Genomic DNA, 221,331 nt, shown 5'->3' on the forward strand with positions numbered 1-221,331 from the left:
ACTATCTGCATAAATAATTTTTGTTTTATTTGGACCTGTAAATTGTTCAACATTATTGTAGAATTTGAGACTTGTTCCAGTGTGGCCTTCCATCTTAACTGTTCAAATTATTATTTATTTCAAATGGTTAAAGGACATGTGGACAAGGATACCACGTCTGGAGTAGGTGTGAGGATCAACAAAAGCAATCGGAGGTGCAGTAGAAGGTCCAACATTCTATTCTCTCGAGATTTTTGCTAGAAATTGAATGCCTTCCTCTATACAGAACAGGAACAGCTGAATGACAACACTCAGAATATTGTGTGTGTGTGAAACAGAATCTAATTGTTACTGAAATAAATGAGTGCAAGTTGTTTGCAGCAGAGAAAAGAACTATCCTGGTGGGTAGGAAGTTGCATTTGCTCCTGCTTGTTACTATAAAGAAAAGATTTGATATTCTTGGTGACTATAAAGATTAAACTAGAGATTTATGTTAATGCAAAGGATTAAAAGAATCTTATTAACATGCATAAAGATGTGAATGTTCGCCTGCATTTTATCTGCTTGCAGATGAATATGCCATAAGGGAGATACTAAATGGGGAGAACACATCCTCTCTCTGAATTACAGCATCTGGTTTAATACTGCACTCGCATGGTGACTGAGTATTAATTGTTTTCACCAATGTGTTTTTTGAACAGTGTGATGCTTTCCTTTTTTTAACTTACAAGGAAATGGAATATATGACCAACTTCAGTACCTAGTGCCTGTTTAGTGTGTGGTTTGGTACACTGCAGATTTTGATAAACTATACGTATTCCATCTTTTTTTCTTGTTACTTTATAATTTCCAAAGACTTAATTTTCTAACTAGTGAAAAACTTATAATATTGCCCTTGCTGTAGAGCTGTTGGCTGTGTTCCCCTAGTTACAAACTCTTTCCACTGTAAACACAAGCAACACCAGCATGGAAAATCATGTGCTTTATTTGGGAGCCCTGACATATAGTATTATTATACATGTATGTACATACACTTCATAAATGACTTGAAAAAGAGGAGGCATTTAAGGTGAAGGTGTAAACATCACTAACCACTTATGTTCTGTTTTGGGTTTGTTTTCCTGTTTTTTGACCAATTCTTTACTAACGGACAAGTGTGCATAAACAGAAGCCGCCTGGATTTGTAATGAAGTTCAACTGATTCAGGAAGTGTCCCAGCACTCAAATCAGTACAGATCTTCAAAAGGTTTTGAGTAGTTAAACATCAAATAATCCATGTAGTAAAAGTCATAACTTCGTTGCCTTTGAGAGGGAGAAAGCTGTGCAAAGTACTGTTGTGTGATTTTAGTGGTAGTTCTTTCTTCGTTTGAGTGTCTGTCTTTGAACTTAGGGAAAGTCAAATTTTGTGGAGCACCGATTAGGTGTAAGAAAAAGTTTGCATCTTCTTCCATGCTTTCAAATTTCCCAACAAAGTCGTAATCTATTAGACACGGGCTGCAAAGCCTATTGACGTGATCCCAGTGGATGTCCATGCCCACTGGCCTATGTACATCCAGGAGATACTGAATGAACTCTTTAAATTTGACTCCGGAGCCTGTCCTTAATGCTTCTTTGGTGGCATTGACGCGGTATCTGGAAATGATGGCTTTTCCAAATACAGGATGGTAGTAATTGTTGGGATGTTCAAACTTGTCCCGGAATGCAGATACCAGTTTTTCAAATGGTTCGCGAATAAAAAGCATCTTTGTGTAAGTGTTGAGCCTGTGATAGATTCCTTTGCGATCAAAGCCATCCAGCCTTTTCAGATAGTTTCCGTAGTGGACTGTGTTGTGTTGTATATCTTTTGTGGAAGATGCCAGCCCATTGAGAACCATGAGCACCCGTTTCCAGTTTGAGCAGCCAGCTTTTGGTACTTCGCAGTATAAAACTCTGTATTTGTCTTCTACAAATATTCTAGAAACATGGTAAGGAGTGATTATTCTTCTGTTGTTACTCTTGTACTTCGAACAAGTTTCTTTCATTATTTGCTTTCTTTTGCTTTGTATCTGGTATAGACTTTTCCATTTGTTATTTCTGTCCTCGGATTTAAGTGTGGGCAAGTTGAGAGTGGAACTGTTCATGGAAATCAGAATTGGGCTCTTCTTAATTACAAACCTCCTCCTCCGTTTATGGAGCCTCATTGAGTTAGTTTCCTCACCTTTCTCTTGATAATCTTTCATAAATGTTGTGCTGCTTTGCCTTCTGTCTGCGCTTTGAAGCTTGGAGGGGACGTTTTCAGATGGGTGTAATGAGCTGCTCAGCTTTACTGTTGCTACTCCATCTGCAGTATTTTTTCTTAATCCTTTCTCCTGGTTATTGCTGAAAACGCAGTCCTGATGGAAAAATAGATGAAAGATGTTACTAAATGAGAGACTCATTTGTCACTATTAGCAGCTTGTGCAACATAATGTAGATCTGTTTGTACAGCCCTGATCGCATTGCTGCAAGTCCTTGGTGCCTATGACTTTTCTCTATGCTTACAGCCCTTCTGAAGGCTGAGATGAGTCTGAACTGGTAAATTCTGGTTCAGATTTGGGTTTCACTATATCTTCTTTGGTGCCTGTACCCATATTTTTATAGACTTTTACCTCAGATATGCTGCTTTACATTCTTTCTGTGGAAATGTCAGCATATTTTGAGGACTTAATTTTTCCAGACTGCCTGTTGTCACACATCTATTTCATGTTTTGTCCTCCATCCCTTTCTTTCAGTATGTTCTCTTTGCACAGTGGACAGTTGTTCTCAGAATGAAGCCTTCCAGGGAAAGGAGAGTAATGGGGCTTAGTGGAGTGAGGATGTAGAGGGCAAAAGAGTGGGAAGAAGGAAACAGAAAGAACTGCAGTGTAAAAATGGAGGCTTTGCTGAGTGAAAAGGAACGTGGTGAATGAACAGGGACCCACAGGGAGCCTGGAGTGAGGTGTCAGGAGACCAGAGCAATTCTCACGTGATGAAAAGCAGCAAGTGATAAGGGTGACTGGGACTAGGGGAATAAGAACAGGGCAAGCAAAGTGGGTCTCTGGGTAAGGAGATTCTGGGACCTGCTCTCTTTTATTAGGTAAATCTCGCTGGTTTATACTCCTCTTGGTACAGAGCCTGGGTGTGTTGCACTATTTCTTGCTTCTCAAAGCAGCTGAATTAAATCCCTGCCTACAAGTCTTTGCCTCTGCAGCTGAAATTATGTTTTGGATATACTTGAACTCCTTGTCAGCCCTATTTTGAGAAGTCATCTGGGAGCTGAGTGGCATATAAACCACTAGGGAGTATTTTGACAAAGGAGGCACATATAGGTATGGAGTGAATATTGTTTATCAGAAGTATGTAATGTTAATTTTACAATTTATAAAACATCTAAATACAGATTTTTTCAGTCTTTATTTTCCCCATAATAGTATTTAAGTGACTCCAAAAATAAGATACTGGAGAGGAATAAGGTGTACGCATGAGACACAAAATTGGTGGAGTACTATGCAATTTGTTATGGCGCTTTGTGCTGTAAAACTTAGGCTTCTAAAAAGCTTTGACTGTACTCGTAGCAGTGGTATTGTGTGATGTGCAGACTGGGAAAGCAACTGATGATATGTTACACAAGATGCTATCTACTCAGCTGTTGAGAATGATAGTTCTCTCCTTATCTTGAGAGGCTGCTTATAGTGATCAAATGCGAATTGAAATTTTTGTCTAGGTAAAATACATGATGTGACACATTATTTCTAACTATTACCCATCACACAGTGGCAGAAATTTCATTTTATTTATTCGTGATATCACTGATATTTCATGTTGATCAGATTCAGACTTCCTAGATATTTACAGTGTGGTAACAAAGAGCCTCCAGGTTTTGAGAAACTGTCACGATTTGAATGTGTTCTGTCAACGTAATTCTTCCTCTGGAAGGCCAGGCTGGAGCTACAGAGACGCAGGGATGTCATTCAGCTCTCACTGATTTCACTAGGCAGTGGCTTTTGGGTAACAGCTGGCAGCAGCACAGTTGTTCCTTTGCATACTTTGCACTTGGGCTTGACCCGAAATTGAGTGGCTGCGGTGGGCAGTCATTGCTGCTGCGAGTGTGCTAGCAGCCACTAGATGGAGGAATTTCACCAGGATTTTTCTTTAGCTTATTTTTAAGTGCATCGTAAGACACTCCTTTGCTCAGTGCAATTTCACACAATATTAATCGAAGTTTACAGTATCTTTTAGCAACATCCAGTGTAGGAAAAAAGCTCATAAAGATAAAGTTGAGTAGGTTATAAAATTCATGTATTAAAAGGAAAATTTGCACATAATGGCAAAGCTTTGATGCATCTTTCTGTTTCAGTGCTTCATCTTTAGTCTAGTGGCTTTATCTGAGCCATCTCTATTCCTACTCCAAACTCAGAATAGGGATACAATTCTCCTTATGTACTTCTGGAAACTTACTTTTTTTGGTTGCTGGAATCCCATGTTATATTTTATCCCTAAACAAAGAAAGAAATTACAGTCATTATTTAGTAAAAATACATACACTTTAATTTTGCTTGTCTGATATCAGTGTGTGTCTACTCAGTACAACGGTGTATGGGTCTGTGATGAATTGAAATTAATGTGCATTTTGTAGTAACAATTCTCCTTTGAAGGATTCTTACTTCCTTTCACAATTGCTTTGACATATATAAAATGTCATTATCTCCTTTCTACAGATGGGGCAACTGAGATGGAGAAGTAATTGCTCAACCTCAGCTAGCAGGCCAACAGAAGAACAAGAAACTCCTGATTGCAGGTTAGAGCTTTTAGAAAATGCTGTTCTTTGTGTACTTACCTAAAGCTTCATTAGAATTCTTTTTCTAAATTTTCTCAAACTTTGGACACTAGGGTGCTTAATCACAGCAGTAGTCTGCATTGAGTACTATCCTTTGCTGTAAAACTAAAGCAGTGCACGGTGGAATTGTGTGTAAGAAGTAACTGTGTTTTGCTAAACCTTCTGACTTTTATAGTGAGGTCTGCCTGAAAGCGTAACGATAAAGATGTGAAAATCCTAGAAGACAGCTAAGATCTTTTCGTTGTTCTTAACTTCTGCTAGTATAATAATACAGGATGTATAGTGCAAAACGTTTCGTAATTACAAAATTAGTTCAGAGCTTTTTGTCTTAAACACAAACAACATTTGCTGTCAGAAGTTTCATTTAATAAATCTGCATTGCAAAGCCACAATGTTTCAACAAGGACAGTCATAGGTAAAGGTGTTACAAAACACTAAGTGAAAGCACTACTGGAATAGTCCAGATTAATTTTCATTATGCTGTGAAAGGCCTTGCCTGCCTTCTTATTCACGCTTCAGTTAATTGCAGTTACAGCAGTTAGTCCAACTTGGATAGTTAGTCCAACTTATAATCAGTCATAGCTTTTTTTCTCTTTGAAATCAAAACCACAAACTGGTGTCAATAGTAGTCTAAGTCAAATCACTAAAGTTATTCCTATGCTGTTAGAGCTCATCCTAGCAGTGCTTATCACTTCTTTGGTTCATGTTTGAGTTTTAATTCCGCTGCAGCAATCTGTTAGTTGTAGCAGAAATGCTGAGTCATGGCTTGAACTAGTGATTGAGCACCTGGTGGGACCAACCCAATGGAGCTCAGTGCATGCAATGCACCTGAGTGACTGGAATAGGTGGAGCCAGGATCCACCTCCTTCCCAGGCCTCATTTAAGGGTTGGCAGTGGAGGTGAGAGTATTTCTCTGGAGAGCCCTGCCTGTCTGAGGCCTTCTGAAGGTAAGCAGCTTCTTTCCTTTGTTTCTGTGCCTGTCGTGTTTGAGCAAGTCCTCACTTGCTGTGTCCTAGGGCTTTGCTGCTCTCTTGTCATTGCTGTGCTTTCCATTGTGCTACAGCACGATGTTAATGATAAACTCAAGGTGGGCTATTAAAAGCAAAGGGCATACTATTTTTACTTCACCAGAAGTAGGTTCCAGATGTCTTACATGAGTCTTAAGTTTTTTTTTCTAGCTTCTTTGCAAAAATGTTCAGTGAGAATATAAATTTAGGTGGTATATTCTAAGGAGAAAAAGAGCTAGTCTATAGCATCCTTATCTCGGTTATGAAAGTTCTAAACTGGTTGTCTTGCACTAGGCTTTATGTTAATGATTTGCTGTCCAGTTCTTGATGTGATCAGAGCAAGGGTCATCTATTTTCCATTCCTGTGTAGAGTTACAGAGCATTGAGGGTATGGAATCTGCTGTCCAACAAGAATTACAAAAATTGAGCACCAGTACCTCATACATATTCATACTTGAGCCTGGATGATTGGGTTAAACCATAAATCAGTTCTGTTTGTCAGCAGGTATAATCTCCTGCTTACTTTGTGACCCTAGAGGCATAACTTTAAGCCACTTGAGCTAAATTTGTGTTGGCTACTTGGCCTATAGCTGAAGGCGTTGTTAATAAGGCTAGTTGGAATAGCTGCCTGACTCTTACTCTGGACCTTCTTATAGGTAGAAATCTAATGTGCCAAGTACAGCTATGAAAAATTAACAAAGGGACAAAGTAGTTTGTAGGTTGGTTCTTTTTATTTCCAGAGTAAATCTAGTATAATGCACTTGGTAACAATGTTATTATGAGAATTACTCACAACAGCTACCAGTTTCTGTAACAGTTTTATTCCTCTAAGTATTTCATTTTAAAAATATTTCTTTAAACTGGTTTGAGTGCTGTTAAATCATGCCTCATTCTATGTCACAGAGGTTTGGAGATTTACTTTGGTGGTTGATAATGCCAAAATTCATAGGTGAAGGTTTACATATTTAAAATACTTATCCTACTGTGAACAAGCCCTACCAAGCATAAGACAGAGAAAATGGTTATGCAACCATCTCAAAAAAATGTGATTTTATACACGTTATATCTTATTTTTCCTCTCTATTTCAAGAAAGAAGCACTCTGAGATTTTTCCTAAATGAAAATATGTGTAGGCGAGAAAGATTTGGCCACTTATCAGAAAAGTAAGCCATTGTTTTGGACTGAATCAAATGCAAATATTTGAACTTCTACTCTGTCTAGGTTGTAATGTAAAAGTTGGGGTTAAATTCTTGACAGGTTTGTTTACTTATACTTTTTTGTCCTGGCATCAGTGGGAACAGTGATAGTTTATAGCAAAATCACATCCTCAGTGTAATTACCCATAGAATTCTGCATGTACTTGCTATGAATAATAATAAAAAAATGAGGTGCAAAGAGCAGCTATGGAACTTGTTTTGTTTTCCCTTGATTAATTATGAGTAATTATGTTTCTGTAGCATCATTTCATAAAGGTAGCTTGTTTTAGGGACAAATACCTTGCACTCACATGCTCTGCTTTGAAAAATTACAAATAAATGCTGGTAGGCGATGAGTAAGGGTTTTTTGAAAATGATACTTCACTTACTGCCATTAACGTGTAATCAGAGCAACAGTTCATGTAAATGTTTGGTGAAGCACTTGCCAATCTCTTAGATGTTTTCTGAATTTTGACTTCTGAGAGTTGGCTTCTTCTATCTTTCTCATGATACAGTCTGTCACTTCAAATTTAAAGGTATGTGGGGGGGGACGACCTCTTAAGTGCAGTGAATTTTAACAAGTCATATTGCACACATCTACTTTGCTGATCAGCTGTAAATTTAATGTTACGCTGCATCTTTGTGATCTTGGTAAAAATATCTGAGAGCTAGTAAGTAATATGATTATAATTTTTCTTTGCTGTAAGTAAAAGGTTGTTGTTTGCCATGCCCTGGTAGTTGGTGATCATTTAATGCGTGGTACCAGACATGACAATGACCAGCACCTCACTAGTGCTTGGACAGAGAAAGAAGAGCCAGGGGACAGAATCATTCTATCAGTTGTACGTTGTTAATGTCAGTTTTCAGGGTGTTTCTTCTCCTTGTACAATCATGGTTTTCCAGAGAGCTTGATCTGCTTCTATTCTCTTTTAAGAGATATGAGCCTTATGCTTCATCTAGTCCTACCATGTAGTCAATCCCGTTGTGAGCTTTTCTTTTTTTTAAATGCTACCAGCAACACAATAAAATGGCCTTCATCTTCCCTCTGTAAAATTATATAGCTTTGCCTCTCTGCCTTCTCCTCTATCTCTGCTTCAAGACCTAATTTTGCTTTGCCTCAAGTGCTGTTCTGCTCTGTTCTGAGACTGCGCTACAGCTGAATTATTTTTTAATAAAAATGATAACTTCAAGCCTGCTTCTGTGACTCCTTCCCTTTAGTGGGCTTCTGTGAGCAGCATATACTTGTTTGCTTCATCCTAACTGATTTTTGAAATAGATATTCTCTGGAGGGGCAGTTTACATCACTGCATGAACATCCATGTCAAGTGTCCTGTTCCCGTGTATTTCAGTTTTATGTGCTTACTCAGGGGAGATATCACATTCTTAATCACAGAATCAATAGTGGATCACTACTCAGAACTCTGATTAGTGTGAAAATTGTTTAGTTTCAAAAGGATTTTCTCCAGAATATTGGTCAGATGATTTTTAATTTCAGGGGAAAAAATCTGGAAAAAGAACTGTTAGTTTGAACTGTATTTATGAACAGCTTATTCCAATGTCTAATTATTTACATAATTTAGTTAAGTTACTTAATAGCAATTACATTTTTCTACTTTATGTACGTAAAACCAAGTAGTTCACGAAAGATATTTTGTGTATGGGTTTGGGGTACTTTTTAACTACAGGAACTTTGCTAGAAAATGATTCTATGTTAAAATTGAGACCTAATCAATCAGAAAATACATGTGTATGTTTTATTTACTATGAGTATACATTTTTATATTTAAAACTCAAGTTTTGTTTTTTTTCTAAAAAAAAAATTGCAAAACAAGATAAACAAAACCCACAAAACATAACAAGAGAACAAACCAACAACCCACCTTAGAGGTCACCATCTAAGCTGCATACTGAGCAGCTGATTTTAATAGAGGAAATTAATAAGGCAATGTAATATAAGACTAGCAAAACTACAGGATATTTCAGTTGTGTATCAAGAAAGAAGTGAGTCTGTATAGTGAAGCTACATAATGTAATGTTTTTATGTCACTGGTGAAGCTGGAGGTCTGCAGTGCCACACTGCACAGAGGAGATAAATTTTGAAGTGAACGTTTTGGTTAACTGATACAATGCTGAGCCACTGTCAAAGCTGAATGCTTAATGACATACAGGCATCGCTGTGTTTTACAGAGTTATGAAGTCATGTATTTCCAAGTCACTACAGCGTCTAACTTCAGCTCATGTTTAATTTTACATTAATTTTTGCAGTGTTGAAGACAAGGTGAGAGAGTTTCACTATATTCTCTATGAATAGTAAGGTGCATGCAAGAAGTCCTAAAGCCTCCTAATATTTGACCCAGTCTGTCACTTTTGAGATGAGAAAAGCTGTCTTCATAGCACCTTTTACTCTTCTAGAACTTATAATTGGTTTGCCAAACTGATCTGATTTTGTTGTCATGTTTTGAATTCAAATCCTGATTGTTGGAATCCCCCATATTAGCTGAAAAAAATTAATCCAAACACATTCAGTGGTTTTATTTATCTTGAATATCTTCAGTATGCTTAGCAGCAAGGATCATGATTCTTAAATCCATCCTTCTGACTTAAAGAAGCTGCAAACTTATTAAGCAGGTTTGGTTGTTGTTTTGTTTGCACAGAAAAATGATAGTCAGAATGTTTCCCTGGCTATTTCCAAGTCTCCAAAGCAGCCCTTTAGAAGCTCCAGGTAGGTAGGCCTAACTTGAGTGAGTAACTTCCTACTCTACCAGATACTGAGTTTTTTATGTTTTAATAAAAAAAAAAATTAAGGCCTTTCTTCATATGAAAGTTTCTTTGTAAATCAAAAGCCCATTCTTACTTAGCTCCCTGTTTTTTGTTTCAATTGGAACTTTGCCAAGCATGCTGTTTTTTGAAGTGCAAATGCAATGTGTTTTAGATACTTTGAATACTTTCTTAGTGACTTGTTCTTAAGCAGTCTTGGTGAAGTAGAATACTTCCAAAAAAAAAAAAAAAAGATAACCATCTTTTCCCTTGTTTTCCACTCTACTAATCTAGTACTGTGAATAAACTGAATTGCTTCATATTGATCTTGTGCTTTGTATTGATCAGAGGCAGATTCGAAGAGGTAGGCGTTGCACTGAAGTAGAACAGTTGCTTCATGTTGCTAGACCAGACAAATCTCGGGTTACTTCGTCCCATAGGCAACAAGCAGTGCAGTACCATGCTGCATTTGTATCACGGGGTGTTTCAGACCGTAGCAGTTTGTGTGCACTTTGATTGATTATAGCACAATTACTCTGGCTTTTTGTGACTGAAATGACTCCACCTTACTGAAATTAGGGAGTCTCAAGGCAGAAGTACTGTATTTGAGGGAAGTGGTGCAATTCTGAAAGGTGTACCCTGGAAATAATTAAAAGCATAGTTCATCCATCAGTTTCAACAAGAAAAAATTACTAACTGGGGAACCAAAGCAGGAGATCAACACACGCATTAAATGACTTAGTGTTTGTCACTTGAGGGCTTCTGTACTGTCAAAGAACGTGGTATTCTCAGTTCATTTGTGGTAGCAGTAACCAATCTGGTAAAAAAGAATTGAGCCAAACTGCACATAGTACTTCAGAATGGTAACTGTGCTTGCTGAGCTGTGGCTTCAACCAACTAATTGTTGCCTTCTTCTTGATTTCCTGATTAACTCCCTTTTAATTGATACTCCTGAAGTAATGTCCCTCTTTGACATTTTGACTTGGGTCATCCTTTGTACACAGCCTTCTCTGTTTTTTCTAATAAGGGATTATTGGGAGTAAAGGATCACTGTATGAGGCTGGTGACTATCATTTCTAAATATGACAACCTTCTGAGTAATGTTTATGCAGTGCTTTCTGGAGACTTGGAGGAGAACTTAGGCTACCTTCCTGCTTTTCTGCTGAAGTTATTCATTTGCATTCAGATTTTGTAATGAAGCTCTTTTACCTGTCTTCTACTCCAATGCTGAGTTCATGAGTTGGAGACTACAGTTGTTACTTAGAACTGGATAATCTGGATACCTCCTTGTCTTGCAAGAGAGCAATAGAACAGGCATAAGAACACTTAGAGACAAGCATACTGCTATTTTTTTTTCTCCAGATGATTCTTTTGTTCTAAAATACACTACTTCTATCTCCTTGACTACCAATTATGTAACCTGTGCTTGGTCTGTATCCTTGATGGCTAATAAAGCAAAGGAAAATATATGGTCCCTTAGTATTGCAAACTTAATCGAACAAATACAAGAAGCTCTTCCTTGTAAATTTATTATGAAGAAGGTACCACTACTTGTTTACTTTGTTCTTTTAACTATTTAACTATGATTATTAACAGATGAAATTTTCTGATTGTAATGGAAATGCTGTCATGGCTTGAAATGGTGATTGAGCACCTGGTGAGAAGGCAAGGGCAACCCAGGTGAGCTCAGGGGCATGCAGTACACCTGAGTGACTGGAATGGATGGAGCCAGGATCCACCTCCTTCTCAGGCATCATTTAAGGGTTAGCAGTGGAGGCAAGGGTATATCTCTGGAGATTCCTGCTTACCTGAGGTCTTCTGAATGTAAGCAGCTTTTAAAAATTTGTTTCTGTGCCCGTGTCTGTTGTGTTTGAGCTTTGCAACTCTGTCAGTATTGTTTGTGCTTTCAGTTGTTTTAGGATGCTGACTTAATTTGTATTTGATGAGAATTCTACAAAGAAGAAAAGTGAAACCTGTGCTATTACTTTTTCCATTCTTTTTATGGATCTATCACTGGGAATAGTATTAATTAGTATTGTTAGCTTTTAGGTACTATCAGCAGTTATTTGCAACTTCTAGTTAATACCAATACCATTCAGTTATTCTCACTTCTTGTATTTAACACTTGCATAATGATAGCCATCATAATGTGACTTTGACAAGGACTGTACTTCTTAAAAGGCTTATTAAAGAGTTATAAACTAAGGTTTAATGTGTAGCACTGTGTTTATGCTTAGTGTCCTATATAGAATGTTCAGGTAACTGGAGGAGTTTCAGTGAATCTCAAGCAGGCACTATGTGTAATTTGTGACTGTAGTGGAGAAAGGAGTTAATTGAACAAAATGGCTTACCAAGAATCACAGAAATGGCTCAAGAAAGTGTAAGTGGAACATCAAAGCTTCATTGGTCTTTCTAATGGAGGGACAAAAAAAGTGAGACAGGTAGAATTCTGGATTGCTTTCATTTTGCTTTGGAGAAGCATTTATTTGGGAGAGTAAGTGCAAATGGGAAGGCTGCACTCAGAGCTTAAAAGGTAGATCTAAAGAGACTGAATGACTAAATTCACTGATTAGATGGATTGACCAAGGATCAAATACCATGTATGTGAGTCAAAATGTTATACAGTATTGTGTTACAATCAATTCACTGAAACTGATGCTTTTCCCCCTTTTCCTGTTCTAACAGTTACTGACAAGTCTTTCCAATATGAGATCAATATGTGTGGGTTTTTTTTGAAGTTAACATCTGTGATTTAACGTGCCTCTTGCACCGTATTTTTACTTGTTTGGCTGGACTATGATTTGTGATGTGAGAAACAAGCATACAGACAGAAAATAGTTCTGGGAAAGCTGAGTAGGAGAGGTTGAGGTCTTTGTAGAGACTTCTGTTCCTGACTAACGAACAGCTAAGAGGTAGTGGTGTTAGTCACCTCTCATTGGTACTGTGTGGGAGAGTCCTACCGCTGTCCATATGGAAGATTTCCTTTATCTTATTAAGGAGCTCATTTGTACTCATTTCCCGTACAGGTTTAAGTGACTGATTTGTTGAACAATTTCATAGATGCATTTCCTCCTTACTTACACTAAAATTTATTTATTAACAACAACAAAAAAAAAAAACAACCAACAACAAAACACCACCAATCCATGTAAAGCTAGAATAAATGGCTATTACTTCCAAAGTTCATAATATTTTCTGGAGAACTGTTTGGCTCACTGCTATATTGGCTCATTTGGCTATATGCAGTCAAAGATACTAGCTAGGAAAAACAATTTGAGTACTCCTTGGTAATTCAAGGAAAGTGGCAAGAAGGGTATGCATATCCTGAAGTGACTTGAGAATGATACATCCTTCTCAACTTTGAAAGGATTATGTCTTGTTTCCATGCTTGGCGATCCAGATCTTTGCTTGTCTTTCTGAAGTTTTGCATAAGTGAATGGTTAACTGTGTTAGAAAACATCTTTCTCGTTGTTCTTAACAGTCTCTGATATGTTTAGTGGGTGTACAGACATCTTTAGGGACAAGTTTACTACCAAAAGCTAGGGGAAGACAGGCTTCAGTGGTACTTTGCTTTGGGAGTTGGTCTGTACTCATGATGTACTTCATGTGGCTAGTGAAGTTCATCTTCCAAAACATTATGCTTCTGTCTGCCCGCAGAGTTGTAATCTCTCCACCTATATTGATTGTGTTCTTCTACTTCAGGTACCATGCTGAGGGGTTTGTCTTTAGCTGTGTTTCACCAGAAGTGTTATGTGGCAGCAAGTCATGTTTCACGTTCTTGAAAATAACAACAGTGCTCTTACCGAGAAATCAAAGGTGCATGCTCAAAAGTAGCTGTAAGAAATGTATTTTAAACAAAGAAGTGGAAATAAACTTATTCCACCCAAAGCTTTCCAGTTTTAATACAGGGAAGCCTCTAGATGTTCTTTCAAGAAATTTAATAAACTGATGGTAACTAAGTTGAAGCACAAATGAAGTGAATTGTTCTCAAGTCCAATTAATATAGGAACAACCAACAGTGCTAATATCAAAGACCTTGGAGGATTTCAAGATTATAGTACAAGATAATATAAGATGTATCAAGTAACAGATGTGAAGTGTGGCACCTATATCTGACAAAACAATGTTAACAGGTCTAAGAGGCAGTCAGGTATTGTTGTTGTCTCTGGGGCCATCAGGCGTATCATCAGACACTTTTCCGTTAGTAAAGTGGCAGTTTGGTGTTCATGTGTTCTACTCAGCTACATAGAAGTCCGTGAAGAACAGTGGTTAGATACCTGGGAAGAAGGACCTCATGTCTGGACAGTTTGTCGAATGTCTTCATACCTTAGTGTAAGACAGTGCTTGAGGACAGGAGATTTCTTAAATAAGAGAGGAATTCTCTTGCTCTGACAAATGGGATAGAATACACAAGCACAACCAGGTACTACTTCTTGTTGCCTGGAATGTCCACGGCTTAACCCAATGAAACAGAATAAATTGATATCCTTTTCTCAAGTTACAATAAAACAAGGAAAGAGACTGAAAAGTCTCAGGTATTCCCAGTAAGATTTGAAATTCTTGGAAAAACTTATTCAAGAAAGAATGTGGAAAATCTCCACACAGATACATGCTATTGTATAAGGACTGGTGATTCTCAATAGGTTTCAACTCTTACTAGTCTGTGCTAAAAATGGGCATCTGTTGCTGAGTTTTTCTTAATGTTTCGTATGACCTGCTTGAGTTTTACAGGTTCGAGTGCTTTCAGAACATATGGTTTGAGCTTAATGAAGCATTATAACATGAGACCCCCTGGACCCATTTAGCAGCAGTAGGGTTTAGAGGACAATTGCTCTGTTAAGCACTGCTCACAACTCTTACAGTAAGGAACTGCTTAGCTCAAGATCTAATCTATTCTGCACTGGAGACCTTTGGTGCCTCTCTGCTGTGTATTTCCCAGCACATCTCTACATCTATGTTCGGGCCTTATTTTGCCTGTCCACATGACTGCAAACACTTTGGACAGGTTGCATAGCAAGCTGCTGCCAAGGAGAGTAACTTTCCCTATCCATGTGGTCTTCCTGTTAGCTTTGCTTGTCACTACCTCTGCTGGATTGCTGCTTTTGCCTTCCTTTCCCTAGCTGAAAGAGTAGTAAAAGGGAAGATGCAGCAGTGGTATGACAGTATGTGGATGGGCAGTAGCCTTCTGTGGGGACTAGTAATTGTTCTTTTTATCTCCACACTTGAATTGGTAAAGTTTATCTTTTAAAAGGAATCACATCCCCTGTGACAGGGGGAAAAAAGGAGAGGATTCTCTGTTTGGTCAACCTTTGACAAGTCCAATAGATGCTTTTTCTACCTGTTCAGCCCACTGGCTCCAGGACCTATAAGAACTTTGATATACTTGCCTCTCTTTGGCACTCTAAACCATCAGTAATGCCTGGAGTGAGAACTCCTGTCGCTGTAATATCTCTAACTGCATTTTCTGTTCATGTATAACTGAAGTTCATAATTTTTCTAATATCCCAACACAGGGTGGTTCATCAGCCCAACAAAAGCCATATGAGCTGGGAGATGGAGTTGTTTGCAACTACCTTTATAATCCAAGCTTGGGACATTCTTTAAGACAACTGATTTTTATGTAACTACCTAAACAGTTGTCAACTGGCTGCTGAATTCTGTTAGTGATGAACATAACTTGTGTTCTTGCACTTCCATCAGCAAAGTCTGACTTGATTGAAAGCTTTCCAACAATGATGGTTGTTTGGGGCATTTCAATATATTCATGGTTTGTTCATGCATTGCATACAGTATATAGGCTTCATTTCATTTTCTGCTATGTACTGGTGAACAGAAATGATGTGCCACTTTGTTTCAGTTTTCTGAGCGTAGACATATATGGAACTACTTTCTGATAATGAAGCACGTTGTGGACTGCATTCAGGTTACATAGTGCAGTTCAATATTGCAACTCTTTGAGGTACATTTGCTCCAGTACTGATTAAATCCCAAGATTGCAGCAGGAAGGTATGTTCATAAAGGACTTTGCTTATCTGATGGCTTCTTTAATCTGAAATGCAAGACTTTCATCCCTTCAGCTGTGGGTTTGTTTTTTTTTTTTGCTGATATTCTTACTATCTCGTGGAGTTTTCATTTAGACTGCAACAAATATGAAACATCATACAGGTTGTATTCTTAAGACACTTTTAGATCTTTGAAAGTAATCTATGAAACTCTACTAGGGTGCCTTAAAGTTTCAATCTTTTGTTTCTTCTCAATTGCTTATTAATGCTTTTCTTTGACAAGTTAATTCATTTCAGTCTTGATTTTCACTTTTGATCCAATGTTAAGCATAAATTTATATTCAAAGTTGTGACTTCGCTGTGATTGCAGGTGTCTATTGCATTCAAAATGAATGACATTCATCAGAAACAATCCTTTTGTTATCTGCAGTTCTGATTTGCTGGTGGTCTTATGTTCCTGTAGCTAATTTAGAGGAGTGGGAAAATAAAATAATGCATGTTTTTACTTCAGTTTGAGTCTCTTCATCCCTTCATATAACTGCTTGTTAATTTAGTTTGTTTGTACAAAAGTGAAATGAATCCAAAAGTAAGTATACTCGAGAGAGATTTTTCAAGCTGATTACACAGAAGAATTTGAGGAAAAAGAAGTCATGCCTTCACTGGTATGGTTTGTATGTGGTGCAGTATTGATGATCTTCTAGAATAAGAATGTATGTTACATGAACAAAATAAAATCATTAAAACTGTCTCCATTTGCCTCAGAAATTTGAATCCATAGCTCAGTTTTGCTTAAAAACAAATGGGATTTAAGATAATGCTTTTGCATCACTTCCCCTCTTCTCCCATTAAGGAAGGTAGTAATAGCCAAACTGTTGACAGCAAGTGCTGCAGGAAGCAATGTGTGATTTCCTTGGTGGCTGCCAGACTCTTCAGGCAAGGCTTTCAAACTATGTTTATAATAACAGAAATACGCTCTGGGGAAGATAAGCAACGTGGTCTTCAGCATGCTTGTTTCATACCAATATACTGAAATATTTTTCCATCTACCAGTTATCCCAGCTTCATACTGGTGCTTTAGCTTGGGGAACTCACTGAAAGTCTGAACAATCCATTGCATTCTTTATTTTTACAGAGAAGCAATATCCTTTGAAAAAGTTTAGAAACAGAACCTTTGTAATTCTGAATGTACTCTTGCAAATCTGGGCCCTTGGTTTCTTCTGTAGGGACTAATTTTGTATTTCATAGTGCTGTGTTTCTTAACAAAGAATTCTGTCCATTCACAAGGCAGAATATCAGGTAAATAATACACTAATTTGGAGTGAATTGGAGCATGGCACATGAAAACTGTGACTGATCGAGAAAGTGGTTCTCTGCAAATACCCTAGTGGTGGTGATCTACTTAATGCCATGTTATTGATGAACATGGGCAATGCTTTTGAATACAGAATGAATTTCTTTTCTAGCTTTTCCCCCAAAGATTTTTACCGGATATTTTGTACTACCTTCTTTGCCTTGGAATTTCTCAGAAGCTGTCTGTGTCTACACGTTAACACTGGCAGTCAGGCTCACTGGCACATGCATTTCCCCCCCCCAAAGTTTTTGAATATTTTTGTGTTCTTGTTGCATGTCCTTTTTTATGATAGAATTTTCAAGTATCATTGTCCAGTATTGACTTCACATCCACTCTTGCATAATGTCACAATGCACAATCAATGCAGAAAACAGCCAAAAGAATTACTTGCAAAAGCTAGTTTTTGTGTATGTATGATTCTTAGGGTGCCTGTTTATAAGTTTTATTTGGTTCTGTAGAATGCTTCCAGCTTATTCAGATGTAGATGCAACCTGTGTTAAGTCAGGAGGCTCTAACAGTTTTTAAAATACTAGCTTCTGTTATATCATGAAAACCTGCACAGCCAGAGTTGTTTAAAATGACCTGTTCCAGTTATCTTTAGTGACGATTTCACCTTTGTCAGTAAGATAATATTAAGTTCTCCTGGATCATTCAAGCTATAGAGATCTAAAGCTAGCTTCGGTTTCTTTGCTTAAACAGTACCCTGAGTCCTCCAAAAGGAACTAGTTGTTTTACTGCTGTGCATCTGTTTTCCCCACAGAACTGTCTATTCCTTGTTTATTGGGCTCACTTTCTTCTCTTTCAACACTCTAAAGGCATCACAATATCTAAAATGAATATACACAGGTGTCTCGAAGAAATTCCTATTAGGATTTCTAATGTTTTGAATATTTCTCACCTTCTTATTTTCACGTGACTTTGTGTAACTTCTAACTAAGTAGAAATCCAGATGGGAATTTCTCTAGTATTAAAACTACGTAGGGGTTGAGAACCTTAATTCACTTGTTATTGAATTAATTATTGAACACTGAACTAAAATTATACAAAACCCTGGGTCAAGAGAAGAATCTATTTTCTTACAACTGGTTTTAATTTTATTAACAGCTGAAGATTTTTTTTTTAGTGTATACAAAAGCACTTGTTTTTGGAGTATGATACTAAAAAGAATGTATTCTTCTAGAACTGTATGCAGTTCACGACTGAATAGTGTAATGAAGCTGATAACCTGCCTGGTTTATGCTTTTTCTGTGAAGAAGCTTGCCACAGTACTGTAGTGCTACCATTTCTCTTCCAATTATGGTGAGCCTATGTAGCAGCATGGGCATGAGGAAGTCGTGCTTATAGTACTCATGCTCAGTCTTCTATTTTTTTGATCTTTACAAGCCTATAACTCTTTTTAAAAGCATGACATTAGATAGATATTGAAAGAAAAATGCTTATGATGACTACCAAACCAATAAATCCATCTTTATTAGCTTTTATAAAAGTTCTTATTGGACATGGGGCCTTAGTCTCAGTAGTGTTAGTGAGCCATGTTTAGACACACAAAACTTGTTTCTCCCTGGCAACTCCAGAAGCCTTTAGCCCATGCACTTAGTTTGCTCCACCCCTGTGAATATGCTTTGGCAGGTGCACTTTCTTTTATGATTTTTCTGCACAGTCAAAATGCAAAACCTTAAGCATAGGTACCTGCTCTGAAGCAGTAACGAGTGGGAGAGGTGACTGGTGACTCCTGACAAAGGAACAGGTTCCTTTGTTTTCAGTGCAACAACAGCTTAGACATAAAACATTAATTTTCATCAAGCACTTTGCTATAAATCTCAGTTTAGTATCTGTTTCAGATATTCTAGATAAATTCTTAACCTTTAAGTTGTTCCCTCTTGTAATCTTATATCACTGATGAATCTTGGCAGTGACAAATGGCACCGCTAGACCCTGCGGATACTTGTGTTTGTGTTCTTCTCTATGCGCTTTCTTTAGAGGGAGGACATGGCAGGTTGGAGAGAGACAGTTTGAATACTAATGCCCATCATTAGTATGGCACCCTTCTTTACATTTTTTTCCTCCCCTTTCCCAAGTTCCAGGTGTCTATGAAAAGAAGCACCTTCTTAACAAAAAAATGAAACCTCTAAGCAACCGACCAAACGAAAAAACCCACCACAAAGCCACCCTCGCCTCTTGAAGTAGAAACTATGTGTCATGGTTTTATGATTTTTGCATTGGTATTCCATATCATAACATCATGTAGTGTATTAAGAGTTAGTTAATGCTCCAGCTCTGTGGATCATCGATACTTATGGGTATACCTGTCTCAGAAGAGAACAACAACTACTTTCCCCAGAGGACTGCGTGATGCTTTGCATTTTTACGTGGGGAAAGATAAAAGCTGTCTGTGGTCACGGGACACTCTTTCCTTTGGGATGGACTCAGCAGTGGGTGCTCGCTGCCGTCCGCCTTCTGCGTTAGCGTAAGGCCTTCGGTTTATCGGACACTCTCTCTTGCTCATCTTATTTGATTTATTAGCTTCAATTACAATTATATTGTATTACATTGTGTTACTTTGCTTTCCGATATCTATTTAGTAAATTAGCTTTCCTCCTCAGATCGTTACCTCTGCTTTGTTTCTAGGCCTATCTCCCTTTCCCCTTTTCCCCTTCCCCTTTCCTGGTGTGTGGGTCTGTGGGTCCCCCGCACAAATTGTAGCGGAACCAGGCCGAACCTGCCCAGTAACTGTTGACACTATGTTATATAATTGAGATCACTTGCAATCAATGTACTGCATTTTTGAATGCACGTACCAGCCAATATGAATGAAAAATAGTGACACATGCCTTTGTGTGTTTTGTGTTTTAAAGAAAACTGAGAGAAGTATTGCTTACTGACAATGATTTTCAAAAATGAAAGCAATAGAATGTTAGTTCCTATATAACATCACAATTTTGTAGTTAGTGCTTCTAGTTAAGCCATATTGAAATAGCTGAATACTATTGAAATAAAAACAAAATTCAGGAAATGAGACTCCGTAAAATTCCAGGTTTTATGTCTGTTATGGGGTAAGTGAAGATAAATTAAAAACCTGAATTTTGTGTGGAAAGCATCCTTTTTAGCCAGTCCTGTTCTGATGAGATCTGTTCTGACCAAGTGCAACCCAGCAGTTACATCATGCATGTGTTCAGTATGCAGTGTAGATCTGGGAGGGCTTAAGATTTTACGTAAAGCTGCCTTATGGTAGAGTGCAGGGACTCCCGGCTGTGATGCCTTTGACCCAGAGCAGATCAGCACAGTGACTTTTTGGAGATTGTATAGCACCAGTAAGCTTTAAAATGAACAGGAAAGCCTTTTGAGACAAAGGCTGTGGTCACACAGAACAGGAGGCAGAGCCTGTTCTCTGCCCTGAAGTGATACATGTCTACTGCTCTAGGCACGTTTAAGATCTGTGTGCATTCAGTACCTTCCAAGACCCGGCATAGACCCTAAATTTTCATGATACTTCCAGCTCAGTCTTGTTTCTAGTTATTGGCTTAGAGGGAATAATCTTTCTTAATGACCTCTCAAGGGTACTGCAAAACTTTATTAATATTAAGCAAAGAACTTGGAGATCCTCCACGATGATGTGGTTAAAACAATGCTTTAATGGTGTGGCTTTGTCACAAAAAAATTAATTCTGTCCTATTGCTTTGAATGACTGTAAACACTTTTTGTACTGTTTGTTAATATATTTAGATTAGATGCTAACGTGAAAGCCTAAACACCCTGTCATCTTCAGACACACTCAGGCAATTAGAGTGCAGCTTGTATTGTTTTATAATTCAAGCCTGCTGAAGTCATAAATTAAGAAGCTCATTAAATTTTCAATTGCATTAATAGGAAAATTCAACTTATTAATTTCTTTGATAAGGCATAATAGTGAAGTATTGGAAATGCATCTTTTTTCTCCCCCTCTGTTCTCTTTAGTACTTGTTGCCCAAATAGTGTTAATATAGCAAAAATAAAGTAATAGGAATATAAATTGAAGAAAACAGCAACTGCTACACAAAGCTTAACAGTAATCTTCCTTGTTAAGCAATTCTTTAAAATACACCAAGTTCTCCTGGCTGATAGCCTGCTCCATAAATAGCTGCAGGCACCTCAGCAGCATGGTGCCAGCATCTCTGCACTCTGCCTGGTGCTATGTTGTTTACAGCAGGCTATCAGATATAGACCAGTAACACTGTTCTTATTTGGCAGTACATGACACAATTTGATGCTATAGATGGAGCAGTTTAGAAAAGAAAATATTAGGGAAAAAATCTGTTTTCCGGTGATTGCAATGTGTAATTTTATGTATTTAGTGGAGCATGAAACTGCTGTGAGCACTATGTCCGTAGTGGTAGAAATGTCTTTGTGTCCGTTAGAAGCTGTTGTTGTGGTGGGCTTCGTTAACCCAGTGAAACTTCTAATACTAGCTAATTATTCAAGCACAAGTCAATTGAAAGTTAATTTTAGGCATTAATAGGCAGTTATGGCTGACTTCATCATGCTATGTTAGTATGCTTGTGTTTAACAGTACAATGCTTTACAGAAATTCCTCTTTCATCTTCAGAGGTGTTAGTGGTATGTAATTTCATTCACTACTTATCTTGCTTATCACCAAATTCTGGTGGGACAGAGGGATAACTGAGCATGAGGCATATGGAATCATTTGCAGGTAGTAATGTCATTCCAGGCAAGTACACACAGAAAAATGTTCGTCTTGATAATTAGAAGCATGAGTTTCTTTCCTGACAGTAGACTAATAACATTTCTGTTGCCTACTGCCATTAGATTATAAAGTTTGAATGAAAAAGCTTTTTATATCTAGTTATACCTACAAAAATGATAAATGATCCCAGTTAACTGTTTCCTCAGCTAACTACTCAATCTGGACAAACAAATGTCGGAGTTTCAGAAACGTCTCCATTTCTTCAAGCTATTTTTTGGCATCTGTTTTCAAACTGCTCCATGCATGCAAGAGTGTAACCTAGTGTTCTGTGAAGTCCATTAAACTTCCAGGGATTTCAGGACTGGTGACTGTTGACCCATTATATTCCTTAGCTATATCTCACAGCAGGGCATTAGGTAAATGGGCTTATTGTCACACAAGTATGTGATATTTGCAATGTTAACTCTTCTTTTTTTTTCTCTGAATACACTTTGGACATCTAATTGCAAGGTCAACTAGTTATTTTTTACAACCCCTCCTCCAGATTTTCCTTCTGTGAATGCTAGTACTTTTTCCTTCTAAAAATAAAGTGTCAGAAGTCTGTCTTGGAAGTTAGGGAACACGGAAGCAGCGCTGCAAATAATAAAACCTCCAAACGTGTTCAAATTTCTGTTGCTGCTGCTCTTATGAAATTTTTTCCAAAGAAATGACAACTATCAGTGCTTCTCAGGGAGGTTTAATAACAGTGTAGTGCCAAATCATAATCTGATGGGTTTGTGAGTAGGGGAGCCCAAGATATTGCAGGTCAGAGGGAAATGCAGTGCTTTTATTTGTGCTTTTGTGGGGGTGATTTTCATCTGTAGATACTGATCTGGTTTCCAGGAAAATGAGATCTAAAGATATGGCAGAATAACTACTTGGCATTTAACTACTTGCCACTTCAACCTTTACACTTAGGAAGCTAAAATGATAGTACTGTAGAATCTGGTTCATGATTTTCTTTCTCTAGATAGATAATGAGATGTTTCATACTGTTTTCATCATAATGAAGGTATTCACAGTAATGAAATACGATATATTTATCAATGAAACTTCAGTAGTTTACTCACTTCTTTCAGAGATATGAATGTTTACAGCTTTTCACATAAGGTGACGTTCTGTTGCGCAGATGATATCAGCGATGAAAGGACTTGTATTTGCTTTTGGACCTGTACAGACCAGTTGTTCTTCCTGGTGGCAGCTGCAATCCAGTTTACAGGTATCATTATCACTGGTTGTACTGGTAGATGTTAGTAAGGAGCTGAAGTACAGCATGGGCTGCATGTCTTGTGTTCCTCAGGAGTAGGATTTCATATACGAATGTGTGATTTCTTATAGAATTATGCTCTACCTTTAAGATATTCTTAAGCTTATTTTCCTAAGTCAGGGTCACGTACTAAACTATTTCCTTTGGTTTGGTTTAAGCAGTTAGCTTTAAAGTATATAGATAAAATTGAACAATTTGGTTTAAATGCTTTGTGGTTTTGTGCAATGGATTTTTAAAGACGGAACACAGCTTCTGGTTTTTCAGTTTTCCCCACTGTCAATCAAAAGAAGTTTTAATCTCCTTTTCCATGCATTTCTTTTAACAGCACTGATACAATAAAACATTAAATAATTTCATTACCCTTGTCCCAGACTTGCACTGAGAATCTCCTTAATTGGGTAAGCGTAGCACAGATGCGAGATCTACGATTACTGCAGCTATGCCAATCTACTGGCAGTGTGTCATTTTTAATGTGACAGCTGTATTCCAGCAATCAAGGGTTACAGCTTCTGGCAGCGTGAAGTTCTCATTATGCCATTTCTGCTCAGCAGTAAAATAATTATTTCAAAGCAAGCTGCTTCCTTCCCATCCCTAACCTGGGAAATCTTCCTGTTTATTGTTTTGTGTCTTTTTATCTCATTGTTATATGCAGCAGCTGGGTTTGTGTGTAAAAGCTAGCTTTCTAGGATTGACCAAAGATATATTACTGGTTTGTTACTTTTATATATCTATATAAATATAAAATAAAGGCACAATCACTTTCAAAGTATATTTATCCTTCAAGTAAATGAACTGGAAATAACTAAAAATTGGAGCATTTTATACTTGTTTAATTACGTCATACACACATCATTTTTATAATCTTGTCTTTCTGCCAATCTGTGAACTCTTAAAATCTTCTCTCTACAAAAATTTCACTGAAGGGATTAAAAAACAAGCAAAACCATGAAGGAGCTGTCTTGAGAAATTGATACAGCAGAAATCTGAATCTATTTGGCTCATTTCACTTGAGATACTTTTGAGGGGAATGTTTTTCTTGGTTTTTATTCTGAAACAGTTCATCTTCTTTTAAAGTCCAAGGAGCAAACAATGCATAACTGAACTGTGAAGAAATACTGCTTCACACAACAAAATATGCCCGCATTTGCAGAGGTTGATGTCTTTGGTCAACCCATCTTTTCCTTTCCCAATTGTGGAGTTGTGCTGGGCGTGTGAGTGACTCTGGGAGGGAGAGGGTTTTTCTGGTGTTGTAGACAAAAGAAATAAGTGCAATTGAAGGAGAAAGTAACAACAACAACAACAAAGCTCAGAGCAATTGTGTACCGCAACTACATGACCAAAAATAGAATTATGTTTGCTGGTATCTAATAACTGCGATAGTGGTAGCAAATGTGGTGGAAGTTAGCAAAACCCGTTGAAAAGACAATCACTTTTCATCAGTGCCTTATTTTTAGTAAATTGATGCTGAATTTTAATTTAAAAAGTTCAGTTTCCTTAATGCAGTCACCTTATGTAACTGAGAAATCAGTATCACTGGGTGGGTGTTTCAGTTTTGCTTCTCTACTTTAAAGGTCATGCTCTAATTTGAGCAACTACAAAAATTACCATTTTTTTCAGTAATTTTAGAATAGATAGGATCTCTCTGTAGCCTTAAGAATAGTTAAGAAAAGTATACTAATAAGCTTTTGGGAGCAAAATAGTTTGATACATTTCTGCTATGTGACAAAACCAATACTTTTACAATACTAATAAAGAATCTTTATTAATAATCCTATTAATGTTTCATTTAATGTGAAGGAAATAGTGACTAGATTGTGGCTTTAACCCACTGCTGAGCTTCCAATTACTATTTTTCTCCCTATCTGCTTGCATTATATCATTTTTTTTTTAATTTGACTGAAATGTTCTAACAATCAAGGGTTAGGATCCTAACAGCATGAAGTCCTCATTACATGATTTCTGCACTACAGCAAAATAATGATTGTAAAGCAAGCTGTTCTCCATGTAGCACTTACAGAATAACTCATAAGACTATGCATTTACCAGCTCCTGGTTATGGATTCAATTACTTCATGCCTCAGGTTTGTGGATGTTGGAATCGTGTCATGCATCTGTCTTGAGCTGTACCATAGAAAGTGTTCAAAATGAATAAATTACAGGTGATGTTCCCCAGAAGCACTCTGAGGTTTTTGCTTTTTCCCAAGCCACCCAAGGCTGCATCTTCTGAAAGTTTAATGAAGGTTTCATAAACCACGGAAAAGCCCGCTAGAATGTCGTGACCTTCTTTCAGTTTCTAATGCTGCCTCCAAATCTACACTTTTCACAATTAATAGAAAGTATGTTACATTTAAGACAGAAATTAAATATGTTATGGTCCCAAGTACATGTTAAACAGAACTGAAGAGGTAAACAAATAGCATTTGTTATGGCTGTGGGAGCCGGAGAGATACCATTTTCAAAACAATACGGCTTCATATCAGATATCAGATTTTAGTATGGTTTGCTTCCTTTAGTATGCAGTATAACATTGGCAAGGAGATGGAACTATAAATACTTCATAGTTTGAAACTGACTCTAGGTACAGACACTGTATGTCTTTTCTTTATTAGGGATAGAGCAGGGCAAAATCCAGGTTGCCTGACTGTACTTCATCTGACCTATAGTTTTTGTTGTTTTTTTTATTCCTTTCACTGTTGGATAAAATTAAAGCATGTCCGTAAGACCAAACGCTTTTTTGATATAAGCCTGTTTTTTCTTTTTATTTCTTCTTTTTTCAAGAGGAAGGAATCAGTTGACAGTGTAAAAAAAATTTTGCAAGTAGTGAGCAGTTGTTGATTGACAATCTAAAGTAATTACCAAGCTTGAAATTGGAAACCATATAAACTGTACCACAGTTATACTTCAATTATTGATCATGCTGTTATGAGAAACTTAGCATCAGCTACTGTTTGCTTGCTGTCTGGTGCCCTGGAGAATGCAGTAAGGTGCTTGCTTGAAAAGGGAAATAATGAACCCACTTGCAGCAGGGTCTTGCTCTTTTTCTTCCTTTTTTTACCTTATTTCTGAGCTTTACCCAGTGGAATTTCATGGAGAATGAGGTAGTAAGGCTATCAGTACAACCTGAACACTCCCTAACATCTGGTGAACTCTTACATTCTGTATAGCCATGCAGCGTGCTCTCAGCTTGTGCTCTGCCTTGCAGTTCCATGGAGCTGATTAGCTGTGCTGGGAGGAAACTGCAGAAGCAAATATTTCCGTGATACCTCAAGTACTGGGAAGCAACCTGAGGGAAAATTAAGATTTTTCTGACATGATGAGATGGATTGTGCATAATAATTTTCTGTCTCTGGAATTTGCTAGACTGAGGCTGACTGCCAAGTCTTGTGTCACAGGAAAGCTCTAGTGGAGTGTCAGGATTAGATCACTTACAGGGACAGTGCTGTCAAGCCTTTTCTTGATAAAATTAGACTTCTGTACCTCTGTAAATGATGACTGTTTCAACAGGGAATGGAAACTGGAGAATTATTTGATATACATGCATTGTTTCCACACTTGTTTGCTGCACGTGGAATTTGTGGCTGGTGAGTGTAAAGCAAGGATTACTAAATCATCTGGGAAACTTCTGACTGCTGTGCACAGCCCTCTTGCTTCTTGGGGTAGTTTAGCTATTGACAAGAAAAGAATTTATGAGAAGTTATGGCTTCCTTAGTTTAGAAAGCAAGCTACAGATCAAAGGAGACTGGTGCTCAGGTGTTGCACTTGTGTCTTTGTTAAAACCATGCACCTAAGCATCTAAAAGTCACAATAGTGACATTTTTATGACTCTCTTTTCTAACTGCTATATTTTTATTGCTTTCTAAGTCTTACTTTCCTGACCTTTGTTTGATATCTCTGATTTGCGGGGAGATTTGGAGAGCAAAGAGATGCAGTTTCATGTATCGTTAATTCCTTATAGCCTTGGTATTTATCTCTTGATGCTGTTACTTTCAGTGCTTAGTTTGGATTACAGGATTGTAAATGCCATTTCTCCTGCCCCTCCAAAACTTATGGGTGCTATAAACGTTTTTGTATCCATGTTGTTAACATCCATGCATCAGTTGCGACAGCGTTACTGAGGAATATAACGGTCACGTTCTCATTTGACTGTGTTTACATAATTAATGGAAAAACGCAAGTGTGTAATAATGGACAATCTACTCTTGAGTCGATGTCCACAAAATCATTGCCTTGCAACGGAGTGTAATTATGCCAGTTGTCCACCATTTATTGGTCTGGGGAGCATTTGTTATTAAATATGTTATGTATTCATCTTAATGTATAAACTGCTTAGGCCTATCGGTATCACAAGTATCCAGAAAAATGATGTTTAGTGGATAATAAGCAAAGAGAAGCAAGAACAAAAGGATCCAGAGGGTAAATGTTATACAGTGAGTAGGATGACATGGAAATAGAAAAGATTCCCCTTGTTTATGAGGTAACTGAATTTGTACTTGTAATTAAAGAAATCAGAAGATACCTGAGATTGGTGGGGCAAGAGCCAGGGGAAGTCTTTATCGTCTTTAACATTGTTTTTCATAAGAAAAAGGCTTTAGCATCATACTTACTCAGGCTTACGGTTATCACTGTTATAGACAAATGCAAGATAGATATTAAAGACAGGACCTCTGCACTCCCTTTGCTTCCTGCCAAGCCTATCAGTGTAATTCCGAGTGACTGCAGCTTATGTGCTGATTTTTTGGAAGCTCAGCAGTGATAGGAGACTGGGCTGCTCTTGAGCCAGTGAGGGATAATTTTCCAAGAAAGAAAATTCAGATGGTTTCACTGATCCAGCTCCCTGAAGTTGCAATGAGCACGTCAGCTGTCTGTGGATGCCTGGGGGACATTGCAGCAGGAGAGACTGAGATGTGTCTTCTGGCACAAGAAGGAGGAATACTGTGGATAGAGATATACAGACATGAAGGAAGTAGCAGAAGTGGAAATGCACTGAGCAAGTAGGTTGTGGCCTGAGGAGATTAATAGTATGTTATGTTCGTGGTGATCATGAAGAATTTTTAGCCAGAACCCATTTTGGAAGCAGAGATGTGCATGGGCTTGGTTACCTATATCTATCCCAAGGGACTAGCTTTCCTTGTTTTTCCTACACAGCTTTCTTGCCTCTGTTGTTTTATTTGTATAACTAAGAATTTGCTCCCCTTACAACCTTATTTTGCTTTACTGCTGTTTTCCTTTGTCCCCTAGATTATTTAAATTCATTTCTGAAAGGACTTAATCGTTTCCCTTCCTGTTTACCTGCCTGTGTACTTTCTTTTTCTAGGATCTGCATGATTTGCACTGCAGATCTGAATCCCTGGAAAAGGTGTAAGTTCAGTTACCTCTCTGAGGCTTCCTTGCAGTGGGCCTGCTGTTGTGCACAGCATGACAGGTTTCTGTTAGGAACTCAGGTTGGCATAGGGATTTCAGGTTTTGCATCCTTGAGCTTGGGTGTTAAGATGCCATCTTCCCCCCTGTTTTATGTAGGGCAGGGGATTTTCAAGCAGAGTTGCTTTTCAACTTGACTGTTAGAACTCATGGGAACTATGTGATGGATTTCTATGGCTTTTTTTAATACTTATTCCTAAGGTTACTAATTCTCATACTTTTTCTGTAGTAGTCTCACACCTAGAAAGTAAAAGCACAACTGACGAGATCTGTCTGGTAGTTGTGTGAATCAGTACAGATATTAATAAAGAAAAACCTCTACTTAGTCGTGGTCTTTAGTCTCTTTTGTATCCCAGTCAGTGATTTCCTGTACATTTTCTCAATCATTGTTCAAAGCTGTGAATGGGACAGGAATCACTGCTATAAAAACCTACAAGGTTGCAAAAAGATAGCATTCCCTTAAAACAGAGGCTAGAAGCTTCCTCTTTTACTTCACTGTAATCTTTGTTTCTTCTTCACTACAGGAGTATAATTATGTAATATATGATATAAAACCTGTTTTTGCTGAAGCCATTTCATTCGCTTCATTGGGAGTACATTTTTTTCTATAGTGCTTAAAAATGACACTCATAGGTACAGTTCTGCAGATGTACCTAAGAGTGAAGATGAGATAAACTTGGCCTCTGAATTACAGATCAAACTGTGTTGTACGCCTAACTAATGTGTCAAAAAGAAACTAAAATGTTGAAATAAGTGGTCCATTTCTTGGAACATGACCAAGAGACAGAATTGTGAAGCCTAGCCTTTACAAAAGCCCAGCTTGCTGTAACAGTTTTATACTTTTTTGAAATGAACCCATTCATGCACTTCACTAGATGCTGGCTCTTTTATAATCTTCCCCTTGTTCTTAAATAGAAACGGAATTGGTTAACTTCTGTGGATGCAGCCAAAAGAATGCATCCTGGAGTGACTGTGTTAAGGATTCAGGTGTCTGTTATACCCTTGAACTGTATTCTCACTGTCCATGTAAAGTAGCATTAACGTATAACGATATTGCAGTGGAAGCACGTTCAGTTTCAAAGTTGGTATTGCATTTGTATTGTCACGTGTTGCTGACATTTAAACAACCTGTCTGCATCTTGTAAATATTTGCAGCAGTTTTTTAAATTGCATAATGCTCAGAGTACTTTTCAGAGCCGTGATATGTAAGAACAATTTTGCATCAGTAAAGAAGTCCTGTGTTTGCATCTTGTGACAGCAGGCTGTATGCACATACCTGCAGAGTAGAAACAGACTAAGACTCTTGAACTTTTGCCCTTGCATGTTTTGTTCTACTGCTGAACGTGCTATTAAACTAATCCAGCGTACCAGCAAATGAGATGTGATGAGGCCTATTGAAAATAGAACTTTCACAATAAAACAGCACAAATTTCTTTGTTTCCGTCATCTCTTTAACTATCCAACTGTGATCAACTCTGACCTCTTCTGTAATGTTTGCAGCCATATGATGTGATTGACAAAATTGGGAATATTAACAGGAATACAAATTACAGTAAGAATGTCTGTATGTGAATCTGTTATTGACTTTGGGTTTTCCGAATGCTCTGTTGGCAACACGTGGTTAGTTGTATTTCAGTGCTATATGTGGAGTCCAGGGGGAGGCTGCAGTATTGAGTGTAAGCTGCCATAGTCACTTCACTGGTCTTAGCACTCACCACACAAAGTGGTATCGTTAAATAGAAAGGATGTCTTCATTTTTGCAGTATAGTAATGGCCAAATCATTTTCTATGGTTCAAAATGATGAGCAGAAAAAGATATATTTTTGATGTTCTTGTTATGATATTGGGAGGCTCTTTTGTGTGTCTGCTGTTCTGAATGGAAGTGGAGGGATGACCATTGTGCTGCTTTGAAGATATGTAAGCGATGTACAATTCAGTGGATAATCTGCATTGTGTAAAGAAATTTATATATCCATAAGTGAAGTTGATTTCATTTTTGATGAAAACAAAAACATCAAAGCCTGAGATGGGTAATGGGAAAGCTGCAGAAAGTTCTGTATGTCCAGAAGAACTCCCCAATCATCTCAGTCCTGACTGCTGGATATGTGCAGACAGCTACACACAGTCTCATTCAGATGTATTGCACAAAGCTAATTGCTAGTAGCTGTTATGCTCTGATATTAAAATTGCTTAGAAGGCTGGAAGGCATGCTGGTCCTTCTGCTAAGCCAGGCTCTTCCCTGGGGCAATCTGCCACAGCTCTGTCCTGCAGAGCAAGGTGAGGCCGGAGCAGTGAGAGGTGTGTAAGCCCTGGTGTTGGTGAGGCACTATGGCTGCACTGGGAGTTTTAGTTTTGTGGAGATGTGCTTGGTTTATAGCTTTGTTTCCCTTCAAAGTTGTTGCAGTTTTCCTCAGATTTATTTTCTATTTCCCCTGGCTTTGAAGATTTTTCACCACAGTATCTGTGTAAATTACTTTTCCTAAAACATCATTTTCAGAACACTTATCTTCTGATCTACAGCACTGGGAAATGCAGAGAAAACTACTAAACATGTATAAATAGGACTAAAGTCAAAATTAAAAAAAAAAAGAGGAAATTAAGTCTTCAGGTCTATGATAGATGTTCTTGGTCAAATCAAGCTTTACTGGATTTTTCATTGTCACTATTCTGTTTCTGGAAATGTAGAAAAAAGCCAGAAAGTCTTCCATATGGATGATGATTATGCTATTTCACTAATTGTAACAATCTTTTCTCTGTTGTGCCTTCCTGTAGGAAGCTGAAGCCGTTTAAATGATTTCTCTTAGGCCACTGAACCTCAATTTGATGGCAGTAACTTCTGGTTACTATAGCCCTGTACTGGAATTAGAGCAGTGACCTGGAGATGAAAGGCTGCATCCCATTCCAGGCCCCAGATTAGGTGGTCTTGGTCCATTTTAATTTTCCTCTGCAAGAACCACCTCTGCCTCTGGAATTTCTGACTGAAACAGGCAGCAAAGTAATGATTCTGTTGCTCATGTTTCTGCTTAGGTTCAGCAATCAGGATTGCAGCAGAAATGCGTGGTGAACTGAAAGGGTCCTTCTGTTTTTCTTAAATGTTCTCTGTGATATAAATGTTACAAAAGCGCTTTGTATTCCAATTAAATTTAAACAGTAGTTCTAGCAGGGAGCAACTGCTGTGCACTCACAGGATAAATCAGCTTTCCCACTGAGCTCCACAGTATATTTTAAATAAATAAAAAAATTCAGTAACCTCCATAAAAAGCATATGTACTTTTTTTCTGACTATCTTACTTAGTCCTTCTTGTTCTTTTGCCTCAAGGATAATGAATTCCTTTGACTCCATGTGAGATGAAATTCCTTTTAATTGCCAAGAGCCATAGCCCATTGCATCTTGTCTCCATCATTGTTCACAAGCAGACGATGGAACAAGATCAGCTTATCAGCACTGAACTCTACTTCTACAGACTCCTCATGTGATGTTGGGCAAGTGATTCCCCTCAGTAAGTGGGAATAATTATGCTTTTGTTCTTTGACCACCTCGGGTGGAAAACCTTTGGGCCAGACATTTTTTTTTTTAATTCACACTGATTGCAGAGAGCCTAGCACTGAATTCCATCTAGGGAGAATTATCATGGAGCAGAACCAAATCTGATTTATTATTTTTTGTTGCTATCTGAGTTACAACTGAGTGTGAACTCATGGAATTTGTCTTATTAGTGAGCAAAGAAAGATCCATTTTGAGTAAGTGAATTCAGCAGATAGCACATGTACACTTGCCACAAAATGTATATCTGTGTACATGCAAATATATCCCTTGTTACAAGACTATATGTATACATCTCTTCACAACAAGGAGGCTATGGGGTTTGCTCAAATGTGTGGAGAGAAGAGCAATGAAGCCAGTGAAGGGATTAGAAAATGAGACCTATGAGGAGCAGCTGAGTTTGTTTGCTTTGGAGAAGAGAAGGCCGAGGGGTGAGCTCAGTGCTCTCTTACAGCTACTTCCAAGGAGGTGTCTATCACTTCTTCTCAGGTGGCAAGTGATAGAATGCAAGGAAACGGTCACAAGTCTCCGCCACCAGAGGTGGTTTAGCTTGTGCATCAAGAAAAATTCCATCTTGGAGAGGGAGGTCAGCATTATTTCAGGCTGCCTGGGAAGTAGTTGAGTCCCCATCCCTGGAGGTATTTAAGAGATGCATGGACATTGCACTGAAGGATGTGGTTTAGTGGTGGAACTCAACAGGTCAGGCTGATGGCTGCACTTTGTGATGGTCCTTTCCAAACTAGATGATCCTATAATTCTGTGTATAGGCAGTGTGTATTACACTAAACACCGAGGTTGTACTGCGTATGTTTTCTCCCAGGATAGAAGTTGCCAGGGAAAGGCACTGCACATACAAGCTTGTGATTAGTAATATCACACTGTAAGACAAAAGGTGAACCATGTCTTAAAACAAATATTTTTCATGCTCAGCAGAACAATCCAGGGCTGCTGTTTCTCCTGTGGTACCTCAACAAAATGCACTTTTCAATTGGCTAGCTAGAAATACATATTTTTACATTGTTTATGTTTCTTTTTGTCTCTTGCCACTGTAAGGTGGGCAGAAATTACCTCAGAAAGGCATACTAAGACCTGACGCTTGTGCAATGCTTTGACCGATAATGCAGTCATAGCCAAAAGGGCCAGACAGCCAACTGTGCCTTTCTGTGGGCTCCAACCTGACCAAAAAGAGAACAGATTTAATTAAGGCTATTATCGATGTAGCACTGTATAATGATTTACCCCTAGCGAGAGCCAAAATCTCATTTATTGGAGGTTAATAAGACTTCATATGTTTGAAAGGCTATAGCTCTGTCTGTTAAATGTAATAACTGAAATTTTGTATCTGTGAGCCTAGTTGTTCCAGGCATAAAATGAAAACCAACTCTATATTTACTCAGACCATTTCTGTTGTTTGAATCCCTTTATGGGTACATGAAAGGAAGTCTGATGAAATGAATTATAGATATAAAAACCAGCAAGAGTAACATGCATTTCAGATTTTTATATTGTATAAAGGGAGTCTTGGGAGTTGAGGCTGACAAAATCTTTTTTTCACATTTTTTGCCTCTATTTTTAAAACAAGCACAAAACGTTTGCATATGAAATTAAGATCAGGATAAAGAATTATCTTTAACTATTTTTTTCAGACTCCAAATGGAAAGGAACATGAGGCAGCAGGATGCTCTGTGCACTGCAGAAAGTGGGTAGCAATCAGTAATGAAATTTAACAGGTACATCATTCTACAGAATTACACCAGTGGGACAGTAATCTGGAGGAAGTCTATGCAACTAACACTAGTTTGTCAGATTAGCATGTGAAGTGTATGAATATCATAGGAAAGGTAGTGTTGCAGTGAACTAAGAACCTTGTAAAATGCTACCAGTGACCAGGAAAACAGTAATGTGCTTTGGGAAATGGCCATCTAATACATATACATTTTTCACAAATATTTATGATCTTTAAAGATGACCTTAATTTCTGCACCAGAAGTAATGATGACTCTAAGTTTTTGCCTTCCCAAGAAGCACAGTGAAATAAATGGTTACAAAGGCTTACTGAAGTCCATTTAACAAAGACTTAATAGGACAGTTAAAAACATTTCAGCTTGCTATCATAAGTGAAGAAAGAAGCAATGTTATCTTTGAATTGTTAAGGTGGTGTTTTGTGCATCTGAAGGTGATTTTCGCTAGCTACTTTTTTCTCCAAGTTTCATACTGTCTTAATAAAACAGGTTTTGCTTCTCCAATGATAGATGATATCTGCCTTAAACAGGAGGGCAAGTACCTGAAAATTTTGTAATTACCCAGTTATCCTTAATGTAGAACTAACTTAATGTTATGCAGTTGTCTCTCTGTTCTGTTTTCTGGAAGTAACAGAGAATAAAGGAACAAAGTCAGCGCTAAATGAAAATGTGAAAGTAAACAAGCACCGTAGTGTGATTAATGTTTAAAGGACAACTGTTGGATAATGGAGTTGAGCTGATTATAAGCATGTCGAAGGAAGTAATTTTTCTCTTTAAAGTATGCATCACCTTGGATTTGCAATACTGTTTACATCTTGCTTTTTTAACTGAGTACTCTTTAGAAAGGAAGAAATGCTTGAAAAAACTCTTAAATTAAGAGTTGGTTTATTTAAATACTGTTGAAATATTTATTTATTTTACAAGTGTTTGAGATTCTGGACTAAATACTCAGACTACAGTTCAGGTTTACATTCTTAAATTAAACTCTTCCTGGTTTAACTGAAAAGCACAAACTGAAACCAGTTACTTCTGTCTCCGAGATGTGCTGATATTCCTTCTCGATCAGATGTGAAGATTTCCCTGCAGATTCTCTGGAGTTTGACACTGAGTCCTTCCATTCCTGAGGTCTTAGCAGAAGCTATTTAGGTGGTCGTGTTAGAGACCTGTGGGATATGGGTAGCTGCTGATATGCTTCGTTGTTCTGGTGAGGTGTGAAGGCAGTTCTGGTGCTCTTCAGTGTGCAGACAGACTAGTTAGGATCAAGGTAAAGGAGGCTAGGACTAGAAGGAAGGCTAGATGATGGCTTCCTTACCAGGTCACTCCTGACTGGTTTGAAGCTAGTTACTTTGGCCTATAAAATACAAACAGCTTAGATTGTCTGAGGGCTTTTAGTGATGTTTTGTAATGAGAAGAGCAGAGAAAGAAACTTTCTCTTGGCTTAGGAAGGCAAGTGAAGGAGAACAGTGAGGCTTCCTGGGCCAGAGAGGCTCATGACAGTCTGCTGATTTCAGTACCACGTATGTGGTATGAGGAATGACATTGGCCCTGCTTCAGGCAGGTGGTGGAGCTAGAAATTTATAGAGGGCACTTCTGACTCAAATTCGTGGTGGTTTTAAGAATAATTCAGGATGCTGGGTTTAAGAAGGAAGAGGAAATCTTTTAAACTGGTGGTGATGAAGTGTCAGAGATGGTGAACAGAACCTGTATTGGGGAGAATGAAAGAAACAAGAAGGAAATGAGGGAAGGGAAAGAGATTGTTGTCTGAGAGGATGTAGGAGGCTGCTGATGCCACATACCCAAATGGAAAGGAAAGCAGGCCAGTTCCAGCAATGAGCATGTCTCACATTCTCTGAGCAGGAAAAGCACGTTTGTGATTTCAGGCCTGTACACTAGCAGCATGAACAGGCCCCACAGCAAACCCACTGTAGGTGCCTCTGGCAGTCAGGGTGCAAGTCCTCATGCTGAGTAATCTGCTTCAGAGCATCATCCAGACATGCTGCTGGGTTAGCTTTGCTGTGTGATGGTGCTCTTCCTAGCAAGGGTAGTAAATTCCTGGTAGAATTAGATACTGTCAAATGTCATTATGCAATTTTCTTATTGTTTTTCATATGTCTGGAATATTATTCCAGATCAATCTGCCTATATTTACTCAACTTGAACGTTCTGAATGTTTTATTTCAGACATAAACGTTTTTGCCTTCTGAAGAGTTAAGCTTTTGTAGGGCTTTGTTATACTTGTGTTAAAGGTAGAAGCTTCTTTAAACACTGTTAGCTAGAGTTGTTATTTCAGGAGTACTAGCACATTCAGATACAGACAAAAGAGCCTGTAGACCTCAATATCTAAGAGGAAACTTGGAGACGATGAAAAAAATGATGGACTGGAAATGTTCGCTATTGCTTTTTCCCAAAACAAAAAAGAAATTTATCACAAAACTTGACAGTGTCTCTAAAGCTTGAGCTATCCTGTTTAAAGTATACATTTTCCACTCTTTCACCATTAAATCTCCAGAAATATTCTGTGAAATAGGAACAGTCAGCTTGCAAATACAGTGTCAGTCCAGTTTCATGGATAGCTATCTATCTAGCAGGAGGTCACAACAGCATGCAATCATAAAAGACATCCCAAGCTGTTATCCTGTTTCTTTTGAAGTGTAACACAGACTGCAGCTGTCAGAACTGCACAATGTATTCTTAGAGAGCAGATAAGTTATGATTAAAATGCTTCTTTTTTTCAAGAATTAAAATAATTAACTGTAGATATTTGATCATAGGCTGTGTTTCTGACTATCCATGCTTACTGGGTTCATGTAGGGAAAAACAGGTCCAAGCATTATAAATTGTTTTAATTTGAACGTTCTTTGATTCTAATCTCATTACAAATTGAAATGTGATGGATGTAAAAATAGGATAAAATTCTTTTTGCAAAAGTGATGTCAGTTTATTTTATTTCATCCAATTAGCACAAGGTCTTTTCAGGCATTCTTTTAAATAGTATGAATAACAACAGTTGGTTTTAAGTAGTAAGTACGAGTACTTCTGTAAGTTAGGCTTCTTTTAAAGAAATGTATTTCCTCATTTTAAGAATGTTTAGAAGGAGAAGGCTTGCAGAGTAAAGTAATCTAAGTGCCAAACCTGGGTTGTGCTTTACTTGTTTGAATGACGGAAGCTGCAGAGAAAGTTTCCTTCTCAGAACCTGGCGTTTTTACAAAATTATTTACAGAATCATTTATATTGTGGAAAAAAATCAAAGCATTTTCTTTAGGATTGTGAAGGATCTTTTTATTTTTACTGACTTTTTTTTAAACTCTATTTTACTGACTTCCAAGTATGGACATAATTTTGTAAAGAGTTTCATTTGACTTGGCATTATTTTTCCTGTGCTTTAGTGAATAATTTGCACTGAAGTAGGTGGGATCAGCTGTGCTAGAAGTTCATATGGCAGACCTTGTAGCTGTGGTAGTTATGACTGAATAATTGATAAGAATCATTTTAATTTCTTGCCCTGACTCTGTGGGTTGAAATTACTGTGAGATACACAGTACAATTATTCTTCCAAAATCACCACGTTCACGCTTTTTTAGACTAAGAGGCTAAGAGCTTTTGTTTTTAATCTCTTTTAGAATTCAAATACAAGATGTACCTCAGCATTTACCATTACATTAAATTAAAATGGTAACAGCGCAGCCTTATGATGAGCTGTATGATCTCAGCTCACTTGTGGGTCTCACAAGCCATTGGTATTCAGTATTCTGCCCATTGCTGGTGTGCAGTGTACAAATCTGTGTACTTTGCTGAATGGCTGAAGTCAGAATACCATCGAAGTTATGGTAATGTTTAGCATTTAGAAATCATGAACTGTGAATTACTTTTTGTAGCTGTAACACTATATGTCTTACCTATAAACTTGGTCAATTCTTGAGATTTAAAAACAAATACAAGGTTTTCTTAACCTTGTAGCAGATAGTGTGTATGTGTGTATTTCTAATTACTATTCACAGTACAAAATAGCTCTGTAAAAGATTCATTGCCTAGTGCTTTTTCTTGCCTAAAGCCTTTGCCCAAACGATATAACTGCATGAAATCACTTTTACAGGTGGACTGCAGCTTACCTGCTCTGGTTTTTGTTAGATTTATAGATGAATCTACTTAGATATGGACTTCTGTTAGTTTTCTCCTTTGAAATTAATAAGAATATTAGTTTGTAGATGATATTTAACCCCCTACTGAATAGGGGTAAATTTACTGCATAAAAAATGAAGTGCAGAATCAGTAAACCCTTCAAGTTAACTTCTCATCGGCCCTTGTTTACTATTATGTTCTTGGCTTTTGAAAGTTTAGGGAGCTCTGCCAACACAACAACCATGTTGGGCATCATAGAAGTGGTCAGAAGTAAAATAATAATAATAATAATAATAAAAAAAATATATGTAGGACTGTGTAATCTCAGACAAAGAGACAACTATAGAAATACAAGTACTGAGTAGCAGGGTGTATAAAACAAACAAGAAAAAAACAGAAAACTACTTATGCATACATAAATACATATATATATATACACACACACATTTAATTGAAAACTCTTCAGCATTAACTATAAAGCAGTATTTCTTTCTTACTAAGTTATTGTTTCTAAGGAATTTTTCATAGCTCTTTGCCATTCTAAGTCATTTATAATTACCCTATTTACCATGTCTATTAACATGTAGTCACTGCAAGACAACCTTACTGTACTAGATGTCAAAAAAATTGCCTGCTATTATATATCTATTACAAGGGTAAATGTTCTTTAATTAAAGCACAAAGGAAAAAGATGGTTGGCTGGCATTTAGTAAAATATGCATAACAGATTGTCACGCTCCAGTCAACAAGGAGTCAACAAGAAATGAAAAGAATCCTGTTTAACGCTGGGTCACAGAGGAGAGCTTATTTCTGGAGTGCAGTGCTGATCTATTTCTGCTTCCTATATGCACAAAATTTGAAAGGCAGAATGGTGTGATATATTTCTGCATTAATATGCATTATCAATGAAAAATACTTCAGCTTAACCAATGAAAAAAAGAAAAACTGAGGGGAGCCTTAGAAAGCTGCAAATATGAGTTCTGAAGGAAGCATTGCTGCTGGGTCTCTAGAGTCATTATGGGGACTTGGGCAGCATCAGGCACAGACAGGTCCCTTCTGGATACCACTGTTTCCTTGGAGTCGACAGGAGCACATCAAGCATATTGGTGCTAGGGCACTTGAGGGCACCAAAGGAAGTCTGCTGTGTCTATTTTTGTTTAACATTATTTCACACTACAGCCTTACTTTTACTTAAAATAGACAGTGAAAATTCAGGTAGTGTTGAGACAGGTTAGGTTTCCCAAGTAAACAAAATGAACATGTGTTTGATGTTTGTGTTCATTCTTTATCCTTCACACTGTTACTTTGTCACTTGAGATCACATGTTGAGTAAGGCTTTTACTTTGTCCTAGTTGAATTCTCATCAAAACTCCATTACACATTACTCCTGCTTACCTGTCCAGGAGTGAATACAGCTGCATCCTGATTAGGCCAATGTCATTCAGATTGTAGTGGAAAGTATAGATTTGAATGTTAGTGATGGAGATACTATTGATAACATGCAAGTCTGCTTGGAGATCTGAAATTATGTAATTTCAGCAGGATGGATTCATTTTAAAAACTTTGTTAGTGCATGAAAGTGCCGTTCTTCATATGATTTTGCAGATCTGTGTATGTTGCCAATAGAATTGTTTTGTATGGTAAGAATCAGTCACCAACTTTCAAAGCTGAAGGAGGTAAGGAGAATTAAGATTCTTCCTTTTGCATTAAGATGTGACCTACTTGTCCATTTCCAGTTGCATGTTAGTCTTGCTCTGGCTTAAAAAAAACAACACAAACAGTGCTGTTTTTCTTTGCCTACCCTTTTCTGTTTAAGCCTTCCTCTTATGATACATCCCTGTCAACTGTCCCCATTTCTCAAGCTTTGAAAAGAAGATGGTTATAGTTTCCCAACTGCAATCTGTGCAGTTTGAAAACAAAAGGATGCTGCTCTGTAAAAAGAAGTCTTCCTTTTTGAAAAGCAAAAGGAATTGTCTAGCTGGAATTTAAACAAGGGCAGGAAGTGAAGCATTTGTTTGCCATATGAAGTCTGGTGAGTTTTGATAATAAGTCCCTTAAAATGTATGATACTGAAGCTTTTCTAATTCCAGACAGATAAGAAATAATAGTTACATATTTCAGCTTCAAAGACAAAAGTAACCTTTTATCACCTACTATAAGAATCTTCTTAGTAAAATGTGTTAGAAGAATGTGGAATGATATTTAAATAATAAAAAACCATCATCTTTGAATTGCAGTTTTTTAAATTGCCATAATCAAAGTCCAAATACATTTCCCTTCATGCTTTAAATAGATTCTCTTAATGACAGGTTTTTCCTTAATGAGGAGTAGAACAAAGGGAACTTGAACGTGTTGGTGTGACTTCAGTGTAACAAAAGTTCTGTTTTTTTTTTTTTTTTTGACAGCCCCCTACTAGGAAAATACGAGAACTGGAGGTGGTTTAATTAATGAGTTATTATGAATTGCTAGTTTGCATTTTGAAATAAACATTTTTACATTAGCATCTGAATATATAATTTAAATAGGAAAAAAAACCACAGAAGTAGTCTTATGATGTGACCTACAGCACAATATATTAATTAAATATTTTTTTGATAATACAAATATCTTTTAAAATTGTCCATTCTGCTTGAATATACTAATCTTTGAATTTTGTGGGATTTTAGTAGTTCTGGTTAGTTACAAAATTCGTAGAGTATTTTGGAGATATATTCTTGCTCTAGTATTAAAAGCCGTGCTTTGAGGAGATAAGACCTCTAAAAACTTGGAAAGGAATTGTTTTCTTCAGAGCATCTAATGTGATGGTATATTTTGGTTTTAGGAGAACAATGTTTATGTTTGTAGCTGCTGCTAAGCAGTGTTGTACAGAGCCAAGGCCGTTCTCAGCAAAGAGCCCAGGGAGATGGGAGGCCACAGTTTACTTTAGCTGGACAAGAGAAAATTCTTACTGTATGACATCATGCAGAAGGAGTTTTGAAAGGGATGGGACTCCATCACTTTCTCTCTTCCACTGTTTGGAGGGCTACCTGGGCATTGGTTGAGGGGTGGTGAGCAGCCACTTGTGCATTACTTGTTACATACATATATAAATATGTGCATATATAATATATATATATTTGTCATTATTATTATCCTTTTCCTGCCCCCGGTCTCTGGTGGGGAAGTGTCTGAGGCCTTGTATTTAAGACAACACCTTGTGTTGTGGTTTGCCTAAAGCACCAGCCTGTAGAGCTTATCTCTGGCCCAGCTACTGAAGAAAACTTTGACAAAATATTGGTCTAAATATGGCAGCCTAGGGGGATGTAGTTAGCTTAGGTTTGTACAGACGCAAGGAAAAGGCAAGCTCTTCCCTAAATTCCCTGTAGTCCAAAAGTACCTGGCTACTGAGATGATGGGGGCAGCCCAGACATTTAGAAATGCCATGACCAGAAGGGCAGGTAAAGGGCCCTGAGTCTTTGAGACAGAAAGGAATGCTTGCACTCCTAAAAGCTTCTTGTTTTGCTGTCAGATTTACTTACTTTTTCAGCACCAAGAATAATTATAGTTTTTAAATAATTATTGTGGTTGCATACTAAGACTGATTGTTTGAACTCAGTTTAATTGAAGAGGAAATGGCCATCGGATATTGAGTGGTAGTAGTTAATTTTTTATTATGCTATACATAATGCTCTGAAACACAAAAACATATGGACAGAATCATGGCTGTTATCTGAAATGTAGATGAGGCAAGGGGCTAAGGAACATCTCCCTCCTGACCACCCCTCCAGTGGCATCTGCTGGAAAGGTTACTGCGTGGGAGCAGTTCTGTAAGGATTTCCTCCCTCCTGCTCCCTTGTCTCTCAGCAACATCTGGTGCAAGCAAACAAACTGCAATATTAATCTAGGTTCATTATTAAACTGAGATTATAATTTCCACGTCATTCTGTCCGTTTTCCCCCCTCCCTCTGTTTGATAATAATCTAGTCTCGTAATGAAATTCATGAGGCTGCAGCAACAAAGGAGCTCACAGAAGAGAACAGGAGCTTGTCAGATGGTATAGATTTGCATACTAATGAACATTATGATGTTATTAATATTACAAAAACTTGGTAGTATCCAAATGCCACTGAAATGGGGAATGATGGATCACGATGAGACTCCAAAATTAAATTAAAAAAATATGGTTCACAATATTGCTACACCTTGCAACTGCTGAAAATAGAAGTAAACTCTGTTCTTGTAACTGAATTATTTTGATTTGTGTGTCGCTTCAAGAAGGTTAATAAATGTAGATTTGCAATATGCATTATCGTTTGTACTGTATTGGAAAAAAGTACTTGAAGCTTCAATTTTCTTGCAAGTTATGAGAGCTTCTCTGAAAGCAGTGCCTCCTGTTTTGTTATGTTGGCCCATGATGTCAGAGGTGGATGGTGGTGGTATGGCAGTAGAAGTTGAACCTTCCCACCAGTATCCCATTACATGTTGCTGTGCAACAGACGGCAGCAAAGGGGCAGTTTGACAAAATGGCACCTGACATGGAAGTGTGTCATTTAATCCCCCATGTGGAAAAAATTACACTGACTGACATTCACTGATGCTTGCTAAATGTTTTCAGAGACCAAACAGTGGACATGAGCACAGTGAGATGGTGGGTAGTGCTTTTCAGTGGTGGTGACAGTGGGTCACCTCTTCTGGTGCAGATTGTTACAAGTGTGGCATGCAAGCTCTTGTTCAGTGCTGGCAACAGTGCATAGCTAATGGTGGTGACTATGCTGAAAAAGAGTGTTTTGTAGCTGAGAATTTGCTCTATCAAATTGTGTTATTGTTATGGAAATAAACGAGGCATTACTTTCAGAGTGGCCTGTCTACAAAGGCTGTTTTCAGAAAGTACAATAGATAGGAATTGATGGGATTGCAGTTCAGAAGGATACTGTGCTTCTGACTTCCAAGTGTGAACTTAAAGACAGGATGCTCACTCATTTTTTAGTCTTGTCTTTGTTATAGAACTCATCTTAACTTTGAACAAACTTTTTATATTTCCTTTCACTTTTTTTGGAGTAAAATATATTCGTATTTTGTACTGAGATGAGGACAAGAGAAACAGACCAAAACTTCAGCAGCTCACGTGGTAGGCTTTCCACCTTCCTCACCTTCTGGACATTATAGGTCTTGGTTTGCTTTGAAAAGAGCACTCGCCATGTGCCAAGTCTCATATCAAGTGACAGTTTGAGAAGCAATTTTCTGGGCTCAATTCCCTCTTCTTTCCACTTCGCCTGATGATGACAGCTGTGTGGACACAGAGCAATGTTTCAGAGCAAGATGATGGTGGCCTTCTATCTGATCTGCATGAACAGAAACAAATCCTAAGTTGCAGGACAGCAGAGAACTTGGCTTCCAGTACACATGCCTTTTAATTAAAATGTGGAATGTGGAGGGAATGTGCCTTCTTGGATACCCTTGTTATGCGCAGCACTGTGATTTTTTTTCAGGTGCTAAGCAAATTTAAAGTATTTGTTTCTGGGAAGGATGAGGAGGATCAGGCTTTGCAACATTTGGCTGCTCTGAGGGGCTTGTTCTGTAGCTCCGACAACACAAAGAATTGATTCAGAGTAAGAGAAGCCTCTGTCAGTTAACAGGAGAGTTATGAAAAAGCTGGAGTGTTTCATTGTGTGGGTGTGATTGAAAGTAGTGATGTGTTTGGGAAGAGTTCAGTGACGTAGAGACCATGATAGACTCAAGTAAAATTTAGTGGTTGTCAGTGTATGTGAGTCTAATAAAGCAATTTGTGCTTTTCTCTTGCACTGTGCAGCTTATCAGGGTCACTGTGCCCAAGTGAAAGTAGTCTTAAATCTAAGTCAAGAACAATCCTCCGGCAATGAAACTTTGCAGGGACAAAGGAACAAGCTGGGCAGTCAGGCTGCTGCGGCTTTGATGTGACTCGTGTGGGAGCAGGATGCAGGCAGTGTGCCCTCGGGAGTTCTGTGAGCCTCAGGTGCTGAAAAAACCCAGCGACACCTCTGCAGATATTTTTGTCACGTTGGGTTTTAAATAATGAGAAAGCATCGTGTAGTTGACATTAGAAATACCTTTGCCTTTCCAGGCATTGTAAAATGAGAATTTTTATAATATTGACCTATGTTTAGGAGCTGTCATAAGTACTTGAAAGATTTGCAGAATCCCTTTTCTTTCTCCCACCAAAACAAAAGGTTTTCACTTCACTGTTAATGTGGATTAATAAATCTGCATTAACTAAAACATGTAGGAAAGCGACAGTTCTGACAGCCTAAATTGTACTCATTTGTGATGCCTTCTCTCAAAGGGATTAATGAGCGAGCAACAGTTCTGCATAGCTCCGCTTTATCTGGTCAAAACCACTTTAAATTTGGAAGAACTGATAGAGCATGGTAGCGTGGGAGTCCTCCCTAGTGACTGCCAGCTGTGTTGGGTCTGTCAGACCACGAGACGGATGGCAGCACCTCTGCATGGTGCCTAGCACCTGGGTGCTTCTGCTGGGCATGTGCACGATGCATAGCAGAGCAGCTCTGCTCTCCTTGGCTGCAATGGACATGTCTCTTGTGTTCACTTCCCTCAGGCCCTGTTTGCACTTGTCCTTCACTGCAGCTTTCCAGTAGTGTTTTGGTGATGAGATGTACTCTTGTGAGGCTATCACAGCCTTCACCTTCTAGCTGCTTTGCATCTGAGCACTGCTGAGAGCTTTCTCCCTAACGCAGAGTTTTCTGGGGCCCAGACTGTCCTGATTCCAGGTGGTAGGAGTGGGCAGTTGCTTCTCTCCCAAGGCAGTCAGGCTGCTCAGCTGTGCTGCCCTTGGATAGATGTTGCTGAAAGGCTGAGTACAGCTCAGGTGACTTAAACTAGAAAGTTGAACTTGGGTGTCAAAGTGACCAATCCGTGCAAAAATGTTGTTGTAGATTTGAGACTAGTCTCTATTAAACAGTGCAAATCACTTACGTGAAGCACTCAGAAATCATCGAATCATTAAGGCTGGAAACTAAGATCAACTAGTCCAACCATCAACTTATCACCAACATACTTGCTAAACCATATCCCTAAGTGCCACATCTACATGTTTCTAATGTTAAGGTTGTCTGAGCAGCCCTTGTTTTCCAGTGCTGTTAATAACACTTCAGGTTGCTGGATCTGACTACAAGGTAGAAGTCACTCTGCGTTTCTGTCTTTTGCTGCTTAGAAGGATGATGGTAAATAGAAGTTAAAACAATTTTAACTAAGAATATACTTTCACTTTTGCCTTCCTCAGCACTAGCACTGATTCAGAGCCTACTTGCTAGTGTGTGCATTAATGACCTTTGGATAAAGCAGAGTGACTGTGGGACAGCACCAAGTCTTGGTAGGATGCAAGAGCTTTCTTTTACAGCTTTTATGGAGTTGAGAAAGACCTGCTCTTAAAATCTTTTCCAAGAAACTAGTGACTACTTTGGAGAAGTCGTACTTTGGCTTTATTTTTGTTTTGTTTTCTTCAGCATAGTTCACTGACTATTTTTTAAGTGAGGAGGTGGGCTGGAATACCTACCAAGCTGCAGTTCTTCTCAGGCCTACTAAAGCCAGTCTGTGCTGTTACTGTGTTCCTGGAAGTCTGGTGCTGAGCTATAACCTCTGAGCTGTGGTGTTGTTTTGTGGTGCATCTGTCAGTGCACTACTATGTTCAGATACTGAGGTTAACTTCAGTTGTGGTGTAAATGGCCCATTAACATCACTGGGATTCTGACTATATAGAGACTGAAGCTTCCTTGTCTTCTTCTTCCATCCTCACCACCACGTTGTGTTAGCTATGAGCTCAATGCTTCGTGCAGAAGAAATGAATCCATTATCTGTGAGAGATTCAGTTTCTATGAAGTGTAACTACTGGTGTCAGATGCAGTATTTTCCAAACGGTAATATCAATACAATGCAACTTTGATTTTTTTTTTTTCTTTTTTAATTGGTATATAATTTTAAATCAGATCATAGCTAGAGCCTCCATTCACTGTTGTGGCAAACCACGCTGTCTTCCTTTCAAGGAGCATAAATCATTGGACAGGGTGGTACTATCGCTTCATCAGTATGCAGCATTGTCAGCTTTGAATGAACATCTTTGCAGTTTCAGCAGTGAAGTCTGACTTTTCTTTGATGCGTCAAACTGTTTTACAGAAGTTAGACTTATTTCTTATTTCATAGAGACGATGGGAAGGAAATTGGTTCCTGGAAATACCTTCTCAAACTTAATCCTAGTGGTAATCTCCAGTGAAGATACAGTAGTCCAGGGCAACCTGATTAGACTTTGAAGTTTGCTCTGTTTGAATTAGGAGGTTGTGCTGGAGACCTGCAGAGGCTCCAATCAGCCTGAATTTTTCTGCAATTCTGTGGTACCCTGCCTGGGTGTTTAGCAGGTCATCTTGTTTTCTACTATGTTCATATTTTCTACTGTTCAATGCTACATTTCACAGCTCCACAGTAAAACACTTTACCTTTCTTTGGAAACATTGAGGTCTCAGTGGCACTTTCAGTGATTCCCAAAAGAATTAAAAAGGATTTTCATGACTTACTTTCAACAGTATTTTTGAGCAGAGCTATGATACCTTGCTGTGCTTAGTGAGTTGGTGGGTATTGATGTAAACGGATGAATGCAGGAGAGTATTCCAAAATATAAGTTAAATCCTAGTACATACCAATTGATTGCTCTGAGTCTTTGCTTCCTTACTCATTTTAGGGTGATCATGATTTAGACTAACTGTCTGCAGTTTCCTTTCTGCAAGAATTTTGCCTATAAGTGAAGCCTAAAGCCATGTTCTGCAGAGCCTAAATTTTGCTATTTGAGGTTCAATTGATTTCCCCTTCAGTTTAAAGAGAAAGCTCCAGGACACCAGACATCAATACTGTGACATTACAGATGCTGGGCAGCCAATGTTAAATGCACTGCACATTTTGATCTCTTTTCTGTGGCTTTCCCATTGTTCAGATACCTTTTTCAATTTTTGATATTTTTTCCCTTCTCAGTTTCATTTTCCTGTCCCCCTGCCCCATTAAAACAAACAAAAAACTGTAAAATGTCCTCTCCTAAAAAAAAAAAAAAATATATATATATATATACACACACGCATGCATATCTATATCTTTCTTCACAGAAATTGACATGCTTGGTATCATTATTATGTGAATATTCTTTTTGCTTCCTGAAACAATTAGCTCATGGTTTCAGTTCTGCTTGTATGTTAACAGCTAATCAGCTTTCTATCTTCTGGTCTCTATGCCTTTCTTCTCAGAGTTCCCAACCCCTTTATTAGCACACCTCCCTGTTTTGTTCACTATTTAGTTTTTGTTTCTTACTGTCCCTTCATCTCTTCATACCATGCATATTTCTGTCTGGATTCTCTTCTATCGGATTAAATTTGTTCTATATCCTTTGTCATTTGTAGAAAGCTTTACTAAGAAAATACTTCCCATAATATAATTCCCTTTTCTGGTGTTCAGGCTATTGCAGTATGTGGGCCTCATCACCCATGGAAGTCAGGTGTAACTTCTAACAGGCAGTAGTGCTGCAGAGAGTAGACCAAGATGAGGTATAGTGATGCTGTTTGTTGTAGGTTCCAGATGAGCTCTTTGGGGTAAGCAGGAATCATAGGATCATAGGCTGGAAATGACCACTAAGATCACATAGTCCAACCATCAAATTACCACCATGCCCACTAAACCATGTCCCTCAGTGCCACATCCACCCTTTTCTTGAGTACTTGCAGGGTCCAGCAGTAACCAGAGTTCTATCCCTAGTCAGAGTACCATTCACACAAAAAATCCTGATAGTGTTCCTTGCAATCAAAGGAGCTACAACTTGGCTAATTACTGCTGTGGCCATTTGTGTGAATTCAGGTTAGTGCCTACCAGTTCACGCTTTAGTGCTGGCAGTCTTCCAACACCTTCTGTAGTTTTTCATGTTAGCCTAGAGAGGACAGACAAATTCTGCTGTAATTTAACTACAAAGAGATTATAAAACAGAAAGGTCCTGAAGAAAGATGGTCTTTTAATGTCCAATACAGCTAAATCTTCCTTTTTAATCCTAACTAAAATTGTCTGTTAATTAAAATATGACAAGTTAAAATTGAGATTAGCATCTTCGCTGTTTGAGATCTAACTCAGCTTAAAAAAAACCAAACAAATCATGTAGGCAAGTGTGAAAGCCCTGTTTCTGATTGTATGATGCTGCATGGAAAATCAAAATAAGTGACAGCTGATTTTTTTCTGTTGAGCTTGATCAAAACCAGCTACCGATGACACTCATCTCAGTAAGTCAGGCATCATAATGAGATGTTACACATAACATTAATAAGTGTTATTCTAATGTATGTCCAGTACTGTAATTCCTGATTTACAGTAGCAGATATAGAATCAAAGAATCACTGAGGTTGGGAAGGACCATGAAGGTCATCAAGGCCAGCTGTCAACCCATCACTTGCATACCCCTCCACACCCCTCAGTTCCACATCTGCCCTTGAAAACCTCCAGGGATGGTGACTGCATCAGTTCTCCGTGCAGCCTTTTCCAATGCCTCACCACTCATTTAGAGAAGAAATTTTTCCCAATATCCAGGCATAACTCCAGGATGTTATTAGTCTGAAGGCATTTTCTAACCTATGTCATGTTGTGTATTGTTTGGTTCTTCTTTTTTTTCTTTCTGTATGAATTTAGACCTCTTCCACCTGAGAAATAATATTTGTCCATCTCTTGGTTAAGTATGTGTGATCTAGTGTGACAGTAAACAGAATATTTAACAAAGTGATACATTTCCCTCTGTAATGTACTAGACTTCTAAATGGACATAAAGGAAATTAAGGAGCTACAGAAATGAAATGACCATGTGGGATACTGTGTTGCATACAGATGATCTATGTACTTTTAAGTAACATTGAACTTGTTAATTAAGGTTGTTTTTTTCTTTTTGTGTGCAGTTTAAAAGAAAAAAAGGTCACCTATTTTGATGATTTGTAGTAAGATGATTTTTTGTGCCATCTGGATTATCAGATTTAATGTATGTATATTAGCAGTCAAAATGTTGAAATAAATTTTAAGTGCTGAAACAAAACTATGAAACATATGCCTTAATCTCCTCAGATCTGCAAAGCAACTGTGGAGCTTTATTTCTTTGGTTTGCAGAGCTGGAAGAACTCAGTAGATGCCTCCCAGCTGGGTTGGGAGGAGATACTTATCTGACAGTAATGCAGGAAAGTAAGCACATTGACAAAATTCCCTATGGTTTCCAAGAGAGCAGGATTCAGCTCTGAACTTTCCAATAATATCAGTGGATATGTGTGATTCGCTTTTTTTTCTTTTTATGAGCATTTGCTGAACATCTGGTTCTGTGTACAAGTTCCCTTTAAACCAAATCTACCATTTGATGCAACGGCAGCTTCTTTCTTCCTTGACAGGTTATGGGCTTCATGTGTCTCTACATCTTCTGGATGTCGCCAGTGCTCAAATTGAGAGCACATATATCATAGTGTCCATCTCTCTTCTTGCTCCATGAAAAATTTTTATTTTTATTGATATGAGAAAACAGGGAAGGCTGTGTAACAGGTGACTTTGGAATATATTTGTTTATTGCAAGCCTAACAAAATTGCACCATTAGGTGCCCTTTATTTCCTTGTACCATCTCCTTTTATGACACCCCAAGGTTTGAGCACAGATGATTTGTGGTTGTGACTCTAAGCATTCATCAAGTTCTGGATGTGCATAAGCCAATAAGAAACCAGGACTGAGAATTTGTACTCTCTAGCGACTGCTTGGGCTGACAGCTTTTCAGCTGAAGAGAAGTTCCATTCTCATTAGAACTTCCAATTCTAAATAGTAAAGAATTTTTCATATAAGAGCCCAGGCTTGTCAGTAGTGCAATTCCAGTTCTTTGAAGCATGAGTCTTAATTTCATCCTTATTTACTTCTTGTTTCCAAGTCTGCTCTTGATTGCACACAAATGTGTTTAGATGCTGCCTTCTGGCATTCTTGGAAGAATTTTTTTCATAGCAATTAAGAATGCACCATCTTCTTTGAAAGTTATTTAAAAGAATATCTAGAAAGCAATTCAGTCAAGGAATCTCTTGTGTGTATGTACATGACTTGTATGCACTGTGATGCTTGAAGTTCTGAGAAAGTAAATTTGAGTTTGAGTGTAAAAGTAGGCAACATAGGATTTTAATGTGATCTTAATTTAATATGTTATTCAGCAACAGGACCATAACTAAAGTCTTAGTTTGATATTTGGACTGGTGAACAACTGGAAACAGGAAGAAATATTCTGGGATATGGAAGAGTTGAAGTAAGAAAAACCACTTATTAAAATATCCCTTATTTGGTAGAATAGCAGTAAAGTTAACACTGAATATCTAGACTGAGTGCTTTCCACTTGCTTGAGGCAATAGGAAGATGCCTTCAAATGAAACGTTTGAATATTAAAACCAAACCAAAAACACACAAAAAAAGCCCAACTTATTTGTGTGAATGTGAAATGGGCTTTCTTAGTTTACAGAACAATATATTTCAGTGCAGCACTGGACAGACTTTTTTGTACTAGGAATATTTTCCATAGTGCCTGTGACCCTACAGACAGCTAAACTGGTTAGATGTCTTTGCCTTTATGTTTCCTGAAAAGCAGGTCTCTTCTGAAGCAAGCAGTCTGCACTAAGCCAGAAACTCATTTGAAATCCTGGACTGACCAGTTCAAGTATGTGCAAAGGAACAAAGCAATCATTTTTGTAAAGATAGATTGGTGCTTTGGAACCCTTGGGAATTATGCCCTTCAGTTCCTGATAGCACCTTGGTATTCAATTTTTAAAAGACACATATGAAATTGTACTTTGAAGTCAGCATTCTAACTGAATTGTTGTCCCAGTAATTAGTTTGGCTTGCATCTTTTTTTTTGAAAGCAAAAGTAAATCAAGTTGTTTTCTTTTCAGTTCAGATGAAACACAATTTGTAATGGTGCTGGGATACTGAAGACAGTAGGGAAGGGTAATACTATTAAATGAGAAGGATGTGTAGGCTACTCTGTAGGCAAAGGCAAGAGCGTGTCCGTCAGCTGAGGCACAATAAAAGAGATCAGAGTGAAAACCAAAATCTATGTATAAAAGCCTCTCCCCCTCTCCCACGCACACACACACAAATTAGATCAAAGACCACTATAAGCATGAGCTTGATTAAATTTAAAGTTGGCATTACTACCTATTTGGGTAATGAGGTGTTGCTAGAGTGAAGATCACAAAATGTAACTACAAAAGAAAGAAGCCTGCCAGGCATTGTTAAACCTTTGCTTTGACTGCAATCTGAACATTCTCTTGACTCCTTTATGCAATGGAAATTTTAAACAGTGTGATTAACCTTAACTATATCATTAATAGAATACTGGATTTGAAACATGCTGTGCAATTTCAGTTGCGTCCTATCTGTTAATCTGATATTTGTAATTGATTAGCATGCATAATTATAGGCAAGAAGATACCCTTTAATTAACTGAATGCTGCTTGCACACATGTAGGGGCATGGGAGACTCCTGCTAGAGAAGCATTCACAACTGAAGCACACAAAGAAGATGTGAATAGATACAGGTTGTAGTTGCTACTTATCACACTAAAATTTAAGATTCTGAATTTTTAAGTTTTCAGTAGATCACAATTCAAATGCTGTGTATATGTAAGCATCGATGCTGGTATGATGAGAGACAAAATCAATGTAACTATCTGTAGAACTCAAGCAAATGAACCATATATTAATTGTACCAAAGCAAACGACAAATAACAGCTTTTCTGTTGATTTGTTTTGAAGCAGCACTGGATAGAAAAGTTGCTTTAATTTTATGACAACTCACTGAAACAGTCTAAGTACTCTTATTCCTCCTTCCACTGTAGAAATGCCCAAACCATTCTGGCTCAGCAAGACTCTCTCCTACTTCATTTCATTTTGGATGCTTGCTTAAAGCTACTGAGCATGGAACACCTCAAAGCATTTCCTTGATTGCAGCTTTCCACAGTTCTTATCTGTTGCTTCTACTTATTTGCATTTCTTCCACATATTTATGCTGGCGCTGACAATAGAAGCTCTGGGAAGTTGCTAATGTATTCATATGGTACACACCACTGACTGAGAAATCTTAGTGTCTTAAAAAGAGGAGGAGGTTTTTCCCAACTGCATGGTTGGAGAACAGGCACTAAGATGTGTTTCACCTGCAATCACCGGTTTGTGGTTATGTTTGACCAAGGTTGAACCTGATGGCCTTATCCCCTGCTTCTGCAATACACCTCCTAGACAATCCCATTCCCATCTTATTTTGCTATTTTATTGCCATTCAATAGCCAACATTCCTCAGATTTTTAAGTAAATAGAGTATTATGTATGCTGTGCAATATGCCAGTTTTTACAGAATTGAATTATTTCACTAGTAACATATGAGGATTTGATTAGAGGCTGAGATTTTTATTTTTAGTTTCTGCAGCAAAGTGTTAGGACTTCAGGTAGCAGCACCATGTTGCTGACTGAAGTGTTAAAAAAGGTGAAGCTGTGAAAGTTGGGCAAAGCTTGCAACTCAGATGTTTTCCCTCCACAAAGTAAATGACTGTTCTGAGGTTAGCTGATGGAAAAGTTGGACTTGTATTTGTTACCATCCCATCTGCCAGTAAGTGCTATTCAAGCAAGATGTTGAAGATCCTTATTTTTATTAGCCAAATTTTGCCTCTTTCTTAAGAACTACTTTTGAAAATACCCTTCATCATCTTTCACTGAGGGTTTGATTAAATGGTGACTGGTTTATCTGAAGTATTGCCCTTCACATCAATCTCTGTGCATCTGTATGATGACTACAACTTTGTTTCACTAATATTTTTCTCTGAGATTACTATGAAATGTATTTACTTTATCATCTTCCTGTTCATAGGAAGAATTTTGTATAATTCCCAACAGTGCCACAGGTTTATATAAACCTCACAATCCTACGTATAAGCATAAAATTAAATTCATCCTCTGATACTATAAGGTTTGTGTTTTAAAGTAGATAATTATCCGTTGTCAAATAAGACTTATAGAGTCATAAATGACTCATAGAAAGGTTTACTTAAGTATTGAACTTCCCTTGGAGTCATGGATTAGTCCTCAATGTTACAGCTTCTTTTGCCTTACGGAAGTTTTATCAGTAACCTAATCACTTTTTCTTTGTTGTCTCTTTTTATTTCCTTTCAGTTATTTCCATATTTTATGGGAACTACCAAAGTAATGAGAATGGAGTTTCTTCATTTACCTCCAGCCAGATTTCTATTTTGTCCTATGACCACTGTATCTGAGTGCCTGTTGGAAAAAAATTAACTGATGACAAGTCAGGCAGAGAGAGTAGTGGCAAAACCCAATTTACAGACACATTTGTTTTTAATTTAAAGAATCACTTTGCTTCAATGGCCACATTGATCTGCTACCTAAAGTACAACAAAATACAAACTCAATTATTACATTGCAGAATGTTTTAATATCTAGAAAATACAATACCTCATAGCAAACATGGAACAAGAAAATATGAAATCCCCTGATATTAATGGTCTTTAAAATATGTCTGGAAAGAAATTAATTATCTACTTCAGTGTACTAGCTAGTGTTTCTGTTCAGTTACGCTTGGCCTCTGATAAACATTGCATTTCAGTGAAGGATGCTCCCGTTGAAGTTTATTTGACGTTGATTGCACAAGATCCTTATTTTCTTGTACAGCCTCTATCTGCTAGTTAACTAGATGAACTAATGTTTGAATTATTCTGTTTACACTTATCCACATATTCTGATTACACACATGGTAGAAAACCTGCCAATACCAAATATGCAACCATACGTTTTATGACAATGTGCTTTCAAAGACATACAAAACTCACTGGTAGTGCAAACTGCTGAAGAGTTTTGTTCAATTAACAGTGAGGAAATAAAAGTGGTAATCTGTGTAGAACAAATAGATTCCTAGAGAAATTAAACACTGTCTGCAATGCTTTGTTTCTTGGCAGTTTTGGTGTGGCACTGCTTGGGGAAGAAGTGTGGCTGGCATATGGGTGACTTGCTGGGCTGGGCTTGTTCAGCCTGGAGAAGAGAAGGCTTTGTGGAAACCTCACTGTGCTCTTCCAGTACTTAAAGAGAGCTTATAAGGAAGATGGAGACTGACTTTTTAAGCAATCTGATAGTGGTATGACAAGAGGGAGTGGTTTTAAACAAACTAAGAGAGAACAGACTTAGGCTAGATGTTAGATGGAAACATTTTACTCAGAGGGTGATACGCTGGCATAGGCTGCCCAGAGAAACTGTGGACTTAGAGGTACCCAAGGCCAGGCTGGATGGGCCCTAGGCAGCCTGAGCTGGTGGGGGGCAGTCCTGCCCATGGCAGGGGGTTGAAACTGGATGGGCATTAGAGTTCCTTGTAACCCAAGTTGTTCTGTGTTCACAGTGGCAGTCGTTTGATTTGTATTGATAGAATTGGCAGCATCTTGACCCCTCTCAAAGACAAAGTTCTTACTGACTCTGCTTTCAGAAAGGTAACTTGTACACCTCTGAATTCTTTCCAAAGTAGCACTGACTTTACTGCAGTATATGTAATACAATAAATGAGCAACAGTTAATGAAAAACTCTTGTGAGGCATGAAACTATATGAAAATAAATGGTTGGGATATTTTTAGGTATATAAACTAATTATTGTAATTTAACTTTCCCTGTGCTATCTCTTCTTCCTAGCCAGGGTAATGATCTGTCTTATCACTAAAGTGCCTCTACTAAATCTTTTGAAATGTCAAAAGTGAACTAATATTTACATCAGAATAATAACTACAATTACCAGCCCACTTTTCAATTCATTTGGAGTCGATTATTCTTTAGTACTAAGAGAAATGGAGCCTTACTGTAATACTGGAATGAGTTTAATTAATCCTTTTTCACATACAGCAGGCAGATAAATGAAATTCAGCCTGTAATTTAAGACCTTGGGGAAATAGTATGATATTAAGGATGCTTTGAGTGATTGACAGTTTAATTTATTACCAAGAGCTGTACTCTGCCTTCGTTGCAGTTCATTCCAGCATTGCAATTTATGATTTCAGCTGGGGAGAAGACCAGTGTTCAAGGAAAATTTCCAAACAAAATTTTTATGGATTTCTAGGTGCCACCCATCAATTGCTGCACACTTGTAACCCTTCGGTTTGCAGAAGTGATTGATAAGAAATGTGATATCTAATACCAAAAGTGATACGGAAAATTTCCTGGGAGCTGAAGAATATGATGTATTTGTCTAGCAGAATTTCCTGCAAGTTGGTATCATATTTTCATCAGGAAGGAGAAAGGGTAATTGGATTTAAATGTCAAGATGTTCCTTGTGTAGGTTTGAAATCACACATCTATTTTCTCAACTACAGTTTTTGCTTGTGATTATGAGAACAGCACCCACTCGTCACTGAGTTTGATGGTGTAGAATTCTTTAGGAGTGAGTTAAATGCTGCAAAATAACCTGAAGTTTTAACACAGGAAGCAACACAATACCACTGGTACAGATGAAAAATAATTCCATTGCACCTGGGCCTTTCTCTGAGTCTCTGCAGGCCATGTTCTACTGAGACTTTTCTTCAGCTAAGTGCAGGCAGAGCATTTGCTCTCTTCCAACTGCCAGCCTCATGCAGAGCATTTCTGCCCAGCCACCCTTGCTTGCTGCTGTACTGTTGATGCTCCAAAGCTTCTCTGCCAGAAAGTCTAATTTGACAGATACAAATTTCTAAATAGCTCCACGTTTTTTGAGTTACTTAATGAAAGTAATGCAGAAGAGATGCTGGGACTGGGAGTGAGAGATAGCAAGTAGCCCCCTGTTGCTGAACTATTTATGAGAGCACTGGCTCATGTACTCACAGCACCTAACAGTGTCTTGGTGATGCATTTGGTGTTGCTAATATTCAGTGGGTGGGAGGCAGTAATCAAGTGACTACTGCATAGCAGGGTAAGTGTGTGGCAGTAATTTTTAGAAAAGACACTAGTACAACTAGTACAAATCCAAATTCTTACAAACAGCTCTAAATTAGCTTTCTTTGCATCATAATGTGGCTTTCTTCAGACAATGCATAATCAGTAAAGTAGATTTTAAGTATTTTTATCTAAGAGAGAAAGAATACAATCCTTTTAATGTGATTTTGCCATTATATGTGGATTATAGCAACTGACTTAAGAATGTGAATACATTGACTTCATTTTTCATTTCCCCCTCGTGGCATATCATCACTTTACAATCCCCCATACATCATTACTATTTATTTAAAGCACTTTTATACCTTCCCTTGCTGAATATCAAGATAAATTGTTGCCTGCACATCTGATTTTTGAATTCCTCATTGAAATGGAGCTTTAGAGTGTGTTTGTTTATTTGCTTTCTTGCTGCTGTATCCTTTTTTTTATAATTTTTTTTCCCAATATCTATGAATGCCAGGAATATGCATCCTTCTTTTTCTACCAGCTTGGACTAACTGGTCAGCCTGGCAAGGCTCCTTTTCATCACCACATTGCTGTATCATACATCACAGGTACTTAATCAAATCCTTGAAGCTAGCTTTCTAATACTACTATTTATGTGCATCACGGCAGATTCCTGTCATGCTGTGACTCATTCTTGGCTGTCTGTATGACACTGGGAACACAGTAAACATGATGGAGTTACAACATCATTCTTTCCATGGGAATCAGTTAAGGAAAAATATCAGGAGTATTCTCAAGTTTGAAGAACAACCTGACGGTTAAAATGGACTTTAATAAGTGGAAGAGCATTTAATGATTTGGAGACATAAGGAAATCCTGTGGAATTTCTTGGAGGGGCATTTCTTCTTCCAGACAGAGCTGAGGACCTTATCTTGGTGCTGCTGAGGAAGACAGAGAAATTATAGAAGCACTGGCTGGCACTGAGGGAGTGCTCCCACCTGTTGCAAACAGAATTAAATGGACTGGGTCAGCAAAGCAGGGGTGTGTTTTCAGGCAGTCAGTGGCATGTTAGTGGTGTGGCTAAACTACCAGAAGCCTTGCAAAGACTGAGGAAAATACAGATTCCTACCTTACATCTTATTTTTCCACTGGTGGAAATGCTTGGAGCAAGGCATGAGAGTCTGCGGCCCTGGCAAAGCTGCCAGGCAGAGGCTGGTATACTGCCATGGACTGAGCAGCAGGTTGCTGCAAGTACTACCAGAATTAAACAGTATCTCTTTGTAAAGCTGTAGGGTTTCTATTTATTTTTTCCTTTTTTTTTTTTTCCCCCTCAGGACACAAATATTGCTGAAAATGACTTGCAAAGCCTATAGAGGTGTTCCAGGAGATCACCTCTCTTTGGAACCGCCTTCATTTTAACATGTTTTGTAAAGAGTCACACGGCAAAGCTTACGGTCAAGCTGAAATAGGGTTCATAAAAACCTTCTGCACACTTAAAAAGTTTAAACTGTAGCTCTTGAGAGAATGAGGTACACCTCTACAATGCCTGATGGATGTCTGCCTAACCTGTGCCTATTAAGGATGACAGTGTTTCCTCAGCCTCACTTAGTTACCTTTTTCATTATAATTACATTTTCACGTAGTTTTTTCCCAGTCTAAATCTTTTTTACCTTAAAGTGAAGCCAATTATTTCTTGTCCTCTCCCCAGCAGACACAGGATACACAGAGAATAAATGATCAAACTCCCTCTCTATAAGAGCATTTTACATTAAGAGGTTTCATCTCTTGCCCTTTTCCAATCCTGTCTTTTCTAGATAATGAAGAAGAGAAGGAAAAAAAATCCAAAATCATAGAGCTTTTTCTTTCATTTTTTTCCGAGGAAGTTAGCATTCTTAATAGCTTCCATGTAACTCTCTGTTCTCATCTTGCTCTGATGGAGTGTGCCTAGAAGCCAATAAGATAAGCTTCTCTTCACACTCCAGTTCTTTAGGTTGTCTGAGCACAGGATTTAGTGACAAAAATAAGATTCCCATGAGTTTCTTTGCGCATTTGGTTGGATCTGAGTGCATACAATCCCCTTACAGCCTCTGTTAAGCACTTCCTTAGCTAAATATGAGATTTCCTGAGTTAGGATACTCACTGCGTGTATAACTGCTTTTCACAAAGATTGTGTGAGATTCTGGAGATGATTCCTGTAGTTGAAAATATATGTAACATAGGTACACATCTATAAAAAATAACATCAGTTTTGTGCCTGATATATCTTGTGTTCAGTGTGCAACCCTGGCAATACTGTAACCAGAAGAGGAATCTAGCTTCCAGTGTCTATGCTCCTAGAACTTGCTTATTCATTGAGTTCATTTAAACTCTGAATCTGTGATCATAAAACGTTGTTTAGTTATTTCATTATCTCTCAACTAACGGAATTGAGGGGGTGGATTTATAGAGGGACATAGTTATATCAGATGGAATTTTTCTTTGTTTGTTGTGATGGATGATTCTGAAAGCTGCAGCTCCCTGAATAAAGCAATTAAAGCAATTCCTTGCTGCGTGTGAGGGTCATTAGGATGCCTAGTCTCTTACTTAAAAACAGGATTCAAAAGGCTATAGATGAAAATACTTATTTCAGAAACTTAGGGTAATAAGGGTTGAGACAGAGTTTGTTTGTGAACTTTTTATTTAAATATTATGCTTGACATCTAGCTGCCTTTAGCAGCAGTGAAATTACTACTGTGAAATGGAGGAATACTGGCAGAATATAGTACCAAGATTTCCTTATCAGAAACAAGTTACATAATGTATTTTCTGTTGGCACCAGATATAAAATGGAAGATGCGTTTGGGTAAGGGATGATATTTTGCTTTATAAAATTCTATCAGGAGGTTTTGAAATATTTTTCCTTCTGCTTCATAGTAAATCCCCTTCAGGGAGTGGGTGGGTTATGTTGTTTTCCCATGTTCCCATTCTCAGCTGAGCTGCCTTTGAACACATACAGTGTCATGTCAATTGTGAATTGAAATCTATCTGCTGAAAGGATCCTTACTGAGGTTTACAGTGCAACCCATAGAGGCTGAAAGTCTGCACAGTCAGCTGTGATGACTGAGATGAAGAGCTGTAACTTATACAGCTTTCAATTATACTTTAGTTGTGTATTTGTACATTTCTGTTCACGGGCAATATGTTTAAAAGCCTCTGGAATTTATGTTATATTCCAATGGCTTATCACAAACTTTTGAGAAAGACTTGTTATAGCTATAACTTTTCTCAAAGTTCACGTTATTTCCTTCCTACTAGCAAATCTCTGCCGGTTTGACTGCTGCTATATCATCCATGCCAGGGATGACTTGTACCCTAAGGCTTGTAAGAACTTGTGGCTGCTTCTGGAATGCACTGAGATTCAGGTTTCCTATCATATTTATATGCTAATGTTTTAATCAGATGAATTCTCCCTCACTCATTTTTACTTAATGAATGATGACCTTTTGTCTCTGCTCCACATCTAGTAATATATTTAGGCATTAAATATAAATCTTCCTGGCAAATGAATTGCTTATGCATGTTTGCCACATGATGTATCTCTCTTTTGGAATGAGTAAATGTTTTGTTTAAGCAGGAGAACAAATTCCCTGGCATCTTTTCTTCCTCTTTAATGCATGGAGTTAGATACTTCAGCATGGTTATAATAATAATATATAGCTAGAACGCTGCATTATTTGGACTGTGAGTATATAATGTAGTCGATCTATTGCGTGAAACTATACTTAACTATCAAAATCTCATTTGATGCTTGAAATCATGGGAGTCAGCTCCCATTCTGTTCAAGCATATACACTTTTTTGCATCCCTTTCCTTTTCTGACTCAATTTTGTCAGAAAAACAGTGTATAGAACAAAGTTTTTGTACCCCAGAAATGTCTGCAGCCAATAGAAGCCTATCGAATAGGTGTACAAATCCAAAATGAACTAAAATGAATCCCCATCATTATGTTACAGTATTTTCTGTTAAATTTGTCAACTGAATAAAATGATATGCTAAAAGCATTGATTTCGATTCTTCAGGAAGAAAATTACTTCATTATACTGTAAGGATGAGTACGTAGCACCAGGAATAAACGTATAGTTCTTCATAAAGAGCCTTGTTGCAACAAGTATGGACTTTGTCATGACTTCTATGCCTATGTTAAAGGACAGGATATTCCCAAGATTGTGCTGTAAGGTGTTTGTTAAATATGACATAGGCTGGAGGAGAATTTTCAGTGTGTACTGTACGGATGCCTGCTGATCTGAATGCTTTGGCAGAAAGAAACTTTCATTGTTCCATTAGATTGGAATAGAGCTTGTAGCTGGTTATTAGCCAACTGATCACAAGTATTGCTGGAGAAAAGGATGCATTTGAGATGGACATAACATCTGCAGTAAACACTTGAGATGTCATCTGCATACATGAATGTTTTTTATTTCAGATGTTTGATGGTGAGAGCATTAATGTTCAGATTAAAAGACTTGACCCTACCGCTGCCCCCTGCAGCATTCCTGCAGATGCTAAAAGTGGAACTGATGTGAAGTTTTGCAGTGAAATGCTTTGAAAATTATGCCAAAGAAGGAAAGAGAAACAGGACAAAGAAACAACATCAAGGATTTTAAGAGTAAAGTGCAGCTGTGAACAGAAGCTCCTTTAAGCAAAGACTGACACAAACCTGTAAAATGACCTTTACCCAGAGTAGTGTGGATGTGATCAGTAAATTCAAGAAAAGCTGAGGTGCTGTGTGGTAACTTAATGAGCTTCATGAAAAGGGCAAGCATGAAATTAGAGATGAATTAGTTTGTTGTAATTTAGATATTTGTCATCCTACTCAGGAAGGATTTTTTTCAATTATTTTTCAGTATTAGAGTTGAGATTAACATACAGTTTAAAAATGAAATGTACAGAGCAGTTTGGAAAAGATGTATCTTTTATATTCAGCTGCATCTATGATACTGGGCAGAGGGAGATAATGAGTGAATACCCTCAGTGAAAGATCTGGGTGCGTGAAGAAAGGAAAAAAGTGAGATAATTGGAGATATTTTTAGAATTGGCAAAAGCTTGTCAAATACAGTCATGTAGTGGTGTTTCTGCTTGAATAGATGAAGAAAAAAATTATTCATATGGAGTATTTTAGATCTATTCATTTTAGTATTTGCTCAGCAAAATGAATCTGTAAAGAGATTCTGTCCAGGTGAAGAAGTCTAAAAAAATAAGAAAATAATGTTTTAACATTTATTTTAATTAATATTTTATAACTCCCAAGACATTGGTGTAATAAAAACTACAGTTTCAACAGGCACTGTAACCAAGAATTATACAACTGTGGGCCTGTGCACAAGGTAGTTTCCAACTTGAAGATTGAACTTTTGATTGAGGGATGTGTTTGTGCCTCGGTTGGCGCTAACAGGGCAAAGCTGTGTAAACAGCTTTCTTGCCAAGCCAACTGTGATTAAAGCCTCTGGTAATAGGAATTTCAAATATAGGATTAGAGATTCCAGGTTAGCTTTAAATTAGAAATAAAGTTTGCCAAGTTGGTGAAAGCACTGTCACAGCAGCACCTCTGAAATTATGGGCAGCAAAATGATTTTGGAGATTTAACAAACAAATGAGTGGGACTTTTTATTTTTTTAACCTGCCTCCTCTAATTTTATGGGCAACTAACACACCTGCCAGGGAATCTGTAAATAAAACTAGAATAAGAGATAAGCAGGTCTTTGCTTATAGTGGAATACCCATACATACAGTTCTCCTTTTAGAAAGCACAAAGCAATCAATGCAAGGGTTGCAATGTGTGTAGGGAACTAACTAAAGAAAAAAGATGCTGCAGACCCTATTAGAAGGGGCAGTATCAGCTGGCAGCTTCTAACAATGTTCTTCATAGACCACTCCCAGCTTAAGCCTGCTCACTGCATTGATTGCTGTGTGCAGAAGTGATGTGAGCCGTAATGTGTGGGTGGTGTAATTGGAGTTTGGTGCTGCAAGTACTGGACATGGCCACAGTACAACATTAATAGCACAAAAGTGCTATTTTTTGCACTTCTACGGGCCAAATGTAACTTTATCCTATGAGCATAAAGCTTATGGAAGTGATGGAGGAAGTGATGCTTTGAAATCCTCAGTTTTCTGTGCTCCCTCAACCAGTGAATCCACTGAACTCCTCCGCAAGAATGGAAGCCATCACCAGGTGGCTGCTCCAGTACCACACTTCTGCTTTATGACTTTACATTGCTGAATTTCCAGTACAATTTGATCTCTTGAGATGGCACTCCACAGTTCTCAACTATGTCTCAATACTGTTCCTTTTTTTCTTCCAAATCTCACCCACTGCCAAAGGTATTTGTTTCTTTCAGGCTTATGTGTGCCATGGCTAAGCTGTGATACTTGGTGTGCACGTAAGGATTTTTTGTTTCTCGTCAGGATATCAGAGCTGGAAAATCTCACATATTACAGCTAGATATTTCTTTTGTCTGTGTGATGGAAGGACTATAATGCTCATTTTCAAAGTCTGTTATGAGTCTACTTTATGCTAATTTGCCACTGAATTACTATGCCTTGAGCCAGGAGCTTTAGGAAGCGCAGACTTCAGTATTAGATAAAAACCTATTCAGTCTACTTTGACATCAGCTCCCCATGCTGCACAATGTTCATTTAGTTTTGAGCTACAATTTCCTCTGTATTTGTACTGGAGAACAGTACAGCAAATGCACAAAGGAATGTCACAAGCGACCAACTACCTCACCTTAAGGAAGAAATAAAGGCTGAATTTGAAAGGTGCTGAAGTTAATATAAAGGAATTGGGCACTATAGTCTGAACCGCAGCTGCAGCTGTAATTCTTTTTTCCTCATGTAGCTGGCAATTCTAATTAAAGATGAAAAATTAATTTTGTCGTCACATTAGATACTTGCGATACCCTCAGAAAATGTCAAAAAATCCTGGCATTGTTTGCTTTGCATATAATTGAAAAAATTCTTCTCAGAAAGTAGGAAGTACGTGGTTGTATGTTTACTAATGGCCATGTTACAAGATTTGTCTGGAGTTAATATCCCATTATATGAATATTTTTCTCTTCACTACTTATTTTTCACTGATGAAAAATTTTAATGGAATGGAGATTAATACAGCATCTCTGGGTTTTTGTTGGTTGTTGTTTCACTGAGGCAGTGGAAAACATTCTATAGGTTCCTGTGGGGGCAGCCAGTGCCCTCTGCCACCTTTCTGTGCGGTGTCTGTGCGTGCTGGGCTGGCTTGGCTTTGGCACCAGATGGTGGGAAGGGTGTTGGCAATGTTGGAGCCCTTTGCCAGTGATGATGTGTGACTGTGCCTCTGCTACAAGGGAATGATGAAGAAATCATCACTCTTTCAAATGGAGCTTTTCAAAAAATGCTGCCAGTCCAGCGTTTTGAGGATAGCAGCTTAAGTAACCTCACAGGTCTTCTCTTCCTTTAATTCCAAGATGTTTGTGATACTGAGAAATTTCATTAACTGGTGTCATAGACCATGCATTTACATTGCAGGTCACTGAACTGGCTCCTGGCTGGCAAAAGAAAAGGCACTCCTGCAACTGGCAGGCCAGGTTTGTGCTGGGGGTTAGGCTTCACCTGCTCTCATACTGTCTGTATGAGAAAAATCTCCGGGCTTCTCCTGTGGCAATAAACCCTCTCAGAAATTGAATGATTAACTGGAAATTCTGTGGACTGCAAATGTAACTTTTTTTTTCTCTGAAGTTTCTTAAGTGAAAACAAATTATTCTTCCAGCTTCACACGCACCACAACACCTGAATATGAAGGTAGCTGTAGATGCACATAAATTTCTGCAAGCAGAGGTCTGAGAATAAAAACACAGCAATGTAGCCTATGCCTTTGGTACCAGCTGAACTACTCACAGCACCTGTGGGCCCCTGCAGCTGTTGAAAGGCTGATGAATATACCAGGTGAAAGGTGCGTGAAATAGTTAAAGCAAAACGAAATGCAGCAGTGAATTTTATTGTCCTGAATGCTGGTGATTTGTCTGTGGGTCCACTGCACATATTTTATTAATGTGTTCAAATAAATGGACTGAGAAAATAGATCCCAAGAAATAAAATACATCATAGATTCCTTTCTCAAATAAAACTTTTATACTCACGTATGGAATATACTTATCTGCACAATAGATGGCCCTCTGATGAAATTACAGCCACCTTCCTAAATAAATAAATAAATAATGGTTCAATTTGGCATCTTCACAAATAATGCAGATCCAGTGCCCTTACTTCAGAACAGTATTGCAACTGGATTTAATGGGATTGCCCATATCCTGGAAACTGTGGACGTTGTCATCTATTTCACAGCTAGAAAGAGGCACAGGAGGAAAAGCAAAATGAGGAATTATCTTGCCATAAAAATAAAGGCAATAGAAAACCTTCAGTTATCATTAGCATGCTATTAGCCACCAGAGGCTCTGAAATGTACATTTGTTTTGCTGCTTGGCTGACTGTATTTTCATAGTTCTATTTGAATTACTGAATGTAATTTGAACGTATGTGCTGAATACATTTTGTCTAGAAACATAGGACAGCAGTTCACAGATTAGTAAAGAGCTAAAAGCCTTTACGACCGTAGCTTGTTACCGTCTTTTCTGACTTCTTATATTTCGTGCTATGGTGCTTTAACCTTATGGACACTGCACTTTGTTACCCACAGAAATGCCATTTTCTGCTGAGAAATCTTCAAGTGCTCATTTATCTGCATCCGACCTGGTATATGACATTTTCTAATGTTGTTTTAAGGTTATATTTGATTGATATTTTCTTGTTTGTACAAGGAAAGGGAGCTGTCAGATGTGGAAGGAAACTGCAGGCTCATGCCACAGCAAGCTATGAGTTAGAGCTAGTTTGTCTACAGTTGAAGTCAGTGCTCTGTCCTTAACTGGTTTCTCCATGTTTGCCTATCTTTTTCCAAGCAGCTTGTGTCCAACAGATGATGCTTCTCTTTACTAGCTGCGTATCTGTTGTGATTATTTATTTTTGTAACCATCCTTGTGAATGTATTCACTGGCTGCTGTCTGAAAGATTCTACAGTGTCTATCCTTATATAAATTCAGTAAGAAAGAACATTTCACTAATGTAATACTAGTAAACAAATGTTTGAGAATTCATCATGAATGTGACTTATGTCAATTTTCCATTGGAGCGTGAACTTTTCAATGTAGGGGAGTTGGTGTAGGAGGGAATGCTATCACGTAAGCCATGATGTTTTGACGACATCCACAGACAGGCATTTATGGCTGTCTGTCCCTCTAGAGAAACAGTGTACAATTACACTGTTGTCTCATTTTACAATTTATATCTGAAATGTCTCTTAAAGGAGCAGTTTCTTGACAATGGGGAAAAAAGTTCTATATCAGTGACAGCTGCTGAAATTTGTCATGTCAGTCCAAGGACTGCTTGGCTTCAGGATCCTGCATGGCTTCTTCTGCTTGTCTGGATAATCTGGGGTGATATATGGAAGATACCATGCAAGGATCTAGGTTACTAAACCTCATGTCCTCGTTGTTGGGATACCTGCCAGTAGTGTGACCTAGTTGTTTTCATGGTGGAATGCAGTTAGCATTCAGTTAAGTTCCTATCCCATCCAGATTTTACAGGTGATTTGACTTCCATAAATGTCATCAATACACAAACACATGAAAGTGGTAGTAATAGTAGTACATTGTTAGCAGCTATCCTAAAATTATGGGCTTGATTTTAGAGGTTTGCATTATCTGAGGTGAAGAAAACAGAAGTTTATACCTGCAATGGATGGACTTTGTGCAGCTGACACTTAAAGTATGTGTGGTGTGAAAAGCTCTCTCAGGCTTCATTTGGAAAGTGCACACCATTTTTGATTAGAGAGCAGAGTGCTCAGGAAATATGTTGTGGAGTTATTAGAAAGGAGTTGCTTTCTGTGTCAGCTCTTGAGTGTAAAACCAAGTGACAGTCTAAAAGCATTCAAAGCAGCTTGTCCTTAATTCCATCTGCCAGTAACAGCTTCTTCATTACAAGGAAAAGGAAGGAAGAAAATACAAAGAAAGCCTCAGATAATATACCTATGTATTTGCAAGCTTGTTTTCTGACATATATAATTGCAACTACTAGTTTCTATTTATGATCCAGTAATGTGCTTGGAGAACGTAATTTCTGTTTTGTTTGATAGGAGCAGTAGGAGATCTGATTGAAGACAATCCAATGTGTTCTGGCCCAATTTTAGAAGGATATTTTGAAGCCAAGTTCTTGTAGTGGATTTTTCCTATATTTTGAAATAGCTGTGCACAATTTAACTAGGCATACATTGGTAACAGTTGTGTGCAAGAAGGACGGCACACAAAAGAACTGTAAAAGCTGGATCACCCACTGCCTCATCATATCATCATTTTGGAAATTCGCAAAACTAAGCATTTCAGTCCATATTAAGAAAAATGTCTGTGTAAATGCAGGTATTAGTGGATGAAACAAGTATCACAGAAAATAAAAATACCGAGTTATTTGTCTACAGGGCAATGTTCCACCAGAGGCTTTGGAATAATGCCTCTGTACCTGCTGTACGTTCATAGGTTCATGAGGTTGGAAAGGACCTACAAGATCATCTAGTCCAACCATCCTCCTGTCACCATCCCTACCCAACTACTAAATCAAATCCCTTAGCACCTCATCTAAACGCTTCTTGAACAGCGCTAGGGATGGTGCCTCAACCACCCTGTTTAACGTTTATGGCTTTCATGAAAACTCTTCTAAAGTAAAAAGGATGACAGCAGGTAAACGTGACCTAATGCTGCTAGAAGCATGTCTTGTGTTGCTAAAGCCATGCTGGAGCTACAGGAGTACAGCACGGTGGCTGCAGGGCTGGCATGGCACTTGTAAGGGATGGCAGGGAGCATCGCTGTGCTCCATGGAACTTCTGCACAGCTCTCGTACATCACCTCTGCTCTGTAGGTCAAGCATTGCCACCTCCTGCAGTGTTGTCATATGTGATCTGAGAGATTTTCCTGATACTGTTGGTTCTCCTTCTTCCAGAATGTGGCATGGGCAGCTTGTTGGAATAGCTGAAATACCAGCTCTGATTTTTAATATTTGGTAAAATTTCAAACAAACAACAGTTCATCAGTTGAACTGAAATGAAATGCCTTCACTTAAATTCCTCTGCATACAGAGATTTCATCACACCATGAGTTCGCAGCTCAAGGCTCAGCGCTGCTCATGTTGCTCAAATGAGATTGCAGCTGTCAGTACCAAAATCTGAAACAAATCACTTCAATGCTGCTCACATTCAATGGACACCAGAAAGAGAGGTCACACACACAGACCAATGCATTCTGTGTTGGCTATGAACCTGCTGTAATTCCTAGTTGCTCATCATCTGGCAAGATCTTTGGAGAACTATTTGTTCAAGGTAACAGGTGTTCTCTGCACCAGCAGTGGGATATAGCACTGCAATTCCTAATCCATATCATGGATGAGAATTATTACTATTATTTCCCAATTAATGATGGCTTTTCTAACAGTAAGGAAGAGCTAATGATTTCAAGTGAAACTTATTAATTTAATTGTTTCTCTATTTCATAATTAATTTCCTATTTTTTTTCTACAAGAGTTTGTAGCCATACATCATACTTAAAAGATAAGCTTCAGAAGCTTCAAGTTCAGACAGTTTTTCTGTAAGTATTCTATGAGTTTTGAAGAATAAAGAAACTAGTTGTAGAGTGTACTGATGCTGGGACTTGAAAACTTGAAAAGCGTTGCCTCTTGGGCACACTGGACAGAACAAATCTGATTTACAGACTTGTGCTGGAAAGTGCTTAAGTAGTTCAAAAGTGTAAGTACTATTGACTTAGAAGTCAATAAGACGTCTGGAGAATCCAGTTCACAGTCAGTTATTTTTTAACATGTAAATTATTTTGAAGCAAAAATAATTCAGTGGCTGGCTGCACACACCAAATTATGGCCAAACCTTCAATTGGATCTTCCTGCAGTGAATTGTTGGAAGTCATGCCTTTAGCATTCCTATGGGGCCGAGGTCTGTTCTAGGAGAATTAAAACGTAAAATCAAGATCACAATAGTTTCAGAGTCGGAATGGGGATTTAGGGAAAATCCTATATTTTGTATGGATATTTAGGACTCACATCACTCCTTTGCCTTTTGAATGTTTTTGAGTTTGCTGTGCTATTCCCAGATACGTACAATAACTAGAACTGACAGACTTCTTTGGTGACTGTTCATTGTCTCTCTTCAGGTATTTTCATTATTAAACTAGGCTTTCCATATGCTAAGGAAAGAAGCAGAGGCAGATTGGAAGGTGTAAATGCAGTAGTCATTTAGAAAAACTGTGGAGTAGTGGAATGATGTGGCTGTATTTTTCCTCCACGTACAGGCTTACAGCCAGGACCAACAAAAACATATTTTTGGACTATCAGTGTTAGACACCAGGCTACTCTTTGAGTCTGTGCCAACGGAGACAAGGTTTACATCTGTATGATGATATAATTTGTACTCATTTTAATGTTATACCAATGTGGAGAAAAAGAATTTACTGTTCTTGGATGCTTAGACTTTTGTTGTATTTATTTTTGTTAGAACCGTAGCAGTAACAACCAGTATATTTTCCCATGCTGCTTTTCCTTCCCTGCTATCTTACTCCAAAAAAAAAAAAAAAAAAAAAAAAAAAGGAAGAAAAAAGGTGTCACAGCAAGAGAATTGTGTCTCTGTTGGCATGCTTTGACAGCTTTTCTTTTTCTGCCCACTAATTCTCACACATACACTGTAAACATAGATGTTTCAGTCTGTATTTTTCTCTTTCTATAATATTATTTATTTATAACAAAATAAAACTTAATGTGTCAAGTCTCTCTAGCATACTCCCAGACTACCTGGTGGAATTTCAGCTGAAGCACGAGAAAACTCAGAGGAAGGCTTTTTCCTACGAACCCATGACAGCATTTCCAGAAGGGACTAACATTTAGGTTGGAAATGTGCATCCTCCTCTCTCTCACCTAACAGCAGCCCTGCTTTTGTTCTCAGTCTAACAGATGCATCTGATCTTTGTAATCCTCCCTGCTCCCATTTTTCTTTTTCTGGCTCTATAATGTTTTCTGCTCTTTGCTGAAATGATTGCTGGGAGGATGTAATAAGTTCTGTGGTACAGGGCCAGTCAGACATAGTGATGATGACTTGTGGCAGCTGCAGAGACACTCGGGGAGCTGTGGGTGTCAGGAGAGGTGGGGAAATGCCTGCTCTCATCTCCGACAGTACCTAGCTGGGTAAGTGTACTGCTGTCTCTGGAAAGGTTAACACATCTGTGAATGTGAGTGTTCCATGACTCAGTAACACCAGATGTAGACACATGCAGTAAATGTATGTTTGCCACAATTGTGTGTTCTAAATGTGTGTATGCCTACCCTAGCAATAATATTCAGTGATGCTGGAAGAACAAAAAGGATCTCAAATCCAAGTGGTCAGTGACATTCTGTATTAGATCCCATAAACGTGTCAGTTGTGTAAAATAGTTTGAAAACATACTTAGCTGGTTTAGAATCAACGCCTGTTTGCCTAAAATGCATTGGAGAGTTTGCTCAGGAGCAGTTATTTCATCCGCATGAAAACATGAGCCTCCTGTTGCTGCCAAGGTCACTGTCTGCTTCGGTTATCTGCTGCCCTGGGACACATTTCCAAACCACTGAAGTCCTTTGAAGGTTCGTTTCAGTTTCCTTTCCTCCACAACTGACATATGATACCTAAATGCTGCTACTAAAGCAGATGTGTTCTTTTGTGCAGTCCTTCAGCAGAGTACAGAAGCGCTAAGACTGTTGTACTGAAGTGACAGCAAACATTACTCAGTTTGTCTCATTTCTGAATACGTTGCATCTGTTTGAGGTCTCCTACCCCAGTGTGGTTAGCTGCTACACTAAATGTCACCAGGAAGATGTGAATTTTGTTTTCCCATGAATGTCTGGCCTATATAGGGGATACATACACATCCCTTCATACCCCATCTCAAAGCTGGAGTCCTGCTGTTACTGCAGGCACCAAGTGCTCAGCCTGTCAGAAGGGGCTGCCTGTTATAGTGCTGGAGTTGGCATCAGCCATTGCAGTGCATGAAGGGCATGGCGAGTGGCTTAGGGCTGTGTCAGGAGTGTGCAGTACAGCTGTACTGCAACTGTAGTGTGGCTGCTGCTGGCCAGCACGCATGGGGAGGTGCTCAGTCTGCTTAGGGCTTGGGATGCCACATGTCTTCAGCCTTAGCAGTTCTAATTCTTTTCCTCTCAATCTGAGCCCAGGCTAGCCTACTAGAGCTGTAATTGAGCCTTAATTAGAAAGCATAAAATTAGTATGTGAGAATTCTCTTAATTGGGGCACCACAGTGGACCTATTACCTTCTTTAAGAGCAGAGTAATTTGTTCTGCAGAGCTTTGAATGTGGCACATTTGCATGTGGTAGGAAGAATTCATGGGCAGTTGACAGTCTAAGAGATACAATATCAGCTAAAGCAAATTCATAAAATATTAATTGCATGTCATGGGGGGGGGGAGGATATTTTTTAGTATTTTTGGAATAGCTTATTTGATAAAAGACAAGAAATGAATGCTTCATGCCTAATCAACACCTGGTAAAACACCACTTCCCTTCTGAAAACTGACCAAATGTCGCCATTAAGCAGAATATTTGATAATGCTGTCACGCTCAAGCAGCAGCTATTGTCAGTTAGCATCATGAAACAGAATTGCTTTCTTTGAGGAAAACCCAATTAAGAGAATTCTGAATAACAACAAGTAGTCTGTTACTCTGCTAATGATATTGATCACGCAACAGATTCTTTTGACTGAGAAAGGATGTTAAGTCAGAGCAGAACCTTTTATGAAGGCAGCTTCATTTTTCATGTGTGGGAATATAAATGAAAAACAAAATCATAATTATTCATTTTGAATTCACTGAAAGTTCATAACTGCTCATAAAGACTTTGGATTTATATTCTAAAAATGAAGACTTATGTAATGCAGCTAAAATATGAAGATATGATATTCTAGTATCTGTCAACAGTATGAGAGTAAAGAAATAGATGTGTATGAATGAGTACCATCACGCTTCGTATGGTAACTGGACATGGAAATAAGGGTTACAATTTCATGTGAATTTTGACGCACGTATATCATTATGCCTCAAAGTTTGAAATCAGTTGTGACAATCTGTGCTGTAACTTTGAGTGACAGAAAGAATTGGTTGTGTGTCTCCCTACACACAATTTATTTCCTGACCTTCACTGAGGAAAACCCCACATTTTTACATTTTCTAACGTGCTATTTATTTATTTTTTACTTCAGATGTAGCTTGATAGGGAAAAGAAAAAGCTGACGGTGGGTGGAAAATTGACCTTTTGTTCTGAATTTAAAACACATTTCAATCTTCTTTCTCAGGCTTCTTATTACCAAAATCAGCATTATCTGTCAACAATACAAAGGGTGAATGTGATTAACCACCCACTTGCTTGGAACAAGTGGTATCTTGATTCATTTAATTTAGAACACCCAAAGCCGTCAGTGGCTTACCATCTGCTAGGGGTACCTGCTGCAGTTTGAAGTGCCCTCACCGACACGATAGGTTCGGTCGTATGAGATACACCAGGTTTTCCTATCTGTACTTTGAGAGTGCTTGTGTAATTTCCACTGAAACAAAAACTAAGCAGCACAAATTGCTTCAGAAGGTGTAAATTAACTGCTCCCCCAAATCAAATCTATAAGGCCTCTTATGCAATTTGCGTTAATGCTACGGTAAAAAGAGATCACACAGCATCAATAATTGACTGTATATATCCAAATGAAGATAATTCGTTATGCAAATGTTTCTGAAACACGCGTGTCCCAGCTGCTCTTTCATTATTCCATCAGATATGTCAGAAGCGCACTGTGGAACGCTGGGTGATTGATGGAGCGGAGGCAGAGCTGCAGGTCGGGGGCACTGGCTGCTCTGTGCAATGTAGCATTGTCTTCTCTGCTTTCCCTCTCTAATGATTCTGATTTGAAATAATGCTAAGGTAGAATTCTAAATTAAATATATCGATTTCTGCTTCAACTTCTATTTGCTACTGTTTTGCTAACAAAGCCTAGTCATTCCAACTGTGACAAAGATTTGATAGAGCAGGAGAGCCTTTAGATGGTCAACTCTGGAGTGGGTGATGTGAGTAATGGGTGAGGCATGTTTCATGGCATGGGAAAACTTATTTTTTCTCAGCTGCACCTTTTATGCAGATGAATACAGAATATCAGTTCTCAGTTTTGTCAGCCTTTCACCTCTCGTGCCCATTGTTACGAAAGCCTTTGAACTTTCCTTAACCTAATATCTGTCCTAATTTGCATTCTGGTTGAAAATAATAGCAAGTCTTTTATAAACACAGTCTGAATCAGTGAAATTAGTGCCAGTAGCACAACAAAAAAAAAAAAAAGAAAATTGATCCTGGAGCTGAATGCTCTTTGTTATGAACTGTGTAGGGGAGGTGCCTAAAACTACATTACTCTTAAATGGGATATGTAATGCCAGAGACTATGTTGAAATTAAAGCAGCCAATACAATGTGGTAACATTGGCTAATTACTTTGATTACGTGTATAGCTTGGCACCATATGCCACAGATATACAAAGGCTGGCATCAAAACCTCAAAAAATCTATCAGGAGTCTTTCCTGTGGCTTCAATACTCTTTGGAGTAGAAACTCATTTATTTTTTTTTAATTGAGTATGCAGCCACTCTATTTATTTATTTTTAAATACCCACAAGTCTCCCATCTTGTGGTTTTACAAATCTTGGCAGGTTTAAAATTCTGCTTTGTAAACATAACTGGTGCAGATTTAAGCATTTTTCAGTCATTTTCAAAACTTGGCCTGTGTATGACCGTGTAGCATCTTGGGAAAGAAGTAAAAGATTTTGGAAATACTACTGAAAATACACGAGTGTTTTGGGACTCAGCTCAGCCTTCCAGGAGGGCAGTGGGAAGGACTTGTATCTGTGGGTCCTTGACACATGCACACACACGTGTGCTCCTTCCTTCCTAGATGTGTGCTGTGTGCCTTTGGGTTAAACACATAAACTGGCATTGTCAGTATGGCAAAAGCATTTTTGGTTGTTTCACGTCTATCTTTTACTCCATGTCAAAGGTCAGGACCTATACTTGCCTTCTAGTTCTGCCTTTTTGAGTTGTGCAGCTGTAAGGAGAACAGACATCGGTGTTCACACCTGGAATGAGACTTTCACTGGGGCTTGATTCAGAAGGTTGTTACGTTACTTAGTACAAAACCTGCTGCTGCTGTGTTCTTGTAGCTCCTGGAATTTTTGGGGAGACTGCCCTGTCTCCATCTTTCTTGTGGTTTGAGATTTCCTGTTTGCTCTGCGCATGCTCCCTGGCTGAAGAACAAGAAGTTATTTCATTTCCCTGTGGCCCAGTTCCCCAGTATATCACAAGGGCAAATTGGGTTATGCTTTTTTCTGCAGTGCTGGCTTGGTTTATAAGTACTCACATGCTCCGTGTCTGGGCAACACCCAGAGCAGCAAATAACGTGCAGCCTGGGGGACTGCTCTCTTGGGCCCCTTCCTCCTCTTCATAGAGTAAAGAAGTAGATCTAGCAAGTGTTATTCTGGAGAAACACTTATGTTTGGAGTCTAAATCCCTCTTGACTTGGTAAACAGATTCTACAAATGGAGTTTTGTTTTTAGGTGATCTTAATGGGTGTATGCTTTGTCACTGCTTTATACCCATTTTACCCAATGGATTGCTGCTGAGGGTTGGCTTGCAATGAGATTGGAGACAAGGGGATCTGGGAATTGTCTGTGGTTTTCTGTCTGGGGTGTAATTCCTTGCACTTTATGTGATTTCAAAGGCAGTGTAAGACATTCCCCACTCCGTTCAGGTGTGTATTCCCCAGGGCTGTAATGCAGGGCAGAGGAGCAGTGGAATCCCAGGGCATCGCAGAGCAACCCCTGCTGTCAGTATTGGGAGGCTGAGCCTGCTCATATCACCTCTCCAGCACGCACAATGCCTGGCTCCTCTGAGGCTAACAAAGCATGGAGTTTAACAGATGAGTACCAAATATTTCAATTTTTTTTTTTCCCTGGAGTGCTGTCTGTTCATAGAAAAAGAAAAGTCATTTTGATAACAGGTTCTAAAATAATTCCATAAATAGAAGCATTTATCCTTATCCTGACAGTAAAAATGCCTAGCTAGAAGATTTGGAAACAGTCAAATGATTTGTATTATGAGTAAATTTTATGACTTCTAGTGTAGGGAAGAAAAGTAATTTCCATCTCTCTTTAGAGCACACTGAGCCAATTTGCTCTGAGGTTGATCTGTGGGCTGTATTGTGGGGAGTCTTGCTGCAGGCTTTGTTTTGGTAGGGAAGCATGTGTGGGGAGAGGTGACGCTGAGCAGAAAGCCCCAGTACCTTCTCTCCTGCTGCCAGTGTTGCAGTTAGCACATTTTTATTTAATCAGTTCACAGTGTCTCCCCTCCACCATTTTTATTGCTTATCAGTTCGTTAGGGATTTTAATTTAATTGCCATCTGAACATAGCTCATCTCTCCAAGGCATTTACAGAAGGGGTGCCCTCAGCTGTGTGCATGCACGTGGCACTGTGTTTGGACACACGGCTGTGCTGCTGTTTGGACACTACAGTAGAGTGTAAGACTTTTCACAACAAATCAAGCTTTTCAACACTAAAAGCTTGCTATGCTTTTTTAATCATTTTCTTTGAAAATCACTGTTTTCATTTCTGAAAGCAGCATGCGTGCAAGGTCTCTACTTTAGTGCCTGCATTTTTCACCCTGGGAGCAGTGGGGGTATGAGGCGTTGCTAAATGAACGCACTGTAGATCCCCCCTTTTACAGGTACCTTCACAGCACTCCTCCTGCTGGCTCCTGCTGGCTGAAATTGCCCTCTTTCTGTAACTAGTGCCTTTCAGAGACTGTTTTCATTCTGGTTGGCTATGTTTGCTGACCGTGTCAATTTTTGTTTGGAATGGCCCATATGTGCAGTGTGCAAGGCAACCACTCTGCTTACAGGTCTTAAGTTAAAGCAACAATGTCAAGGTTAGTAAGGCTCTTGTAAAAATAAAAATTAAAACTTTATAGAATTCCATTCAGCTGATTTTCTTCTGCCTTGAAGTAAATTAAATGTGCTTATTTCCAGGAGAGAGAAAAAGGAGTGACTGTGGGGAAACAGCAAATAATGATCAAGGGCACAGAATTAATTACCAAAAGGATGTCACCAAAAGATACAGTCTGGGAGCAGGGTAACAGGATAATACAGAACTAAGAAAAAAATAACTTCATTTTCTAACATGAAAGAAATTCCTAAAGTAAATGAAGAAAAATATATTTTTTATTTTTTTCTTTAAATTTTTATAAGACAGTAGCATAGCACCCAATATGAGCAAATGATAGAATAGAGAACCTTTTCATTTTGGGTGTTGTGAGCATATGCTTGTAATTGTTCCTCAAGCAGCAGAGACTTGCTCTTATTTGCTTGTTATGGACATATGTAATAGGTTTCACAACTCAAACCCAATGGAAGTGGGAATGGGCTGTAGAAGCAATCAGTCTGAGAGGACAGGCACTCACATCCACCTATAACAGCAATGCTTTCGGTACCATCAAGCTTCACTCTCCCAAAAAGTGAAGTTCCTTTATTATTTTAGTTAAAAACTCAGTCCTCTGAGATTTTTTCCCCCACTGAAGAAAATGGCACTGTTTTCATCAGTCAAAAATGTAGCTCAGCAGAACTTTCAGTCTCTGCTGTCTATGATCTCTATTCACTACCTTTCTATCCTCCTTTCATTATTGACACATTATTTACAGATTCATCCCTTCAAAGAAAAATTTGTGTTTATGCAATTTTCATTTACACAGTTATGGATCTTGCCCTGTTCAGAGCTTTCTTCTCCATTTCATCTTTTTATTTCTAACTGCCACTGGTCCAGCTTTTACTGATGTTTATAGCATCCTTTTACTTTTGTATTGAGTACTTTTGTGGTTGACTCAACGGAGATAAATATCACCCTATAGGGATCCGAGCAGATATGAATTTTCATGACCCTTTCATATGTATACGATTGACAGGGGATTGCCTTTCCAAAGAGAAAGTGGTTCAATTCCTGAAAAGAAGGCAGAAGAACCCGCTCTTTAAGCTGATTTAAGCCAACAAATGTGTCAATAAAAACAGGAATAAAATTAGTGGACCTTGCTCCTCTGTACTGGAATTAACTCTTTCCTTTCTGACAGAAGAGAAGAAGGTGGGAAGTTAGGATTCACACGCATATTACCTGTTAGATTTTCCTGACAGGCAAAGTGCTTGTAAGGATTTAATGGAACATTTTAATGTATCATTTTCTGTCAAACCAACTCAAGTATCATACTCTTGAGTGGATTTTTAAATTTAATACCTTAAAAGGGAATTCAAGTTGCTGATAAATAGAAATGACTTACTGTGCTTAAAATGTGGAAAAAAAAAAACCCAAACATTAAAAAGTGATGTATAGAAAGCTGAATACACACATCTAACTGAATTTAGGAGCATTTTTTGTTCTTCCTTGAAGGAAAAGACTGCAATTTATACCATAGTCTTAAAAGATAGGTGCAGACAGGACCAGCTTTTGTCTTTTTACAGAAATAGGCTATCATTAATACCACCCATGACAAAATACATCACCATCAGCTGTCCAGCCAGGTAGAAGCAGCAGCAGTCATTCTTTCTGAGGATAGCTCATACAGTTAGGGGACACAAAATACACTCTCTAGTTCCTTTTGTACTGGTTACAAATAATTTATTTATTTGGAATTAAGACAGACCTTGAGCTGCTTTTATCACTTATTTATAACTACCGTTATGAGGAAAATGAAGGGCCTGTTTCTTGTCCTTGATGAGGTCTTCACTCTTTCATTTTGTTTCAAGGTGAGCTTCACCATGCTCTTCAACAGTTAAAAATTATGCTGTAAAGGTTGTCTTTCAAAGTCATTTGGACAATTCTTGGTATACTCAGACATTATGAAGTATCATCTTGTTAGCTGTTGGGGGAATGTAAGAAGCAGAAATCCTAGGTGTATTCATGGGTTTCACTCACTAATTGGCATTGCTGAAGTAGATAAACTAGAAGGAGAGACACAGATCTGTTGGTGCCTGTTCAGAAGGCTGTGTGACTTGGGGCTGTTCAGTATGGAGAAGAGAAGGCTCTGGGGAGAACTGAGAGTGGCCTCTGAGTATCCAAAAGGGAGCTACACAGAAAGGGACAGACTCTTCAGAAGGGTCTGGTCTGATAGGACTAGAGGAAATGGTTTCAAGCTAAAATGGGAGATTTTGATCAGAGATAAGAAGTTTTATTTATGATAAAGGTGGTGAAGCACTGGCACAGACTCCAGAGAGGTGGTGGATGCCATGTCCCTGGAGACACTCAGGGTCACGCTGGTCTATACTCTGAGGAAACTGATGAATCTGTAGGTGTCCCTGTTCATTGCAGTTGAGTTGGACTAGATGATCTTGAAAGATCTCTTCCACCCCAAAAGATTTTGTGATAAATTCTATGTTAAATGATGAGGAAATGAGTAGCTGAACTATTTGAAAAGAAAATAGCAAATGGTCCTTGCATGTGTATATTTGTACCATTTTAAGAGCTAGTTGTTACTGAATTGTACTTAAAATAAATGGAGTTAAAATAAGATTAATTCAGTTCTAATTAATACATTGCTCTAACATCTACCTGTTTAAGCTATTGGGTGTTCCTTAATTCTTGTGAAAAAGGAAGTAAGGCAGGAAGGAGTTTCAGCAGGAAGGGCATCAGTGAGACATGCACGTGTACCTCTCATCTGCTGCTCTGGCATTTGTTTCATGCTCAGCAATCCCACAGAGTTCAGTGGAGCTTGGGGAACTCCATTATGAAGCTGAAATCAGGGAATGAAAAGATTGATGAAAGTATATGCTGAAGCCTAGGGGATGTGAATTGCTTCAGGAAAATATGGGCTGGTTACTTGAGTTCAAATATAGTAGATTACACTGTGGCTCCAGATAAGGAAACTAATACTCAAAAGCAGAGTCCTGAAATTGGCACCCTTCAGTGGAAGAGGTTTTGCAAAGTGCAGAACCTTTGACAACCTCATTGGATTTAACTGGAACATTCAAACATGAACAGCTTGGAAAATCAGTTCAGTTTGAAAACAGAATAAATAGGATTAAAGTACATAACTTTCCTGTCTCTAAGTTGGGATTCTCAAATGGCTTTATAACACTGAGAGCTTTTCCTGTATATGAATTCTCTTTTATGATACATATATTTCCCTTATGGCATATTTCCTGTCTGATATTTGGAAATAGATCTATTTTTAGGTATGTTACTTAAAATGTTATACTGATGGTGCACCTGAGCATTGCTAAAAAACTCTCAAAGTGCTTTAATAAGAACATTTTTGAAGCATTTTTCCAGCTTAGTGGCAGCTAGAAATAACTAAAATAAGCCATTAAGAAGCTAGTCACACTTCTTTAAAATTGATACTAAGCTGTTCATAACACATTCTGAACAAAATAGCATTCTTTATGTCTTCATTATAGAAAGTGCCTTAAGGAAAATGGATTTTGTTTCTGTAAACTACAGTAGTTATGCATAGAACACGATAAAACAAAGAAATAGAAGAACCTTGAAGACCCATACACCATAGTGTGTGAACCACTGTTTAAATAATATGAATAGTTCACACAAAATTCTTCGTAGGAGCCTGTATCTACGAATGTTTTGACTGTGTGTGGTACTCTTTAGAAAGAAATAGAAGTAGTGGATTACAAGAAAATGAGTATTTTGACATGCATTTCACAGTTAACTTCTATAGTTGTCTTTCAGTTCTTTCTTCACTGATGCTTGTTATCAGTAGTAATGCAGACATGACTGCTCTGTACTGCCACGCTAGTGCACACAAAGTGCACATCTATTAAGACTGGATATACAAAACAAGAAAATAAGCTTCTTCTGCAGGTATCAGTGTCATTGTGGTGACAGTATGACACCATTCATTGTGTGCTGCAAGTCCTATCAAGTTTTACAAACTGAAATTCAGGGTATCAAGGTGCTTTACTGAATGTAAGTGGCAGGTGCTGCAACCCTAATGACTGTGCCACTGCTCACTAACCTTTGTGTGTCCACTGCTTCTCTGTTTCTCTTGGCTGGCTGGCCCCTCACATTGCCTCTTTCTCCAGCCTCAGGCCCAGAATTTCTTCCAGTCTGGCCTCGTGGAAGTAGACGACTGCTCAGCCCTACAAACCCACCACATACAGTGCTCTACATCCTTTGACCTTATGGACATTTAGTAATAGTAACGTTACTATTCACTTGTGCGTGTAGTTGTAACACACAAGCTATAAGAATGCTTCCCAGATAATTCTATCCTAGCCAGAACAGGAACATTAAGCCTACACTGGTTGGATTAACTGTGAATTGTAGAAACCTAGCAGTGGGTGAGGAGTCAGTGATGAAGTGCTCCCTATGGTGCATTTAGAGAAGATAGCATTGGTGACTGTGATCCTGAAGGTGTTCCCAGAAAGGAAACAGTACTACAAAGACTTGGTACTAGGTCATCCTCACAAGTGGTAGAACACAGGGTGTGAGGTACTGTTTGCTCTGTATTAGAATCCTAATTACTTCTCTATTCCTTGCAACACAGTGGAGTAACCAAGTGTAAAGCCCCAGACTGTGCTACTTCTGCTTATTGAGCCAGGCTCTGAAGTTCTCCTGCATTTATATCTCATTACAGGCATGTACTAAAGTCTGGTAAATCCTTCAGAAGTCTGTAATATTGAAAGTTGTGTTTTAATTGAGGAAATCAGCAAGTGGTAGGACTTCCTTTCCCTTCCCTGGCTCAGAAGTTACGTTTGCTTTGACAAAGCATACACTGCGATATTTGGTCCCTTTCAGTCGCAGCACCAGTTGAGACCCAGAGCATGCAGTGCCAGCCCCTCGCACCATGCTGCATCATGTGGGATGCGCTGCAGCAACCATCCTGCTGTTTCTCTGCTCTAATAAATGAGGAACCTGTGGGTAAATTACAGCTTCTGGTGCATGATCACGGACATAGTAAGTGGCTGCACCACAGTTGTCTTAGCAACAAGCACATCCCACAAGCTCTAAAGAACAGCTTCTTAACTTGCAAGTGCATAAAGACACATCGATGCTTTGTACCTATGTTGAGAAATACATGTGCATAGTATTAAATGTTCTCTTCCACATTAGGAATAATTTATAGGAAAAGCCTGTGATAAATATGCATTTTCTGTTGTACATGACTGGCTTGCGTTCTTTTGTGCACTATGGGATACTATAATGAAGAGAACGTGTTCTGTAAATGAGCAAAAAGCAAAATGCCTCCATGTTGTTCTGTCTGAACAAGGACATATTCAGTACCTATGAAAAAAAAATCTTGTTAGAAACCCGATGAAGTGCCATGAGGGGCTTTATAAGATTTTCAGTTATGATTGGCTTCATCTGTAGACAGTTGTCAGGAAGGAAAGACTGCCCTAACTGTTGCTGGCTTTGAACCAGAGCTGTGTTTAAAATGAACTTCTAGAGTCTATTCCCTGGGAGTGAGACCCATTGAGACGAAATAATTGACTTAGGCTCCAACACTTGAATTATTCAATTCCTTTTCTAATGTGTGATCCTAAATATGTGATTGTGTGAGGCTGACAGTGTGAATTGGGCTCAGGGGCTGTGTAATTCTGATACAGCATTATGATACAGCAGTATCTGTTTGCCATGCTTTTATCTGGTGCTGAAAGGAGAGTGATTACTCTACCATGATTGGATAATTTTCAAAGATTTTACTGGGGATTATTAGTTTTAGTGCTCTAATAAACATATAATTAAACAATGCCTCTCTATTATTGGATCCTAGTCTGCTTTGTACACAGTGGATTTACAGCATGTCAGTAAATATTGAAATTGCGATGCCATAATTAAGATTTACATAAACCTTCTCTGGGAAGAGGACGAGACTTACAGTGAGAATCAGCTGAAGTACTGCAGTGGTGGGAAATGTCTGACTGCAAGAAAGGACAGGCTACTTTGGGTCTTTCTCCATAGATAGTCTTGTTGTGGGTATGATTTCAGCCTTAAATACAGCACAGTCTGCACTTTGAGTGAACAGGAGTCCTTCTCAGAGTCTAGGACAGTACACACTGACATAAGCCAAGGCAAATGAACATCTAATCTGCAATCTAAGAGATAACCTTGAATCAGAGAACATATTTGGGAGCTCTCATCCTGCACCAGGCTCCTACAGCTCTATTCAATATGACATGCCCTGAGCTGCCAAGTGCATTCCACCAAAAGACGTAAGCTGAGGTGTTCAGACCTGACAGTTGATTAAAAGCACAGCATACTTCATTAGAGCCAGTGAGACTTTCTCCAGAAAGAAAGGACAGTGAAATATATTAAATAATCGATCAAACAAACTACAGTTTAGATGCCACATCTTATGAATGTTTTGTGAAACTTGCTTATAAGTAATACAGCTCTTGACAGACCTAATGTGTTCAGGTTAGTTCATGTTAAGCACCACTGAGCCTTCTCAGCGTGCACCCTGTGAGTGCTGGCAGCAGTGAAAGCACGAAGCAGCGAGCTGAGCGGCCGTGCGGTGGTGTTTCGTTTGGTGGAGGTGATTAATTTTGCATGATGTAAGTTTCTCCTGAAAAACTTCAGAGAAGAGGTCCCAGTAGTACAAAATTCTTAATGAAGAGAACCATTAGCACCTTACCATTTATTGTGGGTTGAAGTATTGGGGTGTCCACTTCAAGCCTACACTGGGAATGGTTGAACTGTAATGTGCTTTGAAGTCAAAGTTGCTGCATACATTCCCACAATGGCCAGCCCTAACACAGCTGAGGGACCCTGGGAGTAGGATGGCAGGAGGCTGTTGGGTACACACTTTCAGTCATAGCATGTAACTTATGCAGTCTTTCTCTGTGTTGCTGTATATGTTCCGTACAACATTTTTTCTTTTTCTTTTTTTGTGGAGAAGAGACTTAAACAAGCACACTGTGCACCTGTGTTTTCCCATCTCTGGTCACTTTTGAGCCCACAGACTATTTCCAAGTAAATGGGACAAAAGAGGTCTCAGTTAAATTAAACTATTACCAGCTTCACGGAAATGAGAAACTGGGTGAAAAACCCTTTAAATGCCTGGATTAAGGGAATGTGGCGATGTGAGCTCTTAGCCTGGATAGTGTGCAAGAGTTTGGAAGGCAGAAAGACCAAATAAATGCCTCAGCTGTTGGCAGAGTTTCAGCCTGAGCTCAACTCTTCAGTCAGCTGTGACACAGAAATCTGGAGGAAAGTGGGGATTTGTTGATCCTGGTGCTCACAGAACTGCACCTTGTATAGCTGCTGTTACGTCAGGCCAGCCCAAACATCCACTACCGAGAGCTCGTGATGGAATCCCCCACTGTTTATTCAGCGAAATAAGCTGGCTTTCATAATAATATTTGGTGATTTTTGTTTTCAGTAAAGGCAAGGGTATTTCAATTTCTTTTTTTTTTATCAAATGATATCCAGAAGGTTCTCATTTCCAGTATGCAAGGTCTTAACTACATTGTCTCACTGATCTCTTGGTGGTGTTCATGTGAGTGAGCTCAGATGTATTCGTCAGGCTTTTCAAAATCAAGGATCTAAAATTAGCTTTTGAATTGATGCCTGCTAATTATTGTGTATGTTTCAGTTATTTTCCTTTGGTTGATAGATAGGTGTGCTCTTATTTCTGAAGTATTCCCTCTCGCTGATAGTCTGTTCATTAGCAAAAGTGAAAGAGAAATAAGACTAGTGGGAGGAAAATGAGAGTTAGAGTAAATATTAAGGAAAAGCACTCATGTAATTTTCTTTTCTGAATTGTGCTGCAGTAGCATCTACCCAACTAATTCAGCTTTTTGCTAAGGTGATTCGCATTCCCCTTCAAACATTAACATCAGCGTTATAAGACCATTCAGCTCTTATTTTTGTCAAATTAAGATGCTTTAGAAGAAATTTTATAGGTTGTTCTTTGCAAAGCCCATACAACAAATTAAGTAATTTTTACATTGTACTAAAAGTGTGAATGTTATACTAATTATATTATAGATTCAGTCCCTGGAATTTTGCCACAGCTCATTCTATAATACTGTTCTCCTGGGAACTGAGTGGTTTGGCACCTGATTGCACTAATTAATGCTGAACTTCAGAACCCTGAATGCAAAATTCAAATATTTAACATGCACTGATATTTGCAGAGTGAAAAGATGGAATTTATGCAGAAATATGATATCCATTTTCTTTCCGCAATGATGCCAATACTGTGGAATTAACTCTTAGTAATATTTAGTAGAGTAGCAAATGTAAAGAGTTGTCAGTGTAATGTTATGATTAACAACAGTAATACCTAGACCCTAGGTGAACCTTCTGCTCATGTTCATCTTTAGTGCAACCTTCTATGGGAAGGAAGGAAGGAAGGTGTAATCAACTACTGAACCTGTTCATAAACTTATAATACACATGTGGATCTATCTAAAGGATTACAAAAGCAGGATTATTGTAATGTCTAACTATAGGCAAAATTTTCCATCCATATTGATAGTATAATTATTTTCTACTCCACAACTCCGTTCAAAAATGAAATAAAAGTAAAATGAAATGATGTTCCCATGTATCTGATTTGTAACTGGTGGTTTAAGCACACTTTGTCAGGTCGTTTTGTTATTCTTCACACTAAAATTGCTTTTTTACTCACCCTTCTGAGTGGTACCTAGGTCCAGAACCCTTAAATCTTAGTAGTCTGAGTACTATTGTCAGATGTGAATACACTGTCTTTCTAGCAAATGTAAACACCACCTTTTGTATATTTTTTGAGTTATTTGTGAAGTCTTCAAGTATGTTACCAGGGAGAATACTTATCGTAATAGATTTCTGGTTTAAGCATCTGGATTAGCTACCTGCAGGAGGCCTGAGTACTACATTTTTCCAAACTTTACTTGCCATTGTCTTTACATTAGTAACTCACTGGACTGGCCCTAGATCACATCTCTATATTGCATGAATCATTTCAGAGGGTCGTCATTTTCTGACAAAGCACCCTGTGTAATTTGTGAAGAGTTTCCTGCCACATAAATCCAAACCGCCTTTTCTCTGAATTGCTAGCTTCAGCACGACCTCTGGGTAAAATCGTGAAAATGTCATTTATTCCTCATAAAAAAGCATTTGGTATTTATACTAGCATTGCTGCTTCAATGACATCTACCAATTTGAAGCTGTCAGTTATTCAGCTAATCCAGCGTGTGTAAAAGCTGATCCATTCTAATGATCCAAGTCCTTCAGATGAACGCTCCACTGAAAAGTTGGCTGATCCTTAGAAGTGCAGAGAGAGGGCTCCTAAATCTGTTCATCACTACTGCTCCATGGTCTCTTTGTAATGGTTATGTGACTGCTGCTTGTGCAGCCAATGTCGTCTGCTGTCAGTCAGCCTTGACGGGGTGGTTGCCCTTGCACAACCTCAGTTCCCCACTACCAAGGCAGGCTCACGGCTCCGCTTTACCTCCTGGGAGGCTGTGAGGAAGTCACATATTGTGCTGCTGAATTGAAGACCAGATAGGAAGAGAATTTTCAGCCAGGAATTGAGAACAATATTGGTGAGGTGCAGGGCAGGACAGCATCTATGGCTCTGAGTAGAGCAAAGATGGATCAAATCTTGAAAAGACTTTTGCCCAGATGCATGCTGAATAAGTAGTTATTGCAACATCCAAATACATTGAAGCAATTGCTAATGCAGCATAGATGCTGCTGACATAAAATGGTAGCTTCTGGAATAAGCCTTCAAGAGAAAAGTCAACAAAAAAATGGATGAGATTTAATGAACGAACTGTGCCAGGCACATTCTGTAACTGTTTGCCTACTGTGCATATATAGCTTCATCCTAATCACTTCTTCGCTAAAAATATTCATAACTACACTCTTCTCACATTACAAATAATAGTATGCCTTCACACAAAAACTAAGGAAATCAGGCATGAGAAGTCCTTCAGCTGCCAAGGATGTATTTATTTTTAAAGAAATTCCCTAAGAAATATTTGTACTGCTTCACAGCAGAAAAAGAACCAGCTGAGCATCCAGGTGAGTGGTGTCCCATGCAGCAGGGGATCCGTGCAAATGCACAGGACACCTCTGGAGAGTGTTTTTGGGGAGCTAGGTGCTGTGGCCCACTGGGAGCTGTGAGGCTCACATTCCCTCCCCTGTTATCACTGCTGCTCTTTTTACTGTCGCTCAGTCTTGACTTTCTGCCAGGCATCTATTTTTAGCACTAACGATAAAGAGAAGAATACTAAATCTTAGTAATTTTTTATGCGTCTGTGGTTCAAATCTAGCAGTTAAGCCTGTTAACTTCATATTACTGCCTTTCTGCTGTCTCCTTCCTGACAAAGCAGAGGGTCTGCCTATAGTTACAGGTACGCTTGATGCTCTGTCACTTTGCTCTTCTTTGACTACCCCAAGCGAGCCTAATTGGCTGGCTCTGAAGAATGTGGGGAGTATTTGGGCTTTTGAAAATGTTCTCCTTTTTAGGCTGCTTTCCAGCCTGCTTAATGACCCATTCAAAAAAAAATTCAATGAAATTCTTAGACTAGATTTACATAAGATCATTAGAGTATTCCAGCTCCTTTACTTTAAAATATTCATGGCAGCCTCACATTGCTGGATTCACAGAACCAGTTTCAGGAAAAAACTCCCGTCAGCTTCACTGAATAAGGACGGCAGGGTAGAGCTCTAATTGTCAAAAGCTCAAAAGCTTCAGCTTTGGTAGCTGTGCTCTGTGTCAAGCACCAATTCAGATAGTGCCTCATTGTGCGTCCTGCACTCCGTGGAGTTGGGGAGAGGCAGCTTAGGTGCATTTATTGTCCCCTGTCTTTGAAGACAAATTGCAGGACCTTGCTGACTAAAATCTGTCTGTGAAGGCTTTTCCGCATATCATGTGTGTGTAACATTTCAATGGATTTGCAGCTTTGAAAGTAAAGCAGCCTATGCATCATTATATTAAAAATTCCATGCAGATTTATAGCTTGCTTGCCTATTATGATATTTGCTTTGGATTGTTCTAGAAAAAGCAAAAGATGCTGTCCTGTTAAAGGCTGGCTTGATTTATCCACAGAAACAGTAGGACATCTTTACATGTGAGGTGTTTCTTAACTCAAGCAGGGAAGTTCTGAACAGCATCACCCTAGTACAAATGCTTTCTAGGAGGAGTACTGGGGACATCATCTCAGTCCACATACTGCCAAAGAGGAGATCAGGTTTGAGGGCCAGGGCTGGAAAGCTCACTAAGGGTCACTGCAGCAGAGCAGAAAAAAAATCGTTTGCATTCTTTCCTTTTGCCAAAACCCTTTGTGTGAGCTGCTGCACTCTACATACTGCAGCAGCAGTAGCAGTAGGAATGCTTCAGGCATCCCTGTAGTACAGTGCTAACAACGCCAGCCCTCCTTCCTGAAGAGTGCAGTGCCTCCACTTCCCTCCTTACTCTGTAACTGCTTTCAGTGGTTGTGCCCGGAGAGTCCAGATCCAGAAACAGTTTGATCAGTGTTGTACAGTAATCCCTGCTTCACTAATCCTGACTTAATGAACAACCCAAGATGCAAAGCAAAGTCCCTGGAGAGTGGTCGGATGCAAAATGTTTCCCCATCTTAAACATTTATTACCAAAGCAACTGTGCTTGGATATTTTTTTAAATGGAAATGAATAATTTAAGGCTATATAAAATATATGAATGTAACTTTAAATTAATCAGGTTTTTGTGTACATTGCTTGGCAAATAAAAATGACTCTGGGGGTTTTGTTTTGCTATGATTCCCCTTGCTTCCTTTTTATTGTTCTCTAAAGAAGCAATTTTTGAAAAAATTTTTAATAATATTTCTATAAAACTGAAGCATGACCCTCATCTTCCCTCCAAACTCATGCATTTCTGCATTTCAAAGCAGACATGCATTGTAAGCTGTACCATGGGGAGAGCAGATAGATCTCTGTGACTACTTGAGGCAGAGGGACAGGTGTTAAATGGGAGCAAATAAAACATCCATGTTCACCCTGCTGATTGAGGGTTGGGGCAGGTGGAAGTAGGGGAGGGTGGGTCAGTGTTGTGGGGGTGTGCAGGGGCTGAAAGGATCTCCGAAGGCTGTGGCATATGGAAGTTTGAGTGTAATTTTATTTGTGTTGTGGATTGTTCTAGGGAAGTAGACTGTGTGCTTTGCAGTTCCTTTGCATGCTAGTTGGTGAAAGGTGTTCTTATGTCTGTGATAAAAAGTGCATTATTAGGAGATCAGGAACCTGGCTGCTTATGTCTGTTCCTGTCAGTTTTTCTTCTGTTGTGTATGTTCAGATCTGACTTGTGAATCAAGAGCCATGAGGTGACCAGTTGACCGTATCTTGTGTTTCTGGTTACTGATAGCATTCAAACTTGGAATATCCTTTAGTTACTCCTTCCCAGCTCATGCAATAAGAATCACCTCAAAAAGTGAGTGATTGCTTAATGTTAGGTAAATTTATGTCTGAATTGTCAGTTTTTTGAGAAGTGAATATTTGAACATTCTCACTGGAATGTGTTATGTCTAGTTGTACATTTTCTTTATTTATTTATCTAATTATTTGGTCGGAACATCTAAACATCTGTGTGCACAGTGGGATGAGGAAAGACCTTATGTCTGATGTGGAACTAGGGCTTAGATGTGGCTCCTTAGATCACCATCCCAAGACATCACTTCAATGACTTGTAAATATTCTGCTTCCAAACTCACTCTCTACAACTGGTTCCCTTTTGTGGAATGAATGTTGAGTCACTCAGCTGACTGGATGGGATGGGCAGAGCTAAGAATTAAACTCTTGTATTTAATTTGGTACAAGGACAGACAGGATCTTAGGTCTCCTGTAACCGAAGTGAAGGCCACACCTGTAAAGCCTTCTGGTCTTTCTTTTCTCCTAAAATTGTCATTTGGGTGCAACAGAAGTTTTTTCCTCAGTGTTTTTCTGTCTGAACTGAAAACAACAGTTTACCTACTCAATTCTAACTTCTGTTCTCAGAGAAATAAAAAAAAAAATCCAAACGTTACCTTTAAGCATAAATCTCCCTTGAAAACTACGAAAATGGCTAGCTTTACCTCTTCATTGGCATCATAAGTCATTATGGCTTTAGATGTTTTAATTTTACCATACTTATCCTTCTGTACTCTGGAGCACGTGGAGGGAAGGATCATGGCAGCACCACCTGGGCCACTCAGGGCAGGATGAGCCCAGTGAGCGGCAGGGACCGAGGTGACTGGCAGCCCAGAGTGGTGCAGCTGTGGAGCACACAGTTCAGTTTTGTTTTAAGACTTGGAAATCTAGAGTATAATCCTGTCTGTAGTTCCTCTAAGCAACTTGTTTTTCTGTGTGAATGAAGAGCAGCAGGATAAAATATGGTTTTATACTTCTGATAAATTGCTCTAACTGTTCCTCCTCTTTTTGGATTAAGCGTCAAAATTGCAATGAATTCAGCTGCTCTGCAAGAGAGCCCCGTACTGAGAGGTTGCTCTCTCTTATTATCCCAGTGTCTCAGAGCCAGGAGTGGCTCACTATGACCTTAAACTTAATTTTCCATCTGTCTGATACTTGGACTCCGATCTCATTGTAGTTTTGAAGACATCATTCAAAACCCTCTGTATTTTGCAATTCACAAGTTTTTGGAAAACAGGTAGAACATGTAGGTTATGAAACTGCTCAAACTGTGGCCACCATCAAGGATTTAAGCCGCTAAATTTTATTAATTTGTCTATATTTGACAGTGACCATAGTTCTGCTCCTGCAGTTAATGAAAGGTAATGACTAGGGCCTTAAAAATTAATTCATTCTGCTCATCTATGATGTACTTTTATTTAGCTGCATATTTTTGTTACTATCCCCCCAAAAAATTATTGCAAGAGTGACTGTAAATGAAAATGTAAGAGTTACTTCTCCTGCTGTCTGAATATAATCTGGCATTTCTATGAAAACAAAAATGAGATTATCTATAGATCACTAGGTAGGAAATCATTAGCTGTCAATCATAGGAGTTGATTAATGCTCCTATTAATTTAATGGGACACCATTCTTCTGCTGCTTTTCACAAAAGGTCCAACATATTATTGATTTATTTAGCACCTTGATATTAACAAATACATATGTCTAAAAGAAGTTGTCCAAAATGCAAATACAGAATGAAAAGGTCTGTTTAGACAATACAGGGCAGGCAGATATTCCTGTCCGACAGAGCACGACTGACTGACGTTTTGTATCTGAAATGAAGCCCTGTGGTAGGACTGGAGTGTTTTTGGTAAAGTAAATAAATCTTTCAAACAGCTATTTTCTAGTATCAAAGCAGAAGGAAAATTTGCTTGTAAAGATACTTACCTTGTAAAATGTTCCCTTCCCTCTGAAAAACACTCAACCTGTTCTTTGTATCAAACTGCATTTGACAAGTGGAGCACTAATATTCGGCATTACTGGGTAATTTATGCATTTTAACTTTAGAAGTTACAACTATTTACAGTACTTAAACAGTGAGCTATTAGAAGACAAACATCCATCAGGGAGCGTAGTGGGGAAATGAAGCAATGCAATTAAAATATTATTTAATATGAATTAATTCTAAGCCAAGTGTGACAAATGGCAATTGCCAGCATTTCATCCTCTCTTGTAGCACTGACTTGTAAATTAAAATTACATCTGTTGTATTAGTATTTGTAGTAGCAATGCTTGTGATAAACAATAGTATCAAATTTTAATGTCTTTCCTAATGGTTCACAAGAACGACTGCAAAGTGAGGTTACCTTCTCTTAAATTTATTGTGAAAAAATACTGCGTGCAGTGTACTGACAAAAATCAGCTTCCTATCAAATGAACAACTTTCACAACAGCAACTTTGCAGCAAGAGAGTAGTGGAATAGCAAGCAGGAGAAACTAAGCTTCCCAGAAAAATCTCCTTTCTGAAAGAGATAGGAACTGTGAGCATGATGTATTCTAGAGTGTGTCAGCGGTAGAAGCCCATTTATAACTTTTTACTACAAGTCATTTTCTATGGTACACCTCAGAAGCAAAGTAAAAGACAATAACACAACCAAACCAGGAGAACAGAATAAAAGTGAAGACTCCTGATCTTCTCTATACTCAAATCACTGCCTCTTACACTGTCAGAAGCATTTTTGTGTTACGTATACTCTAGATACAAGTAACATCTCTTGTTTTGTTTAATGAAATCATACCTAAAATTTATCACAAGGCCATAATTTCTGCAGGAGAATATTTGAACTTAATTAATTCTTTCTCATATTTTAACATTAGTGAAAGTAGAAAGAGATTTTTTCCCTGCAAAGCCAGGCTCTACCTGCACTGAGCTCAGAGGTGGGATTGCACGGAATGCATCAAAGCATATTGGTGGCTTAAGGGAATATCACTGTCACCAAATGCTGCCCAGTCTCATTTTCATGTTGATTTTACTTGCATGTAATTTAGAGGTCATCTCTTCTATATGTAGTTTGATTTTTCTCTAATGTACAAAATTTACACCCACATTCCCTAAGTCTTTCAAATTTAATTCTTTTGGGCAATTTAAGCCCTTGTCAGTGAGGCACTGACAATGTGAAGAAAAGCCCATTTAGGAATCCTCTTAGAACCAGACTGATGGCAAGGCTGCGTACTCGTCTAGCACTTCCCCTGTCTACCACCAAATGCCACTTCTGAGGATCTTTCATTACCCTTAGTGCAGAGAAAATGATCAAGGCTAGCTAGGCATACTCTTTGGATCAGATTCTGATCTCTGTTATGATAGTTTATATCTGTTTGCTGGTCTAAAAGAGATTACAATCTGGAGGCTTGATATATGCTGTGCCATATTAGAAAAAACTGTATTATCCAGTAATTTGTGTCCTGCTATCTGTGTCATAGGGAATCTGTGTGAATGTGGTGTTTACAGCCCAGCCTTCCAGTTGTGTGTTATTTAGGTGCTCCAGTAATACTATAATAAAGTGTAAGAGGTAAGATCAACAGCTGATGCTTGAACCCTGAGATGTACCTGCTTTATAATCCTGGATACTTGCTTCAGTATGGTTTATTTGCAGGAAAGCCAGCGAAAATAGCACTTGAACAGAAAAAGAAATGCTTGGGAAGAAAGAGAGAATTCTGGGTTTTCTGGGCTTTTGTTACATGCTGTAAAATTCTGGGAAAGAGTCAATGTTTTATCTTTCTGTTGTAACTCAGAGATAATTTCTAAATACCACATGAAAAATAGAGTACGCTTATGAAATAGAGTCAGCAAACATATGGCTAGCTCAAGATATTAAAGTGGTGTGAACTGTGTATTAAGGCAAGACTAATTTAGAGGCTACACTAAAGCAAGGAGGCATCCTGCAATGAATGAAGGACCACACAGCAATACATTTATGGTAGCAAATACCCGTTTGTGCCTATTAGCTGCTGAGTAGAAGCTTGTGGACAGTACCAGGCGTGCCATTTCCACGGGCTGAGGGTCTGCTATTCATCCTTTGTTCAGTGACGCCGAAATGCACTGCCCTAGCAATTGAGAAAATGAAGCAGGTGTGTCATTTATCAAACTGCTGATTAAATTCATTCTGTTCTAATACATTACGGGACAAAAGACCCCTCAGTCTTACTTTAAAGTTTGATTTGTGAGCATGTGCGTGCACTTGCAAATTGCAGAGACGTGGCTTTCACACACGTGTATTTCCTACACACATATGTTGTAGGAAATCGAGTGTCTTGTTGATATATTTATTTCCCTGAGGTCCAACTCATCTCTTTTTAAAGACTTATTTTGGCTTTCCAAACCACTGAACTGCTCTGACTAACCAACCTTATTTAAATTAACCTGACAGATGGGAAAATTTCCTCCTTTTTGCAGCCCCAAACCCAGCTCAGTTTTGCCAAAGTAACTTACTTATACATTTTAGATGCTATGAAAAAACCCCATATCTTAGTATAGGGTAAGTTGTGGGCTTGCCGTGGAGAACAGCAGCACCCTGTTGCTTCCAGCTGAGAAATCTCAGGGATGCTAGAAGTCCCAGAAGCAAACCCTGCCACATTACATGTCACCTGGCTTCATGTTTAAAATTTCTTAATGTCTTGTCTGTAGGTCAGCTTGATGAAGTCCCAGGGAGAGTGAACAACATGGTGAACCCACCCCACCAAGTGACCACTGCGGGACGAGCAGCAGCTTGGCTCAAGTCTGTTTTGTGAGAGTGGCCTGTAAGCAGCATCTGCCTCATGCTGCCAGGTTCCCTGCAGCACCCAGGCTGGGAAATCTACAGGTGAGCTAATTATTTTGGAGACAGTTGGGAGTGCCGGCTTTCTGCCAGGTGGCACTGGCTCTGCTTTCTTTGAGAAGAAATGTAAAATGATTGATCAGCACTGAAAACATTTGTGTATGCTGCAGGATTGCTCATTACTTCATTCCATATTTCACATTTTTGGGAGTGGAGTCCTCTTAATTGATCTACCTCATGCTTGTTATGCATGAATCCAGAGTATGCAAACAAAATGCTTAATACTTCTGCTGTGGCATCCTCCACAGATGGCCAAGGGAAGTTTGTGGTGCACAAGCATTAGAACTGAAATCAAGAAGAGAAAACATGCTATCAGCAGCAGAGTCAGTCATTCAAGAAGGATTTTATTAACTGTTTTGTTAGTGGTCTGAACTTCTGAGATTTTTTAGTGTCCTAAACTTGAACTGACCGCAGATTTTCAACGTAGAGATGCCAGGAAAGTGCCTGTGGTGGGACAAAAGGGTCATATGTGCACATATGAGTACCTTTCAGCAGGGAGAGCAAAAAGGCAAATCTCTAACACCAGTACAACCTTTTTTCCAGTAACAATGCTTTACAAATTTAACAGTGCTCAACAAATGTATATACCATTTCTGTTGTTGGTTGTTTTTTTTTTTGGTTGTTTGTTTTTTTTTTTAACAGAAGGAAAATATTCACTTCACAAAATTGCTTTTTCCCCTCTCATCTCATTTTTGAAAACTCTCAGATCATATATGTCTTGTTTTTTAAAAAAATCAGTGCAACTAGCCATTCCTGGCATGGAACCATTTTAAAGAACAAGTTTAAGTTTATCAGCTAAAGTACAAGATCTTACAAGGCAGTGCTGGTAACCACACACATTCATGCTGCATTGTTCACAACACGTCTCCAGTTATTCTTCACTCAGAAAAGATCAGGTGCCAAAAATCCTCTTCATGCAAAATAATCTGTTTCAAGATGGAGAATTTATGGACTTGCTTTATCTCTCCATATAGTTCAAGAAAATTTCTTTCTATTTTATCAGAAAATAATAAAAAAAAACCAAAGTTAAGAAAAGATAGCTTTGTGGTACCAGTATAAATTGGATTCCTGGTACTGTTTTTGTTTTTCCCAGAGATTTTCTGTATAAAGTGACCAAGTGACTGAGTATTGTTTCCTTCATTGGTAACATGGGGACACTCATGGCATGTTTGGATGTTCTGCTCATATTTGCAAAGCGCTTTGAGACTCTCAGAATGGAAGTACAGATAGTGCGTAGTATTGATATTAATTATTAAATCATAATTGGGCTCTGTGGATGTTTCACAGCTGGCACCTGCAAACCCAGGAACTGGGGATAAGTAGTCTCTCAAATAAAGTTTGTTGCACACAATGAGAAATTTGAAAGTAGATTATTCTGCAAGGCTTGAGCTTTGGAGATACATTCCTGGAAAGAATTTGACTCAGTGGATTGTATGGAAACTGTTGTATCACGTCCTGAACCACTGATTGATCACCTGAGGTGAGCACTGAGTCAGCTGCAGGGGCACAGGTGAAGGCAATGTACCTGTGTGACTGGAGGAGGTGGAGTCTGGCCCCACCTCTCCCAGACTCCATTTATGGGCTGACCACCATTGGGGAAGGTTCTTTTCTTGGGGATCTCTCCCCAGTGGAGTCATCGGTGAGCCTCGACCATCCGAAAAGGTGAGCCACTCTTTATTTACCAGTTGTCTGTGTATCATCCATATAAGCCTAACAAAAATGTGCCATTCTCTGCGCTGTTCTTTCTGAGTATCATTCTTTGGGGTTATTCACCCTATGTGGTTTTAGACTGAAACTACCAAAAGATTCTGGAGGCTTGGGATATCACAGTGTAAGTGGGATAGGTGCAAAGGAAACCCCTCAGAGCACCACCAGAACACATTGATGTGAGAAATACTTTTCTCGTGTTACTGCCCTGAGCTAATCCATTCTAACAGCTATGTCTATGAATGTCCATGGAGTCAAATCTTTACAATCTCTGTTCCTTTGAAACCAAAGGAAGTTAAATTCATAAAGCATTTTTGAAAAGCAGCATCTTTTTTTTGAGGAGGTGCAGGGAGACCTGTTTGAACCTAGGGTTGTGCTTCTTGTATTAGGTAATGCTGTCTAGGAAATCAGATAAGGATGAAAATTATGCCACAGGAATATATTTTAAAAGGCAGGTTTAATTTTGCATATATAAGAATATATTTTAGTACTTCAATATGGCTCATGAGTTTTAATGCAATTGTTTAAAAAAAAATCCAGTGCCTTTTACAACTTTAATTTTTGTTTCTAGTTGCAAATTGCAGTTAATTGGAGCAATTGATGAGTTTCACTGAGTACCTTGTGCCTTAGATTCTTCCTGTAGAAGCTAGGGAGAAGTATTTACTTCACACAAATGATTGAACATCACTCATTTTTATTTGGAGAGTGTTTTCAGCTTTTCCAATAGAAGGGCAAGTATTCCTATTTACAACTCATACTGAAGAAAGTGTGCTTGTAAATTTTTTTTTCTATGAAATTTGTGATCTGCTGAAAAACACTTCTCCTAAGTGCACTGACAGGAGCTAATGTGTCTGTACTACCACAGCTCATCAGTGGGAGCTAAAGCTGACCTGCAGCGCTTAGGGTGAGAACCAACAGTTTGCATCTGTAGCACAGTAAAGTTATGGAGTAAATACTTCATAGGGAGAGAGAAATGTTGGCTGTTGTCCCTTAAAGTCTGTAGTAGCTTGTACTGCTAGTGATACTTCGCAGTTCAGTTTGGTGAAAGTACTAATGGACGGAGATAACACAATTGTGAAAGGAACTGTCATGCAGATTTCTCACTTTTTTCTTTCCTATTTGAAACTGCCCCCTGAGCAGCTTTGTGATACCTGAGCTTTCTGACATCTTTAAATGTTGCTGACTGAGAAAACAAACACCACTGTCACGTTTGGAAAGTCAAAGCAGAGAAGTGTCTCATTTGTAGAGCGATTCATTTCGATTTTCATCTTGCTGCTGTCACTGAGGATACATGAACAACAGCAGTTGGTATTATCAGGAGACCTAAGCAGACCTGTTTCGTTGGCTGACTTGACAGCTGTTCCGTGAAAGAGATTCATGCTCACAAAATCAAAAAAGTATGAAGACCAGATTTTCTTTTTAACCCTTTTTTTGGCTCGCTGTGCCTGGTTTATGTTTTTATAAGAAAGTCACAAAATTGATCATCCTGCTGTGGAAAAAAGTGCAGGAACTTGCACCCACCCACCTCTGTCCTTTCAGCCTCTCTCAAAGGCAGCAGGTCTGGCCTGGGGTAGGTCAGTGCAGCAGTGGCTTGGGAACACGACCAGGGGCATGTTTTCCTTGTTACATAAACAACACAGGAGGAGGTTATGTTGTTCTCCTAAACATAAATATTATAAAAATATTATTTACCAGATACTAATGCAAGGCAGTTGTTTCTGTGCAGTGAGGACATTATAGTGGTTCTAACTCAGCTCTTGTGAGATTTAGATTCAACTGCAGCATCAGTCTATGTGCTGACCCCTTGATGCCAAAGTAATTTATGCAGAAAAAGAGTTTGTCTCATGGTTCTTTAGGCAATAGGAACTTTCCTATCTGCTTGTCTGATAGGAGTGGCAGTGAATGCACTGCACTAACGTGCATTGGTAACACCCTTTCATTTAGCTCCTGCTGCAAAACTCTGCAAGTTTATCATACATTACTGTGAGGTGTTGCTGCTGTGAATTGTTATGTTCAACAGGAAATAAAAGACTGGAAGTGAATCTCCATAAGAAAGTCAAAATTGATACAAAACTGTGCTCTGTCACAAATACATGCCTCACCAATTACACTAGAAAGATGACAGATTTCGGTGAGCATTTAGTTAAGGCTCTGGAATTCAACTCAGACTTCACTGAAGATAAAATGTAAAAAAAGTGCAGTTTGTGAATGAAATTAGGGCAATTCTTTGCAGTTAACCCTGCTGCTGCATATTTCTTTGACTGCTTTGGAAAGCACTCTCCCTATAGTTGGGTCTGCGGGGCCTACTGTGACTTCATGGTGGTTAGGATTAGTCATTTTAAGTGAATCACCAGTTAACTGGGACCAGTGTCTTGGTTTGTCTTTATATAAATCTAGCTTAATTATTTTTGGATTAACAGTGTGAAGGCTGTGACATTTCAATTCAGAAAAGCTCTTTGGGGATCACACTCAAAGGTCTTGTTGTCTGCTTTTGATTTCCGTGCACTGGGATGAATGTTAGCTATGGCATCTGACTTCCCAGTCAGATATGAAAACAAATCTGAGTGTACATTTTTGACCAACATGAATGTGAGCAGAGGGATGCTGTGCAGGGGTGAGATCCATCTGTCTTGCACAAGAAAGCTCAGAATGATTTTACTCATGGAGTACCACCACTAATAGCCACGGACAGGACCGCCTTTCCTAGCAAACGCTATTTCCATTAGTACACGTTTATAGAACAAGTACATCAAATATGCATTAAACACATTTCTGGACAATGCACGGCATGCACATACCCTAGTAGGGAGGCACAGATGATGCTCATCCGAAATGCTGCTCATCAGTCATGAATTCATTGCTGCTGAACCACTGAGGGTACGATGAATGCTGCCCCTTTTCACAGGGCAGGAGCTCAAGCTGATTACATTATTATGTTTGTCTGATATGGTACACAGCTGTGTCATATGTCCACTGCTATCAGAAGAAAAGAATGGAAAGAAATGACGAAGGGCTCTTCTTTCAAACGGGGCTCTGATGCTTTCTTACCAGCTCAGACATTGTAATTGAGGAGGGTTTTATTGCAGCAGTGGAACCTGTTTTCTGCAATTAGCTGAAGGCTACAGCCAGAAGTATTTTCACTGTAGATGAGAGCAAACAAGGGTCCTTGTCTTTTACTGTATGTTACCAAGCAAGCATGACATATAAGTAGTTATCTCTCATTACAAGCCTTGCTGAGCACCTGAAACCTATTGTTTATTAGGTTGTTTAGGACATGCAGTGCTTTTAAACAGCAAATTGATGTGTTCTGATATAGTGTCATCTTTTCTGCAGTGATGAGGTTGAAATGTGAGAGATGCAGAAAGGGAGGGAGGCCAACCTGCTGGCTAATTTTAGAAGCATCCTTCTCCATGTAATCCTTAGCTTAGTTTTCCAGAGCTACTGCTACCTGTAGAAGTCATTCTCATAACTTTTTAAAGCATGTAAGCAGTCCAGTTTCTTCCAGTGGAAGTATTCACTTTCTTCCAGCTTAGTAGGGAAGGAAGTGCTTTGTTAGATTCCCACTGGCAATCAACCATTATCAATTTATTTATCAAATGCCATGCATTTTTATACAGGTTTAAGTGCTCATCCCAGGCTCTTCAGCCCAAATGCTCCTGGGTCAGTCTACACGTTGATACTTAAACTGACCAATTCCCCAAGCATGAAATTTCAGCAGAGGGAGGGGAGATTCTGGCTTTTCACACCACAGCATGTTTTTAGTTTTCTGAGGAGTGCAATCCTTTCTGTATTTTGAACTCATTTTGTCTTTAAACATAAATGTGTTGGCTGGACTACTGGTTACATCTTCTTCTGTGTAAAGAGAACATACATTTGTACACCCCACCCAGGGACATGCACAACAGCTGGCTCAGTGACAGGCCTTGACTTACATGTTTAATTCAATGGGGAGTTGGTATCTTACTGAGTTTGTAATATTTGGTAGCACTTGAATGTCCATGTTTTAAATGAGACTGTCTCTTCCAACCCTTTTTAATGAATGAATTATGATTTAATATAGTGGATTTTATCTCATTTCCTCTTAAAAGGAGTCCTGCTGAGGCTTTAACATGTGCTCAGGTGTATAGGTGTTTTAAATGAAAACATCCCTTCCAACTTCTTTTTTTCATTATTGTATTATGAAACAATATTCTTAATATTCTTCCTAAAAACTCCTGTGCTGTCAGTTGTGTAAGTACTTTGTCACATGCTTGTTTTATTCTGAGTAGTTTGATGCTGAGCCTCTGAATGTTTGAAATCTACTATGAAATTATAGAATGTTTACAGAATGATTATTCAGAATGATTATTGTTATTATTCTCACAAGATTATTAGCACAGGCACGGGTCTCTTTCCTTTCCTTGAGAATGTGACCTATAGAGTTTTTATGTTATTTGGTTTGTATCATATGAATTAAGCTATACCCCTTTAGTATTTGTCATATCACATATTGATTACAAACATAAAACAAGCATTTTTTTTGTTGCTTTGCTAAAATTGTAGAATCATAGAATATTCCAAGTTGGCAGGAACCTATAAGGATCATCCCATTGAACTTCTATGAGTGTATGAATGAATACATTTCTAAAAGTGTGAGCATCATATGCTGCATGAGTTGGTGAATGTGAACATGTATTTATAAGCATGGATGGAAGAAAGAAGAAAACAAAACCTGAATTCGCTGCAAAATAAAATGCAGAAGTTGGACACACAATTTTGCATTAGCATTTCTGTAAAATATTTACCCAAACTCTGCTATACATAACAACCTCTGCAGCATACAGGAGCTGTAGGTTCACTGCTTTCCTACAGTGCTGGAGTGATGTTCTGTAAGTGAACTAGGAACTGTTTTCTCATCTCTTGTCCGTTAGTGCAGTTTAAAGGCCATCGATAGGAATACGTGCTACAGGCTCCCATTTAGTGGTAGTGCAGATCTGCTTCTGTTTGAAGCAGATATTTAACTCTGTATGAATGCAAATATTTCTCGTTCTGTTCCTCTACCTTTGGTTGTCACCAGGAAGAGCAATTGACTGGCAGTGACCTGCTACCTAAGGAAGGACATTCCTACCATACTTCTTTAGGCTGGTTTTCAGAATGAAATGTTTTGATGGCCATCTGCAGGAGCAGGGCTGTGGTAGTGGGAGGGAGGGTGAAGTGTGGATGTAGTGGCAGTGTAGTGCCCCTGCAGCCTGTATGCAGGGCTGGGCTTGCTGGCAGGGATGCTCAGCCTGAATGCTTCAGTGTAGGTGACAAGCAAGGAAAGGGGGTTCTGCACAAGCACTGTTGTTGAGAGGGAGCTCTGGGATAATCTGCTATTTCCAGAAAGTTTCCTCAGGGATGGCATCTACCAAACAGTAACACTGGGAGAGTTTATATGTGGGCAAAATCATGAAGCAGTTCTCCAACAATCTTTTCTTTAGTTTTTGAAGGTGAACGCAACAATTCACCTTTTGTTTTCTCAGAAAATTGGAGTATTCTCCATTTTCTGCAGAGCACGATGCAAGTGTAATGCAGTTAGGTGGGGAGGCCAAGCCAGCTAAATGAATCAAGCCATAATTTCAGAAGGGTTCATTCCTGAAGGTGAAGCCTGCGAGGCTGAGAGCCTGCAATGCCCCTCCAGTGACACTGTTATTTCCCTTGTTTTCTCAGGGTCTGCCTATTAAATTCAAAAGCTGATGTTTTGACATTAATTCTTGCTGATGGTTTCGACTACTCACCTTCTCACTTTGTGTTGAATAGGAGTTAGGAAACTACAAAATGAATTTACACAAGTGTGTTAGATTTACCAAAATGCAAAAACTGTTTTCAAGTGGTATAGAAAAATTAGGTAGTTAAAATGTTGGCTGGGGAGTGTATGCAGCTGCCACAACACTGGTTCATTGAGCCCTTGGCTGTCTCAAGAAAAAGCAGCAAAGACTTCAGATGGAAATCACTGATGTTTCAGCATATAAAATTTGACATAAATCCATTTCCAAACTGATGTTCTAATACTTTAGGTCCTAAAGAAAGCCTGTGTATTTTCAAAAAGTAGGATAAAGCAACAAAACCTGTTACCAACTTGTTTATTAAATGTGAAAGATTCTTCCCTGCATATCCAGAAGATTGATATTTAACTGTTCAATTGTCCTTCAAATAATGCTAAAAATTGATGTGCATAGTGAAGAACTGAGAATATCCTCTATTAGCTCGGACTGACAAGGAGAAAATCACACAATGCTCTGTGCTTTGTTATAATGAGTTTCAGATCTAGGTGTTTATCTACTGAAATGCAAGCTACCATTAAAACGTGTAGGATAGCAGGTAAATAAATAGCGAGCAGGTGGGAAAAGACATCCTGTGTCTGATGATTACACATGTTACAGTAGCAGTTCAGAGATTACTTTAATAATAGACAAGGCTGCAGCCTGCTGAGCAGATGTATGATGGCACGTCCTTGACCACGCTCAGAACATGCCTCAGCATCTCTCTGCCACTCTGAGCTTCACACAAGGACAGCTTGCTGCTAAAAATAACTGAAGGGATAACAAACTAAAATATTAATATGTGATGATTCCATGCACACTGAACAGCACTACCATGCAAATGACAAATCCCCAGAAAGGGAAGAGAGAATTAATTCTCATATTGCCACCTTGCAATGTCTTAAATATGCACAGAAGCTATTTTCAGTGACCAGACAATTGCATCCTGCATGGCTTTGTGAATGCAAACTGACAAGCTGTTTGAGGAAAGTGCAGTGCAATCATTTTTGGGCTTGAGCCAGGCATAGCAATCGAACCATGGCTCCTCCATAGCAGCTCAGCTAAAGAAATGCAGAACGAGCATGTCATCTTACATTGAACAGAAGGCTAAGAGTTTAATGACTGCTCTGGGACTTCAGGCAAGACTTCCATCAACATAGTTAGCCACTGTTGTTTTCAAAGGAGCCATGAAGTAAGCAGTAAAGCTGTGAGAATTTACTATGTGTCCCCTGGCCCATGTGAAGGCTGGCAGGATGCCCACATGTGCTGTTTGGTACATATAGCAAAATCCTTTCTTTTATATGGCTTGTGCCATTTGTGAAAATTAGAGTCCCTGGTTAAATCAACGTTAGGTGTTTAGAATATCTCCTAATGCTGCCAGCACATCTCCTACACTACCAGTACTGCACATTCTATCCAAGGCCTTCAGTCAGAGTGACACAGCTATGATCCTCATCAAAATGTGAGGGAGTTCTTTCTTTGGCCTTGAGCATTTGTGCCAGAGAATATTTGAGCTTGGTAGTACTTCAAACTGCTTTTGTGTAAGGGTTCAACTGCTGAAACACACAGAACAAAAGAAATCAGTCAAGATTATAATTGGTGTTGCATTAGGAATTGCTCATTGATTGAGAAGTCTGTGTAGCAAGGATTGCAGTTTTGAAATGATAAACTCCAGCATCCTTGAGGGTCACAGTACCGCCGAGCTCATCTCATGAGCAGTGCCATTCCTTTTAGGCTGGCATAGAGAAGTCAACTTACAGCAAGAGCAAGTGAAACACAAAAAGAGAATTTGTTTAGTCCTTTTATATCTACACGTACATGTATAGGGATACAGACATCCATTTAGCTGACCAATTAGCTAACCTTGAGCTAATTTCTCGTATGATAGCAATGATTCCTCTCCTAAATAAATGTACTGTTTTCAACAAAGTAAGAAGCAATACAAGCGTTGAACATGAACAGCCCTATTGCTTTGTTACCGTTTCAGCGTGGATGCAATGCTGTCTGCAAAATAATACTTAGTGTAGAAGGCTTAGTTAGGCAAAGAAATCAAGCAGGTGACTTGATTCACTTCATGCAAGGACTACTTGGCACATTTTCAGTAACTTTAGATCCAATCCTGTTATCTCTAATATGTCAGCTCCGCTAGAAGATTTAGGCATCCCTGTTTGAACAGAAAGCTTAACTATAACACTCAATGGCAGCCCAAAATGTGTATGATGGAATGAGAAAGCGGGGATGCACATGTATGAAGAAGGAGGCTGTTGCAATGCTGCATGCCTCACCAGCTGTGGGGATCTCACATTTCTTAATGTAAATGGAGACCGTCCATTGCTTTCTGTGACACTCCCTCCCAGTTAAAGGTGAATCATTGCTGCAGCAGTTCCAGGCCCGAGTCTGCACTCAGTGCTGTGCTGCTGCTGAGGGTTTTCAGGCGCTCCTTTCGTCTGAATATTTTGCTGATTTCTGTGGATTAACCATAAGCAGCCTACACTCAAAGCTTCAGGTGAATGCCATCTTCCAACTGATCTACCCAGGTGTGTGTAGGTGGATGTGGTGGCATTCAGTAGTGTTGAATTGATCTACTTAGTATGCATTTTGAATTGATCTACTTCAGATAAAGTTTTGGAGGCTTTTTTTTGTCCATTTAAGAGCAGAACAAATATGATTATTTGCTGTCTTTTTCACCAACAGCCTTTTTGCAAAGCTAGAAGATATGAAAATCCTGAAATGCATTTTCCCTGGATCATTTAACAACTCAGGGCTTGATCTTCTAAGCTGCAGGTAGTGAAAAAGCACAGCTAAGCCACTGGTAGGATTAAGGAGCACACTGTATTTATCTCTAAGACTGGAAGAAGAAAGTTGACTTAAAAGTGTGGCTTGCTGCTGAAGTTGGGAGGGCACTGCTGTCTGAGAGCTACAGGGGGATGCAGCATCACCAAAACGTGGCTGGAATGGAATTGTGGCCTGGGATCTCACCTTCCCTTGGAGCCCAGTTCTTCCTTGCCCCTTGAGAAACTGAGGTTGCAGGCAGCAGCAGGGGTCTCTCTAGGCTCAGAGCTGGGTCAGGTGGAGCATCCCTCCTCAGCAGGAGCTCCATGCACACTGTGGGAGAGTGAGCACCTTCCTCCGTGCTCTGAGCTACAGCTCCATTAGCCTTGAAGGAAGGTGGTTCAATTTACAGATAAGCATATCTATTGCTAGTTATCATATTTTAAGCATGACTTTTAAAAATGAGTTCTTTATTTTCCAAATCCCTTTCCCCTGCAGACAAGTGATAGTGTGAATAGTTTTCCTTTTTCTCTCATGAAAAAGATGTTCCACCCTCACATTTACAGAAAAATATTAGATAAGAATGTAGAAGAAAAGTCTATTATGTTTAGATTAACCAAATAAATACAAGAGAATTAAAAATCATATAAATTGATCCTGTGAGTTTCAATAGCTTTCAAAATGTTGATGCTGTGGGTTCTTAATATCTTCAGCTAGCAGTTTTAAATGAAAACACTGAATTAAAAAGTCTTCTAGGAGAAATTGAAATATACACCAATACTGCAAGAGAGAAAATTGTTTCGTAATGAGTGAGGGAGGGAAAAGAGGTACTGTTTCTTTGCTTCGCTTCTGTTTCTTTTCCTCACAATCCTAAGGGTTTACACAGCAATGCTCTTCTGTCCCTGTTCTATCACTCCAGAGTGTATTAAGTATAAGGAAAATATTCACACATTGTGTCATTCATGTCCGTGGGTACAGGCACACGATTAAGGTTTAGCATGTATGAATGTGTCTGTAAAATCAATGCTTCAGGCAAATCTTTCCAAAAAGATCCCTGCAATCTGCTATTAGACAATCATCAATGTGCTCAGGACGAAGCACTTCAGAAGTTACGGAAATGAATTTGAAACCACATAAAATACTCTTCACGGTTTCCCCAGAGTAAGATCCTTGTTGAATGAGAAAACACGTGATGCTGACAGGCAAATAACCTTACAGGCAGCTCCTTGGGGGATGCTGTTGCAAGGGGATGCTGGAGGCCCTCACCAGAGCCTGTGTGGGGATATGTCCATGGCAGGCAGTAGCAGCCCCTACCCCAGGGATTTTCAGAAGAGTTAAGAAAAGCATGTCAGAAGCTTCACTGCTCTTTCGTGAATAAAATTGAGTGCTGCTGAAATAGATGGTACTCTGGGGTATCAGCGCAACACAGTTTTAATGCACATTTATTCTGGCCATCTTTCATTAAACCCTCGTGCTTAACTGGGTTTCCGAATGCATCTGTTCAGGCTATGGTCCACTTGGAAATGAGGAAGCCCTCCATAGCATGGGAAATCATGTGCAGAGGGGACAAGCTAGATCATCTCAGATAAGCAGTACTCAGCACTATGATTCCACTGAAGTCACCATTAGATTTAATGTATTTGCTATGATTTGCTGGTGGTTTTTTTTGTTTAGTTTATTTATTTTATTTCAGACATAGCAAGCTTAATTGGATGTGGGACAAAGACTGAATGACACTGTAGAATAGCTATTGACCCAGAAATGCCTACGTGGACTTTTAGGGAAGGGGGAATCCTGTGTAGGGAGAACCCAGGCTTCATAAAGGGAGTGGCTTTTCAGTCCTGTACAGTTAGGTATGCTTTCCATTTATTTTGTTAAATGCTGAAAATAGCAAAAATGTCTGTTCCATAAATAACACCTTTAAGTAATGTCTGAAGATTCAAGGCCATTCAATGAAAAAATAAAACTTACATATTATGAAGCCTTACTTTTGGTTACGTTATTACCCCTCTATGCTTTCTGACAATTTACAAGTATTTTACCAGAGTATAAATTATAGTGGAAAAGCATGAATGAGAATCACAGAGTCCATGATATTGAGCAAACTAAACTTGATAGCTGTGCTAACTGATATATTTTTGTTCCACTTGAACACCTCCTTTCTATCTTCATTTTAGTCTGAAAAGCATACTCAAGAGGGCACAGATAGAGAGCATCTTAGACAACCTGGGTGGGAATTTCTTGTCTGCCTCTCCTCCAAAGGAAATAAATACTATTTCCCACACATTTTAATTTTCTGGATATTCAGAAGCACTGACATTACCAGTTCTAACATAAGGAGTGAATGAAACAAACTGCACTGCCCTATCACTGATGTGGTTCCACAAAATCAGGATAATTATTTTAAAATCAATGAAGATGAAAATAAAATGCCTGTTCCCTAGGTGGTCTGATCTCTGGAAGCTGGATGAAGCCCAAGTTTAGTTTCTTTCTTAAAAACTGATCTCAGGTGTTTGTGATGAAGTAATGAATTTGCAAGGAAATACTTTACAATAATGTACCAAAAAATAAACATATAAAGTAACTAGTGTTAAAATGACTTGGAAGCATATTTTCAGTGCTGAATGAATGCTTTTAGAAACATGTTTTCAATGTGATATGTTCCATCTTGGATGTCGTTTCATTCTTTGATGCTTCTTATATCAGAATGACACCACGGTGTGACTTAGAGGCATATAGGAACGTACAGCTTCATTTCAGAACAGAATATTCCACGTACTCACCGCAGCGCTTTTATCTCCACTTTTTTTTTTATCTATCACTTTTCCTCTGGAAAGTGAGTGTTACCAGATAGTATGTAGTAGAATCTGCAGCATTTTAAGAAGCTGCTGAGCTTTACCCATTTGTTTTTGTTTTATTGCATCAGGCAAAGTCAGTAATCTTAGCTCAGAGCACTTTTTGTGGTAGCTTAAATGAAGGCAAACTTGAGCCATCCCCCAGGCGTGGCTGGGCCGAGTCCACAGAGGCACTGCCACAGCTTCATTGTGTGACTCTGACACAGCCAGCAACTGGGCTGCTTCCTGCAGTTAACCCTGGTGAAAAACGGTAGATACACACATAGAGTAGGGTGAAGGAGCTGGAGAACTGATTTGGTCTTTGTATGACTAGGAAAAGATGTTATTTTTTTCACTCATGACAGTCCTGTAAGTGACCAAAAGGAAAAATTAGTGATTTTTTTTTTTGGCTAGCCCAAGTGTGATAACAGTGATCTGTGGTAGAGAGACAGAATCATTGGGATTAACTTCTTAAACTGGATTTCAGCCTTGGCCTCATATACGTTCTTGCATAACACAATATTTTCCCTAAAGGACATTCAAAATATTATAGCACTAACAAGCAATTACAGTGTTATAATGTAGAAACAAAGATTATGTGGCAGGGAGGTTGGAACTTGATGATCCTTAGGGTCCCTTCCAACCCGAGCCATTGTTTGAGTCCATGATTATTATTATTTTTTAACTCTACTAGGTTGTGTATATGCTTCCTCTCCATTTTCACAAAGCTTGCCTCTATGGCCATTTCTACAGTTAGAGGTGTTCAGAATTATTAAACAAATTAGATTGTGAATGTCCATATCTATGAGCAAGCTTGCTTTATCAGCATGCAGTGTTTCTTGAGCCCTCAGTAGCTAAAAGTACATGTGATTTCACATTACTGTGTGCCATCTTCAGAAATGGAATTAGCTAAATTATTATAATAAAATATTATATAAATTATTATAATTAAAGCAGCATTTTCTTAGAACTATTGCTTGTGCATGGTTTCCTGGGATTCAGAGAAATCTGAGGCTGGCAGTACCACACGTGCTGCTACCCTGTCTGGTGCCTCATGGAACAATCCCATAGGTTCTGTCCAAGATGCTCCTGGTAAAGTCATCCAGAAACATGAATCTCTAATCATGAGGAGGAGTTTATTCCAAGTTCATAAATGTCAGATCTTCTAAATTAATGTGCATACCGTGGCTTGCACATATTCCCATATGCTTAAATCGTGTGTGCCAGTACCAGAAGGGAATGCATCCTGAGTATTCCTGTACTTAATGGGTGCCCTTTCCTGCAGTCTTGCAAACACTGACATGTGGCACAGAAGTACAGAATGACATTTTGCATGTTTAAATTAGCTTTGTGCGTTTTCAAAAATGTGCCCAGACCAGGGACAGCATTAGAAAAATAAAATTAAAATGATAGTTCCTGTCCATGAATTGTGATTTTGAATTTTAAAAAGGGGACATATTGTAAAATCTTTTCTGTATGCAAAATCTTGCTGATCCTTGGCTGTGTCATGCAGCCAGACTCCAGCATACCTCCTCATGTTAATCAGAGGGGAGTTCTGCTCACACACTGGCACGGGGAAGCTCATAATTATAAAAACATGACTGGAGGCTACGAATTTACAACCAGCCTGGCTACAGTTGGACTCCTAAATCCATAGCCATTCATCTAAATAAGTGTTCTGGTTTAAAAAAAAGTGCAGTTAGTTCAGTGTGAATTGTTCAGGAGTGGAAATGTTCCAAAAAGAAATCTATATGTGAAACTCTTATGTTTGTATGCAGAAAAAGTCTTTTTTATTTTGTTTTTCTTTTTTGGGTTTTGTTGTTGGTTTCAATGGGAAAAAAACTAAAACAAAACATGAGGAACAAACTCTGGAGTGTTGTTGTGGAAATCCAGTTACTTTAGAATGTTTACCAGATGAATCTTTAAGCCCTCCTGTTTAAGAGCTCAGACAACCAAATAATTTATTTAAAGATTCAAGACCAAGTTTGGGGAACAGAACTGATACTTTGGCATGCTTGAGGTTCCCATATAATTCAGCATGTAATAAATATTGCTTACTAGAATAGTTACCCTCTGGTCTTCTGCTAATCATAGCCAAAGTGATTTGAGAGAATATATTTATGCAAAATAATTAAACTGTAGATCTTCACAGAGAACTTTCGTATATTTTTTCTATTAATTTAACAAATGTAATCCATAAGACTGAGGCTTATCGCTGAAATAGCAATAGAATTTTTGGGGTGTTGCTAAGCTGCATTGTAATTACAGGTTTTGGTTATAAATTGCTCTTGTGTGTGAGAAGAGGCAATGGCTCATGAAAATGCATTAACCTTTCACACCTGGCCGAGACAGCGCATACTGGGTTCCTTCTGGTAGGACTTGTTCCTGCAAAGATTCACTCATTTTCATAGAGGAGAAGATTGTAAAATCAATAAAATCACTACAGGTTCAGCTAATCTATTTTAAAGACAAGCCTGTGAGCAGTGCACGTTATTAACACAATGAGACAGGTCTGTGCTTACGGCTTTGCTGCCAGTCAGCTTCCCAGACACCAGCGTAGCCACACAAACTGTGTTCTGCAAAGTGTCTCACAAGTGTTTACATGTTAACGTTCATTAGGAGGCTCGGTCAAGCAATTCATGCTAGATTAATTGATTATCCCAGGGTGACAGTTCATTTTTTTGAAATAGCTGCCAACCTGAGCAGGAGCAGGACAGTCCGAGCAATGGCAAAAGACACTGACGGACAAACACTGCGATTACTGAATGGCTGTTGGGGTGACACACAGCATCTACAGAGTTTAATCAGTGTGTCAAAGACATGGCAACACTATAAAGACTCTTTATTTCTGTGCATTTATGAATTGTTAATGCAGTCAATACATATTAGCTTCATTTGTTGTTTGGTTAAAATGCAATCTGAATTTTCCAAGCTAAGAGTTGCTTTAATATCAGTTTTTATATGGTGAGATGTATGAGTCCTTGCAGATTTATAAGGTTTATTGATGGCTAGAAAGGCAAGCATAATTCCTGCCTTTGTTTATTCCAATATTACAAAATTATTAAGAGTTGACATCACTGTGCTTATTGAATAAATTCATTTCCTTGGCAATGTGTGTGTTTTGAATTTTCGTGAGTTAAGCCTGAAAAAGTGGATGCATCAGCAAAAGCTAGTAAAAAGCAACTGTGCTGCAGGAGGATTTCGAACTAGAGCAATGCAAGGAGGAAAGTCTAACAGCAAATTATCCAGACAGTAAATGTCTTGGAACAGATCATCCCTTACCTAATGGTACTGAAGTCCCTTGAATTACCCAGGAGACAAGTTTGGCCCAATATTAATTTGCAGCAGATGTTTGACTAACTAATTATTTGAATGAGCTTGAGAGTATTGCAATATAATTACTTGATATTGCAGCTTACTGCTCTGAGGGCTTATTTTTGCCTTACTCGTGCAACAGTACCACAAAAGGCATGGTGTAAGTTTTCTGAATGATTGTTTTTTTTCCCTGAATATAAAGAAATAAGAATTGTGAATCATTAAATGATTGCATCTTACGAGTGAAGTCAGGAACTGACTGATCTGTAACCTACATTGTGGGCAGATGCTGTTTTGAGCCCTAATCACAGACAGTCTCTCTGCAATCACCCACCTCCATTCTTCTTCCTCCTTGGCATCCTCTTTGCTTGCACATGGTATCTGTAGGGTGGCATGGCAGGGCCGTGCTGGCTCTGCAGAGGTGCTTTCTTCCTTCTGGATCCCTTGCAGCTGGTGTGTCTAGGGAAGGTGCTGGGGCTCACGTCTCCCTTGGGAGCCTGCATAAAGGTCTGAGTTTGCTCTAACATCAGCTGCTGCTAAATTCAGTTGTAGTTTTCTTATCATTGCTCATAGTTTCCGAATTCCAAGGTTTTTTGGGTGTGGTCACAATGCTGCAAGCACTTGAATGAAGAGCAGGGGGAGGCCCAGGGCAGCTGAGGCACTGGGTGCTTGTGGAGTTATAAGACTGCTCCGAGGTCAGGGAGGGAGAATTTTATGAAGAAGAATGAAAAAGATTGGGGTGCTTTGCTAAAGTGAAAGGAATTTCTTAAAAAAATACAACTGCTCCTGTGTTAGGGCATAATCTGTCTTTTTATTAGAGAGAATATTGAAGAAACTTTACTTAATAGTTTATTCCATAGCAGACTGCTTTGCATTTTACTCTAAATTGTATCAGACCTCCTATTGCTAAAGACAGAGTATTTTACCAGATAGATGGACTGCTGATCTAAGCCACCATGGCAATTTATGTGCTCCTATTAGCAGAGGCTTCTGTCATTTCAGTGTCAATTAGCAGGCAAATCCTATTACAGGAATAAGATCACCTAATCCTCAACTCTAGTTCATGCTATTCACTCTGATAGGTGTTTAATTATAAGGATTTTGCAGGCTACAATGCTTTGTGGAAAAAAAAATAAAAAATTACAGAAATTGTATTAGAAGACTTCACTTAAAAATGACAAGTTAGACATCTGCTACTTCAAAATTATTACTTGAACCCTTTTAATTGGCATAACTACTTTTCTGTGTTGTTCAGAGTGGCTTTTTACAACTTGAGATCATGTAGGAAAGCCAGCAAGGTCTGGAGCGGCACTCGCTGTTTTCCTCTCTGCTGCATTTTTAACTTCTTTTCAAAAGTGCAAAGAAAGAAAAAGATACTTTGAGAGAGCCCACCAGGTACATTATCCACTTGGTGCTTTGATCCTTTTAGATTCTTTCTTTAGGTGTACCAAAGAGAGATAAATAGTGAATGAGTGAACGCCAGAGAGCTTGGGCTGCAGGCTGCAATGCACTCAGCCATTAAACAGCCCATCAATGTGCTAAAACAGCTCTTCTCTGGGTATTGCAGCTTGGTGCACACCAAAGAGTGCAGCAATTACTCAACAATGTGGAAATCAATTTTCTTCATTATCAGAACTGTAGATACTGTCTTGGAGTTTCTTGTTTGGTTGGTTTTGTCTTTTTTTTTTTTCTGATATAAAAATGGCTAACTCCAAGAAATAGGAAATCTAACCAAAGCCAGGTGAGCTAAGGGCAACCTGTACACTTTTTTTTAGGTGGAGCATAAAGACATGAAGGATAGTGATATGTATTAGAAGAATCCCTTTCCCTCTTGCATAAGCTGTCTTTGGGAATGTGTAGTTTGCTTAATAAATCTTGGATGTTGTCCCCCGTATAGTAGCTCTTCTTTACGTCACTTAATTTCTATTCTTCTTGAAGTTTTGTAGAGTATTAAGCACTAGCCTAAATCTGCTACACTTAAATGTTACCAATTAAATTTTAGTGGTAGGAGACTGGAATATTCTTTCTTTCTTGTTTGGAAAATGGCATCTGAAGGTCCACGTTACAAACCTTCAACATGAAAGAACAGCATAGTTTTAAGAGCTGCACTGTAGTATCAGTTAGTGTAATGAAATTAAGGATTCACACTAACCGTGCATTTTAAAAACATAATTTCTATCAGCTAGGACAGCTGCTCTGAACCTCTGTTACCAAGGTGTACACTCTGTTCCCATTCTTATGGTGTTAATTGTTCCTTGGATTCATTTCATTGTAAGCTGGGGGATGAGAACTCTAAAGGTATGCTGTCTTGGGCTGATGCTCTTTCCAGTTACTACAATTAAACCTAAATTACAACAATTAGAGCAAACAATTAACAGTTCTTCAAAAATCATTTTTCTTTCTTTCCTTTCTTTTTTTTTTTTAAGGTATTTATTCTAGCAGCTCACATTACTCTTCTTTCCCAGATTCTTCCCTGAAGCCACGGATGCACTTTCTCCTTAGCTCTTTCAAATACAGGTGTCAGTACTATGATTCTATGTCACACTTTATATTTTGTTATCCCAGGACTGTAAATCCGTTTCTTTTCTCTTCCATGTTATCTTTAACATCTTCCTAACAAAAGTGCTGCAAAAGCTATTGGAGAAAGATCAGTCTGTCTGACAACATCATTCTGTGCAGCGTGGTAGATTTTGAATAGAGGCTACCAGCTCTGTTATATGAAGAAGCATTCTCTTTAACAAAGGAGGATAAGCATCAGAAGCATCCAGGGAAAACCTCTGATTCACAGTGCTGCACTGTGAATATCAATTTTAAACAATAATAAGAAAAAACCCAGAGCATCTCCTTTTGTAATCTGAGTTCCTCTCTACTGAAAAACAGGGGCTGAAAGAACTGAAAAACACTCTGGACATAATCTGAAGGAAGTTGATGAAGCTGTTCCTATGACTTCAGCGGTCCCTGAATCAGATTTTCTGAGGCTTTTTCTCTAAGCACACAGGTAGATGAGTCTTCACATGCATTAGGAGCATACATAATTGTTGAGTAAATTGGGTCTTTATGCATGAGTGAATAAAGTAAACCTAGAAAGATCTGTGCCCCCAGTGCACCAGAAGGTTGAAGTCTGAGATGTTGGTTGGAACCTGCAGAGAGTGATGGAGCTCTGATGCTGTGGGTGCTGAAGTGAGAAGGTCTAACCAGTGGGGGGCTGGGTGCTGCCCCAGGCCACGCTTCCAGGAGGACTTGCACTGCTGTCTGGGCAGCAGGATGGTGGCTGGAGCTGACTGCAGCTTGGAGCAGGGAGAGCAGAGGCTGCATCTTATTTCCAGGCTGTCCATTAAGGAAGTTGAATTTTAACCCAAACTGGGCATTCCAAAGTTTTTGTTATTTCCCACGTATATCTTTACCTTAGTTTTTTTACAAAGTTGTTGTTTTTTGTTACAAGTTTTGTTTTTTGATACCTAACTAAATGTTAACACAAGAAACCCATAACATTTACATTTTCTGGAGGGTTAAATGGGGTAAGCATGAGTAGCTGGAGTGAATCTAATATGCTGCTTCTCTGAAGAGTCATCCTCAAAAGTTCCCCCAGTAGGGAGAAAACAAATAAGGTGTGGCTTCTATACAAACGGAATGGTTTTTTTGTGTTCCTTTTTCTTCCCTTGAAGCTGAGTGAAGCTGCAAAAAGGGCCATAAAGTGCACTGCATGTTCATCTACTGCTGATGTGGGTCCTGCACTGGCCCAGTAGTTAATGCAGGATTTTAGCAGTATGAGTGACTGCATCTGGTGTGGAGTACCCCTAATAGTACACACTCAGGACAGGCTGAGTTTTACTTCACTCTTCTTTTAGCGACATCACTTCTGTTTTGCAGATCAAACCAAATATATACATCTTTAAGAGCATTTCTGGCAATCGTACCCTTATAGCAGTAGTTTCTCCCTTCACTCAGTCTGTAAACCTCTAAAACTATTTTGTGCAGATACAGACCTCCTTTTATTGAGGGCTGTTAGGAGAAAGCTTACTTTTCTTACTAGCTTTTTGGACCTTTTTACATTAAAAGCAATCCATGGACTTCAGGGGTCCATACTGATTTATTGACAGCTACTGCATTGAATTGCTCCATGGAGGGTCAGAAACATGAGGATACCAGAGCTATGCTCACAGACTGGCTGCTTAGCACCTCTAAGCATCCTGCTCCTGGGCTGTTTCTGTGTAAGTTGAGGAATGCACCTGTGAGGGACCTGTACAAGACTGTGTATAGATTGCCTCTAGAATATTACTTTGCTGGGGAGGAATCCCTACATTATATCATCAAATTGTAGATGTATAATATTAGATGCAAACTGTTGAATTTTAAGTGAAAGGCTTAATTCCCAGTGATATATATCCACTGCATGATGACGTAGCGTTCTAACAGTACCTACCAAGCTTCTGAGTAGTACATGTGACACATCATTTTGTTTGCCATGTCCAGCAAAAAGCATCTATCTTAATTTTCAATTTTAATGCCATCAAATAACCTTTCCAAATGCTAATTTGCCTGTAAAACATTCACCCTGGATTTTAAATAGTCCAGTGCAAACAGAATGTAAACTGCAGTTTTGCTTTCTTTTTTGAAGCATCTGAGATACACTTTTTCATAATTACTATATTTTAAAATTGATATCTAATTTACCACCTATGTTATTCTAATCACAGAAATGACTCTGTTTGCCTTCTGTATAATCATACTTTCATATTATTCAAAACTGGTTTTTATCGGGTGAACTTCTGACCATTTTTTTCTTCAGTTTCAGACAGTTACTTAATTGTCTTGTTAACATGGATCATTTGATTTTATATCAGATTAAATTGTTGCCTCGATGGTTCATTTTTGCAATATGCTGTGCTGATGGAAAGGTACTGAGAATTTGAATGGATATATATATTATTAAATGCAGATTTAATTAGCATATTATGTTAATATCTTCTCAATTCAATAAATCTGTGTGTCACTTAAAAAACTATTAGTTTCTCTAAAAGCTTTGGATAAACATTGTAAGGTTATATCTTGGAGTTCATTAGTTTTTGTACGAGTGTTTTAGTATATATTAGTTTATGTATATATTTTTGTATATACAGGATGTTGGCTTTTGAAAATAGCCTCATGTGGCCAGGTGCTCGCTCAGCTGTGCTGCAACATATGGTCATCTCTCCTACAATGCAGCTGATGGGCATGGGCTGGTTTACTGCTGTATGTGTTTGTGATATTCTTTAGTGATAATTATTTTGTTTAGGATTAAACTGCTTCAGAAAGAGTTTGTCTTTATCTTAGTAGAATCATAGAATCCTTAGAGTTGGAAAGGACATCTAGTCCAACTCCCCTGCAATGAAAAGGGACATGCACGACTAGATCAGTTTGGCCAGGGCTTGATCCAGCCTCCAGGGAGGGGGCATTAACCACATCTCTGGGCAACCTGTTCCCATGCCCAGTAAATGACTTTTTCCTTACATCCAACCAAAATCTACTCTCTTAGAGCTTGAAGCCATTTCCTATTACCATAGACCCCACTAAAGAGTCTGTCCTCTTCTTTCCTGTAGCTCCCCTTTAGATCCTGAAAGGCTGCTGTCTTCTCCTCTCCAGTCTGAACTGCCCCAGCTCTCAGCCTGTGCTCATAGGAGAGGTGTTCCTTATGTCGTTTCTATGGCCTTCCTCCAGATGCACTCCAACAGGTTCACATCTCTCCTGTACAGAAGACTCCACATCTGGATGTAGTACTCCAGGTGAGGCTTCACCAGTGCAGAGTAGAGGAGCAGGATCACCTCCCTTGACCTGCTGACCACACCTCATTTGATGCAATCAGGATACAGCTGATTTTGTGGGCTGTGAGAGCACATTGCCGGCTCATGTCCAGCTTGCCAACCACCATTACTCTGAAGTCCTTTCTGGTAGGGCTGTGCTCCATCCTTACATCCCCCAGCTTGTATTGATAGTAGGAGTCATCCTTTTTATCCTTAAAAATAGGTGTGTTGCCTTTTTTCCAGTCACCAGGGACTTCAACTGATTGCCATGACTTTTTAAATATCATTGAGAGTGGCTTGGTGATTACATCAGCTAATTCTCTCAGGACTCTGAGATGCATCTCATCAGGACCCATTGACTTGTGGATGTTTGTGTTCCTCAGATGGTCACAAATGTGATCTTGTGGGAGGGATGTTGCTTCCCCCAACCCCCTCCTACCAAACCAAACAGTGGGGGCCTGTGTGATGAGCAGTTATCTGAGAAGACTGAGGCAAAAAAAATTAAGTACCTCAGCTTTCTGCCTGTCTGTTGTTACCAGCTCGCCTGTGTCACTTACTAGCAGGGTACACACTCCTGGACTTTTTTTCTTGAACTTTCCTTTTCTTAGGAAGGCTGAGGTATCTATAGAAGCCTTTCTTGTTCTTCTTGGCACCCCTTGCCAAGTTTAGTTCAAGCTGGGCCTTGGTTTTCCAGACCCCATCGCTGTACAGCCTAGCAGCTTCCTTGTGATCTTCTCACTGTACTTGCCCCTTTTTCCACTGCCTATGCATTTTCTTCTTGCCCTTCAGTTTGACCAGCAGGTCCCAGTTCAGTCAGACCAGGTGTAAACACACTTCTCAATTTATCTTTTTAAAGAATTTTACACAGCTTCACCCTTAAGTAAACTGGGCTGCTCTGTGAATGCTGTTCATCCAAAATAATGGAACGGTGAATAACAGAAAAACAAATTTGCAAAAAAAAAAAAAAAAAAAGGAAAAGAGATTTATGAACCTGTGTGACAAAGATTGCTAGAAACTTTTGTACGTTTTGTATTTATGGTTTTCTTTGCTGCAGTAGATATTCAATAGAGCTGAGTCAATATCCAGTGACTAATTTAATCGTAAATTTTATGAAGGAGTGACTGTTTAAATCTCTTTGAATATTTTGTTATTTTTAATTTATTTTTCTCATTTACACTTTCATTTAAGAACAGTAAAGTCACTTTGAATATTCTCTTAAAAGACGTTATTTTCTCCTTGAATAATCTTGCCAGCTGTCAATGTATGAAGAAGGGGAACCCCAACAAAGCAAGCTGAGCACCTAGCTGAACTCACAGAGCCAGCTGACAAGTGCTCTTTGGCATTTACACCCTGCAAACCTAGCAGCCTTGCTGGGAACATGTGAGCTGCCAAACGCCTTCACATCCTTTGAGCATCCATTTAAAAAACAAAACAAAACAGCCATCTGAAATATATTAAGCTCAGAGAATGCAAAGAATAAAACCAAAAAACTTTGTTTCCTCTCCATATAAATAACCTACATGGCAAATTTGATTTGAAGAAGCACTGTGTGTTGCGTTCCCCGCCTCCGGGAGTCCTGCTGGTGTCACTGCCCTGTCAGCTCGCATCTGACACTGACACTGCAATGCCCACTGCGAGGACAGAAAGACTTCCAGGCTGCCATTATTACTGCTTCTGCACTGAGGGGAAGAAAACCTATCATCCTTGGGATCCGATCTTGCCCAGAGAATTGTGCAATAATTAAACCTGTGGCAAAGGAAATGAACCAGCTAAATCAATGTTATCTTCAGTGAGTTCATTAGGCACTACCTAGGCCTACTGCTAAGGGAGAGGGCTTATTTTAGCTCTCGAGGGAGAACAAAACTGGAAAATACAGTATACAGCTCTTCGTGAGTGCCTTGTGGGGTGTGCTTTCTGCCAGGCCTGGCCTCAGTAGCTCCCAGCAGCGAGGTGAGGCCTGTGCTGGCAGCTGCCCTCACGGTGGATGCCGTTTCCATGACTGGAGCTCTGCTGCTTTCTGTCCCTGCTCTTGAGCTGCTGTTCTGTCCGTGGCAGCCACCCTAGCAAAAGTTATCCCTATCCATTCTGATATGGAAGTGAATGTGTGTTCATTTATTAGTCAATACCAGTTTTCTCCTCACTGTGATAGAAGAACACCAAAAAAGAAAAAATGACTCGTGGCCTTCTGTGCCGGAACAAGCCCTCCAGGCTGCCTGCTGCCCATCCCCTCACGCTGCAGGCTGTGGAGAAGCTGGGCACAGCGAGACTAGCAGAGCCGCGCCTTCCCGAGATCTCTGTGAAGTGACTGCCAAAGGAAGTTTCAGCTTGTTAGATGAAAGAAGTACAGAGACAGACTCTTGTAACTAGGCTAAGAAAGTGCAATTGTTACACGCAACTGATCTAATGTGCACTTAGAATTTCCTTTTCCCAAGGTAAGCCCTTATCTCTGGGTACCTTCTCTGTAGAGACAGAAGATGGTAAATATTTTGCCACTATTAATGCCAGTGTCACCGTGCTTGCTTCTGACTGCTCTAAGTAATTGCAAGAATGTGGTTTGTCTTCCTAATTAAAGTTGTTCTCATAGTAAATGAGGTTTCTCTAGGAATATTAACTATCTGCCCCTGAGTGTTTTCACATCAGTGGTTAGTTGCTAAAAGGACAGAAAAGGTGGGCACCGTAAAGATTAAAATAGTCAGAATTCTTGAAATGCAGCATCAGCAGTTCTTTGTGAAACATCTTCCATTACAATCATTACTATCTGTTTGTGGTGGTATGGAGGGCTGCAATCAAAGCAGCCCAAATGCTGTAGAAATTCATATAAATGCACCCCTCTGAACTCAGCAGGAGGCAGAGTTTGGCTCGCACTCCCTAATTTGAGGGATTTGAAGTCTAATTAATGTTACATTGCAATAGAAATATAGAAAAACTGAGGGAGATGTGTGCTTTTGCTGTGCAAGTCAGCTTCAGGACTAGAATAGACAGTTTCAGATGAGGAAAGGTGAAGAGGGACAACAGTGTGCAGTCTGCTATGTTGCTAAGAGGGAGACTGCAGCCTGCTCAGCCCTGCTCCTGCAGCTGTATTATATGAGACATTTAAAAGTCATAGTTCTTTCTCCTTAGCAAAAAATGTAATAATCAAAATATACAGTGGAGCCAGTGCTGCAGCAGTTTCTCCTCAGATCTCTGCAGTAAACAGGACAGGCTTTGGCTTGGAGATACCAAAATCATTTGCTTTGCTCAAAATCATTTGGAGTGAGAAGGAGAATCTTCTGTGCACTTGGAATGGATGATGGTGATGGCACAGCCAAGACTAATGTGAAGGAAAAATTAAGTTCAATTCGTCCTTTGAAGTTAGAGGGGAAAAAGAGTAAAATTCACTCTGTGCTGCAGGTCTCCCTTTCCTAATCTGTGATTTCACAGAGTAAAGAAATTTTGCCACCAAGCTCCTTTCAGGAGTTGCCCTTGGCTTATTAACTTGCTTTACACGTCCAGTTTCTGGGGGAAAAGACTGTGTTTATGTGTGGGTGGTATGATTTTAGAAGGTGTCTCAGTTAATTATTGTCTACTGGAACATCACCTAGGATATATTCTTTTTCTGTCATGCAGCTGAATACTCATGCAGTTAAAGGTAACTCTTCCATAGTTCATTAAATTGTGTTGCGGTGAACTTATCTCCACTGGGTCTCAATTAAGAAATGAAGTCAGTGCCTTTAGAGGAAAAGGCAGAGAACAATCAGAATATACTGAATATATAATTTGATCTCTTGAAATAAGCAAGAGGAAAAATATGGTTGGCAGATGCTAAGACAGTAAGAAGGTGTTGGCTCTCGCAGATTTGTGTACAGATGTAGAATCTGATTAGATCATTACTGTACAAGAGAAACATTTAATGCTCTTAAAAATTCAAGTTCTAAGTTTGTTAACTACTGTGAATTTAATGTAGCAAATATTCTTTTTCTTTACCACTTCCTCTCTCTCCATTTCAGAACCCCTGGGAACTTCAGACTCACAGATTCTGTGCCTATTGTCTATTAACATTAATTATAAAACTGCAGTGAATTTTCTGTTACATTCTAATTTAATTAAGCATTTTTGCTTTAATAGTAATTTGATTTCCCTTTTTAGTGTTTAAAATATCTAGCACAACTGGTCTCTGGATTTCATTTCTACAAAAAAAAAAAAAAAGAAAAACCTTCAAACTCATTAACTTATTTTCATTAAATAATTTCAAATGTGAAGAACAATGAAGGCAGCGATATCAGCCTTTCTTTCTCATACCTCCTTCACTACTATTCTTTGTGTGCTGTACACACCTTTTTTTTCTTTTCTTTTTCTCTCCCACTCACATGTTCATTGCTGATGGTCGAAGGCTATTATAATGGTCAGCTTGTGGATCGTTTTATTTTTCTTCTACAAAGTATAAATAATTTCAAGAACCATTTTGAGGTGTTTACTGCAGTGGAGGTACTGGTGAGGAAGGCCTATGGAGGAGGCAACACCATGAAGGTTTAACATGGACTGAACACATCATCAATATATATGTGTTAAGCAATTCCTGACTTTGTACTTTCTCCATGAACTTAATTCTCTTTAATAGCTTGAAAATGAGCAGCTTATAGATGCAGAATGGTTGGAATTTTAATTAGGATGTGACTTAAGGATACTTGCTGTTTCCAAGTTATTAACATCTCCTGAGCTAAATGAATGGAGAGTCAAGTTTCAGTTTAATAGCTTATAAGAAGTCTCTTGATTGGCTTGCAGTATTAATCTTGGTCACTCACAGTGTTTCTCCATGCCCATTCAAGTGAACTTAGTGTCTGAGGTACACATGTTTGTTCTGATCTTTTGAATCCCAACCCTGTTCAAGTTCTTGCTGACCAAAGCAGTCAAGATAAATTGTAAACAATTATGGTGAACAATGTTAAGTAAAAAAGAGTACAGAGTTGTTTTGCTCTGATAGGCACTGAACACAAACCATAGTTTCTTCCTGAAAGTAGATACATGTACTTTTGTGACTGCTTGAGTGACTATTTGAATATATACCTTTTCATCTGTTTACAGATGAGTAATGAGAGGAATTTGTTTTCTTCTGTGAGATAAACATCATCATGCTTCTCTGAGCAGCTGCATGCACAATTAGGAGGACCCAATTATAGATGCATTCAGTTTACACAAAGCAGCGGTGATTGCTGTCTATAATTTCTCCTGTGATTTGACTTATGGGCATTACACTCCACAGAACTTTATTAACAAATAAAGTCAAGCCAAACAAGTCAAGAAAAAAATAAGCACAACCAAAACAATCTGAGAGACGGTATACAGGATCTTGGCCTTTATGTACTACATACAATTTGAAAAAAAGGAGCTGCTTCCAACCCCTTCAACAGCCAGCGTGCAAACTTAGTTTCCTCTGCTTAGGTTTGCAGAATCCCTCTGCCTGGTCACAAGAATGTGTCTGTCTTCTCTGTTTCCATGTAAGTGGGACTGAAAGACAAACACTGACTACAGCAGGTGCAGGGCATCACAAGACACCTGAGGATTTAAGCCTAAAATAATTCTAAAGCTAAATACACCTTTGCTTTTTCCAAGCAATATTTATGTCACCATTACATAAATCCCAATGCTGGGCTTTGTGTAATTGGCATATCATGCTACATGGAAAGGCTGGATGGGGCTTTGAGCATCCTGGTCTAGTGGAAGGTGCCCCTGCCCACGCCAGGGGTTTGGAACTAGCACTTTAAGGTCCTTTCCAACCCACACCATTCTATGGATTCCATGAGAGAGAAAAATAGAGAAATACAATATAGGATTAGGGCATTGGAACAGTTTCATTCATAAACTCTGCTCTTCTTTTTCCTCATGAAGCTGTTCAGTTCCCACTGCTCCATTAGGGGGCTTAGCATCCCTTGATGTTTCCCAGCCCTTGCACTGCTCAATGCACACATGCATGCTTACAGGGTAGAATAGCATGTTTTGCTTTCATAGGGTTGGGATACCCAAAGTCTGTAGACACTGTTCTATTGGCTAATGTGCTACAAAGAGCAAAATGTCATATAGCCAGTCCCTGCAAAGAGTTTTATGATGTGTAGTTTTCAACTAAAAAGCATGAACAGAAGGCCAACGTGACTCAATTTCTGTAGGTATGAACAGCCAATGGGTAGCAAATCTGAGAAAAAGAGGAAAAGAGAATGTCTGAATTACCTTAATGCGCACAAGTTTTACTTTATCACCACACAGGTCTCCTTAAGTAGCTAAAAGCAAAAAGGGACAAAGATGGGACTTTATTCTATGAGATGCAGAATATCTGACTCTCGGACAGCAAAACACTTCAGGCATCTGAGGAGACCAAACGGTCAGGCCACTTGGTTGGAACTGAAGTGCTTTTCGTGTAGGATAGGACCTAACAAAATATGATTAAAATCATTTAATCACCTTGCATACGTCAAGTGGTCATAGATTCAAAACCAATCATTTGCTTTCAAAAGTAAGTACATTATTAATTTGGAGAACATGATAATGATGTCCACAAAAGTTGTCTGGCTTTTTATGCTGCCGTGGGTAACTGACAGTTTTGATGCTGATACACCAAGAAAGCCATAATAGAGAAGAAAGCCACCTTTAATTTCAAGCTTCACTAGAATCGTGAGAGGAAAATTAATGTTTACTAAATGAAAAAGGATGATATTACTGGAGAGAAGAAGTTTTGTTTAAGCTTTTAAGGGAACATTAATGACTTTGAGGAATGGAAATGGACACAGTATGTTATAAACCATTTTTTAATAGCATAAAATTTAGATAATTGTGAAAGTATTTAAAACTTATCTAAGCTCCTCCAAATGGTATCAGGTTTAAAAATCAAGCAAACTAGAAGCTTTCTACTACCAGTACCTTTCCTATGGAAACGTTGATATAGCTTCATATCTGAATAAATTTTTAGAGGTGACATGAGGGTCTGTTGATCAACTTTTGCCCATTTCTGTAATGTTCCTACAAATTTCTAGGGGAATCTCAGAAGCATACAGGCTTTCTCCCTAGGAATGTGCGTTCATAAAGCTGCCATTCATGGAGTCCTCTGACATATCCCAGTGCTACTCAGTTTTGCCTGTGATATGTTGCCAAGCACCATGAATGAATGCAGTTCTAAGATGGCAGGTCACTTTTTATTTTGCCAGACACAACAAAGAAGTGTCAACTTTTGACATTCTTTAAAAGTAGGCTTTAAAAGAAATATCAAACCTCTTTTTTAACCAGTCAGTATCTGAGAATAAATGCTCACGGAAATAGGATATGAAAATTTGTGGAAGCGAAACTGTACTATATTATGTGAGCCTGATTTAGCACTGCATCACTCTGGTTTTATGCTGATAAATGCATTTGGGATTAGGTGACAGGGACTTTATGCCATCAAATAAATGGGCACTGGATATGAGTTCAGGCATCTAATGTGTGTGCAGCACTGCAGTGGGATTATAACTGCTGCCAGTCACTGGCTTGTGGGATAATCTCACAGTCAAAATGCTTTGGTCTTGCATTTTTGTTGTAGGATCTTGCAGCCCTTAGGTACATTCAGCCCCCTGCAGAAACCCCCTGTGCAGTAGGAAATGGAAGCATTTAGCAGGCAACTTGCCAGGCTTAACACAGTAACACACAATGTCTGACCAGTAGGGCAGGACAGAGAGAGCCACAGAAGCCTTACATCCCAATTGCACAGGCTAACACACGTTCTCAGCCTCTGGGGAAGCACTTGCTGATGGCTGACAGGAAATATTGGTTATGGAAATGGTGGCCTTCAAGTTATAGCTGAAAGGTGTATTTGCTTTAATGGACTTCAGTATTGACTTTTAGCTGTTAAAACAATTAAAAGCTGTTAAAATAATAAAAGGAGGGAAAAAAAAAGAAAAAAGTAATGTGCTCTATATCAAGTCATAAACAAATGCTTTATTTTTCATAAGGCCACCAAAGAGATGGCACAGACATGAAAGCAGGGAAAAGTGGTGTAGAAGACAACCTCTGCATATTACATGTGATGAAACAGGTGATAAGCGATTGCTTTCAGCGCTAGACTCCATTTCTCTTGAACAGGACTCCACTGGCTGCATGGTGTCTTTTGTCCATCTGGACAGTGTTTGATTCCCCTTTAGTGGTACACTGATGAAGTTGCTGCCAGCACTTTGTCTCAATTTTCAAAATAGCCAGGTTCACAGCTAGTTTAGAACACAACCATTTCAAGCAACAGAAAAAGGGAGTATCAGATTCAGAGTATCAAATTCAGAAGGCCACATTTCCATCTCAAGCACCTTCCCTCAGCAGACAAGATCTTTTCCTTTTAATCTCAACAACTGCAGACCATTGGGAACTAATCTGCTTACAGGCACATTCCTTTTAGGGAAAGTTCAGAGGATGTGACTGCTCTTAAACTGGTGGAAACTAGCCTTACACGAGTAACAGCAAGGCACTCTGCCTGACAATTGCATTGCAGAACCCTCTTGCCTCCCTTACCAAATTCTTTTGTTCTTGATTTCTGCCGGTGCTATTAGTTGAGAAACAGAGTAAATGGCTCACAGTTCATAAAGTCAAGCAAGTTATAAGTTGTAGGAAAATTACTTCTGAAATTATATATCACTGCCAGTTCATTTTCAATTGTGTTTATAGAAAAGTTTCCAGTATAAAAAAACAAGTGGTACATTGTGCACTAGGAAAGTATTGTGGAAATTTACTGCTAACATGGAGATGTGCATATGCTTGTAATTTGTGACTAGAAAGGTGTTCGTGCTCTGAATAAGTAATTAAGAAAAATTCAGTTCAGCTATAATACTGGTGTTTACTCTAAGGCTACTGCATTATACAGAAGACTTCTGCACTGTGGCTCTCTTACTACAGCACTCATGTGCGGGCCCTTTCAACTGTCATCTCTCCTTCCTCCCTCCCCATCCCAGCACAGTCTTGGTAAAGCAGAAAATAAAGGAGATGACAGCATTACATTCAGAACTGGTAGATGAGGGAAAGAGAGCAATCGCTGCAGAATCTCAGTCAGATGAGTTTCAGGCTTAGTTATATTCCTGCTTGACTTTCAAATGCTGATACAGTCAGAGTGCAAAACCATTTCAATTCTACTCCCTGTTTTCACCCTTTTGGAGCTTCAAACTTGTGACATTTAAGATGTGGAAAATCCTTTTACCAGCTCCCATGGGAATGTGCATCTGTATATATTCACCTTTAAAGTTTTAACTGAAAGCTTAGATGTTTTGAATTCAGTAACTATATGGCTAAAACAAAGAAGTAAACATTAATTGTTTCCCATGGACTTAATCACCTCATAGAGAGTAATTCACTGTCTGAGTATAGGTTTACAGAGATATTAATGCTCCTGTTTTTCATTTGGCTACATCTTCTATAACAAAAATAAATGTCATTTTAGAATATCCCTTTGTTTCTGGCTGAAGTTTGTAGAGCACATTCCTAACTACAGTTATATGTACTGTATCCCTGGTGCATACAGAAAGCAGGGGTTTGTGTTTTGTGATTCCACACTCAGTATTCACAACCATGTGCAAGCCCATAGAGTGGCAGTTCTGCTGCTCTGGAGTTCTCGTAGGTGTTTGAAATCCAGCACGAAGCTGTCAGGATGGCTTCAGCCTCTGGACTCTTCTCTCTCTTACTGATTTTGTTTGTCCAAGAAATCCTTTCTTGTACCACCCAAATGCAGCTTTCACAAATCCAAGTTCTTCATAGTGTTGGTGATCTCAAACACTGCATTGGCCCAGAAGAAGGCTATAAAAACACTCATTAATCCAATGAGCTCTTCCACGGTCAGTCCCAAGAGAGAGGAACTATGTCACTATGCCAAAGAAGCCCCTTGATAGCCTCAGGGCCTGGCTTGTGGTTCCACCACAAGCACAGCAGAACAGTAGCTATACATTTACTTATCATAAAGTTCTTGTATGCTTAGTATCCTATAATGGAAAAGAGATTTCTAATATGCAAGAATTACTAGCATTAGGATAGGAATGTACGTAGTAAGTTTTCCTTGAGCACCACGTGCAAATGTGTTTTTTTTACTGTCTCTAAGAATAATAGCCTGATCATGCAGAAGCAAAGTTTTATACGCATATACAGGACAGCATTACGTTTCTGTATGATGTATCATTGTCTCTCATTAGTACTGCTTAACCCACTCCCCTGCTTCACCCTGTGCTCTTCATATTAACAGCACCCTCTGCAGAAGCCCAGAAAACATCTGTTTTAGGTGAAGTTATTGTCTCTTTAATGACCACAGGAATATCCACTACATTTTATGTATTGGCTTGGGAAATCTGTTCTGCCCACCCTAAATAGCTGTCTGTCATAAATATATCTGCTCAGAGCGATATGCATTATATAAATAAAACTGTACAGGCAGAATGTTTGTCAATCAGCAAGAGAGGCTCTACACCCACTATCCAGAGCGTATATACTTTGTAAGCATTGGTTTCCAACAGATAAATGTAATCAAGGTTTATATGCTCACAGAAGCCAACAGGATGGGATTGTTTCACTCGAAAGATCAGAAGAAAATTGTAACTAATGTTGTGGAAAATTACTTTGGTATTGCTTTCTCAGTACAGCATCACAATTAGGTAGCAATGTGAAGCACAGGGAAAGAATAAATGAATAGTAACAAATCAACACAAACAGCTACTGTCAGGAGTACTTTGCTCAGTGATAGTAATGTAAGCATTACTTAAAGTTTTATGGCTGTGGATTTTATACTGGTTTAAGTAGTACATCAAGGTCTCACCATCGTGCTCGCTAGGACTAAAACAATCAAGAGCAATTTCCGGAACAGACAGATAAAACTGAAGTACCAAAGTATTTTTATTAATCGTGTTTCATAAGTTGTACTATCTTAAATTAAAGATGACTGAATGTACTAACAGTGAAAAATGCGCTTTTGGACAATGCAAAACTCTCCTATGGTGCTTTTCAGCGCAAAATAAATGTTATTGACTTTTCTGCAGCTTTCCTCAGAAGAGCCTAACCTCTGCAAATGCACTTTGCTAAACAGTAACTACATGGCAAATGCAAAACCAAAGGCTAATCCAATAAAGCTCTGCCATGCAAAATCTGTTGTCCTAAGTAGCTTAATGACACATGCATTTTTTCAATTCTATTGAGGCAGCAATCAGACAAGCAAATTATAGCAGTATCCACTCTCCATTAGAAAAGGACCCCTCTGAGGAGATACGCTCTAAAGAGGGGAAGGGAAGCATCCTGTTCAGCACACAAAAACATCTCTTGTGATTGACAGATTTTTACAGGAGGCTGAGAATGAAATATACCTATTCTCTTTGTAATGAAATGAATGGCTATTTTTTCCTGTGTCCTTTATGCTTCCCATTATGTTTTAGTGATAACTGGTATCATTTTCAGAAGCAGTGGAGGTGAGGAGTTTCTGAGTCCACCACGAGCTGAAAGCACTTAATGCACATGAAAATCAGCCAAACAGAAATAAGAGTAATTGTATGGAACACCTTTTACTCAAAGGTGCAGTCTGATTCCTATTAACATAAATTGTAATTGAATGTGAGAATCAGGCAATTGATCACACACCTTTGGCAATAACAGCATTGCTGGGATGTTCATTTTGTAGCTATGCTGAACCCTACCCACAGCTACTGAATACATCAAGGGGTGCAGCAGGGAGGGAAGAGAAGAGGACATCAGTTCAAACTTGCCTTTATTTAAATGTGCTTGGGTGTCCCACTCGACAGTTACATCCTCAATAATAATTTACAGTATATTGCACTCAGCAGTTTAAGAGGTATGTGACTGAGAATATTGCTCAGGAATTACCATTTTGCTTGGCTTTTGTCTTGCAATACATTTGGACAGAAGGATGTTGTCAGTGCTTGGGGAGGGGAAATAAGTGACCAATAGAAGGGAAATTTCAGAGACTGCAAGTAGGTAGAAGTGACCAGTGAGAGCAGGATGGGGGAGAAAGGGAACAGGATAAAAGTCCTTAGGAAAACCAGTGAAGCTTACCTGGAGTATTCAGTAGCTCTTGCGAAGAAATATATTTTAAGTCCTAGGGACTGTTTGACCAGAAGTCCTACTTTGTCTTAGAAAAGGAATTTGACTCACCATCACAACAGATCCAGGGGCAACTGAACCATTGCCTACTTCTGCCAGGGGTTTCCAGCCTAGCAGGTTAACATGAGGTTTTTGGTAATAACATTTAAAGGATAAAAGAGGAAATGATCCTTTCTCTATCATGAATCTTTTGGAGTTTGGGCCCCTGCAGTTGCTGAAGGAGATATGATCTGATCCTATTGGATCTAACTAAATTCTGTAGGTTACAGTACAATCACAGCATACCGAATATGTGACCAATAACAGTTTGAAGGTGAACCTTTCTCAGCATAAAACCATCCCGCTCTGACTAAGTGGGAAGGCAGATCCTGCACAGTGTACACCTCAATAAAAGAGGTACCTCGTGATTTCTATCTACCATGGCATTTTGTGCAATCACCATTTTGTGCATTAAACATATAAGCTGCTTCACTGAGCTTGTAGGGCTAATCTGTAATTGTAATTTATGATTTTTTCTTTATTTTCTTGTTAACATACAGACCTCATAGTGGTATTGATTCCAAATGAATATGCACAGTACTGTCAGCTTTAATCTGTACATTATTTTGCACCTGAGTATACAAAAATAAATTAGAAAAGCACAGAAGTGAGTGGTTAATTCTCTGCTTTCCATGACACACTGATGATTCATTATATTACAGTTTCAGCTGAGTGTCTGCTTTCAAAATTGGCGAGCAATTGGGCTAAATGATAAACATATTAAAGTATAGCTTGTTTAGTGACATGGAAATAAGCACTTCATAAATCTGGGCACTGAAATTAGCACATAATGTAAGGACCTCAAAGCGTAGTGTAATTTTGTATTCAGGTTCAGCTGCTTTAAAAATCTTGCTAATATTTAATCTTGGAAATATACACAGTCCCCTTGACTGTGCAATGAAGACATCAGTTGAATAGGCTTTTTATAAAGCACATATTCAGTCAGAGGAGAATTTCAGTGCATATACGAGCAAACACAATGACCAAGCCTCTGCACATAGGAGTGTTACTACGAGCTGAAGTGACTGTGCTGACATTTGTATAGGCTTAAAACCGGCCTTCATCACAGCCTTAGTGAAAGAAAGTGACTGTAAGGAAATGGAGGGGAATCTTGTGCATTTTCATACTTCTTAATTGCCCATTGTTTAAAAGGAAACCACTACTTCAGCCTGTAGTTTTCAAGTTCTCACGTGAATGTAGGGTGGTTTTTTTTTTGGCTTTTTATTGTTCAGAGTTAGTAACATGAGAATATGGCATACTTATGAATGGAAACTTTGAAACGTTTAACAGAAACTATGCACATTAAAGAAATAAGTCTTCAGATATTTTGAGCTTCTTGCATGACTTATTTTATGCGTCTCTTATCTTGCATCTCTATGAAACACTGAACACCGTATGCAGGGAAGGGTGTATTCAGACTTGAACTCTGGAAATAATTTTTCAGTTCCAGATTTACAGTGGTACAACTGGCAGCAGAAGTCGGTCTCCACTTTAGCAGACAATTAACTTCATCCAGCTGGACCCAGTACACCTTGGCAAAGATTCCTGCACATTCAGTCAATTGTTTCTTGGAACTGCCTTTTATGCAAACCCCCCCCCTCCTTTTTTTTTTCTGTGGTTGATTAACTTCAAAATAGCCCTAATTAAAAAACAAAACAAAACATACCTGTGTTCAAGCAACCTCTGTGAAAAGTGTAAAAATATTAAGGGTACAAGTATAAAACACTGAACATGAAAGAGTGAGTCAACAAGAAAGAGGATTGCTAACCTGGTGTCTGCTGATGAACTATTTCTTCTGGATCCTGCAGGTGAATGAAGACAACGAGTCCAGCGGCCCCAAACAGCAAGATGAAGGAGAACATACATGTCAGCCTCATAATTATTGTTCTCAGATCAGTCCAGTTTGGTCCCAGGAAAAGATCTGCACACAATCTCCAGAGCACTCTTCACTCATAGTCTCGTCCTCTCATCTGGAATTCTGGCATAATATGCCTACAAAAGGTAAAACAAAACCCCCTAAAACTTAACACACAGAACGTTTATTTTTTAAGGTACATTAGTTGATTGAAGTTCTTTTTTATTTCAAACAACTGATTTCTTTAGTAAAGCTAATTGCAGTCATCCAGTCAATTTCAGCCCTATCAGTTTATCTTTAATTATATGTCACTGTTTTTAACATGCTGAAAGTACTATATAGAGTATCATCAAAAATATAACTTGGGAAAAATGATCATGCCATGACTGTAATTTGCAGTGAAACCCTCTTAATAGTTTCCTTTCTTTGAGTGAATCATATGTCACTTTTTATTTTGCACTGATTAAGCAATGTGAAAACCATGAAGTGAGATAATATGGGGAAATATGATGACACACGCAATACCTTGCATGTCAAACACGAGGAGAGTGACCAACAACTGGCAGCTGCCTACTATTTCAGCCTTGAGGAAAATAGTTGAAGTACAGGTCGCTATACAGCCTATTGGAAAAGCTCCATGGGCGTACTGATTTCCAGAGGGAAGTGCTGGTCACAGTGCTTGGGCCACATTCCATGGACTTGCACAAAGCAGCAGCAGGCAGAGTGCAGGGAGCAAGCAGGCTGGCTGCAGGAATACTGGACACTGGAGCTGCTGCTTCTCTTCCCCAGGGAACTCTGAGCAGATTTCTGGGCTCGGTTCTGCAGTTCTCACTGCTGGCTCTAACACTAACAGTTATGTGCCATTACAGGGAAATAGCAGCAGCTCTAGTCAGTCCCAGATGGGCACCATGGATGTGATTCTACACCTCTGACTGCACAAGTCCTAAGGCAAATACTTCTTTTTAAGCACACAAATAGTCCCACTGGAACCAGTACCCATTCTGGTAAGAGTTAAGAAGTGAACAGATGAAAGAATGTGAACACAGAGAAAAAAACATTAGCAGTGACAATGGCTGTATTAATTAAAAGAGATGCTTCTGCCACACAGGTGTGCTGGCCATACATTTTTTGGTAACATGTAGGAAGGTCCATTAAAACACAGGCACTGGAACTGGTTCCCAGCAAACATAACCAGGTTTCTTATCATCAGCTTTTTTATCACAAGGACCCAGGCTGGAAAACAGCAACAGATTGCAGGAGTCACTTCACTTTTATTGTATTTCTAATTGGAAATGTGAGCTGGTGTAAAGGTTTCTGAAGGTGGTCTTTATTTCCAAAAGAGGCTTTAGGTACAGAAAGCCTGTGTTACATTAGACTTCAGGGAGGATGTGTTGTGGAAAAGTGATGATTCAAAGTAATTATTCTGGAAAAGTCTTTAAAGATTTCTTGATGTGCCTGGAACATTTGTTGTTAGAGGCAACTTGTTTGCTTTCCATGTTTTCCAGGGCTGGTTTTTAATTCTCTGCAGGGTATTTCTTTTCTAAATTTCTAAAATGCACCAAAAAAGAAGACCATTTTTGCTGTTCCAATGAAGTCATTTTTGAAACTGACTGATAAGGTTATTTAGTGGCAACTATGTTTGTTTATTCAGTGTGTAGAGCAGCCAGAGGTAGGCTTGAGGCCAGGAACATTGATGGATGCTTGTATTTTATATGAATGCTAAGCATCACTAAGTTCTGTCTATACATAGGCAAATGAAGTTTTCCTTTCTGTTAGAAATGATGGCAGAGGTTAACTGTGTATTTTTAATTATTTTTCCCTTAAACATTTTCCCTCATTTTAAAAGTAAAACCAAAAGAAAATAGAACAACATTTTTTAACACTGTCAAAGTTGAATCCATCTGGTTCCTTTTACAACTTCATCTATATGTGCATGTGAATGCATGGATGTTTTTTGTTGTTCTTTTTTGCACACTTATTTATTATAAACATACGTACATTTTAAGGATGGAATACTAACTCTAAAGCTCCACTGGAGCCAGATTAGGGAAGGATTAGCCTTCAAAGCAACTGTGTTATAATTCCAACCACTGTTGTTATATGCAAGCAATTAGGGAACATGAAGAACTCTGCCTCGAGTTTACTGCAGAAGGTGTCCATACTACATAGTCAGAGGTTTGGATAAATGGGTACTCAGAACCACATCACCTATGGCAAGACTGGTAAGACACCAAAATCAGATCATCATTTTGTAAAACCCCTCAGTCAGAGCTTTCTAGGAATTGTGTTTAGTTCCTTGATATAAACATTTATCGTTTTCTAACCTACTTATGCTCTCTCCATGCCCATGGGGAGGAGAATTATACTACCCCAGTTTCTCAGGAAAGGCATGAGGTAAATTTCTTGCCTGAGATTATACAGAAAGGCTGTGACGGCGCAGGGAATTGAAAGTGTCTCCTAGCCCCGAGCTGGAGTCAGCAGTACTGCTCCTCTCTGCTGGGAACGTGAGCTGGCAAGAAATGCATGATCATAATTTGAAATATGGCAGCTTAAAAACATCTATTCCCAAATAACTAAGTTTATTTATTTGCTTAATGCTGAGTTTTAAGGTCGTTTTTTGAATGAATTACACCCTTGAGCAAATATGGGCTTCTAAAACAATTATTATTAGCTTAAAATGCGAAACCGTTTTCATTTTATGATTTGCTGAAATGTTTTTGTTTGAAGTAAAGGCAGTATCAAGAAAGAAAGTCCCTAGCCAGTTTTTAATTAGTGCAAGAAATGCTACAGCAGCAGTTTTTAACAGCTATAATGTTTACATTATTCCATACCCTATAGGACATCTGTGTTGAGGATCACACAGCCTTGTAGTTTAGACACCTCAGGATGCAGCAGTAATGAAGGCTAGATGGAAGCATGTATTGACAGAAGAAAAGGCCACATGTAATGATACAACTCCAAAGAAAGACTATTGTCATTCCCTGTTCCCTCATCTTTTCAAAGAGCGAATGTAGAATGAGTCCAAGAAGGAAAGAGAGCCTCTTTTCCCTAGCAAAATTAGTACCTCTCAACAAAACACAGAGATCTTTAAATTATGGGTCTAGGCTTTTCCCATCTCTGCTCTCCTGTAATTATTTTTTCAATCAGTTGTTTTTAATTAACATGTCCTAAGAGAGTAAACCTGGTGAATGGGAATGACTGTTTTATAGATGCTGAGCGTGCACTTCCCAAGCACTCCCAGGCTGGTCAGAGAGCTGCAAGAGCAGTGTTGGAATCGACTGATATGTGGAAACGAAGTGTCTTCATTTTAAAAGATTGTTTATAGTTAAATCTCATGATTTAAAAGATAGATCAGATTTAAAACTAAAAAAAAGAAGAAAAAAAAGAAAAAAGAAAAATCTTAGTGCAGGATCAGCTAACTGTTTCTTCAGAGAATGCCTCATCAGTTGTATGAGGGAGAAGGATGCTCTGTGTGGGAGCTCCGGACTAATGCACAGAGGGCTCCATCATCGGGAGGCACAGCTCTGCACATATCTGCAGTCTTCAACATATACTTTGCTTCTGTAGTCACATACTTTAACTGTACTCCTCACAAAAGACAAAAAGATGTATTTTTTAATACTTCTTATTAGTGTTATAGGAATGCAAGAAGATAAGGTTGCAAGCAGTTCCAATCAAAACTCCATTTTCAGCTGCTCTGAACTTATTAAACAGATGGGGAGCAGTTCACCAAAATGTGCCATAATGAGTTGAAACATCTAACTTTAAATTTATTGTTCCTTTCTAAGTTTCTGCAGCAGATAAAACTCCTATGCATTTTTCCAAGCTTTCTCATTACAATGGTATGTGAATGTGAATGTTCTGCCCGTGAAAGCAGTAGAACTGTGTGTATATGCAGATAACAATTAGCACACAGGTAGCACTTTTCAGTTCAAAGACATTCATTAATCACCATAGTACTTCTTTGAACTGTGAGGTGAGAAGTATTAGCATAAGATAGGAGAATCAGCGGTGCATCATTAAAACAAACCTTTTCAGGAAAAAAGGTTGTACAGTTTTAGATAAAAATCATACAAATAAATTTGTGGAAAATAGTTGAATATTTTAGCAAAATATTCAGATATCATGGTTTTATTTTCAAACACAGAAGAAGGACTAGTTCCCCCTGCTCCCAGGCAATTCTGAAAGCCCCTTAGAAAGACACTGCAACACGGTGTGATGAGAAAGATGCGTGTGTTAGCTACTTACTAGGAGCTGTGCTACTGCACAACATCCACTGCTGAGCCTGTCTGAACAGGAGTTCCCTGCAGCTTCTCCTGGAAAGGCCTGTGTCATAAAAGTGGGGCCTCAGCCTCCTGGCAAAGAAATTTTTGTTTAGATGGAAGTTAAAATGAACATTTTAATTTACATCTTCTAAGGAGAGTGACACAGAAAGTCTTTGGAGATCTCCTCTTTTGTAGTTGCCCTCTGGAAGCCTCATGGCTAAACAGCTTTACTGCGAGAAGTTTGACATTATGATAATGGTCAACCCAAGAAAGGCAAAAAGAGACAGTTTTCTGCCAACATCTCTGTTTAATTCCTCATTTGAGACACATTAGCCAGGCTGCACTTGGGGTTGGGTCTGATACCACACAGCTAACATTTGTTCATTAATGAGTTTTGTGGACATTACACTCTCTCCCTTGTCTCCCAACTAGTCTGTGAACAATGATGTTGATAAGATAATAATCTAAGGGTGTGATGGATGTCAACTTTTTAGGTGCATAGCATATCAGACTGGCTGTCCGTGATGTCAGGGCATGCACCATTCACAGCACTACAAATATTTCAACTTCTAACATTTAAAAAATATTTAAAAAGTGTTTCAAGAGCTCATTAGTTGGCAAGAACAGACAGAATTAGATGAAAGAAATTGTGCAAAGACGAGAATGGAAGAGAATGACTAAGGTGAGCCAGGCACTCAGTAATGCTCCTGCCTGCTGCAGGACACCTGTGCACACTCCTTTCTTGGGGCTCTGCTGTGAAGTGCTGATGCAACTCCAAGTCAGTTGAGGAATGCAAACTAATGCCAGCCGCAGATTTAAATTACCATGTACATCAGCAAGCCTACATACAACCCAGGTTGTTTGCAAACATCTACTGATTGCTAAATTGGACAATTACAAATCACCTATGAATGTAATGTAAATGCAGTGTAAATGCCTAGTTCACACGTACACAGGAAACTTCATTTCTCAAGCTGTGCAAACTGCAGCAACCAGATCCTTTAGTTGATAGCAGGCTGCTGGTGCTGAGCAGAGTCAAAGCCAACTATTACTCAAAGGATGGCAGTAGCATTCAGATGTTCATGCCTCTCAAAGCAGGGATTTATGTGTTTCCATCACGCTTGTTTCTGCTGCTGCTTAACCATTTACACAGTAATAAGCAGGAATTTGCTTGGGCATTGTTGCACCATTCTTGGGATGCAAACTAAGGTCCATAGTCCTGTGGAGCTCCAAGTGGAGGCACTGGTCTGTGCAGAACTGCCCACACTGCATAGAGCCATGGGGCCTCAGCACCATTTGTTCAGGCATCTTTTCTCTTCACCAAACTGTCCCCACTTAACGGCATGCATTGACTTGGTGGTATTGTCAGTTCAGAGAGATGCTTATAAATGCAGACATATTCTCATGAAACAATCCTTAACAAATAGGAATAAAAACTGTATATTCGATTGCAGCATTTCCCTGGCAGATGTGGGCATGTTTAACTGAGAGCTGCTGGCAGCTGTGACAGGTTTTTGTTTTCTGCTGTACTCTGTTTTGTATGTTCTGAAAGGGGGCTGTAATGGAGCACTCACTTTATGCATTATTAAGCTAATTTTACTTAGATTGTGTAATCTGGTTAGTGGCTGGGACAGTGACAGCGCACAATTAGCTGAATGGAAAATAACAGAACACTATTACTACAAGAATATTAGTAAAAGATTTGCTATTACTACAGAAATTATCACTTCTAAACACATTAACTGTGTTTCTTTGAGCTGTGTGAACAACTGCTGCTTCCTGTATCTGAAGCTGAGCCAAGCAGTCAAGCATTCACTTCTTTACTTCAAAGCACTTACAGAAACTGACAGCCTTTCAAATACTGGGCACTGTGTTTTCCTGTTGCTCAAGTATCCACTCTCTGCTTTACTCAGACTTCTAGATCAGGCATATCGTGACATTTACAGAAAAAGGAGAAGAAAAATGTTTATGAACCTTACCCATATTTGCCAGTAAAACTAACTTTTTATAGCAGTTTTACAAATGCAGGCATGGTACTCAGGGTGGGGATATTAAAAGTCATATAATTCTGTAGCTGTCAGCACTTCTTGGAAATAGGAAATGCAAATTAATCCTAAGTATTATGCCCCAAATCCTCTAACTTTTTCAGTGTAGAAAGAAGTAAGAAGCTATTAATCCTGTGGTTGCTTCCATTCACATTCCCTTCATCTCTGGGTGCTGGATTTTCTGTCACTGTCTTCTTGCTGTTGTATCAACAGAACAAACATTTTGATTTTCCCTAAGGTTTGGAAAAGATAGAGATTTGTTTCCATCTGATGTTTAAACACAATTACTTAAATCTTGTCTGATTTGCTTCAACTTTGTATGTAATTCTGTTCTTCTTTGTGTAATAACAAAAACTAAATATCTTGAAGTAGGATGAAGTAAGAAAGTTGAATCAAAAACGCTGTGGCAGGTTTTTGGCTATCAGAGAAGAGAGGTGTCTCAGCCTTCCGACCTCTGCAGTACATAACAGCCTCTCTTGGAAGTCTGATGGTGAGCCTCTGGCCCCATAGCTCTGCTGGGCACACTCTGAGAGGCCAGCCAGTGTGGCAAGATGCACTGATCAATTTAAGCAGTTTGAATTTAAAGAAAAGAAGGCATAACTTGCCTCGTGTGATTTCATGCAGCATTACTTTAAGCTCTCAGTTTTCCTAAGAACTGCTTGCAGAGGAACTGGTGCTTGGGTGAATCAGACCTACTGACCTGCCTGATGAGCTGGCTCCAATTCTTCTCTGAAACTTAATTAGTGTCTCCTGTGTCTCAGCCATCCTGAATGAGAGCACACACTGAGTCGACCACCTATGTTATGTGCCACCTGGTGCACACCAGTCTTGGTAGGAAATTAGGCAGAAAGTACTGTCTTTTAGTAGCTCTAATCCACAGTCACTGATGTCACTGTGCGTTCTGGCTTTCAGAGCCTCCTCCAATTATGCAGAGTAGGGATTTCTTGATACAAAGAGAATCCTGAAAATTGCAGGACCCTTTTTTGGTCACATATATGTGAACCCACGTGTATGGGGAAAAGGGAATCCAGCAAGCTTTCTCTTATTCTAGTGAAAATCTGGTTTGTCAGGTATTAGTGGGCCCAATTCTACTCTGCTATGTCTACCAGTTTTGTCCTTAGGACATGTGCATCACTAGAAGGTGTATTATCCAGTATAACATGCTTAAACCTGAATTTTGGAATAGCTGCAAAAAGTTGTGAAATTTTTTTATGTGTCTGAAGTTGGAGCAATAGATACGATCCCTTTTTCTGATTCCCACCCCCCCGGCAAAAGCTGTTCTTCTCATCCCCTCCACATATTGCAATACAAAGGAAGCCAGTACTTCTGGCTTCCACTTTCATCTACAATTTAAGACCAAAAGGGACAGCACTCAGTAAACAACCAAAATAATCCTTTCAAAGTCAAGAAGATTTCATTCCTATCTTTCTGGGTGCAAATCATAGCAGGAGTCATGTGTTACTAATCCCCTCAGTACTGCAGTTGGTCTGTAGCAAGCTAATACACACCTCACTGTGGTCTCCTGGAGGGGTTATAATGCTATTCCTAGGCTAAAATATAATATCCAAAGCAGTTTGATTTGAAAATGAAAGAAGTCTTCTTTGCTTTGTTTCAAATTAACATCCCCTGGGAGCTGTACAGTGGAAGTGCAAATAGTGAGTGCAAATAATGAACTTGTCCAGCTTTCTTCTGTCCTGGAGTGGAAAGAACACAAGGCAGAAGATCCCCATGCCCATGCACCCAGCCCTGCTTCCAGCCAAGCTTATTGGACTGTTGTCCCACTGCAGCATTTCATTACAGAAACTTCTGCTGAATGCAGAGAACTCTGGTCTAAAATACGGAGAGGTGCCCAGGCTTTCAGATGTTCACTTCACTCCAGTTAGTCCAGCCAGAAATGTCCCTCTCCCTCCACTTGCCTCTTCTATTTAAAGTAATTGTCACATCAAAGGGTTCTTTTAGATGCTCATCATTTAGTTAATTGCACAACTGTATGACAATGATGATTGCAGCTCCCTGAAATACTCTTCAGTTGTCCTAAAGGTCCTTCATTTGTCTCTTCTGTAGATTTCCTGGCTACTTCAATAAAAACAGTCTTCAGAAGATTCAGAGCAGTGAGTGGACTACCAGAAGTACCAAACAGGTAACTACCTGGACAAATTCCCTCCTTTATGTCAGTATGAAGCAAATGCACATTGGAGTTTGCATTCGTAAATTATTTTTTCTGCTCAGTCTTAGACATGCTAAGGAGAGAAAGATGAGATTTTAAAGTATAAATACATGTATTTTTTATATATATACACAATATATAAACGTTCCTAACCTAATGGGTAAACATTTTATTCACATGGCAAACCTCTTACAACAGGGCTTTGAAGTGGTTTCATGTACATGTGGGGGGCTGTGTCCTCCAACATCACAGCTTAACTTTGCGCCATATTCAAGGTGGTTCATGTAATGCAGTGTGGAGGTTTGTGATTCCTTTATGTTTGTTCCATTTCCTAAAACTGTCTGAAGATTCTTTGTCTGAGAGTCTTAAGCAAGCAAGAAAAACACACAGGCTGTAAAATGGTTCCTACAAGTTAGGAACTAAAAACCACTGTTACATGTGAGGGTGGATTTAATTCTGCACTTGAGGAAACAACAGGCAACAAAATTTCTGCAAAAGCAGAAAGAAAACAACCTCCTGGCTCACACTGTGTCTAGTTCATTGCAATGCTACTATGGTTACTTCAGGAAGAAGAAAATAGACTTCCTAACCTTGAAATGGAACATTTTGCTGTGGCAGTTGAGTGGGTTCCTTTGTTGACTCAAGCAGTTTTCGTAACTGTGTATGTCTGATTGTTTTCACCCAGTACTGGCTCTCTTAATCATTTTGGCCATGGTGACTAATTTGTTTCTTATTGCAATACTACAAATGCTTTCCTCCTAATGAGAAATCACCACCTGTTAAGTCAAGATACTTTTTCACTTTGACTATGTCCGTATGTCACAGATAAGTTATTTCTTGTTGTCCTTGATTTGGGCAGTTGAAACACAATAGCTAATTGAAAGGAGATACTCTGCAAATAGATCTAGTTAGAAAATGTTTTGTTATTAATTTTTCTCTAAAATGCTCACTCCATTCACTTTTCAGCTGAAAATTTTCTCCCAGGATAAATGATAAACTGAAATATTTGCATTTTATTTTGAATTGCAGATTTCTAAATGAAATGGAATAGATTTTTGTTTTGAATTCAATTGTAGTGTTATGGCAGTGTATAAAGGAAAGCTATTCTGACTGTTGGTGTGGGAGTACAGAGACATGTTGCATGAGACGGTCTGGATGCACTGAGAGGTCTGAATCAGGGGCTGAGCCCCTTCAGATTTCATGCCATGTATGATGAAAGGGAAGAGGCCCTTCAGCAAGCTGAGACATCTCCTAGGTGTTTATTTGGGAACTGAAATATCTGTGGGCTTTGTCATCTCATAAAGGGGTGTGAAATGTTGCTGTGTAATGATGAGTGAGGGAAATATATGTGAAAAATGGTGCATAAGGATTTGCAAAGAGTCAGAGCTGGGACATATTTAGCATTTTATTAGGAAAGGCAAACCAAGCCTTTGGGGTGGATGGTGGCAGTTTAAAGGCAGCATGAGGCTATGTAGTATTGCATAGGAGCATTTATATAGGGTGCTGAGCATTTACCCTAGCTGTGTACTCCTTGGCTTGTGAAAGTTTTGCGTTTTGCCAAGACCAACTTCTCCCCAGAAGTAACAACAAAGTGAGAGATAAGCTGAACCTTTCTGCCAATGTTGTTTGGCAAATGTCCCCACAGCTTGTCCAACTAGCAGTGTGGGGTATGAAAGGCAGGAATACATGGCAGGGGACAGAAATGCACGTGTGGGTGGTGGGGCCGAGGCTGGGTTCCCCCCTCTACCCAAGGAAAGCCCCTGGAGCACAAGCTCCTGGGCAGAAAGGGAGGAGATGTTCGAACCATCCTGGTACATAATGTGTGAGCAGGAGCTACTGGCGCAGCACAGATGCAGCTCTTCTCTGGTGTTGGTTCAGGACAAGCTGTCTGGCAATGACCACAGGTCCCCATTTACACAGGAGAGCAGAGACATCAGCATGATAGTCACTGTACAAGTGACTGAGACGCTGACGTGGGTTGCACATCTTGCTCTTCCCCATCTGTATGCTACTGTGCACTACAATTTCAGACACTCTGCATTTCAGGGAGTCACAGGAAACATGGATTTTAGAGCAACTACTCAGCCTTTAAAACAGGAGAGGATTTTCAATAGTGAACTGTAATGAGAATCCTGAGTAGGCATGAACACTCTTTAAAATCTGTGATGGTAGTAGAGTGGAAGGGAATATTACTATTTGGTTTGCTGTTATTCAATTATTTTTAAGCACCTTTTGTCAGATTTGTAATAAGAAAAGATAAGGCAACTAGCTGCTAGGCACACTTAGGTGCTGTAAGTATTGGAGATCATTAAATGTCACTGGGAAAGTTCCTGTTGTAACACTGATACTCCATAGGAATGGATATACTCTATTGACCAAATGCATTTCACATCAGATGCAGTTTCTAACTCATCTGCATTCAGTGAGCAGAAGGCAGACAAACTCCAAACTTCTGTCCTTCTCTTCATCTTTAAACTATAATGTAAATGGGCATAGTGGGGTCTGCTCCAGAAGCTGGAACAAATTGTCATGACACATAGGAATCTTCTTGGGGAAGAGAAAAGCATATTGTGATATTCTCCTCCACAGCACCAATGCTCTGGCTGTACTGCTAATACCAGCATGGTGTTATTATATATATTATATATATCGCTCTGGTGAATTAGGCTTGTCTAAGTAAATAGCAAAGAAAATGTCAAATTTGGTTGTGACCTGTGCTTACCCTGTATCAGGAAGGGTTATTCAGCGTTGGTGTCTTTTTCCTTTGCTAAATGCTGCAGGCTTTGGGGTGGTACTGCAAGGCAGCACTATCTGCATTCTTTACTGAAATTGAGGAATTTGCTTCCAAAGAACCTGACTGAAGCTCAGAAATGAATGCTAGTTTTCCAGTGTCACTCACATTTAATGGCCCTGTAAAAAGTATCATAATTAAGATTTTGCTCTTGATCCTGTGTTAAATGTCAAAAGCAGTAAAGGAAGGTTGAGGCTAAATAGGTGCAGAGATCACCAGCCTGAGTATTTCTTGGTAAGACTGATTTCAGAGGGATTCTGCATGCACCAAACATCAGTACTTGTCCTGACAAAAGATGATACACAGCAAAGTATATCTTGTTTTCTTGCTGGTTTGTATTTATAGTTCCCATCAATATGATATTTGTGTGCCTCACAATCATCAGTGTTTCCCCTTACTACACTTGTTGGAAGGAAAGAAGTAATTTCATTCCTTTTTATGTTATTACTTTACACATGGATGCATTTTTGCACAGGGAGGTGTCATGTGATTTGTGAGAAGTCATTCAGGGTATTTCTTATGAAAGCACAGTTGATGCTGATTTGCTCATGCCGCAGATAAAGAGTGTAATAATGAATTCATTAGTGATAGATGAAATTACATCATTATATTTATGCACTATTTTTTTTCCCAAAGTCTTGTCGAAATATTTTGTCTTTTAAAAAACCTATATGGAAGAAAATGGGAATCTGAGAGGATATTTCTTACTAGTAATATTACTGGAGTAGTGTCACATGTACTCTTAATTCCACAAAGCTTGATGAGACTCAATTAAAAAAAAATTAAAAAAAATGCCATTTTAGTGCAAAAGGTGACCTGTGAAAAATCAAGGCTCAAGTCAAGAGGCTGGGGGTGCTTCCATATGCTGTACGTCTTGTTCCACATCTGCAACCTGCCGAGCTCTGCAGCTTTCATAGCAATTAAGGGATGTCTGATTCTTCTCCCTTCTGCACACATTAACAGAGATATGGTTCACGTTAGTGTGGCTGCTGAGCTTTGGATTTCATTGGCTACACCACTGCAATATCCCTTTTGGGTTTTAATTTTCCAAAGGTAGCACACTGCTAAATGGTTTTCTTGCTCTGTTGTATTCTGTGACTTCATTGAGGTTGCTTAGAGCAACAGCATGGTGTGCAGCCCTACAGCTCCGGGCCTGGAGTTCCTGGAGCCGTACGAGTTTATTGACCTACATGCTCAGTTTGATAGAGAAAAATCAAAAACCTTCTATTCAGTATCTAAGGGGGGAGGCTATAAGAAAAGAAGGGGACAGAATCTTTAGCACAGTCTGCTGGGACAGGACAAGGGGAAATGTTTTCAAAGTAAAAGAGGAAGGATGCAGATTGGATATAAGGAAGATCTTTACAGCAACAGTGGTAAAGCACTGGAATAGGTTGTCCAGAGAGACGGTGGATACCCCATCCCTGGAAATGCTCAAGGTCAGGTTGGACCAGACTCTGAGCACCTATGGAGCTGTAGATGTCCCTGTTCATTGCAGTGGAGTTGGACTAGATGGCCTTTAAGGGTCCCTTCCAACTCAGATGATTCTGTGATTCTATATTTTCAGGTCTAGGCTTTTGTTAAGCTTTCATTAAAATTGGGTGGAAGCTGTTCCTGGTTGCAAACAGAACATCATGGAAAATAGTGCCAGAGGGGCTGAGCATTGCTGGTTTACCTACAGTGGAAGTTATCCTCAAGATAAACTAAATCAGCTACACTTAACCAGTGCTAAAAGATGCTTAGCAAATCTGTCCATAGAAATAGCCAACCACTGAAGCTCCATAGTCTCCCAGGACTTTTGAAATAAATGACCATTTTTATAATAATTTCTGCTTTTATCACCCTGCAAATATTTCATGATGAGGACACTCACTGTGCCTCAGCCAGGAGCTGAGCAGACCTCTGGGCTGCCCGCAGTGCGTCAGCGACAGCTCTGCCATTCAGAAATGATGACAGACGGACAAAGTTAAACCCCTGGTTCCATCACACTCATTTTAATATTAAAGACCATGCATCCAGAAAGCAACCTCAGACCTGGAGCCTGGCAGCTTCTTCAATCTTTCTCTAAAAATTTCCTACAAAACCACAAGCCCATGCATTTACAAGCTGATTACACTCCCCTGCCCTTAACTCTGGTTCTGACAAAATCCTCTGAAGCTTAATTCTGATTATTTGCACTTCCTGAGCCATCCGCGAGTGCTCTGTGGTTTCGCTTCACGCGCTCTCAGGAAGCCTGTCACAGACACAGTGTTCTCCAGTGAAGCAGATGGGAACATTTCCATTTGCTGCTCAGACTCTCCTTCACTCCAGTTCTTGTGATTTAACCTTGCCTAATCCATGGGAGCGTTTTTCACTGTGAGCCATCCCACCACTGAGAAACCGCGTGGCCCACGGTGTGTAAATATTTGTATTAAGCTATCCAAATTTAAAATCAAGACCTTAAAAAAAATAATTACTGACCTTTCAGCTCATATATAATTAAAAGCAGTTCTAATGTTGTGCTTATAAATAATAGATAGCTGTTTTCACAGATCAATGCCTTCTCCTGCTGTATAAGGAACATTTTTAAGTATAATTATTGTGCCTTTAAGTTTAATACAAAAATTTGATGTGTTAGCAACTGTGGGCTGATCTCTGTACATTTTTCAATTGTAAATTGCACTTTAAAAATGCAAACAATTATTAATATTGATTTGGACTAAAATAATATTGAATTTCAATATATTTCTGGCTCTTTTATGAATTACCGAGCACAGCCAGCATGATTATGATGAAAGAGTATTTGCACGCTCAATTTCCTTCCAGCAAGAAACCTTGAAGAGTGCTAGTTGTGTTGAGGCTGATAATGATAAACCCATACATTCAAGGCAAATAAGACTACCTTAAAATCTCAACTGAAGCATAGTGAATGAATATTTCATCTGATACGTGCACTTCTTGCATCACGCTAGTTGAACTTTTGTTAGGAGCAAATACTGAGAATGTAGTTCGAATACAGCCCCGCGCCTGAGCCTTCTGTTTTGGCTGCGCATGGTGTGCACTTATAAAATGATGTCAATCCATCACTGCAATTTCCTGTGACTAAGTAAAGAGTCGAATACATTCACATCCCTGAATGCCATAATATGCCAATGGGTTTAAGTGTCATTAAAACCATTTTTATTCTGCGGCTGGTGGAAACATTTCATAGCTCCACTGGCCGAGGTGCTGAGCTGCTCCTCAGACCTCAGCTGCAGTGTCCAGGCTGCTCTAATTGCATACAGACGGATCCTTGCATCTCGAGTGCCGCAGCCAAGGTCAGTCCAGCACAGTGCCCTCACTGCGGGCATGGAGCACAGGGTGGCAGGCTCTGCTGAGAGACTGGGTACGTGGGCAGAACTGGGAAAGAGAAGGCCGTGCCTCCAGGGACAGGAGGTGTGTACTCAATCAGGACAAAATGTCAAAGTGAGATCTTTGTAGAAATGGATTTTCAGAAAAAAATTATTTATTGGGACCTTAAGTGGACTTTGTGCTGTGCCTGGCTGCCCACGAGTGGAGGCTGTGCAGAAAAGTGCTCAACTGCTGAGTGTCTGCAGACACCCAGCAGGCTCCTGTTTTCCCTTCTCAGCCCTTCCCTCCCCGCAGTGCCCACACACCGGGACGGTGTGGAGCTGGGGCTCATCCTCAGCAGCTGCCTGCACAGCCGCTCTTCAGTTCACCTTCTGCCAGAAGTGGAACTGAGCAGTGTGAGGTGGGCAGCAGCTGGATGTGCCATCACTTTTAATTTCCCAGTGAAAAATATTTTTTTTCAAACTTTCTGTTTTCACACAGAAAATTTCTGATCTGTGAAAAGGGCGTTTTCTTTCTGAAAATCCTTCTGCTGTAAAATTCCCCAAGTAGCTCTTTTTCTGGAATTTACTCCCAGCTAGGCTGAAAATAACCCAAACCACAGGACTTCCCAGTTATGTTACAGAAGCTATAGGGTTTTGCTGGAGTCTCTGGATACAGCTGAGCTATGCTGCTTCTGTTAGGAAGGAGCAGGGAGTCAGCGAGCCTGTAGGGCTGCTTGGAGTGCTGCTGGGCCTTAATTCAATTGCCTGTAATGAATGATTAATGATATTAAGGCACTTAACCTTGAATAGGGTTGTAATTATCTTGATTGTAAAATAAAATCCAGAAAGCATTTATGGCCTTTGCTATTTTTAGACCTTGTCATTCTGGAAAGTATGATTCAAGAATTTTGAACACTTGAAATCAGTACAGCAGAGAAATGAAATGAAGCGTGATTCTTCTTTATGGTACCTGGCATAGGTGTTCACCAGAATGATTTCACCCTTCTATGAGTAGAGTAGTGGGTACATAACAGCAAATGCCTCGTGTTCCTTCATTTCATGGGTAATCTTGTTTCACAGTTTTATGCTCAGATCCCCATAAAATTATAGTCACCTCTCCCTGCTATTTCACATTGTAATAGCGTTGTAGCTTTGATTAGAACCAGTCGATTTTCTTTGCCAAAATGGCTTTTTAGCAAAACAGTACCTTGCAGAAAACCTTGTCTCTGGTCATAATTTTGTGATGAAAAAGATGCATTCCTTGAAAAAGCTTTCTGTGTCCCATGTTGCCAATACTGATACTGTGGATATCACTATAATTTGATAACATATACTTCTTGCATGACATATAGGGTATCAATACAGAATCCTCGTAGGGACTCCAGCCTCCAGGACTAAAAAAATTTGGATCTGTATCAGTTTTATGTGGTAAACACAAGTCCCAGCGCCTCTCAGCTGACAGAAGTCCAGGTTTTAAGAAGGAAGGAAACAGTTCCTGTTCATTTCTCCTTAGGTTAATTCTGCTCCTGCCTAGTCAGTACATACTCTTAACTAGATTGATTCTGGATACGCGACTGAGTCTGTACCTTCCAATCTTAACAGCTGTGGCTCACAGCTAATTCTTCGTGGCCTCAGAACAGGCATAAATGCAATGGTTACAGAGCATCCCCTGCAGGGTGTCTTCACTGGGCAGGAAGAAGCCTGCTAGCTGTCAGGTGAAGGGGACTACTGCACTATAAGGATGTACTGCTACTGGCTGTACATTCTGGTTTTGCTATGCTGTATTTCTCAATTAATTCCTTTCATCATTTTGGTTTTACATAAGGAATTTTAATATTTTTCATCCTCACTGCTTTGTGTCACCCAGGGGACATTTCCTGACACCCTAAGGTCGTATCAAAATTCTTACCCAGGTTCAGTGAAAGCAGCATCTGGCTCCTTAGCACATTTCTCTCCAGATCAGTGCCTCTGCTCATCCTAGCAAGAGGGAAATATCCAGAGCCTGCATCTACCTGCTAGTTATTACTGTATGCTCTGCTACCTCATCAGATGGCAACTCATGGTTTACGGTGTAACTCCAGTAAAAAAGAAAACACCGTGGGATTTGAGGAAAAAATATTTTTTTGAGTCAAATCAGGCTGCACATTATTTCTATTGTACTTGCTATTAGCAGTGTGTGGGCTGATGGCCAGTAGTAAGCTGTGGTTACAGCTGAACTGTAGCTTTGCTGCTCTGGGTGTTGTACATTTTCGTGAAAGTTCAATCTAATGAACTAGAGAAGCCGTTAGAGGAACTCCTGTGGTTCCAGATAGCAATGTTTCAGCTGTGCAGCCCTCTTGAAGGCTTGAATGACTGGAGCTTATGGACCTTTACTACAGTGAAAATCTCAGCTCAGACCATACACTAACTTGCTGTGCGGACCACAGCATTAGATCTCCCGAATACCCAGGTATAACAGGGATTGTGTGCCCCACTTCAGACTTTATTTGGGATTTTCCCAGCTTCTAACCAGCCCACTTCAGTATTTTTTATTATTTATTATTTACTTTTATTTGGTTTTACAGATGAATTTTGCATCCCTTTTCAGGAGCTTCACATCCGTTTTATGAAATGTTGCACTGCAACACAGAGAGGATCTGACACCCCTATAAACCCTGAGCTCTGGTTTAAACATGCTTCCAGCACACGCTATGTGAAGAAAACACTTCAGCTTCTTAACTATGTCTGTATACTGTATCTGCTCTAATCTCATAATTGTATGCATATTATTAGAAATCAGTAGGACATAATGAACCAAGAGCACTAACTCTTATTACCAACCTGAACACTAACAGATGTAAACTTCACATCAAGTGTTTTAACGTCAAAGACATTTAGGTGGTAACTCAGGGGAGCTGGGGGAAACACAAACACAGTAACCGTAAGCAGAGAACAGTGACCATGTCGTGGAGGAATTTTCAAGCTGAGCATAAGTGTGCTATTTCCAAACTGTTCCAAAAACTATCTAAGAAAAACATCCTCATTGTCATAGACTTACTAATCTACTCAGGGATTCATAGAAACCCAAACTGACCACCTGTCTGAGGTGGTGAAATGGCTGAGCCATGTCAGCACCATCACCTGACCCTTGCTACCACAGCTCTCAATTCAGTTACAGGAGAGGATGAAGCTGGGCAAACAGATCCCTGCCCTCTAAATGAGGCTTGTATTATTTCCTCGACCAAGACTAAAATGGTAATTCCCATATGATCAACAGTATCTCTTCATGCTATAAAACATTATAAAACTGAAATCATCAGAGAAGAAATTTACAATGCTGCAAATGAGATGCTGAAGCATATGGTGGCACAGAGTGTAAGTAGAGCACGATCCCCTCTGAGCAAGTGGGTTGTTGCTTGGGTGAAATGCCTTAGAGTAACTAGTGACTGCATCTTGCAGAATTAGCAACTGTTTTTCTCCTACCTTGTGCTGCTAACTGTGGATCTGCTGCCCTTCAAAATGTTATGACTAATACATAAAGGGCTGCTCCTCTCCAGACACTCAACTTTTCACTAGCTAGAGTCTTAAAAAAAAAAAAAGAAAAGAAAAAAAAAAAGCCATGAATCTGTCTTTGGCTGTCAGTCTCCAGGCATGTAACCTTTACTGTATATGCCATGCTGGCATTCATTGTCTCGTCTGCACTGTGTTTATCAGCCTCACTTCCTTGCTGCATGCACTGCTGTTTCATAGATCCTTCTGTATTTACTCTTTATCCTCCTCCTCTATAGCTACAGAACTAAATGGGAACAGAATCTCTTGGTGAAACAACCCCAAAGGGTCTAGGCAATATTTTGAGCTGAATTTCTCTCCTTGGCCCTCTATATGTCATTGGTGTATCTTTCAAGATGCCTCTGGGATTTTGAAACTAATTTTCTATCATCATTAGTGAAAAACTTTGTGCTTCCTTTCATTAATGTATGGTACAGGAAGGAGAACTGCTGTATGTGCACACTCTTTTTAACTTGATGCCATATGCAAATAATTAAACGAGGCACAGAAGCAATGGTAAAAAATTCTGCAAAACTTCCTCATTAAACTAAGCAATTATTTGCAAGAAGAAAGAGATCTGAACTCTCTCCCCACATCCATGATAAAATCTCCACATCTTGCAGATGCTTCGTTTTTGTCCAGGAAGAGAAAAATCACATTTAATTAGTATGAGGAGTGAGGACAACATGGTGGGTGCATAGATGGTGACATTCAGTTGGTGTCCGTCAGTGAGGTGACTGTGACTTGGCACGTGATCTGTTTGGATATTGCATGCAAGGTCACAGCTCCACACAAAATTGGTGGAAATGTTAATTGAGTTCCAGTGATGTCACATGCTGCAAAAAAAAAAAAAAATCATGAAACTCTAGGGCCACGACTGGCTCATTAGTACAACCCAAGCAGTTCATACTTCAGCTGTCTCATCCTGCCTGCTGCATTACTTTGACATAATATCTGAGCTGGGTTGAGAAGTGAACTGATGCCAATTCAGCTGAGAATTAGTCCTTCAAAAAAGAATGCACTGAAAGAAAGTCATATTTGTGGAGATAAGTGTATTTTCAATGCACTAAATCAGAGTAAACCCCTTAGTGTTCTAGCCCTGCACTACAATTTATCTATTTAGTCATCTGCACAGTCCTCGTCACTTCAGTAGCCGAGTCTTCCACAACCTGTAGCTGTGAAAACAAGGTTGTTCCCATTTTACAAGGAAGAAGCAGAGGTAAACTGAAGAACTTGTCTAGAGAAGTGGGAAATCGGGACATGAAAAGAGTCTGAGTTTGGATTTTCCACAGCTCAGGTTAGTATTCCAACTACTGAATCATCCTTCCTTCCCTTAGTTACTGAAGAATAATGAAAAAAGGAAAAAGTTTATTTTTTATATATAAGAGGAAATTGAATGTGCAAATCTAAAAACAGGAGTAGAATTTGTTATGCTTACAGGCTGAAGTTGTGTAAACCTGCCAAGAACTTCAGCTAAGCGATTGTTTTGCTCTAGATAGGATGTAGGTTAGTGGTTTCAGCAAGTACAAAGATAATTAACTGAAAATTCCTTTGTTCTAGTTGACAGCATAAAAGCAATGCAAGAAAGAGGAAAAAATCACTTGGGAGCAGTGCAGCATCTTTCAGGGTTTCCAGTGGGAGATACACAGGCTTGTATTTGTGGGTTTTCTAGTGCTAATGAGGAGGTGTCAGACTGGGAGCACCAAAACCTGGTGAGTTTTCTGAAAAAGCTCAGTACAAAAAGGAGTGTCTCAAATCTTCTCCAGCCTCAGTGAATTGCTATAAAGGGAAAACCACACCCATTTAGTCTTTTTTCCCTTCCATTAGTGGTACAGTGGGCAGCTGGGGACAGGGAGATGGGCAGTGAGCAGATTCTGAGGTACTGCCAGGCAGTGCCACAGAAAGCAGTTTTCCTGTTAGCAAGGGAATCAGGGCACAGTAAAAACACTTACATCACTTATACCTAGCCAGCGTGTCACTGCTGCCCCTGTGGTGCATCCATGTAGGTCTCAGTGTGCACAGAGAGCATCTGTTCAGTGAGGACTGTAAGATAAGGGAGTTCCAGCTCCTTTTTTCCTCACTCCCTCCAACAGATGATAACAGATTTGCAAGGCACCCTGTTCATTTATTACAGTAGTTAATGGTAGTTAGTAGTTAGTGGGATGTGAATTAGTGCAGCATCTCCCAGAAAACAGAAAGCAGCCAAACCCAGCTTCTCCCTCTGTTGCATCACATTGCTTTATTAGTGAAGTTAATAATTTTAGTTAGCTTTTTTAATGTCAGAAGTATTATGTATATAACAACAACAGAAAGGTTGTATAACCAAACAAGCAGTGAGCAAGTTCACCAGCCAGGTCTGTGGGGTGCTCAGCAACTTCTTCAGATTAGTTCCCAGTAGGTGTTGTATGAAGAGCAAGGTTAGCACTGCAGGATAAATGCAGTTCTGAAGTTTCTCGAAGGAGCTGAGAGGTAGATGCAAAGTGTGTTTAACAGGCAGCAACAATCAGAAAACCACCACTGGCAAAAGAACTTGCTGAGGTGTCTGTTGCTGCAGCCTTGTTTGCCAAATAAGTTGTCTGTAAACTCTGCCATCATTAAAATTCTCCGCAGCGATAACAGCACTTTCCCTGGAACATTATGTTGAAGCTTGCAAATGGAATTATCTACTATGACTGCTCTTTTGAGCAGTGTACATCTTCAACAACAGTCCTAAATAAACCTGTGATACACACTACACAGAACACCTATCTTTATAAATATCTCTGCAGTGGAATGCTAGAGGTTGGAAGAATAAATTACAAGTGAGAAAATGGCATTTTAATATGTACTCTAACCCTGTTTGCTCTCCATCTCTCTCTGAACTGTTTCACATCAGCTTAACTCTAGCCCATAGAAAGGCAAAGGTCACAGCTTTTATTTACATAATACGAAGTTTCTAAATAACAAGCATTAAAGAAGTAAACCTTTGCAGGGGAAAAAAAGAGGTGTGAACAAGAAATAATAATTTAGCCTCTGTGACCAGACAGATATCAGCACTAGAAAATAATATGCCATTTTCACAGAGGTACATAAGCCCTGTCACCGACGTATGCCAGAAACATCAGTCTCCCTGTTGGGGAAATGATATCTTATTTCAGCGGAGGGACACCAAATTACTCTCTGTTTCATTCTGAGTGCTCAGCACTCAGCATCTCACCATGCCCAGGACAGCTGTGTTTCTGCTTAGGCTATGGCTGCTCCTCTGAAATCTGAAACAACTGCCATGAATTTCTGGGTAATCCCAGGTACGGAGTATTTCTTACTCTAATCCTCAATTACTGTGGCATACAAATGTCCAGAGCTGACTTTAGTGCCTGGAAAGAAATGTTCAGCGCTGGCGCTCTGAGCACCTCTGTCACCTTGCAGTTTACTGCCCTGCCAGGCAGCAGAGTTCAGGCCATCTAGAAAGGACCAGAAAGATTCAGCATTCCCCACTGCTGTAATTCAGGAGTCTGCTCCACTCTGCAGCAAGTATAGGACCAAAGTGCAGGTGTTCCTCTCCTGCTCTCCAGCTCCAATCATCTCTATCTAACACTGCTCACTCTTGGTCAGTTTTTGGAAAAAAGAACCTGATCAGGCAAAAGCCCCTATAAAGTAGGATAGTGATGATCCAAATGTGTTGTTACAGAGCAGCTAACAAATATAACAGGTCTTAGCCAGAAGAAACAGTTGCATTATACTGTCCAAAGGAGATTCATAACTGCAATCCAGTATAGAAGCTGCAGTGCTGCTACACTGAGTCAACCAATAAAACTTGTTATGCTATGGCTCTTGTACCGTTAAATAATGCAGAGCAGGTATGATAAATCCAGTCGGGTGTTATGGAGCTTGTATCACTTTCTACCTATTTGGAAGATGACTTCTGTCACCCTTGCAATATAACTCCAGTGCAGCTGTTATGCTGCCACGTGCACACCTGGCAGGGGAAAATGTTTTTTAGACATCAGCTATGGTGAAGGATGATTGGGAAGAAATACAAAATTCATTTTCAGGATCACTTTCTATACACAGCGAATGAAAGACACAAATGGATCTTCTCACTTTTCACAGCCCTGCAGTCCCTTGTGGCTCAGGCCTCATTACTAATGTCAATGCAACAGTCTGTTGGTGCTCATTACTATTGCAAGGAATGCCTCAAGACCTCAAGGAAAATGCATTTGGTTTATCATGCTCGAGGGAAACTTTGCAAAAATCCCAAGCGTGGAAAAAAAAAAAAAAAAAAAAAAGGATAATTTTTTGACTTTCAATGAGCCATATCCACACATGCGTATTTTCTGTAGTACCATATTTTAGAAGGACTTTTGAAACTGTTGAGACATGGCCAATCCCCATGGCTTCCTAGCAACATGGTGGAACTCTCCTTCTCTTTCATAATTCAAGGCTATGGAAATAACACTAGCATTATACACTCAATTAAATTATCCTTCCCAGAAGCAACACCCCCAGCCTGCTCCTATGGGTACCAGGAAGCTAAAAATGCTGCCTGTGAGAGAACAGGTGAAGCAGATTCTGGTTCGTGCAGTCCTTAGAAGTCCCAGCTGGAATCTATCATTATTATCAAGAACATTCAAAGTCTTTGCAATGAGGATAGTTCTGCTTCCTTATCTGTGATGCAGCTTTTCTGTAGCTACCATCTCTTGTTTATTTCTGAGGTCCTACAGTGGAGGTAGCAGACCAGGGAGGAGATATAGCTGGTGCCCATGAGATGTGCTGCAAAAGGGCCAGCTCATCCTGGAGGAGGGGGAAGGGCAAGTGGGGGCTGCTGGCCAGAGGATGCAGGAGTATTATGGAGAAGAGGTGGCTAAGGATAGACAATATTAATAGCAAAAGCATGAAAGAAGGTTGAGATAGTAAAATGGAAACTGAGAGCTAAGTTGAGAGATAGCTCCTTAATATTAAATTCAGTGAGGGCAGAAACAAAGAGATAAGTGGGACTCCTGCAACAGAAGAGGCTCCAGTGGTGTGATGACAAAGGGAGAGAAAGCTGTGGATTTTGTATCCTTCCCACATCCTACTCAGGTAAATCATACTCTATCTCTTTTTCCCTCTCCATCACGTGTAGCAAGTGATGTGGTAGTCTCTGCTCCCTCCCTGCTCAGCTCCTGAGAGCTGTGCATTGCCAGAACATTGCTGTATGATGCTTCAAAGGTGCCTGTCTTCCTGTGATGGATGTGATCTCTGCTATCAGGCACACTGCCCTCTTTGGTTCAGAAATGTTTTGCAATCTTTGTGGTTAATAGGTGCAACACTCGTACTATTATCTGCTAAAACAATATACCCAAGGAATAATCAACAGCATAGACCCAGCGTGTCAGTCCTCACATGGGAAGCTCTTGGATCCTGCCCAGTGTTTGTAAAGCATGTGTAAATTAACGAATTATTCATTATTAATAATAACATAAATGTGTGAAAGCCTTTTGAATAAGTACTTCAAAGAACACAAAGCCAGCTACTAGAATGAAGTCTAAGGGTTTTCAGAAGCAAAATGTTGTAGTAGATAAATTTAAGAGTAGAAAAGTTTGGCAGATAAATTTAAAATGTATGTTTTTAGAGTGGTGAACTAGAGCATAACTCCCATACCCACAATCGGCACACAGCCTGGCTGTCAGTGGCACAGCCCTCTGAAATAAATATACAAGTACCCTTGTTTTTGATCAGCAAGGCTTATTCTACTTATTAGATCCATGAGTGTAAAGCCCAAAGACCATTTTAGTTATCAGCTGTTTCTAAATGAATATCCCAAGCATTTCTAATCACAGCCATCTGATTTCCATTATTTTGACTTCCTTCCTCTTTGGATGGATCAATAATGTCTGATGTAATAATTTATTAACATATACTGGGGAAATTATTGATTCTACCTGTGTGTGTTAGATGGGAGAAAAATATGTCAAGCTCTCCCTTTAGTCCAAATGCCTTTCTAGATTTAAATTAAGCTGTATTTGGTATTTGTATGAGGGATATTAGCACAGAGTGTAAAACAAATTGCTGTAGCTGAAATGGATGTTTTACTTGCCCTAGTTCCCCTAACACTTTTATGGCACCCATCACTGCTATACCTGTTTTCCATACTCTAATTGCTTTGTGAAATCTCTTGCTCCCCCTCTGCTTCCCACCCCTGTGCATTACACAGCAAACTGCAGTGCAGCCTGATGCTTTTTATCTTGCCTCATGGGGAGGCTGAACTTGAGGCCAACCAGAGATTTTATTTAGTTGAGGGATGTGCTATATACATAGAAAGCTCTCACATAAATCCTGGATGTTCACAGAATGATCAAAAGCTTATGTGTCTAATGTGATATGGGGTAGGATTACTACTGGGCCATGATCACGTTTAGAGGTGTGAAGTTCATTGGTGAAAACAGTATCTGAACGTCGACAAAAGTGCACGTAACAATATTTTATATGTTCTGACAGTATTGTGCCTGAGAACTATGTATCACAGTCAATTTGCAAAAATCAAAGACATGGAAATCTGGCTAATTTTGTTTCTTAACAGCTCCACACTAATAGTACCTTGGGGGCAGGAAAGTCAAATTACAAAAAGAAGTGCTGAGTCATTAAGTGGAACTAACTTGCCCTCCTCCAACTATAACTTGTCATCAAATTACTTACCATGCATATGTTGTAATAGCTAACTGCAGTTCCTTTTCCATATCCTATTGTTTCAGGAGGAGATGAATCGACTTAAAAATTGCAAATGTTTTTCCCCTTAGATGCAAGAGCATAAATCACTAGTAATACTGAGCTCTCTGCCTCATATTGATTCTTTCGTGAACTAAGCCAGATGGGTTCAGATATGAGCATGATCTAATATTCCCCTTAGCTTGATTTATAGATTTCTTTGTGCATTACCTGACCATAAATGAGTCTTGCATTATTTCTTGTGTGCCTGTCAAATTAAAGAAAAATATTCTTGTTGACCTTTAAACCTGTGAGGGAAAAAAAAAGAGTCAGAGACGTTTTACTGCATGTATTACAGTGATCTTAGTGCTTACATGCCAATTAAGGGCGTGTGATTATGAAAGAGGTCTAGTAATTTGTGTTGTGTGTAATGATTTCATTTTCCTGTAAAGCACGCAATTGATATACAGACTGTGGCATAAGCTACATTGCAAATAATCCTGGAAGAGAGAAAAAGAGGAGAACAATTTGGCACAAGTCATTCCTTAATTTACAAAAATGAGCACTGATTGCAAGAACTGAAATGTTTTTTCTGGAAGAAAAATCATTCTTTAAAATGCAGGCACAGCAAGCAGAAATGCAGAATGACTGCCACATGAGGTGTTAATACCATTAAGGGCAATGAGCATCATGAGCCTGCTGACCCCAGAGACCTCTTCTGTCAACAAAATGAGTTTAATATGTATGAAAAATACCAAGCAGTGTATCATAAACCTATCGTTAGGGCCCAAATCTGTGCTTGGGACTTGCAACCAAAATCAGGCGGGAGGCACTATGTTTTGTCTGCACAAAATGCTCATGTGTAAACTGCAGGGATGGATTACAAAACACTCAGGACCTCCTCTCCCAGTTCTCAAGAATGCTTCTATAGCCTACTGTCCCCTCAATATTTATTTGTAACTAATGCTCAGAGGTATCAAATACAGGCGTTACAAGATATATATTCAATTTTTGCTATTTGGTTTTTGACGAGATGAAGTAAAGCACATATGCTCTGAAACTGCTTAGTAGACCAGATCACTGTCACATTTCTTTGCAGGTTGTATCTCTATTCCATCTCTGACAGAAGATGACATTTCCAGCAAGAGCAAAATTTTAGCTTCTGTCTTCTAAGACAGATATTTTTTAATCTTTCCATGGTCTGTGGGCATGCAGTAAATCCTGGCTGGTAGCCCTGGCCTGGGCTCTTCTAGGAGCAGGCAGACAGACTGATTTGTGCTCTCAGCTCTCTATTCAGAAATACTTCCACATGTCCATATAACTAGAAAAATCTCTTATTAGTTTTTCTCTAGCTTGGATGTATTCAGATTAGCCAACCCCTTCCTACAATTGAGAACATGAGCTTAAAGCTCTTGGTAAAGTCATTAAGCTGTTGAGTACCCATTATCTAGACTGAAGTCTTTGTTATTTTATATTCAAATAGCTGTATTTCAGCAAGAAAGCTGCTTCCTTCTGCTGGACAAAGGCTAAAGCATACCCAGTGTTTTACACCTGTCCAGGGATGCATCTAAGCAGAATATCTAAACAGATATTATTGGGCACCAATGTATTCATGAGAAAAGGTCATAAGTACAGGTTTCCTTTGGTTTGAACACTGTATCTTAATTTGAATGACTGACCACATTTGTTTTGCTATTATTATCATGAATATAGTAAGCTTCTAATCCCTGGGAATGGGGTTCTGTGGCGCTCAAGACACTTTTATTATATATGAGACTTCAAGTAATAGTCTTTGCCATGAGGAGCTCACAATAAAAATAAGCAGACAGAGAGATAAAGGACATGATTCAGCATCAGATGTAATTTGCCGTATGAAGCTGATTCAATTGTATTCAAAAGATTTATTTTACAGATGAAGAAACTTAGGCACAATGAAATTAAATGACGTGCAGCAAATACCACAGAAGTCTATGGAGAAGTAGGAACTAAGACTGATTGCCCATAGCTCCCAGGACAGTCCTCTCCTTTGAAGCAGAGGGAACTATTTATACCTTATGTGAACACAACCACACATGCTGTACATCCTAATCTGGAGAAGTTATACAGCCCTATGTAGTTATGCTACACAGCACATTTTTTTATTCCTCTACTGTGCATCAGTCTGGCTTCTCTTTTATCTCTTTTGTGAGTAGTTTTACTAAGACATTCTTCTGACTCCCAGTACAAATGGTGCTTTAAGGAGAGATGTTTGCTGCATAAAGAAATAGAAAAGACACTTCATTTCCCTGTTCTGGTCAGTATATTTATATGAAAAGTATTGTGGCAATAAATCAAAATGCAGTGATTGCCATTCCCCTTCCTGTGGTGATTTATAATTGTGGATTTACATCTGGCTAAGAGACAGTGTTCAGACTGCCTAGCTCGCATGGTAATAACAGCAAGCTCTCTATTTCCTTTTAGTATGGCAATGGAGACCGAGAGCCACTCATTTTAAACAATTCAATGAACGTATAGTAAGAGAGTTAAAATCTTTTGGAGAATACCAAATTAATAAAGTAAGATCAGTGAAACCCTAAATCACAATGACAATGTGATCCAGTGTCTTTTAGAGACACTCCCTTGACTGCAGTGGGGTTTAAGTGAAGCATTTATCTACACAGCAAACAAAAAAGAGGAATAAAAAGAAAAAAAAGACAGTGAAATCTAAAAGAATTTCTTAATGGAATTGAGAGGCTAACAGGAGAGGAAAACTATTTGCCTTTTGGTACTATAGATTTCACAGAAAAAAGGCCAGGATGCTGTAGGATTGTGACATCTTGTTCCCTTTAACAACATTTCTGTCTGAGCAGTATAAACACCCACAAGTCACCTTCATGTTTATAAACTATAAATGTAATTATCTTCAGTCCCTTTTGTTAAACCTTTTCAGAAGTTGTTGTTTTCCTTTGGTTACCTGGAAAAAGCAGCTACACAAGGCTGGTAGCTTGCTGTTGGTGAGGGCTGGACTTGTACTCATCTGAGAAGCATAACAACAGATTGACCTGTAAGACCTGTACCATATAATGAATAGGATCTTAATAATAGGCTGTTTAGAGAAGGAGTTTTCTGCTGGCATCAGGAGTTCAGCTATCGTCCTTTCCTGAGATCTGCAGAGAGCAGCCTGGGAACATGCTTGAGGCAGCCCTTGGGACTGAAGGGAAATCCTGCAACCCATGCATTTCCCCAAAGCTCTCTTTATTTTAATGCTTACAGAGCTGTATGGACAGGTTGCAGGTGTTAGAGATTAATTCTAGACAGAAATGTCTGACAAAGACTCAAGATAAGGAACGAAAGACAGAATTACTCTCTGAGTTCACACAGATACCCAACTCCTCAGCCAACCAGGCCAAGCAGTTTTGCAGGCCCTGACATCCTTCAAGGGAACACACTGTGCTCTATAGATCAGCTGTGCACAGAAGATAAATACTGCTACTTTGCTGGGTACACCAGCCTGCCCCTTATAGGGCTGTGTGGAGATGAACTAAGCTGGGCTCTTCGGTAGTATCTGTCACTACAGTCAAAGCACTGAATCCTTCTCCTTGTCCAGTGCTTTATTCCATAATAGAAACACAGACAGTAGTGACAGAGAAAATCACTTGGGTCATCTGGTTTATCCCTTGCCTTGAGATTGCTTCTTGCATTTGTTGTCTTTATAGATAGTGCCTCACCCAAAATTACCACCTGACCTGAAGTCTGACAGAGAAATAGAATATTACTAAGACAAACCATGCTGAGAAACCTGGTTTATTGTTTGTGTAGCAGCAGAGAATAAGATCAGGGCTCGGTTTGCAAGATGAAGGGAGAGGATTGTAAACCTTCTTCCTTCCCGGGGGAGATTCTGAGGGAAGGAATAGGAGGAAACAGTGCTGTGCATCTCTCAGCTGTACTTTCCTAAGGGAGCAGTAATCTCTGAAAGCTCCTGGGAATCACTGGGAAAGGAATAAATAAATACTGCAGTAGTCTCATCTGGATCCTGAGGGGCTCTTCTCCCCTAGTCCAGGGGATTCTCTGGGAAAGGACTTTATTTCTCTAACCCTTTCCCCTATAGGACACAGGAAAGAAGTCACGCTACAATATTGATCCCTTTTCTCCCAGAGGGCAGAGAGGAGACGCAGGCAGTGGGTTTTGCTCCATAAGGCTCTGTGCAGCAGCTGGAGGACACGGCTGCTCCTTAGCACCAGCCACTCCAAGACTTACTTTGCAATGTCAGCAGAGGTTTTTCAGGGCCTCGTGTATACTCTTAAACCATGGGTTACAATTTAATTTCCAGCTGGTGTTTGCTTTCACAACATTCAAGATGACAAGAACAAGACCTAGGGCAGTGAAAAGAAAAAGCAAGGCTGCAGGGTGACGTGGACTTTGTGTTCCTTGTGCAAAAAAGGGCCTGGGCTAGCCAGTCATTTAAATGTTAACTTCAGAAAACAGCGATACTTATGGCCAAGTAGGGTGGAGGTAAGAGCTTCTCATCCTCAGGGATGGAAAGGAAACACTGTTTTCTGAAGAAGTTTATTTTACTGATGTTTCCTCTCAGGATTTACCTTCCCTCTCTGAATGCTGTCAGCATCCAGGGACTAATGCAGATACGTTTCGTTGCACAGTTTTATTTAGAACAGCCACAGAAAATTAGGATCCAAATAAAATCCTAGGTATCACAGCAGTTTGCACAGCAAACTTTCATGGCTGGGAATGCTCTGTGCCACGCTCAGCCCCTGACAGAACTCTCACAAGAACTGTGAGCAATGAGCTCCTGCTTAGGAGCTAACAAATTTACGTGGATCAATGATTATTAAAAAGAAAATGTCATTAAATAGGACAGTTTAGTGCAGCATCATCCAAGAGCTGTCAATGTCTCTGCTGGGAAAATTAAAATAATGTCATCTTGCTATGCATATTTCAAATGTTTTGAATTTAATAATTAACTAAAAGCAGAAGCAGCGCTAAACTTCCAGAGTGTATTTTTGTCTCTATTAAAAACATAGATTCTCTGAGAGGCAGATTATAGCTTCTCGTAATTCATACTTAACCCTGCTGAAATCTTTTACTTACAAAATGCTGGTAAATGAAACTTTTTTTAAACAAGAATGGTAACTGTGTAACCACTGTAAAAATTAAACAGAAAATAATATTTTTATGCTTAAAAAATAATTTTATCTGAAATTACTTTTAATTTTGAAGAGTTGAGCTGCAGGGAAACGCTTGCTTGTCTTTGGGTCATCCCTGAAGCAATTATTTCCCCCACTAGCTTTGATTCAATCACTGACCATAAAAATTAATTATTCAGTTAGGCTGATTCTGGCATGAATGAGCCCTGCAGATGGTTGTAGTCCATCTCATATTGTAGTATGAAGTCAGATCAGGCAGGTGAAGTTGTATTAAAATTGTCATATTGCTAGCAATAAATGTTTGTACAGCTTGATGACAGAAGATCTGATTTTAGAATGCTTGTCATGTGCTATGTGATGGCAGCCCTTGTAGCCATTGCAATTAGATACTGGGGGGATTCTTTTGTCTCTTTAATGTTCTTAGAACTAAGAATTAGTTATTTAAAACACAGTATTATTGGCAAGGTAGTTTTCATAATCTTTCAGAAATAAGGTGATATTTGCAATCTAGTAGTAGCCCAGCTCTATTTCCAAAAACAGCTAAGTAAAAATAGAGGGACAGAAGTTACAAGGGAGAAGCAGGAGAGCACTGGTTAGCATGATAGATCGTTCTGTCCTGCAAGGGACATCATTACTGTCAGGTTCTGCGGAGGCTTCAGAGTGAATGGAGATGTGCAGAAATCTAATCTGGGCACATGCACGCAGGGACACTTGCTATGGTGTAGAAGGCTTTTTCTATCTTCTAGTACTTTGATTTTCTCAGAAATCTTACAGCAGTCTAACTTCACAAATGTAGGTTCAGATTTCTCCCTTCATCTCTCCCCTCCCATTGCACTTGGGGAGCTGTAATTCTTTCCCCATACAAAGCTCTTGCTCCCAGGCACAGTTTCCTTTGCCACAATGTGACACAACCTTTTCCTGAGGCTTTTTGCTTTGTGGATTTGTTACAAACTTTTTTTTTTTTTTTGGGGGGGGGGGGGGAAGGAGGCAGTAAGTGAAGAGACTCTCTGCTTTGTGGGCCCCAGCAGCCAGCTGAGCTGTGGGGTTGGCTGGGGACAGCCTGGGGCTAGGTGAGCCAGGAGTGGCTTGCTTCTGTGCGGTCCAAGCAGGACCAGCTGAATGTAGGGTCATGGGGGCTGGTCCAGCAGTGCCACCAGGTCAGAGATTCCAGGGGAGATCAAAATCATCAAGACAGAACACTTCTCCTTTCTCAGAATTTCATTTCTTTCCCAAGAATTTTGTATTCCATGTCAGGTTTTAAAATTGAGTCTTTCAATCTTCAATGAAACTAAAATCAGAATTTTCCATAGGATCTCATTTCAGCTACAAAGCTGAGGGAAACAAGCTAAATGGAGAAATGGAGTATCTTGGGCCAGGTAGCTGATGTTACTTCCCAACAGAGCAAAGGTGTAGCTTGTGGGCACAGGCACAGTCCTGAGGATAACTCTTCCTCCCAGGTGAGCAGCTGACCGGTGCAGAAGGCTGCATCTAACTCAGGCAAGGTTTTTGCTTCAAACACAGGCCGACCCAAGGAGTCCTTGCTGTCAAATGCATTTGTTAGCCTTGCTTCTTTCTGCTCACACCTTGGCAGCAGAATGGAGAGTTACGTGGAATATTTTCATTTGCAAAATTACATTTGGTGAAAAGTGATATTTCATAAATAATATAAAAAACAATAGCTCTTATTGGTAATGTAATACAGATAATGAGGAATTGTGTGTGAATGCTTGTAAGTAATGGCTGTGCAAAACCATGACGCTGTGTATTGCTGGTTACCAGCCTTCAAAAGAAGATGAAAACAAAGGAGGGCAATGATACATGGATTAGAGAACATAACATGCGAAGAGGCTGAGAAAGCTAAATTCAGAGTCTGGTGAAAGAGAAGGCTCAGGGGGAACATGATCACAGTCTATAAATACCTTCAAGGTAACAAAAGAAACGAAGGGAGGGAATTATTCACAGTCTCAGAAAAATTGTAGGCCAGGGAGCAATGGCCTGAAGCTAAGAAAGAAAAAGTTTAGGTGAGATATTAGGGGGGGAGGAAGAAACCCTGACAAAAGAAAGCAATAGGACAGTTTAATAGCTAAGTAGAGAGAGCGCCCAGCGTAGCATTGCTGCCAGGTCTGTGCAACGGCAAGATGGCATATCCCCAGGAAAACAAATAAAAAGGAGGTGGGGGCTTTAATCACATGCACAAGAGCCAGTTGAGATGACAAGAGTGCCTTGTGGTCAGGCAGCCTGCTCTGGCTGTGCTGTATGGCACGAGGTGCAGTGCCAGGCAGGGCTGCTCTGTGCTGCACCAGCTGCTTCCTCTTGCTGTGCTTGCTCATGTGCATCCATTGTGTGCACCCCACATTCAAATGTGAGCCCTTGCATCTAGTACAGCAGCAGTATTGTAGCAGCAGCAGAGAATCAATCTCGTACAGTTCTGAGAGTTTGTTATGAGTAAAAGTGAAAAGCCTGATGAGCCTATGCTGGTGTTCTCCAGTTGAAGTTCACAGGTGTTAAGACAGCTCCAGGCAGCTGATGAGCACTTTGCCAGGGGTATCTCGGTGATGAGCATTTTGCGCAGGGACTTTTTCTGTTTCGCTGGTTTCTTGTTTACAAAGAACTACTTAATGTAATGATTCTCTGATGGCTTCACAACAGGCAATAGAGAACTTTCAAAAGGGATCTATGTAAAGGACAATTGGATTACAGAGGAGGTCCATTTTTGGTAATGCAAATTGCTGATAATATCAGACACAATACTTGGCAGACCAAAACCCATATCAAGTTCTGCATTTCTTTGGTTTTAAAGCTATTTCTGTATTGCTTGCTGTGCAGAAAACCTGTAATAATCACGAGTGAATTAACAAATCAGAAATAATTAAAAAAAAAAGTGACTTTTAAAATTATTTTAAGTATTCTCCATCGTAAGAAATCTAGATAGGAAAAGTATCTACTTATGGAAGGGATCTCCTTGAAACATGTGGACAGGGCGGCACAGAAAAGTAGCAGGGGTCTGCAAGACTTTCCCAGAGTTGCCTTCATTCAATAATTTGATAAAACAATCTGCAGTTACATACATAGGCTTGAACAATTGTATTCCTGAATAGCTATTTAAATGAGAGAAACTGCAGTCATTCTAAAGACGTATCTCTGTTATAGTCTATAATGAATGTAATCTTCAAGGGGCAATAACTTCTCTGAATCACACAATTTTCCTGTTATAAATGTCATACGTTACGATCTAAGTTATCAGCTCCTCTGGCTGTGGACATGCATTTCTCAGTAAAGCATCTCAGGCACCCACAGCTACTATAGCTACGAACAGTAATAACATCAGAAGTTTTTTGAAATCTCATGTTAATAATCGTCCAAGTTATTTTTTTTCCCATGTGAATACAAAGGGCACAACAACTGTTTGGAGATCAGCAATTATCACTCTCTTCTAGCTATCTATACGGAAAATGCCTTTGGCTAATATAATTTAACCCTCTTCTGTAAATTCATTTCGTGCTTTGAAGTTAGCTAATAATCTCTGTCACTTAAGACCAGTGCTCTGATCACTGGTACAAGCAGAGGGATGCCTGCTGGGCGCTGTTACCTGCTGCCTGTGCTGTGCCCTTCCCTGCTGCGGGGCTGCCAAGGTACTGGGCAGGGCTGGAGGGCTCCTGGATGGATCGTGGGCAGCCAGGGAACTTCAGCCATGTGCCTGGGTAGGTCCCAAGGTCACTGCTGGAATTGGGAAGGAGAGCTATAAATTACAGAGAGCTGGGCTGCAGCCAAGCCCCCAGGAAGCTGCATTTAGCATATCATTCTCTGAGCAGCTGGATCAAACCTTAACTCCCTTCCAGACAGAATTTGAATGGAATTTGTTATAAGAACTGATTGAAATATCACTGACTGACTTTCTGCTATGACTCCAAGACAGATTGCGATCACTGGAGGGGGAAGGGGGGGTGTCTTCCAGCCAGCCCAAAGTGATGATGAGGATGATGATAGAACACTATCAAATATTTATGGGAACCAGATTAATTTCTCTGCTAGCAACATGCCAATGTTATAGGAGACTTCAGATAAACTCTTGATCTTAATTCAGCCTCTTCTCTCTATAAACTGAAGACTGAATGAGCTCATTCTGGTATTCTGAGTTAAAAATGCTCAACAAAGCTTAATAGTGTTGTAGTTGGTGCAATACAGTGCAGCTGATTTCCAGACTGCCATCAGTGCTGGAGATCCCCTATGTAAGGTGCAGGAGTAGAAGACCGTCACAGGAGCTCTCTGCTCCAGCCACTGGCTGCCATTGTTACATGCAGTATCTAATGCTCTGGGGACACACTGAGTCCTCCAGAAGTTGCAGCATAAACAAAGCAATGTAGCCTGTGCTGTTTCAAGGCATTAGAAAAATAATCTGTACGAAGAAAGGAGGAATTAATTATTCTAAGGTTAGAAAAGTTTAGAACAAAGGTGTTGGAGAAAAAAAATAAGAAATGATCCATGTAAATTTTCAGTATCATAAAATCTCTGCATCTAGCTGCCGCACCATTAACTCTGAGACCCTGTTTAAGATGCACAGTATGATTATTGACAATCTGTGGGCAAAGGGGAAGCTTGAAAGGAAATCCCCTGCCCTCATCTATGAAGGAAGAGCAGATGCATTGAGTGCCAGGGCAGCCCCTGCTGTGCTGGCACTAAGCTGGGTGGTGGGATGCCACAGGGGGATGCAAGAGCTAAGGGAGGGCTGGATGCAGGCAGGAGAGAGCAACCATGTGGTGGGCAGCAGCTCGCTCAGTTAATCTCACATCTGTAACTAACAAGTAGAGGTGAATCACTTTGCTTGAGAGTTGTAAGCAGTTCTTCCAAGCGCTGTCCCAGGACTTGGCTAAGAGGCAGGGTCTGGTTAGCAGGGAAGGCCAGGGGTGTGGCTGATCAGAACAGCTCTTGTGAAGAAAAGCTTGAGAAGTAACAATTAGCTTTTGTTGGAGAGCTGAGGTTTTTGAGATATAGGTGTGGTAAAGGATGCTTTTGGGGAAAGCTGAAAGAATACAAGTCTTTATGAAACCTGGTAGAGATAGAAGGGAATGAAGCTTCCCTAGAACATGTGCATGTTGGATGGAAGTTCTTCCATGGGAGACGTGAAATGGCATGTGGTCGTGCTCTGTTACCCACCCACCTCCACCTCCCAGTACCAGAGTCACCTCCCAATGAGTGGGTTGCAGTCACTGCAGACTGGGACAAGGCTATCATTTCTCCTGCATGAGAAACCAAACAGATACACTTCTGCTACAAGAAACAAGGGCTGTGTTCTGTGAGCACTCCTTTCTGTGAGCCTTTGGCATTCACTGAAATGAAGAAAATAACTGCTATTTTGAACTGCAACACAAGGAGGAGATTCATGGTATCCTTCCTTGTATGTGCCTGCAGATTCACACATTTTACTGGCCACAATGATACTTCTACAATTTCTTCCTCTATTTCATGGATCTCTTCACAAATGGATTTTGTGATTCCTCAGAAATGAGATGATCAAAGGATCAGGAACCAAAAATTAGTTTGCTCTTTGCCAAATGAAAGAGCAATATTGTATTAATTCCTTCTTATGTACTAGTCTAACTTCTGGTACAGCCTTTAGAGTTCTGAAACTATTTTACTAATTCAGCTCATACTGATTTATATGCTTTAAGTAGATCAAGCAGGTCATGCAAAAAACTCTGAAAGTCTATTACATAATTATGTGGCATCTCCCATTAAAGAACTTGAAAGCAACAGAAAAATTAATTGATCTTTATGTTAAGCAGTATCCCCATTTCAGGATAAAAAAATGAAAGTGCGTTAAATCAAATGCTCAGACATGGCTGTCTGAAGTTAGTGATCCACATCCATGCATTGCTAGCTAACTGCTGCTTTGATTCTCCAAACTCAGAAGGGATCATTTGTGCATTGGAACAGAAAGAAAAGCCATCATTTCTCTAACTATTTATGAGCAGGTTTTAAAGAAATTAAAAGGGACCCAGATTTAAATACCAGCATGTTCCATAGCTTTGGTTCCAACTCGGAATTGTTGAAAAATAAAGCAACTTTCACTTAGCTCCCACCTATAGGTGAATGTCAGCTTGCAGGCATTCAATTCAGAAACCACTCTGAAAGTTTATGTAACTGATCCTGCAACCTTCACCAACGTGAATAATTACTGCTCTCTCAATGAGTGACGCTGACAGCAGCTAGCTGACTTCTACCAGCTTGGGTTCCTGGGTGGCTGTGGCCAGAAGACTGGTTCTGCTGAGTGCTGTGGCAGTCACACCACTGCCAGCAACACCACATGCAGCCTCCAGCTTCACTCCTGGGGCAAGGACAGCACCTCCATGGAGCCAAGCTGCTCTCTGATGAAGAGCAAAAGGCCATTTGTGTGTGCTGTGATATACATCTCAAATTAAATATTTTAAGGGAGGTGCTGTAATTGTCAGGTCTGCATATTTAATGGGCCTTGAGCTATAAACATGCTCACAAAAGTGCCTAGTTAATATCAGTTTGACAGTGAATTGGCACAGTGCTGAGCTCCGATGCATCAAATTAGCATTGATCCACAAAATGTTACTGAAAGGCTTCTTAAATCTGCCAAGTTTTAAAAAAAATCAATTCCAGAGAAGAGGGCTTCTCCCCATCCCCTGCCTTTTTTTTTTTTTTTTGAGTTTTTTTAAGTCCTTTCTAATTCCCTACCAGGAGTCCAAGGGCATTCCTTTAGAAATGCTAATTCTTTTCAAACTTTGTCTTCCCATCCTTGTTCAATAGTGATCAATTCCTCTTAGGTTGTTTCCTCTGAGTGCAGTTTTAATCCTCCCTCTGGGTCAGGAGCAGTGGAGCTGAGACTGTACAGTGCCCACCCGAGGTATGGCTGGCCAGTGCATGGCTGATACACATACCCTGTTCAGGGATACAGGTGCTCCTCTGTCTCCTGTGGCTTGATAACAACTTCCAGGTGGGACCTGAAGGAACTGGCATTGCCCTATTACATTCTTCCATGGCTTTTGTCCTGGCAACTTTAACAGCTTCCCCCCACCCTGCATGATATTAATACAGCTGCATTCAGCAGAGCTGACTTTGCTGGAATGCCCTCAATAAACACAGGAAAGCTGGCACACACTTCTCTCCAAGGGGTTTGTGGCTCTGCTTCAGTTTGAGCTCAGCCAGGGATGGGTTTGTTAACCTCCTGGCGGCCTGAGAGTCACCCTGCTCTGGGCACTCCAGCAGGGCTGGCCCATGGTCTGCTGGGAAGGGGGAGAGGTTTTGATGGAGGCTGATGCTGCACTCTCTGGTTGGTATTAGCTCGCTTTGTTTGCATTTTGCTGTATGGATTTTCAATAACTGTGATAGAAGAGCATATGTTGAAACAAAAGAATTAAGACACAGTGGTGACGTTTTTCTCCATAATTTTTTATCTCACTCTAAGCAGGAATACAAATGCTAGCAGAAGGTTTCAGTACTTAATAACACAGCTTTCCTTGAAAATGTGCTGTTACAGCTATTGAAATGTTTTGCTAACAGAAGTCATGCAGCAGCACCTGTGAGGCTTCTGACATTAGTCTTCATCCACTGAAGGAAGGGAAATTGGGTCAGTTTTGGAAGAAAACCATTGCTCGGTCTGTTGTTTAAGGGCTGTCTGCTGTGGCACATCTATCTACCACACTGTGTCACAGGCCAGCACCAAACAGTCCCCAGAGTGGCCCTGCCAGATCTGGGAGGTTGTCCCCAGCATGTCAGCAACTGTGCTGCAAGTGTCCCTCTTACTCCAGCACCTCTCACGTGTGAGGTCATGCTGTGAAGGCAGGGCTCTTGGCATGCATGTGCCCTCAGCTCAAGTGGCATTGGGAGTAGAGGTGGAGCCTGCAGAGCCTCTTCTTGCTGAGTGTCTGCTGCAGTGCTACTGGGACTGCTGTGCTTGTGCCCTGGTCCAGTTTCTCTCCAACAGATTTGCAATGGACTCTTTTTGAGGCTGTCCTCATTTGATCTCAGTCTCAACCAGAAGCAGGAAGAGGCTGAAGGTGTTGCTCCCCTGAAGCCGGGAAGAAGTGTCAGCTGCCACGTGATGACTAAGGCTCACATGTTCATTACTTCTATCAGTTAGAGCTCTTAATCATTTTGCGCTGTTTCATTCTGTAAAGTGAATTCACTTCAAGCTGTGAAATTCACCATTTTTGCCATGACTAATTTGTGAAATCTGCCACCTTCCTTTGTGATTTGCTTTGTGCCCTAGTTAGGCATCATCTGTCTGATTAGGGAAATCTGTGATTTGCTTCTTGCAGTTGAGCCAATACAATTTTATTCCCCTCCTTTCTCCTCTGCACTCTCAACTGCGATCTCATCATCATTTCTGTCTTTCCATGGGAACAGAGCAGCGTGGAAGCCATCTTTGCCAGGATCCACACGCGGTGAGCACTGGCTTTCCTCTTCTGTGTAAGGCATGGGCTGGGCTCGGTCTCGCACAGCCTGAAACCAACCTGAAGGTCTACCCTGACTTTGGCTAAAACCACTTAACGTCTATTATTTCACGTTTAGCATCTTAAGGCATTTCTCCCTGCCTGGTTACTGCAATATTTTGGAAATCATTTCCCACCTGCCTTGCTAGTGCCTTGTTTCACAATGCATTCATCTGTTACTCTTCATACTGAGCATTGCTGGCATTACTAAATGCTATAAATATACCCAGTATACCATAAAAATACACAAGCAGCTGACTGGTCCCGCCTGCAAGAAATACTATTAATCTTTCATTTTTCACATGCTCTGGGCAAGATCCAGAGGGTGTTTGAGAAACATATAACAGAACTGGGTCCTAAATTTTCATTTTCTCATTGATTGGTTAATGTCTATCAATATTTCCCCACGCTCTTAATGTCTTAATTGGTCTTTGAAGAAGTGGACAATCCATCTGTACTTCTAGCTATAATTTACACCCTTTTATAAACTCACTGAAATGCTATTTTAGTATTTTTATCACTGAAATACAGTGATGAATTGCCTCAGTGTAAGATCAGTAGGGGCAGTATAGTGGATATGCAGGAAAGCTTATTGACTTGCTCTTGCCAAAGTGGAGCCCTGCCATGAAGTTCAGAGGGATCACGAGCTGCCCGGGATATCCTCACGCTTCCAACAGTTCTTCAGCACTAAAGCACACAGGGTCATGGAGCAAAGAGTGTTAGGAGACGATGACAGGAGAGCAAAAGAAGCCTTCCCTCCTCACTCTGCTCATTCTCACCACAACTTTCCTTCCCACCCCTCTCTTCCTGTAGTCCACTTCTTTTTTCCCCACCGTATAATAAGTTAGTCATCTCCCTACTCAAAACGCAGTCATGTAAATAAGATCAGCAGCACCATTTCTATTAACAGCTAGAAAAATGCGAAAGTCTGCCTGTAATTAACCCTTCGCTAGAGGCCAGGAATATCCCAATGTATGTTCATTACTTCTATCCAGCTGTTGGAAAGCCTGCGGGCCTGATCCTTCTCAGCACCCAACGCACTCAGCGCAGGCGCTCAGCAGCCCTGCCAGCCCCGGCTGTTTACTCAGTACCACCATGGACTAATCAGATGGCAATAAAAGCTTTTACTGTGCCATCCTGTTTGTGATCAGCAGAAACATAAAAAGCATGTTAGCAAATTGATTTTTGGCATTAATTGTGAGCAAAGAGCATTATACTGGGTACCGATACTTTTTTTTTCAGGCGGAAAAATTCTATTTTAGTATTTCAAAAGTGCTTCTGGAAGATGCTGAGATAAGCCCAGCGGACGCACTTTTCAAATACCATAAGGCAAAGAGTAGTTACTGAATCTCATCAGTATTATTAGCTTACATAAACATAAAAATTTGAATAATGTTTAAAAAGCTAAATTCTCAAGATAATCCATAATCAGTAAATGTTCATTACTGAGATGCGGCAGATACACGTGAGATTTCCCCAGCCACGTTCTGGTTTCAGGACTTGAACGGTGCAGCAAAGCTGCTCCACGCAGCCTGGGCACAGCGGGCATGGGCACCTTCCCAGACCCACTCAGTGTGGGGCACCGGGGCTCACAGCCTCATTGCACAGCTCTGGTGGTTCATAAATAAATCAGCCCCACGCAGCAATCGATGCTTCTGTATAAATAATTAAGTCTTGACCTTATGTTATGACACTTGGTAAATTTTTTGGTGCTTGGAAGCTACGCTCAGAAAACATCCCTGACAGCAGATAAATAAGGGTGGGATGAGATCTGGGGGGGAGGGGAGACAGGTTTTTGTTTACACTGATTTTGTTCTGTTTGATTCCATCAGCTAATTGATGATGATGATGATTAATCTCTGTTGCTGTCTGCGCTATGGATTTAATTCTTATCGGTGACTGCTGTTGGAAGTTCGCTCCATCAGGGCTACAGTTTGATTAGGTTTTAGCAGCCCCAGGTCCAGAACTCCACGTGTCAGGTGCTCTGGCCCGGGCACCTGACAGCGATTTTTGTTCCCGATTTACTTGACTCAGTAGCAGTGCTCCCGCAGCCCCGTGCCGCTGTCACCCTGCTCCAGCAGGGCAGGTAGCAGGTGTCAGCAGAAGTTCAATTTGGAAGCTCATGAATTCAAAAGGAGAGCTGAGCAGTTATCCCTGACACAGAGCTGCTGTGGCCTGCTCCTGGAAAGGAGAAATCCCGGGGACGTGGAAGGAATTGAAGAGATGCCAGGCAGTTGGCAGTGAAACATTCCCGGGATGAGCTGGGGACAGCCCTCATCACATGGGAGCACCGTTAACAAACAAAAGGGATTAGAGGCTCTAATTCTGATCTTCACTTATGAGACCGCGCACATTTCCCATTCATCCCTCTCTCTGGCACTGTGCACGCTGCCTATTCTCTGAAGAATCGCAACTTTTAAATCTGGCAATAAAAAAACAAGCGGTTTGGGGTAAGCTTCTAATATAAACAGAACAAGAAAAAAAAAAAAAAGAGCATATCTGGTTTTTGCAAGCATGGAGATCTGCACGGAGCACAGATCGGCTGCAGACAAAGCAGTATCAATGCCACTGAATGGGGCTTCCCTAACCCCTCCAACCGCGCACAGACACGGCGCTCCGGCGGGTCCCGCTCCGTCCCCGCTGCTCGCACACTGCATCGGGACAGCCCCAGCCGCGGAGGGGCCGGGACCGCCCCGCCCTGCCCCGCCCCGCCGGCTGTCCTCAATCCGGTACCCGGTTTCCCACCGGCGGGCGCTGACCGGGGCCGGAGCCCGACCCGCAGCCCCGTTACCCTGCGCGGCAACTCCCGGCACGAACAGCGCATCGCTGTCCCTTCCGCCGATGCACAACGTGAACTCCGGGTGAACTGCATTTCCAAGGCGCTGAACTTGTTTCTTTCGCACCCCGTTATTTTCCCGACAAAAAACGACCCGGACCAAGGAGGCACGCACCCGGAGCAGCGCCGGCCCCAACCCGCTCCCACCGCCCCAAGTTGCGCTCCCGGTGCGGCCGCTCCGCGCCCCGAGTCCGCACCCGCCGGGCCGCTCCCGCTCCTCGCGCGGCCCCCGGCGCCGGTATCCGCGCTCCCGAGACGGGGGTCCGGGCGGCCCCGCCGCAAGTTTGGGCACTTTCCCGAAGTGACGCGGGGAAAAGTTGGGGCGCGGGTGGGGGGGGGGAACCCATGCGGGATGAACGGGGAACGAGCCACTCACCTGCGGCGGGCTCAGCGCATCCTCGGCTCGGCGCTGCTCCGCGGGCGGGAGGAGGCAGCGCGGCGGGACGAGCGCCCGCAGCTCCGGCAGCCGCCGCCCCGCCCCGCCCCCGCGCCGCCGCGCCCGGCTCCCGCCCCGCGCCCCGCCGCGTACCTCGGGAGCCGGGCGGCCGCGCCGCCTCAGCCCTTCTCCGCGGGCGGGGCCGCGCCGGGCCCCGCGGGTGTGGGGCGAGCTCGAGGCGCCGCGCCCGAACCCCCCCCTCTCCCGCAGCCGTCAGCGCGGGGTCTGAAGGGTAAAGCGGCGCCGGGAGCCGCGACCCCCACGGAAAGTTACCGGCCGGGGAGAGGGGTCCCGAGCTGGGGAAGCCGCCGGGATGCCGCTTTCCGGGAGGGAGCCGGCAGGGAGGCTCCGCATAGCTATGTGCAGGTGCGAGCTGCCTGCCAGTCATGTCCTCCTCCGGTCTGCGGTTCTGCGACGGGATTGAAAATAGATGGATTTGCAGAGCAGCAGAGGAGAGCGGTCCCGCGCGGGTGGGAGCGCAGCGCTGGGGAGCGGCGGGGCTGGGGCGGCTGGGTGGGCGCCGCGCGGCGGTGGCGGTGGCAGTGACCTTGTGCGATGAACCCGAGCGGCTGTGGCAGCCGGGGCGCAGCGGGGCCAGGGTGCCAGGTCTGGGAATTGGGCTGCAAACTGCGCGGTGAGTGCGCAGACGGGGCCTCTTGCACTCTCTGCTGGCTGTCTTCCGTCCTAAAATACGGAGAGGCTTTTCCTGCACGGGTGTGCGGCGGAATAAGCAGTCTGGTAGAGGCAGAATCCGGGTGAGGAGGTAACCCCCGGAGCGTCCCGTGCAGCAGCGGCCGGCTGCGACCGCGTGGCTGCGGGCTGACCCGGCCTGCCCGGCTGGCACGCACCGCTGCATTGTGCTGGCATCCCTACCGCCTGTCCATAGAACGCTGCACACATACGGTGCTCACTGCGTGTCGTATCTGCCACCCTCTGCATAGTTGCAGGTGTGTCTTATGAATAATCTATGGCATTTATCCTTTGTCCAGATTAGCAGAAATACATTATGCCTAGTCTGATCCCCGGCAATCAATTATTCCAATTAAGTAGGTGTTATATTAAAGTATTGATTAGGGACCTGATCCTGTAGGCAGCGCTTTGCTGATGAATGGAGTGTTTGGCTGAAGTTTTTGTGATCTGACTTTATGCAGTTCTGTTGTAACAGAAAAATGAAGTGCACACAGCAGAGCTTTCTGGGGAACTGCATTCATTCCACTTGGGAGTTCAAAGGCAGAATAGAACACATTCCTTCCACGGAAACCTCCTCTTGAACTTCTACTGTCATACTCTTTGTGATGCAGGATGCCTGGGCTGTAACAGCGTGAGGAAGTCATGCTAACCGGGGCAGGTGTGCTGAGTTACGGAGCGGGAATTCAAGCATCCCCTGATGTGTCTGGCAGGTGAGTTGGGGAATGCTGTGCTGAGGGGTGGCTGTGCATCAAGAAACTTTTCCTGGCTCATGTTATGATAAAGGTGTTAAATGGATGAGCTTGACACCAAGCCTGAGTCCTGGCTCTAGGTGTGGTGCTGGGGAGTTGCTGCCCCTTGCCTTGGAGGGTTTGCTGTCGTGTTTTGTCTCCATTACTAGCAAAAAATGTGAAAAGGTATCTCAAAGCAATGGTTTCTTGAGTTAATTTTTGTGTTTAGGAGGATTGATTTTTTTTTTCCTTCTCTCTTTGTCTCTAATGGAACAGAAGGCACCATGAATCCCTTTTGTTTACTTCTTTGTTTCTGCTCCTGACTGCCTAATAACATGAGCAGATACGTGCATGGCTCTGGATGCGGTCTGGTTTTAGTTAGTGGCTGCTGTGAAGTTAAGAGGAAGAGCAAAAATCAGACAGCCTTGGTTTGAGAGGGTTGATTGAAGAAGTGGGGGAAAGCAACTAAAAATATTCAGGAGTTCATAAGAAAAGAGTATTGTTAAGTACATGGGTTATAACAGTGAAAGCTTTTCACATCTTTATCGAAAATGAAATTCCTTATTTCTTTAAGGCTGAAACATTCTAAAGCTAATGCAAGGTGTGCTGAAGAAAGCCACTGGTCTTGGTGGCTGTGCCAACTCGTACAATGGGTGTGTAAGGAAGCATCCCCACACACAGTGCTGGCTCTGGCAGTACTGGCAGCTGTTGATGGTCGAGGTTGTTGGTTGTCTTGTATTACAGACTGTCACATAATAAATGGGATTATATGCAGCGTCCGTTCAGACTGGGAGGAATTCCTAACCTTTGTTTAATGATTAGCAGCATCTGTTTTTGGACACTTTACTGTGAAAAACTGAAAGGCATTAAGGCGAGAGTGAAATTTAACTATAAAGCTGCTTTTGGTGCTTAGATGCATGTAAAATATTTCTTATAGAAATTATTTCTCTCAGCGCTTTGCGGCCTGATATTTATAGCAATGCTGTCCAAATGCCTTAGAAAAACAATATTTCCCCAATCCTGCCAATTATTTGCAAAAAAAATCATAGATTTTGTTTTATATTGTATGTTACTGGAAAGCTCTTCTTATATTGAGTCTTGATTCCTCTCTCATGAAATAGCACAGAGAAAAATGAAAAGAACATATGGTGTCTTCTATCAGTCAGTCATCATTACTCCTTCTTCACACTATGTCATCACCCCGCAAATAGCAAATGAGTGTGAATTCCTCCCTGCTGAAAGAAAAAGGAGCAAACTGGTTAGTGCAGCCAAGTAAAAAAAAATTAATAAATATTACAATAACCATCAACTGGAAGGTTATATAAAATATTAAAGACAATGAGAATGCAGAGGGGAAAAAAAGAAACTAAACTGCCAAACAGTCATATCAAACCTGCAAATGTTGGTCTGAAGCAGAACTCGCGGCTTCCTCTTGATTTGATAACCAAGCTTGAAATATTGATGGGACACAGTCTCTCTTGCCCATTTTTTATGAATGATTCTGTGCTATTTGAGGTGCTTGAATATACAGTGTTCAAATAAGAACTGTGAGGAGTGTAATGTAATAGTTTGTCTCTGGGGCATCCATAAAATCCTGCATTTCCTCTTTAAGCAGACATCTAGGAAAAATATAATTTTATTTAATTCCCCGATGTTCCTATTACACTTCTGGTGTAAAGGTTGCAATTCAAATCTTTATCTGCAAAGCCTCTCTGCCATGCTTAAATCTCTCACAAGGAGATATATGACAAAGCAACCTTGGAAATAGCTGCCACAGGGACTTAATAAACCCCATCTGGAAACATCCATCCCAGCTTTGAAAGGGATATTTCAGAATCAGCCTCTTCTAGAAGCAGCAAAGGCAGTTGAGGATTATGGAAAAAAAACATGCATATGTAGGCAGGGAGGTGGGATGGTGTCTGCTGGGAATCATGGGAGAGGAAGAAGCACAATGGTGGGTAATGCTTGGGTACAACTAAGCAGAGTTAGTGTTTGGTCACTAAGGGTAAGAGTGAATGTTGGGGATTTTTAAATATTTTCTTCTTTTTGGATGTTTCCATGCACTCTTCCTCTGGAAGAGAAACACCTGTGCATGTAGCACCTGAAATTCAGGAGTGACAAGGCTTGCAGGAGAGCCAGTATCTTTTTAGCCTGAGCAGTGCCAACAGGGCAAACTATTGGGTATATAAAGGGTTCTTTGGGAACAAATAAAAATCTCGGGAAAAATTCTGGAAACCTCAAAAGGCAGAGTTGAAAGACGTGCATGAGATCATATGGTTCGTCCTTTTGTAGCAGCAGCTAATTGTCCTCTAGAGACAGAGGACATCAGATATTTCATAAAATACAGCCAAAAAGCCAAGGAGGATCAGTGTGGTTTAGACAGGGAAGCCTGAGAAGCATTTGATTTAGTCCAAGTGGAAGCAGTTAGGCTTACCAGTCTGAAAAACCAAAAGTCTTGCTCAGAACTACTGTTCAGGAGCTATGTTGATAAGCTGGGGTAACCAAGTGGGCACTGCGGCCTTTGTCACAGCAGGGATGTGCTGGGGAGGGGTGAGGGGTTCTTTCAGCAGGACACATAAAGGTGCATGGAGACACTCCCCATGACAGCATATAAAGGTAGAAGCATCTGAAGTGCTTAACTGTCCCTGTGCTGTTCATCCCCGTGTAATTTCCTTTGTCCCTTTGAAGGACTGAATCACAGGGTTGGTTCTGTAGGATAGCAGCGCTCTCCAAGACATGATTTGTTGCGAGTGGAACGATTTCCTGTTCTAACTTAGGTCTCCACTGTCTGTATTTAGATCCCATTCTGTTCTGGTATTGGGAGGTTGGGGGTCTGTAGGAATTGTCAGCTGGCCTGTATAGATCTGCTTTGTCATTTCCAGAGACACTAAGTCCGGGACAGAATTTGTATGCACCTCCTTGTTGTCTGTATTTGGGCAAGAAATTGAACCCTGATCTATCAGTATGGTGATGGACTTCGCTGTGCAAGCAGATGAGATGACCCTGAGCATATTTTTTCGAGTGGATGAGTGGAATGAATCATACTGGGAAGATAAATCGGAGAAAAACATGCTTAATGCTTGCCAGCAAAAGCGATCCTCTGCACCTACTGGGATCATTCTATCACTGAAGTAAAGCTACCACTCTTTCATAGGTGACACTAACAAGTTCCTTTTTAGGATGCAAGGAGCAGGGGCAGATCTCTTGATACCTGGATTCGTTCTTCTTGATTTTTGTGTGCTCTGTAAGTCAGTGGAATGAGTCAGCAGAGGAGGCACAGATCAGTCTGCTCCTGAAGAACGTCTGAGAACCAGCCTAAGCAAAATAACCAGAGTGCAGTAAGTAATGCTTTTCCTAGCTCAGGTTCAGTTTTGCTCCCACTTCCCTTATCACGGCCCTTCTTGCCCCTCTGCTCCATGCCTCCATCCCAGATTTCCCTTGTATCCCTTGTCTTTTCTTTTGCTGCCTCTTTCTTTTCTCTCTCATGTTACTATTACTAGTTCTACTTATGTTGTCGCTTTATTTCTTTACATATAATTAGGGAATTGATTTTGTACATGGTTCATGCAGGGGGCTGAGTCTGTGAAAGAAGCCAGTATTTCTTGTTCTTCCTTCTACCATTCTTTTGCATCTGTCATGCTGTTTTCAATAAACAATTAAAATAAGTGCAAGTATTGCAGCCAACTGGGACTTCACCTAGTCTGCTTGCTTGAACGTCTGTAGTGTGAAATGGGAATGTCTTGCTCTGGAGCTGTTATGTGATACGCAGTTTCAATACGTGACACTGTTCCTCATGTACTTTCACTAGCTAAAATAATGAGAGGAGAAAAATAGGGTGAAGTGGAAGCTGTGGATTTAGTTCAGGTTTTGCACCACCTCATTGGCTGGGTTTTGTTTGCAAACCCAAGGGTGCTTGAGATTCAGGTCACTTCTCTCAATCCCCCTGCAGTGGTAGGCGTGTGTGTGAATGCATCAGAGAGAAGAGATAAATGACTCACATTATGATCCATCTTTATTTCAAACAGTGCTCAGCAAAAGTGAGAGGGTGGCTTTTGTGTTGCAAACCTCATTGATTTAATTTTTATTTTGCAGAGCCAGGTGTGGTTTGGGTAGAGGAGCTATATAGGTATCTTGACACTGAGATGCTGAGAGTGGCATGGTCCCATGATTGCACTTTGGCCAACTTTTCCAAGCAAAGCTAACAAATCATTTATAGGAAGAAAAAAAATGTAAACTCTCTTACACCACTGTCTTTTTCTCTGATTCTTCCCTCTCAGTTTTCATTTCTTAGCAGGCATCGTCATCTTGTCTCGTTATAGGTAATAGAATCTGAAGGATAAGAAGGCAGAAATCCTCACTATTGACATATGTGACTCAAACTAGCTCTTATTTCCTTTGTAAATTGAGGATTGTGGAATACTGCAGCAGATGTTTTGTCAACTAGGGAGAGTCTGCTGTTGTCCTTTAAAAATCAGCTGCTGCCTAGGTGCACTGGCTTTCTTTAGAGCTAAAACAGGGATGCTTCCAGAATCTGGATTATGATCTTTCCTGAATTTTGAATCACAGAAGCATCTCCAAGGTCACTTCCTGGAATACCTTTGGTTTTTCATCACTTCTGGCCATCTGGACTGGATGAGCAAGGTGATAGCGATGAACTCCTTTGTGAACAACTGCCTGTGTGACAAAGGGAAGAATGACTTTAAATGCTGTAAAACAGGGAGGCAAAAGCTCAGGCCTGAATCAGGATTTCAGTTTTATTTTCAACTGAGCAATGTAACCTTTCAAATTCACAAAGCTTTGTCAGTTCTTATAATCCTTTATTAGTCTGCTCGGGTTTGATTTCTGTTTGTATTTTTACTATCCAGGGAGAAACAGATTCTGGCATCCTTTAGTCTGAACACTGTCAACTCTTACTGTAGGAATAAGGTGAGTAAGAATTACTTTTGCAAGCAAGATTTAATTGTCAGGACGCTTAGAGTACCACATCAACAAAAGACTACCTGTGTATTTTGATACAAGCATTTTGTCCGTTCTGGAAATGAATGAAGAGAGGGCCCAGGCTGTCGCATTGGTACGATTGTACTAAAATAGCAGCTTGTGTTTACATTTTAACTTTCTGTTATGAGGCTGCTGGCTGTGTAGCTGGAAGCACAGATTTAGGGGGTAGGAAAGACCTGCTTTGTGGGCCCTTGTTATGGTGACTCAAACCACCAATGCACATATCCTTTTCCTGCGAGTGCCAGCTTCTGGGGCAGAGGCTTATGGCACTGAAGATTTCATTTTGTCTTTGTGAGTGCCAGAAGAGAATATTTGGGAATAAGAGATGCAAATATTTTCTCTGCCGCTCTGAAATTGATTTTCCTTACACAGCGGTACAAGGAAAGTGGTCAGCGGGTCAGTGTTAAGTCTGCTTAGCATGGAAATCTTCCTTTAAATCATCCAGGGCCAGATCCTGTCCTCACGTCCATTTTGGATGGTTTCTTAGTATGCCAAACATCTCATTAGTCCATGCGTGGGATATGATGCAGCACCAAGCAATATTGTATAGCATGGCAGACTTGAAGTACTGTCTGCAATGTGAATGCTCTCAATCTTTTATCTAATTGATTTGCACGGATCCCTAATAAAGATGATCCCCTGCATGGTTTCCCCAAATGCCAATGGTGAAAATACAATCATGTAGTAGAGGTGCAAATGACCTTTCCTTTTTTAATAATTAGTCTCCAGTTATAAAACTGTACTCAAGGACTGGGGGAGCTTCCTTTCTCCAGCTCCCCTTCCTTCCTCCTATTTTTTTGGAGAGACTAAATGAAGATCTTAGCCTAGGTTGTCATTTTTTAAGTCAAGCTGTTTCCTAATCAGCACATCACACAATTATTTGACCTTTTGCACCTTAAAAAAGCAATGATAGAGGTCACTGATAGGAATTCAGTGATGATATGTCAACACTTCTTCATTAAGTGTGCCAGTTCACATTGCAACCTCTCCCACTGCTGCTGTCAGAATACTGTAAACTTTGTTTGATCCTGCTGGGTCCTTGAGGTTTATTTCATTAAGGAGTATAATGTCTCCTAATGGAAGCTAGGTAATAGTAATACCAAGAACTAGCAAACAGGAGACTTTGTGTCAAAAGAGAATTCAATTTTAATTAATCTTTTCAGAGTAATTCAATTGAGTCTTCAGGAGGAACCTATTTCTGCTTTTCCCCATAGTTTCCTGCACTGATTTGGCATATTTTAAATCTGTAGCTCAGTATTCTGAGAGTACATCTAAACAGAAGGCAAGAGATGCATGTCAGACCACATCTTTGGAGATCTGCTTGTACACAATAATTGAATATTTTCATATTAGCAGGGCTACTGCATTGTAGTGGATGTAGGAAAATCTTTGTTTTCTTCTGTGTCTCTTTCTTCCTCTTCCCCCAGAGTGTATATGTGTGTATGTGTATGCAAGTATAAATGTACATAAGTGAAAATATATATTCTTATTCTTGCACTGGGAAGAAGATTTTCTTCTTCTGACTTTCAATTTAAATGTGAGAGACACATTTTATTGTTGCTTTCTCTGCATCCATTTAGCAGTGCAAGAAAGAATTATGTGTCAGCATGTATGAGTGCGGTATATGTGTGTTTAGTCTCTGTCTATATCTACAGCCTACTGAGCCTGATGTAATAATTCACACAGGGGTGACAGCTAGTTTAGAAATGATCCTCTAGAAAATGGAAAAAAAAATACAAAGAACATATGAACTTGTAATATTATCTGCTTTGAGTTAGTTCATCTGCACCCTCCCAACCAAGGCGTTCTACATTTTTATTCTGATCATCTTCAGGGATGAGATAATGATCTCTTGGTGTTGCTTATTTTTTGTGATGTTCCTTTCAATTAAAGCCCTTTTATTGCACAGACAATATTGTATTGATTATCATGGGAATGCATGTCACCCTGATGTGCTCTTCCCCTGCCTCCCCTCCCTCCCCCCCTCCTCAAGACATTGGGGAGTTTGCCCTGGCTGGAAGGTAGGGCAGGATGCACTTGTTTTAGGTGCAAAAGGGACAAAGTAATCTCAGAGCAGCAGTTATTTATTGACACACAATCTGTGGGTGCTGTGAAAGCAAGGGGCTGATCAGTGAGGTGTGCTGGGAGGGTCTGTGTTTGCGGAACACGTAGTCTGAACTGGCAGCAGAGAACCCCACTCTTGTTATTGTCATCTTTGGAAGAAAGGGGAATGTGCAGTCGAGTAGAGACCCGTTTGCAGAGCAGGAGCCTAATGGGAGGTGGGCAGTGCCCTGCAGGACTGAGAGCAGCCAAGAGCTCTGCAGTCTGGCATCTAGTGCCCCATTTGTTTTCTGTTTAGTTCTCTCCTTAGCTTTATTTAAGATTGTTTTGAGAACAGGAGGCTTCTGGATTTGAGAATTCAGCACAGGGAGGGGAGAACACTAAGGTTATGTATTGCTCTTTCTGTAAGTATATATAGCATTGCTTTTGTTGTATAGTACAACTTGAATTCAGATGCACCGCTTCCCCTCATTGCAGCAGGTAATACATCTAGCTGGAGAGCTTCAGTGGGATGGGGCAGGGCTAACAGGAGAACTAACGAGTTGAAGGGAAGAGGGAGAAGAGAGAAATGATAGCTAAAAAAGTGGAAAAAGTAGTAAGAGGAGTAATGAGCAAGAATGAAGGACTAGAGTGTACATTAGGAAAGAGAAGAAGGGAAAACACAAAGTGGCTTGGGAATGGCCGGAAATCTCATTCTTCCCATAAATTTTAGTCTCCAGGAACCAAAACAAGAAATGGTGATAGAGCATTGCCTTTGTACAGGTCAAAGAAGGAACTAGAACAAAAGCCTGGAAATAAAGGGAGAGAGAATAAGGGGAGTGTGTCTGAACATGGTGCAGCTGGTACCACAGGGAGATGTGCTGTGCTGTTCTGGTATGCAGAGATGCTGATGGATCTGTCACTGAGCACTGTGCTGGATAGAAATGAGAGGCTGGACCAACCATGAGAACTTCCAGTTTTCTGATAGATATGTAGAAAGAACCTGACTATATTGTATTTATGGGCTATTTATTTGACATGATGTAGAAATTTGCTTTTCATTAAGTGAAGAGAGAAAGTGAATCTGAGATAATAGTCTAATTTATAAAACAAAGCATCTTTTCCTTGGCGTGTTTAATGAAGGAGTCGAGCTAACGCAGGAAGGCAGCAGAAGGCAGCTGCAGCAAGCATCCCAGCAAGCCAGCCCCACGCCCAATGCGGGTAACAGTGGCACTGGGTCAGCAAATGGCTGGAGCCTGCAGCTGTCAGCTCTTGTTTTAGGGCACATGGCATGGGATTGTCCCTTCCCCTCCCAAAGGTAGAATGGCAGCAAGAGGGATTTAGGGACTGTTGACATTATGTTTGTCATGTTGCCCTGTCCTCACGCAATCCCTCACCCTCTGTCTCTGCACACACCACCCTGTCGTGTGATGAATTGATCCACAGAGTGGATTATGGCAGGCAGAGCTTATGTCTGCCTGGAGCAGCACAAGGGATGGGGCTGTGGTAAGGACAGCGGCCAGGAGTTGTCATCTGCTGACAAAGCCATATAAGTTCATAAGTTCATAAGTTCATAAGGTTGGAAAGGACCTATAAGATCATCTAGTCCAACCATCCTCCTATCACTATCTCTACCCAACTACTAAATTAAGTCCTTTAGCACCTCATCTAAACGCTTCTTGAACAGCGCTAGGGATGGTGCCTCAACCACCTCCCTAGGCAGGCCATTCCAGTGCCTGACCACTCTTTCAGAAAAGAAATGCTTCCTGAGGTCTAATCTAAATCTTCCCCGGCGCAACTTGTGACCATTCCCTCTCGTCCTGTCATTACTTATCAGGGAGAAGAGGCCTACCCCCTCCTCACCACAACCCCCCTTCAGGAAGTGGTAGAGTGCAATAAGGTCTCCTCTGAGCCTCCTCTTCTCCAGACTAAACAATCCCAGCTCCCTCAGCCGCTCCTCATAAGACTTGTGCTCCAGGCCCCTCACCAGTTTTGTTGCCCTTCTCTGAACACGCTCCAGGGCCTCAATGTCCTTCTTGTAGTGAGGGGCCCAAAACTGAACACAGTACTCGAGGTGCGGCCGTACCAGAGCTGAGTACAGGGGGATGATCACCTCCCTGCTCCTGCTGGCTACACTATTTCTAATACAGGCCAGGATGCTGTTGGCCTTCTTAGCCACCTGGGCACACTGCCGGCTCATGTTGAGCCGAGCATCAACCAACACCCCCAGGTCCTTTTCCTCTCCACATTCTTCAAGCCATTCTGCCCCAAGCCTATAGCATTGCATGGGGTTATTGTGGCCAAAGTGCAGGACCCGGCACTTGGTCTTATTGAACCTCATCCCATTTTGCTCAGCCCAGCTGTTCAGCCTATCCAAATCCCTCTGAAGGGCCTCCCTACCCTCAGGCAGTTTGACACATCCTCCCAGCTTTGTGTCATCTGCAAACTTACTGAGGGTACACTCAATTCCCTCGTCTAGGTCATCAATAAAGATATTAAACAAGATGGGCCCCAAAACTGACCCTTGGGGGACACCACTCGTAACAGGACGCCAGCTGGACTTAACTCCATTAACCACTACCCTCTGGGCACGGCCCTCCAGCCAGTTCTCCACCCAGAGAAGAGTGAACCTGTCCACACCACGGGCTGCCAGTTTCCTTAGGAGAATACTGTGGGAGACCGTGTCAAAGGCCTTGCTGAAGTCCAGGTAGACTACATCAACAGCCTTTCCCTCATCTACCTGTCTGGTCACCCAGTCATAGAAGGAGATGAGGTTGGACAAGCACGACCTGCCCCTGGTGAACCCGTGCTGGCTGGGTCTGATCCCTTTATTGCCATGCACGTGTCGTGTGATCTCCCTCAAGATCATCTGTTCCATAACTTTCCCTGATACCGAGGTCAGGCTGACAGGCCTGTAGTTCCCCGGGTCTTCCTTACGGCCTTTCTTGAAGATGGGAGTCACATCGGCAAGCCTCCAATCTTGTGGGACCTCTCCAGATAACCAGGAATGCTGATAGATGGCAGAAAGTGGCTCGGCAATCACCTCTGCTAGCTCCCTCAGCACCCTTGGGTGGATCCCATCTGGCCCCATGGACTTGTGGCAGTTCAGATGGAGGAGAAGATCTCTGACCGTCTCTGCTTGAATCACAGGGGGTGCATTATGCACCCCGTCCCAGACTTCCAGGTCAGGGCAAGTACCATTTGGATAACTGTCCTGTTTATTAAAGACAGATGTGAAGAAGGCATTGAGAACCTCAGCCTTTTCCTTATCATCTGTGGTTATATTGCCTGCCTCGTTGAGTAAAGGAGGGAAATTTTCCTTAGTTTTTCTCCTGTTGTTAATATATTTGTAAAGGGTTTCCTGTTCTCCTTTACAGCAGTAGCCAGCCTAATTTCAAGCTGGGCTTTAGCATTTCTAATTTTCTGCCTGCAGATCTTGGCCAGTTCTCTGTAGTCACCCCAAGTAGCCTGACCCATCTTCCAGAGGACATAGACTCCCCTTTTCTCTCGGAGTCTCAACAAAAGATCCCGGTTCATCCACACTGGTCTTTTGCTCCTCCGGCTTGACTTACAGGACTCCGGGACTGCCTGCTCCTGTGCCTTTAAGATTTCCATCTTGAAGAGCATCCAGGCTTCCTGGACCCCTTTACCCTTCAGGAGCAAGTCCCAAGGGACCCTTGCAACAAGTGTCCTGAACAGGTCAAAGTCTGCCCTCTGGAAGTCCAAGGTAATAGTTTTGCTAGTCACCCTCTTGACGGCACCCAGAATAGCAAACTCCACCATTTCATGGTCACTCTGGCCAAGACAATCTCCAACCTTCACATCCCCTACTAGTCCTTCCCTGTTAGTGAAAAGTAGGTCAAGCAAGGCATCTCCCCTGGTAGGCTCTTGCACCAGCTGAGTCAGGAAGCAATCATCCACACATTCTAGAAATCTCAAGGACTGCTTCCTCTGCGCAGTATTGTATTTCCAGCATATATCAGGGAAGTTGAAGTCCCCCATGAGAACGAGTGCTGGCCATCGTGCAACATCTACGAGTTGTTTATAGAACATCTCATCTATTTCTTCATCCTGACTAGGTGGTCTGTAACAGACCCCCACCACGATGTCACTCCTAAGGACTATCCCCCTGATCCTAATCCATAGACACTCTACTTTGTCATTTCCAACCACTAGTTCTTCAACATCAAAACACTCTTTGATATAGAGAGCTATGCCACCACCCTTTCTTCCCTGTCTATCCCTTCTGAAGAGCTTGTAGCCATCAATCCCAGTATTCCAGTCATGGGAGAGGTCCCACCATGTTTCTGTAATAGCTACAAGGTCATAGTTAGCCTGCCTCACAATGGCTTCCAGCTCTTCTTGTTTATTGCCCATGCTGCGTGCATTGGTATAGATGCACTTCAGCTGAGATATCTGCCTCACCCCTTTTTCCAGCACAGCCTCCTTAGGCGCTTTACTGGAGAGCCCTGTTTTATCCCCTTCCCCCGTCACAGCTAGTTTAAAGCTCTCTCAATCAAAATATCTTTCTGGAAGCAACACAGATCAATGCAGGTGAGGATCGTGCGCTTCAATTCTTGTGCAAAAGCTGGGCCTTTGGAAAACTGAAGTATAGAAACTCAGAACAGTTCATGGATTGTTCTTGAGAGAAAAGAAGACAAACAGTAGAGAACACGAAAGAACGCTCCTATCCCATTTGTAGAGAATCTCTGTGTCTCTCTGTCTGGCCCTGGGCCCAGCACCATGCAGCCATCCCAGAAGGTCGGGAGCAGCCAGGTGAGATGTGTGGGTGCTGCAGCACAGGAGCGAGGTGGCTGGCTGAGGTCTGATGCTCAGGAACAGGTCTGAAACTAATCGTGCTAGCGCAGATCCTGTGACCGCGTGCATCCTTTTTCCTGCTTCAGCATTAGTTTCTTTCGCTCCCTTTTTTTTCCTTCTTTCTTCAACTAGCTCCACTGTGGGTTTTCAGTACATTCTTTAATCTTAGGGGCTGTGATATAAAATGATTTAGTTTAATTATAAATAATTTAAATCCTAGCCTCTGTAATTTGCCCTGTGTTGACAGACCCTGACTGATGTCATGCTGAGGCAGCTCCCAAGCACATGCCACAGAGCAGCCTCACTGCCTTGTGCCCCAGTGCCAGGCAGAGCAGAGCTGGGTGCAGGGGAACTGGGCACAGGTAGCTGTTGCTGTCCCTGTCATGGCCAGCTGTGTGGTATGAGGCTCAGCTGGGGCTCAGCCATCACAAGCATTGCACTGTTGCAACAGGAGAGCCAGAGCTGCTGCTGAAAAAGCAAGCGAGGAAAGGAAATGATGTGAGCTCCAATAACTTGCAGGGTTGTATTTGGAAAGTCCAAAGGGACTGACTGTACAGCTGCCAAGAAAAGGTTCAGCCTGGCTTTGTGTCTTTTTACCATGCCGGCAGGCAGCATGTGTGCAAGTGGCTTTGAAGCACATTTCAAGTGGAAATGTCTTTGCTATTACTTGATAATTGCTGTATCATATCCTGTACTGCAGATCTTTACAGAGGGCATTGCAAAGCGTAGGACTGATATGATGCAGCTCCACATGCCTTGTGATGGGCAAGTGCAGGGCTGGGGGCTCTTGGGGCTGGCTGCAGCTGAGCGTGATGTTCCTGAGCTCATCTGTGGTGGCTTGTGTTGAGTCATCTGTTGCCTGCTGGATGCAGGAAATAACTGATTCCAGCAGGGCTGGCAAGAGAGCAGCTCTAGAGAAAGCAGCATTTGGGGCTAGCGTTGCTGGAACACACTGGAACAGTCTGCCCTGAGAAATTGTGGAGTATTCTTTGGAGATACTCACCTGGTTTTCCTGTGCAGCCTACTGCAGGGAAACTGCTTCAGCAGGGAGATTGGACTTGATGACTTCCAGGGGCCCCTTCTCACCCCCATACAATTCTGTGATCCTGTGGTTGCATGCAGTGGGGTCATTGCTGCTGCTGGCTGTGCAACCTGCCTGCATTCCATGGGATTGCTCAGAGCTTCTGGAGTTTATATTTTCTCTGCCCAGATCTGTATTATACTGAAAAGCGACATGTGAAATGTAGATTAGGATGGATCAAAATCAACCAGTTCAGGGAACGTTGACTTAGATGTGAGTGCTTGAATTTTGTCAAGCTTGAGGATACCTCCCTGAGCAAAGGAGAGCTGCCAAGCCAGTGAAGAAGGTTAAGCACAAGGGAGAAATAATTTCTTTGTTCAACTGCTGCCAAATGACAGATACTTAACAAAGCATGCATCTAAACAAACATCTTTGCTATTTTTCTGGCTGTGTATTAGAGCTATTGCTCTTGAGACTAGTTGTGTTCTGAAGGACAGACATGCCAAATTCCTTGGTAAACACCACAGGCAACTTCAGGGCTTGAAATGATTCACTAATCTCTCTCCAAGACCCGCTGTGTCCCACACCCAGACCCATTCTCCTGTATGCCTTGTCCCCTCAGCCCCCCAGCCTCAGGGAAGCCTTGGGTTTGCATAGGCATCATCATGGGTGGAACGGGGATTTGAGAGGCCTGCAGTGGGAGCGTACATCTCCTGCTGGGCTGAGGGCACTCAGGCAGCCCGGAGTTCTGTGGCAGGCACCATTTTCCTCTTGCTTCATGTTTAATAACTCCAGCTTTTAGCACTTCCACTTATTATTGTGGTGGCTGACAGGGGACCTAGAGGAAAATCCAGTCTTATTGATACTGAAAAGGTCAGTTTTGTTGAGTGTTTCCATGGTGAAAATAATAAATTAAATATATTCAGACTTTTCAGGCTATTCAGATCTGCGGATTGGGCTGACCAAGATTTTCCTGTGAGCTGTTTGAATAGTATCTCTTTGCACAGCTTTTATGAGCGAGGTGGGGGTTTTTTTTCAGTCAGAAAAAATGCTTATTTCTTTGTTAAGATGAATTCTTCAGTCACTGCATTGCTGTCAATGCGCAGACCACAACTGAGACACCCCCAGTGGGGTCTGAAGGCAGCAAGGAAGGCATGTGCCAGAGTCACCCTTCCAATATGGCCATTTCTGTCCCACTGCTAAGGCTCTGCTTTGCTTCCACTTCAGTCCAGCATGTGGACTGCCATTGCCTGAGCTGGTGATGGGTGTTTTGAGCTAATATTCCTTCTTTTGCCTCTGGCAAATACCACTGAGAACTCATCTCCCATTGGGTCAGTGAGGTCTTTGTGAGTCCCCAGAGGGATATGTGTTACTAAGACTCCAACTGACGTCAGCTGATTCCTGAGGTATGATCTCTCATTTCTTAAGCACTGGGTGGTTAAGAACCTGGGCTCCTGTCAGCAGCAAATGCCACAGGGAACTGCAGCCCTAGCTAGCATGTTTCGGAGCAGGGCACTTGTCTGCGCCCCTGCCTCCTTGTGTGGCTGCTGGGATACAGCAGCCAGCACGTATCTCATTCAATGGTTGTAGCTAAATGCCCAGTTCTGTTCTATGAATTTTCAAATAATTTCTCATCAGGATTACATACTTTCTACATTTCTTTTCCTCTCTGCTCGTTACTGATGTTCCATAGACATGAAAGAAAGGTCTTCCCTTTTGAGTTCATCTTCTCCTACTACTCACTGCTAATTGGTTCTTTCTTCCTGTAATTTTGATAAAACTCCCTCAGCCCCAGGCACGGTGGTACCTACCACAGGGTTCCCCAGCTCCTGCAGTGTGTAGTTCCAGAGCTGCTGGGCTCTGCTGCACATTGGCAGAGGTTCCCAGCAAACACCAGCACCAAGGTGATTTTGCTTTAAAATGTATATGGCATGCAAGTTTGTACCTAAAGATGCTCTCTGACTAAGCAAGCTGGTGCCGAGGAATCAGATTTGGGCTTTTTGGCTGCAGTATGCTGATCCCATGTGTATCTTGGCGAACGCCAGCCTGGCAGGCAAGATAACAAACTGCTCCCCTTCCAGCATGGGCTGAGCCCAGCCTGGCTCAGCCAGTGGGGCCCTGAGCATGTGTGTTAACTCAAGAGCAGGTTCTGTGTCCCAGCTGCTTCTGCTACTCACATCTCTGCTCGCCCCATATGACCTTAAGAGCACTCTCACGACTTTTCTTTTGGGATCACAGGGAGCTGGGAATGGCTGAATCTTCTGTTTTGCTTGTGAGACACAACTGTATGTAAATTGAAGGAATTAGCATTGGTTGCTTTTTTTCTTTATTTCTCTCTCTCTCTTTTTTTTTTTTTTGAGTGTAATATTGTAAACCTTGTATAAGTTTTTATAGTTCCCAATCTTCCCGTCTCCTTGTACCTGGCAGTTCTGCATGCAAGACCAGCTGCCATATGGCACTGCATGGCTGGCAGAAGGCTGTGCAGTGCTCCCTGCCTCTCCTGCCCTCCTACCCTCACCAGTTCTGGTGCTTTGCTCAGCAGACTCTCTCTGGTGAGTCTTTCCCACATTGCACATGCATTAAGTACTCCTGGCCTCACAGCTTTTAGCTGTTTTTGCTTACTTCTGAGGCATTCTTCAGTCTGTGCAGTTCAGACCAGTTTCATTTTGCATTCATTGCAGCATGAACTGAAGACTGAGGAACTGGAAAACAAGTAGATTGCAACCTTTGGTTATCTGCTGTTGCTCTGAGTTTATATTCACCCTGTGCTGCACACATATGTGCACATACTTGCTTAGGCATTCATGCGGTTGGGTTGTTCATTTCTCAGCACAGACAGTTTTGCTATTAACATCCACTGAAGTTTTTATTTTCTATAACAGATGAGCACCTGCTAGCTGGTATACATGGCTTTGTTCTGTTCCATTTCCCAGTGACTCAGAACAGAAGAGACCAAACATCTTTGTGATCAAAATGAAGACCCAGCAAGTCGCTGTTTTGGTCTCGGTTTCTTAGGGAATATGGTGAACTCTGCAGAATTATTCATTTTCTACACAAATGAAATAAAACGGGTCCTTGCCCCTTTCTCCCACAGCATAAATCCAATCTGCTATGACAGAATTTTACTGTGATGTATGGTATTGTAGGAAGCAATTATGGAAATGGAAAGAAGAAATGCTCAAAAAAAAAATGTTACTATCAGTCATTGCATGCTTTATTGCTGAACTAGAGGGCCTGCTTTTACTCTGTAAAAACGTGCACGCTCATAGGAAAGGCAACGCAGCCAATAGGGGGTGGAAGGGACAGGAATTTCCTGCACCACAAGGGTGAAGAAGTGAAGAATGGGAATGGCAGGGAAGCACCCTGGCTGGTGCAGGGAATCCATGGCAGCGCTGGAGCTTACTGCAGTAGTGTCTTATCTGGAATATAATCTTTCCTCTTATTAATAATAAATACAGTCTTTCAAATAGGATTTTATGTATGTTATTTAATAACTCATCTTTCAGGAAGAACTCAGTCCTGCCAGGTACTACATCCATTTTGGGTTGGGTTAGATCTGTTGGCAGCTGGGGTTGCTCCTCTTTTCCTGAATCAAGCCCTTAGTGAAGCTGGTGCTATTGACAGATTACCATTCATAGCTCTTTATTGCTTACTGTAGGTTTATTGCAGCCTTCTTTCTCGCTTAGCTCTCCTTCCCTCTCTCAGAGCAAACATAATGTACAGCCCATGTAAATATAAAACATTAAGCAATTACCGGGTTATTTTGGATGCAGTGCTAATAATACATCATTTCTGAAAACCACAGCTTCAAATGTAGGGCATGCTGTACCAGTCATCTCACACGATGCTCACTGGAAAGCGAGCTCAGCCATTACTGTTCTATGTCTGAATTATTACTCACTCACCCCAGGAAACAAAGGGGAGTCCCCGAGGTTAATGTGGTTAGTAAAGCAATTTGAGGAAGCTGAGCTTATATCTGCTTACACAGTGTACAGAAGATATTTAAACAGCAGACTTCAATCCTCCGCTCTTTTCCATTGGCTCTTGCATTGGTGTCTTTCTTTTGTAATGACTGCAAGTGTTCTGCTGAAATAAGAAATGGTGAATCTGAGAATTTGTTATGTGCAAAATCCCTAAGGCAATTTGCCTAGCACCAGCTTTAAGAGAAAGATAGGAGTTTCTTGCTGAAAAGGAAGACTCTGAGATTTATTTGGCCTTTTTGCTTCACATCTTCCCCAGTTCTGCCCCACTCAGCCCTGAGCTACATCCCACAAGGTAGCTGGGTGCTGCTGATGGGGATGAGAGGCAGCGATGCTGCCTGGCCCCAGGAGGCCCCATCCCATGTGGCCCTTCTGCATCTTGGTCCTCCACATCTGGGCATATGGGAAAGAAATGTTATTGCCTTCCTTAGGACAGGAATGTTGCCCCAGCTGTGGTGGTAGGTCATCCTCCGTGGCAAGGGGCTTGCAGCAAACTCAGTCTTTGACGCAAAGAACTGCTCTGAAATGTTCTTTGGGGTTGTAGCATCCCCACACCTCTGCTGCTGGTCCCGTGAGATGATGTGGGAGTGGCAGGACAGTAAGGGCACGTGGGATGTCGGTCTGCAGCTGCTTGGTGCCGGTACAGAACCAGTCTCTGAGATACAGAGCTGGCTGGGGATGCCGTGCTTTGGCCGAGCTCCCTTTGCAGTGTATATAATACATCTGAGGGTGTTAGATTTTTTAATAAGTGCCAAAGGCACAGGGGTAGGGCAGTGTCAGAGAAGTTTGTGCTGCCTGCATTGTGCCTGTTTGGTGGGTAAACAGCAGAATGAGTCTCCAGAGCTGTCAATCTGAAGCCTCTACCAGCACTGAAGTCCGTGGAAAAGATGTTTTTAAAGAAAGATACAGATGCCTTTTGCTTCCTTGGAGTAGAGAGTCAAAGACAGTTAGGATGTGCTCAAAAAACCTCCTTGCTGCTATTTATAGGCTCCCTCACTGCACCAAATAATCTGTCTTCTGAATTTCATTTGGTAAAACATTAAAATCCCACGTTGTGGGTTCTCACTGTGCAGCAGGCTCGGAGTGACTCATAGCACACTGACCTCCAAGCTCTGCAAATTGCCATGCTCTGCACTGATTATTTCTGCTTTAATAGAGCTTGTTTTGAACAGAAGTGTTTTGGTGGCCAGACAGAGGCAGGTCCACACGCACCCCACAGCTCCTGCCCCCTGGGGAGGGTGCACCCAGCCCCATGTGTGCTGGCCGGCGTAATAGCTCTGCTTTGTGCTGCAGCCACGAGAAATGAAGTTTTACTGATAGATTTTTGGCTGGCCTTTCCCAGGCATCTGGCTCGCAGCTCAGCTAGTTGTCATGGCAGTAATGGGACTGCCCATGATCCTGATAAGGGTCAGCTGGCTGACGGATTATCTTGCCCTTTCTTTTTCACTTTGAATGTGAAAAATGCACTTCTTATGTTTTCTTGAAAATAACTGATCTGCGATTCCCAGTTGGGACCCTTGCTATTTGGATGCTCAGATGGAAGTGTTGGTGGGCTCTAAGGAGATCAAATCACAGAAGATGGGATTTCAGTCTTTGAACCGGATTAAATTTAGAGCATTATAGGGCATCTCTTTGGTTCAGTGTCCAGATTTAATTTGAGTATGCGTAGGAATAAGCAGTGCTCACTTATCTCTGCATCATTTACCAATTACCTAAACAGCATCTATAATTATGATTCATTTATTTAGGTTTTCTCTTGTGGGATTTCCTTGAGGAGAGATTTGGAGAGAATTAAAAGAATATGACTAAGTTAGCAGCAAGGCTTTATCCAGGCTTGCTCAGGCTGCCTGTGATTCGTGTTTGATTTCAGCATGTGAGTGCAGTGGCTGCAGTCTAATTCCTTATGGGCACAATAAAAATCCTTAGTTTGTAAGGCCCTGGTTGTAATCTGTAGCATGTTTGTGTGGGGTAAAATAGCTAAACCTGGGGCACTGTGAGGAAGCCTCTGCAAGCCATGCCTGTAATGCACTTGCCTTGTGAGCGTACAAAAGTTTCCAGTGTCAAGCCTGTGCTTTTGTTAAATTCAGAATTTCAGTGCATTTAAGGAGCACTGATCAATAGTTCTTCACATCTTTCTCTTTCTGATGTACAAAATTTGCTGAGCATGGATGAGAGGCGCAGCTGTGAGTAACAGGCCTGCGATTCATTCCTCTGGGACACGCTGGCCTGGTTTGGTAAAATGAGTGGTTTTTGGAAGAAAAATTCTGATTTCTTTTAGAAGCCTTAGGAAGCTACAAAAAGAGATGTTTTCAATTCAGAACTGGAGAAAATGAAAATGTTTTCAGCTTTTCCATACAAAGGTGGACCTCCTCAGGAAGAGAGAAAAGAAAATACATTTCTACCATTTCTCGTTCTGTACCTCACCCTTCAAACATCCCCCACATACATTCCCCAGGGCATTCATAAAAGAAAATTAGATGGAAAAACTTCAAGCAACCTTGTTATTTACAAAGGGAATTTTTATCAGCTCTCAGTTTGCAGAAGAAAATCTCATTCCTCCAGAAGAAGAAACCCAGACATATCTCTTTTAATGAATTTCAACCACAAGCATCGCTTTGTGATTTATTGGCCAAACTCTAGTTAAGACTTGAATATTGATAATACTGCAAACAGAGGAGAGATTGGCAGATAACATTTCTCACATTTTGCAGGATAAATGGCAGATTCTTAGTATTTATTATCCTTAAGTGACTTGCCGTGGCCCAAGGCTAAGCTCTGAACTTAGCCAAAGCTCATGGTAGCCTACAATAATTTCATGGAGTTTGCAATATGAGAACTGTGACTGAGCAATGTACTGGTATATGAATACTGAGCATCTATAATTATGGTTGGAGATGTGGCAACCTCCTCACCCACAAAACTTTTTGAGACATTGAGCAAGTTTTCATTGGTATTTTGTGTATATCAGAGAGATATCTGGACTAATAGCTTGTGAGGAGGGATTTGAATTAGGGTTTCCCAAACTCCAGGGAATGCTGCAGTCACAAGGTAAGATGCTGTTTGCTTTCTCCCAATCTATTGTCAGAGATATTTGAATTTTTCTGCTCCTCTGAATGTGGAAGAGCCAGCTGGGGTCACAAAATGGTTAATTATTCCACAAGTAGCACGAATGGCAAAGTGAAGTACTGCTGGGAACACTCTTAGCAAGGAGAGACAGGGCACCACCACCACCATCTTAATGCTGGTGGAGCCAGCCCAGGCTTTTCTGCTCTGCCCACAAATGCCATGCTGGCACCGAGATGCTGCTCAGCCAGTGCTGCAACTGAAAAGAGAAATTGGACCTTCTTGGGAAGGTAGGGGAAGTTGATTAATAGATGTTTTCTGACAAAACATGTTTTGCCAGAAAATCCCTATTCAGTTCTAATTAGGATGCTGTATCTGGCCTGCGTGTTTTAGGCTTGTAAGTCTGTTTGGAGATCAGATGGTGAATTTTTACCACTGAGAGCAATTTTCTAAAAATCTGTTTAGTATTCTGGCAGTTTGCAAGATGGAAAAAAATAATAAAAAAAATTGCTTGGGGGCAGATTTTCTGCTTGGTGCACAGGGATTTGTAATGCAATAATTGCAGATGGGTGGGTAACTCATTGCACTGGAAATTTACTCCTTAATGCCTTGAGAATGTAAGGCAAGGTGGTTTTCTATGTAAACTTTGAGTTCTTTGCTACTTTAGATGCCAACTTCCTCTTAGTTAGAGAGTTGATGAAGTTTTGTAAGGCAAAGAGAGGGGGAACGTGCACTGTTGTTTTAATCAAACCCAGCTGAAACAGCTCAGGTAGATTTCTGCTGGTTGGCACTGTTACAGTTTCTTCAAATTCATGTGGTAATTGAATCTAATGTTTGTGCTGGAAGCTGAATGCATTTCAAATGTGAATTAGACCTATGTAATGTAGACCAGTGGTGCATAATTAAGGTGTTTCATAAGTGAGATTTAGATTTGCATTATGTCTGATTTTCAAGATATCTACAACTTTCTTTGCAAAATGAACTTAATTTCATTAGAAAAATAGGTGCCATTTCATCACACATAATATTTACATCCAGGAATTACGAAAATGAATGTGAAAGGGAAAATTTGGTTCATACATATTTATGCAAGCTGTATTTAGGAATTTTGCAAGGATTTGAGATGGAGAAATGGGGAAGATAGGATTTTATCATGTGGGTTGTTGTAGGGGCAGGGGTGTGCCTCCTGATTGTCTCTGGTCTAGAGCTTAACAGGGCACTGGGATTGGAACTTCTCTGTGGGCCACAACTTTATTTGAGAGTGTACCAAATAATTTTTCTTTTCAGACAGCTTTGATCCCCAGAGCAAGGGAAAAATCTGTTGTAAGTGATAAAGCTAAATCTAATCCAGCTGAAACCTGTGATCAACACGTGCTGGAGATGTGAGAGGTCTCAGCACCCACTGCTTTCATCTCCTGTCCTTTTCCAATTGAACTGAATTACTTGCTGTTGGGAACACTGCTGAAACCATCTGTGTGTCCCTTGATTTTCTGCTTCCTTCACACTGGGTAGGTGTCTTGGTGGGCATAAAACCAGACTGAAGGCAGCTCTGAATTTCTGTAATGAATAACAACCCCTAGGAGAGCACCATGGACAGCAGGACCCCAAAAACTGGGTCTGTGAAGCTGAGAGACGTGACAGCAAAGCTTGTCATGCAAAGCAATGCTGAGAGGAAGTTCAGCTTCTGAGCTGCCAAGGCTAGGAGGAATTAAATTCTGGCTCAGTCTCCAAAATGCTCCTAATTAGAGCCGACTGGAAGATCTGATATACTTTAGAGGTTTTGACAGTGAATGAGACTTGAATAACTTAGGGTGAGAGTTTTTGTTAACTTTGACTTCCAGATTGCTCCTGGCAGTGCTAGTAAGCATGTTGAATACGGCATTAATTTTAGTTTCAAACGTTCTCAGTTTTCCATGAGCTTTTATCCTATTTTTAAGTTTCATCCTGTTCAGCTTGTATTACTGAGAGTATAGAAGAATTAATTTTAAAATTTCCCTAGCTCTTAGGATATTTCTTAAACCATCCTCATCTGCCAACTTAAATGCTCACACAAGTAATTTGCAAGTATTGCACTCAAAATGTAAGGAAAATACAAATAACCCAATTAACCTTTCTCTATCACCATTAAATTTGCATGAGGGCATAAAAATCACTCTAAAAAAACTTAACATTAACTTGATTGTGTAAGCTGGAGAAGATATTCCTAAGCAGCACTCACAGAGTGCAATCCTCCCTTTGCACAGAGAATTTTCAAAGAACAAAATATTACTGAGAGTTCTGTAAAATGCATGTTTCACTCCATAAGGGCTGCTGCAATAATTTTCTTCTGATTTTGACCTTTGGGAGTGTAACATTGCAGTGCTGTGGCTGGAGCTGTGGATTCAGCTGGGGACCAAATTTTTTTGGACTAAAAATAAGCCTAATTTGTTCTAAGACAGAAAGCCAAGGTCCATGTAACTCTAACGTGCAATTACAGGTGTGCTCAGGTTCACTCTGCCATTTCCTATAGAAAATCCGTTGATAACACTTGCAGTGTTAATTTAAAGCTAGTAGCAGGAGCTGCCATAAGACAGATCAGGCAGGTTTCCTGCAGCTTTGTTTTTCTCCAGAAGCCTTCTTCCAAATGAGTAGTTTTCTCCTACTGCTAATTCATTAATGTTACAGTGTTGTGCATTGCTTTTGGAATAAGATGTGGAGCTTTTTCTAGGGTGAATGTTGCCGTTATGGCTGTAAGTAGCAAAAAACAACATGGTTGTGAATTAGATTTCATTTGCCAGAGATGAGTTAGATGTGCTGAGGCTGGGTCTGGGTGGTTTGGTGCAGTTCCTGACTGGCAATGGCAGTGCTGGGTGTGAGGCTGGGCTTCGCTGGGTCTGGACCCGGGTCATAGTGACTGTGGTCTTTAACTAGACAGGGTTCTCAAAGAGCTTCACCTTGCTGGTGGTGAGCATGAACTGATAGATCTCCAGGAAGGGAGCATTTTAAGTGTAATTGCACACGGCTGTATGACCCTAAAATTTGATTAAGAACAAATAAAATTATATTGCTGGGCAGACAGAGACTTCTTTGAGATCACTTTAAGCCCTTGCCTAGGGCAATCTATTATGATGACCTCTCCAATAATATTGCAACCACCTGAATGTACAAAATTGTGCATTTATTTTGTACCTTAAAATATGATGCTACTCATTATTTTTCCCTTGGTCGGTTTGCACACTTTGAACTCAACTCCTCAGGGGTTAGCACTCACTAATTGTTGTATGCTGATCTTGGCTATCCCTTTCTAATCACATGATTGATTATTTGACATCTGAAGTACTTGCATTAGCACCTGATAAACTAGTTTCAGTTATGTGTTAAGTTTTTGGCTTTTTACTTAAAAAAAAATAAAAATCATCATCTTCACACTGTCTGTTAACCAGCTCAGCCATTTCTCTCTCTGTGATTCACAGTGGAGGAGCTCACTGAATGCTGCCAGTGTGCCCTCTGGAGGAGTTCCCAGCCCTGTCCATCTGGGCACAGAGGTTGGTCTTAAAGACCCCCAACTCCAGTGTCTCCTTCAGTGTTTCTTTAATATTTTACAGTTCCAAGAGTTAGAACTGATATCTGACATGAATGACTTTGGCTGCCATTAAAACATACTGCTTCCTATTTTGTCAACCATAGACAAAGAAAGCATTTGATTTCTTGCGTCTTGGAAAGAGCACATGAAGCTGAACAGAACTGTTCATTCATAATGTCCTTGTAGCCCATTTTCTGGAGCTTGACCTTTCTTGCTGCTCTCCTTCAGACTCTGATCAATTGTCCAAGTCTCTCCTGAGGGGCAGTGCCCCAAACTGACTTCCTTTTTCCAACAGAAGCCTTGTCAGCCTTGGGAAGAATGGAGTTGTCACTCTGCACAACTTGCAAACTATCCCTTGATGCATGCAGGCATGTTTGTCTCTTTCAAAATTGTGGCATTCTTGATTCACACTCAGTGTAATTTACTGTAATTGTTAGATCCTTTTCTAAAGAACTTCTAGCTAATCAGTTTTTTTCTCCATGCTGTATTTGTGCTGATGATTGTTTTTGCTTGCTCTAATTGAAATGCACCCTATTGTTTGTGCAAGGTCTCCAGCTTGTCAGGACCATTTGCAATTCTGATCCTCTCCTTACACGCATATGCAGTCTGTCGTATTTGGGGGTCATTTGCAAATGTACAGAGAATATTCTGTATTCTGTCTTCTAGAGGACTAATACAGCATTCAACAAAACTGGCTCAGGACAAATCCACAAGGAATACCTTTGTTCTGTGCATCCTTCCATTTTGACAGTAAACAATCGATAACACCTCCCAGCTTTAGTCACCTTGTCTGTCGTGCATCCACCTACAGCAGTTTTGTCTATATTGTGTATCTCTAGCACGTATAAAAGCATCATGTGAAACGGTGTCTGAGACTCACTAGGTGAAGTATGGCATCTGCCCTTCTCCCTTATCCACAAGGTCTTTTACCTTGTTGCAAAATTAAATTATATTGTTTTGACATTATTTTTACGTGACAAATTCATCTGTGGTGCTGTTCATCTCCTTCATGTCTTCCATGGGCTTACAAATCACTTGTTTATTCAGCCCAGCATTCTTGGCTGCCCTTTAATTCCCTAGCTCTGCCTTCTTCCCCTGTGTTAAACATAGGCACTGTCATTCTCTGATCGTCCTGTGCCTCCTCCATGACTTCTCGAAGGTTAACTCCTTCCCAGGGGCTCCTAATGACATCCCCGACTGGTTCAGCCTAATAACCTACAGGCTCTAAACCTCAAGAACTAATTGGCTGAAGCAGTTAGAAAGATCTAACTTACTGATCTACCCTTGAGACTTTAAAAAATTTTTTTCTTTCCTTAATGTAGATGGTGATTCATACTTCCATCGGAGGTCTTAATTGTTAGTTATCTATACAGAGTTGACCTTTTGATGGAGATTATTGCTGAAAAGAAGGCCTTGCAGTCATCAGCATTCACATCTGCAGAGCTGCAGGATGACACTCTTCCTGGTTTTCACCTCGTTATTCAGTTACACTCACAGTTCCTTATTTGTACCATGTTATATGATTTCTGTTCACTGTCTTTATCCCAACTAACTCTGCACTCTGTTAGTGTCTGCCCTGAAAGGGTCAGGAGCTTTGTAGAGCCACATCACACCAGAGCAGAGAGCCCAACCTGTGGGTGGCCAGTCTGCTCACCCAAACCTGCTTAGTGGCTAAAAAGATAAGTATGTCTTGAAATTGCTTCCATCCCTTGTTCTAAGTCTAAGCTGAGTCACTGTGGACTGATTAGATCATCTGACCCTCATTCTACCATTTAGAAGACAGAAGACAGCTGGTAAATATCACAGACGGTCCTTGTCTTCATGCATAACTGCACTATTGCATTTCTGCCTTCCACGGCTGTGTACAATGGAGCCAAAGAAAAGCAGTTGTGAGGAAACAGCAGACAATGAAAGTCCTCTGGCCCAGTGCTCATTGTGATGTATGGAAGAATTGTGTTAATTTATATGAAGTGGCTTTTGCTAAGGCTGCTTCTGTTTGAATTTGATTTTGAAAAGAAAAAATTATTCTTCCTTCTTCCTGCAGACTTCATAATGCCTTTTGTATTCTTTGGTCAGGTCATTCAGTACCTGAAGCATTCCCTGCTGCAGATAAATTAGTGCCTTTTGTTTCCCCTTGCCCAGGCCTGGCCCCTCTGTTTACCTTGCCATCCTCATCTCTCCCGTGTCTCAATTTTTGTGGGCTCAGCTGGTGCACAAGGAAACCTTTGTGTAGGATTTCAAGGAGACTGTCTTGTAATTGTTGACATTCTCCTTCTAGTTTCAGTCCTTAGACTCTGACAGCAGCGATGGGGTCCAGTTCTGCCCCATTTCAGCCTGACTAATTTTCCTTTCATCGGTGCTGGAGTGGAAGCCCTCTCACCATCAGCAAGGGGCCTGAGTCCCAGTCCCCAGCCCCTCTGAGTACTGATAGTGCTGGGGAAGTTCTGCTTAAAGGACATGAGCCACTCTCAGAATTACATCTGATTCCCACAGAAGCCTGTCCTTTTCTATCCCAAGAGTGCGATGATCCCTTGGATCAACATTTTACGGGACAGCCCAGGTGCAGCACCAGGCTGCTGTGACTCGGTACTGCCATGAGGAGAGGAGGGAGGCTGGTCTTGGTCTACCAAGCATGACCTCCCTGGGGAGGCTCTGCATGCAGCAGCTTCATCCTGTTCAGAGAGTGGTTGGCTGCAGTCGGACGCAAATCCTCCCTGGGGCTCAATGTCATCTCCTCTCTTTAAGAAATACAGTTTCCTTCCTCCTCTGGACTTCCCAGCTCTTTTGACAAGGATCCAACCCCCAGGTCTTGACTTCTGCTTCAATCTCACTACTTCTTTATTACAACTTGGTACCTAAGTGCAAAAAAACTAATAAACCCTTCACAACTAATAAAGCATTGCCACTCTCACTCTGTGCTTTTCTCCCTGTACCTCTGTTGTATCTTCCTTTACTTGTAACCCCTCCACCTCATTTTCTGTATTATTATTCTCTCATACTTGTCACTCACCCATTTTAAGACTTTTCTGCACCAGATAGATCTGGTAAATGAGAATTGGATCCCTAGTAATTAGATAAAGTTCTGACTCCTGTGTGAAGACAGGGTTAGAAAGGTCAATCCCAGCTAATTCTGAAGAAAACTCATAGGAGCTAATGTGTTAATCAGAATTTGAAGTCATGTTTTGTCATATTTTTAAAAATGTCTTTCATTTTTAAAAATGAAAGAACATGGAAACACTAGCATGGCTTAAAAGGTGATGATTTTCAATCTAGTATTTTTTAGCATATTATGAGCACATGGAACACTATTTTTGTATTAAAAATGTAATATTCATTGGAAAAGGAGTGAGGCATTTTTTTATATCACTGAAGAGAATTCATAGGGAAGATTTAATAAATAGAAGGTATTTGTAAGATGTACACTTCAGATAAATTTTTACATAGACGTATATACATGCACCCTGAAACCTCTCTTCACCTCCAGGTCAGTGCACATGGACACAAATATACCTGCACACATTTACTGAAGAAGCATTTTCCCCTATTGCTTTGTTTTAATATTGCACATCAATATTTTTGTCGCTGTTTTGTTTTTCATTACCTCTTTAAGGCTGATGTTAACTAGTAAATTAGATCCAAAACCACCCATAAAAGCTGTCAGTGACTGACATAGAATAGCTTGGTTATTGAATGGAAATAACCACAACTATTGCAGCAATAGCATTGGCAATAGAGTAATAAAACTAAGCACATCTCTCGAGGGCTCTACATACTGAATGATCTAAGCCTTGTAAATCTTCTGTCATGCAGCAAAATACCAGTATAACTCATTTACAGTAGACAAGCTAAGGTAGGGAGTGAGTCAGTCTCCAAGAGTCAAAGCAAACCCTCAGCAGATGTGGAAATCAGCTGAGGGTCAATGCTTGGCTGCATCGCGTGAATCCCTTGTGCCTGATGCTGCACAGGGTCTGCACATTGGAGAGGCTTCATCCAAGGCGTGAGTGCTGCATGCTGAGGCAGAGGTGGGAGGTTGCAGAGGGAGGGCTGCTTGGCAGTGCCACTGCTCTGCTGTCTGTGCAGCCCGGCAGCAGAACTGCCAGCCCATCATGAAACCCAGGCTTTGTTTGTGGAGGTATCCACATCAGTAATGTCAGAGGAATAGATATCATTGTAACTCTTTGATAGATGACTACAGCAAATAAGGGGCAGATAAGATGCTGTGATAGAAAGATAAATAGGCTACACGAGATACTCTAGAAAGAAAACAAGTTACCTTTATCAATCACACGGAGGAGCTATGTCATGCAAAACTTTGCTCTTTGCTAGAGAGGCTAACAGGGAGGTGTGGAGAGTACCTCAGATCAGGAGAGCAGAACAGTGGTAATTTAGAAGCTACGTGTCAGGAGAGCTGCTAGGATTACAGGACATTGTTATTGTTTCATCCACACAGCACTTAGAGCTGGCTGGTGTCTGTCCTTTCACTCTTGTCAATGACTTCAGTTTACAGAAGAGCAAAAATGTGCACAAAGGACTTGGGGTTCCCCAAGAAACCTCCTGTTGATGTTGACTCACTATGGAGTAGATTCAGGATCTTGAATCCTTTTGCAGTCAGTGCTGTGTGCTGCCTCATCCCTCTGCACCAAGGAGCACATCTCACATTTTTGCTTCCAGGCAAAAGGGTGCTCTGCACAGCTCTGTCCATAAGGCAGAGGAGTAGGAATGTAGGCAGGATCCTTTTTCTGCAGGGATGTGGGGGCAGACAGGCCAGGAGCCAAGTGGGGGTGTTGTCAGGATTTCTGCAAGTCCCTCTGGTGCTGCTGTGTTTCATCCTTTTTTATAATCTTCTTGAGCTAAATGACACATTGATAAACTGACTAGGATAAATAGTGTTTTCCAGACATTACCAGACAGTGGGGACTTTTTCAGTGATCCTTTGTCACTGCTTAAGATCAAAAAGGTTTGTAACCACTGAAATGGGAGGAAGAAAATGCTTCTTGATATTGCAGAGAGCGTTTAGGTTTTGTATTGTTTAGTTAACGTGTTTTGACAGATGTGGTTTCAAGATGCATAAAATTCTAAAAAAAATACCTATATAAACCTCATCAGTTGAGGATTGGAATTTAGATTTACTTCACTGAATGGCACTATTGTGTTGTTCCATGAAGCCAGTGGAAAGGCATAGCCGTAACAGTGCCTGGATTTAAGACACTGTATACCAGGTGGACTTGCACAGAGTGATCAGAATACTAAGTGTCACTGGTGGTTTACAGTGAGACTGAGGGATTATTTGTTTTAGGAAGAAAGATGAGTCGGCCTGCTGTAGCAGTGTAAGGAATGTCTGATTGGGGGACATACGGTATACGGCTGAACATATTTCACTATGATTAAGCAGTATCAAATGTAAAAGTTGGATTGCTCATTCTGGTTATGCCGTTGCTCCCTGTGTCTCGTGGCAAGTTAATCTATACCTCTGGCTCAGCAGGAGCTGGGGGTTACATTTTGGCCTTTGGAGCATGCTTCATCACTTGTTGCCCTTCTTGGGTTCCTTTATTTTAAGGAGGATCTATGTGTGAAAACAGTCAGTCTGAGCTTTGATCCACATCAGGATTTGACCCACCATCACTGTGATTTCTGCCATGGAGAACTGAAGGCTTTAAAAAGGATGTGGCATAATCTTCACCAATTTTGCACCAGCCTTTGCTAAGTTTTGTGCTGCTTGGTTCACCGCATCCTGAAAGCTTCTGCTTGTAGTGCCTGCTGTGGCTTTGGGGCTATTAGGGCTTTGGGGGTGAATCCCTGGGGACCTCACCTGCTGCTGAAGTTTCAGCTTCTGAGCTGATCCATGGAGGAATTCATTATTTTGAGCCTTTCATAAGCGGAGTGGCTTTCCTAGTACACAGTGAACAGAAGCAGTAAAATGGCAGGTTTGGGCTTCCCAGCACATCCCTCCTTGTGGGCCAGCAGGGCTCTCTGGAAGGCTGACTGGCCTTGGCTGCAGTTGCACGCTGCTGCTATGTGCTTTTGGCAGAAAACTGTCCTTGGAAAAACATACACAACTACTGTTTTGGATGTAGTGACACTTCCTTACACTTGCAGTGGGTTTGATCCGCAGCTCTGTAGTATCAATCAGGTTCCTGCTGCTTTGTTGTGTCTGCTGTGTTCTGAGGCCACCTACAAGCAGAGACAATGCTGCTGCCACTCAGTGCTTTTGGTAGTCTTGATAGTTAGGGTTTCTTAGGGTGTTAGTTTTTTCCCCCAAGTATATCTAAGCAACTAGTAGCATGATGATGCTTAGCTTTCCTAAGTCAACAGGGAAGGAACTGAGCGCAACAGGAACAGCAGGAAAAATACAGGAAAAATGTTGGGGATTAGGTGAACATGCATCTTATCTCACCAGCAAAGCATTCACTGATGTGTCTTTACAGAAATAATGTTATGGATTTTGATTTTACACCAAGTAACATGAAAAATAAACACAAAGTGTTAAGTGTCCAAGAATTTCAGTCACTGGAATACTTCAGACTCTGGGATTATGGGATTGTACCCTTGTAAACAAGACTATAGCGGGGTGACTTGGGTATTCTTAAGGTAAAAGTGCAGTGGTCCTGATGGATGGAGTCAGTGTTGCCACTGGTAAGTCCTCGCTGCTAAGGATGAGGTGCTTGCTGCTGTTGTTCCTAATGGAGAAGGATGAGCTGCCCCTGAGGCTTTGATTTCTATGCTCCTGGTACTCTGTAATTCTCAGTGAAGAGGGAAGGCTTGAGCAAGAAAACAAAAACCACACCGAGTTGTGTGGTGCAGTTGATATGCTCAAGGCACAAAGAGATCTAGACAAGCTCTTGCAGTGGGCCCAGGAAAACCTCCTGAGGTTCAATAAAGGCAAGCACAAGGTCTTCTGGGTCGTGGCAACCTCTGCCATTAGTACAAGCCCTGCCAAAAAGGACTTCAGAGATTTAGACTGGATATAAAGCACAAGTTACCCAGAGAGATGGTGGATGCTCCAAACCTGGAGACATTCAAGGTCAGGCTGGACCAGGCTCTGAGCGCCTGATGGAGCTGTAGGTGTCCCTGTTCATTGCAGAGGAGTTGGACTAGGTGGTCTTTAAGGGTCCCTTCCAACTCAAATGTTTCTATGATTTTATGAAAAAGGTAAAAATATTTATACATTAGATATACATAAATAGATATACATATATGTATATATATTTAATTCATCTAGTACATATTCAGTGAGTATATTCACTAGTCATTTGTGCTGCTCTGTAAGCTGAAAATAAAGATGGGAAGGAGGAAGGTGAATCATTTTACACCTTATTCCAAATAAATCAAAGAAGTCACATCAGTTATTCATCAGATATGAATTAAGCAATTTTTTGGTCCTCTATGGCAGTATGTCAGAGCATTACACCTAATTCGTGTTAGCTGGGCTCTCCAGTGGACCTTGTCTGGACCTTGAAATTATGTAGGCCAAATTATTAAGCTGCTCAGGTTCTTCATGACTTTGTTTGCTCATTTTGAGTGTGTATTGCTAGACATCCATACAGATGTATGTCACTGTTGGTTTTTCTCCTGAAGAGCTTACCTTGTGCCCTTGGCAGATCCTTCATAGCAAACATCTGAACAATAATTTCTGTTAATACCTTCTCATTTAATTCCATTTACTGTAGATGATACCTTGAAGATCTCTGCTCCTTTACCTGTTTGTTACCCACTTTGGTTCAGTTATTAGCCTGTAAATGTTCCTGAGAACTTAAAATTCTTGTCCAGGTTGATCGATGGCTAATTATATAAATAGAAATAGCTTTTCAGAACTCGTTTGTTTGTCTAGCTGGTATGTTCTGCCCTATTCTTAAAAGTTCATGTCTGCTCTCATTTGAGGAAAAGACTTTGAGTCTTAAATTTGTACCCAAATACTAGAATACTAACTGACAGCATCTCCTTGCTTTCCTTTCCATTTTAATAAACACAGCATTTAAGGCCAAACCAGACAAAATTACTCATTGACTCCTTAATTACTAGCTTTGGTAAAAGCTTTGTTTAACAAGGATGGAAGGTTTGGGCTAGTTAACAGTGGTGGTGCTGCAGAAATACTCAAAGATGCTATCCCTTATATCCAGTGACAAGTGTGATGGGGAGCGTCAGTTGGAGAGCCAGAGACACCAGGAATGTCAGAGGTGGCAGAGGGGCTGCAGGGTTTGGAAAGGGAATATATATAGATTTGTTGGGGAATACTGGAATGTAGAAACAGAAAGGAAACTTACAGAAAATAGAGAATTCTTTCTAATACCCTGTACCCGTGGTATTATCTTCTTTAGAAGCAGCTTCTTTTTTCACTTGACTTTCTCAGAATTTAGAACCGTGTACATGTAATATTTGATGACTTATGCAGAAATAAGTCTATTTTAAAAGCTAATCTTTGCATTACATATTGAATCCATTATAGAATCTCTTCTACTTTAATGAAAAACCTTGGTGAATGGATTAAACCAGAGCAACTTACATCATAAATTTGACTGAGGCATTTGCCTAAAAATGAGCATGAATATGTTGCAGTAAATACTGCCCCAATCAAATAAATAGTAATACTCAGTAGAACTATTCAAAGAACTTAGTATGAGTAAAAGAGACGTAAGTGTATTCTGCATTGTATGGCATTTTGTGTACCAAATATTGTGCACAATATTTCCATAGCACTTGAAAGACACTGCCTTTCTACATTGCATGACAAAAGAGGAACTCCTACTTAAGCATCATACTGAGATCAAGAATTTATGGCTTGTTTTTAAGACCAAAAAACATGGTCCTTCTATGGAAGAAATGTGGAACTAAGACATAAAGTAAATCATCTGTGACTTACACAACTGCATACTTGCCTCCATGTATTCTGTCCTCAGAAGGAACTACTTAAGAATGAATCACCTCAGTTCTTGTGGCTGTTGCATGCATAGGAAAAGAAAAAAAAAGGGCATAATCCTATCTTCATGCAGTCTTTGCAGTGTGGAAAAGCAGTAGTTTGGAATGAAGTCCTCTCTTGTAAAAGAGAATGATTGTCAAGCTGCTTGAAATAATTGGGTCAGGGCTGTGATTACAGTGAAGTTCTGCTTTGCTAGTAAAACCAGTATTTTATTCTCCAAAAGTCAAAAATCTTGGACTTGTAACAGAAATGAACAAACAGAACAGTAAGCATAGTAAATCTAGACCTACTCTGAATCATTTTTCTATTTTATTTTCTTTCCCAGGGTTCACTGGGCTGTACAAATGTTGCCTTGTTGTCACTGCCGTAGCCAATACATTCTTCCTGCTTGGTAGGAGAACAAGCCTCTTCTACTTAGTTAGAGCATGCTGTTCTCACAGGTAAAACTATTATTTATTTATAGGACAAATGGGAAGCTACTTAGAGGAGATCAAGTATGTAGAATGAAACGGCAAGGCTTTCTTTCACATCACAAATGGAAGTGATTCACTGTCATCCCTCATTTGGAAGATCCTCTGTGTTGTGGATGTCCTAACCCATCTGTCCCCATGCAGTGTATCCTGGCCTGTGTATACTGCGTTGTCATGGGTACCCATGCTTGTCCATGAACTCTGTTCAAACAGCCTAAACAATCACAACCATAAATGGAGAAAAAATCTCTTTTCATCACAAGAGCTGAATTTGTGCTCACGCTCCTCTTGTTCTCTGCAGAAGCTTTTTGCTCAAATGCAGTAATATGGAGTCAAATATCAAAGGAGCTGCAGCTTTCAAGTTGGGTTGAAAAGACACGTTTCTTCCCAGAGGAGGGGTCTCCTGCAGCAGACTGGGTGAAACAACGGCCCCCAGGCACTTTCAGGCTTTGGTCCTGCTTCTTGACTGCTCTCATGGCAGTGGACAAAAAAAAAAATACTGACTTACCATCTACCAGATGGATGCTGCCACTCTCCCTCTCCTTGGTGAAGTAGAAGCAGCAGATGACAAGTATATCAGTACAAAAAAAAAAAAAAAAAAAAGAGGATTTAAGCTTTCTGCTCCTCCACTCCACCTACCCTGTAGATGTTTCCCAGCCCATGGCCTGTGGATTCCCAGTTTTTGATGGAAAACAGTATGATCTTGAAATGTGACAAGTATTGAGAGGGAGGAAGGAGAGACTGCCAGATGGCTCTGCTTTGTAACTTCTTCAGTTGCAGGATAACACTTTGTGATTTGCCAAACATTTATCATTTTCCCCTACCTTTTTGCTATGGAATGGCGTTACACTTGTGGCCTCTTGGTCCCATCTTTCCACAGAAGTAACAAGATGATGCAGTATCGTGGAGGGAGAGTGAAGAAAATTTGTGTTTTTGTATGCAATAATGCACAGGAGGAGAGAAAATGGGGATGGGGGTGTTGTGGAAAAAAAGGAAAGAATCTCATAGAGAATATAAGTAGCAGAGCTGGAAACACCCCCTCACTACCCACAGCGAGCATCTCATTCCTCTAAGAGGCTGCCTAGAGGAGTCTTAAATCCATGAGAAACCAGAAGGAACTATTTGTTCTTATGATCATCATCCAAAGCAGAATTATAGCTGGAATTCAAGAACTTTTTGAGGTATTGTGTTTACTACAAACAGATTCAAATGGCACTTTCTTTCCTAATTTTCTTTGCTCTCTTCCTCCTATTGCAGTGTAAAACTGCAGAGCAATTCCACTGGGGCATGGTGGGCCACTAATCTTCATGCAGAGAGACAGCAGGATGTGCTGTGCTTTCAGATCTGTGTTTCATCGTCCTCCTCTGTACTCCTTATGGAATCTCTTAAAAGCTTCCATGGAGAAAATTGTAACTGTGTTGTTGTTCACTTTTCATTCACACTCTGAGAATGGGATAATGTCATACAATACAATTTTTTTTTTGGTGCTACTATACTTACATAAAGGACTGAACAGTAATAGGACTGGAAACACCCATTTCATGACTTTAGTACAAGTGTTCTGGTTTATGGAAGTACTAGTTTTCTTGTAAGATAATCTGTGCAAATATCATACATATAGGAGAATGGGATTTAGAAATTTGTTGTTGGGAGCTCTAATTTTGCCAAGTTCAAGAGATAATTCAACACAGAAAACATGTCAGTGGTAGGCTGTTGGAGCATGTGTCACTTTTGCATAGAAAACCTGTGTATGCATGTAATTTACATATTCTGATAGAATTCTCGACTTTAAAATTATAGTCCTAAACTTTGAAGTGGTTCAGCTTCAGCATTTCCAAGTTCGAATCAATGGAATGCAGAATGGTGTGGATCTATCACCAGCAGACTGAGAATATAGCTCACTTTGGTCCCCAGCGTTGTGCATGTTGTGTACAGAAGCCTCTTTGTGTCACTGGCAGACAGAAAAGTTAGGCTCCGGAGAAGTCTGCAGCCCGATGCTCAGCTCAGATGCTACCCTGCTGCAGCCGAGTGGATTCTGCATGGGGTCCCACAGCCGCATGCTAGTGCCTCAGGTTTACCTCCAGCAGTCATCCCTACACCCTGCAGGTCCTAGTGTCTCCTTCATTTGGGCCTTTCCATGATTTTGGTACCTATGCAGCAGTGCAGTACACAGAATGAAGTGTTCTGTTTCCAAAGACAAATGAGCTTTTTGCAGAACCCATTTTTTTTGTCCATGTCCTGTAATTTCATCTATAAGCAGTTCTTTAACCATCACACAGGCGAGTTGTGCAGTTGCAGGAGGAAACAAGAGGTTTGATGTCGACAATTGCCTGAACACTTAACTACACATCGTATGTTGGATGTGATGCTCTTTCTAAATTAATTTCAAACTGCATATCCATTGGCTTAACATGCTGAAATCTATACAGCTTTTCAGAATAAGTTTATCTTACATGGTTTCCTAATGAGAAGACTGCCATAACAACTTGCCCGACAGTACAGCATGAGTGCACCTAATTCAATATTTGCTAATGTTTCAGATTCAGATGTCTCAAATATGCTTCTTTCTTCAGAGACATCCAGACTTTGGTTTAGGCATAACGGCATTTACTGTGAATTTGCGGGCAAATTAATGTCTAGTCAGGAATGCATCTAAGCATTGCTTTGCAAGCAATTGTATGCACAGAATTTTTGTTTTCTCAAGGGAAAAGGTGCAAACATGCAGTCTAGGTAAGAATAATTAAATCCTTTATGTCTGTTCCTATTTTAAAAGTTCTCCAGAGCAGTTGCAGTGGCTACAAGGGCAAAGCTGCTTTTGCTACAGAACACATCTAAATGGAAATAGAGATAGTTACAAGTACAGGTACTGTGCTGCAGATGCCAGCTCTGGTCGGAATAAAAGCTTTAATATGAGAACACATGCTTTCTCAACAGCTCCTGCTATGCTTTTGGTAGCTTGACAAGGACTAGGCATTGAGAGCAAATTCCTTTCTCTATCCAAAAACACCATTCAAATGAAAATTACAACACAGACACAACAGCTATTATTTAAAATAATTGAGTATGTTTTAAGAGGAGAATCTGTCCTTAAGAAAGCATTGGTCATAGTCACATTTGTCACCTCTAACACAGTCTTTGTTGCAAAGTAAGAACTGTCTCCAGAAAGTCTGGTTTTGGCAATAAAGCAGAATAAGAAGGTTCCCTATTTTCCAGACTTCACATTTTGTGGGGAAATTTTTATTAAGACTACATTCGAACGGAAATAAAACAGGAAGAAAGCACTGAAAATAAGCATCATTTTCAATCAGCTAAGACTTCTATAATTTTTTTTTTAATGAGACTTGGAGGTAAATCTACTAGGACTGGAAATCTGCAGTTTTTTCACAAGAAGAAACTCTTATTTTTTTTAACTCATTCTCTGAAGCGTTTTTGGTCCCTGGCATGAGTTGAAACCTTTATGTTGTAAGCAGGTTTTTGATGGCAATTGTTGTCACTGGGAGCAGTATGTCAGGAGAATCAGAGAGGTGGGCTGAGCTCCAGGTGGATGGTGGCTGCCCTGAGCAGCTATGGTGCTGGAGGTCTGTGGGGAACAGGCAACAATTTTCTGCCCCTCTCAGAGCACAGCAGTAAGCTCTTTTCTTGTTAGTGCCTCCTGAAGCCACAGTTACCTGGTCTCAGAGGTAAACAGAGCACTGCCATCTGTGCACGTGTGCACCCCTCACCTCCCTGTTCGTCAATGATGAGAAATGCTGGCAGTGCATGGCTCGGCCATCTGAACACCCTTATGTCACCTGCAAGTTCTCCTGCTCACCTTAACAGAGGTGTGTCATCTTGGTGCTCAGAAATGGCACAAGAAAAACCTGCCAACTGAGATACAGCTGCAGTGTTTTTTCCAGATGTGAGGACATTTAGGTGGGGTCTTGAGACAGACTGGTTCAAGGTAGGCCCCAATTATTGTATGTGGGGACAGGCTGGGCTTGGAGCAGGAGGCCCTGTCAGCAAGGAGCTCTTTTGCTACAAGTTGTCCATACAAAAATGCTGTCCATATGATTTATTTATTTTCTTATGAAGTGGTGTTGGCCGGAAGGCAGTGGAACACTTCACCTCAAAAGGGTTCGAGCTCAAGCTCCCACTTTCTGGAGGTCTGACTGCATCACATAACATCGGGGGCTTCTTGTAAGCTGGTATATTCCAGTTGGATACCTCTCAGCAGGTTTCATACTTGACTGTTTTTGAACAAATAAATGCCATGCTCAAATTCAAGCTCCCAAAGCTAGCATGTGGGAGAGAAGCTGCTCTCCTTTCCCCAGAAAGGCTTTCTCTGTGCTCCAGCACCACTGGTGGGAGGACTCTGTGGACCCCACCACCAGGCTGTCAGGAGAATTCTCAGTTTCAGTGGATGCTGTTGAACAGCGTAAACTTCCCTTTGTCTTCAAATGCCTGAGGTTTGGAAATCACATAGCGTTTTTGTGGAAAACAGATCAACATTTAACTCTTCTTAATCATCTCTGTAAGTGATCAAAAGGACAGCATGCTGTAGATGAAAGAGTCTGGTGAGTGTGATCTCTTTCTTGTTGGCTCTGAGAGCAGATTTAACATTGCCTTTCATTAAGGTTTCACAGCACAGGCCTGCGACAGTAATGCCCAATCATACCATGACCAATATTGATTGTTCCAGGACAACACAAGGTAGGAGCTGTTGCAAATACTTTGATCATTTCACTTCTCCACAGCATATACACAGCTTTTATGAAGACTTTAGAAAATCCAAAATAAATAGTTTCAATGAAGGAGCATGGGTGAGAGAGTCAGCCACGGCTGTATGTGTGTAGGCGAGAACAGAAGTTCTGCACCTGGTGTGGGGAGGCTTCTGTGTTCCTATCACCCGTCCCATCTGTTTATCAATATTATGATCACTCAGGAAAAACTGCATTTTTAAACCCTCAGTTTTGATTTTCATAGTTTTGTCAGCAATTTATATATGATTGGCAGAATTTTGGATATAAAAGCCTCTTGGAAGCCTGGAAAGATTAGATTCAATCATGAGATTTTATAATGGCTGCATCTGGATCCGTTTCACTTGCTGCCGAATGCTGAAACGCTGGGGATTCCCACTTGCATCTTGCTCTGCTTACACGGTGTCTAAAAATATCTTACGTAAAGAGCTACACCGTGTTTGGGTTCTTCACCATACATTTTGTGTTAACCTGATTCCACATATGGTCTTCATGAAGAGCACAAATACTGCCAGATGTATAGTCATGAATCCTGCATTTGCAAGGTGGATGTGAACAGCTGAATTTGCGCTGCTCAGTGAGTGAGCTGCTCTGCCTGCTTCCATGCGCTCCTTCGGCTTGCTGTAAGTGGAGAGTCGTCTGTGGCAGCCTAAACTCCATGGGTGGAATATCCTGATTTAGTCTTGACTCTAAGTGATAGCAGAGGTTTGACACTGGATGTCTGAGAACACCCTTAATAATATTACTCTTCCTCAGCTCGGTACCAGTATAATGAAAATATTTTTTCATTTCAGTGATTGAAGTCTGTGACATCTAACCAGTGACTCTGACAATAAAACTGCCCGTCCTTTTATCTTTCCATTACTCCTTAAGCAATCTGATTCTGTATTTTTCATTTCATATGTACATTGGCTCAAAACCTTAACAATATTACAACTGTAAGTTTTATCTATTTTGTGAGGTAGATTGCTCCAGTGCCTTTTGAAATAATAGCTATTTCTTCTTCAGGTTCTTCGCTTGAAGACTTTAGGTCCTCATGTATCTGCAGTTACCATCTGTTAATCCAAGAGTATAATCAGTGTAACACCTCCATTGTATTAGAAATGATTTTTATGCTTCTTCTAATTTAATCTCATCTTCAAAATTTGAAATGTAGCTTTCAATTCCATCAGTCATGTCATTTGTATATATGACAGCAAAGTGGAAAGGCTGAGTTCAAAAGTTCAGGCATGTAAATTCTTTGTAAGTTCTTGCTGGGTTACATGTTACTTATGCTTTCTGCTTAGCCCTTTTTAAAACCCACATTGAAATTCTGTCCTACATTCTTTTTTCCTCTAAAAATGATTGATTTTCAGCAACAGTTTTTGTGATTTTGTTTTGTTTATTTTTTGTTTTGGTTTCTGTATTTCTCCTCAGAAGAATAACACAGCAGTTCAGTTCTCTGATTTGGAAATGCTGTGATGCACTATTTCTTCCTGGGGATGGTGTCTGGTTGCTTCCAAATCGATAATCAGTGTGGTTTGACTTCCTGCTTAAGAGAGGGCCCAGCTATTCAGGGTTGGGAGAAGGTGTCAGAGGTGGGTGTGGAGTGAGCTGCAGCCATCTCAGCCATAGGCATAACCCTTGTGGAGCACAAATGGCACTGATTTAACTATTGAAGTGGTAGAAGGAGCCCGGTTTTAAAGAACAGTATGAATATTCTTGTGATTGCTGCATCTGAAATACACAGCAACTTTAGAATTAAAATTGTCAGACATACATTTCACAACATCCTGGTAGTAGAAGAAATTCTGGTACAGAGGTCGTGGGAGTCTTTAAGTGAACTTTGGTCATTTTTGTATCAGGTCCCGAAAACGGTGGGTAGAAGTAACCAAGGTGTGAGCTCGTTAGGTAAAGCAAGCCTCTATGGACAAAAAGCCAGGATGGAAGAAAGCAAGACAGAATTTGCTAAGCATTCTCTCTCCAGTGCTGTACAGATAGGTATATGTGTAGAATGTGATTTAAAATATTGCTGTAGTGTTTGAAGCACTCAGTACTCTTACATCCCATCACCAAAATATTAATCTCCAATTCAGTGAGCCTAAAAATGTTCACTTGGAGATTTTAATAATTGGATTTTGAACAATTTAACATAATTAAATAGTATCCATTGCCTATCTGTTGTTTTACTTTCCTCATCTGAGTTCATTTTCTCAATCTAAAGCCAGCTTGCTGCTGCCTGTGGAGTCTACACATGCTTGGGAGGAACCATCCAACCATCTGCTGACACATTTGGTTCAATACAGGGGAATACATGGAACATCCTCGAGCCCCTTTCATCTGCAGATACTGCAGCAGGCTCACAACAGGTGCTTGACTGGAGGCCTCTGGACGCCTGCACAGTGCTTTTTACTGTTTTCCCAGCTTTGTAAGGAAAGGTTAAAGTCAGATTAAAGATGGGCTAAGATCACACAGCTTCATCCAGAAAAGCAATGATATTTGTGTTCCATTTCCTGGGAGCAGCTGGGAATGCCTGTTTGAACAGAAAATACTGTCTGTGCAAAAGCCATCTCCCACATGGGGTTGGCTGAGAGCTATTGCTGCCATCGAATGCTCTCTAAGAGGGGAGAATTGGAAGGAGAGAAGCTCGCTGTCTATTCATGGTTTTCCAGACAGGTGTAAGTGCAGCCTTGTTTGAGGGAGAGGTCTGGGGAAAAGGAAAGGTGGAAAAGACTCTCCTAAGCTGCTGAGGAATTAAGACCACATTTGACAGTGTGTGGATCAGAGACTATGTCTCTCCACATTCCCACTGGTTTTGCTGAAGTCACTGGAACCTCTCAAGGACCCAGCTGGCTGCTCAGGCACAGCTAATTGCAGGATTGAACCCAGATGGTTCTATTTGAAATTGTCTTTAAAAAGATTCACCCGTTTTCTGAATGCCCATCATGTTAGAAGAAATCTAGTATCTTTAGCAAATCTATTTTTTGTGTGTGTGATCCTGGGTTCAGAAGAGAGCTTGTTAAACTTATTTGTACTGCTCATACCATCAAGGTTACTTATCATTGTTGCACAAGAAAAGGAAACATTTCAAATGAAAAAATCAGTTTTATCTTTGGCAAATGCCTGTATTTTGTCTTTGTATGATATGTTGTCATTCATCATCTAACCTTGGGGAAATCATGGGCACTCTAACAATGTAAGAGGCCAATAAAAAAAGAAAATGATTTCAGTAAAATTGTAGCTAGGGATATGTAAAAGAGAAAAGCCCCTGGGTAATAAAAATTACCCATGCATAATGACTGTGACTGCATCAGGAAGACATGATGTATACAGTGTGCTGTACCAACTCATATACAGGATGTCCCTGTCATCAGGCTTGGGTTTACAGTGGTGGAGGGAGAAGAAAAGGAGAGTCAGGGTCAAGCCCAAAGCAAAGGGCTAAGAAGCCAAGTACTCAGTTACTGCTCCTGTGTCTTTACTTATCTCTTTTGCCTCTTTGTTAGAGCTGTCTCTTTTGATCTTGCCTTTCTCATTATTGCCTCTGCTACAGAATGTGGGCTCAGTTCCAAGGTCGAGGTCTGCTCCTGCTGAACGTCTCCTATATCCTTCCCCTGTTAGTCAGGCTGTATCATTAGAGCCTGGTAGATTTGCACGATGCCTTTGGCAATAGTATTCCTCATTCTTTCTTCAGTGCACTGTTGTGACTACTTCTCTTCAGTTAACATTTGGATAATATTTTCTACTGTCATCCCCTTTAGGCTTGGTAGACACAGCTTTAGGAGGCTTCTTAGTGTACAGAAACTTAGTCTTCACTTTACTTTTTTGAAGACCTAGCCCTGATCGTGGCTTAGTAATGGCTCGTGGTCCTAAATACTCTGAAAAAAGGCAGTCTTCTGCAAGAAACTGCTTTCCTCAGCAAGACCTATTTTGACAAATTGCTGTCTCAGCAAGCAGTGCTACTTGTGATAGAGATTTAAAGTGTACTGGGTGTTTTATATTTTACATTTTTGTTTATTGCACTTTTTAAGCTTGCTGACTCTCACACTAGTGGGAAGAAGTCTAAAAATAAATCTGAGATTAGGGTTAGGTCAATAGGTTACCTAAGTGGGGCAGGGTCCTCCCTCACAGTCAGAAGTTATCATACCATGAGCATCTGACTGCCTTGGGCGATTAATTGACTGTCCCTCTTGTCTGACCAGTCCCTAACAAGCAAGAGGGACATGAATAAAACAAGTAACTGTTGATAAGAAGTTATTACAAATAAAGGGTTTTGCTTCTGCCAGCTACCCTGGTTGATGTCACTAAGGTCTCTGAACTTTGGCTCTGAAGTTAAGAAAGTCTTCCACAAGCAGTCAGTCAGAGCTCTCACAGCACATAAAGTTCTCTGCAGATAAACAAGTCCAGATATAATATAATCCATCCTTTTCTTCTACTGCACTTTACTCCAGTGACTCGTTGCTAATAGGAGTCTCCTTCTTCTCCATGTGACATTTCCCATTTGCAGTGACATAAAGGATGCACAGTGAGGGCCGGACTCCTCCCCGCAGCAATTGCATTCTCTGGCTCACTGCTTCCCTGTTGTCCACCACTGCAGATTTAAGCTCCATCTCTGCAGACCGTCACAGCTCCTTTTGTGAGCTACTGTGAGTTTTCTCTATGAATCAAACTAGCTGAATCAAGTCCTTTGTATGTCCTTATTCTGGTTTTCAAAAGAGTTCTGCTAATCCTGTTGGCACAAATGTCGAAGCCAAAAAGCTGGGCAAATGAATCTAAGATGAACTCGGTGCTGCTGCAGCTGACTTCCTCTGGTAAGAAGCTAGGTGGTTTCAAATCAGCCGGGCTGTCAAAACTCTGCAGCACAGTCATTTCTGTGCCTGAAGCAGACATGCCCAAAGAGCCTAAATTAGTAGCAACTCGGCTGATTTTATTCCAGCTGCACCAGCGGTTTGTTTTTGTGGAGAGTCAAACAGCAAACACCCACAGAGCTGTTAACTCTGCAAATCTTCAGTAAGTATTTTCTAAACTACTGCTGACAAATTTCTGACGAGACCTTAATCTCCGCAGAATCTATTGGGTGTTGTCAAAGCAGCATTAGTCAGCCTGTCATCGGGCGGGCACTGCGGGTGTGACTCAGAGATTTGCATTCCCATTCTGCGGAAAAGCCACGCTGGGAAAACCTCCCACAGAGCCTGAGCCCCTGCGAGGTGGGGACCACGCGTGCGATGTCAGACTGAGGTGTGAGCTTGGAGAGGATTCTCCTCCTCCACAGTTCACACCTGGAGACAAGTGAAAATCACTTCTCATTCTTGGGACAGCAGCAAATGTTGTTGCTTTTCTGCCCCTGCTCAATAGAACACAAAGGGTAAAGCTGTGAAGAGAAATGGCTGTTGCACAGTTAAGGTGTGCAATTAGTACTAAGTAAAATAATGAATAGTCAGGTCCTAAATTAGCACCGCTGTGTTCAGTTCTGGAGCTGTTGTGGTTTACTCGTGCTTGGTACATCCTGCTACTCAGCGTAAGGCCTCAATCCCTTCCTTGGAAGGGCAGAGCACAGGCTGCCCATCACTGCCTCCCCATGTGCAGGGACAACGCCTGCACTTCACTGCTCTTTGGCATTGCTCCTCTCCACAAACTCACTAAGAACCCATGTTATTTTCTGAAGCCAAATTCTTTATCTCTGACCCTCCTCTGATGCCAGTCTGGACTAGAAGAGCCGTTGCTGTCAGGAGTAACAGTAGTAAAAAATTACCACATCTTCTGAAAAACAAAATAAAGCAAAACAAAAAATCACCTCTCCTGCCAGCATAAAAAGCAAGGACACCAGGCAACAGTTCAAACAGAGCCCCTGCATACAAACAAACAAAGATGCCTGTCAGGGCTTAAGGGGAAAAAAAAGGGCACAGCTGTAGCACCACATTAATTAAATTGTATGAGCCTTTTTATTTTCAAGGATGCAGACAGATGCCACCTGAAACTTGGGATGCTTGGAAGTCACACACACACACACACACACACACACACACACACACACACAATTAAGACACACACGTTCTTTGAGCTCCCTTTCTGAATCTTCATAGCACAGATTGAATTAACACTACAAATGCCAAGTGAAACTGTTCTCACAATAGCTTAAACTTGTACAGAACTAAGGGATAGATGAGCAAAACCTGGTTTTTGAGTGAGCAAATTAGTATATCTCCAAAAGTACTTTTATGTTTGAGACTGTGAAGTCAGGCCATTAAAGCCACGCAATTGAACTGGAAGTCAAAGGCTAGGCAGCAAAGGAAGGTGACGGTGGTTATTATTTTTGATGTTGAATGTTATTGAGCCTAATTTTCATGCAGCTATTTGTAAATATCCATGCCCAGAATAAACTGTGCAGGGAAGCTGCCAGCGAGAGCAGCAGCTGTGCCCAGAACCCAGCAGGTATGCCTTCTGGGAAGGGAGGCTGTGTCTCTGAAATAAACCCAGTCTTGCGCTCTTATCAAACTAGTGCTCTTTGAAAACTGTCTCTAAATATGACTCGTTTTTCAAATAAATGCTAGTCAGTTGCTTCATTAAAAGGCAAAGAGGCATAGTGCAGATAGGAGGCTGCTTTGTACATCTGGCACAGTTTCCAGTGTCTGGGAGAAAGGCTGTATTTTGTCTTTGGGGAGAGAGCAGTTGTGTAGAACAGCCATTTTTTACAGTTCAAAAGATAATTGAATTCCCTGATTCACAAGCTCCTGCTTTTTATCTTCTCCGTCTTCTAGCATATTCTTGCCCAGTCTTCATTCTTGCCCTGGCTGCCATGTTAAAGAGTTCTCATGGGAATGGGGTTTGGGTACTGGGGATAATAATTGGGCTGACCACACTGAAACTTTGCTGTAGTCATAGGGTGTAAAATATGATTAGATAATTCGATAGGGCAATTGCTTAGCACCTTGTTCTTAAACTGAATCCAAGAGCCAGGTGGGTTAAATATTCAGTCTGATACAAGAGGACATTAGATGAGCAGTTTGCATGGAGAGAAAGTCGAAAATCTCTGCTTCAGTGGTTGGTGCCCAGGATGAACTGTTGTGCTTCAGTCAGAAACTGCTGCAGGAAAGAGTCTGTGCTGTGGCAGATGAGGCCCCATGGCAGCACTGCAGTCTGTCTGCTGTCACAGCCCCACACCATGGATGATGTGAGATGGGCAGTGAATGGGCTGCTCTGCCCATCAGAGGGCAGCAGCAGAAGCAGCAGGTCTTTTCTTTCCTAGCAAAGAGAGTAGGAATGATTAAAACAGAAAAAGAAAATGTCATCCATGCAAAACCTGAAAGAATGTATTCTCTCATTTCAGATTACCTGCTTCTCTTAGTAGTCAGGTCTAATCTGTCTGTGCAAGACAGCAATCTCTTCATCATCAACAGAATGTACATCTTGATAAATCAGTGGCTTAAAATTTTAATGCAGTACCTCAGAGTGAAAAACAGTTTCCAGATAAACAGTAGATAATTAAAGAGGATTTTTCTTACAAAAAAAAGTGGGAAATCTGACTTTAAATAAATGTAAAGATATGAATCATAATCTGCAAAAACCTGTAGGCATTAATCTCTTGAGAAAATATTTACATAAGCATATTATAAGTTTGTTTTGGGACTTGTTACACATTGGGTGGAGAGTATATTATGCAGACAGTAATGAAAGAAAAATTAAGATTTGTAAACATGTTCTGTATTATAATCCTACAATGTACTGCTAGAGTTCAGGTAAATTTGTGATATCAAAGGGAACTTGCATGGGAAATGACACCTTCCTATTGTACAAACAGACATATATTCATAAATGCTGGTTGGACAGTTTTCTGTCACACCACGTGGCAACTTTACCTGCTTCTTCCCACACTACTCAGGAGGCAGTGCAAAGCCCCTGAGTACTGGCTTTGCACTCCGTTAGTGCCCCTCAAAACACGACCAATTTGTCACTCCTCTGCAGGAATGGCTGAAAATGAGATTTGCTGACAAAATAAACTGTGGGTAATGTGAAGTAATTTTTTATTCCAGTGTGTCCATAACATTTGTAATGCTGTTAGGGTAACTAATACTACAGTAATACTACATTCATGTCTGAAGACCAGTTTTGTAAAACACTTACTATGAATAGACAAAAATGTCCATACTAATTAGTAACAATATATAGAAGGAAATGGAGGATAGTGGCTTATGCCACACACCCAGCACTTAGCTGTTACTGACCTGTGCTGACATCACACAGCTCAGTTTTTATGTAGGTGGTATTAGAGAACACAACTTAAAGAAATAACAAAGATAAAGGCTGAGAGTATACAGTTCTGTGTACTAAGCAGAGGGCACGAAGACAAGTGGAAACGATGTCTTCATGGCTATGGGTCAGCAAAAAAGCCAATACATGAACCAACTGAAAATCATCCAAAAGTCTTCTTCCACTGAAGCAAAAAATATGTTACAGTACCCAAAAACTGATTCTTTCAAGCTCCCAGAGATAGTAGAGAATGAGACGATCAAGTTGGCCACTAATCCCTAGGAAAACAGAAAAAACAAAACAACTTAACTAAACCCCCACTAAAAAGAAGTCGTCTGTGCAGCTTTGCTAGTGCTGTTGTAGTACATGTTTTATGAGGGAAAATTGTGGCAGCAACTTATATACACAAAGATCAGACCATTTTAAATGAAACAATTTAAGGAACAGTCAAAAAAACAAAAAGGGTTATCCCAAAATAAAATCATAATAATTTATAAAAATCAGTCAAGTTACTGAGAAGTTACCTTGGACTGGCCAGACCTCAGTGGGCACATTTTGATTATACTGGATTTTCTTACAGAGAAGTGAAAGTCAACAGGGAGAGTAATGAGGCACTGTAATGCTTTACCTTTCTTGTCTTTTATAATAATTTAGTTCAAGCAGGCTTTGGGAAAATCACACTTTTATTTCAAGATCCAAAAAATCAATATAGCATTATACATTTAGTGCTTGAGGGCAAATTTACTCAAAATTGTTTCATGATGAAAATGCCAAAGGCAGATGCTTTTGTTCAGTCTGTTACTTTGAAGGGACCTTGTACTCTTAATTCCAAGGCAGAACAAGTACCTCTTTAAGAAAGGAAATGTTAGGGATGTGTGTATAGTAATTCAGTTAAAAACAAAATAAAATCAACCAAGCAGTTTTAGGACACTTTAGCATAGGAAACTATAAATACTTTGGACTAATTGATGACTACAGTATGTAAAATACTGTCACTAATGTATCTACAAACTTTATCTGTTGTACCTTTCCATCGAAGTGAACAAGGTCATGGAGCATCTCATCCAGCAATGCTCTAGCTTCCAAAAATCTGGGGGAATAATCAATGGAAAGACAGATTAAGCTGAACTATGGGAAAACTGTGCACTGATAAATTAGCATTTCCTTTTGTTTTTCATTTTTGTGATGGCATGTGTAAAACTGAATCTCTTTAGATATTTAGCAAGTAGCAGAAACTTGCACTGAAATAATATATTCAAGTAAGGATCTTAGACCCTGTCCCTAGTTCATGCAATGACACTGGCAGGTCAAGATTTCTTACTACAGTGTGATGTTCTTATTGCTGTCCTGTGCCCCTCATAGCAGCCCCAGATGATCAGGTCTCTCAGCACTACTTTTTCCCAAAGTAGGAGAGAAGCTCAAGCACTGTGCAGCAGTCAGAGTTGTATTTACGTCTTCCTTTGACACTTGGCCAGAGCTGGAGGGCAGAAGGGAAGGGAGATGCTCATGTAACACCTGCTGCCATCACAGGTACAGGGTTCCTTCATTTTTCCCAGTTTGTATTTGGACTGCATCTGCCCTTGCTGAAGTTGAATTTTCATCCATTGTACAATAAAACCAGGGGAAAATATATAATAACGGTTATATAATTTTCACATAATGAAAGGAAAGGAATAAACCTAACATCATTTCATATAGCACAACAGAAGCTATGAATACACTCATTGATGCTGCTGAGACACTAAGGTGAGCCCTAAGATCCAGCATGAACAGCAGAAAGAAGACTTAAATAACAGGGAAGAACAGCAGTGCACAGAAAAGTGAAAAATACTGATATCAATGCTGTTTTAGTCTAGTGTAAAGTGACCAGTTGTTACAGGAACATTTCCGTTAATATTTCCAAAGACCTCCAGAAGGTATAAAAAAACCATCTTAAATCACTGTAATAAGAATAAAAAGAGCTTATAGTGCAATGTAGTTAGTTTTGGCTAAGTGGCATAGCCTGGGGAGAGGTAAGGTCCTATGAGATGAAAGCATTGCCAAGGAGTCATTGCTTTAAAATACTTTGACCAGAGTTAGAAACCTGGCTGGGCTGGGCTGGCCGGGTAGAAGAGCTGCATTTGTTGATTCACAGCAGTGCACTCAGAATGGGCAGTACTTCCTCTCTGCTGGCATTTACCAAAGTTGCTGTGTGTTAGGCAAATGTGCTGGGACACAGGGGACCTCGTGGTTCCTCCTTCCCCTGGAGACATGGACGTACTCCTGAGCAGAGGGGTGCAAAGCAGACAGAAGAGAAGAACAGTTTAGAGTGCAAACTGCTCTGGAGCTGGAAGGAGATGCACGGCTGAGTCCCAGTGGTGAGGGAAAGGAAATTTTCCTAGGGAACCTCTGGGACTGTCTGCAGCTCAATGTAATTCAGAGAGACACTGCCTGGACTCAGAGCAAGACTGCAGAATTTCTGTTCCTACCTCATTAGCTCTGCAAGGACACAACAGACTGGGGCATGCTTATGTTCAAATATTTGTTTTGTTTTGTCTCATTCTGCAGATTAGAATTTTTCCTATTTAAGAAATACATTGTTATTTTCATGTATTTCCAAATTGCTGTGGCAATTTTGAAGATGCTAAAAATGCAAAATCAGGCCTTCAGTATGGGAGAGAACATTCTTTACCATGCAGGCAAATGCTAGTGGAAGGTAGGTAACAGTAAAGGTCATTTTAATCTTGTTATAGAGGAAAATGCTCTCAAGTAGTCACTAAGATATTACGGTCTATCATTGCATTATCTCAGTTGTAGAGTAAAAAGCAGCACAAAGAGAAAAATCAGAATTATGTGTTTGCTATAAAGCTGGTTCTGCACCCAGTCTGTTCCAAGTGTAATTTCCATGGCTGGCTTTTCAACTGACAGCTTGTACAACTACCTTGCTAATGAGTTTAATTTGTGCATATAGTAGGAGTTTCATTCTGTAGTGTCATGAGACAAAAGAACAACATGTTTTAGGTAACAAACAATATGAAGTATTTTTTTCCTTTTCCCTAAGGAATGAAGAAACTAAGTCTTATTTTCACTGAGATTTAATACAAGGCAGGTAACTCTTCTAACTTGCAGTTGTTTTGGGAAAGAGGGTAAAATGGCCAAGAGTAAGAGATGAGAGAAATAGAATAAAGTGGTGTAAGAGACCTAAAAAACCTGTTTTAGAAAGCAGATACAAAAGAGCAGGGGACCTTTTCTCTAAGGAGGACAAGAGGTACCAGAAGCCATTCATTGCAGTATTTCTAAGTGTAGGGGAACTGTTAGGTTAGAGCTCGAATGGTGATTGCTTATCTGACTATTTATCCAAACCAAAAAAGTATTTGTTTCTTGTCAAACGGGAAGTCCATGAAAGAAACTTCATGTTCTTTCATTATATATTCTGTAGGGAGGGTCTGTGACCCTTGGGTGTAACACCGTACAGTGCTAGTGGATGACTACTTGACTTTTCCAGTTTTCTTGTTATACACACTTCTCCAGACTTTCTGCAATCAATCTTTCTCTTTGATTGCTCTGCAGCTTTCAACCTCCGCTCAAGAGCCAGCTGTGCAAGAGTAGCTGTGTTATTCTCCAATCTAGTGGTCAATTTGGCCAACTGAAAGAGGCTATTAATTATGCACATTTCTTAATAAGAATGTACAAATATTTTATTACAAATATGAACTTCAGTCTCTGTGTAAAGTAATTCATGATCCTCTGTACAAGTCAGCAACCTTCTACTGCTTGACTTTTGAAGCAAGCAATTGCTGATCAGTGGTCAGGTGAAGAGCTGCGACATCCTTGAATCCACTGATGCAATACGATTCATTTAGCTTTCCATTTATTTCTCATTAATGGAAAAGCACAGTTTTATATATAAAAAATATAAAATTGAATGTTCGAATGTCCAAATAGTTGGGAAGTTTAATTCATTAACGGTGCAGAGTTACCTCAAACCCATTTCCCCTAGGTACAGCCATCAGCTTGAGTGAGACCCAGCACTGGCAGTGG

At 40.4% G+C, this 221,331-nt stretch overlaps 1 protein-coding gene across 1 annotated transcript; it reads right to left on the bottom strand.

Moving 5' to 3' along the window:
- Positions 1 to 980: 980 nt before the first annotated feature.
- On the bottom strand, positions 981 to 170,081 carry CHST8 (carbohydrate sulfotransferase 8). The gene is made up of 4 exons (XM_065733177.1): positions 170,009 to 170,081; positions 128,343 to 128,566; positions 4,435 to 4,472; positions 981 to 2,351 (listed from the first exon to the last, which is right to left on the bottom strand). Exons 2-4 carry the CDS (start codon positions 128,449 to 128,451, stop codon positions 1,206 to 1,208), a joined length of 1,293 nt encoding a protein of 430 aa, XP_065589249.1. The 5' UTR covers positions 128,452 to 128,566; positions 170,009 to 170,081; the 3' UTR covers positions 981 to 1,205.
- Between the last annotated feature and the right edge of the window lie 51,250 nt (positions 170,082 to 221,331).

This window comes from Cyrtonyx montezumae, unplaced genomic scaffold (genome assembly GCF_038088225.1).
Source record: "Cyrtonyx montezumae isolate F1298 unplaced genomic scaffold, pur_monq_1.0 scaffold_17, whole genome shotgun sequence".
Classification (NCBI taxonomy): domain Eukaryota; kingdom Metazoa; phylum Chordata; class Aves; order Galliformes; family Odontophoridae; genus Cyrtonyx; species Cyrtonyx montezumae.

Coding starts and splice junctions, on each gene's coding strand:
- CHST8 (XM_065733177.1), bottom strand. CDS start 128,451: ATGAGGCTGACATGTATGTTCTCCTTCATCTTGCTGTTTGGGGCCGCT. Junction 4,473..128,342: donor AGTTCATCAGCAGACACCAG/GTTAGCAATCCT, acceptor TTCTTTGTTTAG/GGATAAAATATAACATGGGA. Junction 2,352..4,434: donor GATTCCAGCAACCAAAAAAA/GTAAGTTTCCAG, acceptor TTTTTCCATCAG/GACTGCGTTTTCAGCAATAA.